At 40.5% G+C, this 202683-nt stretch overlaps 3 protein-coding genes, 2 long non-coding RNA genes and 1 other non-coding gene across 16 annotated transcripts in view; 3 read left to right on the top strand and 3 right to left on the bottom strand.

The window, feature by feature from the left end:
- Nucleotides 1-4583: 4583 nt before the first annotated feature.
- TRNAV-UAC (transfer RNA valine (anticodon UAC)) lies at nt 4584-4656 on the bottom strand. Its single transcript has one exon. It is a non-coding gene; the product is annotated as a tRNA-Val (tRNA).
- A 5355-nt stretch (nt 4657-10011) lies between these two features.
- On the top strand, nt 10012-46566 carry PPEF1 (protein phosphatase with EF-hand domain 1). 3 transcript variants are annotated; one of them, XM_021279889.2, is made up of 18 exons: nt 10012-10427; nt 11921-11985; nt 15907-16096; nt 20693-20820; nt 21633-21684; nt 27348-27520; nt 29120-29234; nt 31143-31189; nt 34939-35105; nt 36533-36569; nt 37017-37166; nt 39286-39486; nt 40900-41085; nt 41638-41780; nt 42404-42510; nt 43527-43690; nt 44530-44614; nt 45094-46566. In XM_021279889.2, exons 3-18 carry the CDS (start codon nt 16033-16035, stop codon nt 45282-45284), a joined length of 2010 nt encoding a protein of 669 aa, XP_021135564.2. In that variant the 5' UTR covers nt 10012-10427; nt 11921-11985; nt 15907-16032; the 3' UTR covers nt 45285-46566. The 3 variants fall into 3 exon arrangements, with proteins under 3 accessions (XP_021135564.2, XP_021135566.2, XP_005512813.3); XM_021279891.2 differs by lacking the exon at nt 11921-11985 and having other exon boundaries at nt 10207-10427; XM_005512756.3 differs by lacking the exons at nt 10012-10427; nt 11921-11985 and adding an exon at nt 14188-14385.
- Nucleotides 46567-47275: 709 nt separating this feature from the next.
- Nucleotides 47276-98410, bottom strand: PHKA2 (phosphorylase kinase regulatory subunit alpha 2). 5 transcript variants are annotated; one of them, XM_065071981.1, is made up of 32 exons: nt 98190-98410; nt 92879-93037; nt 91460-91507; nt 90826-90994; nt 89884-89966; nt 89190-89270; nt 85986-86084; nt 85521-85667; nt 85234-85287; nt 84555-84677; nt 82532-82627; nt 81015-81122; nt 80263-80341; nt 78702-78836; nt 77238-77347; nt 73521-73665; nt 72949-73027; nt 71968-72131; nt 71142-71315; nt 69886-69974; nt 68631-68764; nt 66981-67137; nt 65450-65529; nt 65126-65204; nt 64871-65000; nt 63106-63207; nt 62352-62470; nt 59357-59404; nt 57311-57478; nt 54676-54729; nt 52474-52674; nt 47276-51952 (listed from the first exon to the last, which is right to left on the bottom strand). In XM_065071981.1, exons 1-32 carry the CDS (start codon nt 98265-98267, stop codon nt 51779-51781), a joined length of 3666 nt encoding a protein of 1221 aa, XP_064928053.1. In that variant the 5' UTR covers nt 98268-98410; the 3' UTR covers nt 47276-51778. The 5 variants fall into 5 exon arrangements, with proteins under 5 accessions (XP_064928053.1, XP_064928060.1, XP_064928075.1 ...); XM_065071988.1 differs by lacking the exon at nt 59357-59404; XM_065072003.1 differs by lacking the exon at nt 89884-89966 and having other exon boundaries at nt 98190-98373.
- Nucleotides 97882-101861, top strand: LOC110354925 (uncharacterized). The gene is made up of 2 exons (XR_002407167.2): nt 97882-98020; nt 98943-101861. It is a non-coding gene; the product is annotated as an uncharacterized LOC110354925 (long non-coding RNA).
- On the bottom strand, nt 100532-157779 carry ADGRG2 (adhesion G protein-coupled receptor G2). Of its 5 annotated transcripts, none has more exons than XM_065071968.1 (28): nt 157456-157779; nt 144406-144521; nt 138485-139102; nt 127922-127963; nt 126533-126571; nt 124626-124658; nt 123637-123678; nt 122111-122158; nt 120901-120968; nt 119223-119296; nt 118144-118183; nt 117981-118015; nt 116509-116591; nt 115782-115842; nt 114542-115269; nt 113790-113979; nt 113305-113461; nt 111108-111257; nt 110760-110882; nt 110352-110397; nt 110146-110249; nt 109441-109565; nt 108333-108601; nt 107408-107507; nt 106837-107111; nt 104788-104889; nt 103905-104057; nt 100532-102603 (listed from the first exon to the last, which is right to left on the bottom strand). In XM_065071968.1, exons 1-28 carry the CDS (start codon nt 157485-157487, stop codon nt 102419-102421), a joined length of 4038 nt encoding a protein of 1345 aa, XP_064928040.1. In that variant the 5' UTR covers nt 157488-157779; the 3' UTR covers nt 100532-102418. The 5 variants fall into 5 exon arrangements, with proteins under 5 accessions (XP_064928040.1, XP_064928007.1, XP_064928025.1 ...); XM_065071935.1 differs by having other exon boundaries at nt 122111-122155; nt 157456-157624; XM_065071953.1 differs by lacking the exon at nt 157456-157779 and adding an exon at nt 157340-157451.
- A 27069-nt stretch (nt 157780-184848) lies between these two features.
- LOC110354929 (uncharacterized) overlaps nt 184849-202683 on the top strand; it is a 25450-nt gene continuing 7615 nt past the window's right edge. Inside the window, exons 1-3 of the long non-coding RNA XR_010474255.1 lie at nt 184849-185757; nt 186670-186809; nt 201533-202683. The exon at nt 201533-202683 is cut by the window's right edge and continues 7615 nt beyond it. This is a non-coding gene — a long non-coding RNA (uncharacterized LOC110354929). The remainder of the gene's footprint in view (nt 185758-186669; nt 186810-201532) is intronic.

Here is a 202683-nt window from a genome sequence, read left to right as displayed (position 1 = left end):
ATGTGCAATTAGCAGTGAATTTTTAATGGAGGTTTTTGAAAGAAACTGCTTCAGAAGCAGCTTTCTTTGTTTCAAAAGATCTCAGATTGTATGCACAGGGAATAGATTAAAGTGCTGCACAGATCACATGGGCTGTTGTTGAATTAAACTAGATCTGTCTCTAGTCTTCTGGTCTACATCCATTCAAAAAATACTGCACAAACACGGACGCTGACTTTTCAGAAACAGTCTCTTAGGTGGGATTCATCTCCCCTGCCTTTGGATACCCACAAAAATTTGAAATGCCTCATAAATGGGATGTCAGGTACAGCATCCCTCTACGGTCACACCTCCAGCGCCTATGCATCCTGGCCTCACCAGGACATGCAACGTGGATGGGATGAGTCTCCTGCCACTGGGGCTTGCTGCTTTGCTCAGCCTCGAGCAGTTTAACCTCCTCGACCCAACATTTTTTCCATTTTAACCTACTCTCAGGGAAAGGGCAGGCTATCACAGGCAGAGCCCTGCGTGGGCATGGCCGTCCTGCTTCATGGACCTGGGTCAGCTCACCCCCTCTCCTACTCTGCCAGCTGGTCTAAAATGGGCTGGCACAGAGACAGAGATTTCTAGAGCTACTGAAGACACTCAGACATCTATTCCCTCTCTGCACTGATGAGCACTTGGTATCCAAATCCCACGGGCTTTAAAATCCCAGCTTAAAAACCCCTAAATACCTTCATCCACCTGTCTCTTGGAAAACCAAACCAGGCCTTCAGCCTCTTGCCTTATGGTCTCATAAGCACAGGTCACCAGGAAGCAGAGCTGCCAACCCAGAGAGATATCACCTACCATACTTTAAAAAGCAAAACCAAATTTTCCCCCATCACCCTAAGCAGTTTAAAATCAGGTTGATTTATGGTCAGCTCCACCCTTCAAATAGGTCTTGATTTTGTGTAAGAAATGCAATAGCTCAGGGATCATGTTCAGAAATAGCACAGCTATTATCAAAGAACATTTCCTCCAAAGGGACACCCTCAAGACTGGTGGCTCCCCACTACAAAATTCAGGAAAAAAAGTGCTGTCTTTGTTCAAAAATGTATCTGTAGCATTCAAAAAAACAAATTGGTTCAAAAGAAGAGTAGAGGACCCTTAAAATTAAAGTCTCGGTATAAATACTATGCAGTTCAGACCCCCTGTGTCCGATGGTGTTGATGGTTCTTCAATTTAATAACTGTAAACAGCAAAACCATGCTGCCACGGCAGACAACATTGCCAAATGAATCACGTAGTTAATTTCTAGCAAGCATACAAATAGAGGTACAGAAGACAGAAAACATTTTAAAGTCTATAAACAACACAGCACCAGAAAGAGCTACATTTGTCCTTTACGAAAAAATAAAATTTTTAAAGGATAGAAATTAGCCTGACATTGATTATGGAATGAAACTGTGGCTGGTACAAAGGGTCCAAAGCAGGATGGTTTGGTGACATCCACACTCCTATGTAAAGCAGGAGCAGAACCGCCTGGGCAGGTTCACTCTCTTGGCCACACATCTTCCCCAGGTCCAGCTCATGTCCCATTGGCCCTAAGACATTTTTGTATGTTTTTACAGCTGTCTGATATTTTGGTGTGTTTTCTTCTCCCAGATTGTGGTAAATAACACAAAGGCCACCCTGCACCATTGGGGTGCTTTTAGTCCATGAAGCTGAGAGTACAGTTTGCATTTCAAGGGCCACAACGTGAGGGCACAGGGGTAAATAAGGGTGCAAAACCCCTAGGATGGCTGGGGCGTGAACAAAGCCAAGTGGAGGCTCTTTGACACCCTGCCTGGGGGTGCTCCCTGGTACGTGTCCTTCCCCAGCTGGGTTAGCTGGCCTGAACCACAATTTTACCAGGAGTTTCCTAAGAATTAAACAGCATGGATGACTACAGGCCAGTGCTCCAGTCCATACCTTGGCCTTGCTTTGTTAATACTTATAGCTCAGCACAGTTTGAGGAGCCCCATGCCAGCATCTTATGCCCCTAGATATCTCCATATGAGGAATGAGTTTACTCCTTGAGCATGGCAGAGCTGTGCATTCATGAGCTCTCAAACCGGCCCTGTGTGCATGTGCCCTCAGAGGGGAAGCAGGAGGCAAAAGCACTCATGCAAGAGAGAAGTGCAATTCCACGTAGCAGTTTCATTGTTCTCCCAAAGTCAGAGTGCCAGACGGCGAAATCAGAGCGGCACGCGTGCGTCTGGGACCTGAACACAGACAACACGCAACATCTCAGCACAAATGTGCGACTGGCACGCTTTGGTTTTAGCACAGTTTGGGAACAAAATACGCAGTTATACATGTACGTGTGAACCACAGGCATCTCTCAGAAGCAACATAGTGATGTGACAAGAGAGCAAGACTGCCAACGCTTTCCAAGCTTGAGTCAAACCATCAGGAGCTGGATCCCCTTGAAATGGATGGTCTACATAGGCTGAACATCTGGGCCTTCTATAAATCTGAAGTGCGAGCTTCAGTTCTTTTCTGAAAAGGAGCCTTTTTCCTAAATGGTTCTCTGAGAGGGGATCTTATCAATGCTTATAAATATCTCCAGGGTGGGTGTCAAGAGGGTGTGACCAGAATCCTTTCAGTCGTGCCCAATGATAGGATGAGAGGCAATGGGCAAAGACTGAAGCACAGGAGGTTGCATCTGAATATGAGGAGAAACTTCTTTACTTTGTGGGTGCCAGAGCACTGGAACAGGCTGCCCAGAGAGGTTGTGGGGTCTCCTTCTCTGGAGACATTCAAAATCCACTTGGACACATTAATGTGTGACCTGCTCCAGGTGAACCTGCTTTAGCAGGTGGGTTGGACTAGATGATCTCCAGAGGTCCCTTCCTACTGCAGCCATCCTATGATTTCTGTGATTCTGTGAAAACATGATGCAGATAGTTACCTGGTGCTGGCTACCAGGATCAGGCCCACTCCCTGTAACTCATGCACCTGAGGGAGCTGTGGCTGTCCTTGGCAGGGTAAGCACCATGGGATCACCATCCCTATTAGGTACGTACCCTACATTAGAAGTCTACCTACGGCAAATTTGGCTTTGAGCCTGTATCCTGGAAGCAGCCCATCTATGGAAGACAGTTTACCCAAGAGGCAGGATATATTGTTTTGGCTTCACCTCTTGTGGGCTGAGCACATGCTGCTAACCAAGCAGAAGTCTGTTCTTCCAGGCTGCAGGATACACAGGCCCTTAGTGCCGTTACAGTACTTAATGTTACGACCTTATCCTGCTGGGTCTTACTATATGATATATGGGTGCTTTCTACCCAAAAGAACTTTTGCAACCTGGCTCAGGTACCCCCGCATTGCACTGCAATCTCTAACTTCAGCTTGCCCATACCGTAGAGTATTTCTTTAGTAAGAGCAAGCACTGACAAAGTTTAATAGTTTTCTTAGGATGATGATTAAGGAAAATTTACTAAAAAGACCCTGATTAAGGTAAATTAAGCTGATTTTTCTCTTCCTCTTTAAGACAGGTAAATCACACCCTCCCACTACAATCTTGCAAAGAGAGTCAAGAGCAAACTCCAGCTCAGCAGTTCTAAGGGACCTTCCTCCTCCTCCTGCAGAACCATCTTGGGTCTTGGCCCCAGCACTGGTTAGGGCTCCCACACACAGACAGATGCCGTGCCAGCATCCATGCCCAGGGGCTACCCTTTTCTAAAGGCTTGCACGTGCAAAATGAGACAACACATTATGATTCAAAAGTTAAACTGCTCTGAGAAAACCTGAGATGGCGCTTGCTTTCTTGATTAATAAAAATAATAATAGACTCAGTACAGGGGAAAACAAGGACAGAGTTAATCGTGCTTGTCAGCTGAGTGCTGTGAAAACCACTGGCCTTTCCCCAGCACTCTAACACTTTTTCCAAACACAGAGGTGAAAGCAACAGTGCTCTGGTCTGCCATGATGACACGTCTCCTTGGGGATGCGACAGGCGTGATCACAGGCCCCTGTCCCCACTTGGGAGGAGGCACGGGCCGCTTCTCCCCACTGCCACCATGGCTGCCTCTGGTCTCTCAGCACCAGGAGCATGTGGGCTACTGGCCACCACAAAATGGCCCTCAGGGAACACAGTGTGGTGTGTGCCCAGATTAAAACCTTGTAAGTCCTGCCCTGCAGAGCCGTGCCAGGCAGGCGGGTGGAGAGGTCACCAGCTGCTTCAGTGCCTTAGGGTGCAGACTTGAGCCAGCTCTCGCTGTCTCTGCATTTTGCTTGGCGTTCTTGTGGGAAACAGAGCTTTTTAGGGAGAAAAAAAAAAGGCAAGCGCTGCAGAAACATTGTCTAAATCATGGCCATACTTTGAAAAATGTGGCCTTGCACAGCGCTGTCGAAAGGATCCTGCTGGGCCAGGATTTCCTGCCTGACGGGCCTTTCTGTTCCCTTCCCCACGCATCGCTCCTCCTCCGCCCCAAGCTGGGCCTGCGCTTTACGTGCTGGTGAGATTGTCCGTCTTGACAGAAAAAAAAAAAAAAAAAATTAAAAAAAAAAAAAAAAAAAAGCCAAACAGAGACTCATCGCTTTGAAGATAATGGGAGGGGAAAAAAGATATTGGGACGTGGTTCCACTGGGGCTCGAACCCAGGACCTTCTGCGTGTAAAGCAGACGTGATAACCACTACACTATGGAACCGCCACGCACACTCCCTTTCGCGGCTCTTTCCCTATCGACAAGACGTGGGTGTGGATCCCTGTGTACTGCCAGCTACACCCGCCCCGCTGTAGCTCCGCCGTGTAACACGTACAGCCCCCGTGTGCCTGTAGGGTGGGGTAGGGGCGGCGGGTGTGGCGGCGCAGAGCGGCCTGAGGTGCTCGGAGCGGCAGAGCCAGCACAGTGGGCGGCGCTGTGGCCGGCTCCGGGTGCGCTGCCGCGCCGCCAGCAGGGGGCTCCCCGCGCTCGCCCTCACCGCCTCACTTCCCGCCCCCCCCCGCCCCGTCCCTGCCTCTGACCGCGGCGTTTCGCACTGCGCAGTTCGGTTTGCGGGGGTTGTGCATGATACTGCTTTACAAGTGGATTTTTTTGAGGGGAAAAAAAAAAAAAAAAAGTTTTGTTACATGTGGATGTAGCACGAGGAGGCCTAGGTGTTCGTAGGTGTGTCTTTGCTAAAGGGAAGCTGATTGAGCTGCTCACCGTAGCTCTTTGTGAGGGTACAACTATAGAATCATGGAATCATAGAATTGTTTATGTTGGAAACGACCTTTAAGATCATCAGGCCCAAACATTAAACTAATACTGCCAAGTCCACCAATAAACCGTGTCCCTAAGGACCTCATTTATGCGTCTTTTAAACACCTCCAGGGATGGTGACTCCACCACTTCCCTGGGCAGCCTGTTCCAATGCCTGACAACCCTTTCTGTGAAGAAGTTTTTCCTAATATCCAGTCTAAACCTCCCCTGGTGCAACTCGAGGCCATTGCCTCTTGTCCTATCACTTGCTACTTGGAAGAAGAGACCAACCCCCTCCATGCTACAACCTCCTTTCAGGTGGTTGTAGAGAGCAATCAGGTCTCCCCTCAGCCTCCTTTTCTCCAGGCTGAACAGCCCCAGTTCCCTCAGCTGCTCCTCATCAGACTTGTGCTCCAGACCCCTCACCAGCTTCATTGCCCTTCTCTGAACTCTCTCCAGCACCTCAGTGTCTTTCCTGTGGTAAGGGGCCCAAAACTGAACACAGGATTCAAGGTGTGGCCTCAACAGTGCCAAGTACAGGGGGGTGATCAGTTCTCTAGTCCTGCTGGCCACACTATTCCTGATACAAGCCAGGATGATGTTGGCCTTCTTGGCAGCTGTTTGTGTGCAGTTCTGTGCCCATGTGCATTAGGTATTCATTAATTCAGGGACATTTTTGTCTTCTGTTACACCACACAATAATCACCCAATCTGTTATGTTTTACTTGGGGTTTTGCACTATTTGCATTACCTCAGTCCTCACCTTATTAAATCCTCATATCCCAAAGGGATTGGCTTGTAGAAGTACAAATTAAGGCACTTGCATGGTGTTTACAGGACTGTGGTTAAAATTTTGAACATAAACTTATTTGGAATATAAAACGTAAGTTTATTAGTTTTTGGAAGTATGTCGTGCCTGTAAGCAAAACAGCGTGTTGTTTGTAACTAAATATCATAATTGCCTTGACTCTTGAAATTAATGTTTTGCTGAAGCATCAGATGATTCGCTGTTGTCTTTTTGTCATTAGAAGCAATTTCATAGGTATAAGATAGAAACAGACGTGAAAAAAATTATTTCCATTGACTTTGCTGACTCCCTCCCATATATGTGATGGCTGCAGTTAGTAGTTGGCAGTTCCCAGTCTTTAAAAAACAATTGAAAAAAATAATCCTCTATATATTAATTATTAGTGTGTTTATGGTTTATGGTTCACTAGACCACCAAAATGCAGATCAATCTGTCACTAGGCAATTCTTGTGCCCGTTTCTTTTTCCTCATGTTGCTTTACTAAGATTTGGCAAAACGCAAGTGCTGTAGATAGCTATCATCTCTATAGGCTCTAAGTGGGGGCCGAAGCTAACTTGTGAGGGAGGCAGTTGTGTGAATTAGGTCATTAGTCACTGCTTCCCAGAATAATCTCCACTCAGCTGATAATCTGTGAAGTATTCCTTTTTTTAAAAAACTTGTTCTTGTTTTCCAGAAGGTATCCTGACGCTTTCATAGTGTTCTGGTCTAGTTTCTTGGCCTTCAGGAGTTTGGAGGGCTTTCTTTCACATTTCTGGTTTTGTGTTCTTTTTACCAGGGTTGCTAGTTTTGATGTCTTTTATTCATCATCTCAGCCAGAACTGTCGGGGTGGGGGGAGATTTCTTTTCCTGTTCACCCAAATTAACATACTCCTGATGTCTGAGAATAGATTTCTGTCATCTCATTGACTGAGGCAGTTTAAAGTTGTTTTGGACATTTATTTCTCTCTTCTTTTCTTCTATTATCTTTATTCTTTCCGCTTGTGACTGAACATCCAGGTCTCTCAGGCAGGGATTTGTCCCCTGGCTAGTACTTTAAAATACTTTGATGGGTCACATAAAAATCCTTCTTTGAGCTTGGTAGGGTAAGAGGGAGGGAACCATGGGCAGGGCTCAGAAGGAGCACATTCACTTGGCTGTGATTATGTTCAGTTTTTCTGAAAAATATCAGTTACATCACTTTGTTGTGGGTGCTTCCACGAAACAGGCCTGAAGCAGAATCTGAATTATGTATGTGGAATGCCTGCATGGAGGCTTGCTCAGGAGGTTAATGTTTCCAAAGTGTTTGGAAAATGGAATACGTGCTGTTACATCAAGGAAGGCTGCTTGTGAAGGGGTGCCCCGATTTCTGCACTACCAACATAACCGGGTTTTTCCTTGTCATGCTAAACTGCTCAACAACATATTGTCAGAATTTTTTAGCCTACTTTCTATTGCAGCTATTGATGCTTGACAGCATTATAAGTGTGCGTGTGGTACATGACTGCTGAACAAAAAAGCGGTAGTATATACAGCCTTGTTGGTGGGACTGATATGTTCTCTTTGCTGTAGGTAGAAAGGAGAATGATCTTGTTTGATACAGGCGAGGTCCTTGGACTTGAATTGGAAAGGTTAATTTGGAAAGCACATTTGTGTTTCCTCAAGTTGCATGTTATTTTGATCCCCATAAGTAACTGGAGAGGTGGCTCAGTCCAGCAAGACTGACTCTTTATCAGATTGCTTTGTCACGTCAGACCAATGAGATAGAGGATAAAAACAACTTCCATGAATAACAAAAGAAAACATGCAGTGGAGGTTTATGTCCTACAGAAGCTAACAGCTAAGGGTTTGATCCTTCTCCCATTGATCTTGGATAAAATGCTTGTGATGGATTTGTCAGCTGTTGGAACAAACCTTGTAGCCTCTCGTTATGCAGAGATCTTGGTAATTGTCAGTTTAGATGAATTTACCAGGTACAGTGAATGTTTTATAAAGAATGTGTATTCCCAGAGTGCAGGGGAAAGAGGTTATGATGTATTTTTTCTTGCATGCATTTTGGCAGAACAGCATGATCATGCATAAATTATTAGCTACTGTAAGTCTGATCAGGGAAAGTGCATCCTGCCAGAAAAACAAACATCAAAACTCTTCTGGGTCATGCAGAATTATCATGCCTGGTGTGTATTGCGTTTGCTGTCTCATCTCACAGGAGAGGAAGAGCTTTGAAAGTGGAAGCTTGTGTCTGGAACTCAGAACCTCAAAGGACTAGCTTGGTCAATCAAACCAGTGCATTCACACAGCCTCTTCTGCTTTGCTGGTTTGGCACTTTTGCACATTAATAAATATATCCATTCTGTCACAGTAAGGGCAATTGTCTGTCTGTCCCAAAAGACTATTTGATCACTCTGTCCTTCGCAGTGGTGGTTGATGCCTTTAGAACTGTAACCGGACTGATTGCAAAAAAACTCCCGAGAATACCATTATAGTATTATTACTTCTGGGGCAGGGGCAAGAGGGTGAAGATCTTGCTTTGTTTGTTTTCGGAAATCTTTTACTTCCTATCCAGTTCTGGTGGAACTCTGTCACATGGAGAGGCTGCAGAGCAAGGGGCACGGTGATCCCCACCTTGTGCCCATCCATGTGGAGCTTCTCCCACCACAGCATGCTTTATAACCTGTGGTCCTCTTTGGATCCACAGCCCTCCATGCTGACCCCACACAAGTGGCTTCTGTTCCATCACTTTGAACACCAGCAAGCAGCCCCTCCCCAGCTTTTGGAAAGGGGTGGAAGGACAGGCTTGGGGTAATGGTGGTGAGAGAGTTGAGGTTCTTCAGCCTGGAGAAGAGAAGGCTCCATGGAGACCTTATTGCAGCCTTTCAGTACTTAAAGGGGCCCATAAGAAAGATGGGGACAGACTTTTTAGCAGGGCCTGTTGCAATAGGAGAAGGGGTAATGGTTTTAAGCTAAAAGAGGGGAGATTCAGGCTAGACACAAGGAAGACATTTTTTACAATGAGGGTGGTGAAACAGTGGCCCAGGTTGCCTAGAGAGGTGGTAGATGCCCCATCCCTGGAGACATTCCAGGCCAGGCTGGACGGGGCTCTGAGCAACCTGATCTAGTTGAAGATGTCCCTGCTCATTGCAGGGGGTTGGACTAGATGACCTTTGCAGGTCCCTTCCAACCCAAACTATTCTATGGTTCTATGATTCTATAGGATGAGTGATGCTGAGAACTAGGCTCAAGGCTATACTCGTGATACTACAATACCATACTTCTACTTATACCAGATATTTTTGAGTAGTTTAGTGTTGTCTTTGAGCTCAAAAATCGCAGTCTCTTTTTGCCAGCAACACACTGCCCCATGCCAGAAGCAGCAGATTCCTCAGGGGCTGCTGTGCCAGCAACAGTCAGTAACTAGTCTCCTTGGGCCCCACAGCTCTGCCCTTCCCTGCACACCCGTGCCGTGAGTGCGGTCAGCATGGCGAGGAGAGAGGTCAGAGGTGCGGGTGCTGCTGCCAGGGGTTAGAGTTTGATTTCAAAGCATGCAGTGCCACGGCTTCCTGACTACACTGGGGAGCAATGCTGCAGCCTCCTCAGCTTGTCCAACCCCTTTCCAGCAGTCAAACGAGGAGCAGACGAGCCAAAACATGAACCGAGTCCACTGAATTCCGGTCACACATTTATGCATAGAAGATGTGCATGCACATGAAGAAATGAGATGTACAGACGTTAGTGCAGTGCCTTCGAGAGCAAGATGTGAGTGCTTCATGCTTGTCCTGCTATCTGGGTCTGACTGTTTTGGAGAACACCTGTGTAATTAGCATGCAGATACAATGGCTCAGCAGTTCTGCCTTCAGCAGTTTTGTTGTTGGTTTTTTTTTTCCTTCAGGCTTTCATAACCACGTCAGTCACATCAGATAACCAAATACCTGGACTTTTTTTTTTTTCTTTTCTTTTTTCAGTGCTCTAGATCTGCTAAAATGCAAATCATTGCCTTGGCACAGCAGAAAGGCCGTTCCTCTTGCAAGAGATCATGTGACTTGGGACATGAAGCACATCCCTTCAGCCCATCAGTTTCTCTGCCTGAGATTCAGGAGGTACGGTGACAAAACGGCCCTTCAGCAGCACTCGTACGGAGCAGCTGGAGGGCTGCAGCCATGAGCTTTCACTTCAGGCTGGACGATGAAAATGACATTTTCCCCTGACTGTTTCTGAAGAGCCGTGCTCAAGAGATTTCCTCTCGGGAAGCTGTATAAATAGATGGAGAGCAACTGTGTTGCAGCTCCTGAGCTCCAGAGAGAATTGGAGCACCTGTTCTGCAGAGCTGCACCCCTCATTGTGCAGTTGTGCTTCCAAAAAGGAGCTGTTTGCTCTTAAAAAAAAAAAAAAAAATCTTCTAGAGTTACTCTTTTGGAAAAACACTCGCTATTGCTGAAGCATAAAGAATACACAGGTAATTTTTTTGGGGATGGGGTCTATGTATGTGTATATATTAGCTCACTTTTAAAGAGCAAATTGACTTCATTCTAAGTCTGTGTGGTGAATGACAGACAGATGTATGTGGAACTATTTATTATTTTACCCTGAGAAAAAAATCAATGTGCTTCAAGCTATAAAGTTTGACTGGGACTGGATCAGTTATCTAGAACTTCTGAGTATAGAAGAGATCAAAGAGCTTTGAGACTACTGTATTTCATGTACTTTTTGTTTTACGAAAAAGTATTTTGTGATTATAGTTTTGAAACTTAATCTGGTGCTTAACTTAAACGTTATTAAAACAAATATGAATTTCAGCTGGAGCATGATTTTAATTTTTTAATTGGCTCAGATTTCAACATATATTTATTCTGGAGCTTTGCTTCTTCACCGCTTTTCCCCTTCAAGTAAGGAGAATTAAATGGGATGCTCATTAACTGCAGGACAGTGTGTGATTCAGATTTTCCTTTAGCTACACTCTTGTTGACTTTCATGCTCTGGTTGGGTCCAGTTTACTAGAACTGACTTTGTTTCAGGATTTGTAGTTTTCTCATTGCTTCCTAGTGGAATTTCCCCCTAGAGGCATTTAACATCTCTGGAAAGTGGTATGATGGCTTTGCTTATACTTCAAGGTGATCTGCATTCCATTTGTGCACTTTCATTTGCTACTCCCCCTCTTTTTTGAAAACCTTCTCCCCAAAGTCTTGCTGCACAAAAAAATGAGGCTGCTTACTCTGTTTATTTTCTGCACAAAAAAAACCTGCAAATGCTTTTTTGTAAATGTATCCTTTATTGATTGTAAGTATTATAACATGAACTAGCTTTCTTATGTAATTTTTCTACAGATTCTCTTTGGGTTTGCATGCAGTTCCTGAACTCAATAGTTGCTTGAACAATCTCTGCATGTTCACACCTTGGCAGTGCTTACTTTTACTTTTTTATCATGCATTTTTGGGCTCAGGAATATGAGTCCACCTTCATGAGCTGATCTGTCTTCATCCTATTAACTTTCAGGCTTTGCTGGCTTTGCAGTATCTTACTACATCCATTCTCTGTTGATTCCTGGCCCAAACACTGCGGTCTATCAACATGGCCATTGCCAGAAATTATCCCATCAGTTCTATACTGAGCTTAGCTTTGCTTCTCTGAGCAGGCTGAAGAAAATATCTGTAAACACAAAGGCTTTCTCATTTCTTTCTTTAATGTGTATAATCACTGAAAGTCACTTAATAGAAATGTCAGTTTGTCCCATGGTTGTAATATAACAGAGACCTAAACATATACTGCTTTACCTGTGTTTGATGTTCTAATATCGGCCCCTTGGCAGACAACATTCTGCACCGGTGTCAAAATTACAGTTCTTGTGCCACAGCCAAGTTCTCTTTCACTGTGTTAGTTGACTGTCGCTGTTTCATCCCACTTTCTGCAGGGTGTGTCTTTTAGCTAATGAAACCTTTAACTCATCTCTAGATTCCCATCCTTGACAATCCCAACTCTGGCAACAAGAAAGTTTTGAAGAGTTCATCCCTCAGCAGGTACTAACCTGAGTGTTGTGATTTAATGTCTGAGTTCTCTACGGTATTTGTTCTTTCCTGCTTCATTCCGTCAGCAACCTACAGAAGAAAATCCATCATAAACCTAGGGTATAGCATCTGTTTCTCAGTCCTCTGCAGTCCTCATTTCCAAAGGAAAACAACTCCTAAGGAAGTCTGTTGAGTCACAGAAAACTAAAAAATAGATAGCAAGAAGACGTCAAAGGAAAGCCCCTGTCATTGGAAGTATCCACCCATCCATCCAGCTGATCTTTATGGAGAAAACAGCCCTTATCTCATCACCTTTCCAACCACAAGTACCTTCTAAGACATGTTATGTTCACAAACATGGTTGAGAAAGGAGCGAGTAGGGCAAAGAGGCACGTTGCTGGAGGTAACCATTGAGGCAACTTATAGGGGATGTAGCTTAATTGTGGAAAACCCATCTCAACAAAAATAAATGGAGGACCCATTTATTTTTTATTAAAAGTAAGAAACAAATGACATGAAGCAAGAACAAGTTAGAGCCTAGTGGCTCTTATTCTTCTGGCTTCCATATCCTCAGGCTTGACCTAGCTTACACTTGTCTGCCAGTAGCACAGCTCATCTAATTTTAAAACATAGAGTGTGCTTGAAAGGATGGCTTTCTACCCAAATGACAGATTTCATTAAGTCAGTTATAAATCTTCACAAAATTTCCACTGTTCTTGAGGCAGCCTCATCTTTATGTCACTGACAAAATGAAGGCATGATTGATTTTGGGCAGCACCTATTACATCCGCATCAAATGGTGCTGATTCATTATCTCTGTAAATCAGGCTCTCGACAGCTCAGGTTCTAAACCCCAAATTTCTGAGCACTTGCTGCAGTGTAACCTTCAGTGACACCTATCCAGAAAAAGAGCAGCATGTGCCAGTCCAGCCTAGCTTGGTGCATGTCTGTTGGCATGGTTGGAATGACATTTTATTTTGCTTCAGTGGATGGGTTGTGTATTCAGTGCCTGTGCATCGCAAAATTGCCTTTTTGCCAAGCTGAGAGAAATGTAGCAATTTCTTGGAGTTATATCTAAAAACGGGACAGATCACCGGCCTGTAGAAATTGAATTACTGCCTGCTTTTTAGTGAACTGACAGGTTCTCTCCTAAGGGTAAATTGGTGGAAGAGTATCCAGGATGCTAACACAGTATTATGTCCTGAATTCTCATCCAGCTATTTTGTATCTCTGAAGCCCTTTTCAATACCTTGGTAAAAGCCCAGCCTTGCATTTCACCAGCCAACATTTGTGGGAATTTTGTAATTGCACATGATTCTTCACCAGAAGAATCACTGCTACACTGCGTAGTAAATAGCTCACAGAAATGAATATTTTAAATACGTGTTTTTCAACCTTCTTCCCATGTAAGACCTTCATGACCTTTGCCTGTTATTTTTCTATGCCTTTGCTCAGGAAGATAGGGTTCGACACGGAGCAGGAGCTGGCTTGAACCGACATATCTGGGGGGCGGAAGGGAAGGGATTTCTTAATTTGTAGCAGCTGAGTTAGGAGAAATAAAGAGCCCTGGCCTGCAGGAAGAACCAGCTATTTCCACAGTGGCTTGTTGCCTTTGTTCATGATTCTTTAGTATGGCCAGAAGGGCAGAAAGTGAATTTGCTAGGCCTGGGTGGAGACCCTGCCTGCTCGAGTATTCAACAGGTGTGGCTGCTCTGGTGTCTGGACATGCAGATTGGTGGTTGGGGTGGCTCTGTAGCCACTTGAGAAGCCAACAGGAAATTTTTTCATCAGGAAATAGGGCAGTAGTTTGAATGTTCACCATGTCCACTTCAGGATGCAGACATTTGGGACTGAAGGGGATTATTATCACCCTGGACTAGCTCTTTGGTGGCCAGATTTGGCCTTTTTAAGAGTTTAATTGTAGGGTATGTTTGTGCAACTTTTCCTCCAAACTTTTGAGTGTATGTTTCAGGTTTCATTTACTGTGAGTACCCTAACATTTCTCTTCCTATGTCTCTATCTTTTAAAAATTTCTCTGCTCAGTAAGGTGCATAGACTTCTAGTCCATTAATTTAGAGGGAGGTGGAGGGAAAAGTGGGCACAACTGGGAGAAAAGCTGAAGTTGTTGAAAGTAGGGTGCAATAGCGATTCGGATCCCAGTTTCTTGGGTCAGCCCATTGTTTGCTATGGTTTCGGTGGAGTCCTGAGGTGTGTGAGGGTTCTGTTTGGGGCTCCCGTTGCCTGGTTGCTGGGCACATGCTGACCTGCCCTTTAAAGAACATGGTCTCACTGCAATAAGACTTAGATTGTAAATGCTATTTTGCTCTTGCTTCTGGTCGGATGGCAGTTCAAATCACAGCTGGCGGGTTTGAGGCAAACTAATGAAGACCTGAGATTCTCCTAAGAGGGCAAGTAAGGAGACAGTATTCAGGAGAACAACAATTTTTTTGGAGAGAAGATGAATTTGAGCTATTAGCAATATCAGTGCTGTATTTGATGCTGTCAAAGTCATTGATGGGCTCAAAATTAATGTAACAGCACTTGTTTGAATTTCCTGATAGCTCCTTCAGAGGCAAGAAAAACAGTCTATTGTGGGGGAAAAACCCTAAAATCCTTCTTTCCTGAAATACTGTCTCAGAAGGTGGCAGGCCCAGCTCAAGTGTGGGATACCCTTTTGTTGTGGGACCTTGAAAATAGTCCCACAACTATAAACAGTTGTGTGATACCAATATAATACAATATAACATGACATAATGTAATGTAACATAACTTCATATACAATAATAAAGATATAAAACCTGTAAATAGTCCCACAACAATATGTGTATTCCAACTCTTGAAACTGAAAATTCACTAGTTATGCGTTTATGTTTTCCTTTCTCTTATCTCCTGTTGTTTTTACTTCTGCTAGTAAAGCTAAAGAATAGTACTTGAACATTCATTTTATGCTGCTGAATCTATTTGCTTTAAAATTCAAGTTGGAAATGAATATCAATGAAACAAAACAACAAATGCAATAATTTAGGTATGTCAGACATGTTAAAGAGAAACACGTATCCCTGGAGAAACGGAGAGGGGGTCAGTGTGATCATATAAGTAATCTTTAGTTAAAATAAAGTTTAGTCTCTCTAAGAGTATCAATTACTTTCTTGTTACTTAGAAATTAGCCTGTTCTGTTTCTCAGGGGAATTGTATTCATTTGAACTTGTCGATTAGGAAGTGTATTGCATTAGTGAATGATACCAGTTAGTGAAGAGCTGAGCAGGTGCCAGAAGAAAAATGCAGAAGGCTGCACTGCAAAATGTACTTTGTTCATTTATTTAATTAAACCAAATCTTTTATTTATAATGTTTCAGTAGAATGCAACAGCAAATTGGATGTTCCATTTCGACAAAATCTGATAATGAAACCATTTTCTGTGGCACTGCCTCTCCTTGTAAATTTGGTGGTGGTGACACTGAGGGATATAGTGATAAATGGGGTGGTAGGGCACCTTTTCAAATCAATAGTGTGTTAGGAGGGCTGAGGTTTGCGGGTTTTTAGCAGTAGTATCTGGTGTAATTTGAAGTCCTTAAAATTCTACAGTTCCGATTTTTCAAATCACAAGAATGAAGAGTAATAGGCCTCTGTAGTCCTTTGTCCCTAGTAGTGAGGCTTTAAATAGCTAATGCTTCAGATTAAGAAACCACTGGTGCACATTAACTTTCAGCTAACATGTAAGGGAGAAACTGTATTAATTACTGAGTTAATCTGTCTCAAATGCAAGCTGCTAGTGATCAGATGTGAAAAAGAAGCAGTATGGTTCATCAAGTCCAGTTTGTGTAGGATATGCTGTACAGTAATTTGTTATGAGCTGTCAGTACTTTAGATTCTGTGTCGTCAAGAGCTTTTTTTTTCCTCTCCCTCCCTCCATCCCAATCATCTCCCTGTTAGGAGTGGTAGCAAGAGCCCAGGAGCCCAGAGCATTATAGTCCTCATCACTGAAGGGAGAACACAGGAAATGTGTGTAACACTAACAGCCGAGAGAAACATGCTTCGTATCAGCAGCGATTAAAACTGATGGGCAGCATCACTGGAACCATGGGGTGCCGAAGCTCTGTAGCTGACAGAAGGTCAGAGAAAGGTGAGTACTGCTTTTGTCTTCAGGGTCAGTGGTGGTTATCACTGTAACACCAAAAGAGGATTGCAAGGTAACATTTCCCCCCAGTCCTATTGTCTGCATACTTGTTCAGAGAAAATTATTTTCTAGTTATATTATTTTTAAAAGTGCATAGCTTTTAGATTCTTGGTGAGGTCAGAAGGAAAATGTAGACCACCTGTAGCATCTACAGATTGCGCTGGAAAAGATTTGCAGCATCTCAGACAGAAACTAAATTTCAGATGTGTCTGTGCTCACTCTGTCACTGGCAAAATGTATGTAGTAAAGTACTGAAGGGGACTTTTATGGCCTTTCACAATACAAAATACCTGGGCAAAGTGCCCCGATTTCCCTGCTGTTGAGTGGCTCCAATTATGAAACAAAGTATAATAAAGCAGAGCTGTTACAATGACTCTCTGATGCAATTTTCTGACATATCAAGTGCCTGGCCTGAAATTCTCCCTGACCATCACCGAGGCTGTCAGTTGAAAGTCTCCACAGGACCTGGTTATATGTTCCTTTAAAAACTAATGCATTATCTGCCTGCTTTTAATCATACCACACCCTGGTATGAACACACCAGGCTTTGCACAGGCAGGTGGGTTCCAGGATTGGCTCAGGCCATTGCTTAGACCCTTTGTGTTCTCTTTCAAAGTTTGTCATTAAAGCATGATTTACAGGTCTGCCAAGAGCCATGTTCCATGACACAGTGCATAGTTTTAGGAGATTATCATGCTGAACAGCCACGGTTGAAAAGGAATGCTCTTTTTGGCTACCAAGCCAGGACACAAGTCACGGGAGACTGCTGATGAAGAAGCAGGAGCACTTAGTCATGGCTACAGGGACCTGAGCTGACTGCTGTGAGGGTAGCCCTCATCTCTGTGTACACTCCTTGGCAGTCACAGAGTCACAGCAGCATCAGTGCTGTGTCACAGCAATGGCAGTAGAATGGAAACATATGGAGTCCGAGACCTGCCTGTAACTGGGAAGCGGTCCTTCCTCTTTGGGTTTGCATACTATATACATATGCGCCTCGGAAGGTCTTGGATACAAGTTAGGTGGGAATGTTTCTGAGGGTGCAAAGGATTTGAGCTGTATTCTTTCACAGTCTACAACCATCAATACACATTGGTCTGGAGCTAGGCTTCGCTACCCCAAAGCTGGCTTATGATTTTATGTGCTTGTTTGAAAATGTTTAGTCCTCTCCAGTTGCTGGATGGTATTCTTTCTGCACTTCAGCAGTAGTCAAATGATGCTGAACCATGATTCGATCTGCAGCCTGAGGCTATACATCCCTCTAATGTAATAATAATGTGAATTCAACAAGTACTTGCTGGTGTAGAGACCTTCTGCAATTGATAACAATTTATTTTACAGATGCAGTTTAGCCTCATGTAAAAATCATGTTCTGACTCAGTCCTGAGAATATCAGTGCTGTAATAATTGCAATTAAAAAAAAAAAAAGGAAATATTCTGTTAGATTTGCAACATTAAACAGAGTGGTCTGTGTATATCTGCCTCATGTGATACCAGTGGAACTGTGCCATGTTAAGTGCTCAGGACCATTAGGCAACCCAGGGGGTCTTTAATGGGAAGTTTAATGGTTCTGATGCTAGAAATCAGTTTCTGTGCTGGTGGCTGTGCTTTGCCCCTTAGATACTCTTCTAAACAGAAAAGCTGATGACAGCCTTGCTGCAATACGTCAGACTTCCAGTTCTGTGGTGGTGGCAAATTCCAGAAAGGACAGAAAATAAGAGAGGTATCAGAGTTTGTGCAGGGTGTGAAAGATCTCCTTAGTAATATAGGGGTTATATTTCCTTCAGGCAGGAAGATTTTTCTGGGACAGATGCAATAGCTGTAGGATCGGAGTCTTTACTGATTTTGGCCTTGTCTGAACTAGATAAATTTACCACTTTAACTCTACTGTATGCTTATTAACAGTAAATAAACAAACAATGTGCTGTTTGGCATCTGTAAGCATTTTTATTAAAAAAGCTTCCATAATGTTATACATTTATAAATAGACTCACTTTTCCATGGAGGTTTTTCTTTACCTGCATACTGTCAGTTTAAGAAAAAACTAATTCTTACTCAGGGGTGCCACTCATCTTAATCTCAAAATCCCCAGTATTTGTGATCAGCTAAAATAATTTACTAGTGTGAACTGTTGTCCCTATAGTAGAGAGTTTTTCTTTGCTGTTTGGCAGGGGAAAAAAGCATTAGTACAGGCTGTTGGTCATTATTTCTTGTTTTGTTTTTCAGTATCAAACGCTCATTTTGGCAACTAGTACAAATATAAGGATATTCATATTAAAACATTAGTGTTGGTTTTAGTTTCCTCTTTTTTTTTTGTTTTAATGAATTTGCAGTACTGTGCAATGGTGATTGTGTCAAACTCTGGAATTCAGGAGAACACCTCAGTTTTGTTTCTGTTTTTGTTTTTGTTTTGTTTTTCCTGCTTGTCTGTTCGTCCTCTCAGAAGTGAGCTCTAGTTCTTGGGAGCATTGGCAGATAAGATCAGTGTATTCCTTTTGTCCTTGTACCTTTGATAGAGTTGTCCTGCAGCTGCTTTGACTTGTCCTCCCAAGATCAGATGCATAAGGACTTCTTCTGTGTCCTACGCTGAGCTATTCAGGGTTGAGTTCCTCAGGAAACTCCTTTAAGTGAAGTGTTAGCTGTAGGGATGGAGGCAAAGGCTTGACATTACTGGCCCTGTCCATTTATTTACTGGTATCCGGTTGAGAGTACAGGGAAAAAGAGGTAAGGAGCCAGTTAAGAAATAATTATGTTCAACTTTAAGTCAGTAAATATGACATCTCTTGAGAGCAGCCTCCTACCATGCTCTATTTTTTTGTTGCCAGGCAAGAATGTCGTGCTGGCGATGTGGTTGCATTGGGACAGGTGTAAGATCCAATACTCCTGTGCTCTGTCTTCTTTCACTGTTAGGCAGTGATGCTTCTTGACTGTCCCTGTTAGTGCTCTGTAGGGCGAAGCATGTTAGCACAGAGTCCTCTTCTGACCAAAATTTGAGCAAATGACTAGATTCTAATTTACCATTATTTCAGCTGCTTGACTTTCAAGGCAGTAGCTGCATTTTGTTCCAATTTTGTATAGAAAATGGTGTCCTACTCTGGATGATAAATCAGTACGTACATATGCCCTAAGTATCTGAAATGTGCATTTATATAGTTAACAAGTGACTGAGAAATGTTTTACTCAAAGTCAGTTCATCTTTTTGAACAAGCACCCTTAAAGGACTAGAGAGTCCCAGCTCTGTGAAAGAGCACATGTTACTGCTGAGCTCATCTGTTCTCCTCTCCAAAACTCGTGGTTATTTCAGGCTTAGCATAGCCCCTCCAGCCTCCTGCTTTCACTCCTCCCTCCAGGTCTATCCAAGCTGCAGTGATCACCTGTCATGCAGAGGGCACACCGGCCCACCCTTCCTCTTGTCCTACTGCTGGCAGTGCTGCTGCCACTCACATTTCATGCCCAGGTTCCTCAGAGCTGCTGCCCTTTATGTACCAAGTGTAGCTGGGAGAGTTGTCAGCATGATGGGGAGGGATCAAGTGGGCTTCAGCTCCCAGAGCTCCTGTCCTCCAGCATAGCTCTCGCTAGTGGCCACTGTTCATGCAGCACTAAGTGCTTGGCACAGGTGTAAGGAGCTCTTCCCATGGGACAATGCCCAGCCCAGGACCATTTTGTGCCACCAGACATTGTTCTGCCTTATAAACTTTCATCTGAGCAGCTACGGGAATGGGATTTGTTTGTGGTGTGACTGAGGCCTGTAGGCAGCACTCTAGGCTGCAGTCTTGGTGATTGTCCTACAGGGAAGTTTCAAGCAGTTTTTCAGAATGGGACAATAGTAGGCACAACTTCTTAAAAGTGCTGAGTGGGGTGCATATTCAGCACACAGTTCAAAATGGTCTTCTGACATGTCCCACTGAATTCTTGGGGTGAGGGTTCCTTTGTTCACCAAGCTAGCCAAAGACATACCTGTCTGTCTTTTGGTGTGTCTATTTAAGCAACGTATTCTGCCCTTCAGTACCATTTGTTAACATTTTATCCTAAGGTTTGAATTTTGCTGGCTTGCCAATACAGCTGTATAGGCAAAAACATTCTGTTAAAAGAGGCTGTTGCAAATTCTGTCATTACACGATGCTCATGTTACAGCTTGCAAAGTCTGAAATTTTTTACTGCAGCTTGGTAAAGAAGTACATTTTATTGACAGGCCAAACTGCTCTTCTTCCTTCCCTCACCTTCCCAGAACCCACATAGTGCCTATTAGCTGAACATGGGTACTGTCTTCAGGACAATCAAATGAGGAAGGTTTCTAACAGCATAGGCCTGAGCAATTCAGCTGGTTTGGGATCTGTCCCTAAAGGCAGAAGCAGTAAATGCATCATGTATTCATTATTATAAAACACTTTTGCAGCCTCACTTTTACAGAGTTTCATTTTAATGTTGACCGTGTGCAATGAACAGAATTTGCCATCTGTCTGCAAAATTCTGCAAAGGTAGCATGTGTTTTCATTGTAGATTACACTGTACCCATGTGTACTCCATTGCTTTCTGTTTTGACAGTCATTAGAGCTGCTATCCTCATCCAGAACTGGTACCGCCTTACAATGGCCCGGCTGGAGATGAGGCGCCGCTATTCTCTGAGTATCTTTCAGTCAATAGAATATGCTGATGAGCAAGATCAGCTGCAGGTTTGTAATCTTCAATTGTTCCTGTACAAGCCGTTATGTTATCCCCAGAGGACTGAAGTTGCACAAACAAAATGGTTATGTGGTTATTTCTCCCTACGAAGCTGCGTCCTGTATAATAAAACCACTTCCCTGCCTCACACATGAACTAATTAAGTTGTGTGCATACGTATATATACATGTGTGTTTATATATATATATGTAACTATGTAAACAGCAGGACACTGTTCTGCCCATACAACCATATGTAGGTTAGAAGTTCCCACAGAAGAGCTCTGTTACCCAGAGATTGCAGGTCATCTGACCATAGGTGATCTGAACCGTGCTCTGTGAGGTAAGATATGTGCATCGGAGATATCAGTGTCTCAGCGCGTCAGCTCAGTCTTTCTTTAGGGTCAATAGAGCAAATTAGGAACTTGTAGGACTTTGTGTTCATCCTAGCATCCATATCTGAAGTCAGTTCAGTGCATTGTAGAAGTGTCTTTCTATTGACTGCAGATGAAGTCCAGGCAAATAGTCTGGATGATGGACAGGATGAATTACACCCAAAAATGTCAGCAGCATTGATACAGCCCTGGAACTTCTAATGTATTCATATAGTGTCAATCTGCTAACTCATAGCAAAGAAGGAAAGGAGTAAGCCATTTCTGTAGTAGGATACAAAGTGTATCATTATTGCAGGCTAATGCTATGGGAACATACAGTAGATCCCCCTAAATGGGAAATTGCTAGAAACTAAGTAAGGAAAGAGAATGTTAATGCTTGTTGGATCCCCTAAACTGATCAGTGTGTGTTCTTTTCTTTTCCATATTCAGCTATCTGACTTTTTTACATTCATGCTGGAACGCTGTACTCCTCCTGATTCAGGTAAGGAAAAAATCAAAGTAATACGGAGATTCTGAACCTGATGTGAGAAAAGTTAATTTTCAATGTGATGTTCACAGCCTCTGGCACATGCTGGGGCTGAAGTTTCATTTCCCAAATATTTTAATAAGAATTTTATCCCGTAAGTGTTGACTCTGCTCAGTATCCACTCAGTGAGTCATGATGAAAGACATGTTGCCCTTATGAAAATACCCAGAGGTGCTCGAGTGCTTTCTTGTATGTTACCACCCTTAAGCCGTTCTCATGGTAGTCTTACTGACTTCAACTTTCACAGTTTTCTATGCATGTTTTAAACTATGAGATGTGGTTATCCAGACAGACTGTTTCTAGTTGGTTTAGGACAAGTGTAATCAAAGAAGTTGGTAGGTTTCACTGCAAAACATGTATCATCAGTATGTGAATGGTTAAAAATGAAAGAAATTTAAACTGCTGGATATAAATCTTTACAATTGCCTTGATTAAAACTTGGTTATTCAAAGAACAACCTTTAACTTTTGAAGTATTTTGGGATCCTTGGACAAAACCTACTTTTGAGGTCAAGCTCAACAGAAGGACAGATTGAAAGTGATTCCTAAATCCAGAAAATAAACATGGCTTCCCTGAACAAATTGAGAGTAGATCTAATCCCAGCAGAGTTAAAAAGGAGGCTGTCCCCTTCTTATTGAATTAGAAGAGAATGTCCTTTCTCTTTCATCTGATTGAGCTACAGGTTATTCCAATTAAAATTTGCACAAGGCACTTCGATAGCAGGCTAAAACTGCCATAAAAACTGTAAGTGGTTCAGTGTTCTAATCACAACCATTAGAAATTGCAATTTTTTCTCTTAAATACTTTAGAGTACCTAATGATCTCTCTGTTGTGCAGAAAACTATGTTTGAGCCTTGCTCCAAAGTCAAAGCAGATGATACAATAGTCCTTCCTTTGATTTTATTTTTTTTCCCCATTACCACTGTATTCTGAAACCGAAACAGAACAACAAAACCCACACCAAAACATACCACCATAATTTAACTTCCTGGGAAGGAAATTGCAAACTCAAGGAAAATAACACACTGCTCACTTTATCTACTTCTACATGTTGATAGCGCTCCTCAGTTCAGCTTTTCCACCTGAGTGGGAAAGAAAATAGTAGTGCTAGGTCTGAGGTTTGGAAAAATAGTGTTAATCTCCATTTTCATTACAATCGTAAAAGGGAATTTTACAGCTGCTCATTGTAGATATGACATATCCATCTTTACTGACTGTGTCTATTGACAGAAGGAACAAAGGCGAGCTGCCTCAGGTGACTTGCCAGGGCTCGAGATGCGGCTGGTACAGAGCACACTGCGACATGCGTGAGCTGCTTGTTTGTGGGCAGGTGGAGACCCAGGTCCTGCCTGTGCACAGGGAGGGACGGATGGTGCTGTGGGCTGCCCCTCGTCACCACTGCATGGGTGACCTGCTTCTTGGTCTCGCAGACTTTGGGAGTGTGGACGTGGTTAAGGCTGAAACACATGATGAAGTTTATGGTTTATGGTAAAGCTTCTCTTTGTCTTCCTTACTTAAAACTTTCATTTGTTAAGACAAGCTGTTAAGACTTGATAACTGCTCTGAAGGCTTTATTTCTCTCTTAGTTTGTTATTTACTCTTTACTAACACCCCGTGTTACAGATACCAGAACCCGAAATGCAGCAGAAAGATTCCGTAAGGGACATATTTAACAGAGAGTTGTCTGAGGCTGCCTGTGCAAAGGAGATGACTCAGGATTTTTTTGAGAAACTGCCTATCAAATTCGTGTTGTGTGGTTTGTGGCTATGTTTGTCCAATTACTGGCTGTGTGCATTCTTTACTTCAAGCTCTTGATTGCTTGCCCCTTCAAGTGACCTTTGCAGCACCCATTGCTAGCCCCAGTGATTTGAGCAAAATCAGTGCTGATTCTTAAGGAACTGCTTCCACTTCTGCTGAATCACAGTCTTAAGATGTGAGCCACAGTGAGAGTAAACACAGCAACCAGAGGGGCTTCAAATTGGCTTTGCTATTCCAAAGCATTTTTTAAACCTCACCATTCTCTGGCCTTTTTTTTTTTCGTTTTTTTTCGTTTTTTTTTTTTTTAACAGTGTGTGCTCACTTAAATTGGAGTGATAGCATATGTTTCAAAAACCCTCTCCAAGAAGACTATATATAATATTCTTGCCAGAGAATGGGTTGCCTGTTCTTCTCAGTATGTGATAAGAAATCTACCTGAAGATTGTGTGATCTGTGTTTTTTCCTTGCGTTATAAAACACTCAGTCTTCGCTATTCATCTTGGCACTTCCCTCTCTTTAATCTGCTTTTCAGAATATGTTTTTCAAAGAAAGCAAGCAGCCACCATCTCATTAACACAGTAGTGGTTTTGATGCCATTGTTTATCTGTTGTGCCCTGAAGTTTTTTTCATACTCTCAACCTGCTTAAAATTTCAGTGCAGTTTAAGTTACGATTGGGATACTATGTAGCTCTGTGTCTTGTTCTTGTTCTGCTTCTGACTAAAGGCTGTTTTCCAAGGGTTTGTGGGAAGTAAGAGTTAAAACCTTCTCCATCTTACTCTTTTCTCCCTCCCTCCTTCACTCCCTCCTTTTCTCCTTCCTTCCCTCCCTCCCCTAAAAATCTGCATACCTACTTAGCCTTTCGATGGAAAGATCTCTGGTCAGAGAAAGCTGGAAACTGCTTTTCCAGCAAAAGGTGACCCATTTACTCACTCTTCGGTGGCTGCACTGAGGGTGAGAAGGCTGCAAACATATCCTGGGCAAAGTGGTGGGACTGCAGGTCCAAGGCACCCCTGGCTGTGCCTTTCAAGGTCACTAGGACAGGAGCCGCAGCTCCTGGAGCCTTCCTTCAAAAGGGAACAAAGAAAAAGGTGCTGTTTTCTGCAGTTTCACTCCCCATGATGCCTCCCTTACAGCATTAACAACTTTCCAAGGCTTCTTGTACAGAGTGATTCCTGCAGCAGGGAATAAGTCACAGCTACTTGGAGCTTACAGTGCCAGGAACAGAATGAAGGAATAAATTTTTGGGGCGTTATAGAAATTTTCATCTTCTTAGTGGATTCTAGCTCCATCTGGCTTTGACCCTGGTGGCTAGGGATCAGTATCTGGCAGAGGTAAGAGCAGTCCTCAGGGGTCAGGGGTGCTCTCAGGTACCTGAGTGGTTAGTCTGTAGGTGCACAGATGGTGGCAGAACACAGGCTTATTTTAAGCTGCAGAAATAGCCGGTTCCCTGTTACCCCAATAGGGAGCACATCCTTGGCAGTGGTGTCTCTGACTTGCCTTGAACAACTCCCATGCTGAGGAGATCTTGTCAGGAGAAGCATGTCCCTGGGGTTTCTGTGGCCAAACTGACTCCACGTAGCTCTGGACTTCTGTGTATAACATGGAATGTGGGTATTGTCCTGTAGGGCAGTTGTATGAGGTCTAGCGAAGGCTCAACTCACTGAGCTTGGGCTGGACCTCTGACATGTGTCAGAGTACAGAGCAGGTCATTCCCTGTACTCACTGGAGAGGTGCAGATACTGACAGAGGGTGTTTTGTTCTTTCTTAAGATGGGTGCCTGAACTAGACACAGTAAGAGTTTTTGTCTCTATCTTTCAATATGGACTGAAAGAGCCTTGACAGCTTCATCGAGAAGATGACTAAAATGAGAGGGGTGCCGAATCCGTCAGGATTAGTCCTACATGGGGCTCGTGGTGAGCTGGGGTACGTGTTGGCCAGAGCACTAATCCCCAGGCTGCATTAGGGCATCCATTACTGACTGCTCTGAGACAAGACAGTCATCCTGCTCAGGAAGGAGCCTTAAAATCCAGCTGAAAGACTACCTGAGGAGATATAAGTGCACTCTAGGGCTAATGACCATCATTGGCTTTTGATGACTCATCCAGAAATGGAAAATGGGGTGTACTTTGCAGAGAGATGCCCTCCAGGGAAGGAGATTTGGTTTCCCAGCCTGGGCAAATGCCAAAAAGGAGCAAGGCTGTGAGGAAAGCAGGTTCATGTCCAGAGGTAAAGGGATGTGTAGACTGTTGTGTGCAAGAAGGAAAGGCCATAGGAGGAGGAGGCATGGACAGGTCTCTCCCTGCCTTGAAATGCTGAGAAGATTGCTGACTCTGAAGGAGTGTCAGATGAGGAGACCCTCTGGACAGAACAGGTGACAGTGAGCAATTTGGGTGGTCTGAGGAACCCACTCCAGGGTCTGCAGCCACCCACTGCCTGAGGGTTCGGGCACAGTGGGAGATGCCATCCAGAGACCTGCTGCTGGAGCTGGGACAAGACTCAGTGCAGATGTGGTTGGCTGATCAGTATATGCCAACCAGCAGTTTCAGTCCATGGGTGATGTTCTGGCATCTGGCCAGATTAAATGTGGTGGGAATCTGCAAATCAGACTGTACTTGGTGGAAACTGTGAACCCTGAGCGCCTTGCTGTTACTTGATGCCTTAATCAATTTACATGGCTGTGCACTGAATGTGCTAATCAGCTCACAGCAGAAGAGATGATAAAAAAGGGGTTTTGAAATGCAGAGCTGATAAAAAGTGTGTTTTTACCTATTTATATATTTAATATGGGTTTCATCCAGTCACAAGACCAGCTGGCCTTTATAAATCTCATAATTTATGAAGCCACATGCTGGATTTGGTTGCTCTGAGTTTTGAGTCACAGCCACAGGTATTCCTCTAGCAATAAATAATACTTTTTTATTTCCAGTTGCATCTAATCAAGGTTGCAGAAAACTTACCTGTAGCCCAACAAAAAGTGTTTACAACAATCATCTCACAAGAGCAACTCTGCAGCAGCAGCTGCCAGAACACTGTCCTCTGCTTTTTTAGTATAATAAATGATAAAGACAATCTGCAAGGGAACACTGAAATCCACAGTTCACTCAGTTACGTTTCAAGGGTGTGCGAAAAAAATATTGGATTGAAGCAATTAGCAATGTTTCTGCTTTTCCCACATTCCAGGAAAATTAGAAGCTATGCTCTACTTTTATTGCTATGTTTTTGTATACTTCATTTCATCCAATGGTTTTATGGCAGCGGACCAAGAGCTGGCATTGTCTCCTAGCTGTATCAGCAAGGAGTGCTTTGCAATCCGCTGCAAATAAATAGGATTTTGTTGAGGACTTTTTGACTAATCATTGAGCTGCTGGCATTTAACCTGAAAAATTTACATAGAAAATAAGAGTAATGGAAATGAATCTCTAAAACCTGTATTAAAAGTGTAACATTGAACTTTAAACAGGTGATGGTTACTAAATGATCAGCCGTGACTTTTGAATCTCCTTGCTTTGTGGAGATGAAAGACTGTAACAGGTTATGTTTCTCATTACATCTGATAGCAGATTGCTCCATAACTTCAGTGCAAAATGTTTTGCGTCCTAATCACAGCTACTGGCTGTTAGGACAGAGGTTTTGACTGTTTTGGTTTTTTTTTGTTTGGTTGGGTTTTGCTTGGTTTTAGTATTGTAAAACAGTGTTGGGAGACCTGGAGCTCTTCCACTGTACAAGTCAGGACTTTGCCCCTGCAATAGTGCAGCAAGTAAAGCATCAGTTCCATACAGCTGGTTCTGGTCATGCTGTTACAGCCCTATGGGGGCTGGTGGAGTTTCTACATTGTTTTTTTTCTTTCCTCTTGTTCCAGTTTCTCACACTTTCACCAGCCCTGGTGTTTCTCAGGTGGTGGATGAAGGCTTCAACATTCAAGAATTTGAAAACAAGATTTGTGTTCCAGACTCCTATTATGGACCACGACTCTCATTCCCCCTTACTGTTGAACATGCCAATGCTCTTCTTCATGCCTTCAGGAACGAACAGGTACATTGTAACTGGTTTGGTTTTTTTTTTACTTATTTTGCACCTCTGTCAAGTTGTAGCTCTGCAATCAGCTGAATCCAATGTAAGGCTAAACCGATGCCCAAGGAGATATTTTTCCCCTCCTTTCCATCCCATTACCCTTTCCTGCTGGCTCCATGTGATCACATAGGTACGTGGTGGAGCTGTCTTGGGCTGGAAGCTAACACAACAAAATCAAAAGCAGTGAGTTCTCAGCCAGAATAGTTCCCAGATTTAATCACTACTTGGCTACATGACCACCAAAGACACTGGGGAGGGGGCAAGGTCTAGTGGGGACCTCCTCTTCTAGCACTGAGATTACAGTGATCATGAAATGGGAACCCTTAGCAGCTTCAAGGCAGGGGTTGTCAGTGAGGCTGCAGGACTGGGGAAGGTATCCTAAGCTAACCTAGAAACTAGTTTCCATCTTTTTCTGGGTTCTGTGGTCCTTTTTATTTTTTTTTTTTTTAATTTTCCCACCCCATCCCTTTAGAGGAATTGAGGTGCAAGGGTTGTTCACCTTGTTCCATTGTGCAAGACTCTACCACCATGGAAGAGTGAATGTAAAGCATCGCTAAGGTAGTGGAACGGGGTGACAGCACTAATCTCAGGTGATGGCTGCATGGGCACTGAGAAGGCTGTTCCTGATTCTCTGTGTTCCTGAGCAACAATATACTGCATATGAAGGATAAGGGTCTATCTTGCTTTTCAGTTTACTAAATAATGGTGGGTTTGTTTGTTTTTTTTCTGTAATTTCCTGTGGAGGCAAAATGTAGCAAAATGTAAAGTGCATGATAAATGAGCCCACACAGACTTCACCTTACTGTCAGCTTTCTTTTACTATGGTTTGCATTTTATTAAGGAAACTTTTATATATAATTGGCCTTGTTTGCTTTAAAAACATGAATCTTGAAAAGCCAGTCTGTAGCTCATCTCCTCTACCAAACTTCCTCAGAGCTGTGTTTGAATTAAGTGCCTTAAAAATCTCCGACTGACAAAATTACCACAAAAAGCATTAGCAGAGAAGACTAAAAGCTTCCACGTTGTGTTCTTGTAACATCTTTAGAGCAAACAGGAAAATAACTTTTAACAAGGCAACCTTTTCTGGATTTTCCCTCTCATTATTTTTGCAATTTGCTGAAATATCATTTATGGCCTTTGGGGGTTTTTTGGTGGTGTGTTTTGTTTTGTTTTTACTGGCAGCTAGAACTATATCCTTTTTTTTTCTTTTCCCTAGTTTCTTTGAACAGATGACCTTATGCAATCATTCTGAGTGCTTTAGTACTCAGTCTCTTATCCTTTCTGTAGATATGAAGAGTATAAACAGTACCCTAGGAAAGAAATAGCAAAATATGTAAAGCAAGTTCATTACAGGCTCTATATCCATTCACCAGGATGCAAATACAAAGCTATGAACATTCCTAATTCCCAGCACTAAACCATATAGCCTGTAGTCATGTCTGGAGCTCTGTAGTATAAATAATCTTGGCAATATGTGTCTGGTATTAATAAAGCAGCAGACATATTGCTAATTCTAATAAGTCTCCCTTTTCTCCCTGCGTGGTTTTTTTTTCCTCACAGCTGCTTCATGCCCGCTATGTACTGCAGCTGCTATGTGAAACTAAGAAGGTTCTCAAAGAGATGCCAAATATCACCCATCTTTCAACTTCCTACTCCAAGGAGATAACTGTGTGTGGTAAGATACAGGGAAGATAACTGCTTTAGGCTATGGACTGATATTCTAAGGGGTTAGAGAATGATGCAGACATTTCCAAATGTTGCCATTACAAGAAAGTTCTCAATGCTTTTTTTTTCTTCTTCCCTCCCCCGCCTCATGCATAAATTAGAACAAACAAAAAAATAAGGTATCTGAGTCATGCTAAGTGTATATTAAGAAAGCCCCTCACCTCCTCTTTTCTTATTTAACATTTCTGAATGAGTCAGTATTAATTCAGCTAATACTGCAGTGTAGCTTAAATGTTCCTGCACTTCCATTTCTAAAATGCCACCAAGTATTTTGATCACCGGCTGCAAGTCTCACCACTTTCTCCTCTTACTAAGAAAAAGACTTTACCATCATAATTTACTCAGTAACAATGACAAACAAGACCTTTCATTGACAGCATGACTAACTAGAATAAATTGAAATTATAATAAACCCTCATTTCTAAAGGGACCCACAAGAATGGATCAGTCATTATACAACCAATAAATTAGTCTCACAGAATGATGTGATGTGTTACAAGGTGTAAAGAACTAGGAGCTCACTGCCTGTCTATTTTGTTATGCTTTCGTAAATTATGGATAAATGGATGCAGTGTCCTGATTTGCCACAGAACACAGTAGCTGCAAAACAGCACAATAAGGGTGACGTTAACTCTTGACAGCTAGCAGTGTGTGCTGTGTGTCATAGTAAAGTGGTATAAGGAAGGCTACTATGACACATGCAAAACAAATGACATTTTATAACATGTGGTTATGCACCCACTTGGATTGTCAGGAAAGGATTTGTTTAAATGAGGTTTTGTATAACCAGTAATTTGTTAACCAACCAACAAAACCTCTCTCGGAACCAAGGAAACACAGATTCATACTTTTTCACTACGCAGCATGTTCTTATTAAACAAAACATCCCCTTCCTCCCATTGAAGCTAATAGCTTTTGTAACCAGAAAGATCCTCTGCAGAAGATTAAAGACCAATTGTTAGATGTAATTGGTCCAAAATCTTGATTTCTTTGACATAAAATATCCCTCCCCCCATTTGATTTTAATTTCAAATTAATAATGCAGATTAAATACACACCTGAAATATTGCATCCACGTGTGATGAAAAACTACCATTGCTTGAAGGACTTTTTAGAAGGACTTTGGCTGGCTCATAATTAATAAAAAGTGGCACAGAAAACATGTAGACAGGATGAAATTGTCACATCTTTCCTTTCCTACTCATTGGTGCTGAAAGCATATTATCACAAGGTAGGTTTTGAAATAATTCTATGGCTTCGTGGTGGTGAGTCACAGACGTGAGAAGGTTGGTTCTGTGAGTGTGAAATTCAGTCACATGCAGAGAGAAGCTATGCTGCAGCAATCCTTTGTGTTGGGGTGAAATCCCCCTGCCTGTTCCAAAATAAACCTTGGAGAAAGGGCCAAATCTGTCGTTCCTGTGGCATTAGCAGTGAGGCATACAAGCATGGACAGTGCTTGGCACTCTCCATCAAATCCTGCCTGTACTCATCAAAACCTGGCCCTGAATCAGACAGGTGTTCAGTTGTGCTGTATATAGTGGGCTACACAGTAATGTCTTTTAGTGGCATTTTCTGTTTTTCAGGTTCATAGTACGTTTCTTCATCTTACTCCCATTTCCCTGAGTGAACCTTTGGCCATGTGACTAGTCTGATCTTCAAATCCAGTTGGAAAGACAAAAACTTTATGCAAGACAATTGTGTACTCTTTTAAGTATTTTATTGCCAGATTTTACTAGCAGCTTCAGCATGTACCTTAAAATGAAGCTAATTCTAATATAAGGCAAATTAAAAAAATTTCTTCATCCTTTGTGAGAAAAGAAATAAATAAATAGGAAAAGAATGTTTTTGTTTCTTGTAGGAGATTTGCATGGAAACCTGGATGATCTTTTGCTGATATTCTATAAGGTAAGTAGGCAGTCTGTGATGTAGCATTTTCACTTCAAGACTTGTTGAGAACATATATTTACGTCTGATAGATTTATCACTGTTATAAGTATACATGTGGTGTGCATATACCACCCACACAAATCCTGGAACAATTTGGTGGTGTCTTTGTTGTAGCTTTTCCTTCTCTATATTCTCCTGCTCACTGTAAAGGGGGAGATCCAGGAGATCTTTCTCTTCCTAAATGTTGAACTGGAGCATGAACCAAAACTTAAGAGAGCTCCTTGCAATGTCTTCAAAGCCCTACCACTTTTATATTCCACATTGACCAAAGTCTTCTAAAATCAGGAGCTATCTTAGTTCCTGATGTAACACCGCACCATGGATGATTTTGGCCCTCCAGAAAAAAGCAGAAGCTTTCATTTAGGCCTTCCCTTGAAACCTGCAAAGTGGTTTTTTATTATTATTTGTTTACAGGAAATAAAAAAAAAAAAGAGTGCTATCTATTTAAAAGCTTTTTAAGTCTTGGAAGCAATCCATTAGACTGCACAATATGGAAATACCTTGGGCACCCTTTACATACCCTTGAACAGCTGCTCCCTTTTTAATGTTAAAAAAGCATAACTCTGTTTTACTTACGTGGAAAAAAAAAAAAAAATCTCCAGGCTGTCTTTTCTACAATTGTATGTTTAACTGAAGATGTGGGAAATTTCCTATATTTAGTTTCACATCTATCTTTAGCATGAATCACTGCCTTTCATTTAGCAGATACTCTATGTGATTTGAGCTTTCTGGGGAAAATGGTTTGTGTCTGGTCCTTATACATTCATCTGCACTGAATAGACTGAAGTGAGCTAAACCAGGTGTCTAAATTATGTGTTTCCCCCTTGCTTCCAACTTTGTTACACTTGATCTGACACTAGTTGAACAGAAACGTTGTTTTGCCCAAGTGCATACCTGAAGCCTATTGAAGTATAATCAGACCTTTTTAGAGAGTTCTGCTTTTCTTATAAATCAACCAATTATGTTTAGCTGGTCCTTGGCTTGCAGTCTTTTAGCTGTTATTTTAATTAGAGAGTCTTCCTTTTTGCAAGTGGAATGAGAGTATGATACAGATTGGTTTCATATGCAGGACCTGGAATTGGAAAAAGAACTATTTTGAAGCTAAATGCTCAGATATACTTATATTTACAACTGCAATCAGCCTGAGTTTTACTCTTTTGGAGTAAACAACAGACGATTCTTTTTCCCCTCTTAAATGCATATCATGAAGAGAAAAAAGCTCTAAGCAAGTACTAAAGCCTGACTTGAGTAAACTCAGAGCCATAGCCCCCATTGACTTCAGGCACTATAACTTATCCCACATCATTCTCTGTTAAGCTTCTAGGGGACTCCTTTCACCAAACTGCATAAAATGTACAAATATTTTGCCATTTCAAATTGGTTGAGGAAACAGAGAGCACATGATTGAGCTGCTTAGTTATTTGAAAGCAAATTATATGACACAGTATTTTCTGTCCCTTCTGAGTAGTTTACTTGACCGAGCAGCCAACCCAGTCAGTCTCTGGGATCCAGGGTTTTTTTTCTGCTTCCCTAACTCTGTTTCAGTGGAAAGGGGTTTCTTCCTCTGACCTGGTATGAGTCTTCTCATGCAGTTGTAAAAGTATGTGTAATTCCTAAACCTAGTTTGGGTGAGGCTAAGATGACTTCTTTCTCAATAGCCAGTTTGTAAGGTTTACATTAATCTCCATTAAATTACATCATTTCCTGAAATTCCTTGAAACCCTTAAACTTTAAATTATGTATTGCTAAGTTCAATTGTTAAATGGATGATACAGATAGAAACAGCCTGAAGCTGTAGAAAATGCGAACGACAAACGGAAGTTAATTAATCACTAACCCAGCAGATACAGTAATGATGCCCAGCAGCAAGTTGCTAATCATTAGAGGGCCTTGTTTGCCTCTTTGACAGGTCAGAGGCTGCAAGAGCCTTTAATTTAGTTTTGCTCTTATTGTTGGTCGAAACCACAGAAAAGGAAATAAAAATTTTGCATGAGTGTGGGACAAAAATTAAATGTCACATTGAAGTTGAAAGCCCAAAACAAACTCTCATTTGAAATGAAGAGTTTTGGGTATGCTTTTCCAAAAGAAGAATGACAGTCTGGAGAGTGCTTCAGTAGATCTGTCTTTCCATAGGATCTGCAGTTACAGAGTAGCTATGTGTATATTGGTAGTCTGCTGGTGATTCGCGTGCCTATCAGTTTTAAGGCAAAGCTTTTATTAATTCATCTTTCCAGGAACTGCTGTTGAGTTTCTCCTGTCTGTTCCACTCCTGAAATCCATCCTTTCTTTTTTAAAACAACTACAACCCACTGCATTAGCAGAGTGTCATAAATTGCCGCTCCCGTGAGCACAGAGCAACCACGCACCTCTTCTGAGTTAACTTGGAGGGAGCTGGGGACAGGCTATGGCAAAATCCAAGCAAGCTGCATTTACAGCAGTCAAGACTGTGCTGCTGTGGGAATCGAGAGACCGGGATTCACTACTGCCTCCCAACATAATAGGACAAGAGACTGATTTGGACAAAAAAAAAGATATTTCCTAATGGGTTCAGATTAAATACTGAATTGAGTGTCTGGCCAAATAATGTGTCCTGCAGTACACCTCCTAAGGCAGTACACCAGGGAATGCCATAGGAACATAGGAAGTGCTGGACACTGACGCAGTAGTGAGTGAGAAGTGAGATGTATTGATATGCTGCCAAACATGTTAAGAGTGGCCTCCGCAGTGGTAATGTAGTTTTATAGATGTTCTACTGATAATTCTTGCATGTGTCAGTTGTGAAAACAGAGGTTTCCTTTTTTGAGTAAGTCAAAATCAAAATAATATTTCTGATACTTGGGACTGGAAATGATGAAGCTACACAATTGCTGCTATACTTTCTGTAAGCTGATGGCATCCACTGACATGTTGATAACTAATCTAATGAAATACACCATCAAGTCACAATACTAGCTTTTGGTAATTCACCCTTCATAATAAAGCATTGCTCTGTATCTTCAGAAAAAGTAAGGCAGGAAAAAGATGTTACGTACAGCCTCTCAGTTCTGTGATCAGTGTAGTGCATCTTTGCCCTGGGTGGGGGCAAAGCGCAATGTGAGTAAAATTCAAGTAGTGCTTTCAGGATTAAAGCAACTGGAATTAAGGTTCTTCAGAGTTCTGTATTACAATTTTATGTCCTCTGAACTGGCCTTTCTTAAAAGTTTCAGAAGCATACACTGCAAACAATGTAAATCTATGAAATCCATTTTCTTGCTGTGTAAGGAAACATGAGAACCTTCAGACTTGCATCAAAAGATAATTCTTCATGGACTTTTTGTCTTCCATTCAAAATGAATGACTCCTTTCTACTCGCAAGTGTATAACTTCCTGGCAGAAGTTGCATTAACAGAAAAGTATATTTTATTGGAAGAATAATGTTCCCGTTGGTCCCTTTCAATTTTATTTAATAGGTAGAGGAAAGGATTAGAGTTGGCATCATAAGAATACTTGAGAGGTCATCTGTCCTCTGATGGTTTGCACAGGTTGTCTGATGTAGAAATTTTTTGTTCCAAGCAGTGGAAATAAAGAAATGCTGCATTTTAGATCTCTGTATTGTGCAGGTCTTTTGCAGATTTTATAGCAATGTGATCTCATTTGAAATGCTATTTCCTTTGTTACAGTACCATAGAAGCGTCTCTAAATGTCCTTGGTTTTGTTTCCTTCTGCAGAATGGTCTGCCTTCAGAACAAAACTGTTATGTTTTTAACGGCGATTTTGTTGACAGAGGGAAAAACTCTATGGAAATAATTATAATCCTCTTTGCATTTCTTCTTATCTACCCCAATTACCTACACTTGAATAGAGGAAACCATGAAGACTACATCTTGAATCTGAGGTAGATTTTAGAGGGCAGGGGAGGGTATCTGGCTTTTCACTAGAAATATTGGAGCTTTTGAATGCTGCTTTAGCCACTGTGACACTCTAAAACAGAAATAATGTTTTGTTAGTTATTCAGGGGTAGCTCTGCTTCTTGAAGATGTGTGAGGGTGGCAAGAACATCTTCATCACACACAGGCACTCGAATGGGAGTCATGTCTTGTCTCTGACTGAATCACAGTCCGCTAAAGTCAATGGGCTTAGTGCAGCTTCCAAAGTACCAAATCTGGGCAAAGGGGATAGATGGAAGGATTATATTTTAGTTAAAGCATTAGCTTTTTTTCCACAGTATCGTAAAAGACATAATATTATGCAATATAATGGCATCAGTAAACCAGGAGCTGATATTTCACTTAGACTAAGATGTCGCTTCTCAGGCACAAGAGGTGGGTAAATAGCCTAGCTTCAATGCCCTGGAGGTCCATTAGTTGAGAGGTGTCGGTCTACCCCACTGCAGGATCAGTTGAGACCCTGTTTTCTGATACAGATATTTGTACTCAGCTGTACAGTTCTCAGTCATTTGGTGACTGACTGGTGGGTAACCTGTTGTACCCTTTTTATCATTTGTTGTGTGCACATGAAATATATTGCTCTTTAGCCCAGGCATAAACCTGGGTTAGAGGCACAGTTTCAATGCCTGTTAGTGATCCATGTAAGCGAACTGGTTTCACACGATGCTGCCTTTTTCAGCACTTAATTTTAAAAAGAAAAAAAAAGCTGTGAGTGGGGGAACAAAACAAAACTCCACACAACACTAAGATCAGTTAGTCTGTCTACAAGGTGGGAAAATTCCCACCCAAAATAGTGGAAAATGTTAACTAAGTCTGTGTTGGTAAGAAGTGCAAAGATGCATTCCTGTGTATGGCTCTTTGCCAGACATTTTGATTAGCAGTGCTGCACATTGCTAAATTGGAAAGCTGCAAGTTAGGGTGTTGTGAAAATGCCCCTTGCGCCAAGGACATCTTGGTGTTAAAAGAATAAGGTCTCAAAAATCCTTGTCCCTTGTGGGGGAAAAGATGTTATAGATGACACTGCCTCATGAAGCTGAGTGATTTAGATCAAAAACTCAAATTTTTGTCCATCATCAATTAGGTTCCTTTGACACTTCTTTCTGGCATCTAAAAGGTAAAACTGCTAAACTATTTCACTTAGATGAGAAAAAGGCCACTTAATAATTATTGGTTGGGGTTCTGTTCCTGATCTCTTGTGTGTAAAATAAATCAGTTTAAGTCAATTCTTCAGAGAGAGCAGAAGAAAGGACATTTAGACTGAGGTTAGACAGAATGGCAGGAGAGAAGGAGGGATGGAAAATTCATGGCAAACACTATAGAAAATCATGCAGGAGGGGCATACTGAAACCAGTTCCTGATGTTGTCCTGTTTTCAGATACGGCTTCACAAAAGAAGTTTCAAAGAAGTACAAGGTAAGATTCCTTCCCCTATACATTTTTATCATTTTGCACATGTAAAATGAAACCTGTGTAAACAAGGAATCTTCCAAACAATTTAATCAGGTGTAATATGGGATGACTTTGGTGATGTATTTGGAATTATTTTGTGTTTTCAGTGAAATAACTGGCAAAACAATTTTAAGTGTTAGCGTTTCATGCTCAGAGATCTATGGAACAAAATAAATAACATTCATGAGACCACTCAAGAACATGAAAAGAGGTGAGCATGAAAGAAAAATGAAATGGTATAGCGATAATCAAATGACCCTAAGGTAAATGTCAGAACATGTTTGTTGCTGTTGCAGTTCAGGGTGTCACCTGGACAGAATGTTCAGACTGTGGCAGACACTTGAGCAAAATCTTGAACTTAAAGCAACAGAATCTGCCGGAATTAGGATCTAATATGAGTATGTTTTACAGGACCATGGGAATCAGATTTTGTGTCTTCTGCGAGACGTCTTTAGCTGGCTTCCCCTCGCCACTATAATTGATAGCAAAGTTCTTATTCTACATGGAGGGATTTCAGACACCACAGATTTGGATTTCCTGAATGCACTGGAGAGAAGTAAGGTAAGAGATCATGTTCATGTGTGTGTGATTTTGTTTTCATTAACAAATTTAGCAGAAGAAATGCTAAGATGAAGATCTTTGCTTTAAGAAAGGAAATGGCTGCTGTATAAGGCATGTAAGGAAAGAGTCATGTTTTTCTTTCAAATCAGTGTTTAGGAAGGAAGGTTTTAGTAGGTGCTGGGAGCCAGTTGTTTGGCTGCTGTAAAGTAACGTGAGTCTTTTAACTTCAAAATAGCTAAAAACACTTTAGATACCACCTTTCTGCAGTGATGACATGTAAGACGAAAAGTATGAAAATTACTTAATTTTCAGGCTTTTCTAAACACTTTAGAAATCAATCTAGCCACATCTTCTTAGCACTGCCTTTGTCCTGGGGCTGTGCTTCTGCCACCTGTTCTGTGGGGGAAGTTCTGCACCTGTGGGGCTCTCCTTTGGCAGCAGCTGAGCTTTGCCCATGTGGGAGAGCCTTCCCAGTGCGATCAAACTTCAGGACCTGGTTTTGAGCAAACAGAAGCTACTGCTTCTCAGGGATTTAGAAGGCAGAAATATCCTTTTTTTTTTTTTATTATTGTTTTTTTCCCTGAAATGCTGAGCAGGTCTTTTGAATCGGTGGAAAATGCTGTGGGATTTGGACAACTAAAGTGAGATGTCTTCTTGTGAGCAGGGTGCTTAAGTTCCTTATGAGCAATGGAGACCCAGGAGATCTGGTGGAGATCCATATGTTATAATTGCTCAGACACAGGTCTCCAGTGCTGTTTGTGGAAGCACTTCATAGCTGAGGGATGTATCCTCTGGCCTCTGCCTGTCTCTGCAGAGTCTTCTTTGCAGGTCTCCTCCACCAGTCTCCTTTAGGTCTAGTTCAAATATGCCCAACTCACGCTAATTCACAGACACGGTAGAGCATCCCAGACCACACGAAACGCCTATTTTTAGGCAACTTTGTGTACCTTGTCATTAGTGTCTGTGGAATCTAGAGCTATTTCTTTCATCCTCATGTTTTCTAATACAGAAATAAATGCTTTACAGGACAGTCAGGTGTGCTCTGTTTCTTAAAGATGTGAAAAAGGGTAATGACTATTTTTGGTCACTGGAGTCTGGGCTCTGTTGGCTATACCACTGTACACTGCAATTGGGTGCCTAACTACAGAGTTAGGTGTCGTAACTGTGAGCTGAGTTGTGCCCACGCTTTCGCCATGGCTGGGCTCAGCATGTTACTGATGTGGATATCTGTGAAATGCAGAATTAACAGGTCAGAGTTGCTGCTGCAGGAGAGGGTTGCTAATGAGACGCGCAGGCCACAACTCAGGGCAATATCGCTCGAGGCCAACTGATGTATTTTAATTGGTACAGCTGGCAGCTGACAGGTCTCAAATACTGGTCAGTGTGCTGGGGAATAACCCCGTGTTTTGCATTTTGTTTTGCATTAGTCCTTTTCTTTGTTAAAGGGTAGAATTGGGGGGGCAGGTGGGAGTTTTGTTGGGGCTTTTTTGTTCAAAAAATGAGCTGGTCTGAGAAAATTTCAAGTGAAAATAAAAGATAACTCCTGGAGAAGAGTCTGTATTCAGGAGCATTCCTGGAGCCATAGCACACTGCTCCAAAAAAGCAAATGCCCATGCATATTGGAGGAGGTCAATTTAACAATAAAAGAGCATGATGTCATATGTTCAGCAATGTCATTGTTATCCTCCTGATTTTCCATTTATTTTAGCTGAATTAACCTATCAGCCTGTTAGTGTATCACAGTAGTAGTGAATGCTGTTTCATTTTCAGTACAGTACACATGTATCTTTTCAGTTTCTGGTGAAGCTGGGCACTTAAGTGTCTGCCCTGGTCCCAGACTATATTTGCTGTACAGTGAGACCTTGTGACTGACAGTGGCTTGGAATGAGTCTGTGTGTCTTAATAAGAATAAGAGAGCAGCTCTGGAGAGGCTGTCTGCTGCTAGGTATAAAGCAAAAATCCTGCCAGTGCCCAAATACCTGCAGCTTCCACCAAACCTGTGAGTTCAGGACATTATGAGAGTTCAGTATTGAGTGCAGGAAATGAGCGCTGTTGTGCCTTTTGGCTGACATGACTCTATCATCTTTATGTTCTGCTAACTCTTTTTTTTTTTTTGAAGTTGAAATCTTTAATGCGGCCGCCCAAGTCGCTGAGAGACAGACAGGACCAAGTGAAGGAGAGAATTCCCCCAACTAGATCCACTAAACACATGGCCACGCGGAATGTTGCAGGGAAAGCACGACGCTTGTCTTCATCGGGTTCTGCTGAGCCTTCAGGCTCAAATTTGCCTCCAGAACCCACGCCAAAGGAATGGAAACAAGTAGGTGAAACCAAAGACAGACTGATACTGAGCCCCCCTGCACAAACCCACAAGCGCTCTGTTCAGGCAGTATGCTGGAGCCTGAGGAGACCACCTCTCAACCAGAAACCCATAGTTTTCAGGAATATAGTAGCCAGCTGTTAGGTCTTTGGATGCTTTTTGTAGAGCTGGTAATAAAGGCTGGTGATTTTCTGCCTTACAATTTATCCAGTGCTTTCTTGGCCGTTAAGAGTACGAAGCTGCTCAGCGTGAGATGGGTTTGCATGCCCTCATGTGGTTGCATCTGTTGGTACATCCCTGGCTGTCAATTTAAATAGGTCAGACTGCAATTGTCAACGACAGTGAGCACCTTTTTTTGGCTGTGTTTTTGGCAATTGAATGCTAATAGTGTCCAAAAAACCCTCAGTTCCTGAGACCTACGGGCTGATTACTCAAGAGTGGGAATTTTTTGTCCTCTGATTGTTCATTTCCTCTTGAATATTAGAGGCAATATGGAGCTCTTGTCATGCAGTAATTTAATAAATTGTGACAACTTGAAAAGCTTAATTTGCACAGCAATTTAGAAACACAAAATTGAGTATTGTATAAGTTTATTTTTCTGAGCTCCTCTTCAGACAGCTGCTTTAAGGAGCACACACTTTTGTTTTGCTTCCTGAGAAGCAAATTCATGTCTGAAAATGTGTTTTCCCAAGATACATCTCTGACCCACAAACCAATGTAATGAGCACAAGCTGCCCCTCAAATCTGACACTCACCCAGCCAACCAGCCAAGGCTTCAGTGAGCCCCAGTCACAAAGGTGAAGTGGAATGTGTAAGCGTAAACCTTGTCCTGTTAGGTTTAAACAAAAACATTTTGCCTGATATTTGCTACTGACTAGAATTAGTAGGTTAGGTGACTTTGAACCATGATAGTTCATCCTCTTGTGTATAAAATCTTGTTTTGAAATATGAGCTAACACAAGATACTAAAGCCAAAGGCAACTCTTGCCATGTTTAGAGCAGGCATTCCCAAGCTTAGTTTAGGTAAAGCCACCAACCTTTGTGGTTATCAGGTCTGTGCTAGGAAATAGAAAATGCCTCTCACAGCTACATGTGTAGAAGGCAGCTATTGCTCATGTTGAACTAGCCCAAGTACTGTTCCTGGTGCACCTACCCCAGTTTGTAAACTTCAGCTGTAAAAGGAGGTACATTTCAGAAGTGCTGTTATTTCATCTGAAGAAGTTCATCCAAAATCTAGACAATGTTTCTTAAGAAAACTAGAACAGAAGTTTCAGCCCAAAGGCCTAGCTGTTACCTGAAGGTGTGTTTTTTCTCCCTGGTCTGTGCGGCTCTTGCCATGGCCAGTACTTTAGACAGCCATAGCTTGTCAGTCCTCACCTACCACCAGCCCTCACTCGAGTTTGCTGTTTACAGATCCTTGACATTCTCTGGAGTGATCCAAGAAGCCAAAATGGATGTACACCGAACAAGGCTCGGGGAGGAGGTTGTTACTTTGGCCCTGATGTTACTGCCGAGCTATTCAGAAGGTATAATCTGAAGTTGCTCATCAGGTCTCATGAATTTAAACCGGAAGGTTATGAGATCAGTCACAATGGAAAGGTAAGACGGAAAGGTTTTGGGGAATTGTGTGCAAGATTAGACGTTAGAAAGAATGATGGAGTTCTGACAAACAAAATTCTTTACAGCTTCAGGGGGTGGAGATTGGCTTATTACTTGTGTGAAAACAAATGAATGTCAACAAAAGCCCTGAAGAAAGTTATGTGTAAACACAGTGCAAGAGATGCTCTAAGGCTCTAGAAGCCTTTTAACTTAATAATTTCTCTTCTGGCCCTTATTTCTGACATGCTGTATCAGAAGACCAGCAAGAATCCTGAAAAACAGGTCTATCTTAGCAAGAAGTTTCTGTTTAACCGCATGTTACACCACACTGCCCTCTGAATTGAAGTCTTCCTACAACAGGCCAAAAACACAGGTCTGGAGCTCTAACTCAAAAAGTGCAAGAAATATGGTGAATGACATAGTTGCTGATCTCTGGGTTTATATGCAGACACTTAATTTCACAACCTGCAAGGTTTTCTAAGATCAGTGTCAGAAATCAGTCTCAAGAAAAGTTGTTCTAACCAATCCAGTTCCTTTGTTTCCTGCGATCAGGTTATCACTATATTTTCTGCTTCTAACTACTACGAAGAGGGGAGCAACCGGGGAGCATACATCAAACTGAACCCTGAACTCATTCCTCGGTTTGTGCAGTATCAAGTCAGCAAGTACACGCTCAGGCACAGTCTTCGGGACAGGTAAAGCTGTGTGTTTTATGCGGTGAGCGTGTTCTCTCTTTGCACGTGAGTACCTGTCACAAAGCTGTAGTTTGACTGAATAATTGAATCGGCACCTATTTTCCTCAGTTTTCCTTGTTTTTCTATTTTACAATTTTAAAATAATTACAGAAGACAAAACATTTTCTAAGTACTCAGATGTGGTTTCCTGAGAAACTCCCAAAGGTAATTAGATGTGGTAAGTGGTTAGAACAGACAATTGTCAGGGACATGTAAGGGGCCTGCACCTGTCTGTCAGTTCTCCTTTATGGCTGCAGCATTAATCTGGCCAAATCCTGTTAGGAATTGAGTCCAAAAAGTTTATCATGACAGCTTTGCCATGCCTAGCACTGTGGTCAGATTTACTAATGCAAAGCAGCTTAGAATTACCTGCATAAACTCGATTATCTCATAAATTGAGATTATTCTTATGGGGCTTAGTTTTGTTGGTTTTGTTTTTTCTTTTCTCCAGTGTTGTCTTTTGATGACCCTAAACACACTACATGTTAAAGGATACAAGAATTTTATAGCGAATGTTGAAAAGCATAAAGTGCTACAGGATTTAAATCCTGTACTGATCTGCTCTGCATTTTTTTTTTCCCTAGGGTGGGTAGTATTGAATCAACTGCCTTAAAGTTCTTACGAGAGAAGATTTGTGCTCACAGGTCTGAACTCACTAGTGCTTTTGCACAGTATGACCCCGAGGGCACAGGTAATGCTACCTCACTGTCCAGTTGCCACCATGGGCAAAAGAGCTCCCATCCATGTGGGGAGGCAGAGGGGACAAACCCCATGGAGAGGGGTCCTGCCTGCCAGTGGGGGGCTGGAGGGCAGCAGAGTCTGGCTGCTCTGATGTTCTTCCTGAGGACAGAGGAGGCGTAGGTGTCAGCAAGTGATTAGCCCCAGAAAACAGCTTGAGGGGATGAAGCTCCACATAGATGGGAGAAAACAACTGAAAGACATGGGCCAATAAGGGAGTGGTGTTTGCTGTTGGGCAGAGAGTTTGAGCAGGCAAATCCAACTCCAGAAACTCAAAGGTCACCACCCTCAGGAGTGTCTTCAGTTGTCAGACAGGGAACTGGGGTCTCACGTGGGGGAGAACTGGGGTCTCACGTTTAGGGAACTGGTCTCCTTCTCAGTCTGGGACATATTTGAGTAAAGTTGTCTGGCTGTGCCACTAGGAGGCACACGCTCACCCATCAGCTGAAGAAAAGTCAGTGGTAAGTTGATGTAAGAAACTTTTGTGTAGGAGTAAGGAGTTTGTGATTTCTAGCGCAAGTACAACTTTTCCTCATGACAGCTTCTCACCTGACTGGGTTGTCATCATTGCCCCCAAAAGGGCAATCCATAAGCCATGGTACTGTTTCTTTGGTCACTGAGCAACTGTTTAACACATTTGTCTTGTTGGGTTTTCAGCAGCATAGGTATCTATAATTGCAGCTCAGCTCAAATCTGAAGTACTCTTCATGGCATAACCTGTTTTTCTCAAAAGGTATTAAAACATGTTGACTATCATAATAGCATCATAAAGCTGCTGAAGTTGGAAGGGACCTGTGGAGATGTCTATTCCAACCCTTCTGCTTGTTGTTACAAGGTTTTTTTTTATCCTAGGGTTAGGAGAAAATGTTTGTTTTGCAGCTGTTCTTAAAAACAGCAGAAGGCATGCTGGTGACTGATCTGTGCTGTGTCACGTACCACTTGTAACCACGAACTGATCCCTTCTGGCAGGCAGGATTTCTGTCAATGACTGGGCTGCAGCGATGGAGTCTGTCCTGCAGCTGAACCTGCCCTGGAGAATACTGCGCTCTCAGTTAGCGCTGCTGAGCCCAGATGGAAAAGTTGACTGCATATCATGCTTTGGTGATTTGGAAATAGCCCAACCTGTAAAAGAGGTAAGGAGGAAAACACTTCCTGACAAACCTTGGAGGAACAGCTTTTGGTGCAACTTGAGGCATAAGACAGTGGTTTGGCCAATCAGGCAGACATCCACAGCTGAACTAGTTGCTGAGCCTCCTTTTATAGTCACTGGAGGGAAATGAGCACTGTGGGGGCACGAATCATCATTCCCTGCTAAGGTAGATGCTTAATATAGGTCGGATGAATCACAAGCTGGAACTGCTTCTTACTTTCCCTTGACTCTCAAGGGTGTTTAGATAATGTAGCTGAGGAGATGTGACAAATTCTACTCAGAGCACTCAACCCTCGCTCTTTCAGATGAGCTTTACAAATGTGCTCCAGAGCCAATTCAGGCACCTGTAGGAGGGAGTTACATTTATAGATGGACTTTCAGATGTGTAATGGTAGCTGAGATCTCTTCTACAGAGTCCAGTTGATACCCCGTGGCTGCACAGTGCTTTGGTAATTAGCTGTCTCCATCATTCTCCTAAACAGCAGGATCCATCACATATGTACAGTGAAACTTTATGTGAGTTCATGGAGTGCAGCATTTTCCCTAGATTACCCATATTTCCACAAATAATTACTGAAGGTAGGAGGTATGAAAGGCTCCTTTCCCCTGTGCCCCACCATCTGAAAGTGACAGGTTTTAGCTGATTATTCCTCAGGGCAAGGCACAATGTTTCATTGCAGGGAACTTGAGCATAAGGATGTTTTTTTTTCAACATTTGAGAAGTTAAACTGAGAACATCGATTTGTACAGTGCATATTCTGTTGGTTAGACTAATTCAAACCAAGGTTTTGACTGGTTTTCTATATGGGATTTCACAACCAGGTTCAGCCAGCTTTGGCAGAAACACTGTGCAGATACAGAAAGGATCTGGAGATCATCTTTAACATCATTGACAAAGATCAGTCAGGTAAGTCTAAGTAACTTCACTGTACCAGCTCTAGGCAGCCCATACTTGTTATCTTTCCCCACTGTGTTTCCTCCTTAAGGCTTCTAAATATAGAGGAAGCAGAGGTGATGTCATTTTTGCAGTTTAGTGAAGACTAATTTAAGCAGTCAGGCTGTAACCATATAAAAGACAGTATACAGAGCCTAATTTGAGACAAAATTCTCACATAACACATCTCCAGAACCGGCTTCACTCTTTTGGAGGCTTTTATCCGTTCCACTCTCACTTGCAGTATCTAGTGCTTTTTCAGTTCCACTGTTGAAAGCGCTAGATCATTACCTGAAGTAAAAATGTACTTTGGTCACAAAAATCACAACACACACCCAAGCCACCACAGTCCGGTAATTTTCTTGCAGTGGAGGAGTGTGCATGTATGTCTGTGTGCATGTAGGAAGGCAAAACGGCACTGGAAAAAGCAACCTGCTGTCTGTCTCCTTTAGGTCTGATTTCTCTTGAGGAGTTTGGCCAGACATGGAAACTCTTCACTTCTCACCTGGGTATCGTACATAGTGAATCCCTTGACAAGTTAGTCCTCAGCATGGACTACAACAAAGATGGCTATATTGACTTCAATGAATTTTTAGAGGCCTTTCATGTGGTTCATAGACTACAGAAAAAGGCAGACTCGTGAAAAGGCAGTTCTTGTGGGCTGTCCTGGAAGCTCATCTTCCTGTCATTAAAGTCAGTTAAACCCATTTCCAGACTGACAATAAATGGGCTGCTCGATAAGGTAAGCATTGCAGTCACTGTATGCCTTCTAGTAACGACACAGAAGAGATGAAAACCTGCTACTCCTAGTGTGACTGTGTCACTGCCACATCAGTACCTTACAATTTATCCTCATCCTTGGTGGCATCTCCCCCACCACTCTAATGTGTGAACACTGCCAAGGTCGCACCTACAACCCTGTGGGAAGAAAACCTCTGGTTTCTTTCAGCAGACCTTAGCAACAGCTGAGAAGTAGCACTGATGGCCACAAGGAACGTATCAGACTTCCCTTGTGGATGTAACAGGCACGATGGAGGCCAGCTGTCGACCATCCAGTTCAGGAGAGAAAATAAAGAAGAACCATCCAGTTAAAATACGTAGTTCTGCATTTAATCTTATTCTTTGTATGATGCAGTGGAATTAAAACATTCCGGGTTGTCATGGTTTAACCCTCACTGGCAACTAAGCATCACGCAGCTGCTCGCTCACTCCCCTCACAGTGGAATGGGGAAAGAGACTCAGAAAAGTGAGAAAACTTGTGGGTTGAGATAAAGACAGTTTAACAGGTAAAGCAAAAGCCATATGTGGAAGCAAAGCAAAATGGGATTCATTCACCACTTCCCATGGGCAGGTGTTCAGCCATCTCCAGAAAAGCCGGGCTCCATCACATGTAACGGTGACTGGGGAAGACAAACAGCATCACTCCAAACGTCCTCCCTTTCTTCTTCTTCCCCCACCTTTATGCTGAGCATGATGTCATATGGTGTGGAATATCCCTTTGGCCAGTTCTGGTCAGCTGTCCCAGCTGTGTCCCCTCCCAGCTTGTTGTGTACCCCCAGCCTACTCGCTGAAAAGTCCTTGACTTGGTATAAACATTGCTTGGCAACAACTAAAGCATCAGTGTATTATCAATGTTCTTCTAATGCTAAATCCAAACCACAGCACTATACCAACTACTAGGGAGAAAAACTCTGTCCCAACTGAAACCAGGACACTATCCTCTTTGAAGTTTACAGACACAACTTAAAGGCATTTAAGCTTGCACTAGATTTCTTGCCACTGGTTACTTTTCCCTACATTTGTTGGGGTTTGTAGCTAATAAACAGTCATAACTCATCACCCTAATGCTAAATCCATAGCATGTTGATGTAACATAATGTAACATACGATAGATCACAAGATAAAGCTTTACATACTACTGTGAAGATGTGTGGTGTCTTTTTTTGCCTGTATTTTGATGTCTTATACATACCAGAGTACAACACGCTTTTCCTGACAATTAACTGCACTTCTTTAACACAAAAAGATGAGCAAGAACACATCAGTAAAAAAAATTTTCACACTAGTGATCCTAAATATTCTTGCATATACTTAAGCATATATCCTTTACCAAGTAAACCGAGAAATTCTGAAACCGAGTTTTTGGAACACAGCAAGAAGGAAGAGTCCTGCGCCCCTGGCCTTCCCCCCATTCCTGCAAGTACCACCCTGCCGGCTCCCAGCGGGGAGAACCTAATGCTCTTGCATAACATGCTCTGAAAACAACACCCTGATATCAAGTGAAGTGCAGCCAGGTCAGGAGCTTTTTGAAAACATTATTACTAATTCAGCCTAAGTAAATACAGTGTGCAGAAAGTGCTTTTTGGATAGGAAAAGGTTCCAGCCTAGCCTGTCTTTAAATTTTCATAGCAAAATATAAACTAAGCAAAGTAGCTATTTCTTATTTAATAACAGTGTTGAAAGTAGAGAAAAAGTGTGTATCCTTTGCAGTTTATCATTACAGAATGTAACAGCAGCCCAAACTCAAGGTACTGCAGTCTTTCTTAAATCTAATTTTCTGCAATTAAATACAAAATACTTTTCTGGAAATATTTTGTAACTTGACAGATGAATGAGTAAACATGCACACACTTATTTCTATTGCCTATGGGAAAGGAAAAGAAAAATCTTTAATGGTGCAAACACAATTTACAGTAAAATTTTAATGGCATTGGTAATAGTGAATGTTTATTTGTAGCATGTATTTATCCTGATCTATGGACTGTATCAGTCCCACCTTATTCCAGTGGAGTGACAAAAAGGCTTCACCTGAGATGGACAAACACCACGGTGTGTGATGGGATCTTGCTTCCCACCATCGGTTTCCTTGCTGTGGGCACAAAGTGACAAGGTGGAATGGGTCAGTGCAGCTCTCGAGTCCTCATTTGTCACCACCACCCCTCCAGAAGAGAGGACAAAGCCAGGGTGTGCTACAAGACCTGGGAGCTCAGAAACATGGCCAACAGCCTCCAGCTTTGATGTCCCCCTCTAATGACACACTGCGGAAGCTCCCCTAGCATGAAGTTGCGGGATACTTGCCTCGCGGGACCACATCCTGAGTGGGGATGGAAAGGTAAGGTGGTGAGGCAGCGCTTCCCTCCGCAGGCAGCACAATGATGATTCCAGGGATGTGGCACTGAAGCACGAGAGGAGCCGAGTCATTGAGCCAAAAAAGAAAAAAGCCTGCCCCGTCAGCTGCTAGCGCACACAGGAGCCCCTTACCCCTAACGGAAGAAGGGGGGAGTAACTGTGAAACATGTAATGCTAGAAATAAAAACCACTCCAGACTAAACCTAGGAGTGGGAGAGACCCTGGCTACTTGTACTTAAATCAAAACTGCTCCAGCTGAAGCTCTTTTTCCATAACCCCAACCCCCAATCTTTTTTTTTTTTTTTTCTATATCCCACTGTTTTATGCAGCAGCTACCTAATAGTACAGCTGTGAGCGGTATTTTGAGCAGGAACTGAATCAGTCTGCAGCCAAGTGCACAAACTCTTTCCCTACAGGTGCCACCATCGGTGGCATCTCCCTTTCTCCCACTTTCTGAACAACTCTGCTCCTACCTCTGGACCACACCAGAAAGTTTTTTAGGCTGGCCCCGGACTGACCCAGGCTCCCACTTCACTCCAGCCCCTGGCTGCTACCAGAGGGGTGACACAGTCCTGCAGTGCCCCATCCCTGCAGGGGTGCAGCCCAGATGTCCCATGACCCACCACAGAAAGTCACCATTCCTTTCTAGAACTTCTAGGGACTGCCCAGCTCCCCTTCACCTCACGGGAATGGCCGGGGCTCTTTCCCTGAGCAAGGAGACCACAATCAGCAGGACAGAAGCCAGGCAAATTTCATACTCCAACCATTAAGTGTTCACATCTGCTTGTAGGAGCAGCAGCTGAATGGGATTAATGCTGCTTGTGATCTGCCCAGTTTGATAAACTTGTGTCCTTTGCACAGCAGCCCCGAGGCAGCAAGTAGGGTGGGCGCTGGCCTGGTGGGGCTGGGTTGGGGCCAGCATGGGGTATGTGCTCTGAGCTGGACACGGTTCATTGTTCTGGCCAGTGCCCCCAGTCAACCCCAGTTCTGTCTGCAGGCACGGCTGGCTGCCCCCATGGCCGTAGAGGTGCTTCTGTCCCCACAGCTGCAAATTGCTCAGGGCAGCAGTGCCTGTCAGACTAGAAAGACTAGGTCTTGGGTGGGTCTCTTTTAACTCACCAGTGTCCTTATTTCTCAGGCGCAGAATGTGTCTGTTTGCCTTCTATCCACAGATGGATTTTTCAGGGACTTGGAGTTGGCCATGCCATCCTCTGCGGGCTCCCCTGGGATGCCCAACAGCCAAGTCGAGCCTCTGCCAATTAGCTCAGCCCGGCACAAACTGCAAAGCTGTCACATATTTTAACTGGGAGCACACTCTCGCCACCGCCGGTGCTAGCTCTGCTCTGCAACACTTAACACACACAGGTGGATCTTCAGCAAAGCAGGGGCTCTATATAAAACCCAATTTGCTTAATTAGATTTGCACTAAAATGCTACTTTCCATTTGAAATGGTTCTTTGCTCTGAGTAGTAACACAGCAGCAACTTGCAGCTGTGCCTGATCTGGAGGTAACACAAGTTTCCTTTCTGTTGGTGTTGCGTTTCTGAATCCCACCCTTCAGCACCAGGTACCCAAACTCTTCAAATTACTACATAAATACTACCTGACTGCCAGTACTCCATGTGATAACTGATCATGATGATCGTAAATGTACCAAAACCTAGGTCATACTATGAATTTCAAATTAAAGATACCAGTGGTACTCCCATTAAAGAGTTAAGGGGTGTCCAGGTATGTTTTGCTGTAGGCTCAATGGTTTTAGACTTCAATGCAGCTGAATGTAAAACCAATTATATCACCCTTCTTGTTTCTGAAAACAAGATAACACTGTAGGTTTAAAAAAACAAAACAAGAGTCATCTTGCAGCTCTCAATCTGGGATTCAACAAGAAAAGCAAAAATAACTGCTCCTACTGCCTTTCTGTTCGATGCTGAGTAGAACCAGAAACTATTACACAGGCTCTTGTGTGCTCACACTCTGCACTGGAACATTTATCTGCTTATACTAGACAAAGGATTTTCCTTTTATTTGCTGGGAAACAAGTTAAGTGATCTTTCACAATACAGATGAAAAGAAAAAACGAAACAAAACATAATGAAGGCAAAATCCTACAAAACAGGCACCACGCCAATCAAATTACTTCTACATCCAAGGGCTAACTGTACCTGAACCACACCTTTAGACCAGCCCCTCAGCAGGCCCACAGTTTTCACGGTGGTGAACACAGTACATGCCTCTCCCAGGCTCTGCAAAACCATGAAATCATCTCCTCAGGCTTCCCGCACCTTTGGTCTCTTCAGCCAGTGTCCAGACGCTGTTACAACAGCAGCAGCAGCTTCGTGGAGGGACAGCAGGAAGGGTGGCACTGCCATTGGGAGCTTTGCCTCCCCAGGACCATGGATGCTGGCCACTGGCAAGTGAGACAGGGGTTCACTTCCCTCCTTTCATCAAGGTATTTCAGATACCTGAATGAAACTGGAACCAAAAACCTTCTTCTCAAAAGCACCAGGTACTATTTTGCCAAAAAAAAATTAAAAAAAAAATCTTCAAACCCTGTAAAAATGGCCTAGTTGTTTGAAAGAGTAGAGAATGGTCTCACAGAAATATGCTTATCAGGCTTATTAGCACAGAATATACGTACTTTTTACAGGCCATACCCGCTAGTTTCCCCTCCACCTGGCAAGGCAGAATTGCTCTGATGCTGTTTGCTCACCCGGCAGTGGTGCCGGCACATCCCAGTGCTGCTGAGGAGCCCGCGGCTAAAGCCACAGCCACTTTTCTGAGCTGTCAGCCAGGTGCCTGCTGGCTGGCGGCAAAACCAGCAGCACTGGCAGCACAAGGAAAACCGCAGCCGAGGCCTGAGGGAAAGCAGGGGTTTCCCCTCCAGAGGCAGGCTACCTCTGCTTTCAGTTTAAATAGCTACGGAGCGAATATCCTGCAGGACACACCTGCCCTCCTTGCAGCAGCTCGGAGCGGCCACAGAAATTGGTTTCCAGTGGACAGGCTCAAGGTGCAGGCACTAACCTGGGAGCTGTCTGAAGGGAGATTTCCAGGCAGCCCATCCCTAACTGCATGTGGTAAGTGCAATTTTAAACTGAAGAAAAGAAAAACAAAAAGGAGAAACATCAAAGCTTTCCATAAACTCACGCTGTGCTGGCAAGGCGGCAATTATGCCATTCTTAACTCTGAGGCTATTTGCAAGGGAAAGGATCAGGAGATTTGGAAAGGGTGTCCGAGTGGGAGAGGTTTATTTTGTTCCATTCAGAGGAATGGATTACAGGCATAGAACTGTCTGTCACCTTGGAGAAGCTGGAGTCTCGAAATTTTGCCTCAAAAGCCTTGGGGATGCAGGGACGGAAGCGATTTTGTTCAGATTAAAGAGAGGTGCAGCTTCCCGAGAGAGACCGTCCTCTCAAATTAGTGGGTACTGTAAGACACTTGTCTCTACTGGTGTTAGCCCTGCACTGACTAGGTGCAAATGAGATGAGAATCAGGATAAACGTGTATTAGAAATATCACCTGGTTATTTCAAGTTATTCCTGCTCCTCTAATTTGCATTTCCCTGGATGGTTCACACTGTGCATTAGTGATTCACAATGATGTACATTTGCACAAAGCAGGAGAAAAATTAATGAATTCCATCACTTCCCTTATATGGGAGACTTTATGGCTGAGCTGCAGCTCCCTTGTTTTATTATGCCTTTTGATCTCCACAGAGTAATCTCTTTTCCCCTTGGCAGAACTGTATAATTCTTGCTAATTTAATATGAATTACATTTACGCACTTTGGGCAGAATAAGCCTCATTATTCGTTATTTCTTGTGCACGCTCTTAAAACCAGGCCAAATTCCTGGCCCCCCACAGGTAGGCGTGCACGTAACATGACGACTAGTGTAACAGGCTGAGGTAGTGCACGGCACAAACACATGCAGCAACTAAACAAGAGGTTCATGGCAGGGAAATGGGTAGAAAGGGCTTCTGAGCCTTCCCTCCCACACAAGGCATCGCTTATTGCATCGCACAGCCTGTGCTAGGCAGGAAATCGTGTAAATAAATAATTATGGCTTTTGTTAGGTATGTCATGGTGCCATAAGCCCCACTGGGAGCACTGTCATAAAAAAAGTGGCAAATTCCTGTAGCTACATCTTTCTCCAAGATGCTACCAGTAGCTCCAAATGATTTCTGAAAAGACACAAGCAAAGAAGTAGGGAAAGTCAGGCGTGCATGCTTAGTTATTGGAAAAAACCCACCACATAATGATCTTGCATTTGTGCTGAATACTGAAAGCAATTCTCCCTTCCCTCATGAAAACCTTAATCAGGATTATCATAGGACCCAAACGACTTACTTGGATCAGTGTAAGTAAATGAGGAACATATAACTTCACAGATTTTTGTCCTTTGGGGGAGGCGGGTAGAATTACTCAAATACTGCTAATTGTAATTCCTTGGTAAAGCAAAACTTCACTTCAATCTACCCACTTAGTTCAGAGCTTGTTAGCTGCTACAGTTTTATTCCTTTTAAATCTTGCACAATTCTTAAATTAGTTTTCCAAATATATTTCCAGAAGACACTTAAGCAATTTGGTCTGTCTTCGTAGCGGAAAGAACAAGGACAAGATCGAGCTCATCGCACGTACTGAAAAAGGAGCAGGGGACAATTTTCAAAGACGGAGGCTTCCCACCGCTGCCCTTTGAACTCACCAGCTCCTGCAGAAACAGGTCGTTGGCCATGTGCACGATTCGATCCACGTGGATGATGCCCCCGATGCTGTTCACCTCGATGTCAGAGAGGAAGGTGAGAACGAGAATCGCTTCCACCAAGAGCTGCCTGTACTCGGGCTGGGGTACGTGGTTCAGCACCGACTCCACGTGCACAGCAAACTTGATTTCGCACGGGGTCATCTGGCAAGTCGGAGTGGAAACGGAAAGAAAAGAACTGACGAATCCAAAAGACTAGTTCCCCGCATTCTACGAGTACTTAAACATATGCTCCTCTCTGCACGTGGGGGTAGACTGACTGAAGCGAACAAAATGTTTGCGCGGCTTTAGCACTTCCAGAAACTTTTTGTGTTGCTAGGCCCTGATCCTGCAAACAGTTACGCAAGTTCCAGAAGGCTGCTCCAGCCCTGCAACCCGTCACACACACGCTTTAGCTGCATACGGGACTGCTGGTGCCGGGCTGGCAAATTAACTCTTCGCTCCTCATGCCGCAGTCTTGTGCACTCTGCCTTGTAAGTATCTTTCTGGCATCGCAGGTTACTTGCAAAGCCAAAATTGCTGTCGAGTTTTAAAAATAACCACGTGCTTAGAGGGAATGCTGTTCCACACAGAGATATAGCCATATTGTTTGTAGAACAGCCTCATTTGCACCGGCATAGCTCTGCGGGTGCTACATGAAAGAAAGGCTGCTGCCTTAGGAGGTTTGTGCTTATTTCATTTGATTCCTTTAAACAGCAAAATTAGATACTGTCTAGGTCTGACAGGCTAAAAATATAAGCCTATTTATCTACACAATAGGAATAAATAAAGCTACTCATTCTGAAAAAAAGGTTTAAATTTGGCAGAAAATTCCAGCTCCTCTCTTCAGCTGTTACCACCGTCCCTCAAAAGAGAAGGAACCCAGAGACAAATCTGAGGGAATCAGACAGGGAAACAGCCTCAGGCACACAAGCACCTCTCTTGTGCTGATGGATTACTGTTCACAAGAGTTTGTTTTATAGATATGAATTCGAAACCTGCCAGTGCACCTAAAGACAGAGCAGAAATCCAACTAAGGGGGGAAAAAAAAAGGAAAGGTTATGGATTTAAAATCAAAGCTTTGGTTAGAAACAATCATCCTTAATTGGTATTTACTTTTGAGACTGAGATGCCAAAATACACTGGCTGCTGGTAGAATCACAGAATCATTTTGGTTGGAAGAGACCATCAAGATCGAGTCCAACCATAACCTAAGTCTAGCACTAAACCATGTCCCTAAGAACCTCGTCTAAACACCTTTTAAAAACCTCCAGGGATGGTGACTGCACCACTTCCCTGGGCAGCCTGTTATAATGCCTGACAACCCTTTCTGTGAAGAAATTTTTCCTCACATCCAATCTAAACCTCCCCTGGCACAACTTGAGGCCATTTCCTGTCACTTGCTACTTGGGAGAAGAGACCAACCCCCTCCATGCTACAACCTCCTTTCAGGTAGTTGCAGAGAGCGATCAGGTCTCCCCTCAGCCTCCTTTTCTCCAGGCTGAACAGCCCCAGTTCCCTCAGCTGCTCCTCATCAGACTTGTGCTCCAGGCCCCTCACCAGCTTTGTTGCCCTTCTCTGAACTCTCCCCAGCACCTCAGTGTCTTTCCTGTAGTGAGGGGCCCAAAACTGAACACAGGATTCGAGGTGGGGCCTCACCACGGCTGAGTACAGTGGCACAATCACTTCCCTAGTCCTGCTGGCCACACTCTTCCTGACACAAGCCAGGATGCTGTTGGCTTTTTTGGCCACCAGGGCACACTGCTGGCTCATGTTCAGCACATTCAGCTCGTATTCAGCAGCATATTAAAAAAAAAAAGCAGCAAGCAATGTGTCTGCTTCATTCCAACACGGCTGCGTGGTCACCTCCCCCTGCCCCAGGGGCGGCCATCAGGCACCCTCTGCCAAACGCTGCCATGGGGTCAGTGCAGGAGTGCGGAGGGCGGGCTCAGTAAAGGGAAAACCTGCATAAAGCTGCTCCCAGGCCTGCCTGGCAGAAACTCATCCACACAGCCCCGGGGACACTGGCAGAAGTGCTGGAGGGAAGGTCCAGATCTTCTAACCTTCTTAAAACCGACGATCTGTAACAGCAGCCGCACTACGTCTTACACTGTCAAACCAAACATTCAGTCATGGGGCTATGAAACCGTTGGCATTTTACTGTACCTCTCTGGTGGTTGAAGAAGGAAGGACATACCCGTCAATGGACAGACCATGGCACTGAAACAACAACATTTAGACAATGAACAGAAATTCAGTTCTTCCAAGTGAATCTGAGTGTTCTCTGATACCAGTCAGTGTGTAGCAACCCTCAGCAAAAAACAAACAAACAAAAGCACCAAACACAAAAATCCATAAAAAAAACCCAAACAATGACAATAAAACCTATTAAAAATATCATGTCACTTTTGCTGAAGAAGTTATTACATAACCTGGCAAATGTTAGAATAGCCTGACATGATGCTCAGAGAGTGTCCTGAGCTCCAGCCCAGCTACTGATAGGGAGGAAAGTGCTTAGAAAGCCACTACAGCAAGAGGCACACAAAGGAGGAAAACAAATCAATGAGAACATTCTGTAGGAAAGGATGTAGAAATAAAAGAAAATGCAAAAGCATGACAACAGACTACAAAAGTGAGAACATTCAGTTTTCATTTTCGCTAAAACAACATTGACTTAAGTGTTTCAGATCCAGGGCACCACAGCTCAAGGATGTCAACATGTTGTGGTGCCTGGACATGGGCCACCAACAGTGGGGGAGAGGTGGTGTTAGAAATATCAAGTGGTATACAAGAAAAGAGTGACAAAACCTAAATGGTGAAAAGACAGGGAAGGAATGACACTTCTGGGTACCCGAGATACAAAAACACACAAAGAAGAAGAGTGAGCTTTTTTATGAATAGTCCAAAGAGAGTTTAAGAATGAAATATTGAAGACAACTTAGATAAGCACAATTGATTTTAATAGCCAGAAAACCATTCTAACAGTCCCAGCTATGACGTTAGGTGAGGACAGAAGTGACGCTCACTCTATTGAAAGGTCCTGTTAGTAAACAGCCACGAGGTCATATGTGACTCATCTTGGCCGACGTCAACACTAACAGCTCCAGCATAAGTGACTTTAGAAGGACAACAACCTCAACCTGAGCTGGTGATGCACATTTTTCCCAGCTGTGCAGGCATGAACAGCTCAGTGCTGCAAGGTGCTGTGTGCTGGCTTCCATCCAGCAAAGCAGAAGAACAGGTGCATAATCACCTTGAAATTAGTAAAAATTCATAATTCCCCTCTCCTCCTTCCTGGAGAGCTGCTTCAACACATTTCCAGACCCCTGATCCCCAAGGTGCTGCCACAGACTTACTTTTCACTTTAAAAAAAACCAAAGCAAAACCAAACAACAAAATGTTCAGAATGCAATACAGCTCAGAAGAGCCAGCAAGAGATCTCAAGACATTTTGGAAGAGTCAGTGCAGTTTCCTACTTAATTCCTCACAGCCTTTCTGACCTGGAGCACACGAACTGCACCACATCGCAGTGCTCCTCAGCATCACTGACCACAACTTGCATTAGGCTGTGGGTGAGGCAAAATAGACAGTGATGGAACAAAACCATTCAGACAAAATTCAACACTGACAGTTTCAGAGCAAAATACTCTTTCAAACAAATGCATGAACTTGTGTTAATCATAGAATCATGGAATCATTTTGGTTAGAAAAGACCTTTAAGATCATTCAGTCCAATCACTACCCTCGCACTACCAAGTCCACTACTAAACCATGTCCCGAAGAGCCTCATTGATATGTCTTTCAAACACCGCCAAGGATGGTGACTCCACCACTTCCCTGGGCAGCCTGTTCCAGTGCCTGACAACCCTTTCCATGAATAAATTTTTCCTAATACCCAATCTAAACCTCCCCTGGTGCAACTTGAGGCCATTTCCTCTTGTCCTATCACTTGCTACTTGGGAGAAGAGACCAACACCCTCCATGCTACAACCTCCTTTCAGGGAGTTGTAGACAGCGATCAGGTCTCCCCTCAGTCTCCTTTTCTCCAGGCTGAACAGCCCCAGTTCCCTCAGCTGTTCCTCATCAGACTTGTGCTCCAGACCCCTCACCAGCTTCGCTGCCCTTCTCTGAACTCTCTCCAGCACCTCAGTGTCTTTCCTGTAGTGAGGGGCCCAAAACTAAACACAGGATTCAGATGCGGTGTCACTAGAGCCAAGTACGGGGGCACAATCAGTTCTCTAGTCCTGCTGGCCACACTCTTCCTGATACAAGCCAGGATGCTGTTGGCCTTTTTGGCCACCTGGGCACACTGCTGGCTCATGTTCAGCCGGCTGTCAATCAACACCCCCAGGTCCTTTTCCTCCAGGCAGCTTTTGCAGCCACCTTCCCTCGAGCCTGTAGCTCTGCCTGGGGTTGTTGTGAGGACCCAAGCGCAGGACCTGGCACTTGGCCTTGTTGAACCTCATACAACTGGCCTCAGCCCATTGATTCAACTGGTCCAGTTCCCTCTGTAGAGTCTTCCTATCCTCCAGCAGATCAACACTGCCACCCAAATTGGTGTTGTCTGCAAACTTACTGAGGGTGCACTCGATTCCCTTGTCCAAAACATTAATAAAAATATTAAGAACTGGCCTTTTTTTTTTTTCCCAAGAGACTCACTGCTACTAATGACTCCAGTTTCTACCAGTCTTCCAGCTGAAGAGCAACTTCACCTCCCAGCAACATGCCACCTCTGGACCTCCGCGTCCCCTGGTTGCCATACAGCTTGCTTGCTTCCTGCCCTCCACAGCTGCCAACTTACCTTCTGAAGGATTTTCCACACTTTCTCATAAAAGCCAACAGGAACTCTGTTAATAGCACCATCAAGCCTCCTTCTGCGCAGCCACTGCCCCTTTCGGTCACCCCAGCTTGTGTTTCCACTGGAGCCAGCAGGAGAGGTACTAGTGGGAGATGATGGAGTACTGCTCCTCTGAAAGAAACATCAAAGCCTTGGTTAGTTGCTTTCTACCACCCTTAGTGCTACTCCTGGTGAATACATCATTCTGTTAAAAAGCTACCTCAGAACCAGGGAAAAAATACAGGCCATGATGTCATACAAGATGACTGAGCAAGACTGATTCCTTTCTCTTCCATTCACAACAAGTTCGCTTGTCCAGTACTTCAACTACTTCTCAACAAAACAGACAAGCAGTTCAACAAGGCCTAACCCAGTAAACTTCCCTGCTTGGTTCAACACAGGGCATGACAATTTTAACAACTGTGAGTTGGATGCCAGGTCAGTGCCACTGGTGTGCAAGATTTGCAGGATAGGTCTGACTCAAACTTTGGGCTCCATGTTGTAAGAGAACCAAAGGGTCCATGAATCCAGCAAGACAAGACATCTAAATTAAGTAGATTAAAAATTGACTTCATGTGACCGTGTAATCATCATGCCTGCCTCTCTGTTTGTATGAGTCTTGTTTCCTTTGTTGTCACAATTACTCTATTTTTTTACTCTACCAGACTTGGAGACTAAATTAGACAGCAAATCATCTTCAAAGTTGTGGCATTACCACCAAATTCTTGTTCCCATTTCCACACATGCAGTCTGCCTACTCTTTGCATTCCCTGAGACAGTGCTGTTCCGTTGTTCCGTTTCCTCCTTCCTTTTTGCACACCTATTACTTTCAGCCCAGAAAGGACTTCAATGACAGCTCCAACGCAAATCCCACCATCTCTGAGTAAGGAACTGCCTGAGCAAAGTTCTGGGGAGGGTGAGAAATAAGAACGAAAGCTGTACATTTGCAAAAGATAGGCTCACTGACTCTACACAGCCAAGCTCTGCAAAAAGACTGACAAATGCAACCAAAGTCCATATTGACTCCTGTTGGTGTCAGTGAGGCATAGGTGGTTTCCCTGGATGGCGTGATGGATGCCATTCCTGAGATAGACAGAAGTTTCTGCACCCTGTTGGGTAGAGGAAGGGGATGCAGGAGGTCAGCGGGAGGGTGGGTGCCAAAGCAAAGAAATCCATCTGCACACGATAATTAATCTGGCTACTCAGGTGGTTCAGGGAAGCAAAGATCTCACTGAACAATTCTGTGCATTTGGATCGAACACTCAGTTAAGCCGGCCTTTCTGCATGGGTGTGTGGGAAGAGAGATGCAAAAGCAAGCTGGCAGCTGTCAAGCCAGGCCACAGGGTCGGTGGCACTCTGCAGTTGTGTATTTAGGACATGGGGGAGGTGTGCCATCGACAGCGAGTCTGTGACCACAAATCACAACCGCCATTTCAAAGTGCACACATAGCCGCAAACCTTCCATCTCTTCATGACAGATTTGGAGCCTCAGAGTTACTTTAAATTGTTCATGTTTCTGTTGGTAAAATATTTAAACAATTATCTTAACAGTGAGAGCTTAAAAGAGCTACAGTTCTTTGCCCTGAATGAAGATGACTGCGTGAGGAGATACCCAGGCCCATAAACCTGCTGTCTCAAGAACCTGAAGCTATTCTGGGTTCATTACTGTCCAGAAACTGTCAGCATTTATCAACACTATATTACTTTTAAGTACTGATGACACCCGCAACATAATCCACCATCAAGTAGCTAAATCTGCTATGGTGTTTTATCTGCTAGAAATGCTTAAGCTTCAGAAGAACTAAGTGGATCTCAAGGTGAGACTCCACTACTATTAGAAGATTACCAGTGAGAATTGATTCCCAATGAAGATGAACAAGACAAAGAGGTAGGGCTTGAAAACAAGTTTTTACATGGGAGAAGCCACAAGAGGTGTCTCAAGCTAAGACCTTGCACACACACACAGACACAGGGTGAAGAGCAGGTGCAGAGCTGCAGACGGTGTTTTACCATGGAAGCGAACATGCTGCTGGACATGGAGTGGCCCTCACGAAAGAACTACAAAACAAAAACAGACACCAACACATCAGACAGACAGCCACAGAACAGGACGCAAACACGGCTAAGTAACCCATCCGTGTGAAGACAAGAAACATGGAATAAGCTCAGGTACCCCAGCAAAAAGCATGGCAGGCCCTGGCCTCCTGCAGTGCTGCACCTCAGCTGATGTTGGGGCAGCTGCTGCTGATGCCCAGTGTCACCAACAGGCACACCTCACCGTGCCAGAAGCCTGCCTGGTTGTGGTGGAGCCACAAGCTGCCCACGCCATTCACTGAGCTCCAAGCACGGCCAACACAAACCGTGATAGTTTTAAGTCGTATGCAAAACCTTCCCCGTGACTCAGGGGTGGGAAAAAAACTCCCAAGCTTCCCACTTCCATTCCCCATTCATTGCAATATCAGCAGCTTCTCTTTGCAGGAGTAGGCCATCTTGCTGCAGAAGGTCTGAGGGCTGCCAACTGGGTAGGCAGCACTAAACAAAGAGCTGCAAGGCAAAATTTTTGCTGAAATGCAGATGCAGCACCTCAGGCTTGCAGTACTTTTCTGTAACTGTCTACCCTAAGCCATATCGCCTATTTAAGTATTAATGGTTCAGACCCAAGCAAAGGCTTGATGTTCAGACTCCAGAAACAATTGCAGAAAACGAGAGAGCTACGGCCTGAGATCAACACCTGAGATGTGGTGCAAGGACATATTAGCACAAGTACTTGAAATGTTCCTTGCAACACAAAATTGATTCCCTCCCACTAAAATGACATAAAATTAGTGAATTTTTCAGTGAGACATGGCAGGAAGCAGCATGAGTGGAAAGATGGGGGGAACAAAAATAAAACCAGTCAAGTCTTCCTCTGTGCTGAAACATCAGGTTTCCATCTAATGCAAAAGCAATGCAGGAAACACCTTTCCCACCTCAACAAACCTCCAAGTGTTTCAGCTCAGGCCGACCTCTGTATTTAAAACAAAATCGTGCTGCCACCTAGTGTCTAGTCCCTATTCCTTCCTGGAAAGATCCACAAGTCAGACACCCACCAGATGACCGCAAGCCCTGCTCAGGCTGAACCCTCAAATCATAGAATCATTACGGCTGGAAGAGACCCTCAAGATCGAGTCCAACCATAATCTAACTCCAGCACTAAACCATGTTCCTAAGTACCTCATCTAAATACATTTTAAACACCTCCAGGGATGGTGACTGCACCACTTCCCTGGGCAGTCTGTTCCAGTGTCTGACAACACTTTCTGTGAAGAAATGTTTCCTCATATCCAATCTGAACCTCCCCTGGTGCAACTTGAGGCCATTTCCTCTTGTCCTGTCACTTGTTACTTTGGAGAAGAGACCAACACCCTCCATGCTACAACCTCCTGTCAGGTAGTTGTAGAGAGCGATCAGGTCTCCCCTCAGCCTCCTTTTCTCCAGGCTGAACAGCCCCAGTTCCCTCAGCCGCTCCTCATCAGACTTGTGCTCCAGACCCCTCACCAGCTTCATTTCCCTTCTCTGACCTCTCTCCAGCACCTCAGTGTCTTTCCTGTAGTGAGGGGCCCAAACGCTTCAGAGCTGTTGGGAAGCAGCTGGCAGCACCTTCACAGCAACTGCTGTACCACAAGGCTTGGCCACAATGATGCTCAGGCAGCGGCACAGCTCAAACGTGGTGACCAGGTCTTGTAAGACAAGACTCCACGTTTCACTGGCGCCTTTGTTTCCTTGCCTTATTGTATCCCATGAAGGATCATTTACTGATCTTTATTGTCACCATTGAACGATCCACATTAAGACCATGCAGAAATGCCACTCCTTTCTAAAGGCTTATTGAGCAAATATGTTTCATACAGTCAAAGGAAAACATCACATACTTCCTCAGAAACATATAGAAACAGCCTCTTGTTAAACTTGCTTGTTAAGAGGGTCTTTAAAAAATACGTTCTAATATAAAATCATAGAATGGTTTGCATTGGAAGGAACCTTTAAGGACCATGCCACGGGCAGGGACACCTTCCACCAGATCAGGTTGCTCAGAGCCCTGTTCAGCCTGACCTGGAATGTTTCCAGGGACGAGGCATCTACCACCTCTCTGGGCAACCTGGGCCAGTGCCTCACTTCCCTCATGGTGAAGAATTTCTCCCTTATGTCTAATCTAAATCTACGCTCTTTCAGTTGAAAACAGTTGTCCCTTGTCCTGTCACTACAGGCCTTGGCAAAAAGCATGTCTTCATCTTTCTTTGTAAACCCCCTTTATATACTGAAAAGCTGCAATAAGGTCTCCCTGGAGCCTTCTCCAGGCTGAATAATCCAGGCTGAAAAATACAGAACCTTTCTTATAAAGGTATTTAGTTGACCACTACCTTCCCATTTATCTAACCACCCGTCACATGCATTCAGAATATTTTGGTTGTGTTTTCTGTGATATCTCTCCATATACTCAGTTGCTGTGTAATTTAAAGTATTGAACTCACACATATACACACATATATATATACACATGTATATATACATACACACACATTCTAGCAGCAATCATCCTCCATTCCTGAAGAAACAAAACAAGGAGATTAGAAACCAAGATTTCTTTTCCAAGTGTATCTTTTCCAAAAGGCATGTGGAACACTTTAGCAACTTGGGCAGAGTACAAGAATGAAAACTATTTGCATGAAAGCTTCACTTTGTACATTTGACTTTTCCTTAGCTAAAGATTATGTAAGAGCTGTTTTAGAGTTGATGCCATGAATGCATTAGTTTGTTCAAGTTCTTCTATATTCAGCATGTGAAACAAGAACAAAAAAGGAGGTGTATTTTTGGATGAAACATCCCCTTAGTGCCTTCTATTCAGTGATCAGCTTTAAACCAAAGGATCTTTGGAAACTTCCATCATTTACCAAGAATAAAACCTCACATAACAGAGTTCCAGAAAAGCTGCATTTTCTGATCAGCATTGTCAGAAAACCCTTACCTGCTTCATCTCACTCTTCAGTTTAGTAATACCACTTCTTTCTGTTTTGGTTGCTCCAGAATGCCCCATTTCATGAATAGAAATCGCAGGGCTAGATGAAGAGGAATCTACAGGTCGCACTGAAGGAAGCAAATGGACATTTTTACAATTCTAGAGGTAGAAAAACAAATGAAATTGTACCTAAAAGTTAAACACATATCCCTTTGGAAGTGTAAAATGCTCTTGGTGACAGCATCCTTTCAAATCATATCAATAGTTCAAACCTGATTGCATCAAGTAAGGAGCCTAGATCCATGCTTGGATATCAGGGGCTGATTTTCCAAGGCACTGAGCAATTGTAGCTTTAAAAGATGTAAGAGTTGCAATGAGTCTGTGAGGGCCTAAGAATGAACCCAGGAGACAGCCAATGTGCCAGCTGGGAATATCTGGGCATCACAGACCTGGTCCCTGAAGGCAGGTTAGGTGTGACCTTTTTATGGTTTACATTCTGATCACATAAAATTTCTTAATTTCAAAAGTTTTCCTTCGTGTAATTGAAAACTTGATACAATCTTATTTCGGTGCAGGACAGCTTCCATTATATTTGTTTTGTTTATTCCACAGCAGACACACACATGTACTGGCTAACCATGATTAACAGATTACTTATACCTCTATTTTACATGCCAAGAGTCGATTCCTATTTATAAGACAATCTAACTTTACATTTTTAGTTCTTACTTAACATATACTAGTACCCAAGTGGACAACTTACAGCTTCTTTCCACTCCAAACTCTTTTCCACTGAGAATATGGTGTAGGAGATTTTTCATATCAAAGGGGCTTAGATTCATCAAACTCTCTGAAGCTTCTTCACCTAGTTAAAAGAAAAAAAAAAAGACAAACACATTATAGGCAGCTTTATAGCTAGTTTTCCTAAGAAAACTGTTGATGAATGAAGTTCAGACACATTGATGTTTGTGGCTAACCCTTCCTCTAAAAAAATTAACACGTAGAGTCACATTTCAAAGAAAAGACATTGCAGGACTAAACAACAAACACTGCATGGAAATAACACCATATGCATTAGTGATCATTATGCCGCAGCTTGTGCGAAATCTCACCGAAGCTGATGATGAGAAAGCACTTGCTCCTTTGTAGAGCAAGATGACTAGGAAAGGCATTACAGCCATCTCTCAACAGCAGATGACATGTAGATCCAAACTACAGAGCCAGAGTTATTCCTTAAAGAAATGCATGCATGTGGAAGGCTTGTGTTTTATTTGATCAAAGATCGTGCTAGTTAAGTGAGAGAGAGGAAAAGCACATACATACACATGAGCACACGTGAGCACAGACAGCTCTTCCATCGGAGAACATGGACAAGGCAGCAGCAAAGCGGAGGACGGTGTACAAAGCAGATGGCGTTTAAAGCTAAGAAATAGCAAGAGGGACCCCAGGAATGAACAGCCTTTGCACTGTGAACAAAGCTGGTTCTGCTAGTCAGCTACAGGCTTGGGGGAAACTGGGCTTTCTGTACTCTGTTCATACAGAAACAGAATTATCCCACAAAATTACTTGGCTGCTTTTGTCACCTTCTCCGAAGGGAGAAACCTGCTACCCCCCAGTGGCAGCCGGCCACTCAAGTCAGCGAGCAGCAGCCTCCAAAGTGGGTTCCATCTGACCAGCTACCAGGGACCCCCTCTTCACTCCACCACGGTGTGCCAGGGCATTAGAAATGGTAACAAGAGCTGAGCCACAAAAATATGGCCCAGATCATGCTCCTAAGTGACAGCATTTAACTATGTATTTGTCACATTAACATGATTACTTTTCATGATGACTCCTTCTTAGACTTATGACTCGTTTCAAAGGGTAAAATTCTTCAGTGATTTTTCAGATCTCTCTTCAGTCATGATTTCTCTCTAGCTCCACTTTTCCAAAATGAGTTTTAAGATATTTTTGCCTTGCACCACTTGTTTTTTCCTTACTTCTTGGGTTTTTGTAGGGCTTATGCAACATCTTGGGGGCCTGTAAGGATTCGTTTTTACTGATGTCCTGGCAAAATAACGTATCACTAGCTGAAATCTAAATGACAAATATTTTTCAACTAAGCACATTCAAGGGGAGAAGGCTTACACATAAAAGGAAGAAGATCAGAAATTATTTGAATCAAAACTACCAGAACTACGAATTAAGGCTTAATTATTCAGAAGACATCTAGGGTCCTAATTCTCATTGGCATTAGTAGCACTGGGTCTTTAAATACACACATGTGCAACTTGATGACCTGGACCTCAACCATTTACTGAAAGTTAGGGACTTAAGTATTTAATATGCACTTCCGTTTGAATAACAGGGGGATGGGGCGACAGGAATCTTTCATTAAGCCAAAAAGAGAAGTTATTTTCAAAGTTCGTAAGTGCCAATGCTGCATGAAGAAGTTAATAAAAGAATTTAACACATATAAACGAAAAATCAACCACTGAGGTAAAGCAGAAAAAATGCCATAAGTACCCTTATGATAAAATTGCTCTTACCTGAGCATTTCAGACTTCGAGCCAGTTCAGTGGCCATCACCTGAATTATCAGACCAATGCGGAGCCTGAGCATTTCCACAAAAAGACTGGGCTGTGACCGGACGTACATTGCCAAGTACATAATTATTTCCTGTAAGGACAAATCCATAAGGGGACCCATTCAGAGAAGGTCCTCTTGGCCTTCCCAGTCACAGAGCAAACACTGGCGCTGCACTGGGCACAGCTGGAAGAACCCTTCTTACACATGCTGCTTACCTGTGTCAGGACTGCAATACTGATGTCTTGGCCACTGGCTTCATAAATAAGATCCGTCAGCTCCTCAGGTGGCAGTGGGCTGCAAGAAGGCAAAGCACAGTGAGCAGTGACTCAGGCAGCTGCTGTTAATCTCAACAAGCACTGGAACCGAGTCACCCAGAAACATCTTTGCACCACAAAGGTGCCTACAATTCTGACTGGGTGGCTGCAACTCCTTCTGAAGGCAAGGAATAAGTTTTAAAATGAGATAACAACAGCAGAATGGTACTGGCAGGAAGAAGAAGGGCAGGCTGCTTCTGTAACTGAGGCAGAGCTACAACTTACGCGGTGATGATTTTCTCACGGGGTTCTGGTGGCAGGCCCACTGTAAGTTGCTTGTGGTGTGACAGAAGGTCCGTGCATGCCTATCACAATGGGACGGAAAACAAGAGACCTTGCTTTGAGACATGTGGAAGTGATACGGCTCCTAATTCTCCAAAATGAAGCATTTATTTAGCAATTTTAAGTGCATTTCTGTCAATTGTCAGACATGTAGATCCAGCAGAATACTGTTAACTAGTTGCCAAAGATGCCCTGAGGTCAACAGGGCTACGAGAGTCTGCCCAGGTTGAAAGCCCGCTTCCCTGCGCAGTGAAATCAGCAGCATCATGGTTAAGGACTCCCATGGGGCTGGCACATCAATAAAGGACTTTATCCTTAATCATAAGATAAACGTTTGTTGTTTATTTAAGACAGAAAAGAACATTTTAATCAATGAAAAGCCTGGCAGTATTAGCTAAAAAAAGTCCTGTGCACTAATATATCTCTTAAAGCAAACAAACACCAAACATACTGCACCACATTCCTGAATTAGACACCCTGACACATTGCGAAATAGATGCTCCCCCCAGTTCCACAGTGTTTACTGTTCTCTGTCCACCTCCTTTAAAAGTGGGTGTTCAGTTTACCTGTTTTAGGAGCCTGAATCAAATTCCTCTGATTTTGAAGAGTCTATTTCTCCCCCCTCAATGTGGAACACATCAGATCACCTCTACTCTTTTCCTCCCAAATTCTTTGTATCTTTTCAACTTAACATACATGGCTTTCTGTGAACATGTCTGTACTGCTGTCCATCATGTCGTGAGGATGGAAAATGTTACATGCTTAATGAAGTACCATGCAGGGCTATTATCACAAATTGCTCCCCACAGATACAACTGTGACTAAAATAGGGCACCATAGATGTGACAGTCAAAGCTTTGAAAATGGCCAGAAATTAAAGAAAGAGCTCTTCAGAAATATGCAGGCATAAGTACAAAATTAAACAAATATTTTATAGTACTTGAAACACTTTTGTAATGTTCAAAATCAAATCCATGCCCTTACAGTGGATCTTTCTTGTTACCATTTAATAGCCCCAAATATTTTAAAGCTTCTGAACAACCACATCCATGCACAAGGCAGACTGTCTGCCCAGTGGGATGGAAATCAGCAGAGCATGTTTTTGCATCATGGCTGGCACCTTGACATACTGGTGCTCCAAAAGCGTTCACAATAGCAACAGATAATTACCAATGACAACTACAACTTTCAAAGCACATAATTAAGCTTCTCTGTTGAACAGAGATTAAATGAAGCCTTCACAATCATTTACAGTGTGACATTCCCAGTCCATGCCAACATTAGCACAGTTTGCAGTACAGATGAAAGGTAAAGATACGATTTTAGATCAGAAAAGCAACCAGTGTTTACTGAAAGATGCTGCCCTATGTATGTTGTGAAGACTAGAAGAAGGGCAAGCACAAGCCCCACTAAACTGGTAATCTCACCTGTTTCCCGGCAGGAAACTGAGCCAGTTATTATTTCTATTTCATACCTCAGCCAAGACTTCCACTCTCTTTTTGAGTATACCAGAAATATAACGGATTAAGCCCCACTCCTGATTGAGGCCTGCCTCTCTGTAGAGCTCGTTGAGCAGGCAATGAACAGTGACGCCGTGCTGTCCATCCAGCTCTGTGTCCCAGTCAGCGCCTCTGCCGGAAAAGACACTGAAGGTTAGTTGTCATCAGATAAAATGCTACGCTGCTTAACCTTACCACACAACATTTTGGTCGCATTGCTCATTTTGGTGACAGAATTAAGTAGCACATGGGACGTGTGGGCCTTCACCAGGTTATATGGGGACAACACCCTCTTGGTACCAGGAACGTTTATATTTACTTGAGCATTCACTTCGACATGAGACTGTGACTTCAAAGCAACTACCTAAATGATTTCCCACCAGACATTAAACTGAGCACGCATGCAGACAGTTTGCTGAAGGAACACTCCACATGGTGCTTTTTCAGAGAAGAATTCAGCAATGTCTTCAGAACTGCTGAAGACTGCACCTATTTTTCAGATGCCTCAGGGGACTCAAAAGTTTTTTTGCCATGCCTCTTTCTTAGCTATTAACTACACTTTCACGCTGCTTATGCCGCTACTGAAAAAGCAAAAGAGATTTCTGTTCCTCTCCTGGTTTTGAAATACACTGCATTACGGCTCTTGTTAAAGTTTTGAAGGATCACAGAATGACCTTGCAACTCCTGCTGGAGGCACAGAAGTCTACCTGCCTGCCCAACAGAGACTCCTACAGTGAAACGAGTCCAGAATGGAAAATTGTTACATGCAGTTAAACAACAAAATGATTTTTTTTTTTCAGGATTTCCTTTGCTCTTTAAGAGAGGCTGCTAAATATTTTGCTTGGGAAATCATGACGACCAAAGAAGAGGTCCTCATGGGAGAAAGACTTAACAAAAAGACAATCTTCGTAGCAGTAAGGAAGACCATCTGTGATTAACACAGGCTTGTCTTTGCACCCAAAGCTAACTTCCTGACAGGTTCCAGCAGTATTCTCCTCCACAGGAAGAAAAAAAAAGACCAATAAATGCAATCAAGATGATGATTTTGTTGGTTTGTATTTGCGTTTTATTCCCATCAAACCTATTTAAATAGCAGCTGTTTACTAATGCCAGCAGCTGGGGTTACACAGTTAAGACTGTTTCAAATAATGTTTTGAAGAGCACTGAGTTTCAGGTAGTAGTGCACTTAAACATGCAGAGGGATTAGAGGAAAAATAGCGACTACTCATTGAAACCACATTTTGCTTCTAATCAGAAAACGACAAGATGAAGTTTCCCTCCGCCTCCCTTCTGTGTATAAAATTCACACCAAATCTTTGTGAACTTAATATGGGTGCAGTGAGTTCTCATTCATGGAAAGAATTTGTGCATTTCATTTGTGAGCCTTAGAGCCTGTATGTAGTCATGATTGTGTGCCAATCAACTCTAAAATCTGCACAAGCATTTTTTTGCATCCAAATTATTTATGTAATCAAGCTAACTGCAAAGATGCTTGCTAAAGCACTAAATATTTTAACCTCTCACCTCAAAACACAACCCTGAACAGCAGACAGCTTTTGTACAAGCATAATAAAATAGTTGCAACCATACTTAAAGATGCTGAAGATTATACTCAGACAACTCACTTCATTATATGCAAGATATATAAGATATCTGCTTGATCATGGAGCGTTGGACATTCCTTCAGCTGCTCAACAAGTTTCCTGCAGTCCAAATCACCATGAGCATCTTTAGGCAAGTGCAAAACATTTTCACGGTCCTGAAAACAAAGATGAATGAAAAAATCAAATAAATGATCTTGAAAAAAGTAGCAGATCAAATTCAAACTGTAACTTCCCACTGAACAATACAACAGACTCGCACCATAACTCTGAACTTGAAAAGCAGACACATCATATAGTTCTTGGTAGACTACTACAGACATGACAAGGAGACTAATGCCAGGAAACACAACATCCAGAATAGAACCTTGTCTCTAGTTTTGGTTCAGTCAACAAGAAAAGCTTTTTTTTGGACAAAACAAATATTTTGTAATGAAGGATACTGAACTATTTGCATGCTTTTCCTGTCATTTGCTGCTACTTGTAAAGAGAAAAGCAGAAGGATACTACCTTTTTTTTTTTTAGTTGAAATCATTTAGAGCTTTTTGAGTTCCATCTCTAATCTACATATATGTGGTGCTTTATGAATTGCTTTATGTTGCCATCATACATCTTCCAAGTTTATGAAACTAACATGTTAACTAATCAGATGTTGCAATACTGTGGTGAGTTCTTGGATGAAGAGATTTGTTTAATTAGCTATTCAGCAATTTATATTGTCCTAAAATAGAATTTCTGCAAACAGAGCCTGTAGAGCAGAATCCTTCGGGAAGCTGGATACAACCTCCTGTAACCATTCTCAGCAGCTGGTCACAGGCAAGACAAAACAAGCGCCCAGTGCAAAACACCATTCATACCTTGTCGTGGGGTTTGGCTCGTGCCTTAACGATGCCTGTCCTTTCACACACTCCCCTCCTGCCCAGACATTACTGCATATCTCATTTCTTGGAGAACATCTCTAAAGACTGTGAACATCCTGTCTTTTCCTTTGTGTGTTTAGTTAGAACTGAAGATGATGACCTAACAACTATCATATTATTTTCCGGTTTGCATGCATAATTAAAAATTTTCCCCTTGATAATGTCTATTTAACCAAAAAACGGTCACCCAGCCAAAAAATAAATTCCAAAACAAGCGAGTAGCTACCTGGTACCTTGGGCAGAATGGCTTGTCTGTGAAGGAAAATGAGAACTAACACAGGATTTGGCTGGCAAACACAGGAAAGGTCACAATATTGTGCCCTGAAACCACAAACAGCATAGAACTTCCCACAGCTTACCTTTGTGTCAAAGAAATGGGGATTATCAACAAGATTCAAAGACTTCCGGTGCGTGTTCAGAACTTTAGTGGGAAGAGACATAGACACAGCTGGAAAGCAAAGCCACCAGGAAAAAAAAAAAGTCAATTTCAAGTAACATCAAAATTGAAAACACATACGTGAAGAAATAATACTAGGTAAAAACACCAGAAATACCTCCAAGAGTTCAAATATAGAGGTGTTGCTTCTGAGGTGCTGTGGAACTTGGAGACAAGGTCACATTCTGAACCTTACCTCCTTGCAGGCTTGCTCCAAGAGCTTCTGAGAGCAGCCTGTCAAGGCTCAGGTGCTACAGGCTCAACTGATACCTCTTATGAGGGTTCATGCCTCAGAAATCCTACAGCCCAATGACCCGATCACAGAAATCACAGAATGTTAGGGATTGGAAGGATCCTGCTCAGTGTTTTAAACGTTTTAGTGGGAAGTATGTGAAGAAAATGGTCTAACTGGTAAGATATTGTAATTAAATTGATAACGCTAAATGGAAGCTAATGCTTTGTTAATGTCATTTGTTGAATTCAATAGAGGATCGGATGATATGGCACATGAAAGATGGGAGAAAAGAATGACAAAAGAGGTTGAAAGTTATTTACATTGAAGTTAAAGGAAGCCTTCCCTTAACCAGGCTATTGAGTACTATATACCTACATATAAAAAAATGTAAATGTTGGAATTTAATTACAAATTCAGTCAAAGCTTTTTGTTTTGGTATAAATCCTCAAATCAGTCTATTAGTAACGTAGCATAATTAGGAATACTGTCCCACCTCTCTACTCCATTTGTTCTTACAAACTTAGAAAGTACAACGCACACAGTTGTGCTTTTCTGACATTGAAACATTTCATTTCACCATAACTTCATTAAAATAAGAAAGTACATTTTCTCTGCCTTTGTATAAACAAAGAAAAAAGAAGAATTAATTGACTCAGGTTCTAAAATTCTATCCAGCTGAGAGGCTGCAGCAGTTTCCATAAAATTAACTTGGATTACATGATACATTTCATAGCAGGTTGTCCATGTGTACACCAAGACAGGAGATACTGTGGGAACGTGGCAGTAACTGCTTCCAACTCATTCTTATTTCTTGATAACTACAAGATATTTGTACCACTAGTTATTTTAAAATGGCAGAATTTTGAAATACTTGAACTTATACCTTATAGCACCCAAACCACATTTTCAATTATTATCAGTAAATAAATAATAGGCAGAAATACCTGGGACCTCTAAGCCCTTTGTCTTGGCCATTATCGACAGTATGTCTGTTGTGGAATGGTTTGCACTGAACACAGGTGGTTGATTCGCAGTCTTTGAGGTTGGAGGCAGGTACGACTTCAGTGCTGTACTCTGCAGGACCTCATTTATATACTGATCCAGCTCATCCTGGCTTTCTAGTATGACATACAAAAAGGTTTATTAAATGTAAAATCATAATTTGTCAGTGCTTTCTTTTTCAAACACACCGCTCTATTCTTGCTTATATAGAAGAGCACACACACAAAAATGCAATATCATAAGCATGAGATTTTTAAGCTGATCAAACTGGAAAGAAAAAAAATTAATCTGTTTTTGACACTTTGAAAACAGATACATTAAGAAATTACTTTTCTCTTTGAAAGGAGGCAAAGGAGTTTATATCTTGCTGGTAGTCCACAGGTCATGGTTGGGCTCAATGATCTTAAAGGGCTTTTCCAACCTAAATGATTCTATGATTCTAACATCTCTTCCACACAAGCTCTTGTCTATGACTTCTTGCAGTCTCTTCACCCTCTAATCTCTTCCACACCTGCCCTCATCTGCTGACTCTCAGACCCAGCTTTACTGCAGCAGTTACTGGTCAACGCCATACTATGAATGTAGGAAGAGTATGCACAAATTCCTTCTCCAAATTACGTCACGCAGGTCCTGTCCCCACACCGACTCATGAGAAACCTGAATGACTATCAACTGCACACAAAATAGACTCTGCATTGTAGGTAAACCCAGGCTCTGCTGATAGAACTTGACATAGAAAAAAAAAAAAATGAAGTGAAAACACATTACCTTTTTCACAGAAATCCGATGGATAGCCTCCATATTCACTGTCAGGACTACTACAGCCTTCACTAGGGTTGTCAAACAGTTTTACGTCACAGTCTGGATCCAGGAAGCTCAGATACGTATGAAAAGAGGTGGTAAGAAATTCTGAGAGCTTACCTATCTTCACCCTGCAAACAGGAACACAGGCCAAAGGGCATTGACATCCACCATTCTGATACTGATTAATACTCCCTGAGCTTTCAAAAACTCCTCCAAAATTTATGAGACCTACTCTTAAATCCAGCCTTGGTAACTGCAAAGCAGGAGATACTAACACTGAGGAAAACAAATGCAAAACACTAATCGAACTTATAGATAACTTTGTTATGGTAACACCTACAGCCCTAACTCAAAGCCTAATTTTTCAGGGTGCTGTATGCTTATATGAAGAGAGACTCTGAACAAACACCTAAGCTCCAAGGATGATGCATGAGACACTGAGGCTGAGAAGTTTCCATGAAGAGCAGCATCTTCTCACAGAACTGCAGTACTGCCAAAAAACAGAAAGCACATCTGACTGTCAGAACAGAGAGATACTGTGGCATCATATGAAATTGCTTTTACATGTAGATGAATGCAACACATAAGCTTACAAGTACTACATGAAATTCATGTTTTCAAGACGTCCAATAACTGTGAAACTACTTTTTAAAAAGAAGAAACCCAGCCAAGGCCAAGCTTTTGTATCTCCAAAGGTCTGACATTCATTTTTCCTCATCCATTAATGCCAGCCAGAGATGGTACACCTTTTGGGAGACAGATGTTTTCCATTGCATCTGAGGTACAACTACCATGTGGTTGCTACAAAATAACTAAAGCTGAAACTTCTCTGCAGAGTTCTGCTACAAGGTCTCTGCACTATGTATCACAAATTGGAAAATGAGGCTTGTATAGAATTTAACTAAAACCATCATGGAGACAATCATTTGGGGTTTATAACATTACCTTGCACCTCCAAAATAACCATCCTCTAATTTTCTTATGGTGGCAAGAACTGCTGGATGAATGTCGGTACCATCATCAACTAAAAAAGAATAATGGAAGAGCTGAAGCTTACCAACACTTCTTAAATCATCATGTCCAAATAAAATTGATTACTGAGTGTTTTCTATGAAGTAAATCAGAGGTATTTAAAACAGAACTCATAACTGCTATCAATACTAGCTTATTCAAAAAAATCCAAACAAGCAAATAAAAAACAACCCTGAGACAAGTTCTAAAGAGATTTCTCCAGACAAAAATGAACCCACTCAAGACAAGGTCCAAAGTGATTTCTATCAAATTTATTTGGACAGAAATAGTATGGAAATTATGGGGAGATGCAAGGATATAAAGGGGAAAATGAAATATTAACATGTCATCCAAATTCAGTGTACACTTGAGAAAGTAAAACTGTGCTTTTGATGTTAGAACTCAGATATTGAAACACTCATGCCACCTGCCTTCTCTCAAACCAACTTCTATCCTACTCCCCTGCAGTAATCTACTCTGCTTGAAATAGAGAAAATTAAGTTTACCAAGCATTGTGTGGGTGATGGGAAATGTCAGGGTTGGTCTCCCTGTCATCCTCCAACAAGAAGTGAGGTAAGCCAGCTCTATCTTGAGCATCTCCACAATCATCTGATTGTCTAGAGCCAGATAGAAGTGATGCTGGTCAGTAAACTAGAGAACAGAGAAATATGGTATATGAGTAGTTGTCAGTACTGCCCTTACTTTTCCCGTTTCCTCCCCTAAATAATTCACAAAAGCCATACGTGCCATTCTAGACCACAACACAGACTGCGAAAAAAGAAAACGAAATCCATGCTTGTGCAGAGTCCAGTTTCTTACACTTGTAGGCTGCCTGCGAAAGAAGTATCACAGTATCACAGAATCACAGTATATTTGGGATTGGAAGGGACCTCAAAAGATCATCTAGTCCAATCCCCCTGCTGGAGCAGGAACACCTAGGTGAGGTTGCACAGGAATGTGTCCAGGCGGGTTTTGAATGTCTCCAGAGAAGGGCAGCCTGTTCCAGTGCTCTGGCACCCTCACTGAGAAGAAGTTTTTTCTCAAATTTAAGTGGAACCTCTTGTGTTCCAGCTTGATCCCATTACCCCTTGTCCTATCGTTGTTTGCCACCGAGAAGAGCCTGGCTCCGTCCTCATGGCACTCACCCTTTATATATTTATAAACATTAATGAGGTCACCCCTCAGTCTCCTCTTCTCCAAACTAAAGAGACCCAGCTCCCTCAGCCTTTCCTCATAAGGGAGGTGCTCCACTCCCTTCATCATCTTTGTTGCCCTACGCTGGACTCTCTCCAGCAGTTCCCTGTCCTTCTGGAACTGAGGGGCCCAGAACTGGACACAATATTCCAGATGTGGTCTCACCAGGGCGGAGTAGAGGGGAGGGAGGACCTCTCTCGATCTACTAACCACCCCCCTTCTAATAGACCCCAGGATGCCATTGGCCTTCCTGGCCACAAGGGCACAGTGCTGGCTCATGGTCATCCTGTTGTCCACCAGGACCCCCAGGTCCCTTTCCCCTACACTGCTCTCTAATATGTAATTTCCCAACCTATACTGGAACCTGGGGTTGTTCCTGCCCAGATGCTGGACTCTACACTTGTCCTTGTTAAATTTCATTAGGTTATTCCCCACCCAACTCTCCAGCCTGTCCAGGTCCCGGTGGATGGCAGCACAGCCTTCTGGCGTGTCAGCCACTCCTCCCAGCTTGGTGTCATCAGCAAACTTGCTGATAGTACACTCTATTCCCTCGTCCAAATGGTTAATGAATATATTGAATATATTGGCCCCAGCACTGACCCCTGAGGCACTCCACTAGATACTGGCCTCCAACTAGACTCCGCACCATTGACTACCACTCTCTGGCTTCTCTCCTTAAGCCAGTTTGCAACCCACCTCACTACTCTATTGTCTACACCACACCTCCTCAACTTAGCTGTGAGGATGCTGTGGGAGACTGTGTCAAAGGCTTTACTGAAGTCAAGGTAGACCACATCCACCGCTCTGCCATCATCCATCCACCTTGTTACATTCTCATAAAAGGCTATGAGGTTGTAAGTAAGCCTTACAAATAAAAAGCAGACAATCACACCCATGAAGCAGCATCTTCCCAATGATGAATTTCAGTAACCTATGATCCAGAAGACGGAAGCACTCTAAATGTGGAAGAAAAAGCTAACAATAGCAACAAAACAAATAACAGGCTTAAGTGTACGCAAGGGACTGGGAACTAGTAGCTGTATGTCTCTTGGGAACAATCTGAAAGTCAAGCAGAATACAGAAATGCTGGCAGTTACTGTGGAAAAAAGGTACATTAAATGTACAATGGTAAAGTGTGGTGTTCCTGCTACAGAGGGAAGCCAAGAACCTCAACCAAGGACTATTACAACTACTTCAAGAGCTGTAAACCAAAAAAGTGGGACAAACAATGGAAGAGCAGAGCAGAGCAGCCATAACAAAAGTTATGGAAGCACATAACCCTTTGGGAGGGGTTAGCATGTATTGTAAATTCAAGCTGTCAAAGTCCCGATAAATTACTTCACAGAACTTAAGGAAATGGCCAAAGCAATCCCTGAGCCACTTGCAATTAGTTTTGATAGCTCAGGAAAAACAGGTCCCAGAAATCCAGGGAGAAGCAAAGACACTGCCTGCTTTTAAAAAGGAAGAGCCAGGCACATTTCAGTGCCTGAAAGCACAGGAAAACAAATCCAATTTGAGACTGTCAAGTTATCACAAAATGATCAAGCAAAAGGGCCAAACAGTCATACAGAAAAATCAGTCTCAGCAAACGAGTCCAATTTCCTTCTTTGGGAGCAACTAGATGGTGGGTACAAGAAAGTGGCTGGCAAATTTTCACACTTGTGAGCTGAAGAAAAAACATCTGAGGAGGCAGAACTACTTGAAAAATTGTTCTCAAAACGTAGTTATTAAACATTTTTTCAGAATGAGAGGGTATCTAAATGGGCTCAGTCTCTGCCCCACACCTAATCAATGTTTTCATTAGAGGACAGGACTAAATACAAACTGTAAAACAAAATCTGTGGACATTAGCCAAGATCAACACAGATGAGTTAACTGCTAGCCTTAGGAAGGTGAAATTAAACATTAATTCCACCCCTCTCAAAAAAAGTCAGGGGCAGTGTCTGGCTACAAAGTACGATGGGAAACGTTATGGAGGTTTTAGTCAAACACTGAATAAGCAGAAACTGTCAGCATGTTGCTAATGCAAAGATAAGTGCCTTTTTGGAATATTTTAATAAGTATGTCCATACCGGATATGTGGCAACATTTCAGCTGGAATATTGGGTCCTACTGACATAGTAAGATGTGGACAAAGAGATACTTTGAAAAAACCTCACAACTCTAAGGAGTTTTTCCCTAATTAGCAAACATGAAAATTGGTGTGGGGGAGCACCACAACAAATAACCTGTCACAAAGCTGCTTGTGATCAACTGACAGGGGGAAGAACAGGAAGGGTTCTACATTCTTTGCAGTAAATCTGGCATTGTTTGGACATCATGAAGCAATGCAGAAGCCACCTATGGAGTCCACTGAATGTATGCCATGGAATTTAAAGACTACATCAGTAAAACATCTATTTATGAGGGTATGATCCCCATTTGCACATTTGGAGTGGGTAACTCCTTGGCCTTCTAGCACAAACTGCTAGAATATGTCTACAGGAATAAGCATGTCATATTTCATTAAATGTATAAACAAGAGCCATTAATTCTGGGAGGATACAAACTTCCAGCTACATTGAAAAAGGCACTAAACAGAAAACAGAGAACATCCCTTTATCAGCACTATTGACCCTTTCAACAATATAATTAAAAGATTACATCTTAGTCTCTTAGGGGTAACAGTACTTGGCATGCTTATGTGAAACTAAATTGTGCATCAAAGCAACCACTAGAAAGATACATTAAGTGACCTATTTCTGGAGAAACTGTTTTTCATTAGCTAGAATGCTGGTTCGGGCAAAGATCAGTAACAACTTTGTACTACTCATTTGCTGTGCTCTCCTAAGCCAGAAGCCAAACTCTGTATGAGAGATGAGAGATTCATCAGCACTCCTACCATGCTTGTCACCCAATGTTCTGAAAAACCCCACAAAGCAAAGCACATCTGCTGTATCAGCCCTGCTCCACCTAAGTGACAGCACGTAAAAGCAACGTGATTAGCCATCAAGTAAGCAGTGATTTCCCTGCCAGCTTTACATGCTCACCTGAGGGGTAAAAGCAAATATTTGATTCCTTATCACATACAGCTTGGAGGTGCCTAACACTCCAATATGTCGGTGTGGCCGTCCGCTTAATTTCATGTTCTTGTTCCGGCCTGTAATGAAAAGCAAAAGAAGAAAAATGTCTCGCCTAACAGTTTCTGTGTGGTTGGTTTTCCCCGACAACTATTTTAGACAAGGAGATCTACTTCACTGGTATCAGCAAGGCGGAAGACATATAACAGAGTGAGATACTACAAACTGGTCTGTTTTGTAGCAACCACCAGAATAATAGTTGGAGTTCTTCAAAGGCCTGATCAAAAGTTTTGGTTTCACTGACCATGGGCTTGAGTCTTTTAATTACAGTCATTGCTCAGCACCCAGAGCTTCCCCACCAAGAAGGACAGGAGGTATGTCCTTTCAAAAACAAGGCCCACACCATACAACAGAAACTGTAATGATTTCACTGAAGAACCTTAAAAATTCTTGCCCACAGAAGGCTAAATCCAAAGTACATCCAAATACAAAAAAAAGATTTTCATTCTTTTCATCAAATAAGCTCCAGTTTTCTCAGCAGAACTTATTAGCAAATGATCCGCACCGCACCCTTTGCTGCAGCAGCCAGGAGCTGACTTGAATCTGTCTGACAAGGAATATGAGCCAAACGACCATGTGCCTGAAAAAATACCACTGTGAGCATTCCCAAAAAAGTCACTGTTAAGAACAAAACACCAACATATCAAATAATCCAAGTCATACCCCCACTAGTGAAAGAAAGCTATTATGAATTATTATTAAATAAATGTATGCTTCAAAGCCCTGCAAATGTTTTCTTTGTTAAAAGTTCTTCATGATAAAGACACAGATTCTTTCCAGAAAGCAGCACATGTAATTTCCCTACTCCATGAAAAGGCAGACTTCCTAAGGCATATTCGAAGGTCCTATTATGCTGGATGCTTCCAAAAAACTTCATTTTAAAACAACAACAAAAAAAAACCAACAAAAAACACCATGACAACAAAAAACCCATTAGAATGGCAGCCACACTGCTCAGTTTCCTGACTTAAACCTGAAGCATTCTGACTTCTGAAAGAAAAAACACTTTATTTTTTTCTGTGTTTTCCCAGGCGTTTTTTCTAAAGCCAGTTTCTTTGTAGAAGTAGTTCCTGCAGGGCAAAAAAGAGTCAGTTCTTGCCTAACTCCAAGGGTACAGGGAAACATGTATTTGGGCCACCTTTTCTAACAAGGCAATTTTTTTCTCCCCTGTTGGAATCCGTTATTTAAGACAGAAGTTCTAACTTTATTGAGCTTCTTTGCACAAATGCATATTTTTTAATAAATAAAATTTATTTCAAGAAAATAAATTAAATCAAAGAAATGGAGACAGTGTGAAGGAAGAAAAACCAAACATCACCCTTAAAAAGTACCATGCACAGCAGCAGAGAGAGGCTTCCATGTCCAAATACCTACCCAGCATGGTGTAGAGGTTACTCAGGATGCGAGCTGGCTGCACTCTGAGCGGGTAGATATCAGCAATGCTCTGAACACTGATTCCATGGTCTTGCAAGAGATTCTTAATTTCGTTAGTTTCAGCCAAAACAGTTACTGCATAACAGAATAACAGAAAACAAAAGCACTAGTAAGAACCAACTTTCTACTCTTTTTAACTGACTGTCTCTACTGTCACCTCTCAGCTAATCCATTTAGTTGACTTAAAAAGGCACAGAGGCCCCACTTCTTTCTTAATTTGTGAGCCTGTGAGACCAAAACAGATTGCCAGAGCGTACCAGGCAGATTTTGGCTCTCTGCTTCTCAACATGTCTTGCCATTCCTGTCTTCTTTGGACTATAGGGTAATTCAAGTTGGCAGGGTACTTACAAGGTTTCTATTCCAACCTCCTGCTCAAAGCAGGGTCAGGTCTGAGGTTAGATCAGATTCTTAGGGGCTTTATCTGTCTTTTCTCATTTATTTCAGTACCTTTAGTTTGGATCATGCAGTCTCTTTTAGCAGATAGGGCTTTTGCCCCATGAAACAATGGGAAACAAGACTTGAAAAATCCTTGTTGTTCTAATACAGCACACTATAACAACACAGCCTTATCAATGGGGAACAGGTGCTGGTACATGTATAGCAATAACTGTTAAGAGAGTCCATAAAATGGAAGAGATAGGGGAAAAAAGTCCCAAAATCTGAGGTATTTACAAACCAGGCCCTGATCTCACCTCTTGTCCTGCTTGAGGTTTTGTTCATGCTAGGTGGCTTATTGGTTTGTGACTAATAATTCTGTTCTCTTGTTTGCATTATAAATACTTGTCAAAGAATGCTAAAAATAAGCAAGCACTTCTGTTTCTACTAGAAATTAAGTACTTCAAGAATAACAAAATGCCACCCCCACATCAACAGGGGGTAAACAAGAACCTGCCCAGGTCACAGTAAAATTGACAAAGGCAGCTCCTTATAATGAGCTGGTTGCTTTACCAGAGCAGTACAGACCCTTGAAAAACCTTTAAGCCTTGATCAGCTGGTGTTTGCCTTCTATTTAATTTTCTGGTTTTGGCTGTTCCTGCACTGATTACAGAAGCCACCCCATGCAGCAGCTAAAAGGTGGCCCTAAGTCTGGCTGCCTCACCTCTGTGTGCAGAGATCCTCCCCACTCATTGCTCTCTGGTTCCTCCAAAGAGGGGCTGCACAGACACCTAACTAAACTGACCTATCTCCTGTCACTCCTATCTTTCTCGCTAGAATCCACTGAGATTTTCCTTTTCCCTACAAGATTAAGTTTGCCACTCTCCCATCCCTGACAAGTCTTAACATTTTAACAAATATAGTTTTTTAAAAAGTTTGTTAAACCTGGTCTTCCCTCCTGGAAAAAAAAAAGCTCCTTGGCAAACAACCACTTTCTCCTTCTCAAAGTATCACATCAAAGAAAAGTCCACGTTTATTTTAAACATGTCTTTCTTCTCTCCTGCACACCGGGACTTTGCCATCACATGATCCAATTCACCCAGAATATTCAGAAAACCTTCCTCACCTTGTACCACAACATCAGGTTTAAATCCAGTGGAAAATCTCCTGTTTAAGGGATCAATTTCTCCTGCAGCAAGAAATCCCTACAATAAATACAAAAGAAAGAAAAAAGAAAGGAGATAAAAAATAAGTAAAAGGCTTCTGATGACATCTAGAAGAAATCTTAACCAAATTTCATGTTTTGTCAGGAGAGCGGGACTTAAAGCCTGGTTTATCTACCCCATCCTCTAAGTAGTACATTCAGTAAAAACAGTATTCTTTCAGAACAACAAGAAAATGTTTATGACTGACACAATCTGCATGTTCAGATTTCCTATTTTAGAGTTGCAGCAACTGTCACAATTTCACCAGACCAGTGATTTTTTTTGTAGCTTCACAAAGATATTCAGTGGTTCCTTTAACAAGCCCATGGCTAATGTGGGACAACTCTGTAGGCATCCTAGTGGAGCCGAAACAGTGCAAAATCCCAGCTCTGGGACAGACAAGTCAGACCAGGCATTTTCCTCTAGCCTAAGCATATATTCAGGCCATGTGACAACTTATTTGGCTCGATCAGAAACAGACAATTGCATATCAATATACAAAAAACACAAAAAAGTGCTCCTGAAAGCTCAGAGTCAGCTCTCCATAGTTCATGGACATGTTTCTACTGGAAAACATATTATTCCCTACCTGTCAATCAAATTGTCCTTAAAGCCCAAGCCATCTCAAAACAAAATGAAATTCAAGGTCACCTACTATACAAGAAACCATTACCTCTGCTAATAGGCAGCTAAGGACATACAACGACTGGCCCCAAAGATGAGGCAACTTTCCCACTGGGACACGATCCACTGAGTGAGGATTTTCATACTCCTCATCCACCTGAAAACCAACACATAAGCAAGAAAAATTACTCTAAAGTTGTGAAGAACAATCTGTAACATGGAAGTATTTAAAAAAATATATGGTTTATCATCTGCCCTTTCTAACCTGGCATCATTAGCGACATCAAGATCTCTTGGTTTTATTTTTATGGCTGCATGTTTTCTGGGATAAGAACTATGCTTCCCTTTCATACACCACCCCACCCTTTAAAGCTGGAGGTTAAATGGATACTCTGCATATAGTTATAGCTTTGGTGTTGGTGCTTCCCTTTCTTCTCGCCATGTCTTTGCTGCCTTCCCTGTGGGCAGCTTGTAGGTAATTGTGTGTCTGCTTTCCAACCCCTGGCAACATGACACTTGAACTTCACTGACGTCTACCTAGTTCCCAAATTAAAGGTGCTTTCCAAAAATGAAGGCTATTCCAACTTTCCCATGTTAGCAAGAACGACCAATGGGAAAATTAAGAGTAGACTCATTAATTTAGGAAAAACGTCTTGGTTTTGCAGTATGCAGAGATCTACTGAGCACAGGGGGAAAACCCTCCTAGAAAATATCTCTACCATAGCCATTCTAAAATTCATAAATGACAGCCAAAATCTACCCCATTTGTTTGGCATATTCATCAGATCATGGTATCAGAATTCACAAGAAGGCTCTGAACTCTCACACACTTGTTTCCCACTAGGAAGGCAACTGAGAGTTCCCACCCCTGATCTGCGACCAACATATCAGCTGTCGACGCTCCCTGCCCAAACTCAGACCAACCCAGGAGGCTGCGCACCCCTAGTGAATGAGGGCTGATAAGTCTGGAGTGGAAGAGGAAGTTGGCACGGAAGGATGCAAAGAGCATGGAAGAACACATAAGCTCATCTGAATTTCTCTGTCACAATGGAAGAATCAGGTAAGAAGTAACAGCAAAGATGAGGGAAAAAAACAAAACAAAACACCCAAGCAAAAAATACACCCCAACAAACAAAAAACCCAACCCAAACCCTAATCCATCTGAAACCTGATTCCCTCCTACATACAAACTCTCGAAAAGAGAGCACAACCAATCAATAGACTAGGCAGGCAGAACAGTCTATGCTTTGTCATCGAGCTTCAGTTCCTAAGTCTGCATTAGCACTTCTTAAATATATGTCTTACTATGAGCACTTAAAGCTTTAGACCTGCTCTCATATTTCTGTAGGCACTCAGATTCCCAAGTTAAAAATGTGACCATTTGGAAGCCTGAAGTTTACCATTTCTCAGTGGGAGCTGTGACATGTCTCTTAGTTTTTAAATAACGTGAATCAGTCTTTTTTACTGCTGGTTTAGTTTTATCAGCTATAGGAAAATTATAAAACCAACATTCATCTTGATATCTGTACTTTGCATACTGAAGTGGATGCTACATTTTCACAATACCTTTTCTGGAGGGACTGCATATAGTTCAGGCATTAGCACTATTCCGTTCTTCTCTCTAATAAGTATTCCTTCCAGTGCCTCTCTGTATTCTTGTACCTGGAAATATTTTTAAAAGGAAGTGAGAATTCACATTTCAGTCAGCAAAACTGATGCAGTAAAGTTATAACACTTTCCCACAGTATGTTTTAGCTGAAAGTTCATAAAAAAGGCGGAGGGGGGGGCTGAAATCGTGACTTGCTATTGCAAGATCAGGATCCAAATCCTCAGCATCTCTCTTTCAGCATCTCCGTATTATCAGCCTCAGAAACATGAACATACATCTTTAATCTATACCACACCACTGCAGTACAAAGCTTCTAACATTTTCCTATCAAGAAGCCACAAGAACAAATCCTACATGAACTTTGCAACAGATGATAATGCAGTGACATGGATGTCAGGACTGCCAATATCCATAAAAGTGTAAGGTGTGTAATAATTGTTAGTTTTCTACTGTGCACATTTGTCTATGATTTTCTGAATTCTGCACTGCAGAATTGGGAAATCAGTTTCACTTAACAGATTAACTTAAAAAATTGCCCCCTGGAAAACTTTTAAACCATTTAAAAATATCTAAGTTAACCAAATAGAAAATAGACAACGTATTATGAACAGAAATACTAGACCGATACACAATGAAGAACATTTAACATTCTTTTTACCAGATCCCTTATTTTGTTCCATTTTTTAACTATTCCATTCCAAGTTTTTACATACAAGAAAGCTGTTTTCAAGCTTCCCCAGTACTTGCCTCTGAAATCCTATTTCTGCAATCCCTGAGTGCAGTGGAAAATGCAAGGTGAGGTACTCACAGGTTTGTTTTATGGTGCACTGACATTTTCAGTATCCCATCCTTCTCTACTTATTTGAGTCCCTCACATGCTTATTTTTCTAACAATTGCTGCCATTGCAACCACTTGTTTGCAGCAGTTATTGGGGAAGACGAGACACTCACCTGAGTGTCCTAGTGTGTCACTCAGCTGTGCTTAAATGGTGGGAACCGGGAGCAATTGGCTGGTCTGACCATGCCCTAGCACAGCCTGTCTACACACCATAAGGGCAACCAGGTACAAACCATCTCAGATAATCCAACTGAATTCTAGAGGCTGCTTTCTGAAGTGGTATTTTATTGACATGACTGAAGTTTCGGTAAACTTTCCGATTTCTAGTATCAGTAAGTATTTCACTTGATATACAGCATCTGGTACAAAAAGAGGGCTTTTTTGGTCTGAAATTCCCTGCTTTGTTTCTGATGCCATTTTACTTTTTAAGAGATTATGTTTAGTAATCTCCTGTCCCCCTACATACTAGGTAACTAAATCACATGTATTTTTTACTTCCTTCAAGCCATCAAGCTACAGAAGTATGGATACATTTAGTCCTGGATACTTGTCACTCTAATTCACCATTACTCTCCAGGTGCCACAATAATGTTTGGAGGGCTACAATCAATTTAGCTCCCATGACCACTGAATACTTGATACAGTAAAGACATGAAGTAACTTAGGGAGTTAATTAACTTAGGAAATTAGTGAAAATTAAATAGTTCCTCATAGTCCAATGCCAAATCTCCCTGAATGTACATAAGGACTGAAGGTGCTGTGAATCCTGTTCTCAGAGCCAAGCCACAGAGACTGGATGGAAAAAGAAGCTGGTCTCATCCTGCAGTAATTGGGAAAGAGGCACAAAAGTTGGCAATCAGACAGAATCAGGCAAATTAACCCCGTTGGGCTCAGTTTGACCACACCAGCTAACAGAGCCACCCAGGCTGGCAGAGAGAGGGCAATGAGGCCTCAGTGTGCACAACACTGCAGCCTCTACCACGTCACAAACTCCCCAAAAGGAAGAGATTGCCTGAAGACTGCTCTCATCCTACTGATAGGGTGTTCAACTGATACCCAAAAAAAACCATGGAGCAAAGCTACAAAACACTGTGGGCAAATGGCTTCGCGTTTTCATTGAAAGAAATGTCTTCTTTCCTCACCTGAATTTTGTCCTCATTAAATACTCCATCAATTAGGAAGTATGTCCAGAATACTGGCCACTCACATTCAATATTTTCAAAAAGCTTGAGCTCAGCAGGATCATAGTGCAGCCTGCTTGGATCCTGGAAATAAAATTATACTTGTTCAGTCACAGTGCTCAATTAGTCATTCATATTCCAGTCATAATGGCAGCCTATTTTATACAAGAATTAAAACCAAGAAACAAATAAAAACACCATAAATAGTTTCCACACAGTCTCTTGACTTCTTTTTCACACTCAAGTCTCAAACTCATTGAATCGTTCCCCAGACAAATTGACACTTCCCTGTCACAGAATCTAAGTGTCACCCAAACAATCTTGGCTCTGCCTCAGTTCAGAGATATTTTGGCAAGCCTCAGAGACAATGGTTCCACTTAGGTACCATAAGCATATCTAAGGGCTCATTTCTTACAGAATTATTAATTAAGTTCTGTCCTTAATAATTGGTTTTCAAATCCTTAGCCTCCTGCAGATATGTGTCCTTTCCAGGGTGGATACATAGCCTACCTCCAAATCCACTTAGATGTCTTAACAGTGATACAGAACTTCACCCCTTCATGTAAATGTGACAAAACATGTCTATAAACAAGAGATAAAATTCTTTCTAATGTCTACTGAAAATATACATCAGAAGTACCTCTCTGGGTGTCTTGTAACCATCTCGGAGAAAGCGACAACAGCCATAGCGGCCCTGTAAAAACAGACAGAATTACAGAAAACTTCACATACTGTTCTTCCTCACAGACTAACATCAGCATAAAAGTATGTGCTGAGTTTTAAGTGCCACTTAGGGACTTTCCTCCCTCTGTTCCACAACAGATGAACCTAGTCTGGCAACCCATCTTTAATTAAGATTTTTTTGTTCAGACACGGGGGTTCTGCTTCTCTTTCCTTCCAGAAAATAAAAATAAAAGAACTCCTTACCTGCAATTTGGATATGATTTCACTCTTGGTTACATTAACAAGGTTTAGATCCTCCACTGCAAAAGCCGGGTAAGAAATAATAGAGAGAAGGCCAGCATCTATCTCCTTTGAGGTGGATGCCCTTGGCAACATGGAGTACAGAATAGACTGAGCAAAACAGGAACAGAAGAGAGGGATGTAAAACAATTTACCTGCTTCAGAAGATTACGTCAAGTGCAAAATGAATAGACTGTGTTATTTGCAAACTGACAGAGAACTCAATGCATAATTATTTTTAACTGAGTTAGAACGAGAATGCTTTACATCACTCACTTTCACATGATCTACTAGAAATAGGATGAACAGCATAGTCTGAAGCCATCCTATTATATTAAGTTCTTAGCTCTGTTAATCAACATTTCATTGAAAAACAAAAGGGACAGGGTGTTGTTCCCCTAGGAAAGGAAACAGAAGACTCATTTTTACCTGACAATGTTCTACTTCATCAGGAAGAACATGAATCACTGATTTGTGTCCTCCATGAGCTCCAAAAAGATCTAGTTCATCAATTGCTTCCAAAGCAGCCTTCAAGAAAACCCAAACAACAACCCAAATCATTAAATACCTTTGAAGCCAAGTATAAACTCCAGCACCTGCACTTATCCTCTGAAGGAAATTATGTAAGGCAGAAGTTTGCTCCACATTTTTTCATCTTTAAAGCTTGGCAATATTTTAGAAAAAGTAAACATTTCTCTCTTTCTGCTAGTAGAATACTGGACTGATGTGCTGATGATCCTTCTTACAATTTAAAGGCAATGCAAAACAATGAGGAGCTGGGCTTCCACCAAGACAATATCTAAATATGAAAGTATTTAGTAATGAACACATCTTCCAAAATAACCCCTATTCAGTGGCTTTTCACTCCTCCTGCCTGAAGGGCTCTTCAAAGAAGGTTTGTTTTGGGCATCCCAGAATTGGCAGACGGTGCTGCCTCAAGAGAATCGCCATCTCTCTAATGCTATAACTTCCCAAGGGGAAGAGAAACGAGATGTCTGCTCTTTGCACAGCCAACCCAGGCACACCATGCTCATGTCAACAGATGAGCCACCACATCCCACACCTCTTAGCCACAGCACGTTTGCCTAGTGAAGGCAGAAGCGAAACTGCTCTGGGGAGCAGCTCCACAGAGAGGGATCTGAGAGTTTTGGTTGACGGCAAGTTGAACATGAGTCAACAGTGTGCCCTGGCAGCCAAAAGGGCCAACTGTGTCCTGGGTGCATCCAGCACAGCATTGCCAGCCGGGCAGGGAGGTGATTGTCCCGCTCTGCTCTGCACTGGTGCGGCCTCACCTGGAGCACTGTGTGCAGTTCTGGGCAACACAGGATAAAAAAAAAGATATTAAGCTACTGGAGAGTATCCATAAGAGGGCTACTAAATTGGTGAAGAGTTTGGAGGGGAAGCCGTATGAGGAGTGGCTAAGGTCACTGGGTTTGTTCAGCCTGGAGGACACTGAAGGGAGACCTCATGGCGGCTACAGCTTCTTCACAAGGGGAAGAGGAGGGGCAGGTGCTGATCTCTTCTCTCTGGTGACCAGTGACAGAACCCGAGGGAACAGCAGGAAGATGTGCTGGGGGAGGTTTAGGTTGGACATGAGGAGAAGGTTCTTCCCCCAGAGGGTGGTGGAGCACTGGAACAGGGTCCCCAGGGAGGTGTCACGGCCCCAAGCCTGACAGTGTTCAAGAAGAGACTGGACAACACCCTCAGACACATGGTGTGAACTGTGGGGTTGCCATATGCTGGACTCAATGATCCTTGTGGGTCACTTCCAACTCAGGACATTCTATGATTCTAAGACATCAGCCACCTGCTTTGTACTCCTGCTTACACCTTGCAGGCTACAAAATCCAGCTTTGCAGAAGCAGGGTGTGCAGCGCCGCACAGGCAATGTGTCAGGGAAGAGAGCAAGGACTGGACAGTCAGAGCCAGCCCAGCAGAGCTTTCCTCTGAAATGCATATTAACAGGGTGGTGGTAACACTCAATGTTGTTTCATGCCCATTTTGGTCCTGCAGGTTCATGGTAATATCAACCTCTGACAAAGGAAGCAGCTTGCCTTATTCTTTCTGCAGAGAAACAAGGGTATTTTTCTTCTTCCAACACAAACACGGGCTTACTGCCTCTGTAGAGCCTCTCCCTAGCCCAGCACTAGTGCAGCACATGTTCCTGGTGGCAGCAGAAAGCCTCACTGAGGAACTGATAGCCGGGACCATGGACAGTATTAGTGGCAAACAAAAGGCACTGAGATAAACGCAGAGACATATGCTCCCTACTGTACTGCTGCCTCAGGTGGCCACACAAAGCAGACACGGGGAGAGAAATGTTAAAAGGGAGAATTCCTGAGGCAGGTTACAAAAAACCAGCATCTACGGTGCCCTCTGCAGCAGGGCCTCCAGCATGCCTCCTGGTCTCCACCCTGAACAGCACTTTTATTGAACTCAGAGCCACCAGGATGTAAAGCTGTGCAGCAAGTCCCACAGGTCATCCTGACATCAGTGTACTCAGAAGTCATATAGAGGCCACAGCAACCTGAGTCAGGCTGATCAGCAAAAATAAAATCGTGCTGGACAGCTAAGGAATAACCTCCTCCACGAACACTGCCCCATCACTATTCAACTGAACTGTGGCCAAGACCAGCAGCTTCTCTCTCCTGCAGCCACACAAAATCTTGGTAACTAATAAATCCTGCTGAAGTACAACTACACCTTTGACCTTAACAATATTTGGCTTCTATCTGTCCACCAGACACCACGTAAAAAGATAGCTGTCAATTGCACATTTACATTTAGGGCCTTCTGAGCTTCATTTAGTATCTCCGTGACCTTGTGGTATGGGGGAAGCAGAAATAGCTTTCTTTTAGAATTATAGAATCATTTTGGTTGGAAGAGAACCTCAAGATCAGCAAGTCCAACTGTTAACCTAACATTGGCATTAAACCATGTCCCTAAGAGCCTCATGTACACATCTTTTAAACACCTCCAGTGACGGGGACTCCACCACTTCCCTGGGCAACCTGTTCCAATGCCTGACAACCCTTTCTGTGAAGAAATTTTTCTTAATATAAAATCTAAACCTCCCCTGAGGTTCACAACTTGAGGCCATTTCCTCCTGTCCAATCACTTGTTCCTTGGGAGAAGAGACCAACCCCTTCCATGCTGCAGCCCCCTTTCCGGTAGTTGTAGAGAGCGATACAAGTACATCTTTACTCTTTTTTCTCTCTAAATTACTTGTGAATAATTTATTAGACTGATATTCTGTTGTTTTCCAGAATTTACATCTGACTTAATCTTACCATGAAAACATCACGTATAATACTGGGGTTGGAGAATTAAGAGAGAGGGACAGAAAACCAGAGGACACTTTATGAGACTGCACCTCAGTGAATCAGATTCATGCCTCAATGAATCTGGTACCTTTCTTGCAATTCCTGAAACAACTGTGCTGAGGTCTTTCAATGAAAGCCATTATTACAAGAATTTTACACTGAAAAATATTCACACTCAAACAAAAATTCTTATACAATCAGCTAATTATCGCAATGGCCAAGAAGACTATGCAAAGGAAGCCATCAGGTTTGTCAGAACCTTCAGCGTGACACAACAGCCATGAAGGAAATGTTAGGAAGACATTCTCACTTTGGCCATCCCTACGGAGCTTGCGTTCAGTTCAGGGATGCCCTGGTTTGTCTTGTCACCACGTTCCCAAATTCCATAGTCCTGGAACAACATCATCAAGAAAACATCTGCATGATCATATACAAAAACAATGTCTTCCCCTTTTATCCCACAACAAAACCAGAGCCCTACATGAAATTAATTTACTTGCCTTAGGAAAAAAAAAAAGAAAGAAAAAAGGAAAAGTAAAGGCTCCAAGTCTACAAAGAGCCATCCTCGTGTTCAAAGAGCAGCACATAAAAATATACCCCAACAGGATCAGGTCTACTACACTCATGAATCACTGTCTTCACAGAACACACCAAGTTCTTTATCCTTCCCCCTGTGCCCATTCAACTCATCACTTTCCAGAAAGTCTTTTAATAGTTTACTCTTTTTAGAAATGTCCATAAGATTTTAGTGAGATATCAGAAAATAATATTAATTATTAATAAACTATTATTACCATAAAACAAGTATACTTCATTCAGGTAGCCATAAATCCTCCACAGCCCTCCTACCACCTTGAAAGATGCTCCTTACAATGTAAAGTACTGACGGGTTCTAATATATTCTTATGGAAGAAGAAGTCTGTATTTTCCTTTTCCATCAGTAAATAATTTTCCACCCACATCTGAGCAGTGTTCAGGTGTTTTACATATAAACAACTACTTACAGCAACTTTGTAGGCAGCTTCTATGTAAAAAACAAGATTCTGAATAAAGGTAACTTCATCAAGGGTAAAGATAATACGTAACCCTGATTGAAAGAAGGGAAGAGAGTAATTACACTGTATCAGAATTGAAGTATTTACTCCTCAGTGAGCTTCATGAATTTGTTTATTTGCTACTAACTCCTGCCCACTGAAATCAATGGAAAAATGCTGATTTTGAAAGATCAGGCAGCAAGCCTCAATACTTACTGCTGATAAAATACTTTGAATGTCACCAAGACATCCTGCTTCAAAGATCAACCAAAAACCACTCCTGGGAGGGTGGCATTGAGAGATGGTGGGTACAGAGCAGATCAGTCTGAGCCAGCTCTGGTTCCCAAGAGCAGTTCACCCCAGTTCCCGCAGTTTCCCAGCCTTCCGCCCACTCAGTGCTTTATCAAGGGACCACCAGGACAATCAGGCACCCACGCTGCAGGAATAAGTTGTGAGGGGCTCTGAGGACAGAAAAACACGTAGGGAAACAAACCCTTATCCTCACAGGAGGAGTACAGTTGAGAACAGCACAAAATAAAACAGCGCCAGCAAGAAGAGGAACACAGATGGTGCTAGTGGCACCTGTCTCAGTGTTGCCACTCCCTGAAGAAAACCGGTTGTCCATTAGGATGCCCCACAAAGTCTTCAAATGCTAAGCTTCTCTGACATGATTCCGAGTATCTCGTGTATTTGTACATCAACAAACATTAAGGGAACAGACACTGCCAGTTACTATAAACATGAAATCCTAACTAAGCCACATCTCTTTTTCCAGAGAAATATTACTTTATTCTGAGCAATAACTATGTACAGGTCTTTGAAGCTAGTTACAACTTTTTTTTCCTTTTTCAATGAAAACTAGAAGAGAAGAAGACTGCAACAATAGTCAAGGCTAAAATATGTTCTGCTTACCTGATGCAGTCATCTGTGCCAAGAAGAGCAGGTAAAGGGAGGTTGCATCCACTTGTAGATGCCCCCATTGGTCGTCCCCAACCACAGTGGCACAAGTTGCAGAGTTATACTTGGCATGTAGGCAGTCTTTGGTACTCTGTGTGCGCTTGAACTTCTCTACCTTATCTACCTAAAAAACACCACAAATCTAAAATCTGAAGCATTTCAGAAGAAAATTCCCAAACTTTCAAAATTAACAACTTTTCTTAGGTGAGGAGCAACTTGAGGTCTTAATTTTTGTTACCTCACTTTAGTGTGTTTTGATTGGTCAGAGTGCTTAAACACAACTCTAACTTAAGGCTCCAGCTAAATCCACATCTCTTCAGGAAGGAGTAAGAAGAAATTACTTTGTTGAGTTGAGACCTTGGTTATATATAAGCATCTTGGTAGAAATCAGTTTATAAAGGCAAAACTGCAATTTGCTACAAATACAATCTCAAAAAGGTGCAAGTAAGATCAGAGTTTTGCTGCAGTTAAAAATACTCCCCACACCACCATCTACACACATGCAGAAAACTCACAAGGAATATATGCTGGAGATGAAATGCTTTGTAAATGCAACACGTACTAGTTCAGCTCATACTTATGACATTACCTGTCGCATCATGCACTGTAAGAGTCCCCGCATCAGCTTCACAACGTTCTGCAGGAACAAAACAGACCAGTGACACCCTCAAAGGGCCAGAGCCATCAGCTGTTACAAACAACATTCAAAAGTGACAAAGTTCACATCCCTTACTAATAACCTGCCATAGGTAAAAAAATGAGTACTTGTCTGAAATGCTTTACCTGCCTTTCTAAAAATATACTGATTGATCCGTATTCCCACATCCTTATGTAGGAGAACAAATCTTTTCCCAACAGTCCTCTCTAAACAGTGGAGCAAATCTCTGTGATCCTTTTATCCAGTTAAGGAAGTAAGCAGAATGTTATGTCTTGTAAAAATAACAATAACGATGATGACGATGATTTTTAGAGTGACAGATCCAGGGAACACTGGTAGATGACTGCAAGACATTGACACGATTGGAAAACCTGTGGAGCTTCTTTTCCTCTTTATACAGCATAACAGAAAGCAGATGACTAATGTAAAGAAAGGGTCTTTAGTGTGTACAAAGAGTACAAGATTTTGTCTTAAATGAAGAAATCAACCCCATCTTTTTATCCACAAATTACTATAGCCTCAAAACATGATCATGCAAACTAAGCCAAGGTTATTTAGTCACCACAGACCTCTCTGGTTTCAGCAGTACATGTCAGCATAAAATTTACCCAGTGCCTACAAAAACAACATCAGGACACTGACACCAATGCTCCCTCACTTCCCATGTAACCCATCTCTGCACTCTCACTTCTGACACCCACTTTCCCAGCTGCAGATTATAGAAATTAAATGTGTCAGTTACCTCCCCTTCTAATTCTTCAGCACACAACTCTTAACAGTTTGGAGACTGTTGCTTTGTCTGGTTTGATCAAACATGTCCATACACCACATAGGACTTCCATGAGATGACAAGTGCCCACATCAAAGACTGCTACTTTAAATGGCACGCTTCTCCTTACAGGGAAGAGCGGCCTAGCAAATAAATTGCTACCCTAGGATCCAAGTGACCTTGACTTGATCTTCTGTTCTGTAATGTAACTCAGGAGGGATATCAAGGTTTAATTAGAGTCTTGTAAATCTGGGCATAAAATCTCTCAGAAGCCTAATTTTCAACAGTCGGCCAAATGATGGAGGTCTGATTCCTATATGTACTTGCTTTGTTTATATTTTAATTCAGATATAAGCCTCTCTGCCAGTTCTCCAAATCTTGCTTGCTGGATGGCTGCCAGGAATACCGTACACCACGTACTGCACAGATACTGATGTGATAGGAACACGACGTGTACTCCAAGCTGGGAAAACCCTGCCAGATCCTAGATAGAGTGGCAATGCAAACACACTGTTCAAAACCACTATGATATGAAAAAAAAATCAAAGAGCGTAAGTGGTTTACACTAAATTTTGACATACCTGCTCGAGCTCGTAGGCTTTGGCCTTATCCTCATCCCGGTCCGCATTCTTCCGATAAGCCATCCCCAGCCCCCACACGGCCAGGATGCTGTAGATGTTGTCCCGTACCCAGGCATCCTTATGGTCCGCACCGGCCGAGAGCAGCCCCGTAACTGGATTCTAATCACAGAAGAAGGAATAAAGAATAAACATTACTAGCTGAAATCCCACCTTTCCATATCAAAGGGTTACAAAACAAGAGAGAGAGAGAGACAAAGATGATTGCATACTGCGGCTGCCCACAACTTAGCAACAGAAGTGAGGTCCCACCTTTCTTTCCCCAACTCACATCAGTGAAATACAAAATTTCTTTGAACGCTTCAGGATATAAAGCTTACGGTGTCCAGCTGGGCATCCTCATCCCCATAGGATTATTAGCTAAGTCACTAAGTGAAACTTGAAATATATTGAGGAAATAGGAATTTAAATGTTATGTATTTGTAAGAAAAAGAGGGTACTGAGATAACATTAGCAAATGAGTCTGGAATCTATTCTTCTCTATGCAACTAGTCTGTGGCATAATCTTGAGGAAGTAAAAAAACCCACTACTTCCCTTTCAGGAAATTAAAAAAGTATTTCTATTCATTTATAATACCTGCTTGTTTTATGACAGCCAAAACATGAATACACCCAAAGCCTTTTTATATCCTCCTCTGAAAAATGTACAGAAAAGTAAATTCTGGTGGTGTTGAAAAGCAGGAGTGTCTGAAAAGCAGCACACTGAGTAGTCTCCTGCACCCCAAATACTCCATTACATTTTTCATTGCATCATTAATTCCCATCACTTCATTATCATTAATATTTAAGACCATCTTTCTCAGTTGCATGTTCTTCCCTACCAAAAAAACGAGGTAGGGAGGCAAAAGGTCGACAGAGCTTTCAATCAACTCAAGCCTTTATAGAAAATGTAACTGACCAAAGACCAGTTGCCAGGGCTGGAGTGACAAAGGGGAAAGATTACAATAATAAAGGTAAGTAAAATTTTTAAAAATACACACATCAATAGCTCATTTCTGGCACACACCGGTCCACTCAACTCCTTTCGTAGTTGTTTTTAAGAAAGAAGTTCAGGGGTGGGGAGGAGCTTCAATTACAATTTCCCGGGCTTTGCATGTGACAACTGAACAAGAGGCAGGTGACAGTCGGACACACTAGGCCAGTCGCGGTCCATGCTATTGTTAGGGTTTATACAGAGAAATGTCTTGTGGCTCGCAGAGAGTACAAACGTGTAGTTCTGCTGCAAGAGTCCCTCAGCACAGCCTGAACAAACAACATAACAACAGCAGGACACCCACTCAGCTGTTTGCTGGGGAAAAGATGATCCCAAAGAGCTTAAAAAAACCCTCTTTCTGAACTTCAAAAGTGAAACCAAGGAGTAAGAGAAGAACAAGTGAGAGAGCAAAGAAGGGAGAACCCGCTTCCATTTCAGCACTGTACCTATGAGGCAAAAACCAGGGTCTCAAAAGGCAGATTGCATGTTCTCAGCTTTTTTAGAGAGAACTTGGTTTCACTTCTCTCATGCAGCACAACAAATTTCTATATACCCACAACCCTGGCTTGACAGAGATCACCCTGCTGCCTGAGAAATGGTGATTTTGGTTTGTCCCCACCCTTCATGCAGCTGCAAATTAAGAAAGCCTCCAGGTACCAAGATGGAAATCCTTGAAAAATGGCCCATGCAAGACTTTAAATAAACCATTCAGTCCCCAGGAAGGGATGTACCTGCCTTCAAGAGGCCACATTAAACACATCCAACAGCAGCTATCACCATTTCAGTGCCTTTGGTTCCTCTACAAGAAGGTCTCAGCTCCTGGGGAACAGAGGCTGGCTCTCATGGACTGACAACACATTAATGTCTTTCCTCATGCACATTCATAATGTTAGCAGAACAACACAATATTTTTTAATAAAAAGCTTATTCTTAAAAACTACAGTTATTTTCTTCTGTTACCTCTGACACCAGATGAAAAGTACAACGCTTACAAGGCGCTACAGAACCTGAAGAAGCACCATGTGTTTAACTCCAAAGGTGTCAAAGGAATTTTAGCTCAGCAAGTGCTTCAAAGCATCACATGTATGCAGTGATGTCTAACTGGACTAGCAGGTTTCATCCTGCAAATCACACTGTGCATACAGACGCATGGAGCAAAGAATCAGCATCTATGGGCTCTGTGAGCTGAGAGCACCAGAACAGAAAGCTGATTGCTGGACTAAGACTTTGAACAGTTGTATCATGCCCATCCTATTTGTAAGTTTATATGTTAGTCTGGAAACTAAAAACCCCAAAACACAACACCAGTTCCTACAGAGGACCAGATATTAATATGAACTTCAGTAATACAGGCACAAAAATAGCGGGGTTCTAACCAGAATAGCAACACAAGTAAGCCCACTTCTGGCATCTTGATGAAAATCTATTTAATTTGTTTCATTGATCTGTCAGATGAAAACCAATGTAAGCTCTAGCAAAGTCTGCAGGTAGATTATTTGTGTGAAATCAGACATAACACAATTCGTGTTACCCAAAAATGTATGCCAAATGTGCTTTCCTTATCAGCTCCATATGCTTTCTCTTATAGTACCCTAGAAACACTTAAAATGTATATAGACGTTACGTTTTGCTATTTTATGTACATATCTTAAGATTCACATTTTTTCTTAAGCATCAAATTAACATGTGTAATAAGCAGCTGAGCACGGCCTGCTGGTGATGCTCTTCAGTGCTTGCTTAGCTACAGTATGGAAGCATCCCTCTGGCCCCTGTCCCCACGGACACGTGCAATAGCTGGCAGACCCCACAACATGGCAGGTCAGTATAGCCAACACAAAGGCATGACACAGGAGCCAGCAGTTTGGTCTCAGCCTCCGTGTACAACCTTTAACACGATCGTACTTATCACTGTGCATGCTGCAGGGACTGATCAATGTTTGTAATGCTTGCAAAACAATAAAAAGTTGGCTTCAGATCCAGTACTGCAAGGCGCTGCATAAGGAAAACTGTCAGCCCTGGTGAAGAGTCTGGACTTGCAATGTGAATGCACGTCTGCCTAGTAGCATCCAAATTAAATTTACCTCTAAAATTACACTGACTTTGAGTGATTGGAATGAATGCAAGATCAACTGCTACTACTGAGAAACGTGACCCCTGATGTACTAAATGTCTTCTTATCAAAACAAAATGTTCCTGAGCACGCTAAGTGTTCTCATTGCTGCATCCGTACAAGAGCAAGCTCGTCACTGCCCTCCATCAGAGCACACCAGCTGCCATGCCAAGTCTGCACAGCTGGCACGCCTGTGGATGTGAGGTACAAGGTCACAGCCACACGTCACCCCTGCACTGAACAGCAGCACATCAGAGGCATTTCAAATGCCTGCCGGCTCTTCTGTCAGGCTGCTCCTAGGAGAAAGGATGGCTTAAATTCTCCTCCCTGGCTCCACCCTGAAAGGCACCAGCAGTAGTGAAGCAGCTCAGCTCAGCTCACCACAGGCTATTCTGTTCTCAAGCAAGACAGGGCTGCACCTGGCCCAAGGACAACCGTCCTAAGTTGCCCAAGCAAGCAGTGCACCTCTTCACCCAGCTGAGTGGGACATTTCCATCTAGTGCAGTGGAAAACCGTAAAGAGTATAGATAAAAAAACAAACCTAGAAACCTGCCTTGCAGCATTTCTCTGGGGCCACTTCTAATATTGCTGTCCGTTTGCATTGCTACTTGCTTTCCACACACAGAAGAAAACTTATTTATCTCCTTCCCTGGTCTCTGAACTCTCCACAGCATTGAGCACCTAGTGGAAAAGGCAGCACTGAGTCATGAACACATATCCAAGCACTGTAGACAGCAACTATAAAATTCAGAGACGCTGGTATAATCTCCCATATTACCTTTAAGTTACCCTTTTTATTATTGTTAACCACTAATATCATTAAGGCACGGCTTTCACAGGGCATTTTTGATCTCTGGATCCCAGAAGATCCATCTCTCCTCTAATGGAGGGTGTTATTGGCACCCCCATCCTATAAACATGGAACTCAAGGCAGGCACTGGAAGCCAAAGTGACATGTCCAAGGTCATCCCACAGACAAAAGGCTGAGACAGGAGCACAACTCAGCATCTCCTGCAGCCCAGCACAGCCAGGGAGCAAAATTATCTTCTCACACCACTTATTCCTTGCATTTTTTTTCTAATGAGTTCACAATAATTCATACACAAATATTAACTATGGGTGTCTGGACTGTGTGCTCACAACAGTCAGTGACAAAAATCTTATGGACCTAAGAGGATTTCAGTCCTCACCTCTTCTTTCACTGCTTTCCGGTTTCTTGTAACTCTCAGCAATATTTGGAAACCAATTAGTGAAAAAAAACCCTGTTGCTCTCATCTTTATGTAGTAGACTGTTTTAACTGAAGCATGACACTACAGAGCACACTGTGAGTGCCCATCCTCGGAGCCCGCCTGGGTGAAGCGAGCACATGAAGCAGAGAACCCTACACTATACGCTTATGCAGATGCACTGGCCAAAAAACACAGAGTGGATAAGTTTTTCCCCACCAGCCTTGACATCTTCATTCTTTTACAGCTCACACACGCAGGCAGCACCGCCCAACAAGCTGGTGTAACCCCGCGACAAGTTGTGCCACTAAACCCATGGCTGCAGAAGCTGCCCCAGCTGCAGCTCAGGGTCGGGGATCTCTGGGACGTGCCCCACTGCACATACGTACCGCACACAGCACAGCGGCCCCTGTGAGCCCAGTCCTGGATTCACATCGAGCTGATGCTGACAGACGTATTTCAAAGGCCCTGCTAGGGACCTCTGCCTTACTGGGACTTCATAGTGTTACGGGCATGTATATATATATATATACACACACACATATAGTCTTACAGCTGGTAGCTTTGTATCATATGACCACGAACACGTTGCATACATAGTATTATTGTTTGCAAGCACAGGCTTGTGGTACTTCGCACGTATCTTCCAACGTGCACTTAGAGAAGCAGCCGGCCAGCACCCCCGAGGCTTCGCAGCGCCTCGGCTTCCCCGCGCTGCTCCTCAGGCGGGGGCAGGCGGAGATCCGGAGAGGAGGCCATGCGCCGGGGAGATAAGGTATCTTCTCCCCCCCGGCCCCATCACGCCTCTTGTGCAACCAAGCTGCGGTCAGCGGCCCCGGCCGCTCCAGCCGGCGGCCCCCGCCGCGGCCCTCCGCGCCCTGGCCAACCCCATCGATCCGGGCGCCCCAAGCCCCGGCCAGGCGTCCCGCGGCGGCGGCCCTCACCTGATGGCAAAGGATGGTACGCTGGACCAGGCGGGCGTAGCCGTCCAGGCGTACCCCTGAGTTGCTACGGCTCCTCATCGCCCCACAGCCGGCCCGCCCGCCACCTCCGAGCCTCCCGCCTCAGCCGGGGCGGCTGCCGGGCCCGCCCCCTCTCCCCCGGTAGCGATCAGCGCGGCGGCTGCCGGAGATGGCGGCGGCCTCCTCCCTCCCTGCCGGCCTGGGCAACGGGTGGAGCGCCAGCCTGCCCTCCCGCCGGCGGGGCGGGGCGGGGAGAACCGGCCTCCTCGCTCCGGGCAGGCAGGCGGACGGCAGGTCCCCGGAGGGGCGGAAGTGGGCGAAGGCGAGGGTGGGCTGACTCGGAGGCGACGTGAGCGGGAGTTTGCAGACCCCCGCAGGAAAGGGGAGCGTGAGGGTGGGATGCTTGAAATCCCAAATTCAGCTTTTCTGAAGAACCAGCAGGCTTTTTCCTGCGGTGTTTGCAGCTACTTTCCCAAGCCTCGCCACCTGGGAAGCGCCAGGAGAAGGGCGAGGGTGAGGGGCGGGAGGCACCGCAACCCGCAGGGATACCGGGGCGGGGAGGGGGTTGTCGATGCCCAAGGGACTAGTTTGGACAACGGCAAGGGCGAGCAGTGTGAGCCGCCAGGCTAAATTGCCAATAACGGCGATTTTATGCATCCACTTTGTAAATTCATAAGACAAAATGCAAAATGTCAGAACATTTATTGGAAGCGTGTTTTTTTTTTTCTTCCCCAGCCTTAAAAAATACCGGTTTGAGATCTGACAGAATTAAAGAAAAAAGAAAATGCAAGACTTTATTAGGTGACTTCACACCCCAGCCTTGGCTTTCCAGCTTAATAAAGAAACAAGATTTATGATGGAAATGAACCTGCTATTCCCACAGGCACTCACTAGGAGCATCATAGGATAGGACAGGAGCAAGCAAAAAGAAGGCAAGCTGGGGAAAGAGTGCCAAGATGTGGGTACTTGACCAAGACTTAACAGAACAAAAAAAAAAAGAAAGAAAGACACGTGTTACAGTTGCAAAATCTTCAGCGGGTTCCCCCTGTGGTCCTCGCACCAGGAAGAAAAACAATGGTAAATGTGGACGTGGTGCTGAAGCACAAAAGCCATGTTGCAGGGTAGCTGGAGATGTGAGATTCACTCAGACTTCGGAAAGGATTTTTCTGGTTTTTGTTTGCTTTTCTCATGTGGAATAACACCATTAATGGAGTTAACTTTGAAACTTTTTTTCTGTACTTAACTTGTTGACTGTGTAACCGACCGCCATTGTTGCGAAAACAGGCTTAAAAAGAGACCTGTTGGTTCAGCAGTGGCCATCAGCTTTTCTGTAGGTCCTGCACAGCAGAAGGTGACGGGGCAGTGCTCCAAGGTTTGGTAACGCCATCAGCCAGAGCCCCGCAGCTGTGGTTCAGTGAAGACTGTGCAGTCCCAGAACACGGACCAGTTCACTCTCCCCTAAACTCTGCAGGAGCTTCCTGCTTCACTTTTTACAAAGAAGATGGCGTACGCTTCAGCAACGAGTTTGCTGAGCAAGGTGGTGCCAGCTGTACACAGCATGTTGCTGTTTATCAATGACTAAGCTTAAAACCTCCTTACAGATGTCTTTGAGTTGGCTTTGCATCCCCCAAATGATGCACAGAGTTTTACTTGGTGCTCTGGGAAGGGGTTGTAGCTTTCATCAAGCCCTGGGCTGCCATGGCAAAACTGCGAGCAGCACACAAGAGGCCAAGTACCAAAAGGATAGCAGGACATCCAATACGCAAACACTTATTCAGCTAGTTTAATGATGGTAATGATTTACTGAGCTAAAATAATATGCTGCTGTGGGTGCAAAATTTTACAATATGTGCATGCTTTTAAGTGGCAAAATCAGAAAAGACTTCCCACTCCCAGGAATATATAAAATAAAAATTATTAAAATATTCCTACCATAAGTTAGTGTACAAAAATAAAAACAAAGGAAGACTCAAAGCAGGTCAGTGACAGTGGAGTATGTGTTTTCATAGTGAATTTAATTACTGAAGCCAAACCCAACTATGTGCTTTTGCACACAGCTTTCTTGTGGAAGAGCTTCAGCAGACTTGACGGCACACATTGACTGGACAGATTTATGTCAGGGTTTTCTCTGCTAAAAACCACATCTGCTAGAACCATGAAAGGTAAAATATGTGGAAGACAATAAATGTAAGGACTAAGTCAGCAGTTTCTCCAAGATGTTACTTACTCCAGCTCATATAATCTGAAGAACTGTAACACAGCCAAGTATAATGGCACATTTATCTAAAATACAAAGTTTATATATTTTACATGTTGTACGTCCTGTAAATTTATTACTTTTTTTTTTTTACAGTTGAAAATATAAATACAAGAACATTAAATAAATTTACAAGAAACAGTGCAAAGGCAATTAGCCAAATAGTTAAAGCATTCACAAAAATGCATTCCAGCTACTAGCATTCCAGTACTGTTTTTTTATTAATATGCAGTTAAAACCTTATGGATAAAGACAAGAAATACTTCAAATTCTCACTTTAAAAGCATATTCAGAGTAGTCTTGGACACAGGTGACCAAAAGACCCCATGCATTGCACATAAAACCACAAGAGGGTTTGAGTACTGAACAGATTCAATTGCTGAACTACAGCAGAGCCCCAGACAGGAGGCATTTTTCTGATGCCTTTTACTGAGAAGAGTGTTTCCAGAGCTTCCTACTGAGTCCCTCTGGGAAAGCAAAGCTCTTGGTCCCCTCCTGCGTGCATCTGCCTGAAAAAATCCCCTTTACAGGGCCTGGCACTCCACAGTTTGATGCCAGTTTGTTCCAGCTCTTACTCCAGGAGTATCCAACCTTTGGCCAAGAGCACAAGATAAAAAAAGTAATCGCCACAGCTGCATGCCTGCATGAGGAAGAGGAAGCACAACCTAACCTTCTGTTCAGGAAGAATCTTCACAATGTCATATGGGCTTTCAGCTGCTGTGCATGAAGGGCCAAAACTCAGCTTTTTCAGACAACTGTCATAAAGGGAATGAAATTTTGCTTCAGGAATTACTGAGCTAGGGCCTCAGGATTTGGCTTCCAACCAAAGGCCAAAGTAAAAGCAGAAATACTCATCAGAATAGCTAAAAAGCTGCCCCTTAAAAAACAGCCACACGATGGAACAAACAATTTCTCAGCTACTAAATACAGCAGCTAGCAATTATTCTCTGTATTTTTTCTTCAAAAAATAACACTTCTCTACTTTTATTTATCACTGCAAATGAGAAATGGCAGTGTGCTTAATCTCTGGAACCACCATGCAAGACAAAATATTGACCGTGCTGAAGTCAATGGCAAAAGCACACATTGACTTACTCAAGCCACTAACAAAACTTAGTTGTATTTTATAACCTGCTGACTACTTTATTTATCAGTCCTTTATTCATGGCACTCTATTTTGATGATACCCAGTTTTATCCCTCTAAGGCATACTAAGAGGTCACTAAAGGTTCGAGACCAATAGCGTTTATATTTACAGTTCTGTGTCTAGTGAATATATTTTAACCACTGTAAGTGATTTCACTTACTGAACAAATAAACTTCTGTATCATTCTATATTAAAGTTAATTATTTCAATTAAAGAAAACTGCAAACTTATAATAAAAGTTAAAAGAAAATACCAATTATTTTTCTATACATAGGAATATTAAAATTTATATTACAAGAAATAAATATAAAAAGTATCATTAAGATGCTTAAAGGTTGATATTTTTGTGCTTATGTACATCACTATAGTTTGCTACTACAACGTACAAAAAGTTGAAAACAGCGTAGCTAACATTTTTAAAGATAACATCATTTGTATGCACAAGTTGTAACTTCCTATATTTATACAATACTACTATGCATTATATCCAGATAAACTTAGTTGTAATGAAAAATGTCTTAACAAAACTTTCCTTCAAATGTAAAAAAAACCCCTCAAAAATGCTCTAATGAAGAACCAAAACAGAAATGTGCCAGCTGTAATTTGAACATCCAAGATACCTTGTCAAATTAGTAGGCTTCCTTTTTTTTTTTTTGATAATTGTCCTCGTCAATCCATTGCATGGCTGCCTTGAAGATCCAGTACCATATATTAAATAAAATCAGTTCTTGGTCTGCTCACATTATGTAAAACTGTTAAAGTAAATCTCTACTTCACACTGTAAAAATTGTGCTGTTTAAAAGGAAATCACATTGTCTCAATAAAACTTAGGCCTCCCCTCTTTGAAGTCCTTTTGAGCAAGATACGGCCTTTCTGGCTGCCTGTATCATCCTTTTCTTGAAATACAAGTTGTTTGCCTGAAAATTCATGGAGACACACATCATCATTCTTTACACTGAAAGAAACACCATTCTTCTCACTGGGAAGATGGCCTGTTGAAACAAAAAAGTGCATCTGCTATCAGAAAGGTTCAGAATCAAGTCTCCCATCCTTTTTCAGTCACTGTAGGGAGTCCATATACTCTAGTTTTATCCCTCTGATAATTTCAAAATGTGGATTTTTCTGTACATATTCTGTATATATTTATTTTTCTGTGTGAAATCAGTAAGAGATTTCAGAGATGTTAATCTATTTACGCACAATAGGATCCAGTATTTTCAGCAGCGAAAGTCACAATTCTCGGAATATAGACTTTGACTCAAAATAAATATCTCTAGGTAAGATGCAAAATACATCTCATTCTAGCTTTGTTTCAACAAGTTAAATTTAAAGATTTCGTAGGTTTGCCATGCATCTGAAACAAAGAGAAAACAAGGATATTTTTTTCCTTTCAAAGGCACTCAACTTGCAGCATTTATTTCTGGAGGACAATTAGAATATGTCCTATGTCCAATCATGGATCTAAGCCATATTTTGACAAGAATCTTGTGCATTTAAGTGAATCTACAATGAACATGTGTAATACCACTGCTGATTGCAGCCTATTAATGAAATCCTCCACAAATGCTCCATTCACTAGATAGAATCCCCTACCTCTATGCATCAGATTCTAGATGCAGAGCTATCATTTACCATTTATACCAGAAACAGAATAAAAACCATAAAACATCCCAGTTTTCTATTTATGTTAATGCTCATAACATGTCATATACAAACATCATCATGATTCGGTAGATTTCAGTAAATGTACTGCAAAGACACAACAGTTTTACAGCCTTTATTTTCTCTTATTCGCATAAGCAGCTTATAGAAGCTCACACAGGCGAGCGTTCTATTAATGTTCTTCCTAGTATTACTTCTTACATTATTTCTTTCATACTTTCAAACTACATTATCCTGTATTTCTTTCCTCTTCAGGCAATGTTTGTTTTAATGAGGTTTACAAGATGAACTGTTTTAAAACATGCTTGGAGTTTATTGTTATATATTCAGGTGACAAGAGAAGTGTTAGCAGCTTCTGCTAAGTAATTGCTCTAATAATGAATATTACCCACTATTTGATATATAAACAATGAGTTCCCTCTAAGTAGGAGAAATGGATATTTTAAAACTTTTCTACAGTCCCCTAAAACTGACATGTGGACATCCTGAAATACACTTACTTATATACCCTATAGTTAAGAATAATATTTTGTCAGCACTTCACTTTATATTAGCATGAAAGAGCATAGCACTTCTGTTTTAAGACAAGGAAAAAAATAGCTTCAGAAATACTATGTTGCATTACACATACCGTTTCCATTTGTGTGCACTGAATAATCACTATTCATTAGCAGTATTGTAGAGTTAGTGGAGTTACTGTTTGATTGTAAGGAATTGGAAGAACTGGATACTCCTTGATTCGTAGTCTGCTTCTTTAAACCGTTAGTAGCAGTTCTACTCCAGTCTACAATAGATACATGTGACAGAAAATAGCACAACTCATACAAGCAAAATATACAGTTAAGAATGTAACTGAATTAAAATGAAAACAAGGCTTTACCCACTCTCTTCACAGTGTTCCAGACACAATGACGTTATCCTAGGAATTTAATGATTCTTGATGTTTAAAATTATTTAAATCTACTTCCTTTTTCTCTTGGCCCTTTTTTTACTACAAGCAGCCAACTGTCATAGTTTTACAAATGCAGACCAGATCAGAGAAATAACTGAAGTACAGTTGATCTTCTTAGTTAGAGTGTCTAGAAAGTATACAGCTTCATGAGAAGTAAACTACGGAATAACTAAATAACCTAAACTCATTTACATTTTTTTTTGGTTTAAACTATGCTTCATTTTGTTTTTGTGGAAGTCACTAGTAAAACTATAGCTGACTCAGAAGCTAGAACACATCTTACAGTTTTTCACATGATCAAAAGTCTTCTGCAAAGACATGCCTTTATACTTCAGTGGAAGAGATGAACTGGAGTTACAGCTTAACGTAACAGCATGTAACCATGTAAGAACAGAATCGATGAGCCCCTTAAAGAGTATAATTTTATAGGTTTATTACACCATGGATAATAAATTAGACCTGCAACTACAGCAACATGATTTATTGACTATTTTTTAAGTATTGCAAAATACTATGAACTCAACACTAAGTATTCAGAAGAAAAAAAAAAAATCATATTTACCAGAGTTTTCAGCCAGCCTGAATTTCCCACAACAGAGATATCTTCTCCATTGTTTACGGACATTGTCCTTTGTTACACAATAGAAGATAAAAATGAAGAACCCTGCAAAGCAATAATATTAGAATTCATTGCAAAATTGACTTCCGCTACTTCTTAATGAACAACGTTTTGGTTTTCTTTAATTTCTTTTAAATTTCTAAACAAAAGTTATGGTGAAAAAGCTTACATCTCTGAACACTGAGGAGTACTTTTCCCTTACACAGATGAGAAGAATCATACACAAAAATGTAAGAACAACAAATACAACCAAATTCACAAAGTGCATAAAGTTTCCTTCTATCAAATAAGAGAAAAAAAATCTCTGGATCTTGAAATTTACTTAACACTTCTGGAAAAGAATTCAAAGCGATGCCAAACAGAGGGTATGATATGACACTGTCAGGCTATGCAGACGTTAGCACATGGCGTGACACTGTCCCATCTTTTATTTGAAGCTAATCTGTTACCACCAACTGCAATAGAACCAGTAACACCATAAAATTCTGAGCATTCCTATAAAGAAAATAACTCTCATCTAAAATAATAATGAATGTTCCCCCCTTTACAACACTCAAGACAAATATTTTCTAGAAGGGATGGGGCTCATCCCTGTCTCTTGTGAGTGCCACACTACAGACTGCTGGCTTCTCATTCAATTCTAACTGACACAAGATGGAACATAACTTTCCCTGCTTAAAAGTCCATCATTATCATTCCCTTGCAATGTGTCCTTGAGAGCAGACATTAGGTTTTCAATGAATAGAAAATAATGATGGAAAACTAAATGATCAGACTGGTGCAGACACACATGCATATTATGTTTACCCTGCTTTTGAGGCCAGTTAAACGTAGAATCACACTAGAAAAGATTACTCACATGTTTCTTTGCTTAAGTATCTTTCTTAACTTTGTCTTTTAGGGTGAATTTTTGAATGTAACTAATTGTTGCTATACACAGATGATCCTATATGTTTTTCAAATACAGTGTTGAAACACTAGCATAAGCTTAATTAAAGTAAATACAATTTATGCCCCTTTATTACTCTAATATCAAATTTACCCAGAACCTAACTAAAAACTGGGAAAAGAGGTACTTATTTTCACATAACAGATTGCTCTGACTACACAGAATCTAGTCTTGTGGTAGTTCAACACAATCCCATGCAAGATCTGGAAAGATGTGGGTTTAACCCTTCAAGTTACCAAGGAGTAATGTACTCTAAAGTAAACATAACAAATAGAGGAGGGATGTATACACTGAACTGCAATTTTCATAGTTTCAGTCTGTCTGGGAAATCATCCAGAATCAACTGCAAACCCTCTCATGTGCTAGTTAAGCAGAAGTTTGGATCCAAACTTGAGTAGGGCAATTCGGGTATACTTAGATAACTGTAGGCACCAATGGTACCTCACATTTATATGGAAGTTTTTGCAGCCTCTGAAACTCTGCTTTTGGATATGTCCAGTAGCATTCTTGCCTTTGCAAAGCTGCATGCCTTCATATCTATTTCTTGTATGTTCTTAAGTACTAAAGGTCACATTTGAGAATTAGACCACTAACTAGATGTTGCAGCCCTTCCTGTCTCAATGGCCCTTTGTCAAATGTCACAGCCCACCCTCAAGCTTTAGGGGTAAGAGGAGAAATGATACAGTCTTCACTATATTAATCGCATTATTATGTGAACACTTACAGTAACTGAGTATTTACAATTGATTTGTTGCCTAGAGAAATACAGTCACTTCCAGTGGTATCTGGTTTGCATTCATTTTAAAAATTATAATATTTATAAATATCCTATACATATAAATAGTAACTAGCTTTCCTGTACCTTACCGTAGCATAACGGTAACTTAAGATTACAGTAAGGCAGTATCATCTCTAATTTAATTAATATGTTAAAGCACATACCATAATTACGTCTTTATTGCTGAATCAAGAAAAATGCCGTTTCCAAATATTTTGATCATTATATTGCATGCAATGGCCTGTCACATAAAGGATAAACTTACCTTGCAAGCTGTTGAAAATGGTGAAGAGGTAAGTAAATACATCAGTTACTGTGAAGAAAGCAAATCCCCAAGTAATCCCCAACAAGAATGTGAGGCCAGCAACACTCCTAAGATCTTGAATACTGTTTCTTCTTTGAGCACCAAGTTGTTTTCTCTTTTTGATACGACAGAGCTGGATCAGCACAACAATGAACATGCTGATATTGATGAGGAATATAACGCAGAAGTATCCCACAGCAGTAATATAGAAGACAGTTTTATTTTTAATCCAGCAGCTAGAAGACAAGAACAGTCTGTCAATCATTGTTAGAAACACAAATTAAGTAACAAGAGATAAAGGGGTAGTCTGTTGCAAATGCAAGCTATTTTGCCTCTTTAGTAAAAAGGGTTTTTTCGGCCAAAGAATAAGAGCTTTCATATAGGCCATAACCACAAAACACATGACATACTGTAAAGCTATACCATTTCAAAGCTCTCCCATTGCTTCCCTCGCCACCTTTACTTTAAAAAAACCTGATTTTGTAGGACCTCCTCTCACCCACCCCCAAAAAAGCACCTCCCTTTAACTCACAATTCATCAGGTCTGCTTATTGAAACCGTTCCAGTGGATATAAGTCCATAATTATCTGGTGATACTACCAACACAATGGACACAACTACTGCTGGTAACCCTAAAAAATTATGAGCAAACATATAAGTGAAAATCAAAACAAAGACAGTATTACAACTTGAAATTATTATGTTTTTCTATGAAAACTACAACTTGTTTCTGAAATTTGTCTGTTGAATTCTGCTGACTACTAGCTGTCTGAAAGAATCTAAAAGCTGGAGCATTCAAACTGTTCAAGAACTTGCAAAGAAACGAGTTCTCCACAGCTAGCTCCAAACCTTTGTGAATATGGTAACAAATACCATCACTCATCAAACTGATTTCAAGCATGTGAAATACAGGATACCTGATTTTCTTTCTAACATCTGTTTTAAATAAACAATTCTATTGATTTTAGTGCCTTCACATTCACTCATATTTACTGAAGTGGCCAGAGAGAATAATCAGGTCCAGAATCTCGTCATCCTTCATCCAGTTCTTTTTCTTTTAGCATCAGTGTTATCTCAGAAATGGAATATATATACACTTATTGGCATTTATTTTCAAAACTGAACTGACACCATCTGTCTGCTAAATGGAATTGGAAGTATGCACATTCCAACCTGGTTTTATTGTACTTGGCACAAGGGAAATTCATTATCAATTTGCACTGCAGCAGCCTCAGTTCTGCAGTTAGGGGGGCAGTTCCCTACCACAGAAAGGTAGAATATGTAGGCAGGTTTACTGATAATGAATACGTGGTCCCTGAAAGGTTGTAACATTTAATGACTGCTTCATTTTCATTTCTGAACTAGGTCACATTCACTGAAATACTTGATAAGAGGACTGATTTATTTAGAATCCAAAAGGAAAAACAAACAAACCAACCACAATTAAAAATACATACCCCAACCAACAACGCAAAATTTAATAATGTATCTCCGTACATAGGTATTAAAAACTTTCACAAGTGCCAGATACATGTGGAAAGCTTCTAGGCCCATCCAGGTGAAGGAAACCAAGAGGAAATAGTGAAGAAATACTGCAGCTGCAATGCATAGGCCTCGTGAATCATGCAGTGCAATCCATGAGTCAAGGAGGAAAACTAAGTTGAGTAGCAGTAATGCAGCACACAGCTGAATAAGGATTTTGGAGGGGTAGTCTCTCCGGATTTTCCTAAAAAACACAAATTAGTGAGATTATATCAGTTGTCCATGGATCCCTGGCTTACTGCCTCTCTTGTAGTCTTTAGTGCACAAATGCAAAAAATATATATATTTTTTTTCATTCATACATAATGCTTCATATACTGCATGGAGAGAGTAACTCACAAAAGATCGCCAAATTAATGTTCTGTATGAATGAAGTTTGTTATGATAAGGTTACATAAATACAAACAACAACTTTGATTCTTAGAGTTTAGTACCATGATGGTTTGTTTTATTTTTTTTTTAACTGTATGTTGGACTCCTTGTACTTCCAAAAATCAAAATGTGACTGTTCTTACTGCTAAGCTACACTAGGCTTTTGACTGGGCTTCAAGAGCTGTGATAGAGACAAGTCAGTCCTTGATGATAGGATAATGAGAGAACAAACATGTGCTTTGAGGAGGATTTTCAAAACATAGTATGGAGAATTCAATAGTTAAGGCTGACACATAAGAAAATGTTCCAACAAACAACAAAGAACACAAATGCATTTAAATTTGCTATCATTCTGCACTGCTCTATATATATCTTAAACATATTCCTTCACACTTCTATTACGATAATCTGTTATAAATTATTTAAGAGTGCTACTTCTTCACTTCTTACTGCATAGAGCTACATGATTAATTCACTTGTCCACAAGATTAACATTCCTGAAGACTGAATCAACACATTCCCAGTAAACTGGACAACTTTGTGCGCTATTGAAGGAGACAGAATCCATAATTATTGGAAAGGACTTTGCAGTGAAGAGTACAAGCTATCATCATTTAAGAATAATAGGAGTTCAGTCGAACAGGTACTTACTCAAAGGCTATGTAGGTCACAAGTGTAATAGAAAGAAAAATTGCAGAGATGCCACAGCCTATATAGGATATAAAAGTCAGCACCAATTGTTGTGTGAGATTCAACGGAGTATCTCCATACAAATTCTAAAACAGAAAGATAATTTAATTTCAGAGAATGTTTATTAAATGGAAAAAAGATCAGAAGAACCCCAAAAGCACCTTTCTCTCTGCGATTTAAAAAAAAAAAAAAAGGAAAACGTTATTTTCATCATGGATCTTATAAAAGGTTAATTGAAAAACAGAAGCTAATCTAGTCCTGCGAGAAGCAGGGAGTTGAACCTGATGATCCTTTTGGGTGCCTTCCAAACTGAGATATTCTATGATTCTAATTGAGTAATCCCATTTGATTAAAAACCTGTTTAAAATCTGTTTTATCCTAATTTCCATTTCTTACAATATAATCAACTGCCTAAATGTAAAGTCTGCAATTTAATAAGCACTTACAGAATTTTTTATTTCAATGGAACTCATGGGCCCCCACTCGACAAGCAGCTTAAGCATGCAACTAGTTTTATGGCTATATGTAGTAACACTGAAGTGACTAGAACCTGAGTAATATTTCACAGGTGGTATATGCTTACTGAATCCTCATTTGCTTAAGCTAACACACGCTTAAGTCTTTTCTTGCGTCAGAGTTAGATTGCATAATTTTTTAAATAATTACCATCAAAACTGCAAAGCCTGTGAGATGGTTGCATGAACAGACTGTTTCAGTTACTCTGCTTTCTTTAACTATGCAGCCTTCATATGACCAGCCTCCTTCTCCACCTGTTAAAGAAAACAGCTTTGTTATTCATAAGAGTCTTTATTTATATTAACATGTATTAACATAGCTAAAACAGTATCTCTTGGGTGATATCAAGTACTCACCATTCTTATTGAAGTCCCAAAAAACACATCTAACTGTTGAATTATCCTGTTTGGGAGGTAAATAAAAAAAATTACTAAACTATGAGTTTATTATCAAGTAATTTATTAATTATCTACAAAATACAGGCAACAATAAATACTGTATGCAGCAAATATACCTGTTTTTTATGAATTTAGGTGCATAGAATAGATTAATATTGTAACACACGTGAAAAAATGATCAACAAATTCAAAGTCACCATACAGAAGCTAGCTCTCATGCTTACACGAAGATTCTGTTCTTGGTAGAACATTATGAATGCTGTTTTTTTGCCTTCCCACATCATACATATTCTTGGAATTTCTCATTTTTCCTGATTTTGTAAGTATCAGAAAATTATCACAAGTCTGCCAAAATGTAAGCCATACCTGATTAGGTTTGATATTCTGTAAAGTGACAGTAACATTTGCCTTTAAGTTGCTTATTTTGAGGTTAGCAACACTTGATGATATAACATTGCTGATTAAAGATTCATTCTTCAAGGACAGATCCTGGAACAACAAAAAATAATCAGATTTTAAATCTTAAAGGAAATAGTAATAGAGTACAGCACCCACAAGCTCAGTTATTATGTGGAGTGAGCACTGGACAAAAACAATTACTTTTTAAATCAGGAAGTTTTGAAATATCTTTTGTGGCAAAAGAAGTCCACTCGTGTTTTATTTTGCTCTAGGCTTGAATTTAAACCCCTTATGAACAGAGGATCAAAAAGATACCTGGAACACAGTAGTCTTTTTAAAGAAATTAAATATAATTCTAGAAGCCAGGTCCAACTCTTCAGGAGGTAAATTTGTCAGCAATGATGAGGGAAGCGTAATTGATCCAAGATTATTTAAGCCGTGGTTTGCATTAGAGCCTAGAGAGATCTGAAAAATAAATGCAATGATTATGCTTCATTTCAGTCACTAAAGAAAAATTAAATTATTACTTATTTTCTGTTTAGAATTTCAAATTACATATCTCTGTAATTACTGTCAGGAGCTCATTGCTGCTCTCTCATTCCCTTCCTGCTCTGATGAATAAATAGCACCTGCAGGCCTGAAAAGGATGCAACTCATTTCAGGTCTGCCTACCACTGCAAACGTTCAGTCTTTACCCATTTGCTTACAGGGACAGAACATATCACTGTGGTGGATACTATTGATTTGAAAAAGGTGAAGAGCAACAACCTATGCTGGTCTATTTAACTGTGTAGGGAGATAAACATTTCACAGAATGCAAAGGCAAAGAATTTTTATACCCCATATAAAGTATGTCAGAATTCAGAAAAAAAATGTAAATAGCCATTATTTGTCAATAGTAGGTTAAGCAGAACCTAAGAACAGAGACCCTAACTTTACGATCATCTGGGAAAAATGACAAAAATAAATTGCATAAGCTTCAATTCAGGTATCTCAAGAGCTTAGTGATTTAACATCATAAAAAAAAGATCTGAACTTTCAACTAGTTTTCTGTGCTGTAGTTACAGGTCGGAGAACTTTGCTTAGTACAAAATCTCTAACATCTTCTCATTGCACAGTAGTTACTTAACACAAATATAATAATCTCTGAGTTCCTGAGAGATGTGAAACATTAGCAGAATTGAAGAAAGAAATTATCTGTGAATGCAAAGAATGGTTGTAATAGGACTAACACTATGCGCTTTCCACAGTGCCCTAACAGTATGGTTTAACTCTTCTGTTTAGACCAATGGTCTCCAAACTATTTTGATCATGCACCCCCTAAACATTTTTTAAGCAAACACCACAAAATAAATCTATTTATAAATTATATACATGCACTACTGTAGTAATATATTATGCACCTTATAAAACATATACAAAAATAGAACTTTTTAAAGGATAAGGATTAATAATATTTTTAACTATATTTTCTATTTATTAATCGTATAAAAATATTTTCTTCCTGTACCCCAATGGACTGTCATGTGCATGCCCTGGCGTACTAACGCCCCACTTTGGAGATCACTGGTTTAGACAGCCACCAAAGAAATCCCGAATCAATTCCACAAAAGCACTCCTGTTGCTCTGGTTTGAACTAGATGATAACTTGTTGAAAATGCTCTGCATTTCATTGCCAGCGCTATGAGATTTCCGGAAAATCATTACTTAGCAAATATTTGCTTTTCAGGGCTACCACCTCCTAGACACCTCACATTCATGCACCACATATTGCTAAGAAAATAGGAAAGAACTCAAATGTTAACATTTTGTATCATTTTCAGTTTCACCTAACAGTTCCAATACTACTTATGGCTCATGCTACATTAAGATATTTCCTTCTCTGAAAGGATAGAATATGCCAAAATTTGTACAAAACTTTCCATCTCTCCTTGTTTAAGCCACCAAGGCTGGTATTGTCCAAATTATTAGATCCTCAGCCAGGAGGGAGGCTTTGAGTGAAACAAAGTGGAAGCACTTATTTCTTGGCGAGATCAACTAGTCAATGAGAGACAAATCCATGAATGTCTTTATCCAAGCAACATAGTAGTTCTTTCCTGGAACCCTCTGCAATTAATCTTCTTCTAACAGATGAAACCATCTGGCAACAATCCTTGACAAATTTCAGCACTGTCAGGATGGGTGATTAAGTGACTCATGATTCGGGGTTTTTGAGGCAAACTTATTCCTCCAAGCACTCTGGTCATTCCAGTGTTCTGGCTGTACCCTCTCTAACAGCTTATTAGTCAAATGCCAGTTTCTGATAAGTCTGTTGCTTATTTACAACATAATAGAAAACAATGGAGGGTTTCAAAAACAAAGTATTTTTTCTTTGAAACAAACATGAGCAAAATACTCCAAAATTGTGACATAAACACAGAAAAAACTCATGTTTCATATAAATATGAAAACATAAATACTTAAAAATAAATGTTTGAGACTTTGTAAATATTTAGAATTATCGATGTTTAACCTGGAGATTAGCTGAATCCTGGACAGCAAAAGACACTTGGTTGGAGTGGATGCTGTTGGTTTTGACAACTGCCAGAGCCAAGGAAGGGGAGGCAAAATCCGCAGACTCTGCTGAAAAGCTCAGTTTTAAGCCAATGTAATCCACCAGTTTTATAATTCTGTTAAAAAGAAGAGATACTTAGTATTACCAAGCACACACACCCAAAATTCCCAGGCAAATTGTGGTTATGGAGCAGCAATCCAAGTGTAGTGCAAAACACAGCTGACTCTGCTGACTTACTGTGGTGTCAACACAAAACATACACTGTTTCCCATGGCATTATATTACAGTAGAGCTGGTAACACTAGAATGATACTCCATTTTGTATAAGCACATTAAAGAAGAAATATTTTGGATTGTGATTATGAAAAAAATAAACTCGCTGAAGCCAATTTATCAAGACATTCAATACAACACACCTTTAATCTATTGCTAGAATGACCTACCTGTTAGAAATTTCGGGTGATAATGGTTGAGAAGAAGTCAGGACTTCACTAATCTCATTGACCATCCTTTCTACATCTTTTGGTTCTACTTTTCCAGCTGCTAAATCATTTTCTATGTTGGACACGATTTGTTCAGGTGTGGTCTTATTAAAGATGACATCTACAGAACTTAGATCTTGCAGTACCTTTCCTGTCACAAAAGAAAAGTTGTGCATTCACTTAAACTCTGTATTCAACAAAGGAAGCAAGCTTTGACAAGCAGAAAAATTAAGCAGTTTTCTTGACCAATAAACCTCATCACAACTTGTAAAGACTCTCAACATGTTATGTGAGACAGAATCCCTTTTTCTCCCTATCAGCTACTTTGCAAATACTTTAAATCTTATTAAAACATAAAGCGAGGTTTCAAATGGGCAGCATTATTTTTATTGATTACAAAGTTTCTCACATCAGACCATTAGTGGTGTTAAAGAATCTATTATTTTGGATTTTTAGCCACTGGATGCCTGAAAGTAGAAAAAAAAATCAAGATAAATGAATTTGTAGGGTGAGGTATCACTCATCATGGCCAAAGGCATCACAATGTATTTTAAAATAACTATACACTTCATGAGAGTTGTCTCAGGCTATTCACAGTAATTGCAAGGCCACAGCTCATATCTATAACCTTGTTCATGAAGTTTAAAAGCAAATTCAGTATATGGCATTCAAATAAAAAAAGAATTTCACTTGTCATATTTTGTCATATTTACCTGTGTTCCCATTAGGCATGTTACTGTGGCCATCAGCAGTAGAATGTGGATGAGAAGCTGAGACAGAATGGTTGACAGAACTAACAGTAGGGCTCAAAGTTATTGTGAAAGGCGTAAGGGGACGAATAGGTGCTGTAGTGACACTTTTGTTACCAGAAACAGGTTGGGTGGAATCTGTAGCAGGGTGAATTTGTGAAAGACATCTGGTGGTAGTCTCAAAGGGGGGAATTGCTATTGGAGGATTGGAGGGAAGTTTAGAAGGGGAAGGTTTAGTGAAATTTACAGAAGGAGAAATTATTGTAATAGGCTTGCTAAGATATGCAGTATCAGATTTACTTGAGAAAGCAGCATTAGTGACAGATTTTGTTTCAGGTGTGGAAGCAGTGACAGATTTATTAGAAGCTATGGAAGGAAAAGTTGGAATGGTAGGTTGGCCAAGAGACTCAGAAGAGGAAAGTGTAGTGGTAACACTGGTGGAAGACACAGAAGATTCAGTAGAAGATGAGGTAGAAGTTTCAGAGAGAGGATTTGTAGTGGGAGATGTGGAGAGAGTTCCAGAAAAAGCAGTTTCTGTGAATGGTGGGATCAGTGGTCTAACTGTGGGGCTTTGTTTGCTAGAAAGCATAGTGGGGGAAATAAAAGTGTTAGATTTGGGGGGAATCTTTTTAGGGAGAGAAGGAGAACGAGGGAAAGGAACCCATATAGAATGAGGTGGTACTTGTATAATACTGGAAAAAGAAAAAAAAAAAGCACAGAAATACACGTCAAATTTAGCATTGTTTATATTTTAAAGAAAGCACATTATAATAGAGGAATATATATTCATTTTATGGACTTACTACATTGCATGTTTCATGCTCTAGTAATAAATATGAATTCCATAATATTTTGAGGGTTCTTACTTTCTATTTTGCTGTAGTTGTTAACTATGTTAACTATGTCCATAAATACTACTGCTACCTTTGCTGCCTATTCCGAAGGTGACTTGATGCTGAACACAAAAGCTATCTGCATCAGGGGAGAAAAAAGTGTGTGTATGTGGGGAACAGGGAGAAGGAAAAAAAAAAAGGGAAAAGAAGGGAGAGAAGGGGAACATGGAGGAATGGGGAGGGAGATATACAGGAAAATGCCTGTCAAGTTGTTCTTGTAGACTCCTTCCTAGCTATTACACTGCAACATGGAACTTGACTCTATTAATGCATTAGGAAATAAGCAAGTCAAATTTTGTATTTATACATACTACATCTGTAATTCTTCAGCAGTCAAGGAGCAATACTTCACTGATGAACAGCAGCACCGCTCTGAGATGAGAAAGAAGCATTAACCTAGTTCATCCTGAGGCATAAAAAATGCTAATAATGTTAAGTAGGATATTCAATTAAGCATGTGGTTTATGTTTTTTAAACAATAGTGCATATTGCAGAATTTATTTTGAGGTTTTTTTCTGAAATGACATTTGCAAACCACATTTTGACCAGTCAGAATATTGCGATACCCTCAGATTTTTGCTCCATGCCTTGCAAGTATAGAGTTCTCTTCTTGTAAACAAACCAAAATGCAAAGCTACATCTTTTGAAACAAAGAGACAAATTGTATGAGTCACCACTTCATTCTATCACAATATCACTGAGGAAGCTTGGCTAGTTTATAAGCTTTTCAATTCAGATCACCATTTCATTAACGTGTTTATGCTCTCAAGTAATTTTACACCTAATCCTTTCAAAGTCTGTTTTATTAATGTAGTCAGAAATTTTATACCATAGTTTTTTCAAGACATATTTCTATCTTCTGCTTCCCTACCCCAAAATCATAAGGCTCCATTTTTTATCTATTTATATTATTTAACAAAAATTATCTATAAATAATCATAATTTTTTTCTTTTAGGTACTTGATGGTGACCTGTAAATATATGAAATTTAATCTGAAGGGGTAACTGTTACAAGACTGTGTTTAAAGCATAACTTACCAAGTTGGCTTAATTTTACTTTGTCAGTCAAACTGCTTATATTCTCTCTCTCAGTCAGCTTCATTATGAAATCGCAGTGTATACTATAATGAGAAGAAAAAGACTCAAGAAACAGATCTGTGTCATCTTTATGACACCTGAAATTAACATCAAATGCTAAGTGAAAGCACATTCTCACAAATGCTAAGTTTGAAAGCACATTTTTCCTAGGGTCTTTCAGATTTGGGGATATTCTTAATGCACATGAAACATTATGCCAGGCTAAATAGAAGAGTAATACATCAGTTTGTGACAGCTTATTTTTTCTCTACAGACACTGTTGATGCTTAAATGGAGTCCTCCCTAACCAATGCTATCCATTAATGAATTGTTAATTTTGTGAAGATAATAATTTAATCTTCACTGTTACTGTAAAAAAACTCCATAGAGGAACTAGCAAGTGTCCTAGGTGGCTATGTCAGTCTATATGAAGTCTCCATCACCTGGAGAAAGCCAGTATTCTCTCTCCTGACTTCAGAGAAAACTTAAAATGATCCACTTAATCAGGTACCTACACATTAACAATTATCGTTTGATGACATGAAACCCTGCCTAAACTAGCAAACCTGTAGTAAGAATTCTTTATGTTCGGCGAACTCAAACACACAAGTGAATGAAAAGGCAGCACACATTAAAGATGAAGTGAAGCTTCTTTTCAGCTAACAAGAATGAAAAGAGTGCCCTAACTACTGCCAGTATATGACATGAAGGTGTGATCTGATTTTCTGTCTATTACTATTTGAGTGGTTTGATAAACCCAGGATGATAAACACCAAATTCAGGTATTTGGGGAAAGGAAGTTATTATTTTCTTTTATAACATGGTGTTTCCAAGCTGATCAGTTTAAAGGACCAGCAACTTAGTGGTAAGGAACAATTAAATTGACAGGCATTATCTACATTTCAGAATTTCCAGGATCACCTCTGTGGAGTAGCCTTGCTATTCTGATACCCTATGGCTCCCAAACTCTGAACTTGTTACCTTCTCAGGCTTCCACTCTGCTGAGGATGCCTGGTTTCCCAAGCCAAAGAACAGCAACGTGGGATGGCCAAAGCAATTTCCTCATAAAGACTGCTTCATATTCACAAGATCTTGAAGCCTGGTGATTCCAAATCACCTCAGCTTTAGTGGTTAGGTTGCTATATGACTCAGCTAACACAAAGATGCAGAAGACATATGGCAGTCAAGCCCGCGCTTCATCGGAAGATTAATGAAAAGCAATACAGTTTGGTTTAAAAAAATAAAAATAAAATCACTAATGCTAGGAGAAAACAGGGTCAGCCTACATATATTTCTCCAGTTTGTTTCTCTAACTTAACTTCCTAGAAAGTCTGTTTTTTCTTCTTCTGTTACATAGCCATTCGTACTTGATATATCACAAGATAATACATGAGCTTTTAAATATATGAGCATTTAAAAAATTAACAACAAACCTCTGGTTTTCTGCACTGCATTCCATAACGTAGGACTGTAATGACAAGTGAAAACAGAAAAAATTGTTTTGTCAGGAGAAAACAGGAGTGATGCTTAGATAACAACATTATCAGAAATAAGTTGGAAAAGAGTTTTCCAAACACTAACAATTAGTAATCTTACCTCACTTACTGCTTGCAAGGTTTTGTTGAATTCTGAAATTCTTTAAAATAAAAAGTTACCATTATGAAGGATTCCTATGTACGTTTCTAAAGGCAATTACAACAATATAACAAAAAGAACAAGCAATTACTGAGAAAAAAAACACAAAACAAAAACATTTTTCTATTTGTTCAGCCATTTTCTTAAAATCATGCCAGTTCTAATATTGTAAAACCACTTTCCAAAGGATTAAACATTTTAAAAGTTGTCTTTTATTAGGCACTCTATAAACTAAGTTTAAACGTCTCTCTTCACATATCTTAACATCAATATACTTCTTTAAAAGTTCTTTAAAAGAGCAAAAGATAAATCTTAATGTTGCCTTTTGGCAGGCAAGCATTTGGAACAGAATTCTAAATTAATACTCAAGCCATAAAAACAGAATGAGTAAGAAATATAGATTTCTTCTACAAACAAGACCTGCTGGCTTATGTACATATTTTTAATTTTCAGCATAAGTTTTGAGAACAGTAGTAAATATTCACTCATTTAAATCCATGTTCATAAACGCTGTGAAAGAAGAAACTACGCTAAAATAAAACTATAGCTGTGACTCCAAAAATACGTATTAAAAAACATACAACTATGGAAGTTCTCTTAGTAATTTCCTAATAGGAAGACCAAATACCTGAAATTATGCAAAGCATTTATTCATGAAGATCAGCAGCCAGACTGGTATTCTCTACAACCCACAACTCATGCCCTCAGATATTACTACTACTACTACCATTACTTCTCCTATAACTATTGCTACTATTATTAAGATCGGCACCATATAGAAACCAAGGTCTTTGGGCATTGTTGAACCCCAAGAAAACTGAAAGACCTAAAAGGAAATCAGCAAGTGTACCGTTTCCTAAAACAAAGCCCAGTGGCACAAAACAAAATGAAGAGTATTGTAACCAATATGAACTTCACGTTAAAGAAATTTTTGGTTTATAAAGTGCAGGAATAATGCAAAGTGAAGCACCTGCTAAGCACATGTAAGGTCTCAATCTTTTTCAAATATAACAAAGATTTCAATCCTTATTCAAAATTACCTCAGTTGTTGTAGGGTAGGTGCTGGAATTGTAATTAACTTTGTAACTTGATTGTCAGTGGTCATGTTATTAATCTGTTAGAAACAAAGATTCCCATAGCTAAGTAAAACCAGTAATTTTTAGACTTAAAAGAAACTTATGTTCATTTCATACATTTTAACAGTCTGAAATTCCGAAGATAAGAAGCACATTTTCTCATTAATACACTTCAACAAGTATTTACCATGACACTGTTGTCACAACTTACAGAAGGAATTGGCTAATCTAGTATAGAGGGAATGACAGGATCTGATTTGTGAAAGATATGGGGCATAATGACTTTGCCGTATCTCATGTTGGAAAAAGAGGAATTTGGCTTAGTTTGCAACAAAGACAGTTTAGACCAGACACTGAACAAACTTTTTAACTCTAAGCATAGCAATGGGACAAGCTCCATAAGTGACCTAAATAACAGACAACACAGAATCCTGGGAGTAACAAGTCAAGAACTGAGGTAAAAGATGTGGCAGCAATGTTCTAGATACATATGATGTAGCCTTAGGGCTGGTGGATACACCAAGGTTTATTTAAAGGCCCTTTCTAGATCTGGATTCTCATGTTCTGCTTGCCACCATTACTGGATATTTTTATATTTCAGGCAAGCAGCAATCACCACGACAAAAACGTCATCTAACATATATGGTATTGACATTACCCAAAATATTCTGTTAAAAAGTCAAAGAGTTTCAAGAGAGAGGAAACCTGTTTTTCTAATAGCTGTTACATGTAATGTTAATACACTGGGATGGTTTCAGTAGGCATTATCACCACTGAAATGCAACATAATGCAGAGGTGGCTCTTGCCAGGGGCCTACCCCTGCCCAAACGCAGTACCCCACGTACACCTGTGCAGAAGCTCTCTACAGTGATTTTGCTGTCTACTGCCATGTATGCAAAGATTGGCAAGTGAAATCTCAGACTGAGAGCAGACAGATGTGTAGGAGAAAGACACAAGGTCTTTTACACTAGAATGTCTTTTTGTGTGTGTGTGTTTGTTTTCTCCCTTCAGTTTTATATCTACAACAACTGAACATACTCATGCTCATAGTATTATTTCAATATTGAATTATCTATATGGCCCTTGCTTTGCATGGTATCATTCTCTTCAACCTCTGTTGTGTTGCATAAGTAGACACACTCATATCACATAGGCCTATTGCAAATTAATAACTGATTAATCACATGCCAAAAAGCATTGAACAATACCCTATTTATAAAAGTCTCGACAGGAATTATTCACAGGATGCAACTCAACAGAACTTATGCCCATGCTGTTGCCATGTAATGATGCTCGCTTTCTAAAGTAAAGTGCCTAAATTCATCTCCAAAGGAAGATCCTGTGTCTCTAAATGCAGATTCTTAATTGGGCAGTTCCTCTCTCCTTTCAATGGCTATGTAGAGAATATAGGCCCAGACTGCAGGAAGTTTACTGATCTGGAATTCTAAATTTAGCTGTAAATCAGCTGTTTAAGGGTAAATATCTCTACAGCAAACATTAATTTGTACTGCAAACTGTATTTGAAATAAAACTACAAAGGACATAATAAGAATCATATCAGGGTATCAGTATTTTAAGCACAGACCAAGAAAATTATTTAAACCTTCCTTACAATAAAGTTTTAAAAGAGGGAACACTTACTATTTCTACATTTAGTGACGTGTTACTTTCTTCATTTGTGTGAAGTTTTACCTTGCCCACATAGAACACTAAAAACAAAAGGCAAAAAAGTTAAGAAAAATCAATGCTAAACCACATTATATATAATTGAGTATTTAAAAACTCACAGTCCTGTTTTACAGTAGAAGGGAAATAAGAACACTAGCTTTTCTGATCATTCAGTATTTTTGCAATTGTTCCTCCATCTTTTAACTTATATTTGCACCAAGTAGTCCAATAACTTCGTTATTTTCTGGAAAGTTATTTAATTTATTTTTGCTGGCTGTCTCTTAAATTCCTTCTAGTTCTTTTTTTTTTTTCCCCTCTATTAATACAACTTCAGCTCCCACAATGAGAATAAACTCTGTGGGAAAAGGTAAAATGATGCTCTGAAAATTATTCCTGTGGAGATTAAAGAACTTTCAGGATACCATCATTCAGAGCATTGTTCAACAGTCCTTGACAGCTGGTAGGCCCATTTTGGAGACAAAATGGAACTTCCACCCAAATCACCTAGCAGTTTACCGTGTCAACCAGTAGGTAAACTTTATAAGGCGGGGTCGGGGGGGCAGATACTTATTCTGCCTCTTTCTAATTTATAAAGTACTCAGCATACACCTACTTGGCAGAAGTGACTTCATTTTTAAAGCATTTCTCATGGAAACTCTTTATCAAAGTGTTTTGGAAGGCAGCAACACATTTCAACAAAATCTTTGTTTACTACATCTTTGTTAACACACATAAAGGAAACTGCAGTGCCCCTTCAATTTTCCTTTGTTTACCTGTTCTGTCACATTACATTTTCAAAACACATGCAGACTTTTACAGTAATTTTCCTAAACACTAGTCCAACTTCTATTCCTGATACAGAGTTAGGCTCAATATGGCAGATATTAGTGCCTACCATAGCACACTAATTTCTTGTTTTCTCAGGTTTGTAATTCTTGTCTGCAACTGTGTGTCATTTGATAAGAAACCAAAGATCAAAAATACAATAGACTACATATTACTTTTAAATAAAAAACCCCAATATTTTATAATAATGTTTTAGAACTTACACAAAATCTCTCTAAATTCACAAGAATATTTATTACAGAGCTAGCTTTTACATAGCAACTAAAAGTCGCCTCATTAATCAGAATGGAAGATACTTGAACATGGTTTTTATAAGAAAAAAAGGGAAACCACTAACCTGAAAAATTACAGGCAGGTGTTATGTTGCATAAAATGGTTTCTTCTGCTATAGTTTATTTGGGGGAAAAAAATCTAGTGAGTAAAAAAGCTGAACTTAAAACCAGTACTGACAAACATATATATTTACAATCATTTCAATGTTTTAAATGTAAAGGCCTTTACCTTTTAGAAAGCTTTTGGCTACTCCCATATTTTTAATACTACCTACACTGCAAAGAAATAACACTGATCCCGAATTAAAGGTACTGTAAACAGCTGGCTCTGTTGTATAAAATCAAAATAGAAGACTGGAAAGATATTTGCATCCAAGACAAAACACCTACTCTTGTTCATAAAAACAATGTGGAAGCACAATTTTCCTTATATTACTTAAGTAGATTGCTCAGTTACGCTGAGGACGGCAAAACGGTTCAAAATAAACACCATATTTTGGTATAAGAATAGAGATTGGCATCCATTAACAGAAAAATAAATGCTATTTTTTCTGCTGTTACCATTAGATAGTGCCAAATAAGATGGGAATTTTACTTTCTTTTCTGTGGTACAAATGTTTGCCTGTTATAGCTTGATGCTTCATTAATTTTACCACCATCATCAAACAGCCATCAGAGGGTACAGATAGTGAGCTGGTGGCAATATTCAAATTATTAGAAAAAAAAAAATTCAGACAGCAGATCAGATTCAAATAAATTTGCCTTCCCTTCTGTGTTGGCAGTTGTCAGTGAAATAGTTATGAAAATTGTATCAGCACTTTACTCTTTTTAAACAATCCCTAAAGAAATAAAATGTTTGTAAATAACTGAGTTTGACAAAACTATTAACTACATAAAGAACAAAACCACTTATAAAACCCCAAAGCAAAACCCAAGAGTAACACAAAAGTAAAAGGTAACATCAGCCTACATAGGTAGTGTGGAGGATAAAAAAACTGATGAAAAATCACTAGTGCATCCAGCCCCCAAAGATCTTCAGGTAACAGCTGCAAACTTCCTGTAGGTCACATTCACACTCAAATTATACTAGCCAGTATACCAGCCAGGATGGTCTCATGCCAGTTCTTCCACCAGTTACATTAATTCAGTACAAATACATTCTAATTGGTCTATCTCACATGGATAATAATAAAATTAAATTCAGCCTACCCCTACAGACTGGACCTGCCATGAGAAAGAACATCATGACTGGATTAAGTCTGCTTTGATCTACTGAAAAGCATAAGGATTTTTTTTTAAAGTAAACGTGGTCCCTGAGGTTGTTTCTTACATCGTGTGGTAACCCGCTGCTCTGAATTACAAAACAACCAAACTCTTCTATATGTGGCCATCTAGGCAAGCATTGCACAATTAGGCCTTCTACCAGACTGGAAATCAATGCAAAGTAAGACAGACTGCTAATACAACACACCATAATACCAAGAAAAAAAAAATCTTATTAAAAAATATTTGGGAGGAGACTTCCTGAACTCACACACACTCAAATTCTGAGGAGTGTAAAAGAAGGTCAGTGGTGATATACGAATCCTACCTGGTGCTATGGTGGAGTAATAATCAGTGATGTTAAGAGGTTCTGTTAAAAAAAAAAAAAAAAACAAAAAAAGTTTTAAAATTAATTTTTCACATTTTAACTTTAAAAGCCTATGAAATATATGTCACAAAAATAAGTTTCCTAATTTCTGCTTTAGGCAGTGTCCCCAGGAGAAGTGTAAACACCTGACCATTTGTAAGGGAATTAAGTTATTGTCAGCATGGGAAATGAAAAAGCAGCATTCAGAATGAGATCCATCCAATCAAATGTTTATGTCCCCATGTGAGCCAGTTACTCCAGGCTCCCTGTTATTCAGTGGAGAAAGCGGTGCTTTTAAGGTGTGATTCCCATTTAACCTATTCTACACGGGCACTTCAGCACAAGATTATTCGTGTTCCATAAATGTGTCTTGCTCTCCATCAGCTATGAAGAACAGCAGGATGTCTAGCTCATATACAGACATGTAGGAATCTGATAATGAGATGGACCTACTCCTTGTTTTCAAATGCAAACATCAGGAGAAAAAGGAGTAGCAAGTTCTTCTGATTGAGTCTTTACTGATCCTATTTGGCAACTTACTGCAAGAACATGCATAATTTAAGTGTCTTTAAGGAATGGTGTGTATATTTTACTTTTGTAAAATACTTTAAACAGTATCAGAAAGTATAGAAAACATTTTATTTATAAATATACAAAAAAAACCCCAAAATTGCTAAAAATAAATATGCCCAGTTTGGGCTTTGGTAAGCAATGTAATATTTTGAATAAAAAAGAAAGGTTAACAGCTCAGAGTCAGTTTAATTTGCTTCAAAACCCTGCCCATGCAGACTTCAAATACAGATCGGAGATAATACAAATTTTAAGATCACGTAAGAAAAGAATTTGGACTAAACAAACCCCAGTTATTAAAAAAAAAAAAAAAAAGCAAACTTTCATGAATGCAGCAAAGATCTCCCTTCACACTTTACTCTCTTCATGTTAATTCTCACCTGGAGTTTGTGTAGTCTCCTCTGAAGTCATATCTGAAGAAGAAAAATTAATAACAGTAAGAGCAATAAAAATAAAAATCTAAAGAAATCTAAAATAGCTAACTCTAAATCTAAATAAGAGAAACATTAATAAAACCTTGCCTGAAGGATTAATAGGATAGGTGATAAAAGTAATAATAGAGGATTCTGGAGGAAAAAAAAAAAAAAAAGAGAGAAAATAAGTACAAAAGTGGAAATTATTAATTTAATATTTTATTTCCATGAATTTTAGAGAAAAAATGTCAAGCATGCAAAGCTTCGAAGAGGAACTGAATTTAATTATCTAACTTCTGTTTTAAGAACAACTGCAGTATTTGTTAGGAATGTTCACCTTGTTTCAGTAGAAATATTTGGAAAAATGTTCACATTTTTAAAAAAATCTGAGTATCTGAATATGAACAGCTGGTAATCAAGTTCCTTCAGATAAATTCCTTTTATTGTTTTAATTCTTTCAGAAAATGCAGAAGAATTTGGCATGTCCGACAGCAACAACTGCTTCACCCCAAGGACCTTTCCAAGCACCAACTCACAACACTCATGAGCAGAGATGACACACAGTGTGTGGCAAACTGTCATTCCAAAAAAAATATTTTTGCCAGTAACCATACATAAATAAAACAGAGTGAGGATGCAAGGGTTTTTTAGCTACTTTTTTTTTTAAAAAAAAGAAAATTACATTAAGAGGATAGAAGAAAATGTAAGGATTGCTCAGGAACAGCGTGCTTAGTAGGCATATTAGTGGTTGGACCGCTTTATATCACTCCGATATGACAACTTAGTGCCTTTTTAAGAATGGGCCAGAGCACCTTTATAACAGAAGAACATTATACTTTCTAAGCTTCTTTACTAAAAGCACCACTGTCATTAGAAGCAATATCTTACATATAATAAGAAAAAGTTGGTGGCTCTGCATAAAGATAATTGCATATCAAGAAAAAAAGCAATCTATTTCATCACATGGAAAGGGAAAGGGAGTTTTTCTTTTTGGTATATTTATTTCAAGTAGGCTAGCCATTTTGAGCCTTTTCAAGAATGACCTCTTAATTCCACACACTGAGCAAAAGATAAGCATATTTAGTTCTTAAGTAACAATCCCGAAGACAACTAATTTTCAAAGGCAACTAGCAAGCAGCCAAAATATGAGGAATCAGAGTGAAAATTAAGTGCTGACTTCATCTGTATTATTTGGCTTGGTATAAACTACAAAAAATATTGAATTGGCTGCAGTTGTTAAAGATGAATAATTCCCAGAGAAAGACTGTATCTGTAAAAGAACACAAGCATGCGTGTTTGTGTCTGCTATTATTCCTTTTCTCCAGAGCATGATATGTCAGTATACATTAAGCAAGAAAGCAACTGGTTTTCAAACAGCTGTTGCTGCATGTCCACATCCTTCATTTTTCAAAAATGCTTTCGTAGGTGATTTTCATCACCTCTGGTCTCAGAAATTAAGAGTCTCATGTGTGTCTGTGTGTGTAGTATACCACACTGCATCAGCTGACACATGCATATCTGCTAGGATAGGAGGAGAGGGAAGGTAGCTCTCTTTACAGGTACCTCCTCTGCCATCTCTGCAAACTGTTCACTGTTCAGGTTACTGGACAAAAGGTTCCTGATGAAGCAACTTGCACCTACTTCATCCCCAAGCAACACTGCCACAAACCATGAGTGGCACTTTTAAGGCTTGCTATTTCATTACAAAGTAGAAAAAATAAATTAATTTTCTCTTCAAAAAATAAACAATGAAAACACGAAATGCTGGAATTCGTTTACATTACAACTTTGCTGCTTTACCTCAGACAAAGGCAGATTTATCTAACAGGAAATAACAAACATTGCAATAATCAGTAAAGTCCTGATTTTCTTACCAGAACTGGTTGTTGCAGCTGAGTCATCTGAATTTGCATCTTTTGTTTCAGTTACCAAAAAAAAAAAAGGGGGGGGGGAGGGGGGCGGGGGGAGGGAAGAAAAGGACCATAATGAAGTTTCGATACATACATCATCATCCTCAGCAGCCTTTCCTTACATTAACACAAGTTTACTGTGTTCACCAGAAGAGGGCAACACCTGCTTACAAGAACACCACTTCCAGGTTGTCAAAAAAGGCATATGTAACAATCTCTGACCAAAAAAAATTTACTATTTTAATGAATTCAAATAGCATTTTACTGAAGACAATTTATTTTGAACAAATACTGGATAATTTACATTGTATAATGTTAAGAAAGCAAAGATCATTGCCCCAAGCTATGTGCTATGCTAGCCTGAAAGCTGCATGCCTGTCCTGAGTGTTTTGCTAATTCTGGAAATGCAAATCAAGCATACATAACGAGGTGACTATAGCTGGGTATGAAGAACTCTTCTCAGACTTCGTATAAAAGCTCTGAGACTTGTAATTTAAAATTTGCCCCACACATATCTGTTCTCTTTTCTATCCTGCAAAAAGCAGCATTACAAAAAGCTAATTCACTTCAAGTTTGAACCTCTGATCTTGATAGGAGCCAGCTAAATATTTATATAGCAAACACTACCCACTAAATCTTTGATGTTGTTACAGTCAGTATTTTGATCAAAAATAAATTAGGAAATTTGATATCTGGTTCACACAGCAACTTCAAAGTTAGCCGTTTCAGTGAGTGGTTTTTGATAGTGCCCTGGATAAGTCAAGTCACAGTTACCAAAGAAATATAATCTAAAAGCTGGCTGCAAATATGAAACAGTATTTAAAAATATACTTAAGGTATTTCAACATCCTCTCTCAAAAGTCATCCTATAATGTTACTTCCAATACAATAATTATACTGTAAAGCCTTTCCTATTGTTGTAGAGAGTTAAAAGTCAGAGAAACCAGAAGTCTCTGTGGAAAACCAACATTTTTTTTGGTTAAACATAGTAAACAAGGAGTTTCTGAAAGGCTAATCACTCACATGATTCCTTGCTCAGACTATTTTGCTTGCCTTACTGAAAACTAGTAATAGCTTCTTTCCAAAGGATAAATGTAAACATAATTTCTGCAATGAAAGGAGAATCAGAGTCATCTCAGTGACCTATTATAATTTTCTCTGGAAAATCAGTGATGCTATTTGCACCATGAAATATGCTAATAAGCCATAAGAATTATATGGATAATTAATTTGCAAGGATTTACATATTCTTAACTATCTCCATGAATTAAAAAGTAACAGCAGTAAAAATTTTCCTATGCACTTTCTAAAATAAAAGAACAATGGGAAAAATACTACCAAGAACCTCATTACCTGTTATCTGTTTTCTGCCAGGCAGCGTAGCAGTAGTCTCAACTATAAAGGAAAAAGATTTTTTAGGAGCAGAAGTTTTTATATATATTTAGACACACACACACACATATAAATATACATACACACACACTTTTAAAAACACAACTATTTTACATGTGCCACTCACCTCAATTCAAGCTGGTTTGCAAAACTACTTTGCATCCATTGAGAAATGTGTGTTGAGTCTTTTTGAAAGCTGGAAGGTGAACTCTTTTGAGTTCAATTTCTTACTCAGTTTATTACTTTTATGCTTTTGGAAGACACAGATTAGGCTGTGAGCTTTTCCACTGCCCTTCCATTGGCAATGCCTTCAGAAACCCTTTCAGCACATTGGCTTGAGAGAAGTAGACTAAAAAGCAACAACTAAAAACATAACAGGTACACACAACTGTGCTTTCACACAGCTATTTTTGCAAAAAATGTGGAAAAGACATACTTATGTATTATTCAAGAAGAGAAATTTTATTAATACAAAGAAAACCAGATAAATTAAAGCAAAAAGAAGCAGAGGGCAGGTGAGTTGGGTAAGACAGGGGTGCTTTATTCCATACATATTTACAAATAACATGAGATGTATTTTGAGAATATATCTATATCATTATGTGCACATACATCATGTAGATGCCCACAAGCTCAAGTGCTGTACCACCAAAGAACATCTAAACAATGATATCATGTGGCAAGAAGCCCTAGGGAATAATTCCAACTGGAATTATTCTATGATTCTATAATTCTATGAGCAGATAGATCAAGCTGCCATAAATGAAGCAGCTCAGGAGAACCTGCACTGGGAATGAAAAGGTGAACTATTTCTAGCTCAATGGGCCCATGAAACATGTCCCTAGGGACACCTAAGGAGAGATGCAGCAAGGTGTGGATCTGACAACTGAAACTACTGCACAGGCTACCCATGAATGTGAAATGTGTGCCGTAATCAAGTGAGCCAAGTGACTAAAACCTCCCAGGAATAGAAGATGGTGGCTGGGCCATCAATATGGGTAGGCCTAGCAGATTGATTACATCAGACCACCATTGCAAACATGCCACCAAGGCAAGTGTTATATGCTTCCCGTGGTGGAGGCAACTAGCAGGTGGCTAGAAAGGTACCCTGCAATCTATGCCACCACTCAAAACATCATCCTAGGCCTTGAAAAACAAGTGGCAAAACACCACGACATATAGTTAAGGTACTGTCACCTACTTCAGCACTACTGATAGCTGAGACCCCGGCTGTTTGGGCAAGAAGGAAGAGACACTGTCTTTGAGCCACTGAACCTGTTGGGACACTCTAGCCACAGCCAAGATGCAGGTCTACAAGGATGATGAAGAAGAGAGATTCTCTTTGAATTGACAAAGCTGGTGTGACAATTTCTCCACAGTTAGTACGTTGATATCTGTCCAGTCCATCATCACCAACCAATGCGCTGGCATATTACACTGGTGTGTACTGTATTAACCTCTGCAACATAGCCCATGTGAAACGTCCATCATCCAGATCTTTTGCAACCTGGCTGTTGTCTAGGTTGCTGCAGACCACCTCTCCACCACTGCTAACTCTCTCAAGAAAGACACCTTCTTTCTTTCATCTGTGCTGGCCCACCTGCATCGGTAGTCTACAAGACCATCCTCAGACTCCGAATCCAGTGATCCACGTTCAAATATCCCTGTGGAACCTGCAGCAAAGAACCAGTTGGGGATGACGCACAGGAACGTGTTCTGAGGCAGCAAATTCCTGGGTAGCAATTTGTGTGGGAAAATTAGGGCAGGTGCCTAGAGCAGTCTTCACCTCTGATGGCCTGGGAGTTTGCACTTGAACAGGCATGGAATCCTGTTGAAATGGCAGACCACTTGAAGGAAGGATGCCTTGCTTTTACACTGAAGACAGAGACTTGTGATGCTGTGTTGAGGCCTGGCCTGTACCTATAAAGCCTGTGGCCAGGACTCTGAAAGGAGCAAGAGGGTCTCTGGATCTAAGGACATGCAAATGGATAGTGCAGCTAAACCAGAGACAATCCTAACCGTAACAGTCACTCCTGCAGTCAAGAGGAAACAATGAAAGTGGAGGTTGAGCCAGTTAGCGAAGGAAGAAGAAGATTCTCTTGAGGGGATGCAGGAAGAAGACTCAGAAGAGGTAGCCTGTTCTGCACCAGGACAGCCACAAGAACAGGAGGGGGAAGTGACAGAAATCATAAACAAGACAGAAACCATCCAGTCCCTATTCCTGAGTGAGGTGTGAGATATGCACAAAGATTACAGCTGCTGCTAGTTTTAGTTGATTTGCATCCTGGGTAGAAATTTTATTATGTAAAAGAAAGAACACCAATATTCTAAGTAAAATCATACATATGAAGGTATAACTTTTTAGTTATACTTTTTGCTTAATGGATGTGTATCAGTCTACTGAATTTAAACTATTTCAGTAAAGACATGTAAAAAGGAAAGTAAAATAACTCAAGGTGTGCTAGTTACAAACTAACAGAAAATTTCTTTCTCTTAGGTTGTTTACTATCGGTAAGAGCAAGAAAATCCTTATGTATATGAAACCTCATTTTATTTGCAACACTGTTAATTTAGGATCACCAAATCAACACACCTAATATCCTATTCCAAAACAAAGCATTATATATTATAGTAATACTTTTCTCTAATAGAAAACATTCCTCAGAATCCTAACAGTAAATATAGGCAAGTAGCATTAATCAGTATTATTCTTTGCTTTCTCTTTTTCTGCAAGGGAGACAGAATAGGGCCGTACAAGAACTACTGTTTTTTTCTAAAGTAAAAGGCAACTCCATTAAGTGAGATAAGCACCAGTTTCTGTTACAAACATGCATCATTAGAAACAAAGGCAGCAACTCCCTTACTGTCTTCTTATCACTTTGTACTGTTTCCCAAGCCAAGACTTGAGAATTCCACCCGTGCAGGCAGAGGATACTGTTCCACTGGTATGAAACCTGTTCAGCAACTCTTGCCATCCCTTCAAACCACAGCTGCAAAAAACTTACCTGAGAACCAGTACTTGCAGTGACAACCTTCATTTCCTATAATGACTTTGTATGACACTGGGGACCACTGTAATCTAACAGCTCCAGACTGGTAGGAGACTAAATCCATTAATAACAGTACTTAAGGCTAGGTCCACAAACTGATGTAGCTCTGACAGAGATCAGTTCCTGGCCCTGTCTACAAAATAGCCTTATGTTTACAGCATTCCCTAGTATGACAGATCTTAACTACCAGTCTACTGGCTTTTTTAGGATGGGATGGTCTCCACATGTCCTGCTGAAGCTGTTCTACCAAGCAAAGCAGAATTCAAAAAATCAAATCAGCCAAAAGGAAAGAAAGGCAGAATGGAGGCTTTGTAACACAGTTGTCAAGATTGGGATGGATAGTTTTGGTCCCTGCACCACAGGCACTGTCACTCTCTGCATGTCTTTTATTCATTAACTTAGACACTGGATACAGAAAAAGCCCTTAAAGCATCAACGGTGTACAACGTTCTGTCTCCAACTGGAATTATGAAAAATATCCTTTTCTTCTCCCTACCTCAAATCTAACTTATGATCAGTATACACTTAAGATTTTTGGAAAGGCAACACCCTTTCTGATTCACCTGTCTTCACGCAACTCACTCTGCCAGAAGCAGTTCAGTTTTTCCAGGGTGGAGGAGTAAGAAGCAGCTAGAACCTGGCTGCAGATAACAACACTGTGCAAGAACTAAGTTATTGGCAGCTGCTTCTTGCTCCCCTGTCTCTGTGGAACAGTGTTGCTGCTGAGTAAATACTGTTTGACCTAACACTTCATGATCGCCTTTAAACTTTTGAAGAAAGCATCCTTTGAGCACGTCTGAGACAGCAACTAGAGTGCTTTCTTAGGAGAAGGAGAAAGTCTGAACTGTAGTGAACTAGAGCCTCCTGCCACATGGACACATCCTCTGCCCAGTCTGTGGGGTGTGGAGGGGCAGCGAATGGTACAACAAGAGGGTTGTGCCTGCTGGCCTCTGCCTCTCACGAAACACAGTGAGAGAATGCAAGGGGCAGTTGTTTTCTAGTCAGGTCCAGACATGAAATATGTACTGAACACTTCAGCAGTAGCAACAGCCCTTGCAATCTGTAGGAACACAGACGACATTATTGACATAAAAACATACATTTATGGACTTAGATGCTCTGGGTCCTAGAAGACAGGTTTATGAAATGAAGTCCCTTAAATTTTACTGGTATTAATTGAAAAACAAGCCAAAAATGAAAACAGTTTGTATTATCACCCAGGACTATTCTATCAAACTAAAGGTAACCTCAACCGTGTCAGGTCTCACAAATGGATCAACACCAGAATCCAGGTGGAAGAATCCCAAGGGACACCTTGGTGGCTATGTAATTTCATCTTCCCATTCCTCAGTACTTGGTTGACACCACAGAATGGCATTGGATAACCACAACTGTGTATTGCTGATGAGATCAGTTTTGATTTGCAAATACACACAAAAATACTAGGAAATTAATAAAAATCAGATTTTCTAAACAAGGTGTGATAGAAAATGTAGTACTGAAAGTTTTTTGATTGAGGCTAGGGAATTAATTTGCATTAAAAATTCCCATCAGAAATTCCAAAGCGGAAATTTTATTAAAATAGATACACAATACACTTTCTGGCTTAAAAAAAAATAATAATTAAAACCATTTTACATCAAAAAATTGATTCCATACTGCATTTTTAAGTCTATACAATGTCTCTTCTAAACATTCTCATAAGCAACAGTTATCAGTACATATTACATCAGTTACCAGTACTGTGCAGCAACTACCATCCATTTGTATTTAGTGTTACTAGGATACAATAATGTAAAAATGCCTGGCATTAATACATTTCACAGGTCTTATGAACAAAACTGAGTAGCCCAAACGGCAAAACTTCAAAATGGTGCTTTCCTGAAATCCATCTCTTTACAGAAATAGGCACCAAAAATATGACATTCAAGTATCATATTTAAATTAAATCCATATTTTCTATTAAGAAATTGGGGCCCTTTAACATTTGATAAACCTTGCAGCTGGATAAACGTTCTGCCAAAATGAACCATCCTGTCACACATGGCATTAATAACAGTAACAAGTAAAAAATTTCCTCAATTGTTCTACTGTATATATAGTCCATGTTGACTTTTTGCTTAAGTTAGGTTTTGAGACACATCGTACAAGTTTATAGGATAAAACTACGTGCAATCTCAATTTCATGTTTTGGTGCCCCTCGTGACACCTCAAGTCTGCTCTGACTCACTGGTTTTGGACAGCAGCAAATATAAGAAAACAATATAAGTGCTTGTTCACATCAGGCTCTGTTTCTTTGGCCAGTTCATTTTAGTATTCTTAACAGAAAATTTAGGTACGGTATTTTAACTCGGCTGTGATGTTACACAGGTATTTAGGAAATAAGGTTATAAATAAAGCTTTATCTGTTTGTATAAAGTTCTGTTTGTATAAAGCTGTACTTTAAATACTGAGGTGAATCAAATCACTTCTTCTCCGGCAGGCTGATTTCCAAAAAACTACTTCCTTTGATATCACAGTGGAGGGAGGCAACAAGAGCAAAGAAAAGGAAGGTCAAACATGCATTCTGTTAATAGGTACAAAATAGAGTGGTACATGAGTCATCAAATAGGCACTCCAGAGTTAGGTATTTTTTCCCTGTCGCATTTACTTCCTTTAAGAGCTTCTGGTGGTTTCTGTAGTATTCTGTCCTCACAGGTTTAGAAATAAAATGGTATCAGGCCATATCATTTATTTTTTCATCTCCACCTTTCATGGTTCACTCAGTAAACATAACAATATGGCCCAAAGTTTGATACCAAACAGACTGGGATGCAGACTGGATGAATGGTAACTACCTCCTCAAGCAGAAGGTGGAGGTGTAAAGCATTGGAACTTCAGGAGAGCTGATCCTGTCATCAGAGTGTACAAAGCCCAGGAAATCTTTAAAAGGGATTGCATGAGCCTAAATTGTACCCCCTATTGCCCACACCTGCAAACTAGAACAACAGCCCAAACTGCAGTTTTTCTCCTCCTTGAGCATACAAAGGCAAAATAGTCACACAAGGCACCAGTCACTTTCCACTTCTCCCATCAGCATTAAACAGCTTTGTTTCCACAAGCTTGGAAACGTCCTCCAACAACACCAGTAGCAGGCTCAGCAATACTTGAAGTGAAAAGGATGTATAGAAAAGCAGGGGCAGCACCTTAACCTTGACATGCCTAAAATGTCACATTATAAATACTGAATCGTATTTATGCAAAAAAATGCCATCAAAAGCAAGAAGCACCGGACTCCTGCTAAAAGTTAGAGCACAAATGAGATGACAGTGCTCTACTGCCTGTGATACTGTTCACAGTTATGCCATAAATCATCTATTTTATTTATTCATTGAGATTTGTAAAAGATAGCCCACCATCTCTGTGCTCTTTTCATAAATGCACAGTGTAAGAGTTTGTGTATTTATATATGGATTAAGAATGTTACTGTTTAATGTGTAACTGAAATAATTAATGTTTAAACAGTACATTTCTTTCAGTTGTCAAATTATTTTTAAAGGCAACTTGCAAATATCCCATGTAAAAATGACAACTAAAGAGCTGGTGCTCACAGACGACTAAAGTTTATATTCAAGCATTTAGCATTTTCAACTCACCTATTTTCTTGTGGTTTTGTATTCTGTTAAATCACCCAGGGCTTTATATTACTAGGTGAACTTTTTTCTTGGATTATGAAGAGACAATAGTGATATCATTCCTATTGTCCACATTAAAGTACACAGCTAAATAGGAATTATTCATCAAAGAACAAGATAAAAAAATTTTCCAAAGTTGGCATTTGGAAGGGTGAGCACATCTTGCTTCACTTCTATATTTTTAAATACCAGGAGATTATCTTTAAAGTGAGATACATTCAATCTGTGGCACTCTATCTCCATATCACAGCTGTTATGCTATTTCTCATTCTCAGCAAATGGGGAATTATCAAAGGAACCTGAGGAATGTAAGTGGAAGGTTAGTGACGCACAATGTGTGGGGCCTCGTTCCCTCTTTGGCCCTACCTGCAGTATTCACACCTGATCAGCATGCAATGGCTACACCAAGCAGAGGGAAACCAGAGCACTGTGTGACTGCAAGAAGCAATAGTTGCATCTTTAACTCAGATCAAAAGATTATTATTTCTAAGTTCTGTTAGTCCAAGAAATGTTATCAGTCCTCAACACAAACTGGGAAGCAGTCAGGTATGTCCTTTCTTCCAAATCTTCAGCTGCATAAGATACACAGCTACTGCAAATGTAATCTCATCTGCTTCTGGGGAACAAACTACTTGATTAGAGTTGAGCATGCCTTTAAGTGCTAAGCATGTATGTAAATCTTACCAGAATCAGGATTCTGGTCCTTATCAGACCCCCACATGGTTAAGAAAAAAACAAAATGTATTTTTGGTAGCCTGAAAAATTATTAGAAAAATAATTAATAAAACCAAAAGAAAAATAATCTGAAGAGTCAACAGAAAAATAGGCAGGAAAGGAAGGTAAGGAAACATAAACTAATGTGATGTTAAGTAAATCTAGACTTATTAATGGAGTGCATCACTGTGTATGAGACACCAATTAGACAATGGCCTACACTGCACAATGATTTTGAGTGTTTAAGCAAAGGAGAAATCACGGGAACCCTTGACTGAACATAGAAATTGTTGGTTTATGTAGGCAAAAAATGCCAAACAGATAAAAAAAATTCTGAAAAATTCTGGCACAATTACGACTGTAATGAACCACTTCCTTTTCACTTTTTCTGTCTAGACAGGAGGCATAGCCCTTTCTCAAGCTTTAGCCATTTACCTGTTATGTTCTTTATGGATGTAAAATCAGACCTTTATGAAGACTTACCTGTCAAAGTCCTTCTGTTTTAACAAAAACAGAGCAGCTTTCAAAATCAGGTAAGTTTTACACAGGTGTACAGAGGAACATATAGAAAGAAATCAGATTGTAAGACTAGTAGCACTATCAATTAAAATTGCCTGACACTGATTATTACAGGCTCCTACTGTCAATGCTTTGTTTTTATTTGTTGGATTGATATTTGTTAAATATATGCCTTTCACGAGCTGACTTGGAGGGGGAGGGCAAACAGCTAAAATGCATCTATTCCTGAAAACAGGCAAACAAACTGTTAAAAAATTCCAGTGAAGTTTTATTCAAAAAGCTGCTATTCTGCCAAGTTAGCTAGAGGAGATAACTTACATTTAGCAGTAGAGATGGTGTCTGTACTGAATCAAACTTCTGTCAGCACAATTAAAGTTCAATCGGCTAAGTAAAAGAGCTTTGGAAACCATGCTTCTTATACACTCACTAGAGAGCTCTTGCAGTTAGACAAAGGATTCCACAAGCCCCAAAATTACTAATTCTAAAATCATTGCCTAACCAAGCTGCCCTGTGATGCTCAAGGACTCTCTCTATTCAAGGCAGAAAGCGCTGGAACTGAAAACTAGAAGGCTATCCTTTCAATGCCTCAGTGAAAGATAATCAGACGCTCCACTGACCAGGTTTTATGCCACTATCCAGATAGATCTCTCTCAGTCTTTCTTTGTAAAAAACTTTTTTCTGGTAGCCACAATGTTTCTCCTTTCAGCCTTCGGACTATGTTCCTTCAAACACCGTCACACAAGAGCAAAAGAAAGACATCCTGTCTTCAACTCCTCTCCCAAATCACACAAACCAACAGAGAAGATGTGCTCCCAACCACAGCACCAGGCCAGCAGAGGAATTTCATTCATTATGACCCAGTGTTAGAGGCATTCTCCTTGAGTACTGTTTTTTTGGACAGATTTCTTTCTCTCCCAGAAAAAGAAATCTGGTCACCTTATTTTAATGCCCCTACTAAGACACTTCTAATCTACCCAGTCAGGCAGTTATTATAATATTACATAGTTTTAAAGTATTTTTTAGTGTGCACAAAATAGATAGGTACAGTTTTTAAGGATAAAGGTGATGATTGCTGCGACAATTTAACTGAAGAACTTAGGCGACATAAGAATTTTAGGAATGAATTGAGCTAGTCACCTTAAAAATCTCTGAAGGTCTTAGGGGGTAATACCATTTACTACAGTTGATAAATTGGATGCCACCTGAACTCAATTCAAATTTGTCTTTCTTGTCAACAGACATGATAACAAAAGCTAGAAAGATGGTTATTCTCTTGCTTTAACTCAATTTATCTGAAAATGAAATATTTGTTTTGGTTTAAAGCTTTTTATGGTTCTTTTTCAGGACAGAGTTGAATTTTGAGAAATGTGTGAGAAACCATTTGGCCATTTTAATAATGGAAGACATTACTGATATAGAAGCAAGAAGAAATCAGAGCCTCCAGTAATCTTTACAGATGTAGACCTTACCAGCTAAAGATGGTGTACTGTGCCAATGAAACAGTGAAAAGTTGCACTCATTGAAGTTCTGACCCAACTAATATGCAGGAAGAGGACCAGCAATGCTTTCCTCTATATATATTCCCTGAACAGAAGGTATGTAAATTAATTATTTTAATGGAGATTGACATTGATAGATGTCAAATTTAGATTGACATCATCTAAACTGGAAATTATATTTTTATCCTAATGAGATATTGCTAATTATACTTAGTGTCGTCACTCTGAGATGTCATACCACACCTCCATATTACATATCTGTGGCAGTTTACTGAAATAAACTGAATGCACTTTGCATTGTTGCAGCATGTCCATGTTGAAGACACCAACACAAATTTCCCCAAAACATACAGGACAGTTCCAATTCTAGCGTGAAATATAGTAATATTTTAGGTATAACCTGGACAATTCTAAACTTGTCTACAACCCATCACTTCTAAATTTGGCCCAGAATCTGAGGGCAGAAAACTCTACATTTGTCAGTTTTCAACTTGAGTTCACCAACTTCCTTCTACATTGGGCTCAGACTCATGAGAAAAAACTGTAAGCCTCAGCAGTTGTAGTAAATATACTTTAAGTTTCAGTCTTTTCCAGTTTTGGCATTGCTTCACATATTTTACAGAGCATAACAGATAGGGTTACTTGTTAGTAAAAAAAGAGATGAAAAACCTTGCATAACTCCATGAGTTCGTAATGGTAACTCACAGCATCCCAAGGTGAAAGATGTCAATCTAAAGATGACATCAAACTAAAGATGACATTGATAGAAAGCCGTAATATTCCAAGGAGTTTTGGTTGGATGCATCCTGCTCTCATTTCCATTACACGGACAGTACACAGACACATAAGTTGAAGCAAGTTGACAGTCTTTAAAGGACTGCTGCTATGCTTCCTACATTTGGATAAAAGCTGGCGAAAGCTGCACATCCTCATATGATCTCATTAAGCATTTAGCTAGAAATTACTACTACACAAAGACTTCGTAAAACCTGGAAGAGAAATGTTAGACATTCATTTCAACTTTTGTCAAAAACAGAATTTTAAAAACAGAAGTACAATGGTACTTACCACATGGCAAAGAGTTATCCTCTTCTATTGTCTTATTATAGACCCAATCCTCCTTTCTCCAGCGTATAACACCACTATCTTCACAGTCCCAAGAATTCTTTATATTTGCTTTATCCCACATTCTGAACATGTACAGCTCCCCAGTCATACCTGGGTCAGGTGACGTAGCTGTACCCGGCAGCTTTGAACAGCCAAGTAAGAACTGCCCTTTTCCAGGCAAATTAACTTTTCCAGATAGTTTTTTGTTTACTTTTTTTGTTTCATTTATGAATATTTTCATCTCCTCATCTTCACTTTTCCATTGGATACATATTCGGTTCCAAGTGTTTTCATGAAGTCTCACTGTTGTATTTATTTGATTTCCAAACAACCATATCCTCAATTTACCATGACCTCCTGTAAGTCCAAGATCATACCTATTTACAGAGAGATTGGTGTGAGGTGTTTCTTGATTGTATACATACGCTGTCCAGGGACTCTCTGAGGAATATAGCTTGAGGTGCACACAGACAATGAATTCTTTCAAGGGACGCAGAGAAATTCTTGGTGACATAATCCAAGGATCTTCGCATGCAGTCTTAAAAATGGCTTTATATTTTCCTAGAAATTCCTCCTGATCTAAATAAAGAAAAGGTGAAATTATTTTGTTTTTAAAAGGATCTTCTATATGAATGTTATTCTTCCATATAGTACTGCTCCTAGGAGTTTTAAAAGTAACACATTAAGAAATCTTGTATCCTTCTCTTTTGCTTTTTTGTAGTGGGGAAGGGGCAAATTTGGAGACAGTCAATAAATTCTAGCTGCTCATGAAAGTTTTGAAGTAAACTCATGCACAAGGCAAAAGATGACCATGTAGTTCTCTAAGGCAGCACTCAAATGACCAGTGGGAGGCAAAAAGAGAATCACAGATCCTGGTTCCAGTTCCCAGGACTGCACAGGTATTTTGCATTTAATAGAAACTGGATTAAAAAACAGAAACAGAGCTAGAAGAAGGGACTATAGGCCTTACTGTCTCCTCATGTCCCAGCCTTGTATCCTCCTTCTCTGAAAAAGACAGTGCTTCTCCATGCCACTTTTTTCCAACCCTGATTTTCTTAAATCCCCTGCTGCATACTGGCAGAGTTTCAGCAACAAAGGTAGAACACAGCCATATTCTAGAAGAGAATGAGTTGAGGTAACTTTCAGGAAATGTTTTTCGGAGCCACTGGTTTATTTAAAATTTAATCCCATTCAGCCCATGTTCTCTGTTCTCTACTGGGGCATTTACTTGCAGAGACATCTTATCTGTTAATCTCAAACCTGCTGAGGCATTGAGATGGTGGTAACCCGGAGTTCAAGTGTGACAGTAAATAGAATTTCAGGTACTGACAGCAAATTTATTGGAGAAAACAGGGTGTCAGAAAAAGAAACAAGAACAAGTAGTGCCAGGGAAGGCCTGTATTGTACCTTATTGAGCAAAACAGGATCCACTCAAGCAAAATAATGCCTTCAAGGCCAGCATGAAGCAGCCACAAGCTATCAACAGTGTCTGCAGCTAATCAAGATAAGGGCCTGTCAGAAGACAGTGAAAGAATTCAATGAGAAGCAAGAAGACCTCAGACTCAAATATTATTATTGGACTGAATCACTATGTGATGGGCGGGTAAATAGTCTGTAAGGGTAAAATTGCCCAGGGACTTCTTTGCTCAAGTGGGCAAGTTTGCAAAAGCATCCAGTTCTAGTCAACCCTGCTGCTGCACTACTCCATTAAATTACTTATTTCTATGAACTTTGATGCCTGAAAGTTTGCTTCAAGAGACCTAGGACTCAGACTTTGGAGAGACCTGGCACCCCTAGAGTGGAGGTAAGCAGGTTGAGATGCAGCATGATGGAACTTTGAAATCCTAGCCAAGTGGTATAAAGAATCAGGTGTGCACATATAATCCTTTTGCCATAAACAAATATAATCCCTTACCTGTTTTCCCTCGCTTTTTTGTGTCCCTTAGACATAAAATGTTGACCAAGTGTGGGACTAAGTTTGGATTCAGCCACACCTGGACTCCTCTTTGAGAAGGAGTTTAGAAAGCAAGGGGGGGCATTCTGAAACTCATGACTCAATGGCAGGGCCTCCCTCTAGCCCTTTGCATCTCCTGTCCTCCTACTAACCATTCTAAAATTACTTTCACCCTATTCTCGCCGGTATATTTCCTCCATGCAGTAAGTAACAGGGTGAACCTTGCCACTGCAATCTGTTAAGCTGTACTTTTCTTTAAGTGATCTAAAGCACTGTTCCATGACACTCAGCTAGAAACAGTTCAGGACAGTTTTTAAAACATGACTTAAAAGCTGAGGTGAGGAAGACTTGGCAGGAGGGGAAAGTGTCAGAGAAATGGAGATTTTTAGTGACAGACTCAAATGTACTTACCCTTTTTAATAAAAGGGGTACAATATCTGACAGTGTCTCCTAAGAAAAATAATTGCTTAAGTCTTTCATTATTAAGTAGGAAGTATACTGAAGGTTTAGAAAGATTTGGTGCAGCTCCTGTGCCTCAGAGAGTATATGTCAGAAGTACACGTGTGTGATTCATATACTCTCCAAAATTCCTGTAAGAAATCTTGAACATGCAGAGGTGGCCAAAGTGACTTGTTAAAGAAGTCTCCTGACATAGCTTCAAAACTTGAAGTTACTGTTAACTATCCAGATTAGAAGACTGGAAATTCATTTCTGAACAAAATTTTGATCAGAACTTGAGGTACCTTCAACAGACTTGATTTTGCAAGTGAACAAATTCTGAGAGAGGCTTGATTTAATATTAAGCATTAAATCAGTGTTCATGTGCAAACAGTGAATTAATTAAAGGGCTGTAAAATCCTATTGCATTCTTTAGGAAAGAAGTTGTCAAGGGAACCAGAGTGGACATAAACTTGCAGGTGAAAACAGTCTTAAGGCAGGTAACCAAGACAAATGATGCAAAAAGAGATGAATTCTGATGATGATTCTCCTAGTCTGCTTTGTGTCATTTAAAAAGACTGCTGTTGATCCATATGGAAGGCCTGACAAATTAACTTAAACTAACAAAAGAGTTTACTTAGAGAGGTCTACTCTTCTGGAAACTGGAAAATCTGGCCCTCATTGATCTAAATAGTTAAAAAAAAAAAAGTGCCCCAAAGCAAAAAGGGGCATCAAAGTTAAGAGAATAGATATCAGTACTATCTGAATTGTGACAAGAAAGGCTTGGAAAATTTTCTACGGTTTGTCTACTCAAACAATGCTGAAAAAGCACAAAGGAAATCATAACCATAGTCAGAAAATGCACTTCACTGTTCCAAGTGGAACACATACAGTACAGTGTTAAATTAGTTAGAAATTAATTATCAACATGATCCTAGCTAAGTCTGTTTGATATGTGGGTGGATGCAACGTAAGTAGGGGATGACATTACTTTAAAGATTTTGGAAGTTCTGTTAATCATTGCTTATTTTCTCTAGTAATGATACTTGTGGGCTGTGGCCCACCCTTGACCATGGAACCGAGGAGCTAGAACTGGCTGTGCTCTGACAATGGCATTCTGGGTTTATATGTACTTCCTTTGGGTCCAGACAGTACAAATCACGTTCAGAAACCTAGTGATGAAAATTACTTTGCCACCACAGTACAGAGAAGGTAGCATAGCAGAAAGAATGCTCAAAACATCTCCAGAATAAGAAAAATAAGCAAAAAACAAAATTTGGAGTCAAGTAAATTCCAGGCAATAGTGATGGTGAGTTGACTTTTCAATGTTAGTTGCTGTATTCAAGCACTTAATCTCTTTCAGAAATGCAAATTGTTCCTTCTTAATATATTTTTCTCTTTTAGATGCAAGAGCTGGGGTTGTTACCCTCACTAAAACTAAGAGCAGTCACTTCATAAGTGTGTTCTCTTAAGCTCTAAAACAAATCCCGAAATGCATGCGCATACTTCCAAACATTTAAAATAAACTTTCTAAGAATGACAACGTAATGAAAACATAAACCAAAAATGTCATCTCTCTTTTTTAAAACATTTTCAGACAGTAGTAATTGATGTCTTTACGACAGCCAACTATAAGTAGACATACAGAAGCAGATCCTCTCAGTATAGAAGCACCAGTGTTATTTTCCTTACATTACTAATAACTACTCTATCAGTATGGTTGAGCATTAATACAGTTGAGTATATTCTTGAATAAAAATAGCCCAAGTTTATATGTCTGCACAAACTGGCTTTTAACCAGTAACAAGAGTTATTAATTTCTCTGCCAGTGCTTACCACCTGTAACACAATTTGGCTTGTTATGGTCCATTAAGATGACATCATAAGAATCTTGTTTCTTTATGTATTCCACCTAGAGACCATAACTGTTCTTTAAAAAAAGTTTAAAACTCTAAACTTTCTACATGTTTTGGGAACGTGAAGCTAAGAGCTGTTTCCTCAAAATTAATTTCATCCCTCCTTCTCCTTCATAGTTGTATTTGGATATCTGGGTGTCCTAGACACTCGAAAAATACGGGCAGTTCTTCTCTCCTTATATTTACAGGAGAACACAAATGTACTTTGGCTCCTTAGACAAGGAGAGAACTGAGTAGGGATGTTGCTGACAGTGCTAACAGCCTAAAAATAAACAAACAAAAAAATAGGGTGGAACCATAAATAAAACCTTGCATCAGTTAAGCTTTTCTTGAAGGACTACTGACACTTGCAAAGGATATGTAGTTGAAAGACAAAATCCCTCTTTGTTTCCTGCATCAGAACTCCAGAGGTAGTTGAATTTTCCCTGGAAAAATTATTGTAGAAGATCTACCCATCTTCAGAGCAGCACTGTCCTTTTTATTACTCAAAGTACATAAGGTTAAAACCTGACCATCTTAGTAACAATTTTATCAGCTGAATCTCAAATTCTGTCTCAATAAAAGCTTCATTTTATGAAAACTATTACGTCTGGAGAATTGGAATCAGAACTAGTCTAGTCTGTAAATCTGAGAAATTTAATTGCTAGTATAATGTCGTTAAGCAGGCATACATACTAGGTACATTTGAACTGCAATAAACTTTGACCTATTAGAGTAAAAAAACACACCATGACGTAAGAAGCAGTTTCTAAAAATAGCCATTCAGTATATGGCAAAAAACACTTCTAATTTTTTAATATTCCATGCACATTACTAACATGATAAATGTATTACACAATATGGATATAAAGAAGTTTTATGAAAGACAAGCACTGTTATCTGTATCTATTGAGGTCCAGAGTAGTGACAGATTTGTATCTGCCGCTTACAGAACAGCCATGAATAAAACACAAATTTCTGATTCTACTGTACCTCATAGAAAAAGCATCACCATGTCAGTTACCCAATTTGTACAAGAACCCTATGAATTTATTCTTCATTTGGTTATATACAGAGCACACAGACTGTCAAATTCAAATACATAACTTCTGCTACATGTTTTGGACCTTACTGCCTTCTTCCTAACCATATTTGTATCCACGACCAAGAGCAATGCAGATATTCTACGCTCATACGTGCACAAGGTAGATTCAGGCTCAAAGGATCTTGTGGTGTTTGTGTAAGAGCAGTGTAAAAGATTTAAGGACATGTTCTGAAAATAGTAACACTTTCAGCTCAAAAAATCAGCTAGAAAGTAACACATAACTGTGTTTACATCCTCTCCTCATCCATAGCTAAAAAAGAAGTTACTACTGATGACTTTCTCTGAAAACAAATTCTGTAAACAGAGCGTTTGTATATCCAAACTGCTAAGCACCAACTGTTCCATTTCTTGTTAATGGCAGGTTCTCCTCCTGATTTCAAGAGGGCAGAAACTTGCCCGTTCTGAGTATATTCAAAAGTTCTATTCATCAAGACTAATGCTATTTATTTGGAATACCAACACTAGATAAATCAGGAAAAAATTGTCTTACCTTTGCCTGCTGTAGCCAGGAACAAATGAAGTAAAAGGACTGCTAGAACAACCCCAAATCTCAAGAAAATATCCTGTATTCTGCCAACACAGCAGTGCTGTTTTCCCCAGGCCATTCTAGAATAAAAAATAAATAAATAAACATCAGTGAGTAGAAAACATGCAGCTGTGCAGATACCATGACAAATTATGTTTCCAACCCAAGAGCGTAAATCTTTTCAACCCTGTTATACTATTGGGTGTATGTGGTACAGAAATGAACAAACACTCTGTGGAATCTTGCCAAGTCACTAAGAAAGAAGGAACTGTTTGCTGGGGGGGGGGGAACAAAACAAACAATCAAACAAACAAACAAAAACACTCAAGATCTAGTTCTCCGAAGATTCACAAGTGCATCAGAGCATGGCCATGAGTCATTGCACAAGTAAGGCTTTCAAAAAGCAAGCAAACCAACAAACAACAAAAAATCCCCACACCAATAGAGCCCCCAAGCAAAACGGCTAGAAAGCAAGCTTGGAGAGCTTATCCAAAAGCTTTGTTAATCTCAGTAAGTGTGTAGGAAGCATCTCTTCAGTCTCCTATCCACAGGTTCCATCATCTGACATTTTAACAGCAACACTGAACTCCTAAGAAAGAAGCAAGTTTGATTCTGAATCCTCATCTCATTCTCAGGGCAGGAATGCCACAATTCACTGTGGGCAGCAAGTTTATGAAAAGTAGGGTCAAAACCTGGTTTGTCCACATTTATTCCTAGTGATGGTTGCCTAATGTGAGCAAAAAGACATGGCAGTAGACAAAAGAACATGCCTCCCACTGTAAGAGATAATGTTCTATGAAATTATACACTTTTTAAAAGAGGTCTTTTCAATAAAGGTACATCGGAATATTTTGCATGTCAAAGGAAACATTAAGTGAAATGTGCTTCTTGCATGCAGTATTTCCTAAATAAGTTGACATATGTGCATGTTGGTTAGCACTCATACTGCTTGCAAACTTCACTATATTTTTGTACATGCTTATGTTCCCTTATTTCCAAGCACGATAAATTGTGAATTCTTTCAGGAGCTGTAAATTCCTTTTAGGGTTAGGATTAAAATGTATTTTTTGCAAGCACTCACATTAATGTCAATATTTATCAGCATAAAATCATTACTATGTGCTGAACTCTCCAAGAGAAGTGGTAGAGGAATAAACTGCCAAAGAGTGAAGTTGCTACATACTTGACATTTTGGAAACTGATTAAATGTGCATAAATTACACACATACGATAATATAACATAGATTACATAAAGCAAAGGCTTTTTAAAAATTAGAGCACTGCAACATTGTTGCCAGCCAGTGGGCATGTGGGAAATTACACAATATGTGATATTTCTAGTCCAAAAATAAGATCATACTTCTTGCATTGAAGCAAACCAATCTGGATGATGACACATACTGCTTCCACTTTGCAGATTTTGGATACTGTGCTTAAAATTCAAATACACTAAGGAAATAACAGTCAAATTGAGGCAACATCATGACTGGCACCTGCATGGGTGCTGCAAAAGTTAATGAGCAGAAAGAAAAGGTATTGATGAAAGGAATACAAAAAACAAGCATACTAAAGCTGAGAGGAAAATAAATAGTATGCTAAAACAATGGACATAGCTAATATGCAGAATCCTATGCAGGAACAGACCAATAAAAGCAAGTAAAAATAGCAAAAATGGTCAAAGGTGGACTAGCTTTCTAGAGATTTACAGGAAACATGTCCAAACCTGTCTTCAGCTCACATTAGTGCCCTATCCACCAGAAGCAACAATTGCATTCTAAGAGTTCAAATTTGTGGACAGGAGCCAAGAAATTCCTGGTTGTGACTCCAGCTCTGCCTGAGTGCTATGTAGCCCTGAAGAGTATGAACAGACCTCAAGCCTTACAGAATGAGCTTTGCTAATATTTGCCCAGTGTTTAAACGAAAGACTACAATAAATACTTTCAATACTTTTTTATCCCCTCCAGTTTTTTTTTACATTATTCTTACTTCCTGAGAGAGGCCTGGCAAAGACAAATGGAGACAGAGACACAGCTTCATGTTGATAGAATATAGTCACATAAAGAACTCCAAATCTATTCAAAGCTATGAATGCGGGTTAATGGTCTGACGGAAAGCAATAAAATCCAGATAGCAGGAAAGGGAGTGGATGTATCAAGCAAAATCCTGATGTGGCCACAGCTCAGTTGACTTTTTGCAAGACTTAGGACATTTATGCTAGCTGAAGATTAGTTCCAATGTATGGATAAAAAGTACAATTAAAAGAGTTAGGAAAATAACATTAGTATTTCTTTCTTTTTCCAACAATGCTGTTTAGACACTAGAAAAGATGCTGCTAGCTTTGATAGATTTAGATTAAAAAAAAAGACGTACAATATTATTTCACCATATCTATATAAAAAAGTTCATATGATACATTCCAAAACATTTTCTTAAACTTATTTAAACCCTTCTTTGTATTGCAATTCTAAAACTCTACTCTTAATTAGGATCGTGAAAAGTAATATAATTGTAAATATATAGTTGTGGACATCACAGAATTAGGTATAAGTGATTTTTTTTCATTTGTTATTAATTTTGTTCATTTGTTCAAATAAACACTTGTATTGTTCATTATAATAGGTAGATACAGCATGACTTAGAGAGCCGAGCATTAATCTGCACAGTTTTTGCAGTAGGATAAAAAAATTTCACTTGTAAATCAGGCAAATCTAATCAAATAAACCGCTGCTGGGCACAACTACTGAGTCACCCAAGCGTGGGTGAGAATTCTATGCACAGACCACAGGTAAAGATGTAACTAGCTATCTTTTTCACTTACTATTCTCAAATAAGAATTACGTCACTTTTATGCACAAAGAGCTAACTGTCTGAACTAGAAGAGAATGTAATCAATTACTTCATGGTCAGTAGATAAAATGGAAATTCAGGAAACAGAAAGTAAGGGCTTAGGCACAAATCTGTTCTCTCTTGTTTGCTCTCCATGAAGAGTGCTCTATTTTGACCAGTGACAATCTTGCAGCATTGGTACCAAGGTTTCACAACCAATCATACCATACATTAACTTGAAAGTGAAACTAGAATTGATATAACTTTTCTTAAAACAAATTAAACATACTTTGAAAAATTAAACGTTTGTTTTGCATGTTCTGTTACGCGCCTTGCAGTTCTGCATTAATACAACATTCTCTAGAAATTAAAGAGGTTACTGGAAATGAAGACAGGAAGACGGTATAAAGGGGAATCTGTATTCTTATAATTAGTATTAACTAGGTTATGTCATGCTATTTTACTAGTTTTCTGATGGAATTGTCCTTCAACACAATGTGAGTTTTACTTGCCTAAAGAGCACAGAGTTTCTGCAGGAGAATTTGCTGAAACCTAATAGGTTTACCAAGACAAATACTGGAGAGTGAGCCTGCTGCAGAAGGACCAGCAGAAGAAAGGGTGAAGGTCAGTAAGTCAACAGCAACAAAAAGAGTAGGCAAAGAAAACTGTTAAAACCAAGGCTTGTAAGGCTTTTACCATGTTTACATGTTTACTCTGCTGTACTCAGCTTTGTATCTCTGAAAGATGAGAAACATTGTTTGAAGTTGACTTTTAAATGTCCTTTAGGTAGATACTCAGAAGTATCCACAGTGATTTTGAGGTGCCCCAGGAAACTGGGCTTGTGTTACAAACACAACCGGAAGGCAGATGACATGGTGTCCATGCCACTGCAACAAGCCTCACAGAGGACCACATGATGCAGCTCCATTCAAAGTGCAGTGTGAGAAACCTGGACTGCTTTCCAAGTGTGCACCCACAGGTGACATATCAAGAGATATAGGGGCTTACCTTAAGCCACTACTTGCCTTGTATTATAGCAGATACATTTTCAGTAGGCTTAAAGCCAAAGAAAAGTGCAAAAATTAAAAGAGAGCTGGTTTGTGCTGTATTGTACTTCATTAAATCACCTTTTGAAAAATACATTCAAATTTTACAGATCCTGTTGAATATATCTATTTATTGACAGTCTCTAAAATGTAATAAACTATTCATTTTTTTTATGCCAAATTTTAGCCAGAGCAGGTTCTCACTGCCAATGCATAAACTGTTCGTAACAGAAACTTGGAAATCATGACCCAAGGCAATCACTCATTTATTTCTAACCATGCTGTCTACTGCTGCACTTCAATGTGTTCTGTTCAAGTCACACTTATTCCACTCACAGTCTTTGGGGCTCACTCTGCCTACTTTTGTAGATAGCCCCTATTAAAATTTTGGATTTCAATAAAAATATTTCCAAAATTTATGGAGTTTACTCTTAAGGAAGATGGTAATCATGAATGGTAAGCTTCTGGCCATTGTTTTGTGACAGTCTGCAGTATTCAAATCTACACCAGCTGATAAAAGGCAGAAGTGAGCAAGAGAAACATCTTACAGCTCATGTATGTGAACTTCTTGATGCTGCAGACTTCTTCCATCAACCCCTTATATTTTCCAGACTGGAACCAAAATGTAGTAAAGTTTTTGTGTTATTTTTAACTTTTGGCTGAAGCAAGTTAGATGTAATAGGGAGGACGCTTACACTGGAAAGTCTTATGTCACTGTGAATTTTGGCACATACAGCATCCACTGACTTAACAGCAGAAGTTAGCACCATTGATTTTAAAATGTTGTTCCATGGGATTTTTTAATGCATTTTTCCAGAAGACAGTAATAGGATTATTACTGTCTGATAATAGCTTGGTTTTCAATATTTTCTCCACTTTTTATTGAAGGCTGTAAAAACAGGCATACTGTGTTCCATACATAGTCGCTTTATGTAGAACACCAGCATTTTCTAAGACTGCAGTGGTAATATGTGGAGCCAGTTCCAGGACCTCTCAAACTTATCCTCATGACACAAATCTTTACTGTTTTCAAAGACATGAAATATTTTACTTTTTAATAAGCTGGCTTACAGAAAGCAACAAACCTCTGTTAAACACCAGTCTTCTGCAAAAACTCGCAGCTCATTGGTTCAGTTCTTAACAGAAATAAACAGGAGAGAGTACTCTCCAAGAAATGCATTCTTTTGTCTAGTCTTTCAACTTATGAGGATAGTGGTATAAGAAAAGTTTTTTAAATTTTATTTTACAAATATCAAGCTTATAAGTCAATGACTACCCTCAGTTCAACTCCTAGATCTCTCCTTAGATTCATGTAAAAATGTAAGCTCAATCATTGAGGTTTGTATAAGTGAATTAATGAGTGTAATATGCTATTGGATGGCTCTCCATTACAGACCTCAGAGCCAAAAAGTACTTTTGGTACTGAATTCTCTCTTACAGTAACTTGTGTCATTGTATACAGTGCAAAAATGGAACAGGCAACAATTTCAAACAAGTTTTTCTTCCCTCTTATCCAGTTTGGCAATGTTTTCTCATATTCAACAATCACCTAGGAGAGGAGCAAGAGACCTCTTTCTAGCTCTTATAAAAGTTCTACACTATCTAGAAAATCCTCTTCTGCATTGTGTATTTCTTTGAGAGAACAATGTTATCCAGGTGCTCTATTAAATCTTCCAGAGCAAACACAAAAGCCCTTCAGTGACAATACCTGAGCAGGATTCCACTTCAAAGAGTTTACAAAGTACTGATGAGACATAAGAAGCAGAGATGTAATAAAGTAGTTACGTTTGTCACAAATCTGGTTACTTCAACTTCAGGCAGGTTTTTATATTTCCATTTTTAACAAGTGCAAGATCCAAGAGATCTGTATACTTCAGAGTACAGAGGTAAATAAGTTCATGGGGTGAAATAACAAAAAAAGTGTTCTGCAGAGTAGAAGACTGAAAGTACAACAAAGACTACATTTCAGTTGGCACATAGAAAAACATCAGAGGAATGCTAGACGTGCACCTTGAGCCATGCAAAAAGGATGAGGAAGTGTGTACAAAGATACAAGCATAGCAAAGAAGACAAAGTTTTACAAAATCTTTATATTCGGTAACAGGACTTGACTTTGATGCAGAGTGAAAGAGGGAAGGACAAAGACTTTTCTAAAGCTGAAATATTCAAACCAGTGAACAATGTAAGCAGGCTGTAAGGAATCAAGTGCGAGCCAGAAAGAACACTGTTCAGCTCATGCTTTAAATTTTGCTATTTTTCAAAAATGAGACCTGAAAGTTTATTTCATCTTACTGTAAGAGGGGGGGAGAGGGAAACTAGTTGGTTTTGCTCAGTTTACACTCTCCTTCCCCACTCTCCTTTCCATGCTCTTTTGGCTTGAAAAGCAGCACCCTAAATAAAGAAATTATATTATGATTTCATCCTAAGCTTCGCTTTATGGACTTAACAGATCTCTTGGATCTTGCACTTGGAGCTATTAAAATTTCTCTGGAAGCTAAGAAGTACAATACTTGGTGGAGACATTTTGGGGTTTTTTTTTGTTTGTTTTTGTTTTGTTTTGTTTGTTTGTTTTTGTGTTGTTGTTCTAGTTGTTTTGGTTTGTGGTTTGTTTTTTTTTTTTCTTTGAAACAGTCTCTCAGACTGTTTTAATCAACAGCCCAATGACCAAAATTAATAGTTTGTAGCAAAGAAATAAAGCTCAACAGTTTTGAAAGATGTATGCACTGAAGCAAACATCTTCCTTATCTCCACTACAACTCTGATTAGGAATATGACATCACTATACAGCCTAAGGAAATAGTCACTTTGGCACCTCAGTCTTCCCATGGGGTAAATATTTAGGGGTCCTCTTTTAATACATTCTACGAAACAGGACTATGTCAGAACCGCATTCTGGGTCTCTTTTAGCACTGCTCCTCTGGTACAATATAAGTCTATGGAGGGCAGGGGAAAAGAGATGGTACCACTGCTGGGACAAGCCCCATGATCAGTTGTTAGGGAAAGAAGGGGAGGCAGAGTTCCAACTAGAACCTACATTAGACTAATACAACTGAAACAAATTAGTCAACAGCAATCATTCTTAAATATTTGAAAGTTACCACACAAGAAAGCAGATGATTTCCAAGCAACTTCAGAATAATTTATTTAAACCAGCACAACTTCTGTGTGCAGCCCACATAAATGCATCAGCTCAGAAAACATACTTTGTACAGCTACACTTGACATGGCTTCTTTCACCACCAACACCTCTATAAAAAAAAAAATTATTAGCCCGCTTACAAGTAAACCACCCTAACCACAGTGCCAACTTGCTGAAACATAGATAAGGGTGGAAAAAAGAAAGGTATTTTTTAATTAAAGTCACATGAATACTTGGACTCTGTTATGAATAAGTAATGATGGGACAAAGTCCCCCAGACTTCAAAACATGAAGTGACAAGTATTATCAGAAACCCATTCAGTCAGCTCATGTCCATAATTAATTGGGTGCAAAGGAAAAAAAAGATATTCAAAGTCTGGATGGGAACTCAGAAATTCAATGCGGAATTTGGCAGCATTCACAATCAGGCATGCCCAGATGTCTAATAAATCCAGGCAGAGAGCCAAAGTAATTTTTGGTCTAAGGAATATAAAATGGATTTTTAAGAGAATATTTAAACCACTAAAAACATCAGTAAAAAGGTGCTGGTTTTTGTTACGTGTGCACAATAATGTTTCCATAATCAGCATACTCACATTATTCATTCTCCTGCTAGTTCTACCATTTCTAAATGTGTTATATCTTGTCAAACACCACAGCTTCTGGCAAACCTACTACTGGATCTCTTAGGTCTTAATTCTTTGACAATTCCTTTAAGGAGCACCATAAATGAGAACATGCAGAGTGCTTAATTTGTGAGTGGTTGTTCTTTTTTTTGGTAAGTAAGGCATCACCTGAGGTACTCATGCAAATTTCAGAAAACAGAAATAATGTGATAAATCCTAGTAACTTCCTCTAAATACTATGGAGCGAAAAAGTATTTTTAGTAGACTGGAGAACTTCATAGGCTATTTCTTTTCTATACATTGTCTCATCTAGCGTAACTGACATTCTACAGTTTTCACAGAATCACAGAACCACAGGATCAGAGAATGTTAGGGATTGGAAGGGACCTCAAAAGATCATCTAGTCCAATCCCCCTGCCAGAACAGGAACACATAGATGAGGCTACACAGGAATGTGTCCAGGTGGATTTTGAATGTCTCCAGAGAAGGAGACTCCACAACCTCCCTGGGCAGCCTGTTCCAGTGCCCCGTCAACCTCACCATAAAGAAGTTTCCTCTCATTTAAGTGGAACCTCTTGTGTTCCAGTTTGTGCCTGCTGCCCCTTGGTTGTCATTGGTTGTCACCAGGAAGAGCCTGGCTCCATCCTCATGATGCTCACCCTTTACATATTTATAAACATTAATGAGATCACCCCTCAGTCTCCTCCAAGCTAAAGAGACCCAGCTCCCTCAGCCTTTCCTCATAAAGGAGATGCTCCACTCCCTTAATCACCTTTTTTGCCCTGTGCTGGACTCTCTCCAGCAGTTCCATATCCTTCTAGAACTGAGGGGCCCAGAGAGGAGAACCTCTCTCGACCTACTCACCACCCCCCTTCTAATCCACGCCAGGATGCCATTGGCCTTCTTGCCCACAAGGGCACAGTGCTGGCTTATGGTCATCCTGCTGTCCACCAGGACCCCCAGGTCCCTTTCCCCTACACTGCTCTCTATTAGGTTGTTCCCCAACTTATACTGGGACCTGGGGTTGTTCCTGCCCAGATGCAAGACTCTACACTTGCTCTTGTTCTATTTCATTAAATTTTTCCCCACCCAACTCTCCAGCCTGTCCAGGTCCCGGTGGATGGCAGCACAGCAGTCTGGTGTGTCAGCCACTCCTCCCAGCTTGGTGTCATCAGCAAACTTGCTGACAGGGCACTCTATTCCCTCATCCAAGTAGCTGATGAATATATTGAATAATACTGGTCCCAGTACTGACCCTTGAGGCACTCCACTAGATACAGGCCTCCAACTAGATTCTGCTCCACTGACCACAACTCTCTGGCTTCTTTCCTTCAGCCAGTTCGCAGTTCACCTCACTACCTGATCATCCAGACCACACTTCCTCAGTTTAGCAGCGAGCATGCTGTGGGAGACTGTGTCAAATGCTTTACTGAAATTAAGGTAGACCACATCCACTGCTTTGCCCTCATCTATCCAGCTGGTTATGTCCTCATAAAAGGCTATGAGGTTGGTTAAGCACGACTTCCCCTTGGTGAAGCCATGCTGACTGCCCCTAATGACCGTCTTATCCTTGATATACCTTGATATAGCACCAAGGATGAGTTGTTCCATCACCTTTCCAGAGATAGAAGTAAGGCTGACCGGTCTATAGTTACCCAGGTCCTCCTTCTTGCCCTTTTTGAAGACTGGAGTAACATTTGTTTTCCTCCAGTCCTCGGGCACCTCTCCTGTTCCCCACGAGTTAGCAAAGATGATGGAGAGTGGCCTAGCAATGACTTCAGCCAGCTCCCTCAGCACCCGCGCGTGCATCTTATCAGGACCCATGGTTTTATGGATGTCCAGATCGCTTAATTGCTCCCTAACCCAGTCCTCATCAACCAAGGCAAACTCCTCCATTGTCCTGACTTCCTCTTGGGCCTCAGGGGTACGGGGTTCCTCAGAACAGCCTCTGGCAGAGTAGACAGAGACAAAGAAGGCATTCAGTAACTCTGCCGTCTCTGTATCTTCTGTCACCAGGGCACCCATCTCATTCATCAGTGGGCCTACATTGCCTCTAGTGTTAGTGTGTTAGTTTTATCTGCCATGTATTTGAAGAAGCTCTTTTCTTTTAAAGCAAATAAGTCAATCATGCTACAAACTACAGTTTTTCTCTGAAATGTTAAAAACACTATTTCAGTAGCTAGCAGAAGAGGACCTAAAACAGAAGAACAAAATCATGTTTTAATGTTTTAATAAGGTACTAGCTGAAAAGCAGATGTTCTGTCAAACAATAATTATATTTCAGAGCTACACCGCTCATCAATAAAACAAAAACAGAAAATACTGAGGTTGGGACTTTAGCTGCCAAATACACTACTAAAATCTTGTGTCAGTTCAACTACATATTACCTAAAATAAAACTGTCCTGAAGGTGATGGAAGTAACACTCATAGGTTGAGCACCTGTGGTATACATGTCCAGCTCACAGCTGGAGACAAATGCATCTGACTCATGCAAGGAGGAGTGTGAGATTCATTTTTTTTGTCTTTGACTTAATGTCAACTACAAAGGATCCTTTGTCCACCCTGAACAACCATAAATTTCAAAGATATTTTGGCACAAAAGGAATGCAAGATTCCCAAATAATTGAGTCCTATTAAGTACCATATAGTTACAAAAGACTATCTTTTCATAGAGCAAATATAGATCCTTTCCATATTATAATTACACTGACTGGAAGAACAAGACCCTTGTAATCATGATTATCTCTCTAAGAAAAATGAAATTATTCACTCTGCTCCTTTCTTCTTCACAAGCTGAGTAGCACCTACCAGTGTACTGCAACAAATTAATATTCTCTAAATTTGTGCATCTGAAAAAAGAGTGAAGTTTTTACTTGAACGTAGATATAACAATACTACTAAACTTATCATTTATCAGAAAGCTAATGTTTCAGGCCAAATAGCATGCCTTATTCATGCCAATAATTCTGTTGAAGGCAACGAGACTAATTGTATGAGCTACCCCGATTTTGGCCTTCCAACAATCCACTATTCCACTGAAAACATAAAATTCCAAAGTCAAATGTAGTGTTCAGCTTTAAAGGTACACTGTGTTTGACAAGGTCACTGATCATTTTACATAGCAAGAACTTAAAATTGTCCAAATTTAACAAGTTATTCTCTCATGAAATCCAAAACTTTCTCCGTCTGCCAACACTCTACAGCTATTGGTGAAAGACCTGCCTAAAGCATTCACAGCACAAAAACCGTATAAATTGAGACTGAGAATGTAGTCCTTTATCTCTCTCCAGCTGGCTCTAATTTGAGCCAAGTTCTGTTGATGTATAAGAAATAGAGGTTTAACATTAAATTTGGAAGTATGTACTCACAAACTCTATCTGATCTATAGAATTACCTTAAGATACTAAAGTAGTATTAATAAAGATACTAATAACATTAGTTTACTTGGTTTCTGACTGCCACAGCAGAAATAAGATGATACTAGCTTGCAGTGTAAGCAGAAAATTTTGTGGTCCCAATTCATACCTGAACAAACTTTGTTTACGCACAATTTCTTCCCTGAATCTTCTTTCAAAGCATTTCACTTTAGAGACTGTCTTTATCAATAAATTATAAGTGTGCTTACTCAGTCAAGACAAGTACTTGGAGACCCTTCTAAGCAAAGGACGTTTTCTGTTCTTTAGTTTAATTCAACAAACACATTTCTGGTCAGCTGGTAGAAGACCAAGTCCTGCTTGTTTCCCCCATGCACACAGTCATAGAAGTGTACTTTCCGTCCTAGGAAGAAAGGGGTATAGCCATAAGCTTAAAGCTTAAGAACAGGAATCTCAACTTGCGCAGCTCTTTTCTAATGAGGATGCATGCTGTTAGCCTATGCAACCAAAAGGAGGAAACGTATTTTGAGCAGAGGCGCACACTATGCCAGCTTTAGCTTTTCAGCACAAGTGGCAGAGCTAAATAGCCAAATAGTTTGCTTTGGGACCAAATAACACTTAGATCTGCACGCCTGAGGTTGTAAACTTTATTTTGGCTCACACTGAAGCTCATTCTACCATGCATTCAGCACTACTATAACTGATTTCATGTAAGCCAAAACCAGCCCGGGCTTGTACAACCACACGTTTAATTTGCTGGATAGGCACGCCTTTAGAAAGATAGTGAATTAGTTTACAAACGTTGCTTCAGCATTTCTGCATAAATCAATGCAAGATAATCACACAGTTGCTTTTGCAACAGAGTTCAGAACTGTTATAAATTCTACCTGTGAATGATGAAACCTATATATTTGCAAAGCAAAAATAAATGCAGCCAGGAAAGAAAGCTTACAATGCACGGATATGTCTTCACTTAGCTAATGTAAAGGGAAAAAAACAAACAAACAAAAAAAACCAAACAGACTAAAAAAACCCTCCAAACAATTATTGTGCACAACAGGTGACTCTGAAGACATTTTACTTTCAGTGACACCGGTTACCTTGCAGAATGTACGAGAAACAAGCAGCAAAAACTTTTGACGTTAATATATTCTCAGCACCTATTCCCACAGAAAACGTGTGTGAGAGCAAAACCTGGCCCAGTCTAGAAATGCAGACCCAACAGGACGCTTCCCTTGCTCTTCATCGTAGAAAACATTCAGACCCTACTGATGCATCAAACAAAACCATTCACTTTTAAACCGACTTAAATATGTTACTGTTTTCTCATCATCACTGATTAAGCGCTTAGAATAAGGCTGGAAACCAGAAGGAAACCTTTCTACTAGCACTACTGCGGAATGTACCTGGTAAGAAGAGCAGTCCCTCTTGAAGACGAACTCTGAAACGTGTCCTCCGCAGCCTCTGATCGTGGCCTCACACCCCGCCCCGGCCCGCTCGCGAGTCCCAACGGTCACCAACGGCCACCAACGGCCCCGGCAGCGCGCGGCCCCCGCCCCGGCCCCACGGCACGCCTTGTGCCCGCAGGCGGGATCTCCCCTCAGGCCACTCGGACTGTGCTTTCCTCGACCAGGCGAAACCCGTAAGTGCCACTCAGGGGAGGGATCGCCGAGGGGAACGTGACTAAGGGGGAGCCGCAGGGCTTGGCTGCAGGGAGCGAAGCTCCACGACTTGCCTTCCTCCGCCCGCCACCGCCAGCTTCGCAGGCAGCTTCCCGCTGGACCCTTCTGCCCTCACCCGGCCGTCCCTCCAAGGACGGTGAGCAGGAAAGCCCACCCGCAGAGAGCCGCGCACCTCTGCCGCCTAGCCCCGGAGCGTCGCTCACCTCAGCCCGTCAGGGCGACTCCAACCTTCGCAGCCCGCCGTGTTGCCGGTCCCCCAAGCCCTGGAGAGCCCGCCGCCCCAGGCCCCCCACGCCCCGCGAGCCCCGCAGCCGCTCACCTGGCTGCGGGAGTCCGCCCGTCCCGTCCCATCCTGCGCCGCCGCCCCGCCGCGCTGCCCGCTCGGCACTGGGCGCAGAGACGAGGCGGCCAGCCCCCGCAGCTGGGGCAGCCGCTGGACACGCTCGGGGGGCGGAGGCAGGCGAGGGAGGTGCTGCGGGAAGCTGAGAGGGAACCCAGCGCTGCGGCGGCCGGCGGGGCCGCCTGGGAGGTGCCCCTGCTCCCCTTTGCAAGGCGGGCCCGGCGGCGGCTGCGGGCGCCTCCCCAGCCGGCGGCCCCACGGGTGCGGGCGTCGTCCCCGGCTGCTGTGGGGAGCAGGAGCCTGGCGGAGCAGTTCCTGAGGCGTTCGGCTGGCCGGGGGCAGGTCGAAGGGTTTAAAGGCAGAAAGCATGCTGCCTCATTAATCCTCGTTAATGTTTATAAATACATAAAGGATGAGTGCCACGAGGATGGAGCCAGGCTCTTCTTGGTGACAACCAATGATAAAACAAGGGGTAATGGGTTCAAATTGGAACACAAGAGGTTCCACTTAAATTTGAAAAGAAACTTCTTCTCAGTGAGGGTGACAGAGCACTGGAACAGGCTGCCCAGGAGGGTTGTGGAGTCTCCTCTGGAGACATTCAAAACCCGCCTGGACACATTCCTGTGTAACCTCATCTAGGTGTTCCTGCTCCGGCAGGGGGATTGGACTAGATGATCTTTCAAGGTCCCTTCCAATCCCAAACATTCTGTGATTCTGTGAAGCAGTAGCTGGATACAGCGAACTCTGGGGGACTAATTACCACTCCGATTAAACTGTTTTAAAGTCCTTGGTGGAAAACACATTCAGTGCTAAAACAACATTCTTTTTCTTGTATAGCTTATTTCACTTCTAGAACAGACTTAACTACATTAAGCCCTGATGTGAATGTAGTTTTTCAGAATTAGCAGCCTTCATTCGATTTCGTTTGAGATTCATTCCTTCACTCAGTTCACATTATTGACAATGTAAATGAACTTTGCTTAGCCATCAGAAGGACAGCAGTAAGCTGCAGCTGTGGCCCTCCTCTTTCCTCTTTTTAATTGCTTGGGATAAAGTGAATTCTGAAAATGCAGCATTTTCAATGACCTTTCATTTGTTTGTTTGTTAATTGCTTAGTGTACTGAAATGTTTAGGAACTGCTCTCTGGGTGTCGGCTGGAGCTTCAGTCACTAGGCACAGCTGAGTGTGGCTCCAGGGCACAGCTGGGCAAAGCAGTTCACACTGCACATCCTGAGGGAAAGGTCATAACCTTAGGCAACAGCTCTTCTCAGTGTTACTGAAGATGAGACAGGGATAAATTCTGCAAATTCCACAGACAGCAGGTGTTCCTGGGGATGCAGAGTGTGATGAGTCCACATGATGAGCAGGATTTCGTAGAAAAGTACTTGTGAAGAAGAACTGGGGTTAGATGAAGAGCCTTGTTTCATTTTGCTTAGATTGATGGTGTCTTTGGATGCTTTGGAGTCATCATGCAGTGAAACACAAAGCCAGTGTTTTTGCAGTTCCTCACACAGGAAAAAACAGGAGGCATTTATCTTTCTCTGCCTTGCTTATCTTGGACTTCCTCAAATGTTTAAGTACCACAAATGGTGTTCTTTTCCTACCTTATACCACCTGAGAGAATTACATCTCCTTCATGTTGATCAGGATGTCTGAGGTCAATAAGGAAGAAGAGAAAAATTGTCCTGAAGCTAATGCTAAGGGTGTGATATATGAGAATATTGTTTGTCTATGAGAAGACTTGCCCAGTGGTTCTACGTCAGTGCTCTTTTGACACATCCACAGTGTGCTTTATTAATGTGGCTTAGCGATGTCTCGGCAGAAAGGCTGAAACTTTGAATGAGGCTGGAAACTGAAGGCCAACTTACCACTGGGTGTGTTACACATTGACAGTGCAGGGTTATTAAGCTTACTGTGTTGCTTCTTGTGTGAATAGTTACCAGCATACAGATAAATGGAAGTCTGCCCCTGTCCACGAGGCACCTGTGACAAATGGCACATTCTTTTGGATAAACATCAGCCAGTGTCAGAATTTTCAAGCACTGAAATGTAGGCAATTACCTCAAAATTCCTATTCCCTTTCCACTCTGGCCAAGTTAATTTATTATGTGTAATTTACAAAAGGAAACCACTCAATTTATATCTGTAATTGTTTATTTAAACTTGTAATTGTTTATTTAAACTGTCTATTACATACAACTGGGTAGTATCCAGGATCATGCAGAGAAACTAAACAGAACTGATCGGTAATGACCTACAAGGCAGGGCTAAGTAAAGAGCTTAATTCCCAAAATGTATTTTTATAGTTGTGCATAGCTGGAAAAGTCCCTGAAAATCTATGTATATTCGCTCAGATACCAGTACACCAGCTATATAGTTCCAGGACTACACTGGATCTGGCCAGTGTCACATGCAAGCCAAAGGCAAACTCATATGCACTTACCAAGAAAACATAGATTATAGCAGGTCTGAATAAGAAGCATGGATAACTGAATGATAAAGAACTTTTCAGCCCCATTAGTTTTCTCATGTTTTTGAGAAAATGCAAAAAAACCCACCCAAAAACCAAAAAAGGTTGCCATAATTCAGATTGCTCAATACCTCTTTTATTGTGTGGTTGTGCAATACTGAGCACTGGTTTAGTAGGAACGGCAGGTGACATATGCAGGTTTAAGAGAATGGAGAGAAGGGGCAAATCATCTCTCCTCAGGGAAGATGATCATATTAACAACATCTTGAATAAAGCTAATAGTTCCTGAAGCTGGAAGACTCTCTAGAAATTTGCTGATCAAAAGGTGACTAACTTGAAAATGGATACCATAATCTGGTGTTGATATAAATTGTGCCATGTACCCTCCTACTAGAGATTACTGGATTTCAAAGGTTTGACAATTCAAGCATTTTATTTTCACCTATGTTCAACAAGGTTGAACATAGAAACCCCAACAGTGACTCCAACAAAGGCAGTACCTAAATTCACATTAATTTCCCCTTTACCAGAACTTCGTGTTATGCTTTCTAATTGGTTTGGGATTATTATTTTTTTCTTTAAACTCTTTCTCTCTTTATTTATGTGTGTGTATATCTGTGTTTCCTAGGGAGATAAGACATTACTCTGACATATTGCAGCATTCATTTCATGTTTATAATTTATGTATCCAAATGAGACTTGTTCTAATGATGTAATCCACGTCTCAGTAGGAAAAAACACAAGTAATTGATAAGTGAAAGGAGACGGGAAAAGTGGTGGAAGACGTGAGGTCTGTTTGCCTTTTCATTCGTGCTCTGAAGGTAAGATGCTGTTATTTCACAGGTGCTCAACAGGACAGACATCCTGTGTTTGCTTCTCCCTACTCCTTCCCTTTTACTAGTGTGCAGGATAGGAGGTTGCTTTGCCCTATGATCTGTATATGGTCAATCCCAGAGAGTTTAAGTAGATTATTCTTTTAAAAAGGAGTAAACATAAAGTTAGGAGGATGACTGCTTCAATGAATCATGTTAAGGTAGCACCATTTATATCTAAGCTACTCAATTTAAAAGCAAAGCAAAAAGGCGTTCTGATAATCTCAATTACTTTGGATTTTGTGAGGTTTTGTCCTCTTCTTTGCCACATTAGATGTTTCTGTGAGCACCAGAAACTGACTGGAGGTACAAAGCAACAGTTAAAATGGTTATACTTCTTTATTGAATATATTAATATAGTCTGTCCGTGTCCCCCCCGCAATCATTCATGTTCTATAATCTCATATACTTGTTATAAATCATGTAAATTACAGATTATTAGGTCAAAAGTAGCTTAGGTGGGTTTTTTTTTAACTGATGGTAACATTGAAGATTAAATAAATTCATATATGAGTCTTGCAGTCTATTTTCTGCATTCAACATTACAAAGATGTAAACAATGGGTGAGCAATTTTAGGATAAGGAAATGATATGGACTAGCTGTGATGCTGAAGGGAGTTAAACATATCAAGGGAGGAGGATCTTAAGTCTAATCTTAAAACTGCACATATTTAGCACAAAGTTGAGAGCTCCATTTGTGAAAAAGAGTCTGCCTCTGTTTAAAATTTGTGCCTGACCAACAAATCTGTATCTTACAAGAGAGTCCTTGGAGCAGATATACCTATCTAACATTCTAATAGGATAACTACTTGTTAATATTCTTTTGTCAGAAAGTAGCATATAGGTGTGGATACCAGGAACACAGTGTTTGCTGAGTGTCAACTGAACCAATATGTAAAAGAAATCTCTTAGATATGTAATAATTAAATAAGGAGGTTTAGTCTATCCAGCTGTGATTTTACACGTGTTGTCAAACACTAAGTACAACGCCCAGGGTAAGATTTTCTTTTGACTGTTGCAGTTTCTTCATAAAACAAAAGAAATATGTGCTTAGCCAAAGAAATATGTAATATCTTCTCTACTGAAGGTCCAAATGATATTATTATTATTAATTATAATAATAACTATATCTCTGTGGTTAACTTCTAAGCCTCAAGTCACCAAAGAAACATGTATTTCAGTAGTTCTTTAAAAAAAAAACATGTTTGAAGAATTGTGTACTGATGACAAGTGATATTTACGCTCAACAGGTTATTTGACCCTGCTGAATTCCATGTTGCAGGTCCTCTTGCTTACAGACACACAATGGTGCATTCCAGCTCAGTGTCCCTTTTGCATTTAGATTCCAAAATGGAATGGGGGGCAATTTGTTAGGCCAGGCCAAAAGAAAAGAGAAATCTCTGGTTTGTTTAGCAAAATTTCATGATAATTATACAAAGAATGAGTGGTTATATGTAGCAGCAGGATGAACATTCTTCTCTGTTGGGTGGTCAGCCCTTCAATGGTTCACCCTCTGCATACGTTTTCTTACAATACTTCATTTTGTGGAGTTAAGAGCCTTCATTATTACCTGTTGGAATTAAAAGGGAATGGAACACAAACTGAAATGCAAGAAATTTGATTTAAACGTATGAAAAAACTTTTTTATGGTGAGGGTGATCAAACATTGGACCAGGTTGCCCAGAGAGGTTGTGGAGTCTCCTCCCTTGGAGATACTCAAAAGCTGTCTGGATACAGTCCTGAGCAACCCGCTGCAGCAGCCCCTGCTCTGAGCAGGAGGTTGGACCAGATGATATCCAGAGGTGCCCTCCAGCCTCAGCCAGTGTCTGACGCTGTGAGAAGAACTGCCAACACACTGCTTTCTCTCAGTATAAAAATACATTTTTGGCCAAGAAAAGGACAATGATCCTCAAATTGTAAAAAACTTGAAGGTGACGAAAGGCTCATGTACCCAAAACCCAGACCAAGGTCCTAATTAACATTATGAGAAAATACAAAGAAGAGTTGCCAAGGAAAGCAGTTCTGAAGAGAACACCTGGAAAGAATAATAAAACTTCTCAATTCTCAATTTATGGCACTCACTCTCTTTAAATTATACCAACACTTGTCTTTCCATTAAACAAACATTTTAATGGAGTTGTAACTTGTTCATAACAAATGAGTCTGTGAGGATCTTGGCAGGCAAATTCTCATTCTGGGAACATTTCATATTTTTGCTTTTTTAAAAAAAATCTTAGTTTACAAAAAAGCTGTGTTAACCTCCAAAAGTTTACACTGACTCTAGTGCTTCCACATTAAATGCTCTTGTGTAGTAAGACCTTGATCATAGCATAAACTGTTAAAACAAAGTCAAGGAGGTTACTATACCCCTGCTGATTCTCAGCTCTATGTAACTTGTAAAGCAACAGAGGAGGATCTTTTTTTTATCAGGGCACACTTTTCCAATGTATGGTCTGCAATGTGTATCTTTCACACACTAGGGAAAGGATTTTAGCTTTCATGCCAAGTCCTTTCCTCCCTGACAACACTTTTTTCTTCTTTTCTTGAGAGGAAAACTTGAGTTCATAGTTGTCCTGTCTAACTCTGTTCTTGGCTCTGCTGTGTCTTTTAAACAAAGTATGTTCATCTCAACCATAAAATAAGAGGTAGATGGTGTCACGCAGAGCAAAATGTGAGCTTCCAGCATGTTTTGGGGATCAGCAAGAAAGGCAAGATGCTTTTGATGCATCAAAGGAGGGGAGATTTCCTTCCTCCAGTTTAACTTTGTAATTAATTCCCCTATTTTGCAGTATTGAACTCTGTCCACACTTTACAGCAAGTGACTGAAATCAGGGAGTGTCGAGAGACCTTATCAAACTGTTGCAGTAGTTCTGGAAGATCTTTCTGCTGAAGTTCCAACTTCTACAATTTTAATGCCACTGGCTATGTTATTTTTTCAACCCCATCATTTTTTCAGTCTTTTACTGGTTTGAAAAGAAAGAAAGCAATTCATAAAAGGTCAACTAATCCATGCTGCCTTTGATTTTACACCAACATAAAGCTGTTTGACAAAGTTTCTTTTTAATCATAGTAGCACATTTGGGAGGAAAACCAGTATATGACAAATTTTCAGCTCAGAAGAGCGCTTCCTCCATGGCTCTGTCTATGATGCAGGAGTACAAGGTGTTTCAAAAAGATGGACCCAATCTGAAATCACTACATCTTTGAAACTGGGTTCATATTTTTGAAACACCCTGTATACACATACAGAAACCACAAACCGAGCTGTCAATACTGTTGTTCTTTAGGAGGGTTAAGGCAAAGGAGACTTCTAGATTTCCAAAGAGTTCAGCATATGTAGACTTTAGGGTAAGTGATTTCTGAGGTGAAGGCTGCAATTTCAAGGGCTGTTCAAGTGACAGCTTCTGGAACAGGCTATGTGCAGCTAGACAACCTGCTACAGGTCAGCTACATTTCAACAATCCTTATATCTGGTTGGAAGCAGATACTACACCATAACATAAGATGTGGCTAGTTAGCTTCATCTGGGATGAACTGAAATCACTAGTGACATGTCTGATGGAAAAGGAAAATAAAATGGTAGACAGCAATTTAATTGTTCATCTGTAGACCAGAGATAGTATTTCAGCCTTTTTCTGTACACATCAGTTGTTTTATATTAAATATCTTTTTAGTTGATCTTTTAAAATGTTAACCGTGATGCCAATGTGTCATTCTTGGTGGTGCCAGAAAGCTCTTTGGCTAAGTGAACCACAGGAGTTTTAATAAACCTCAGCACTGCCATTAGTTGTAACTTGACTAACATTCTGAATGCTTTGTGCAGAAAATCCACTTCTTGTTTCTACCTAGGTCAAATAATTTGCAACATTAAATATTAAACAACCTATAATACTGGATGATTGAGATAAAAAAAGAAGCACATAAAGCCTCAAGTGCCAGGAAATTAATGTTTTCTTCTACCATTACGTGCCTGTCTCCTCTAATAGTTTGTAATGTCTTCTTAAAAGTTCCAGATCTTTTGCAGAACTCGATTTTATTATTATTTTTTTTTCCAGCTGGGATGACTCAATTGAATAAAAAATATTTTTATGATATAAACTGTTACATTTCGTGTCATGGAGGGGGGAGGACCTTTTTTAATTTAAAGAATTACAACTTTCTGGCTGTAGAGCTTTTCTGTATTGAATCCCTTAACAATTATTTTTGGTCTTGACTTTTCTTCTTCCAGACTTATTTGCTAATTGCCCTGTTTTTGAGATATTGTATGTATTTAGCTAAATTAAAGCCTCCATTGGGATAAACAAGCTGAAGTTCCATGGAGCTTAAAGGAGTAAAACCTTTTAAAGAAAACTGTCGGTCTGATTCTAGACCACTGTATCTTTTCTATTAATGTTTCTTTATTCCTGAAGCCTTATTTGCTCCTATTGCTTGTCTACATTACTTAATATATTATTTTCTTAACCATGTTTTATATCTCCAGTTCACTGCTATGTTCCCTCTTCCTACCCACCCTATTTTGGTGCTCAGCTAAATGCCACGGAAAACACAGGATTGTGCTGCCCTAAATTCAGCTTTGCATAAATAGAACTCGCTTTAATGTTTAATTTAATCCACATGTTAATTATTGTATGGAAAATCAACTGGGCATTTTACTGAGCACACAGGTCTTTGCTTTTGTATCTTTTACACTTGGAGGAATGCTTTCTGTGTCTTTCACAGCGTCTTTAAACTCTGAGCAAAGTTCTCCTTGAAGCAAGCAGTCAAATACCTGTACATATTACAAATAAGACAAGATTGCTATGTTTAGAGAAAACATTTTCATAACTTTATGCAACCTCAACTTTTGTTCCAAGGCTCTCTAATTTTGTTCTGTTTCAAAGTTTTGCTTACATTTCTGTACTTCATGTCGAGTCCTTGCTCAGCCTGCTACCTTTGAGACCAGGCAACTGAAACATGGAGAGGAATAGTGGCACAGGACTTCCACTGCAGAAAAGTAAAATTGAAACCACCATAACTCATATATCAATATGATATGTTAGCTATATCCTGTAGTTTTTATTTTTTTGCCAAGGTTCCCTTTTTGTAGTCCCTAAAATTGTTTGGGAGTTTGAGGGGGATGGTGTGTGTTTGTTTTGTTTTCCTGAATTTTTTTTTTTTCCTGTGAATTATCTTTCATCATCTTCAAACTTAGCCTGACTCTGAATCAAACTTAGGTGTCACATAATTTTCTGAAATGTATTTCTTCCAAGATTAAATTAAAATTTATCAAGGTCCTGAATCTTTATCTTATTCTGGGTAATCAAATCACAAATAAGAGCACATATGTATGTTTCAAGTATCTTTTGTTCCTGTTCAAAAGGCCAGGAGAAAGTCTACACATAGTTTGTGGAATTAGAAGTCTGTTTTGTGGACTTAGGTATCGTTTAATTGATTACTAGGTCTTGTGCAGATTTTCTGAACACAGGTGAAAGTCATTATTTGTATATTCGTTTGCATATTGAATTGGACCTAGTCCCGTCTTCTGGAAAGGAGGGACACATTGCTTAGGATTTGATGACTACCTTGGGTACTTTTCATGTTCAGTGGCATAAGAGTCTGACTTTTAACCTGAGATAACATGGCACGACTGAAGAACTGGATGATTCTTCTTCATGAACAAACAAGAGATTTCCACAGAAAACCAGCTTACACATGACTTTATTTTTAGGATTCTTTCTGCATGATAAATTATTTTACCTAACTTATCTCATTCTTTGATTACTGCACTGATTATAGATTAATGTTTGCAAAGATGCAAAATACCCCCCAGTAAGCTGACAGAACTTTGTCCTGCCGCTTAGGTAAGGCCCAATGGTGGTCCCTTGTACCTCCAGCAAAGTATTGAGCAGAAACTTCTTTATGCCACTTCGTATTAAGCTCTTTGGCTTGCCAAAGAATCACTAAGGTCTTAAGAGGAGTTTGTTTAGTCATCTTTATTGGGAAAGGTCTATTCAAATGGAAATTGGCCCAGAGAGGTAGTTGATTGTGCTAGCTTCCTGGGTCAGCAAAATGTCCATGGCTGTGGCCACAAAAACAAATAAATAAAGGGACAAAATATGCCTGTGCTACATGTCTGAAAATAATATTGCAAAACAAACTTAATGACCAGCTAAGATCATCATGTCAGCTGACACCTGGAACATGCTTCAGTAAGATGCAGTTTTGCTGATCTTGATATAAGGATAGTTGCTTGCATCAGACCAGAATGGATATAACAATGGTCTTCAGTTTTCCAAGAATACTGTGGAATAAAATGATAGTATGATGAAAAAATAAGCAAGAACATGGATGTTAGTATTCAGACAGTATAATATATATTTTTTTTCTTGGTAGTTGTGTTTGGCCTTACATTCATAATTCTTCTTAAATTCATTGCACGCTGGCATTCATATATGATCTTTAGGGACCATATATGACATATCATGAAATCTGGTCTTGGCAGTTTTCCACCAGTAATACAGGGGTTAACCTTATACCTTCTGGTAACTTCAGGAAAATCATATTTGCAAAGTCTTCCATCAATACAGTCTTGGGTACCTTGCATCTTTTTTACCTGCTAAGCTTAGCCACATATTAGTTGTGGATTCTTTGTTTACTGTTAAGTACAGTTTTCATTTTCTTCAATGGTTTAATAGATTAAAATATTGCTCCACAGAATTATTTCAATTTCAAAATAACCAGTCATATTAAATTAGTCATTGGCTCTTTAACATATTAACTTAGCTTTATGGCATCTTCAAAGAGTTGTCTTCAAGTTTTGTCTTTCCTGATATTAAAATATTTGAAGCTGAATAATATGATTTCAAATATATGGCATTCACAAGGTTGGTTCCAGAGACTGTATTTGACAGAGTAGTGTATGAATTACTATTGTCACTAAGGACAAGGTAATCCAGAAATCATAGTGAGCATCTGTCATGTGTTTCTCTAATCAATATCTGTGCAGTTCTTGAGTTCCATATTTTGCAGCAGTGTGAAGTGAGAATGTGGTCCAAACTGCACTAAAAACACTTAAGAAGTGGCAGTATATTGTAAAAGAAAACAGACACTGTTTCTTATAAAAGGTAACAGAAGCCATCATAGAGCATGTGGTGGGTTGGCCTTCACCAGCTGCCAGGCACCCATCCAGAAGTTCTCTCATCCCCCTCCTTAGCAGAGCAGGGGAGAAAATATGATGAAAAAGCTCATAGTCAAGATAAAGGCAGGGACATCAGTTACCAATTACCACCACAGGCAAAACAGACTCAACCCGACTTGGGAAAAATTAGTTTATTTCCAAGCAACATAGAGTTGGATGCAGAGAAACAAAGGAAAAAACTAAAGCACCTTCCTCCCACCCTCTGTTTTTCCCAGGCTTAAATTCTTTTATTCATTCTCAGCTCCTCTCCCTCCTTCTTTTATGTGTACCGGTTCTCCAGTGTTCCATTAAAAATATAATTAGAGTTTAAAAGATGCAGCTATTGAAATATAAAGATGTTACCGGATTAAAGATAATGTAGATTCTTTAGACTCTAGGAACTAATCTAATCCTGGTAGCAGATGTTTCATCCTTATCTTCAAGCTATTGTGATGTGACCAGGGAGACAAAAAAACACTTCAAGCATTCCTGCATGATTGGAACTTAATTTTCACAGCTGATAGCTGGAAACAAAAAATCTTGACAGTGCTTATCTTAAGATACAATGAACCTAGCAACAAAAAAGTAATTTACTGGGAAAAATAGAACTTGCTGCCTGGATTCTTCTTCTGAATTGTTTTGCGATATTGTAGCTCTTGACTTGTAAATCTCTCCACATGTAAAGTATGATTTATATAATATATAGTATATAGTAGATAATATGTAATTAATATGTGAAAATACGATGATATGTCTCTATCAGCCTGCAGTATACAGTCTTAATGCCTGATTCTCCTCACAGTTTGCTTTTGTAAAAGTATAAATTTAGGCCGAGTTATAACCCTGAAACATGTATCTCTCCTTGTGTGAGGTATATAAAGTATTTAATATCTGTATGAATTTATACTTATCTTTTAGACAGGTGTATATGTGAATAATAAAGGATAATCATCAATGTGATTAAGATCAGATTTGGTTTTAATTATTTAGCATCATAAAAATGGAAAATCATTATCTTTTTCTGAAATGTGAAAACAAAGTGAGTTTGGTTACATGTGTATGCAATACTGCATATTCACCAAACTTGAATTGAGAAGTACCCTTGAGTGGCTGTTCTCAGGAAGCAGTTTATCTGAAAACATTTACTTTTGTCTGAAAATTACTTTTTAATTTGCTTTTGTATTACTCTCAATTATTAGGTCACTGTTATTCACAAGAAGTAAAAGAGAATGTTTGGTTGTTGAGTAACAGCATCCAGTTTTTTGGGACAAATTAGTTTCCCTGCAGCAATCTGAAGCACTGCTGGTGTAAGAAGGAAGCAAGTTCGTCTGCGTGTTACCATTGCATGGGCTAAGCACCCAGGTCTTTGTTGGCTTAGATCCATTGAACCAGTGCCTCTCCATTGACTTAATTGTCAATGTAAACTGGATTATCATTCAAAATACTTATAGGTATTGATAGCTTCCTGTATGCTATTTACAGACAACTTAGTGGCTAGAATGGGGAAATGAAAACTGAAGTTTGGCTTAATGACCTAAGAAAAGTATTTAACTCTTCATGGTTCATTTTGCTTGCAGGTAAAACAGGTATATAATGCTCAGACCTTTAGGGAACAAACCAGGGCCAGATTATTTCCAAATACTTGAAACAAATCTTCCGTGACACTTGGCTAGATGTTATGCTCACCTCTCTTCATCCTCTTCCAAGCTGAAGATTTGGAATATGCTATCAGGCATGACTGCTTGAGCGAGAGCTTTTTCACAGCTGTTGGCTTCTCCCAGGGTCCATATGTTTTCACAATAGAGTTTTTCCTGAAGTCTGTCTATGATACAGCTAATAGCACAGATAAAGTAAGCATTATCAGGAACCAGCCTGCTCAAACAATTTTAATGCAAAAGATGCTCACACTTCTTTATAACTTACATATCCAGGGTATTTCACTCTATCCTTGAAAAAAAAGAAAAATATTTCTTTGCTGCTGGCAGACACATAGATAACAAAATAGAGCTTCCTCTGCTCTGACCGTTAGTCAGGAGTTATGATTTTTGACTGACTTCTGTTTGGAGCAGAGGTGAAGCATTTCCTGGAGATGCATAAATATCTCATTGACGCACATGGTTTTGAAAAATTTTGTCAGACACTAAAGAACAAGAATGTAATTGCAAGCAAGTGGGTGGACCTGGGACAGGAATAAATACGACCCAGTTTCTTTCTAGTGGCCTGCTAACCGTAGATGAATGTATCTTGACATCATTCAAAGGGCAGGAGAGAAAATCTCTCTTCGGTTCTGCAGGTTCAGATACAATATTGTAACAGAGGCATGAGAGAGCGAAAAGCTGGATGAGAAGCTGCTTGAGCTGCTGTGTGAATGCATTGAAGAGATGAGGGCAACCCCGTATCTATGGGTCTTGTTTTGACTTTGTAGCAACAAACTGTGAACTCGTTTCAGTTTGGGACAAGAAAAGGAAGCAAAATGTGTCCCAATCACAAATCATCAGAGCAAATAGGGGAAGAATGATTCTCACTCCCCAGGCAATGAGCTACAAGGAGGCATGATTTACAGGAAATATGCGGGGGTAACAGAGGTCCTTTCTGATTCCCGGCCCTGTGACTGGGTGCAAGATCATTTGTCTCCATTTATGGTATCACAGAATCACAGAATCACACAGAATCGACTGGGTTGGAAAAGACCTCAGAGATCATCGAGTCCAACCCTTGGTCCAACTCTAGTCCGTTTACTAGATCATGGCACTAAGTGCCATGTCCAATCTCAGTTTAAAAACCTCTAGGGACGGCGAGTCCACTACCTCCCTGGGCAGGCCATTCCAATGCCTGATCACTCTCTCTGTAAAGAATTTCTTTCTAATATCCAGCCTAAATTTCCCCTGGTAGAGTTTAAGCCCATGCCCCCTTGTCCTATTGCTAACTGCCTGGGAGAAGAGACCAATCCCCGTGAAACAACTGTGTTTTCTCCAAAAAAACCCCACCTACTTGTTGATGGTTAAAAATCTGCTGCCATTCTATGCCAGAATTTGATGCAGATTGAATCAGAAGCTTGGCAGCCTTCACTGATCTGTCCCCCTCAATATTCCTCTCATCGTTTAATTATCTGAGCAGTAATGAAATAGAGAGCTGGGAGCTAATACTGTTACTTTCAACTACTACTTTGACCAAGAATGACAGATAATGACATTTTACAGATGAATGAATGAAGATTAATAGAGACATAGCTGTGAAGATTAAATAATCTAGAATCTCAACTGGATGGAGAAAACTCTCGTGAAATGCACTGGGAAAATGTAATAAACATTTTAAAGAATGAATGTAAAAAAAAAATCATGTTTTTACCTACAAAGACTGGAAATTCATCTGTATTTATCTTAGTAATAAGTTTGATGTTTAGCTTCAGAAATATTAAAAATTATTGTTTTTCCGTAGACACAACTGCTCTTGCCCACAGGAGCAGTCAGTAAGTATAAAGGGTGAGGAAGTACTCACAAAGTTTTCTATGGGGAAAAGAAGCAATGAAAGGCCATTACAATTAAGGACTGTATAGAAAGTCTTTGTGGGTAAATTCATTATGAAAGGTAAGTGTGAAATTCCCCAGGCATATCTGCTCCTTATTAATGGGTTTTCAGGCTGGTCATATTTGCTGCAGAGTTCAGGACCAAGAGATCTGCTGATACCCCTTGACTCACTATTTGTGAAGGGATGCTGCCACAAACTATAGGATTTTCAGATATGAAATTGCGTTTTGAATTGTACTGATATTATTGTTCCATAATAAATAACTGTGAAATTGCCCAATATACCTGAGCTTCCTCAGCAATAAATAGAGATATTGAATTATAAAGATATTCAGTCCCTGGACATGTGTGAAACAGAAGTCAGTGTTTGCTGCTGTAGTTTCATGTGACACCTAAGGCTAAGCTGGTGCACCACACCTTCTGCTTTTCTCCATTTCCCTGTCTCCGTGGTTACGTCGCCCCTGTTCTTATCATGTCCTGCTTTGTATGAGTGTAGCTACTCGCATGTCCACCCAGTGAACGAACTGTGGTTGATTGCAAGGATAGCTTTCATGCCTTGGCCCAGCGCATGAGGGACCACACAGGATGCTTTTGCATGATGAGAGGAGAATGGCTCTGGGGCAGGAGCAGGAGCAGCAGGGGTGCGGGTGAGACAGGGCCACTCCTTCCAGTGGCAGTCTCGGCCTGAAGTGCTCATGGGATTGCTGTGTCAGTTAATGCAATCATTTCCTGTTCTAAATTTAGTGAAAGTGGTAATGCCAGATATTGCTGTGTGGTAACTGCTAGTAAATTCCTCCCTTTTGAAATAATGAGCACCAAATGTGCAGCCAGTTAGACATTTGTTGCCTGGGAGGAATACAGAGAAATTGTCCAGGCTGCCAAGGATCAGGTTAGGAAAGCTAAAACCCTGACAGAATGGTGACAGTGATGTCAAGGGCAACAAGAAAAGATTCTACAGGTACGTAGGTGATAAAATGAAGACCACGGAAAACATGAGACCTCTCCACAAGGAAATGGGAGACCTGGTTGCCTGGGATATGAAGAAGCCTGAGGTACTCAATGACTTCTTTGCCTCAGTCTTCACCATTAAGTGCTCCAGCCACATTGCCTAAGTTGCAGAAGACAAAGCCAGGGACATGGAGAATGAAGATCAGATTCAAGATCATTTAAGGAACATGATGGTGCACAAGTCCATGGGACCTGATGAGATGTATTTGTGGGTCCTGAAGGAACTGGTGGATGAAGTTGCTGATGCACTACCCATTATATTTGAGAAGTTGTGGCAGTCTGGCAAAGTTTCCACTGACTGGAAAAGGGGAAACTTCACCCCCATTTTTAAAAAGGGAAAAAAGGAAGACCTGGGGTACTGCAGGCCAGTCAGTCTCACCTCTGTGCCTGGCAAGACCATGGAGTAGATAATCTCTGAAACTATGCTAAGGCACATGGAAAAGAAGGAGGTCATTGGTGACAGCCAGCATAGCTTCACTAGGGGCAAATCATACTTGACAAATTTTATGGCCTTCTATAACAAGGTTACAGTGTTGGCCAATAAAGGAAGAGGAACTGATGTCATTTAACTGGACTTGTGCAAAGCATTTGATGCTGTCCCGCATGACATCCTTGTCCCTAAATTAGAGAGAATTGGATTCGACAGATGGACCACTCAGTGGATAAGGAACTGGCTGGATGGTTGCACTCAAAGAGTTGTGGTCAACAATATCCAAGTGGAGACCAGTGAGGAGCAGCATTCCTTGGGGGTCGGTATTGGGACCAGCGCTATTTAACATCTTTGTCATCGACATGGACAGTGGAATCGAGTGCACCTTCAGCAGGATTTGCTGATGACACCAAGCTGTGTAGTGTAGTCAACATGCTGGAGGGAAGGAAAGGCATTCAGAGGGACTTTGATAGGCTTGAAAGGTGGGCCCAAGTGAACCTCACAAATTTCAACAAGGCCAAGTTCAAGGCCTGGCACATGACTCGGGGCAATCCCAAGCACAAATACCTTCTGGGCAGCCCTGAGAAGAAGGACTTGGGGTGTTAGTTGACAAGAAGTTCAACATGACCTGGCAATGTGTGCTTGCAGCCCAGAAAGCCAACCATATCCTGGGCTGCCTCAAAAGAAGTATAACCAGCAAGTTGATGGAGGTGATTCTGCCCCTCTACTCTGGTCTTGTGAGACCCCACCTGGAGTATTGCATCTACCTCTGGGGCCTCCAACATAAAAAGGACATGGGCCTGTTGGAGCAAGTCCAGAGGAGGGCCACGAAGATGATCAGAGGGGCTGGAACACTTCTTCTATGAAGAAAGGCTGAAGGAGTTGGGGCTGTTCCGCCTGGAGAAGGCTCCATGTAGACCTTCTAGCAGCCTTCCAGTACCTAAAAGGGACCCTACAAGAAAGCGGGAGAGGGACGTTTTGCAAAGGCATGTAGTGACAGGACAAGAGGAAATGGCTTTAAACTGAAAGAGGGTAGATTTGGATCAGATATAAGGAAGAAATTCTCCACCAGGAGGGTGGTGAGACACTGGAACAGGCTCCCCAGAGAAGCTGTGGATGCTGGCTGTTCAAGGCCAGGTTCGGTGGGGCCTTCATGCAGTTACTGTATGCATGAGTATATGCAGGTGACTAAATTCCCAGTCTGATTTGTATGCCACATAAAAACATCACAAAGAAACAGTTTCTAAATTGCAAACCCTGTAGAACACTCCTGGTTGCAGAGAAACTTCATGATCTGCATGAGAGAATAAGTTCGGCAGGACCTGATATTTGAATATAACAAGCTTACTAACTTCTGGACATCCAAAAAAACCAGAACAAAAGTATATTTTTCTCTAAGACACTGTGGTCTAGTTTACAGGTAGTAGAAAAAAAATGCTTACAGTATCACGGTTTTTACCACATCTTCTTCCACTTAGCATGTTTTTTCTGTAAATGGGCAGGATTTGAGGATGTTTTCATTCATTTGACTTCAGTAAACCTAAAGTGGAAGGAGAAAATGCATGTTGTTTCAGGCTTCCTGTCAGAAGACATCTGGCCCTTTATTTGATTGTTTAAGTCAATGGTTCCCAAAGTAAGGTTACAAATCAGTGAAATTACCAGGGCATCATAAGAGGTTGGAAAATATAGATCGCTATGTTAAAAGGTAGAATAGATAGATTTTTAAATTAAAATATTTGTGATTAAAGTATGTGAATATTAACAATAATCTGAGCCTGTCTTTCAATTTGCGGACACAGACATAAGAAAAATGCTCATAGAAGATAGTAGTTTCTTAGGGAGCTATTGAAAATGTTTAAATTAATTCACAGTAAAATAATCTCACTGTATATAGACTAAACATTTCAGTAGTTTCACTTCTCTTCTTTAAGCATCAGAATGCCTGAGCAAAAAACAAGGTCTTTCTCATCCTTTACCAGATAGAGACTGTTTCCAGGAGCTCATTGTGTCAGGTGATGACCCTGGTAATTCTGGTCAGTACCCAAGGAGCTCTATCCCACTGTGTTTGGGTAGACTGCAATTCTGTGTGGATCTGCTTCTTGTTTAAGTAAGAAGTGATTGGTTGGGAAACTTCTATAAAGCCTATTTTTATATATTTGAGTCATCACATGCTCCTGGGAAGGTAAAGAGCAATGTTAGTAACGTATTTTCTCATGCACAGCCCTGCCCATGCAGTATGTACATAAGAAATCAAAAGCAGAAAGGATTAAAGACAAGGAGCCATTGGGATAAGAAAACCAGGTTAGGGCTAAACAGAGGCAAGAAGGCAACTTGAGATAAGAAAGTTTTGGAAGAAACTTCACCTTTACTCCCATGTTTGTAGCCCACAAAGTACTGAACATTGTGTGGGGCGAGAAGCTACCATGACCTACTGTTTTCTCCACAGACATTGACTGGCTGTTTAAGTAGAAACACAGTACTGGGAAGCCAGTCTGTCTCCTATGAGAAGAGGTACACTACCCACATGAGGTAGTCAGCATGCGGATTAATGCCAAATGCCAGAAGACAGCAAGGTCCTACTTCCGCAGACAGACGGAAAGGTGTTTGTTGAGGCATACTCATGCTCCTGAAGTTTAAGACCACGGTCTGATATGGCAGGCCTGCTGTTTTCCCCCCACATCTCTCCACAAGGTGTAAGAAACTATAAGAACCACAAGTTTACACTAGTACTGGCATGTTATCTCCTTACAGTAGAAAGGTATTTTATTGAGTCAAATGTCTCTGTCCAACATTTTCAAATGTGTTTTCAGACAAATTAAATCATTGGAAACTTAATGCACTGCAGGAATTACATATGCCAGATCTTTCCTTTATTTCATATCTAGAAAGATGAACAAAATTATTGCTGGTGGTGAGTTCAGGCCTGAACACAGTAGTCCAACAGGTACGCAGTAAGGGAAGAGTTACTCTAAGACTGGGACAGTTACCAAAGTTTGATAAAAGTCATATCAAACTTCAGCATAAGGCTGTATAGATACCTAGAATGCCTACACAGGAGATCTACAGTCAGTGTAAACTAGCCTGTTTTTTTTCTTATTAACAGGATCTTTATGCTTTGATGACCAGCTTGTCTCCTAAACTGGAGTTTTTAACAGGTGAATTTTGCAAGCTTTCTACTCAATAACTCATGACAATTTCAAGGGCTGTTGTTAAGCTAACTTGGGATCTGCACAAAATACAAGTTAGTTTGTTTCCAGTGTATTCCAATTATGACATCTTCTTGGCTCAGTGATAGCTAATGGTGCCAAGATAACTTCTAACATTTTTTGAATAATTGGGTGATTTCACAATAGTGTCTAAAGCCATCTGATTTTTCTTGGACAATAGCCCAAGATTTTTCAAATGACAGAATGATGACCTAACTGCAGATGAAATGTGTGTTGCCTGCTTAGAAGTTGTATTCAAAACCTTGCTAAAATCCACCATCTTGGATTAGTTACGGAGTTTTCAGGAGACTGGTAAAATTGTATTACACAGAGGATAAGTTCCCCTCTTAGAATTCATTTCTCCAGCAACTTTGGGTCCCTTATGATGACTCATGCCTATCAGTCAAGAAGAAGGGCCATCAGTCCGATCCAGAGATGACGCAGGCTTGATTTTCAGTGTAAGAGCCACAAGAATGTTAAACAAGTCATGTTCTTTTGACATTTCTACCTGGTAAACTGTTCCCTCTGCCTTCTAAAATAAAACATGAACGGTAACCACCGTGGTCATTTTTACAGCGGCAACTAACACTCTGCTGCACACTGAGCTGACTTTTCAGCTCTGCATGCCTGATGTAGGCATCTAAACAAAGGTGAATCCCTGAAATGGCAAATGCCTCCTCTTGTCATTGACCTTCTCCCATGCAAAAAGGAGGCCGTTTGACTTAGACATCTAAATCCAGATGTGAATGCCTAAATTTATCTGTATAGGAAGAAGACTTTCAAAATTCTGGCCACAGTTTGTTTTGTTTTTTGTTTGTTTTTTTTTTTTTTTAGGATTTTCAGGATTTTAGGGCTGAAGGACATTTCAGTCCCTTTAGCTCATCAGATATACCTGAAAGGAAAGAAACAAATCATATGAGTTAGCTAGCCGAACATTAATTAAAGCTGACAATAAATAAGAGTGAAACCACTAGTTATTTTTAAAGGACTCTAATTATTGTGGACAATGTAAAGAAAGCCTTAGGAAAAAAATAAGAAATGTTTATTTTCCCCTTCCAATCAATAAAAGAGTAAAGGGTAGTAAGATTTGACCTATTATTTCTGTAAGATATGGTGCTCTGAAATAATTGTTTCCGTTACCTAACTACACATACACATTGTTTAATAAATTGTCTTAAAATTGAAAGCATATTTTCATAATCTTACATATAATTTGGTTTGCTGTTTCTAAAAAATCACCTAATGATCAAAATATTAAAAGTTATTTTTAGGCACGTTAACTGTATTTATATTTTTATGTAAATGCACCTTGACATGATTCAACATTAACAAAAATACCAACTAGCACAAAATAAACATGTCGTAGATGATCTCAAGTTGTTCTTTTCTGTGGCCACCAGCTGTTCTGGCAGCAGAACGGGCTCTTAAAGCTGGGGGTGGTTCAGAACAGGGGATTCTTTTACAGAGCTTTATATGACTTCTTTGCTTCCTCTAATGTAGAAATAATCATCCTTATTTTTTTTTAATTCACATTTTGGTCAACTGAGAAGACTGTGTAATTCCTTTTAGAAACATTACATGTAAATCTTTGTTGATCTCTGCCAAAGCTCTCAAGAACATCCAAGAAGGAAGAGGATTTCATGGCTTATTATGATTACACCGGTGAAGTATTAGGCAAAGTGATTGTCTGATTTGGAAATTTTAAAAATCCATTTCGTTTAACCCAGGGCTCAACATGCCAGAATACTGGAATTCTGAGGGCAGCTTTCTACTAAATAAAATGGCAGTTACTCAAATGCTCTGCATTTTGAACAATCTCCTTCCAGCTGTGTAGTTCCTAGCAAGTTACCAGCAGCATCCATTATGTATAGTAAAAAGTTTATAAAAAGAACTTTCCATTTCTAAACCTAAATAAATAGTTTTGCATTATGATTAGGTTAAAGAAGCAAAGCATCCCATAATTTTTGAATGAAAATATTATTGGAGCCTTTGTAGTGTTTTCTGGTTACATCAAAATATGTAAATAAAAGAAGTGAGCCAATATAAAAATATTGAAACAAGAATGTTGCAATATGAAGGAAAAACTATTACATGAGATTACAGACACTATAATTATCAAATAATATTTACAATTTGAATTTGCCAATTTCAGTTCTTGTTTCTCTAAAGCTATTAAAATTTCTACGTCACAGGCACAGCTGCAGAAATCCAGCCCTTCACTGATTCCAGGAGCATGAGATTTCAGCTGCTCTGTTAAACTGGGTATTTTATTGAAGAACATTTGAAGTTAAATATATAGTCAATGTTCAGCTTTAATAATCATGACGCATCCGTTTCTTTTGGAACAATATGCACAAGAGGAGTAGTATAAGAGTGGAGCCTCTGACATTTTTAGTGTTGGTATGTCAATTTTTCCATTCTAAATCCTTACTTTGAGGTGGTTTTTAGTGAACTGTAACATTTGGCAGAGAAGCTTTTAGCACTGGGGAGTTGTTTGGGGTTTTTAAAAAATAAATAAATAAAAAACTAACATGAATTCTCTGTGTTACAGGACACGGAAAAAAGAAACTGAGTCTGTCATTCTTACTTCCCCCAAGCTGATTGCCTTAAAAAGAGCCCTGCTTTTAAGTGTTATAAATCTGTCTGGCCTCTCATGTGGGCTAAGATATTTAAGAGTTGGGGAAAACATAGAAGGATAAATGAGAAGACAAAAAGAAAACTGCTTTTATAACAAGCAGTGACTTCATTTATTTGTAATGAATAAATGAATTAATTTACCTAACAGGTATTCATGATTTGAAGTGAACCAATATTTGATAAGGGACCAGAGTCAGAGTATCACATCTGGGTTAGGACCATGTTTTGGAAAGCTTGGGGAGACACGGCGGCCTCTGGGATGCATTAGGGAGTGGCAGAGCATTGCTTGCAGCCGGACCCAGCAGCTGCATCTCATTCCCTTTTCCTTGGACCGCAAAGCTGCTGTCATCGCCAAAGCGAGCCCAAGGGTGTGGCGTCCCAGACCTTGGAAATTTTGGCCAGCCTGTGCACTGCTCCAACCAAACGAAGCCTTTTCAACACCTACTTAGCGTTAGCTGGAGCCCTCCCTACTGGCCTTGTGGCCAGGATCCCATGTGCTCACCTCTGGCTCTGGGCTTGACTTCTGGCCAGGGACGGCTCGAAAAGATGCACTAGCCAGCACCCAGCCACACGGCGAGATGGACTGACTCATGAACAGAGCTGAAAAAGAGTCCATAAAGAATTTACCTAGCTGTTGGAGGAGTGGCTTGATCCAGTCGACTATGCGCTGCATGATTGATGCTGCCGCCACCAGCGTTACAGTAGGAAATCATAGGGGGCGTGAAGGGGGTGGAAGGAACCATCCCCACCAGCCACAGCACAACTGAATGAGGACAATCAGCCTGAGGGGTTTCTCATCCTAGCTTTCCCAGCCTCACACAGGCAACCTCAGGGAAGAAACTTGGTGTACTTTTGTTTGCATTAACCGCAAAAATCAATTTTTAGAAGTCCACTGAAATGAGCATGCAAAAAAGCATCAACAATATTTGTCTGGTTGAAGAAGTCCAAAGACTAGATTTTTTCCTTTTAAATTATTTTAATTGTCATGCCCTAGTTATTATATCATATAGCATGTTTAGCAGCTTGGCATAAACATATAAATAATGAGATATCCTGTAGCTGAATAGACAGCAACAATAAATTACTGTAATAAAATAACCAACAATACGGCCCAAGCTCACCATGGTCAGAGAAGTTTCAAATGCTTTATGGATCAGCAACTGAGTGCTTGGAAAACTGTTTAAAAGGAAACAGTTTGTGCCCAGGCAGCTGAGGGAAAGTCCTTTCGAGAGATTTTTTTTTCTCTAATGGATTAGCTGCATATGGAACAAGATGGCTTATAACAATGTTGTGTATACAATTTCTTCAAGTGTTTCTTCAAGAGCGTATTAGGAGGAAATATTGTAGGAAATCCAATACTCCAGCCTAAAAATACCCCAAGCCTACAACATTTTTATTCCATTAAGATATATGTTCAACTAACAATTTGAAAGAAAATAATTACCTCTTCTCTATGTTTTTAGGTGAACACAAGGAAATCAAAAGCTAACATGCTGTAATGGAGTTGGGGATATGTGAAATTAAATATCAGTCTGGCTCCAGGAGAACCCAAACACCATTTGGGTTTATATGCTCTTCAGGACTGGTAAATTTATTTTCCAAATCTCTTCATAAAAGGGTTGGGAAATCTTTTAACCTTGGGCAGGCCATCCAGTAACATACATATAGCATTCTGCTATCATTGGTCTTATCATATAACCTCAGCCTATATCTGTTCTGGTCTTTCTTTGCCAGTTTTGCCTTTCGTGCTTTCTTATCTTAAGTTACAGCTCCAGTGTTTCACTGGGGCAGTTCCTATTCACCAGCCAGTATCTTCTTAACCACTACTCAAACTAAAGGTAGGTGGCCATTGGCTGATACATGAGCTGATGTTTGAACCGAGGGTGCTATTTAGTCAGCAGATTCTAGGCAGATCACCTGTACTCCTGGTCAGATGGGGATGCAGCTCTCTCCCCAGCTGGGATTGCTCACACTTCCATTAAGCAAATTCAAGCAAATTAAGATAACTGGTGGACACCCAGGATGCTGCTGTTGCTGTCAGTTCCAGCTGGTTATTGTGGTTATGAGGCTGCGTTTCTCACAAAAAGATCTTCTTCCGACCTGTGAATAATTCACACAGGTAGGAAAGTACCTATGAGTAATTGAGGGGTTCACCATGGTCACTATAAACATATTTTGCTCTTCTTAACCTTGTGCCAAAGAGCTCAGGAAATAAATTTCAGGGTTTTTTTTTTTTGTTCTGTTGGTTTGGGTTTTTGTTTTGGTTGGGTTTTTTTGTTTGTTTGTTTTTTGTTTGTTTGTTTATTTCAAACAGTACTTTATTTGACTATCAACTCTTAACTATTAATAGTATGTGATTAGTCACATATGTCTAACAACATTTTCCAGTTAACTGCCCGGGTGCCTGAAAGCTTTAAAACAGGAGGAAAAGGAAGGATGATTGTCAAATGCTGAACAATTTACAAAAGTTATTGAAAAAGTTTCTTATTGCTGCATATTAGAGTATATTAGAACATGTACGCTGTCAAACAAGGCACTGTGCACCAGAATATATCTAAAGTTACATCCCACTGTAAAAGAAGGTTAAGTTACAGCTGAAGTTACTTAAATTATTGTTTTCATCATTTTACTCCAAGTAAAAAAAGTAAAAGTTGAATTGTGTATGTTCTATAACACAGCAATACCCACACTCTTTATCTTTCCATCGGAGCATGCACAGCCAGTTTGGGTGTTCCCAACTGCGACTCAATGGCTTGCTCATGTTGATTATATAATGAGACATGTTTCCAAGGCTGTGGCTGGGTGCAGGTGCTAAGATCAAGTTCTTGGTGTCTTGATTCTCGGGAGGGTCTTCAGAAGATGAAGCATCTGTGGTTACATTTAGAATTATAAATCATGCAATGAGATCATTGTAAGTCTCTGTTTTCGTAATAACACCATGTAACATTTTAAAGCACATAGACTGTATACTGGAAAAAGCATTGAACAAGAAACATCCCAAGGTAAAATGCAGTGAACTTTTCTGAACTACTAATTTTTATATACTAGGAGGTAGTTTTAGGGTCCTCTCACCTTTGTTTTTTAAGGCAACTCCTTCACATATTGTTTCCAACACTTTTCAAAGAAAGTGTACAAACTGCTGCAAACAAAGGCAATATCTAACCTATGCACTAATAGAAGAATCTCTGTTTAATAAGTGAAGTGTGAAAAATCTGTAACCACTTTACTATTCTGTAATAAAATCATCTTTTATTGGCATTACTACCTTTTTTTCTTATTAAGGAAGTGGCAGTTTGTACACAGTACTGTTTGCTCTACATGATACAAATGGAAATAATAAGCTAGTGGATAAATATTTACTTATTACATTCTTCTCCTATATGCTATTCACCAAGTCATGCAACCTGCAGTTTTACATAGGAAGATGATCAATGATTAACCACAGGTTACATCAAATTCCCTGGACAATCCCGTAGAGATTTCTACTAAAAGGCTAATGTTTATTAGAGGTGGGTACTCACACAAAGATTATGTCTTCTTTTTTTAGCTGAATTCCTTCTGTGTCCAGTGTATTGTTTTCTTCCATATTTTTTCTGTTCTACAGTTTTTGGTAGATACTGGAAGAGAAAATTATTAGCTCATATGTCAGAACATGGAAAACATTCCCAAAATCTTTTTAAAAGTAGAAATACTTCATCATAAACCCCAAGTATTTTCAGTAAAAAAATTAATTGTTTAGACTTGCAGTATCCTGAAAAATTTCTGATTTTCTTAAGGATGGCAAATGTTTCCCACAAGATGCTTTGCTCACCCATACTATTTTCTACAAAAAAAACAAACACAAACAACAGTTTTAATGAAAATTTCATGCCCTGGAGTGTAAGAACAGCTCATAAATGGAAAGGTGTGCCTCTGTAGCATGACTCACGGTGCGGGAACTCCCGTGTGCCAGGCAATGGTCACCTGGACTGAGTTTCTATACGCAAGGGCTGTTCTGCCACAAACTGTGCTGCTGGGAGACATTGTGGTGGTGAGGGCAAGGGGCAATGACAGAAATGTGTCTTAGGGGTAACTTGGAGAGAAATGGGAATCCTGAACAGGCAGGTGACACCGCTGTGCAGAACTGAGCAGGGATTTATTCCTCTCCATGGTACGCCAGCTGGTTCTACTGTGCCACTCCGTTGGGTGGAAGAACTGAATGTGCATCATGAAGCAGGGAAAAGTCCTCTCCTGAGCCAGAAGGGAATATACAGAGTTAGTGTCACAAAAAATGTCAGCCCTGCAGAGCTTCTCAAGGAGTTTGGCACATGCTTCCCTGAGCACATCCTCTCAGGGACTGTTTGCCGTTAAGGATGTGAAAGCCAAAAAGTTGTCACCGAGTGTCTTGGAATTATCTGAGTGCTGTGCCAGACACTTCACAATCTGTTGAATACTTTCTCTTGGTGAATCTAGAAGCAAATAATCATTGTCTGCTTTTTCAAAGAGTGATCTGCGGAAAAGCTGAAACATATTTGCTTCATCTCCTGGTCCGGGTGCATGCTCCACTCACTAATTCATGCATAACTCTTTATACTGGTATAACGTACCATGTACTTCACAGAACATTTCTTCTGAAACCCAACTGACCCCTTGTTGTCTTAATTTTGGCCTCATTTAAAAGTCAAGGCAAAATGTACAGTGGCAGGAACATGTTTACATACTTCTATTATATGAAAATAAACCACCTGTCATATACCTCTGCGCATGCACACACATTTTAATGTACCATGGTAAACCAGCTCTAACCTTATCCCTAAAGAGATTGATCCACATCTACTTTCATCACAGCAGTCTCTGCCACAACTGCAAATTAACTAGTGATGGCAAAGGTGAGGCTGAAGTGAATATATCGCTTCCTCAGTGATTTCTATGTTATATATTCTTTCACATGACTCCCAGGAGAGAAAGGATACTAAAAACATGTGAAGTTAAAAATAATGTGACAAATATACGTTTGCATTATTTTATAGGCTGCAGGAAGAAAGCAGGAAGTCACAGACTGTTACGTAGAGTTCTCGGTGTTTGTCACAAGAGATTCACTGACTCACAGAGTTAATGGACTTAAAAGACTCATCGCTTCCATGTCACTGCTAGTGTGGAATTATTTCTTATACTACCTTCTCCAGTGCTTAAATCCACTCCTATATTAACATTTTCTATTTTTACTTATTTTCCTTAAGTGCTTTACATTGATTTTGCATTTCAGCACACCACAAAGGCTCTCATCATCATTACAGTATAAACTAAGCATGCAAAAAAATCCCCATACTCCCAGGTTAGCGTTTAAAACAGCTTTCTGTTCTTTGCCTATGTCTATTCTCTCTTGTTCAGTAGCATCATGAAGTGGGAAATATATACAGGTAAACAGTCAAGACATCTTTTAAGAGAGCTTTAATGCTGCATTAGAAATGTTTTGTTTTAAAAACAAACAAAAAAACCCAAACAAACAAACACCAGAAAAAGAAACCAGAAAGACATTTGCTTCTCCCATACAGACAGAAATTCACCTTGAACGGAAAGCTAGCACAAAATTTGTGCGCTCCTTTAATTCAATTTACATAAATGTGTCCATTACATGGAGTGTATTGTTTGGGGATTTCACTTGAAAGTAAAAGACATGCAGGTTTCCATATTCTTTCATGTAACTGTATATATCACCTCATTGCACTGGATTCTGGAATGACACAATACATCCACCCTTCTGGCAATCAAGATCTATAGTATAAAACTGCTGCCATGAATTTGCTAGTAAGCTCCAACTCTAACAACCAAATTTATCTTATTGGTAGCCTTCTTCCATGATGTTTCTAGTTTAAGGATATGCACTGTATGTGATGTTTTTAATGTTTGCATTGGATGATTTCTAAAACAGTTCAGAGATTGCTTAGCACCAACATAAATGTTAGGCCCAAAAGATTACTGAGTTTGTAACCACAACTGACTAGTAAATTTCCAGAGAGACAAACAATCATGGGAAAATACCTGTGTGTCCACCCCATGAATTTTCCACTTAGAAGATGTCAAATTTTACCAGTGTTTTGCAGAATCGTTCCTAAAATGCTTCCAAAGCTTCCTGTTGACAGCTCCAGCCCTCAACGAGGTGTGTTATGCTCTCATTGTGGTATTCTAAGTAGAAACCACCATATTTTGTAAAGACTAAACTTTTCATTTTAATTCATGTTAAATCTGTGTCTCTTTTTTGACTCAAAGCATCAGGGTCATAACCTCTCAGTGACTAGTTGAACATCTGAGCTGATTTCCTGCAACACCTAACTCAGTATTATTATACAATTTATTTGAATCTGATGTACAGTACACCAGATTTAGCCGATGAAAAGCAGGATTTGCACTTTGCTGGAGTTTGATTAGTCTATAAATTCCACTGGTGTTTTAGTTTCCTCAAGCATAAAATTAGACTCTTCCATATCTGTGCTAAGACTTAAGCTACACAGAAATCACTGAAGTAATTCCTGCCTTCCTGTAAGGAGCAAGAGGCTCAGTTTATCAGAAAGGTGACTTTCACTTTGTCATTCTTTTTGTAACTACCCCAAGAAGGGGCACAAGACTAAAGGACAAGCACACAGTGTGCTTATCCAGGGAATAAGTGCACCTTTGAATGACTTACTCTTTAGGGAAAACTTGTGCTTGGAAAGATTATGCCAAGTTCTTATCATGTGCAAATGTGCATGGCATGTGCACCTCATGTGAGCTGGCAGTAAAGTCTTTCAAGTGCTCATTTCTGCTGAAAACACTTAAGTTATTTTGGAATGGAGCAGAAGACCAGTAAAGAGCTAAGCTGAGGGTCTTCTCTTTACTTCTTCCACCTTTCTGTAGTCCAGGCCCCTGTGGACAATGACAGGGACATCCCACCTCCTGCGAGGACTTCCCATCTGCTGTGGCTTGTCTTGCTGGACAAATCTCCAATATTCAGCAAAGGTATGGGTACTTGCAGCTCACAGATGAACATTCTTGCACCTAGGATATATTTATGCATTGGCAACTGGAATATAAAAATGGTGACCCTAGAATAATGTATGTTACTTGCCCCCTTTTCTACATATTCCTAAACACAGAAACATAAATTAGTGTGTGTAGCAATATTGTGAAAAGGTTGGAATGGTCATTCTATTATTTTATTCTTTTTTTAAAAACCTAGATTAAAAAAATCAATGTGAAACAAAACAGAATAAGTAGCATTTACAAGACGACCAGGAAAATCTGATAAATGCTAATAGATTGGCAGACACATTGTTAGAAACATATAGTCTACCATTTGGTCAATAGCTACTGCCACATAGTTTTAGCGATTGCATCTTTAAATCAATAGCTTCTTTTCAATATTTAATGTCCTTATACCATTAGCCTGTTGTTGAGTCCCGTTTTTATTGCTAATCAAAACTCTTGGCAATGACCTTGACATTTTTCTAAGTTTTTAAAGGCTCAGGTTTCACTTAAATTAGCAAACACAGGAAAAGCTTTTTGTTGATTTAAAATTTACCTCCATTTTAAGAACTTTGGTTCCAGTTTGTTATTTCACCAGAAAGCAATTTTATCATTTTTATGTGAAATATAAGGCCTAAATTAAAATGCTTTGGACTTTTCTTTTTTTCATTCTATATAGTAACCAGATACAAACAAAGTGACTTCCTATATATATTTAATTATGTGTTAAGACTGCATGATAACAATAATTAATTTCAGTCTTCCGTTGTAATTATCCAGAGAAACCATTGTCAGTTTAGGTTCTCAGTCTGGGTTTTCAGTTTGTTTGAAAGGATATTTGGGGCATTTGGTTATTGTGTAGCTGTGGTGGAAGGTGTTCAAATTCAATTTTCTGTGTTTTATTAGGTGTGGAACATACCTTTATCTTGGAGTTACTGCATAGCTAACTGCATCTCAAGCATTTCCTTGTATACTGAGGACAGCATATGATAATATTCTCTGTGACAAAGAAAAGCACACAGCATCTCATTATTTCAATTAGCCAGGTAAGAATAAGGAACAAGGTTCCAGAACTGAAATCACACTCGATTAAATAAGCATCAATCCAACATTGCTTTTTCACACAGACTGCTTTCCTGTTAATGGTGTTTTAGCAATTATCTTATCAGTTGCTACTAGCCCAATAGTGATTTACATAATTCTGCCCATGTAGTTAGACTGCTGTTAGATTATATCCATTGAAATAAACATAGCAGTTGCATTCAATAGTTCATTTACTTTTCAATGAGTCACAGGAAATACTTAAACCAGTTTACTTTGTACTAGCAAAAGCTTTGTACTAAAAGTTACAAAAAAAATAAAAGTAGGATCTTATCCAAAGCTTGTTGAAGTCATCCAGATCTTTTTGCTAACTGCAATCAGACTCTTATAGACATGCATAATATTTAAAAACTGCTGTTGGTCTCTCCTTTTGTAATTTCTCCTGTCTGCAATAATTCCTGGAGTTTTTCAGCCTGTATCTCTCACTGAAATTAATCAGATGCCTACACAGAGCCAGGCTAAGAGTTCAGGTCAGTGTGGTGTTCATCTTCCTCTACGCTCAGGGCTGCATCTGTGCAATAAAGTCCAGAGGGGTCTTTCCAAGTAGGCTTGGCTGGAGGCACACTTGGCAGATTTCCCAGTGTTATACAGTGCTTTAGAAAGACGCCGAACACATCAGAGAGAAATGTCGGTGCTATTTGCTTAGAGCAGAATTGCAGAATTGCACGTGTTCTGTGGGAAAGCGTCTGAGAAGCATGGAAGTTGAATGCCAAGGTTGTGACTTTGTCCTGCAAACCCCTGTTTATAGGAGCCAGCCTTGCAGACCTGACTCCATGGAGAGAAGCATATTCATTGCCCAAAGACATACGGAAGTGTTGTTAACAGCACTTCTCACAGACCAGGGCCAAACACAAAGCTGCCCACAAAAGTTAGTGATAATTTTGACAAGAAAGCAATTGTAGAACAAATTCCATCGTATGCACTGGAATAAAAATGATATTACATGCATGTGAACAATCCTTTTCACACAGAGATTTCAAGACACTTCCCACATGTGGATAAATATTTTCGTTCCCTGTGGGCAGGTGCAAAAACTAATTGCAAAATAGTAGCTTCTCACAAGCGACAGTGAAGATGAGTGGTAGACCTAAACAAAATTATGCTGGGCTACCTTTTAAGGAATACTCACTGCAACCTGAATGCCTTTTTTTTGGTGTTATTTCTTCTATTATTGCTTGTTTTTCAGAAATATGCATACCTCTCTTTCTCATTGATCAACTCTAACAAGTGTAGCTTTGCTGAAGTTACATATGAAAGGAAATACCAGCAAGAGACCTATATAATGCTGCCCTTTAACAAGATTATTTCTGTGCCCCCAAGAATCAGCATTTTCATCTTCTTCTGCAAAAGAAGCTTCTTCCATTATGAAGACTACACTATAAATGAATTTCTGGAAAATTTGCTGGCTTTAGAGGTGCATTCTAAAATCAGTGGCACCCTACAAATGCTTGTCTAATGAATCCTGAGAGTTAACTTTAAACAAGTAAAAGAATCAGCACTTTAGCAGCATGGATCATGCTCTGTACCACCACAATCTAATAATTAACATTGCTATCATAATATTACAAGTGCTAAGAAATTTCAGGGGTTTATTGTATAACTGCAATGCTCAATGCAAGAAATGTCAGAAGGTCATTATTATTGTGTGCTCAGCATTTCCTGAACATCAGGCTTCATTTAGGTGTCTCACTCTCAAAATAAAGTATTACAAATTTTAACTCAGCCTTGAGAACATTGGCTGATCTTGGTAGATGCACCAGTCAATGGCTCAGTTAAATGCAAAGAGTTTTAAGGTTAAGTTTCTTTACTGCTGGAATGTGCAAAAAGGTATGCTAAAAGCTCAGTTTCTGCTGGCTATTGGCATGCTAATGACATACAAAGGAGCAAACATATTTATAGGGCCTGTTGCTGGTGTTGCAATTGCTCAGTAATTTTCAAAAAAAACTAGAATATAGAGACAATGGTGACATTGGGCCAGGTCTGAAAAATTGGAGCTGTTCTTAGATATTTAAATTGATTTGCATGCTTAGAACTAATAGACATTATTGTCTTCTGGAAGGAGGTATTCACCTCTTGAATATGATTTTCATCTGGGACTCCCACATTCAGGTAATGAGACATTTTGCTTACATTTTATATTAACATTAATTTTATAACAAAGACAGAGTAAGTAATAGATTCAGTATACTGTATATTGTTACAAGCACCATACTGAAGGATATATAACCCAGAAGTTTATATGCCATGAAAATAAGCAGCATGAATATCTGTTGAACACTTAACAACACAGAATCATAGTATCATAGCATCATAGAATAGTTTGGGTTGGAAGGGACCTTCAAAGGTCATCTAGTCCAACTCCCTGCCATGAACAGGGACATCTTAAACTAGATCAGGTTGCTCAGAGCCCCGTCCAGCCTGGCCTGGAATGTCTCCAGGGATGGGGCATCTACCACCTCTCTGGGCAACATGTTCCAGATTTTACCACCCTCAGGGTAAAAAATTTCTTCTTCATGTCTATGACAACATGTTGTCATAAATCTCTACATTTTTTAGCCATTTATTAGTTTTATACAGATAAACCCTTACAGAGACTAGCACTAGATTCACACTGAAGGAACGTTAATAACACAGAAAATGTGCGTCTAAAATATTTACTTCCTTCTCATGCCTCAATGTCTTCAGAAACTGTCAAAAGATAACCAGAGGCAATTTTAGGAGTGCACAAGCACAGCAATTCCCTTGCATCCCATGTGATGGTTTGAACAAGGGACTGAAACAGGGCGGAGTCCTCAGTCAGACAGCAATGCAAATCATCCACACAGCTAGGGGACAGGAGAAAAAGCAGCTTTTGGGGGCTCTGACAACTCCAACTGTGAATCACAGTAAAAACCAGGCTAACACATCCAAATGGCAACTCAGCTTCTCAGTGTCTTGCTGAAGAGCATAGGTCAATAGGCTCGTTTTCTCAGAATGCAACTCAGTTTCCTAGAAACAACCCGGCAAGGAGCAGAAAGGACATGCTATTTCTATTACAGAATTGCCTTGTGCTCCTGGGACGCTTTGTTCTAAGTATGGGCCAGTCCTAAGAACGAGGCCAAAGGCAGCAATGTTAACGCTCTTAATTAAAATATGGCAGTGGAACCAAATTTATACCTTTAGGTCTTCTGTGGAATTTCAACACTAGTGTGCACCCTTCTGATGGTGCCAGTGGAGTTTTGTTTTGACTCCTGAAGTCATCTTTCACTTCAGATATGGTAGGGAAGAGCAACACAGTATTTCTGACAATTCTTATTTAGAAATCATGCATCTGAGCTACCCCAGATTTCAGCTACATTTGGATCCAGATCAGGATCTTGTAACTTGGATTCATCTCTGTTATTAATTAAGCACTCAGGAATACTGAAAAAGCAAGTATTAAGGTTGCACTGAGTATAACAGGTTCTGGTAGTCTGCATAACCTTTGCCCAGCTTTCTTGCGGGAAGGCATTGTGATAATGTACTCAACTGCATGCTCTCAACTTTCTAAAAATAGGTCTCCCATTTACATTTTATAGCATTTATCACTGTGAGTGCTTCACAAATACTGTTTTTTTTCACGTGTTCCATTGTGGTATGTAGGTACTATTACAGTCATTTTAGGTTGATATAGATGAGTACTCAAAAAAAAGCCAGTTCATCTGTATACTTGAGTGACTGAGGTTCCGCTGCCCTGGTACTTCATAGTGTAGTAGTTTGTAAATCCTGGTATTTCCTGGTATAAGAACTGATAAATATTGGTATGTAATGTATTCATCCTGTAGCCATACCAGAAAAGTAATGGTACACACTTTTTTAGGTGCCTGAATGACATAATGGGCCCACAGGTATATGTGGGTGCATATACCCATACACATTCTGCCCATTGCAGCATCGGAAGGACTGGAGTCACAAGCTTTTTCAGCACCACATGGAAACTCCATGTGGGCGCATGAAGTTTATGTGAGTTCAGGAGGGACAGACCAAGTACCTCGAAGAGAGAACCACCCTGGGAGTTACTAAATAAGTCACAAAGGAAATCACTTGATTTCAAGTGATTTCAAGGCTCAGAAAATCACTTGAGATGCAAATGAAGGCTGGGAGAGTAGTGGGGCAGGAGAGAAAAGGGAGTTTGCTTTGAGTTATTCTTCAAAGGGGTCTACTTCTGGCTCTTGAGAGAGACAGAAACCTGAGCCACGTGACCCATTGACTGAACTAGAATTTCCACTCTTGTGGAAGCTACTGTATGGCAGCTACCTTCAGCATGAAACATGTTTTCTCCTCTGCAATTCCCTGCATCAAAGCATAGTCTCCTCCATGTCAAAGCTCATTGGTTTAACTTCCATTGGGAAGTGGGTGGAAGGATAACTAGGCCTGGGGGGTTCCTGACTGGGTGCAGCTGTTGTAACCCAAGAGATAGAGGGGTTACAAGGGCTACATAAGCAAGAGAAGTGCTTGGGCAATAATGGGGAGACCTGGTTTTCTCCATGGGGGGAAAACATCATGACAAAACAATTGTTTGCCTGCCTGTGGTCTCCCACATGCCAGCCTGAGGAGATATATAGATGTGCAATACATGGTTTGCACCGTCACAATCAGACTAATGGCAACCCAGAAATCTTCCCATTGAGTGTGGTCTGACCATCAACGCAATGGTCTCCTTCAGCATGGGTGCTGAGGCAGGCAGCAGCTGCTAGGCCTGTGCAGCCATCCTGCACTTCAGACAGATGAAGTGCAATCTTTCTCTCTTTGCTTTTGTGTTTTGTAACCCCTCTAAGATACATGGCCTGTTTGGGTTCAGTGAATGAACACTCATATTTGCATCTTTGGTTAACTTGGCATGCATTAAAAGCGATTTCAAGATGACTGAATAACAACAAAGCATTCCCCACACAAATACACAGTGAAAATATAAACCACAGCATGTTAACAGCACTGTAATAAGCGCCTTCTGTGTATCAAAGAACAACAGGGTGTTCTTCACAGAGGCCAGGACAGGAAGAAATGTCTAGTGATCATCAGGTAACAGAGAAGGCTCTTTGCCAGGCAGCAGGACACTGGGAGCCTGGGCTGATTCCAGAGAGCAATCAAGCAATTACTTTCAGTGACACTGCAGAGACAGGATTCATACCTGCTTGTAATTAACAGAAGCCAGGATTCATCCTTGACGTCAGCAATAAAAGTTACAGTGTTATTAAGACACCGTGTTTCATGGAGGACAATGTGTGAGGGATGGGTTTTGTTTGTTGTTTGGTTTTGGTTTTAACTCGTGTATTACAAATTAGGGAACAAGGGACAGGACATTTCAGGCAGGAGTGGTTTTGGAGGCTGGGCTGCAATATCATACTGACTGGGAAAAAAATTGGTGTAGAAACTACTGATTGCAGGGGGCGGGAGAAGCCATTCTCTGGTGAAGGTCATTCAACCTATTTCTATTTGCATTTGAACTTCAATGTATGCATGGGTGTTTCACAGAATCACAGAATGTTAGGGATTGGAAGGGACCTCGAAAGATCATCTAGTCCAATCCCCCTGCCGGAGCAGGAACACCTAGATGAGGTTACACAGGAAGGCATCCAGGCAGGTCTTGAATGCCTTCAGAGAAGGAGACTCCACGACCTCCCTGGGCAGCCTGTTCCAGTGCTCTGTCACCCTCACTGAGAAGAAGTTTCTTCTCAAATTTAAGTGAAACCTTTTGTGTTCTAATTTGAACCCATTACCCCTTGGTTGTCACCGAGAAGGGCCTGGCTCCAACCTCCTGACACTCACCCTTTATATATTTATAAACATTAAAGAGGTCACCCCTCGGTCTCCTCTTCTCCAAGCTAAAGAGACCCAGCTCCCTCAGCCTTTCCTCATAAGGGAGATGCTCCACTCCCTTCATCATCTTTATTGCCCTGTGCTGGACTCTCTCCAGCAGTTCCCTGTCCTTCTTGAACTGAGGGGCCCAGAACTGGACACAGTATTCCAGATGAGGTCTCACCAGGGCAGAGTAGAGGGGGAGTAGAACCTCTCTTGACCTCTCTTGAACCACCCCACTTCTAATCCACGCCAGGATGCCATTGGCCTTCCTGGCCACAAGGGCACAGTGCTGGCTCATGGTCGTCCTGCTGTCCACCAGGACCCCCAGGTCCCTTTCCCCTATACTGCTCTCTATTAGGTTGTTCCCCAACTTATACTGGGACCTGGGGTTGTTCCTACCCAGACGTAAGACTCTACACTTTCCCTTGTTATATTTCATTAAATTTTACCCTGCCCAACTCTCCAGCCTGTCCAGGTCTCGCTGGATGGCAGCACAGCTTTCTGGTGTGTCAGCCACTCCTCCCAGCTTCATGTCATCAGCAAACTTGCTGACCGGGCACTCTATTCCCTCATCAAAATCATTGATGAATATATTGAATAGCATAGGCCCCAGTACTGACCCTTGAGTCACTCCATTAGATACAGGCCTCCAACTGGACTCCACCCCATTGACCACAACTGTCTGGCTTCTTCCCTTCAGCCAGTTCTCAGTCCACCTCACTACCCGTTCATCCATATTTAGATCTTCCAGGGAGAGCTTCAAGAAATGCAAAACTGTGTCAATTCAGCATTCTTAGGATCAGGTGGATAGAGCAAGGTTATTCCAGATCAGCCCTGTTCTGGGAAAATCAGAAGTACTCTTGAAGATTAAGTACAACTACCGTTTGCTGAGACAACTGGAAAAGATGCTGAAGAGGAAGGGAACCAGAAGAAAGGAAAAAGCAGCCTGAAGGGCTGCAAAGAACTGAAGGAAGAGGGACTTCATATAAGCATTTAGTGACACAGAGACCAGGGAGTCATTTGAGTTTGAAAGACTCTGCCTCTAGGCTTCTATATGGAAGGTTTGTGTTAAGTCATATCTCACAGTTTTTGAAAGTTTATTGAAGAGCATAAAGCAGCAAAAGAACATTAGATGTCTGCTTTGCTAATCAAGCTGGAGAGTGACATTCTGTTTTTGACAGCTTCATCAAGGATGAGCTTCAGATTATAGACAGCCAAAATAAGTTTTATTTTAAAGGTTTTGAATCCAGAGTTTCAAGGAAAGGAAGACTCAGATTTATTAATGGATACGGTTAAACTGCTGGAAAACCTGCATTTGATTAACCACAGACTTTGAAATCCTTACCCCACCTAGTTTATTTTTGTTATCATCAAATCTGTGGCTGTAAATGGGTCTTGTGAAGCTGTCTTTGTAAGGACTGCAGACCACAGCTCTGCCTTCAATATGCTTGAATGTTTTATATGATTTCTGATTTACCCTGCAGCTGTAAACCTGCAGGAAGAGATGTCCCAGTGCTATGTCCCACTGTTCTCACTCTGTGAAAAACAACAGAATAGCACTTAGTAGCTTAGTATGAATGCTGAGGTTGTTAAGTTGAGCAGTCTAAGACCCTTAGAAGAAGAATGTCACAAGAGCTCTACTGTATTGGCAATATTATTGTTGATGTTGAAAATTTGCTTGGATACTACAGCAATGGGCTTTACAGAACATGCTCCAGAAAAAGAAAGAAAGAAACTAAATATTTGCACATGCTTGAAAGAGAGTGAGTCAGCAGTTGAGTGGGAACATGAATCAAAACTTAACAATGAGCAACATTGTGATGGGTCTTACTTCAAGCATGGGATTCACCAGAGCTTTCTCCTAAAATAAAGTTTTAAGGAATGGGCTCAGCTGGAAATTCTTTTGTACAAAAGAAGTACAAAAAGAGGAGGTATAAAATTACTGTTATTTTTAACTGTAGCTATATGCAAAGGACTGGAAGGAAACAACCCCTCATTCACTCCTGAGACCTCATTTGACTGCATGTAGGCTATGGAGAGAGGTTAATTGGCTAACAGGACTCTTGGGCCATGTAATAACTCCTGCCTGGAAAACTGCTGCTGCCCAGACAAAAGGAAAGAAGGCAGTGAATGGAATCAGGGAGGGACAAGCCAGGAGAAATATTTTTTAAACTGTTCCCAGAGTTTAGAACAGTCAAGCAACTCAGTTTTCCCATTTGTCTTGGTTATCAAGCTAGTCATTTTGATACCTTGCCACATTACACATGCAAACTAGTAACATGAATATGTCCTGTTCATAAAATAAAGCCATCAGTCACAGTGTTGTGTCTCCAAAAACAGATAAACAGCATTGTTGAAAATTTAGCCAGTGCCAGAAATTATGCAGCCTTCTGTATCAAAAGCATTCTGGAATAAATCTAGACCTGTCAACACCGGAACATGTAATATGATTTCTTAACTATAGCAAAAAGGTTTGGGTCCAACCCATCCTTAATGAAGATGGAAAATGTTGATGTTCCCACATAGAATATAGCATAGTTAGTCCGCATGTGATTTTATCCTGAAAACGTGAATTGTTATTGAGAGATCTGTTAGCAGATTTTTGCTAAAGAGGGAGAACCTTGTTAAAGTTTCTTACTGTGTGTTCACTGAAAACTTCTGGAGCATGATTTCAAAACATATATGCCATACCTCAAATACTTGATAAAATCAGTGAAACTGAATTAGGGAATTATTTTGTAGGCTATATATTTGTTTAGCTAACAACCTATGAAGGACTTGTATGAAAAAATCACTATCCAAGGGTGTTTCCAGGAACAGGTCTTTGCATATTCCAGGTAGAGGAAGAAATAAAAGTATTCAATGAGATTTCTTAGAATTTTAGAAAGTTGACTAACATCCCTATTCAGAGCTGAAATGGGGTGAGCATCACTGTTTCGCTTGAATTGTTCTGGCTTGTATTAGAAACCAGCATGGCTGCAAGCCAGCTCCAAAATCAAGAAGACTCTGAAGGGAAGGTCTCAGCTCTTGCTTCACTTACTCAAGATGAACTGCTTTAAGGCTATAATCGTGTACTTCCACAGATTCAAATCTTTGAGTTATTGGGGGAGGGGGGGACAGAATTTATTAATTACGGGGTCTGTGTGCCTGTTTGATATGCAGTCTTTAGTGTTACTATTTTAATGTTCCAACACACTTGAAAGCATCTTCTTTCCTTCCAAATACAGAAGTGATACAGTGATTGAACACTCAACTCATAAAACAGATCAAGGAAGAAAACAGTCAAGTGCAATCAAAAGCAATAAGTATAAATCTCCTTATCTCAAGTATTCACAGTAGCTTTTCAGAAGTCTTACGTGTGTCTCTGTAAGAAGCTTCTGCGGCTAGTGCGAAATTTCCAGAAGTTTCTTAATGCAACCAGGTGGCTCTGCTGTAAGTTGTGGCACTGTGCTTACTCTAAATGTTAAAGAGGAAGAGTTTTCAGTCAAATTTTAAAAATTGAATAGTTTTTTCTTTAAAATTCAATAGCGTATGTTGATAGGCATAAAAGAGCATAAAAAGACACTCAAGATGGGCCTCTGATTACTGAGCTAGAAGTGTTGCTGTTGATGGTCCACCATATAGACCAAATATAATGGTTCAGGCAGCCACCATTTTTTTCCAAGGGCTGCAGTATATGGAAAATAGGCCTGGTTAGAATATTGTTTTATGAAATTCTGGTTTAACCTGTTGTTTTGCTAAAAATGAATTGTTTCACAGAGATATACCTGCTTTTGACATACTCCTTAGAGTCATCATAGGAAGTCTGCTCCAAAGCAAGCAGAACATTGCTTTTCAAGTAGGGTTCCCAGCAGCCACCTGTGCAGAAATCTCTCTGCTCTTTTTCAGAACAGGTATTTTGACGCTGTTGTATTTTCTCAAAATTTTGGAAAGGTTTAGGAATTATTTCAATGAACACAGACACACACAAAAGCAACCCACATTTTGAAACAGGACTGTAAAGTGTGATTTTCTTCCTCCAGGCACCACCAGTGATAATTTAACACAGAACACTCGTTCATTTTAGGTTTTGTATGAATACCTCACCACAGCAACTAGAGAGAGGTCTCCCAATAAGTAAGTATTCTGCAGGGAAAAGTGAATTCTGGTAGTGTCTGGAGCGCTTGGCTGAAATTTGTGAGTTCATTTAACACAGTGTTTAAAATGTGGCAGTATAAATGTCAGAGAAAAAAAAATGCAGAGAGAAAAAAAACCTGAGAGTTGGAAATTTTCTCATCAGACAAAAAAACAGTATTGAGAGTTGGAAGGTTTATCATCATATGGAGCCATGCAGGCAACCAAGCATTACTGATAAGGTTCATACCTTCAGATCTACAGAAGAGACTTTTATTTCCAGAACAAACTATACAGTAGGCAACAGTAAAATGCCATTATCCTCCCCTTGGGGCAACCACTGGAAAAAGATAAGAGACCAGTACATGCTGCCAGCAGGTTGCACAGCAGATGATTGTAGAGAGTTAGGCGTGGCTGTGGTCCCATCCTGTGGTCCCATCTGTGCATTCATCTCAGTACTTTTACTTCCATACTATCTGCTCTTCAGCCAGGAGAACACTGACACAATTTCTCCACTTCTAATCTGCAAATATGGTGCCATAGTAGCCCTTTCTGATACAGAAAGACTATTTCTGCATCTATCCTCTGTTCTTGTTTCACGTCTCCAGTTTTCACCCTGTCTCCCTTCAAATTACAGGGAAGACTGTGGGCTGTTCTGTTCCTTGAGTTTTGTTTGCTTTGTTAAGAATTTGGTTGTTGCTTTCCAATTGGGCAACTGCTGCCTCCTTCATACTAATTGCTTCTAGCAAAAGGTCAATAATTGCAATAGCACCTCTCCAAGTCTCTTCCAGACCACACCATGTGTGATAACAAGGGGTGCGGTTCCCATTAGCCTCTGCTAGAAATCTTAGCACATGCCCTGCAGCAAGCCTGGAAATGATTGTTCAGTCTCTTATAATTTGCACTTCAAATTTTATTTAAATGTTGGTGAGGGGTTTTTGTTTGTTGTTTGGTTTTGGTTTTGTTTTGTCCATTGGTTGGTTGGTTTTTTCACCCCGAAGCCAAGTGATGCACACCCTTTTCAGTCAGTAGCGTGTGCCTGCCAACTTTAACAATTATTCAACTTCTGCCTTAGCCCTGTTCTGATTTGATTTGATTTATTTTGTTTTGAAGCATGGATTAGTTTATTTATTTTTTTTTTAAAGAGGCTATGTTTGGGTGTTCCTTACTCTCACCAAAACCAGAGCACACAAAGTGACTCATTCAAACTTGTAAATGGAAAAGTACAGCACAGACGATTTTTGGTGTTAAGCCCCTCCTGTTACTTTAGGTCTAAAAGAGATCAGAGGCTTGTCGCAGAGTAAATCAGATGTCATCATCCTGTTGCATGCAGCTCAAATGCAAGCCACAGGATACGTCTGCATCACCTCATTGTGTTAGCACAAAGTTAACCAAATCCCCACCTCCGGGAGAAAACCATCAGAGGCTCTGCAATGGTATCCTGGGTTTTCCATCCGTGCCCCTACACTGGGTCACTGCCATTCCTAGGAGCCACAGGCAGCCTCTGCTTAAGACTCAGGCTCAAAGCCTCCTTTCCCCTTGAGTTTCTGCAGTTCCATGTAGTTCTAGCCATGTCAGGATTTCTGATGTACAGCCAAGAATGGTCAGCATCTTCTGATGAGTTTCACCTCTTCCATCACACACTCTCCTCTATAACATCAGAGGAGCACTCTGATCATCTCTGGAGGTGTACTTTGCACATCTCGACAATTTTGACAGTTTCTTTTCTTACAGTAGAAAAAAAAAAAAAAGAAAGAAAAAAAATTTGGTGAAACAAAACAGAAGGGTGGATGTGAATACGTAGGTCCAGAAAACCCTGGTTAAATTTGCTGCTATTAATAGGCTTTGAACCCTGTGTGACTAGAACGTGAATAGGCAAATTATTTTGCGGAGTGCAGCTTTAAGGAGAAGTTAGTATTGCAATGGCTTTAGTGGGTGTAAGGGAAAAAGGAGAGATCTGGAAAATAAGAGTGATACCATTCCAAGTTGTTTGTGCCACCAACTGTTTTGCTTTGCCGAAAGATCCCTCCAAATATCTCACCCTTGGCTAGCAAAGGAGATGTTGAAAAAATACTAGAAGAGCTGTGGGGAGCAGTGATCTAGAGACTTTGGCACAGCAGAGAGTGGATGGCATCCTGGGGGGTGTTTTCTGCTTCATTTTATGGAGTTCATCACTATGGAGATTATGCTTGTTGGTTTTGGTAAAGGGTGGCAGCTCTGATGAGGGAATAGCTTGTGTTCAGTTAGTTATAGTATGATTTCCAGAGAGAGAATGCAGGGAAATAAAATGAGAGCAATAAAGCAAGGGAAGACATAAATTCCGTGTAAGGGGGGGGTGGGAAATGGGGACACAAATTCTTCAGTATGTAAAGAAGGATTAAAAAACAAACCCCAAAAGCCCATGTTCATTCTCACCACAACAGACAGCACTTTGTGCTGATTAGTATCAAAATGGGATATAAATTTTAAAAATAAACTCCAAACAGCTTTATTGATGGCAAAAGCAGATTTATCATCTGCAGATATAACTAGTATTTTGCTTCTCTGTCACATTTCCATTTGGATCTTCTGAAAATATGGATGAGATAGAGATCCATGATGTATCTGGTACTGATTATTTTCAGCCTATTTCAAGCATTTGTATATGTGAAACTCAGATAGCTTAAAGCTGTATTCAAGGTTTATGGAGCAGAAACAACTGGGAGGCTAGGAGGACCTTTCTCCGTGGTAACCTAGATATTAAAATGGAATGATTTAGACCATTTGTATATGGAATGTGCCCAGAGCCACAGGCCAATATACATTAATATGGTCAAAAAACACTGACAAAGACTTCTGCTGGTGTTGCAAAGAAGAGAGCTTGTGAAATATTGGGAAAGTTTATTTTCAACAGACACAGAACTGCCCAGGTAACCTCAACTTTTCTTTGCTGGCATCTTCATTCCTCTGCTAAGCCCAGCCATGTCTGTAACTCCTTCATGGATATCAAATTACACACTCCAGGAACATTTGGATCTTCAGGCTACGACGTCTCAGTGTCTCTGTAAATGCACTTTTCTGGCATTGTAGTGCTCTGGACTACAATGCCAACATGACAACTGAAAAATTTTGTAATGGTTCCAAAATGCCAATTTCTGTCTTTTTTAATGTAGTGTGACAAATGGGCAAATTAGACAATATTATAAATAATTGCATGCATGTCCTTTCCACATCAGTCTCGTAAGCCCTTTCGTCAGTACTCTCTCAGGATTTTTCTTTCCACACATGCTTTCTCCTTTGATTCATGAATTCATAAACAATAAGGCTGAAAGGAACATAAAGAAATCACCTGGTGTACTTTGTCCTGATGTAATATCAAACGCACATAATCATTCTAAATGGATATTTGTCTGACATCCATTGAAGAATTTCATACTCTCCAAGCAAAATATTCCAGTTCTTCAGTATTCTTACTCTTAGAAATATTCTCTACATGTCTAACATGCTTCCCTTTCTCTAAGTCCATTGCTCTTACATAGAAGAAACATGTAGAAGCTGCTATATAATTTTTCTTCTCTGTATTTAGGGGTTTTTATATTGTGTCTCCTGTCTCCTCCTCTCTAAACTGAGTCTTCTTTTCTCCTCCAAGTCTTTTAGAGTTCATCTAGTCCAGCCCCTGAAACAAGGAAGGGTCTCCTATAGATGTCATTTCTGTTTAATCTGATCAGTGTTTGGCCTCTTAATAAGATTTAATGATGAGTGTAGTCATAGTTGTATAGTTCCTGGTTTATGTCCAGTCTTTCCCCAGAAATTTACCTTCTGACTTACCCAATATCCAATAAACACTTCCTAAAACTGTAATGGAGTATCTCTGCCCACATGCTTCTCAGTGTGCTTCATGTAAGGAGGTGTGAGTTCCCCTTATGGCCAAATAAGGTAGAACAGCAGGTGCCAGTTGCTTTTCATGTAATTTATAGACACTTCTAAAGTGAATATAGCATTTTGTCTAGGGTCCAATTTAGAAACAATGCAGATTGTATTTTCCTCCCTCTCACAGCTCTACAACGTTACACTGAGGTAATTAAAGCAAAGTGAGCTTTATGTTTAGTGGTACAAAACCAATTTCAATGCTTTTGAAAACACTCCACAAAGAGTTTTGCTGTAAATAATGATAATGCAAAAAGCATGATAGTGATGTGTGACATACATTGTGCCTTTCTAGGATGATCTATGGAACTGACAGATGTCTTTCCCATTCTTCTCACATATGCGGCCCTAAAACAGAGGTGCTCACACAATATTTCATGCATAAACACTGTTTAGCACCTCCAGTGCCTTTCTGGTAACTTGGGATAATTAAAAAGGTATAATGACATGGACATACACTGTCTTGCAGCAAGCATTTGTAGGAAAATAAACTAAGCATTGTTAACATTGAGTCATCCACAGTAATAAACCATAAAATAATACAGGCTAGAGAGGGAAAAGACCTATTAAGTCATCTAATCCAACTCCTGCCAAGGCAAGCTTCTTTGCTGCCATATATTATTAAGTGCTTTGTCCAGTCTAGTTTTAAATTATTCAACCAATTACATTTTTGCTATTTCCCTTGGGAGATTATTCTACAATTCAATTCAGAGGTATGTTTATTTATTCCTTGCATTTTAAGTAAAATTTTCTTTGCTTACCTTCACTATTTTAAAAACTACTTTCTAAACTTTTTTTTTTTTTTTTAATTCTATTACTATTGGAACAGGAATGTAAAATGGGATATGGAGAGGACTTTGAATGAAACAATGACGAGAAGTTCTCCTGGAAGAGTAAATTAAGGGAAGGTGGGTTTTTGTTTTCATGGTTTTGTTTGTTTGGGGGTTTTTTGTTTGTTTGGCTTGGTTTGTTTTTTGTTTTTGTTTTAATTTCACATCATATCTTTATACACTTCACAAAGATTCAAATGTAATTGCAGCACTCACACACAGTTGAATAACTTACCCTCATCCTGCTGGTAACCGTCTGTTAAGCACGTGTAATCCGTAAGCACCTCAAGTGAGGGTGGGGGACATGACTTGGGGGACATGCCCCAGGAGCAGCAGGGAGGCAGGGAGGGATGGTGGCCCAGTGCCCTGTCCAGAGTGCACCCTGCCCGTGGGCTGCCCTCAGCAGTGGCAGGTTTTGCAGAGCCACACACATGGTGGTATGGGGTGGAAACAAACATGGCAAGAGGGTGGGACCAGACTCTTTTCAGTGATGCCCAACAGGCACAGACATTCCATAGGACATTCCATCTAAACATGAGTAGAAACTTTACTTTGCGGGTGTCAGAGCACTGGAACAGGCTGACCAGAGAGGTTGTGGAGTCTCCTTCTCTGGAGACATGAAAAACCCACCTGGACACATTCCTGTGTGATCTTCTCCAGTGAACCTGCTTTAGCAGGTGGGTTGGACTAGACAATCTCCAGAGGTCCCTTCCAAGCCCATCCATTCTACGATTCTGTGATGGCAAAGGTTTTTGAATCCCTGGGCTGCTTGGAAACATCAGGTCAGCTCAGGACAGCCCTGCATGTTTCACAACCTCACTGGTCACTGGGTGGGCTGTTGCAAGGGGAACGGCCAAGCGCTAAATTTGCAGGGCAGGAGAAAACACAGGTAAATGATTACGAGGAATGATTACAAAGCACGTGTGTGGCATAAAAGGATAAATAGTAAATACAAAATTTCTTAATCCCAGTTGTTCAGCTGTGCCTTGTGAAGTGTTTCAGTGAGCTTGTCCCCCGCCCTACGCTTGGGTACGCTTTACAAGAAGTTTCAGGTAATGGGAGTTTAAAAATTAACCGGTGCAACCTGTGCTGTACGCTCAGGAGGCAGGGCCCTTTGAAGTGGGCAGAAATATCCCCACCATTTTCAAAG

The sequence above is a fragment of the Columba livia genome, chromosome 1 (assembly GCF_036013475.1).
Source record: "Columba livia isolate bColLiv1 breed racing homer chromosome 1, bColLiv1.pat.W.v2, whole genome shotgun sequence".
In the NCBI taxonomy this organism is placed as follows: domain Eukaryota; kingdom Metazoa; phylum Chordata; class Aves; order Columbiformes; family Columbidae; genus Columba; species Columba livia.
This window is presented reverse-complemented; position numbering and strand designations above follow the sequence as displayed.

Bases quoted from the DNA above. Each gene is read 5' to 3' on its own strand.
- ADGRG2 (XM_065071968.1), bottom strand. From the start codon at position 157,487: ATGGGACGGGACGGGCGGACTCCCGCAGCCAG. The intron at 119,297-120,900 runs GTAAGTGTTCCC...TGTTTCTAACAG, and splicing joins CGTCACTAAATGTAGAAATA to ATTAATAACATGACCACTGA. The intron at 115,843-116,508 runs GTAAGTTATGCT...TTCTCATCTCAG, and splicing joins AGTAAAATTAAGCCAACTTG to AGCGGTGCTGCTGTTCATCA.
- PHKA2 (XM_065071981.1), bottom strand. From the start codon at position 98,267: ATGAGGAGCCGTAGCAACTCAGGGGTACGCCTGGACGGCTACGCCCGC. The intron at 86,085-89,189 runs GTGAGAATGTCT...GTTTTCTTGAAG, and splicing joins GCTCCGTAGGGATGGCCAAA to GCTGCTTTGGAAGCAATTGA. The intron at 52,675-54,675 runs GTACAGTAAAAT...CCGACTTGCCAG, and splicing joins CTTCTTCAACCACCAGAGAG to ATGACCCCGTGCGAAATCAA.
- PPEF1 (XM_021279889.2), top strand. From the start codon at position 16,033: ATGGGCAGCATCACTGGAACCATGGGGTGCCGAAGCTCTGTAGCTGAC. The intron at 41,781-42,403 runs GTAAAGCTGTGT...TTTTTTCCCTAG, and splicing joins AGGCACAGTCTTCGGGACAG to GGTGGGTAGTATTGAATCAA. The intron at 43,691-44,529 runs GTAAGGAGGAAA...TTTCACAACCAG, and splicing joins TAGCCCAACCTGTAAAAGAG to GTTCAGCCAGCTTTGGCAGA.